This window comes from Silene latifolia, chromosome 6 (assembly GCF_048544455.1).
Source record: "Silene latifolia isolate original U9 population chromosome 6, ASM4854445v1, whole genome shotgun sequence".
In the NCBI taxonomy this organism is placed as follows: Eukaryota; Viridiplantae; Streptophyta; class Magnoliopsida; order Caryophyllales; family Caryophyllaceae; genus Silene; species Silene latifolia.
Window position 1 is genome coordinate 18,984,015 of NC_133531.1, and position 288,358 is coordinate 19,272,372.

At 38.5% G+C, this 288,358-nt stretch overlaps 6 protein-coding genes, 1 long non-coding RNA gene and 1 other non-coding gene across 24 annotated transcripts; 3 read left to right on the forward strand and 5 right to left on the reverse strand.

Annotated features, from left to right (window-relative positions):
- Positions 1 to 18,963: 18,963 nt before the first annotated feature.
- LOC141589403 (small nucleolar RNA R71) lies at positions 18,964 to 19,070 on the reverse strand. Its single transcript, XR_012520344.1, has one exon. It is a non-coding gene; the product is annotated as a small nucleolar RNA R71 (small nucleolar RNA).
- Positions 19,071 to 32,421: 13,351 nt separating this feature from the next.
- LOC141586480 (uncharacterized) lies at positions 32,422 to 34,122 on the forward strand. Its single transcript, XM_074407718.1, has 3 exons — positions 32,422 to 32,510; positions 32,682 to 32,807; positions 33,006 to 34,122. The coding sequence occupies exons 2-3, from the start codon at positions 32,688 to 32,690 to the stop codon at positions 33,828 to 33,830; spliced, it is 945 nt and encodes a 314-aa protein (XP_074263819.1). The 5' UTR covers positions 32,422 to 32,510; positions 32,682 to 32,687; the 3' UTR covers positions 33,831 to 34,122.
- Positions 34,123 to 34,703: 581 nt separating this feature from the next.
- Positions 34,704 to 35,900, reverse strand: LOC141587701 (F-box/kelch-repeat protein At3g23880-like). Its single transcript, XM_074409175.1, has one exon. It carries the CDS (start codon positions 35,898 to 35,900, stop codon positions 34,704 to 34,706), a length of 1,197 nt encoding a protein of 398 aa, XP_074265276.1.
- A 9,588-nt stretch (positions 35,901 to 45,488) lies between these two features.
- Positions 45,489 to 237,527, reverse strand: LOC141586483 (uncharacterized). Of its 11 annotated transcripts, none has more exons than XM_074407732.1 (9): positions 237,286 to 237,527; positions 237,139 to 237,207; positions 235,805 to 235,927; positions 235,483 to 235,590; positions 235,273 to 235,395; positions 235,060 to 235,110; positions 233,824 to 234,965; positions 232,128 to 233,740; positions 231,822 to 232,034 (listed from the first exon to the last, which is right to left on the reverse strand). In XM_074407732.1, the coding sequence occupies exons 1-7, from the start codon at positions 237,353 to 237,355 to the stop codon at positions 234,961 to 234,963; spliced, it is 549 nt and encodes a 182-aa protein (XP_074263833.1). In that variant the 5' UTR covers positions 237,356 to 237,527; the 3' UTR covers positions 231,822 to 232,034; positions 232,128 to 233,740; positions 233,824 to 234,960. The 11 variants fall into 11 exon arrangements, 9 of the variants coding, with proteins under 9 accessions (XP_074263835.1, XP_074263833.1, XP_074263830.1 ...); XM_074407729.1 differs by having other exon boundaries at positions 235,060 to 235,146; XM_074407733.1 differs by having other exon boundaries at positions 233,824 to 235,146; positions 235,853 to 235,927.
- On the forward strand, positions 75,176 to 106,848 carry LOC141658638 (uncharacterized). The gene is made up of 4 exons (XR_012549326.1): positions 75,176 to 75,356; positions 75,466 to 75,511; positions 75,663 to 75,717; positions 106,824 to 106,848. It is a non-coding gene; the product is annotated as an uncharacterized LOC141658638 (long non-coding RNA).
- On the forward strand, positions 83,263 to 87,060 carry LOC141586481 (uncharacterized). 4 transcript variants are annotated; one of them, XM_074407720.1, is made up of 6 exons: positions 83,264 to 83,879; positions 84,066 to 84,167; positions 84,796 to 84,943; positions 85,249 to 85,348; positions 85,726 to 85,924; positions 86,026 to 87,060. In XM_074407720.1, exons 4-6 carry the CDS (start codon positions 85,302 to 85,304, stop codon positions 86,839 to 86,841), a joined length of 1,062 nt encoding a protein of 353 aa, XP_074263821.1. In that variant the 5' UTR covers positions 83,264 to 83,879; positions 84,066 to 84,167; positions 84,796 to 84,943; positions 85,249 to 85,301; the 3' UTR covers positions 86,842 to 87,060. The 4 variants fall into 4 exon arrangements, with proteins under 4 accessions (XP_074263822.1, XP_074263821.1, XP_074263820.1 ...); XM_074407721.1 differs by lacking the exon at positions 85,249 to 85,348 and having other exon boundaries at positions 83,263 to 83,879; XM_074407722.1 differs by lacking the exons at positions 83,264 to 83,879; positions 84,066 to 84,167; positions 84,796 to 84,943 and having other exon boundaries at positions 85,258 to 85,348; positions 85,734 to 85,924.
- Positions 183,764 to 190,130, reverse strand: LOC141586482 (cytoplasmic tRNA 2-thiolation protein 1-like). Of its 3 annotated transcripts, none has more exons than XM_074407723.1 (11): positions 189,986 to 190,130; positions 189,312 to 189,426; positions 188,564 to 188,706; positions 187,879 to 187,998; positions 187,234 to 187,346; positions 187,008 to 187,100; positions 186,848 to 186,888; positions 186,221 to 186,287; positions 186,015 to 186,126; positions 185,011 to 185,195; positions 183,764 to 184,029 (listed from the first exon to the last, which is right to left on the reverse strand). In XM_074407723.1, the coding sequence occupies exons 1-10, from the start codon at positions 190,067 to 190,069 to the stop codon at positions 185,034 to 185,036; spliced, it is 1,050 nt and encodes a 349-aa protein (XP_074263824.1). In that variant the 5' UTR covers positions 190,070 to 190,130; the 3' UTR covers positions 183,764 to 184,029; positions 185,011 to 185,033. The 3 variants fall into 3 exon arrangements, with proteins under 3 accessions (XP_074263824.1, XP_074263825.1, XP_074263826.1); XM_074407724.1 differs by having other exon boundaries at positions 183,764 to 184,172; XM_074407725.1 differs by having other exon boundaries at positions 189,312 to 189,418; positions 189,986 to 190,129.
- A 40,602-nt stretch (positions 237,528 to 278,129) lies between the features above and the next one.
- On the reverse strand, positions 278,130 to 287,919 carry LOC141586484 (alcohol dehydrogenase-like 7). 2 transcript variants are annotated; one of them, XM_074407736.1, is made up of 11 exons: positions 287,774 to 287,919; positions 287,550 to 287,686; positions 287,041 to 287,087; positions 284,549 to 284,874; positions 284,390 to 284,472; positions 284,221 to 284,296; positions 284,075 to 284,114; positions 279,351 to 279,375; positions 279,136 to 279,231; positions 278,780 to 278,944; positions 278,130 to 278,351 (listed from the first exon to the last, which is right to left on the reverse strand). In XM_074407736.1, the coding sequence occupies exons 1-11, from the start codon at positions 287,814 to 287,816 to the stop codon at positions 278,244 to 278,246; spliced, it is 1,146 nt and encodes a 381-aa protein (XP_074263837.1). In that variant the 5' UTR covers positions 287,817 to 287,919; the 3' UTR covers positions 278,130 to 278,243. The 2 variants fall into 2 exon arrangements, with proteins under 2 accessions (XP_074263837.1, XP_074263836.1); XM_074407735.1 differs by having other exon boundaries at positions 278,130 to 278,360; positions 287,774 to 287,898.
- Between the last annotated feature and the right edge of the window lie 439 nt (positions 287,920 to 288,358).

A 288,358-nucleotide genomic window follows, 5' to 3' on the forward strand; every position in this document is an offset into this window, starting at 1 on the left:
CTGCGTATGCTACACAAAAATTGAATTTGGTGTCGAAACAGAAATGGAAGGGTTCCGCAACAAGTCGATGTTGAAGTTGAACAAGGACCTACTGTTTTGGCTTTGATGGCCGGTCGAAGTTTCATCAGTCGCTAGCTCTACCTCTCAATTTTGTTACTCTGAATTTCAATTGCTTAGCTAGCTTTCTCTTCATTTTACTACCTTTCGTAGGTAAACGACCATATACAGAGTGATTCAGTATCAGCCAATGCTAAAGCCATGATTTCATCTTTCTAATTTTAGTTGCTCGCTTCCTCTTTATTTACGGATTTATGTAGGAACATCAATAAGATATCAAGGACAATGATCCTAGAGAGAGAAATTGGTAGCCGTTTCTTCTAGGTATGCGAGTTTACATTTCTTTTAGGAAAAATCTATACTTTCTTATCGAAATGACAAAATCACCTTCATAAAATTCAAAAAATAGCAATAAACATCCTCTACGTCATGCTGCTACTTTGGATTTTTTTATTCGACCTCTCACTAAGGGTGTGTTTGAATAGCAAAATTGGAGGGAAAGGGAGGGGAGGGGGAAGGAGAGAAGGGAAAGGAAGAGAAGGGAAGGGGAGGGGGAATGGGGAGTGGGTGTTTGGATACAATTTCCCTCCAAATCTTGCCTATTGTGGAGAGATTTTGATTAGGCTTGGAGGAGCGAAATTGGATCATTTGCAAAATTCATAAAGGTCTGTCTCAGCTATTAAGGGTTCTTAGTTCTTACCATGTTTATGAAGATAGCGTTTATTTAATTAAAAATTCATGGTGCATCTAACAATGAAAAAGTTAACTACATACTATAATTATGCCACTTGATTTTATACAACTAATATGATTACTACTGAATGACAAAAATTTTATGCTAAGAGCACTAATAATTCATCGGTGATCAATTATTTTAGCCACGAAATTTTGTTTCATCAACGGTGCAACATAGTTAGACTTTTTTTTTTATCAGTTTCGATAGATATTTTACAAATGATCCTAATGGTAGCCCGTGCATCGCACGGCTTGCCAACTAGTAACGGTAATATGAGAAGTGAGAACATCCAAGTAATTAATTAGTCATTTGTACAATGATGGATATAACTTTACATGATTAACTCTAACTTTGTTTCCGAAATCTATCAAGTTTTGGAAAGTTTTAGGTAAAAAAACACGGTTGAAACATACCGTAGCTATCAAGGCATTAGCAAACCGCCTCTTTGTTGTATTTAAACTCTAACACAAACCAACAATCTCACATAAACAAAATCATTCCCACAAAACTTCACACAAACTATACGAAGCATTCTCTAATTAACTCTGTGAATTTGTTACAATTCTTAATCATGGCTTACGGTTTAGATGATCTTGTCAAGATATATACTGGGTTCTCGTCAGAATTTGATCAAGATGTTGTCTCTGATAACTTTGATATTTTGGGACATGATTCTGATTTTGATGATAGTTGTTCAAGAAGTTTCAAGTCGAAAAGGAGTATAATCACGGTTGTTGCTCTAGTTTTTCTCACGATGATGGGGTTGGATAGAAGAGATTAATTACATTAATGACCAGCATGAGGAGGAGGAATTTAAGGAATGTGAAAGTGATGGTAGGTCGTCTGAGTATACGAATGAGTTCAGTCCTTCTGGGTTCTTCGTTGGTCAAATTCGTAAGAGGCGTAGATTCGAACAAGTTTACAGTGAGTCTAATTCTGATGATGAGTATACGAATGAGTTTAGCCCATCTGGGTTCTTTGTTGGTCAAATTCGTAAGAGGCGTGGATTTGAAGAAGCTAAGAGCGAATCATCTGTCGGGTTTTATGGTCATGATGCTTATGATGATGCCTCTGATTTTGAAGAAGTACAAAGTAATTATAAGGCTAACAGTGAAGATTCAGTTGAGTTTTATGATGATGATGATGATAGGTATGTTGCAGTAACAGCTGAACTATTTCAGGAAAATCATCATAATGTCAGTGCAGAGGTAGTTGCAGAAGATTGTGTCGGTTTTCAGTCTGGATTTTCATCAAAACAGAAATTGGTGTCAAAGCGGAAAAGGAATGCTGCAGCAACTGTGAAGGGAGTTGAAGAAAGGTGTGAAGTGAATGTTGAAGGTGAAGAAAGATAGATAGTTGTTTCAGCATTGATGGCGCCTGGAAGTTGCCCTTGGAGGGACAGTAAAGGAAAGCTGAAGAAGAGATGTGTATTCAAGCACTAGTTTTGTTTTGTTAATTATTTATCTTCATCTATTCTAATTTTAACACTTTAAATCTGTTCTGTTATATAGAAGCACTGATTATTTGTAGCCTGTAAGTTGTAATGTTCATTCATATTTCATACATTCTGTAGCAGCAGTTGATCAATTCTCAATTATTAATTGAATCTCTCTCTGTACTGTAATGCTTATTTGTGAAGCAAGTTTATCTTGAATGATGCGGTGTCTTGTTAACCTTGCTTTAATCTCTTACCGTAAAAGTGTAAAACCAATATTATCTGATGGGGCTTCAATTGCATTCTGGTAATTTGCTGCCTGTTATCTCAATAAGAGATGTGTATTCAGGCAATAGTTTTGTTAATGTCTTCAATTGCATTCTGATTGTGAAAGTATTACATACTTGATACACATTGTGTAGCAGTGCATCAATTATTTCTATTACTGGATCATTTATGTATTACACAACTCTTTATTATTAGTTTGATATGTGAATAAAGTCTACAATCATACTCTCATTTTTGCTAATGTCTTCAATCATACTCTCATTTTTGTTGCTCGGAATTTCAATTGCTTAGCTTTCACTTCATTTTACTAGTCTTCTATGTAAAGCTTTTATCTTCATTGTAGTTTCTCAATCGGCTTCTGGACATCGTCGGATTTCTCAAGTAATTAACATTAGAAGTCTGGTTTAGAAGGACTTCAAAAGGACTTTCTGACCCGTAATTTAACCAAAATAATAAAGCTTCCTACCAACTCATTTCCTGGCACTCTGAGAGTCTTTTTTTTTTTTTTTTTTTTTCTTCCACCTAATCGAGCGATTAAGAATTCAGGAGATGTGATAATTGTAACGCTGACGCGGTTAAATATTTTGGGTTCTTATGATCGTTCGCAGTCAGTATCAACGCTCAAATGAACAAGTTTTCATCAATGCCTTTCATTAGAGGCGGCCATTTTGTAAACAAAGATCGGTCATATCATCCGTCGTAAAACCTCTTTACATTGAAAGCGATCCACGGTTCAGTACGAGCATAAGCTTAAATTAGACACAAAGACAACAAAGAAACTAGCACCACCACCATTTTCGATCGCCCAAAACAAGTCCTCGCCCTTTGAACTTCGATTAAGACTCCGACTCTCATAATCCACAGCCTGAGCATCTAACATGATTAATCGACAACCCAAAGTTTCGATCATATGATTCTATCCACCACCGCTAAACCGCCCTCCAATTCCTAATGTTTTTTTTTTGGTACTAATTTCTAATGTAAGCCATAACCCTGGCAGAAAACCATGCACAAATTGCACATCACCACATTCTTTTTTTTATGATGATCTAGTAAAATTCTCTCAAACTTTCCCTTGCCTCCACATAGGCGTTCTGTTGCGGTTTCAATCTGAAATTTTTAAGTTGGTCATGTCGAGTATGACAAATAGATCGTTTGAGACATAGGATAGGCCGTCATGCTATGACCGATTTGGATTTTGAGATGTAATCCAAGTTAATAGCAAACTTTCTTAGTCATCGGTCTAGTTATGCGGACACTAATAGCATATTTTCTTAGTCCTAAGATCTTCAATTGCTTGCAGGCCGTAGATGCGTAGTAGCAAAGATTAAATTTCAATTTCACTTACGAGTGCCATATTAGTCGTCCCAGTCAAATCTTGCCGGGTAAGAATACTGCTTCAAAATGCAGCAGATGCGGTCATACATATCTTCCCCTTACAGAATGGTTGTGCCCAAAGTCGGATCTTTCTATGCAATTTTTGTTACCCTTCTATGGTTATTCTTAAGTCATATTCAGACTTATTTACCCCGTAGTATTTATTTTCATAATAAGTGTACTAATTTTATCGTACTTAATATTCGCCATCCCTTCCATTCTTCCAGGATTCCACCCTGCTACCCCCCACTAGGGGTGGTCATTGTGCGGGTCGGCCAGGTCAGGGGTGGGACGGGTCAATGTTTGGGAGACCTGGAATCGGCCCGGGTTAGGGGTGAATCGGGCCGGGTCAAAAAGTGACCCGTATGCGGGTTTGGACAAGCCGGGTTTGACATTTGGGGACCCGAAACCAGCCCATATATAGAGCGGGTCCGGGGCTCGGGTTAGGCCGCTTGGTTTCATCCACGGGTCACAAGCGGGTCGGGTCCAGATTAACAAGGCCGACCCGCACTAATGACCAACCCTAACCCCCACTACCTTCATTCTTCAGTAAAACGGCGTTTTATATAAATAAAATGACATTGAGTTTTTACAATACTTCCTTATTCCATTTATACTCGTATTTATGTGTCTTTAATCTCATTTCAATTTTCAACTTCTTAAAACCGTCTTTCATAATTAGTTTTTCTTAAGACTATCATAATTAGTCCTTCTTAAGATCGTCTTTCATAATTAGGCTTTCTAAAAACGGTATTTCATAAATCGTAATTAGTCTTTCTTAAGACGGTTTTTCTTAATTATTCTTTCTTAAAACCGCCCTACAAATCTTTACCCGGCGTATTTAATCTCAATTTCAATTTCTTAGTTAGTCTTTTTAAGACCGTCTTTCTTTATAGTCTTTCATAAAACAGTCTTTCTTAATTGTTTTTTACGGCAATCAACTTACCGCTCATCCAGTCATCATACACATCACTATAAAACCCCCTCCATCTGTTCTCATTCATAACAGAAACATAAATTCCAAACAAACAATAATAACAGAAAAATAACAAACTTTCAAGAAACCTTCAAACTCTCTCCTCCCATGGCTTCCACAACAACCACCGCTTTCCTTACCTTCGCTCTTCTCTTCCTCCTCGCCACCACCACTACCGCCGCCACCCCCATCGCACCAACCACCGCACCTATAACCCAGCACCACCGCGCCCAAGAAAGCACCATAATCGACGCTATAATCGGAGCAACTGACTTCAACAACTGGGCTAACCTCTTGGCCTCCGGCGATACCACCGCCACCACCGTCCCTATCTCCGCCACCCTCTTCCTCCCCGACAACCTCAACAACAACAACAACCTTCCTCTAGCGAGCCACGTCATCCCTCGCCGTCTCACCTTCTCGGATCTCCAGCTCTTCCCCACCGGGGCCCACCTCCCTACTCTCATCCCTGGGACCACCCTCCGTATCACCAACAACTCTGCCGTCAACTTCACCATTAACGCTTCTAAGCTAACCAAACCCGACATTTACCAGAACGCCGTCGTTTCTGTCCATGGTGTCGACGGGTTTCTTGACGGGTCACATCGTGGCGGTGGGTTTAATGTTTCTGGTGTTCGGTCTACGAGGCAGTCAAGATTGCCGAAAGCTCCGATCGTCGAGGTGAGGCCTCTGCCGCCAGCAGCTGTGTCGGCCGCCGTGATGGGGACGGGTTCGATGGCTGTTGTGGCGGTGTTGCTGCTGTTGGTTCTTTACCTTCTTGGTTTCCGAGTTCGCCTATTAAATGTAGTTTTGGTCATCCTGATCTTCCTCGCCACTATTCCTGTAGCTTCTTGATAGTTCGTGTTCGTGGGGACACATGGCGGTTGTTGTTATGTTGGTTATGTTGGTGACTTGGTTCTTCATGTTGTTGGATTTCCGAGTTTGAAGATTGAATGTCGTTTTGGTCATCGTCCTCCTCAGCATTCGGAAGGGTATTCCGAATATTTCGCCGTGTGTACTTGGAGTTTCTTCAATTAAACAGTGGTTTCATTGTTCTGCTGTAAATGCATTTCTAGTGTCTAGTGATTAATCTTGGTTATAGTGTGTTTCTTTAATTTGATAGATTAATGTCAGATCTTTTGTGATTTTCCAGTGATCTTTGTGAATATGAGCTAGCCTATGAGAATTAAGCATTGTAATAAAATTGGTTTAATAATACTTGACTCTTGTTTTCTTTAATAGATTGTAGAATATTATTGGTAAATTTCGATGACTGTGGTACAAAATTTGGTGTCGATGGAAAAGGAAGGCTGCGTATGCTACACAAAAATTGAATTTGGTGTCGAAACAGAAATGGAAGGGTTCCGCAACAAGTCGATGTTGAAGTTGAACAAGGACCTACTGTTTTGGCTTTGATGGCCGGTCGAAGTTTCATCAGTCGCTAGCTCTACCTCTCAATTTTGTTACTCTGAATTTCAATTGCTTAGCTAGCTTTCTCTTCATTTTACTACCTTTCGTAGGTAAACGACCATATACTGAGTGATTGAAGATTTACCAATGCTAAAGCCATGATTTCATCTTTCTAATTTTAGTTGCTCGCTTCCTCTTTATTTACGGATTTATGTAGGAACATCAATAAGATATCAAGGACAATGATCCTAGAGAGAGAAATTGGTAGCCGTTTCTTCTAGGTATGCGAGTTTACATTTCTTTTAGGAAAAATCTATACTTTCTTATCGAAATGACAAAATCACCTTCATAAAATTCAAAAAATAGCAATAAACATCCTCTACGTCATGCTGCTACTTTGGATTTTTTTATTCGACCTCTCACTAAGGGTGTGTTTGAATAGCAAAATTGGAGGGAAAGGGAGGGGAGGGGGAAGGAGAGAAGGGAAAGGAAGAGAAGGGAAGGGGAGGGGGAATGGGGAGTGGGTGTTTGGATACAATTTCCCTCCAAATCTTGCCTATTGTGGAGAGATTTTGATTAGGCTTGGAGGAGCGAAATTGGATCCCTCCAAATCTATCCCCCTCCATTTCCCTCTACCCTCATTTCCTATCCAACCAAGGGATTTTAAATCCCCTATTCCTCTCCCTTTCTTTTTCCTCCAAATCACTCAATCCAAACACATCCTAAGAGCATCCGCAAAGGTGAGGCTCCCCATATTTTCTCTTTCCTTTTCTTATTCGTCCACCTCATTTTCCACTAACTTTTCCATTTACCCTCCTCATTTCATAACTACATCTATGCAACAATGAGGTTCCCCAATTCACACACAAAAATTTGGGAACCTCCCCAAAACTAACACAAATTGCCTTACTTTTCTTTTGGGGACCTTCCCTAAAAACAGTGGAGCCCCAAATGTTGGGGAGGTTGGTGCAACAATGAGGAGCTCCATATGAGGAAAGAGAGTGTGTATGGGGAGCTTGATTTCCACCTTTGCGGATGCTCTAAGGGTCCAAGTAGTGTGGTGGACAAGGGTAAAGCAAAGAGTAGACATGTCAAACGGGTTGGGCGGTCGAGTCCCGGGTTGGGTCAGAATACGGGTTAAGTCAGATACGGGTCGAGCCATACGGATTGCAGACGGGTTAGGGTCAGAATGCGGGTCAAGAAATAATTTTAACTCTTTTTTTAACGATTTTTTTAATTAATTTTTTCATTTTTAAAAAAGCAAAACATATTTAAAATCAATATTTTAATCATATTCAACGTTTACATCAATTATATTGACACAATTATTAAAATAAAGTTTTTTTAATAATTATTATAAAAGTTATATAAGATTGACTTTTTTAGTTGTGTTTGTAATCCGCAAACAACTTTGTTCACCTTCCTTGGCAACTACGAAAATGCCCTACGAGTCAAGGTCGAGGAAGAAGAAAAATTGAACTTTGCTTGCACCAACAAACCGCGTATGTACGATAAGAATGTCATAGTTGAGGAAGTCTTCCAAAGAGCTTACACTAATAAGGTTCGCGAAGGATAAAAAAGTGGTGTACGGCCTAATACACTAATGCTTATAATGATATGAATATCGGGTTATTCTCTTTTTTGTTGTAATGGAGGAGGTGAAACATCCGTTTTGGGCTCCACGAGATAAGAACTACAATGTGACAATTCACACGGGTACAGGTGAGTTTAATTGTACTTGTCAACGTTTTGAATTTCGAGGAATATTATGTAGGCATATTATCCGTGCTATGTTGCTGAAGAAAGTGCAGTTAATTCCTGATAAGTACATTTTCAGTAGGTTTCGAAAGGATTTGGTAAGCGGCTATGAGCATCTTCATGTTGGCTACCACACACTCGCTGAGTCGGAACACCTTAAGCGTTCATTTGCGGTGACATTAAGGAACGACTACATATTTAGGCTCGCATTACAATCCGATGCTGCTTTCGCCGTATATGATAGATATACATCGAAGAGAGTTAAGGAAATGGAGGCAACGGTTGGCATTCAGACCTTCAATAACAATGGTGCAGGTTCCTAATTTACACGGTTGTGGGGGAAAAAGGAGACTACAACGGAAGGAAAACAATCAAAGTCACATGGCCAGAAATGTGACTCCACATAGAGAAGGCGGCTTGCAAAACTCCGTTGATAGGAGAGGAACAGGTAGAGCTCCTAAGCCTAGACAAACGACAGTTAAGAGGGCTTTAAAAGTCTACGAGGCAGGTCCTTCGCAACCTACGCCGCGAAGGAGAAGGGTTATTACAAACACACCTCCTAATACACAGTAGATTAATTTTGGGCGTTTTTGTTTTAGTAATTGTGTTCATTGTTACTCTTATTTTTATAATTTTATTTGAGAAACTGACTTATTATTTTTGTTTTAGAAATTGTCTAATTTTTCAGTGGAAGCTTGTTTGGGTGCCTTCTTAAATTAGTAAACTGAGTCAGTTTCACAATTGCATAGGAATTACTGTATTTACTCAATTCGTAGAGCATTACAGAAGCATTCCGAATACAATATGTTAGTCAATTTAGTAGATTTACATGTACTCAATTTAGTCGATTTTTTAGTCAATTTAGTGAAACTTGGACAATTTAGTAAATTAGTCTTTTTAATTAATTGACGACTTTCTTGTAGACAAATCTAGTTTAGTCGTAATACTACGGCTATGTTTGGCAAGGCATTTCAGGTACCTGATTTGACCAAGCAACCTGATTTGACTAATATTTCAGGTAGTTGTTTTACCTAGTCCTGTTTGGTAAAGTCATTTGTGTAATTGAAATGACTTTTCAGTATTGAAATGAAAAGCTACTCCAGGTAGCTTTTTAAAGTTTCAGTAAATGAAATGTTCTACTTTACATATTTACCCTTTATTTAAATTAATTTATTATAATTATTAATGTCCTTTTATGTCATTTTACAAAAATCGTTATCTTTTCGATTAGTTTTACCAAACACTTTACAATTAATCACTACCTTATCGTTTCAATTTTACTAGCTTTTGTGTACCTTTTTAATTTCAAATCACCTTATCAGGTTTCAGGTACCTTTTCAGTCAGTTTTACCAAACAGAGCCTACATCTACTACATGCCAATTGATTGAAGTCTAATTTGACAAAATTCATCCTTAGTCGAAATTAAAATTACTACTAATACTACGTCTAATACTACATCTACTACTTGCTTTAAGTTAATACCATTAGATTACACAAGCATTCCGAATACATAACATAACATACGATTAACCATAAGATTAAAATCCGTTTACAACTGATCACAATACCATACAATTACCGTAAATTAATCATAAAACTAACCTAAAACCAAGGATGAACCGTCTGATTAACCATAGGATTACAAGACGATTACAACTCATCCAAAACGACTTACCCAAAACCTTGCATGAACCGTTTGATTTACATAAGATAATACAACCATCACATTTACAACTGCTTAACAAAGAACGATAAAATACAATAACATAGGAGATAACTGATTAAACATGCAAGATTTAAGATCATATTTAAGGGCAATATTTTGCCTCAACACCGTATTTTTCCTGACTCTCTTCTTCCTTCGCTCTACACCGACCTTGCATGAGCCCATCCATACGCCCACAACTTACAAACTCGTGCCATTTTGATTCTCTGCCATATACCGCTTCTAGGGAAGATGTACATAGACATGAGATCGTTGCATGAGGCAACTGAAAAAACGTAAACAAATGGAGGCTCTTTTGTTTTTCTCCACTTAATGCCAGCTCCTCCTTTTTGTCTTCTTTTTCTTTTCTATTTGTTTTATAACTAGTTTAGACTAGTTTAATATTTCTTTAAAACTACTTATATAATATTGGTACCTTATAATTGTTTACACTTCTTATCATTGTATTTTGCTTTGATAAATAAAAGCTAGAACTGAAAATTAGTTGAGAGAATTGAGTAATGAGTTGAAATATATTTTAATGAAAATATTTTTACAACATCAAGCAAATGAGTTTCAATTTATATTTTTCTTTTTCAATTTTTTTTGTCACGAAAGTAACAACAATGATTTCTAGTTTTGGTTTTATACAGAATATGGTTCAACTCATCATCTAATAATAAGATTAATAAAAGATTTAGTAATTTATAGTTTTAAATCAATTTTATTTTATTTTATTTAAAATATATAGTTTAGAATTTTGTGAAAATAATATAATTTGATGAAAAGATTAATTTTAATAAAAAGATAATAGATGATTCAAATTGTAATTGTTAGTTTCCTTACTTAGTGAATAAACATAATTATCATTAGTTTCCTTTTTTGAGAATATGCTTTTTGGCGGGAAAATGATGAATATTGCATATTCTTGTAGTAGATAGGAGATATGGAATTGTGAATTCAGTTGGCAAATGAAAGTGGGCCTTATCTAGCCCATGCACACCAAAAATGAAAGTGTAGGACACGAAGCAATCTGGCCTTTTTGAGCGACTTTGATCCGACTAGTTGACGAATGAAATTCCCCGAGTTTAGTGCTCTCGGTCCACTTCAGTCCTTTTGATCCCGTCTTGTCTTGCTCTCACTCAACTCGGTACCTACATATACAAAAATACATGAGTAGTAACCAAATTCCGGCAAATTGTATGAAGTAATAATTATATTAAAGAAATAATCTAAAGAGCTATTTAACACTAGAACTAGTTTTGTGACCCGTGGGAATCACGGTTTTTTTTTAAGATATTTTGTGTTTGTAATATTTTGTTTGGGTTGTTTTATAAGCGTATTTTAGTTTGTTTGTAGAACATGTGTATTGCGCTATAATTTTTTGTTTAGAAAGGACCAACCAATTTATCAACTGTGAACTCATATGCGCATTGCCAAGTAAAATATATCTAAGGTAGTCTTGTAATTTGTTCAAAACATTTGATCTTGTAATTTGTTCAAAACAATTGATCTAATAAATATTTTCCCATGAAATCGAGCTGCTGAATTACACCTGGAGAGTTAAATAATAATACGAAGGTGAACATCACCATTGGCTGGTTCTTGATGAAGTGCAAGTAGCATCTTTTAAATTTCTTACGTAATCATAAAAACCCCTAATTGTTCCAGCCAACATTAATAGAGCGCCATTTTCGTATTTATGCCTAAACGAATTGGTACGAGTATAGATATCATTAATCTTTATTTGATAAATAACCTCTCAGCAACTATACATATATTTACACAAGTTTGAGTGGTCTCTAAAATAATCCTAATTTATTTTTTAAGTTATTAAGCCAAAAGAAATTAACATTCAATACGCCATATTACTTGTACATTACCCGTCTTTGTGACCGTTCACAAAACTATTTCTCCAAAATAAGTAAAAAATATGTATTTCAAAAATGTATATCGGGAGCTTATGGCTTCCCATGGTACCCATATATTCCCACTACTGGTGATACATCGCAGGCAGCTAATGCCAAATAGAAGAGTTGGATTAAAAATTGAGGAATTAAATAATGTGAGACATCGTTTCAGATGCTACGAAATTCGTATCCCAAAAAAACACTATTTTAAAATATAGCCAAGTGATGCTGTGCTCCGACGCTTAATGATATTCTTCGACGTAGCTGAGTGAGTATGCTCTTGACAGATGCAGCATAATGCAGAAAAACCACCTTGGTTTCATATGTGAACTTCACACCAGACCAAAGTAACAACGATCCCTGAGGTATCCATTCGGGGACATTTGATAAAGTTGCTTAACTGCTTTGAGCAAACCCAGTAGCCATTTCCAAATAGCTCGTGGTTAAGACAGTTTTAAACACTTCTGTTAGGAACTTGCCGTAGTGGAAGCTAGCAAACTGATCTTCTTTGAAAACCATTTCCGCATGGTAAACCTGCGAGATATAGCATCATAAGCGTTTATTAATGTAATACATCTTAAGTTCACGGAGGTTGTTTTTTCAAAGAAAAGACGACTACGATGATGATTGTTAGTGCAAGTGTGCACTAACATAAAGTAACTCGTAAATCGAGTGGAGCCGGGGCAAGGACAACGGAAAAGGGTGAGAATAAGATGTGTTTCAAAACTGTTTCTGTGTGGTTGAACGTCCAATGTCAAAGAAACAGTATCACGTAAAAGCGATGCTATCGTAATTAAGACATATGATAAGACTCGAAACTAACCGTCACATGGAACGGCTCCATGTACAGGCTGCCAGCAGGTGGTGGAGGATCAAAAGCCTTGTCCAGTGACGGTCCAACACCTAGCTTCTTACCCAAATGACAATCATATATGGACACGAGACAGGTAACAGGGGTTGTAGCATCCGGAAAATCGAAAAGCAATGCACCTGAAAAAAGACAGTGTAATTTTAAACACCACTAATGTGGAAACATAGAATAATTAGACATTAGTCACTAAATTAATAACTCGGTACTTATAAAAATTATCACAAGCAGCTTATTTCTACGGCTACTTGCTACATCTGTATGGGTATTAATCTATAAAAAATCTCGTTATTAATTTATTTATTTTGCCAATTTTACAAACGAAATCAACTCTTCATCAGTTCCTATGGGTGGGATTCGAGACTGAAATCTGGCCTACTCTCCCTAAATATACCATCAACTCCCACAACTAAGCTGCCATATGTTCAATACCACTTGATTATTGGGAGTATATGTGATATTTTTTGGGCGTAATCGAATGATAGGAATGCAATGGTGTTGTGTCGTATTGGTTATCAGTTTAGGACCTATAAGGAGTTAGGGCAGAAGAAAAGTAGTTGTTACCTGTGTCAAACAGGTAGACGCTATGTTTTGTAGTTTTCAGAGTTCTTCAAAAATTTCTTTGTATACGACATTCTTGGTTTCCTCCTCACTCAGGTCCAAGTCCTTTCGTGGAATGCATATTTTCAACCCCTTGGCGGACCAAAGCACCAAGCTTTTAAATATTTCCCTCTCATTAATATATCAAGTCCGTTGCTTGGTTAAATTACTGTAACTAAGTCAGATCAGATGGTTGGTTCCCTAATTGCTTTAGCAATAGCGATGTTGTAGTTTATTATAACCTAGCGATTTAGCGACACCGAGTTGATATTCCAACATCATATAGCCTAATCTACCTACCTCGTCGGGATATCCGCCTCTTATTGTACTACCTTGGTGATCGGTCGGTCATAAAGGTTAAAGCAAGTAATAAACACTCAAGCAAAATGTTAATGTTACAGTCGGTATTCCTCTACGCGCAAAAGAGTATGAAAACGCATGGTAAATGACATACTTGTGTTTGAGGTGCTTGATGTCTGGTTGAGGTCAGAAATTGCATCTGCGGATTCTGTTTTTTGCGCATAAATTAATTAAAGTGATTTGATCGTTAGAGTTGCTCACTGGACCACTTACTAAGTTTGGTAATGGTTGAAGATTATACCTCCAGCGCTTATATCAGGTCGTAAGACTTCTGTTGTCTCGGGGGCGATCTCTGTGGCACGATGTTGTGAGTTTGCAGGAGGTTTAGCCTTTCGTGGGCGGCCTATCCCGTCGGCCGATCGAGCCCCTTCTCGCACCGGGCAAACTACTGTTTAATTTTAAGATCACAGGGAAAACACGATTAAAAATGTGCTCACTAACTGACAAAATTCAATTGTTACGCGTCAATATATTTTAGTCACTTACCAGTTTCATTCATGTCAGCAATGGGATTCACAGCTAGTTCAGTGCCGCAGTAAACAGGTTTGTCAACAGGTACATTTGTTCCAATGCGTGGTCGACCTCTCTTACGAGGTCTACAATCCGGGTCTTGAGCATCTTTGTTTTGGTTTACTGAGATGATATTTGGATTGACAGGGGTGCTTGATGAGATGTGGCAGGTCGTTTGCCTCAGGGGTGGGAGGTGGGAGGAGTTCGCGGAGTTATTGGTTTCCAGGGGGGTCTCTTGGTTCGATGTTCATGGGGTCGGTTGTGGCCGCTGCCGAACAAAATTTGTGTTACCAGGTTAGGCTGGTTAACTGTCTGGTACATAATATTTAACAAATTAATAAAGCTGTAAGAAAGTCGTACTTGGATCAGGGTCGCACATTGCAGCAGCCGGGAGTAGCATGTCAGGGATTAATGGATCAGAAACGTTTCCAGACGTTGGTTTTCGTGGACGGCCTCTTTTACGGTACGTTTGTTCCATTGCAATACTTACTGAAAAATTAGAGATGGAACAATTGATGATTCTCATTCCACATATTATACATCATTAGCCTTCCATTAGGAAACCCAAAAAACACGGCCATCATAATTTTTTTTAATACATCATTAGCGTAAGTCAAATTAAAAGTAGCACAAAATTATGCAACTAAAATTATAAAAAGCAGTTTACATGTCAATATCATAGACGAAACAAAGGAAGGCAGAGTACAAACACGTGGGGAGTTTGAAAGAGGAATCCGGTACTATTGGAGCTATAAAAACAACTAAAAAACAGAAAATATGTGGAAACATCAGAATAGCGGTACCTTATTTTTTATCCCCGAATACAAAACCAACGAAAGCCGAAATAATTAAAAACGACTATAAAACACTCAATATGTGGAGACGTCAGAATAGCGGTACCTTAATTTTTCTCCAGGAATCCAAATCCAACAAAAGTCGGTATTATTAGCTACAATTTTTGACAGGCTGATTCTGTCTGCATTTGTTCTAAATCTGGACTTGTGGATAAATTTTGTGCCTCTCAAATGTGCGGAATTATTAGCTACAATTTTTGTCATGCTGATTCTGTCTGCATTTGTTCTAAAACTTGATTTGCGGATAAATTTTGTCCCTCTCAAATGTGCGGGTATTTCATCTTTTGTATGCTGCAGAAATCACATATAAGTTTGCGACTGTAATTTAGCTTTAGTAAGATTTAGAGTTACACAAACTTTACAATATCAAAATTATTAAATCCGGATTACATGTCAATATCATAGACGAAACAATGGAAGGAAGTGTACTGACACGCTGCAATTTTGAAAGAGGAATCCGGTACAATTGAACCTTTAAGAAAGACTATAAAACAGAAAATATGTGGAAAGAATAAAACAGAAAATATGTGGAAAGATCAGAATAGCGCTACCTTTGGTTTTTTTCCCGGAAACCCAATCCAACGGTATTCGAAATTATTCGCTTTAGTTGTTCTCTAGCAGATTCTGTCTGGAATTTGAGGCACGACATCAAATTAAAGCGAATTACAATAAAAAAAAAAAAGAAAGAGCAAACAGTACGCAGCAGGAAGGGAATTCGTGAAATTGTATACATATATGAAACAGACCACAAATCGTGTGTTGCAACTGTGGGATATAATATGAACCAAATTCACAATTTGTAAGAGTAGTAACCCGTTCCCCTGAAAGTTTCGAATAGTAACGGAGGGATATACAAAGCTGTCCACGATCACAGATCGTAATTCAACCAAAAATGGTTTGTTGTTCCATTGCGAGTCCGCCTGAGAACGTGATAAGACGTTGGTTTCGAAGTAATAGACGTGTTTTTTGATTTAGACATGAAATACGGAGATGAATATGAATGATTTTTGATATAGAATAGATGAAATTTGGGGGATAATGTAGTAGTTTGATAATCGATAATGGCTATTTCGGTTACGGACAGGGGTATACGAAGAGGGTTAAGACTAAGAGTCGATTTTTGTACTGTTTTATGAAATATAATAACAGAGGTATAATTAGTATGCAGTCAATATGAGCTTTCAATGGACTAAACCGTCTGAACTGAGGAGGAAGATGAAGGAACAGAGGTACCATCTTTGGGTGGCTTTGGTTAGGCGGTTAGATTAATAATTATGCTGGCTTTTCTTAAGAGTTTGGAAACATACGTTGGCATTTGACGTGGGAACCACGTGGGAAGTAGAAGTCCAGATGGCTTTTTCGAGTCCTACGTGGATTTGTCCGCTTGGCGTTTAATAGCCATTTTAGAGGAGGCTTTTAATTATATTTATAGATAAGTAAATTACACTAACTCGAGTTATTAATTCGATCGAATAAGAGATAAAATATGGGATAAAAATACGTAAAATAAAGTGTTCTCATTGGCTATGTTAGTTAAAATAAATTCTACGCCAAACTAGTTATAATTTAAAAATCAAATACATATTCAATAATATTCAATTCAATAAAAATAAAAATGAAATTTCAAATTGATAATCGATTAGGGCTAGTCAAATTACGAACCTAAAATTGAGTTCCAAATATTTCAATTTCAAATTGCAAATTAACTAACCTACGTATAATAGTTTTTACAATTAGAGATCATTAATTTCAAATTGCAAATTAACCTTAATTTTCTTAAGAAACACTAACCCTCTTCTGATGCATCGAGTGTTCGAACCTACTAAACACATTTTTTTTTCACATAAGATGATATGTTCATTTTATATATACTTTTACCCCTCATTTTAGCTCGGTTTCTACTGATTATCATACTTTAATTAGTATATTTTTGAGCTAATTTTGTGTTCTAGGTGTATTGTTGTGTTTGTTATGGTTTTGTAGGAATCTAAGCATTTAGAGGCTTTTTCCTATGATTTTGTACACCAAGTTCACTAAGCTAAACAAGGCCAAATATTGGACTAAGTGTGTGAAGATTGCTTGGGTTTTGCATGAAGATTAGTGGGTTGAAGTAAGGAATTACAAATAAAGCCAAATGTAAAGTCAAGCCCAAAATGAAGGTCCATATTAAGGTGCAAGCATTGGATGCCAAGAGAGCTTAGGATGCTAGGAATTTAGAGCATTACCGAGTGATTAAGGAGCATTAAAAACGAAGCATAGAGATTCCTCACGTAATTAATCAAGAATTAAGACGATTGACCGAGGATCACACGACCCCGATCGGGGCCGCCTAACCCCGATCGGGGTTGCATGACCATTGATGCTTACGTTTTTCTCCTCCTCTCCTATAAATAGGAGAGGTATTCCTAGGTTTTGGGCATCCCATTTTACGTCCAAGTTTACTACATTAAGCCTCAAGCATTATAAGTTTTCTCTCATTAGTTTTCATTTCAAGTTTAAGTTGTTTAAGCATTCCTTAGTTAATCTTTCAACAATTTGTATTTCAAGAGATTCTCAAGCATTTGTTATTCAATCCTTTGGTTTTTAGTTATTCATTCTTCCATACAAGTCTTCCTTATTAAGGTATTTCTTATTACAAGTTTACGATTTACATCATTGCTTTAGTTATCACATAGCTATTCTAATCAAGTATTTCATATTCACTTTAGCTTTGTTCTTTTCGTATGTTATATCACCTAATTAGCATAATTCATATAACCATGTTTAATATTATTTACAATTTAGTTTGCATTTTATATCTTAGTATGAGTAGCTAAATTCTCTAGTCTAAAGGCTAGGGGAGCCATGCAAAATCAAACATATAACATGATTAAATAAAGTTCATAATAATATTGATCAATTACTTCCATCACATGCTTGTTTTGTTACGCTTAATTTTTTATTATCGGCCATAGTCATAGATTATACTTGTTTATTCGTTCTTAAGTCGAGAGGCACGGAATTGAATTAGACTAAGCATGTGTGGTAGGACGACCTAGTCATGGACGATAGTTTCTCTAGGACCCGGTCTATGGTTGATACTAATGCCGTAAGGTGGGTATCTTTAAGCCTAAGTAATTGACAAGATTATTAGTATCAAGTTTATCATGTTCATATGTTTACCTTTGCATGAGTGACCCGAACCCTTTAGACTATCTTTTATCATATTATTTACATTGCAATTTTCATTAATCATCAAACCAAACAAACCAAAACCAAATCGTAATCGACCTTGATAAAAATCCACCCATAGCAATTCACGACGTAATTCATGTTTCCTTGTGTTCGACCCCTATTACTACATTCACTTGTTGTCTAGGGAATTTATCTTTGCATAGGTACGCGATTAACCTATCAAATTTTGGCGCCGTTGCCGGGGAAACGGTTTTATTGCTTATTGAATTGTCGATTTTTATCTTGTTCGTCTTGGGGAACACTTGTTCCTTGAGACCGTTACTTATCACTTCTCTAGAAATTGTTGTCTTATGCCCAGGTCCTCACGTAAGGGAGAATTGTTTTCACCGGATTCCGATCCCGAGAAAACATTTAGGAGAAGACGACGTTTTTGGAAGGAAGTGAAAGAAGCCACTTCTCCCGTACAAGTTGAAAGTGCTAGAAAGTCTTACTTAGACGATCTAGAGGTTCTTGAAGAGGAGGAGGTTTCTTGTTCATCAACTGCACCACCATCACCATCTACTACCAAAAAGATGGTGAAGCTTTCCGATCACTCAAAGCCCACCGCGGCCATGCTTCCGGCCGGAATCACAACTACTCAAATCACCGCGCCGGACTTCGAGATCAAACCGGCTTTCATTAGCCTTGTGGAGAGAAAGCAATTTGGGGTAAGTCCTTTGGAGGATCCCAATTTGCATGTGCAAAACTTTTGTGACTATTGCTCCATGATCCGGCAAAAGGGCGTCACCCAAGCCCAAATAAGGGAAATACTTTTCCCTTTCTCATTTAAGGACAAGGCTAAGCTTTGGATCAATAGCCTTGACCGCACCACCTTGGGAATCACCAATTGGGAGACATTGGCTCTTGCTTTTTACCAAAAGTTTTTTCCACCCGAGAAAACTCAAACTTTGAGGAGCCAAATCACCGGATTCCGTCAACAAGCTCTTGAGAGCTTATATGAGGCTTGGTAGAGGTACAAAGAGCTTCAAAGGCAATGCCCACATCATGGGCTAGATGATTGGTTTCTAGCAATAACATTCTACAATGGATGTTGTGCCGAGTCCCGAAGGATTCTTGATTCCACCAACAATGGGCGGTTTGATCAAATTGACACCGATCTTGCTCATTCCACGATCGAATCTATGGCGATCCATGATGCCCAATATGTCAATTCCCGAGTTGTGCCATCTAAAGGTAAAGAAGAATACTCTAATAACTCTGTTTTGCTAGCTCAAATTGCTTTGCTCCAACAACAATTAGCGGAACGGGATGCTAGAGATTCCATTCAACAAGTCAATGCCATGTCTTCAACGAGCCAAATCGTTGTGTGTGAAGGTTGCGGAGGTGCGGGTCACTATGCCGCTCATTGCCAAGCTCCCATTGAAGAGGTAAATGCCTTTCTAGCTTTAAGACATAATGCACAAAATGTTTATCCACCGGGTACATTCTCAAACACATATAACCCGAATTCAAAATTCCACCCAAATATGTCTTATAGAAGCAACAATGTGCTAAATCCTCAACCACAACAAAATGCCTATGTCCCTCAACAACAAAAATATATCCCTCCACCGGGATATCAAAATCAACAAAGGCCCCCACAAAACAATTTCCAACAAACTCAACCTCCCCAACAAAATGCCCAACAAAATAACCAAGAGGGAGGTAAGCTTGAGGGCTTGATAGTCCGTAAGCAAAAGGAATTGTTGGCTCAAATCCAAAAGAATGAGCAAACTCAAAATGCCGCAATCAAAATGTTGGATCAACAAATGGCTCAATTGGCCTCATCTAGCTCTTCAAGGAAATCGGGACAACTACCCCCTCAAGGTGAGCAACCACATGCTACCCTTAATGCTATCTCCTTAAGAAGTGGTACGAAATATGAGGGGTCATCCATGCCCAAAGATGATGAGGAGGTACTTGTTGAGTCGGAGGTCTCTCCAAATGATAAGGCAATTGAAGAAATTCCCAAGAAAGTAGATGACCCACTTGTTGTTATTGAGAAAGGCAAGGAAGTGGAGGATGCTCCTCTAAAGAAAGATGTTGAAGCAAAGATTCCGGAAAAAGTCAAAGTGCCATTTCCTCATAGGTTGGCAAAGCATCAAAAGAATTCCCAATTCGGTAAATTCATGGAGGTTGTGAAGAATCTACAGGTAACCGTTCCTTTTACCGAATTAATCACTCAAATTCCATCTTACACTAAGTTCATGAAAGACATTTTAACTAAGAAGAGGACTTTTGATGAGGTTGAAACAATAGCTCTCACCGCCGAGGTGAGTGCTCTTTTGCAAAACAAGTCCCCTCCTAAGTTAAAAGATCCCGGTAGCTTTTCTATTCCATGCACAATTGGCACCTACCAATTTGATAAGGCTTTATGCGATTTAGGGGCTAGTGTGAGTGTAATACCTTACTCTATTTGTGCTAAGCTTAATATGGGAGTCTTAAAATGCACTAGTGTCACATTGCAAATGGCGGACCGTTCTATAAAACGCCCTTTGGGAGTTTTGGAGGATGTTCCCGTGAAGGTTGGTAAGTTTTTCATTCCGGTTGATTTTATTGTTCTTGACATGGCCGAAGATGCCCAAATCCCAATCATTTTGGGAAGACCATTTTTACACACCGCGGGTGCGTTGATTGATGTCAAGAACGGTAAAATTACATTGGAAGTGGGTGACGATAAGGTCACATATAATTTGAATAGTGCCATGAAGAGTCCTATGATAGAAGAGTCTTGTTATTCTATTGACATTTTGGATGCCATTGACATTGTTATAGAAGACTCTACACCGCGATCTTTGTCTAAAGATCCCTTGGAGGCACTCTTGCTTTTAGAATCATTTGCAGGTGATGATGAGATTGGAAATGAAGATATTGATGCTTTGGAGCAAGAATTGGATGGAGAGGAGCTATCATTGGAGGAAAGCTCACACTTTATAGGCTTGGTTGCTACACCCCAAGATGTTGAGGTACAAAAACCCGAGCTTAAGCCCCTTCCTTCCAATTTGAGGTATGCTTTTCTTGATAATGAGGGGATGTGTCCGGTAATCGTTAGTGCTAAATTAGATGAGAGTCAATTGGCTAAATTGCTTCATGTCTTAAGGTCTCAAAAGAAAGCCATTGGTTATAAACTTGACGATTTAAAAGGCATAAGTCCCGAATTTTGCATGCACCGAATCAATCTTGAGGAAGATCATAAACCATGTGTCCAAGGTCAAAGACGACTAAATCCTAACATGCAAGAAGTGGTCAAAAAGGAAGTGCTTAAATTGTTAGATGCGGGAATTATCTATGCGATTTCCGATTCTAAATGGGTGATGCCGGTCCAAGTGGTTCCTAAGAAAGGAGGAACCACCGTAGTCAAAAATTATAAAAATGAGTTAATTCCAACTAGAATTGTGACGGGTTGGAGAATGTGCATTGACTATAGGAGGCTAAATCTAGCCACCAAGAAAGACCACTACCCATTACCTTTTATTGACCAAATGTTGGAAAGGTTGGCATGCCACAAATACTTTTGCTACCTAGATGGCTATTCCGGGTTCTTTCAAATACCCATTCACCCGGATGACCAAGAGAAGACCACGTTTACATGTCCCTATGGTACATTTGCCTACCGTAGAATGCCGTTTGGTCTTTGTAATGCCCCCGCCACTTTCCAACGTTGCATGATAAGCATCTTTTCCGACTACAATGAGTCTATCATGGAGGTGTTTATGGATGATTTTAGTGTCTATGGTTCTTCTTTTGATGCTTGTTTGACTAACTTGTCCAAAGTTTTGAAGCGTTGTGAAGAAGTTGATTTGGTGTTGAATTGGGAAAAGTGCCACTTCATGGTAAATGAAGGAGTGGTGCTTGGTCATCTTGTTTCGGAAAGAGGAATTGAAGTAGACCGTGCTAAGGTCCAAGTTAATGAGCAACTACCCCCACCGATAAATGTGAAGAGTGTAAGGAGTTTCTTGGGCCATGCGGGTTTCTACCGCCGTTTTATCAAAGATTTTTCTAAGATTGCCAAACCCCTTACGGAGCTTCTTTTAAAAGATGCTCCCTTTGTGTTTACTAATGATTGTCTTGAGTCTTTTAATAGAATCAAGAAGGCTTTGATTTCCGCACCTATCATCCAATCACCGGATTGGAACTTGCCATTCGAGCTCATGTGTGATGCAAGTGACTATGCGGTAGGTGCCGTGCTAGGACAAAGAAAGGACAAGGTTCTCTATGCTATCTACTATGCTAGCAAAACCTTGGATGCGGCTCAAATCAATTATGCCACGACGGAGAAAGAGCTACTTGCCATTGTCTATGCCTTAGACAAATTCCGCTCTTACTTGATTGGTTCCAAAGTCATTGTTCATACCGATCATGCCGCATTGAAGCATCTCCTAGCCAAACAAGAAGCTAAGCCGAGGTTGATAAGATGGATCTTGCTCTTGCAAGAATTTGATCTTGAGATTAAAGACAAGAAGGGGGCCGAAAATGGTGTTGCCGATCACTTATCCCGTTTGAGGTTCAAAGATGGAGGTATTGAGTTACCTATTGATGATTCCTTCGCCGATGATGTTCTAATGATGTTGGAAGCCAATACTCCTTGGTATGCCGACATAGCCAACTACCTAGTTGGAAGAGAATTGCCACCCAACCTTTCATATCAATAAAGGAAGAAATTCTTACATGATGCCAAGTTCTTCCTATGGGATGATCCACATTTGTTCAAACATTGCTCCGATGGGCTATTCCGGAGATGTATCCCACAATGGGATGTGAAAGGGGTGCTAGAAGGATGCCATTCTTCTCCTTATGGTGGTCATCATGGACCATCCAAGACCGTTGCAAAGGTGTTGCAATCCGGCTTCTATTGGCCAACTATGTTCCAAGATGCCAAAGATTTCGTGATGGCTTGTGATGCTTGCCAAAGGACGGGTTCCATATCAAGAAGACACGAGATGCCTCTAAATGGAATCTTGGAAGTTGAGGTGTTCGATGTTTGGGGCATAGATTATCAAGGACCATTTCCTTCCTCAAAAGGGAATCGGTATATTTTGGTTGCCGTTGATTATGTCTCTAAATGGGTAGAGGCAATTGCTACTCCCACCAATGATGCTCGCAACGTGATTAAATTGTTAAAGAAGATCATATTCCCGAGGTTCGGTGTTCCAAGAGCAATCATTAGTGATCGTGGTACTCACTTCGGTGAGAAACAACTTGATGCTTTGTTGGAAAAATATGGAGTCTACCATAGAAGGGGCTTGGCTTATCATCCACAAACTAGTGGCCAAGTAGAGGTTTTCAACCGTGAGATCAAATCCATACTTGAGAAAGTTGTTGCCAAATCACGAAAGGATTAGAGTATGAAGCTCGACGATACCTTATGTGCCTACCGTACCGCGTTTAAGATACCTATTGGTACCTCACCGTATAGGTTGGTCTATGGAAAAGCGTGCCATCTTCCCGTTGAGATGGAATAAAAGGCTTTTTGGGCAATTAAGGAGCTTAACATGGACCCGAAGTTGAGTGGAGAGAAGCGGTTGTTGCAACTCAATGAGCTCGATGAATTCCGTTTGCAAGCTTATGAGAGCTCCCGTCTCTACAAGGAGAGAACAAAGAGATGGCATGATAAGAAGATCTTGAACAAAGAATTTCAAATTGGTGACAAGGTCTTGCTTTTCAATTCCCGCTACAAGCTATTTCCGGGAAAGTTACGATCACGGTGGACCGGTCCATATACCATCACAAATGTCAACAAGTTCGGTTCCGTTGAAGTGATAACTACCAAGGGCGAAAAATTCAAGGCAAACGGTCATCGTTTGAAGCTCTACCATGAGAATGTGATCGTTGGTGTGATAGAGGAAATGACCGTTCAACCTCTACCAAAGAAAGCTTAAACCGACTCAAGATTTTTCGTCGTGCGGGACGTTAAACCAACGCTTCTTGGGAGGCAACCCAAGCTTTTTTATTGCTTTTGTTTATTTTCATTTTTAATTTTCTGCAATTTAATTGTTTTTCGTAGATTAGTAATAAAATACTCAACTTAACGATTTTTCTTTTCTGATTTCTAGGTGAAAATGAAGAAAGGAGAAAATGGAGTGCACTTGACATGCAACCCCATGCAAAAACCCCGTTCGGGGACGTGGTTTTCAAATAAACTAAGAAAACAATTCCACTTCGCAAGGGAAGAAGTCAACGCGGATAAGCAGTCAACCCCGATCGGGGTTGGTGGCCCCGATCGGGGTCGTGGTACTGTAGCTGTTTTTTGATATTTGCGGGTATGTAAAAAAAAAGCAAGATTCTATCATAACAAAGCAAACCCGACGGTACTTCTCCTCCCCATTCTCCATCTTTTTCTTCATTTTTTTTCTACCTAAAATCACAAGGAAACTTCATTTTCTTCATTGATTTGCAAGCTTTGTTCATCCATTAACATCAAATTGGTAAGATCTCTTCTCTTTTCTCTTTAAATTCATCTATTTCAATCAATTAATTGGATTATGCAAACCCTAAATCAGTTTGGGGGAATTCGATTTTGTGCTTTATAGTGCTAGAAATTGGTTTTAGAATGATTATTACATGTTTGTAGTGTGAATTGATTCACTAATTCATACTATTATGCCTATTAGGATGAATTTTGGTTTGCCTTAAGATGAATTTTGTCTTAAAATTTCAGAAATATGGCACCAAGAAAAGCTCCTTCACAAGGTGCTTCTAAGAGAAGGAGAGGTGAGGCGGAGCCTTCAAATGCAGCAGCGGATGTCCCAATGGAGGAAGTCCCACAATGGCATGACCCAGAATATCCCAATGTGATTTTCAATTCACTAGCTCAATACAACAATTGGTTTATTCTGAAAAGCAAAGGTATGGAACCGACGAAATTCATTAACCAAGCATCTTTAAACAATATTGGAATAGAGAAAAATGTTAAAGCTTTGTTTAAAAATCTTGGCATGAAATCTTGTTATACCATGAATTATAAGACCTTCCCCGAAATCACCCTTGAGTTCTTGAGCTCTTTTGAGTTTCATAGGTCTAGGAAACCCGGTTTCATTCTTTTTGTTACCTTTCGCTTATTCAATGATGACCATAGGATGGACTTAGCGGATTTCGCCGCTATCTTTGATTTGCCTCACAACTTGCCAACCGAATCACCTGATGATTATAACCCCACTTTAACTTGGGATGCCATTTCTCACTTGCCTTTTCCGGGTTTTGATCATATACCACATCAATTTATTCATTATCCCGACATAAGGATTTGGCAAAGGTTTATGGGATGGACCTTTTTTGGTAGAAATGAACCTCACTCGGTGAGGAAAATTGAGTTAGAAATCTTGGGTGCTTTCTTGAATGTTAACGGAGATGAGAAGTGGGGAATCAATATCCCCTACCACTTTGCGGTCCACTTGACTAAACAAACTAACACCAAGAATAGTTGCATTGTCTTAGGTGGTTTGGTCACTAAAATTGCTCACCATTTGTGTCGGTTCAACCAAGAGACTACCGGTTTGAGACCATTGCTTGAGTCTAGGTCTAGGGGAGTTGGTCTTGATTATGAATACTTTCTTTCTTGTAATTGGTTTAAAGATGCTCATCCCAACATGCTTTGGAAGATAGGTAGACAAGACTCCATTCGTCTATCCGAGGAAAAGAAAGAAATAAAGGCTTTGATTCATACTAGGCCTCGTCGTGGAAGTGACCCCTTTGTTTGACCGACCTACCATTTGCCCCTTAGAGGTGAGTCAACTACCACCGTTGAGAGACGTGTGGGAGGTCAATCCTCCCAAGCACGTCATTCCACCTCTAGCATTGAGTCACCATCTAGCATAGAAATGATGAACATGATGCGAGAAATAAACTTAGGTGTTAATCAAATTCGTGATGACCAACGACTTGCATTACATCCTATTTATGATCATTTTGCTAGGCAAGGAGTTATCCAACCCGAGGGGCCACACCCTTCATTTTATACTTATCCTCCGGGTGGATTTCCTCCTCCATCCCCTATTCCCCCTCCCCCTCCTAACAATGATGCAGGTACATTTGCTCAATATGAGCCCGGCCCAGACTTTTGTGGTTCGGATTACGGGGTTGAGGCATTGCAAGGAGCCTATGGAGGATATGGAGGATATGGTGGCTATGGTGGCTATGTTGGGATTAGTAGTTATGGTGATGGTCTTGGTAGTGGCCAAGATATTGGTGAGTATGTCACTCCTCTTCAAGGGGATGACTCAAGTGGAAGTGGCCAACAAGGAGAATCAAGTGGTAGTGGAAAGAAGAAGAAGAAAGGGAGGAAGGGGTTCAATTTTTGGCCCTTTTCTTAGTTGATCAATGAAGAAATCCCCCGAATTCATGCTAGCTTGGGAGGGGCTAGCAAGTTGAGTAAGTTTTTAATTGCTTTGCATATTAGTTTAGATCTTGCACCCCATTAAACATAACCTCTAGTCCTTCCTGTTTTGTGCTTTGAGCCATTTTTATGGTTTGATTGGGTGATTTGGATAGTTGGCACATTGAGGACAATGTGATGTTTAGCTTGGGGGGGATTGCATTTGCATATAGTGTAGTTTGCATGTAGTGTAGGAAATTTGAAAATTTTTGAGAGAAATTTTTGCTTTGTGCTTGCTTGTTGCCTACTTTCCTCTTTGCTTATCCTAACAATAGCTTGTTGCTAATGATTTATTCTTTAATGATGGGATATTAGCTACATGGGGATGTCTTGACATAGTAGGTGGGAGATGGAGAATGAACCGAATAGGCTTGATCTTGACTTTTGGCAAGCTACAAAATTGATATTATACTCCACCTATTATCCATGTTAACACAAAATTTGTTTTTACTTTTTAGTAATCCTTTTATCATTATTGATCTTGGCTTAAAATGCTCATTTAATTGGTAGTGATTATTTCATCTTAGTTTGTGACAATTTTTAGCGAGCATAAATTGATTGAAATTCAAATAACCAAACTTAGTATGTGTTTGGCCAAGATTAAAAAAAAGTTTTTGTTTCCCAAAACTAGAAGTTGTGCCAAACACCCAGTTTTAAAAAAATAGAAGTAGTTTTTCTAAAGCTCAAATCCACTTTTTCACCCAAAAAAACAGAAACATCAAATTGATGCTTCTGTTTCTATTTCTTCCAAAACCAACTATAAACTTCCAACTTTGTTTAGGTAAATTATTATTTCAAGGCATGATGTAACTGTAACATTATAAAACCATAAAATAAAATACATATTTATAGATAGTCTAGTATTATAAAAATGGATACTAATTAAAAAATATAACAAGTATCATGAAAAGATTAAGAAAAAACATAAAAAAAGGTCACATTTTTTTATGCATAAATAAATTGGATTCACAATAAATTATACTCCGTATTGTACTGAGTACAATAACTATTGTGCGCCACCATCGTATGGAGCGAGACTGCGAGAGACACAAAGTGAGCATTTTACGATAAATAATGATCATTTCTTTATGTTAAAAAGTGACCACTAATAAAAATTAGTTCCTTTATAAAAAAATAAAACACTGTCATTTTTTAACATAAAATGGCGACTTTTTAAGCAATCGTACTATACAACGGTCTTATAGTATAATTTACAATATAGTATAATCCGTACCTATTTCATTTATCTATGATTCTATATTTCTATATAATGTTGATGGAAAATATATTTATACAACAATAAATGAATTCAAAATAAACTAAAACAAGTAAATTAGGCAAAACACTAGAAATTATAAAAAACACTTATTATGAGCTTAACCAAACATACCCTAACTTTTAGAAAAAACAGTTTTTTAAAAATTACCTTTGAAAAACAGAAACTATATTTTAAAAACAGGGCCAAACATGCTCTTAGTAATGATCCAAGTAGATCTTGCTGAATAATGACTATGGGCATTAATGATTTAAGATTGACACTAATTGAATACTGGTTAAGCCTGGTTTAACAAAATCAAATAAACCATTCTCAACTGTAAAAATTCTCTACCTTTTTCAGGTAATTATATGATTGGCACAAATTCTCATTGAAGACATGACATATCCGTCACAAGCTGAAGACGGATACCATTTTACCTCACAATGTACCCACTTTTTCTCTCTCTGCAACACTATTCATGTGGTCCCCTTTCTCCACTAACTCATTTTGTTACCATTTTATCTCACAAAATATCCGTCACAAATGGTAACCCGTCACAAGGGAGACCAATTGTATGATTGGTTTGTTTTACGATTCCATGTTTTTCTTCCCTTCATATTAGGGATGACAAAAGGTAGGCATGCCACTACTTGAGTAGGGTCCTATACCACATCCGTTCCCGTATTCTCATGATAACATCCAAATCTGGCCCATAACCAAATCGAGACCAGTTTGGTGTTCTATATACCCGATTTGTAAATATCGTCGACGTTTTAGTAAATATCGTCGACGTTTTCATTCCAAAAGACGATAATGCCATTTGCATAATTACACTATTTTCTCTCTCTAAACAATTTTCTCTCAAATTCTACTAAAAACCAACTACATTTCGATCTCTCATCGCATTAAACCAATTAAAACATGTTAGAAATTAACGCACATCGACTAGAAAACTTAAATAAATTTAAAAAATCGGCAAATAAACGTATTAAACACGGTTTTTTTTTTAAAAAAAATTGAACTAGCTCATGGACTAAATGTTGAGATTCAACAATCGACCATGAATCAAACGTTGAAAACCAACGTTTGCCATGGTCCAAACGTGGGAAACCAATGTTGGCCGTGGTCCAAACGTGGGAAACCAACGTTGGCCGTGGTCCAAACGTTGGAATCCCACGTTTAGCCACGGAGAATTTTTTTTTTTTTTTTTTGAACTTTTCAAAAAAAAAAAAAAAAAATTCTCCGTGTACAAACGGGATTCCAACGTTTGGACCACATCAACATTGGTTTCCCACGTTTGGACCACGGCAAACGTTGGTTTCCAACGTTTGGTCCATGGCTGAACGTTAGATCTCAAAGTTTGGTCCATGGTTCAACTTTGGGGATACAAATTTCAGATTTACGCAGAAAAATTGCAATGTTTGTTATTACTAAGTCAATACGTGACGTAAATCAATTATCGAATTGATTTAACGGTGCGCAAGAAAAAAAATTAACCAAATAATGAAGCGATTAAGTTGTTTAAGTACCGGTGATTCGAGATCCGTCGTGTTGTTAATTGTTGTTGTTTTTTTTTTTTTTATAATTTAGTTGAAGTTGAGAGGAAATTTTTTAGAGAGAGAAAGTGTTGGATGAGTGGAAGGGCAGTTATCGTCTTTTTCATGAAAAACGTCGTCGATATAAATCAGCCCTCTTTATACGGAGTATATGACATTACTACCTTGTCAAAGTCGGGCTTGATGCTTTTGTGCCGAAAGGTAGAATTCAGTGGTTTTAACCCTGATTAGTGAAAATCGGTTTGGATACCTAAAACGAATCAGTATTTCGATTTCGATCCATTTTATTATTTCGGCTCACTGGACGGAACCGACGGTTCGGCCATACAAGACTTTAGAAGCCCATTAGTGATCCTGTCCAGTATAGACGACAAACACAAGCAATTTATATTACCAATCGGTCATCCCCAATTTCTTGCTGTTACTGCCAAGCACAGTGTTGTGGAAACAATGAAGAACAGTAATAATCCCGCAATTTCCTCAAATACTTCATCAAACATTCACCAACAATTTACCACCAATATTTCAGAATCTAAGTACTTACCCCCCGAAGTTTGGACTCTGATTTTGTTATCATTGCCGGCCAAAACCCTATTAAAATTTAGGTGCGTATGTAAATCTTGGTACTTCATTATCGATAACCCCGATTTCATTCACATGCATTTTCAACTGTGTAAAATCAGTTTTGGGAATAATCAGCTATTGGTATCCCTCGAGGGTTTGGGGCGCAATCGAAATAAAGGGTATTTGTTGACAGTTTGTCAGCCTGAAACACTTCAAAGCACCAGTCTCATTTTTAGTAAATCTGATTCGTACCGCTACCGTATTTTAAGTAGCTGTAATGGGTTGCTGTTAGTGGTACAACATCGCCTTGATGGTTCTCATATAGAATTGAGATTGTGGAACCCTTGTATTCGCAAATCGTTTCTACTTCCTACTTGCCCACTCCACAATCACAATTGTTGGTATTTGTTAGGGTTTGCCCCTGATAGTAAGGATTATAAAGTGGTTGCATTAACATTTGAAAAACGTTCGGGTATACGGCCTAGGAAGATACATTTTGCAGTTTATTCACTCCGTGATCAACTATGGACTATTAGAAATCTGAACACTACTTCCGTTACTTGTATGCGTGAGCTTTATTCTCTGCCAAAAGCTTTGTTCTTTCGAAGAGCAGCATACTGGCTTGCAAAAAATGATTACCAAAGGGATGAACCAACTCATCTTGGTTCCTTTGATTTTGAAAAGGAAAATATCGACTTTTTGGAACTGCCATTTAGTTTGGACGAAACAGGCTTCTACAGGTTTCTGTTTCTTCTTGGGGGGTCATTAGCCGTTTTTAGTATTTCCAAGGTAACTTCCAGCATATGGGTGTTAGAACAAGACAATGAAAAGGGGCCGTGGACTCTATGGTTTTCAGGGAAATCAACTTCAGATGCTTATCAATTGTTCTTCAACTGCATTATTCGTCATATAAAGTTGTTCTATATTGAGAGTGATGGTGGCTTTTTTGTTTGCGGGGACAAGGCTTATTATATAGCTAGTTGCCAAGTAAAGAAGTTGATAAGTACACCGAGCTTTTATTTTCAACTGGAAGCATATTCCGAGAGCTTGGTGTTGTCCAAAGGATCCGGAGCCCGTGATTTGAGGGATTTCCCATGAACACCAGAATATTTCTCCTCCTATCAGTACTAATACTATGTTTGGTCTTACCAGTTACCACTAGTTTTGGGAAGAACCTCTCGCTGTTAGTCGACTAATCTTGAATATGTCAATTGTTTCTCATTGCTCTTGCTACTTGATTAGTGAGAAATTGTATTATTCCTAGCATATTGCTTTTTTTCTTGGCATCTCCCTGGCTTTGTATGGCTCGAAACTGCTGATACGAGTTTATATTATCTTATGTCGTATGCGTAGAATTTTTATGTGCAATTTCTCCTATATGAATGAATTATGAATTTGCTTTCATGCTGCGTTATAGATTCTTACAAGTGATCTGACTGGGTTTCTTTAGATGTTCTTGGCTACTCATTTTGACATGGTATATGGAAGTCGCTGGTATATGGAAGTCGCTCTATGTCTACGCATACACCCCAAACTAACCCTTGGACTAAAATCTAGTCATTTTTTTTTCAAGGAAAAGATTAATTTATTAATAAAACGCCAAACGGCACTTACAAAAGATAGGTATAATCGAAAACAATTCTAATAGAAATCGAAAGACAAATTTCTCCTGTAAAACTACGGATCTCTCGGCTCGTCCTTGTATCGCTCTCTTCAGGTAGTTTTTTTGTTTGATTCATTGATGGAGAAAATTTACTTCTACTGGCACCATAGATCGCCGACAAATAACGCATATTCATTGTAGAGTCTTATGATGACTCATCAACAAACCGCTCTTATCTATAATTCCAATAATAATACTAAACCCTAGAAAGACAAGGACTGAAAAACTCCGAAAATAGAGACGGAAAAACGGATCTCACGAAAAGGGAGACTTGTATTGATTAATTCATAATACTCGTATTTCATACTAGTAATTGATAAATGAAACTATTTAAGGGCTTACCATTGATCAATAATGGAAGTCCAAATTTGGTTGATGAAGGAGGCTAGGATTTTTTTTAGAGAGAAGGAGGAGAGATTTTTTTGTCTTATCTCAAATCAAGTCATTTTTTATATTAGGTATGACTGTATGAGAGAAGATATAACTCACGGCACGACACAGCCCACTGCCGCCCTTTAAACCCCACCCACTTCTCCAAGGATGTCTTAGTCTAGTGGTTAAGACGGAGGTATTGTGGACAATAGGTCTCAGGTTCGAATCCCCCCTCCCCCCTTATTGTACTGCGACTATGTGCGCGCTTCGTGAGACCAAAAAAAAAAAAAAAAAACATTTAACACCACCACCCTAAGTCCCACCAGACTCGTTTGTAGCCCGGTCCGACCCGTTCCATATCCCAAGCCGGCTACGAGTCCAGGAAATTAAACGAGGCCCACCCAAAACCCGCCCTGTAGCCTTACTTGGACCAGTTCCGACTTCCGAGTCCACCACCACCCGGCCTGGTCCATATCCCGGGCCGGTTCCGGGTTGGGCAAGCCCTAAATACCCTAAGTCCTAACCCACCCGGATATGATTAAGTACATCTCCATTACTCAAAGGAAAAACCCTTTTTTTGGTGCTAGTTGAAGAAACACGTTAGCTCCAAATTAATTCACTCTTTGCCAGTTTGCCTCTTTGCGAACTGGTCACTCCCCTCATCTCGTGTAAGTTCTATTTTCGCTACCACAGTAGCAAGTACAGCAATTTGGCAGATTTCTGCATGTTCCACGTTTGTTTTTGTTTAATATCATTTCGTCTAATTGAATTAATGTTTACTTCTTTGTTAATGGCTATCTTAATTTAGATTATAATGAATTTTATTGTTGTCGTAACAGGTTAATATGGAGAGTTTCATCAACGATAATATCGAAACTGAAAAAAGTGTTTCAGCGGTTGAATTAGAGCCTTCTCAACCGAAGAGGGAGAGGAAGAGAAAGAGGCGAGGGAAAAAGAAAGTCGATGTAAGTGACACTACTTATAGTCGTAAACGATCTAATTACCATGATCATGAATGGCTTTCGATTATTGGTTGGGCCTGATTCACTTGACAAAATCAAATAAATCATTTTCAGCTGCAAAAAAGTCGTCTGTCTTTTTTTTCGTAATTATTTTGGTACATGGGTTTTTCAGGCTTCATACTGATATTTTCTTCTTATTAGGAAAAGGCAGACACAGTAAACAAACCAGCCGAGACAGCAACAATGGGAGCAGCAACTCTAAACACACCCACTTCAGTGAAGTACAGGGGTGTGAGGCAGAAAAAAGGGGGGAAATTTTCGGCTGGGATTCGACATCCTATTCTCAAACAGCGCATTTGGTTGGGGTTGTTTAATACTGCTATAGAAGCTTCTGAGGCGTATCAGCTTAAGATGAAGGAATTTGAGGCCCTTCTTGCAGAGAAAAAACTGAATGCTTCTTGTTCTGTTGTTTCCGTCGATTCTGAAAGTGCACTGCCTGAGATTGATACTAATTCCAATTCACAAACCAATGGAGTCGATATTTCTGATGCTTCTGATACTAAGGTTACTCCAAACACAGGCACTTCAGTGAAGTACAGGGGTGTTAGGCAGAGAAAATGGGGGAAATGGGCGGCTGAGATTCGACATCCTGTTTTTGGTAAGCGCATCTGGTTGGGGACTTTTAATACCGCTATAGAAGCTTCTGAGGCTTATGAGCTTAAGAAGAAGGAATTTGAGCCCCTTCTTGCGGAGAAAAAACTGAATGCTGCTGCTTCTGTTGTTTCAGAGGATTCTGAAAGTGCATTGTCTAACAACTCTCTTGCTGTACTGCCTGAGATTGATACTACCAATTCACAAACCAATAGAGTCGAGATTTCTGATGTTCCTGATACTACGGCCATGGATTCTAATGCAAAGGAGGACTGTGATGTGATTCCTGGTGCGAGCACTATTAAGGAGGAATTCCAAAGTGACACTGGCCAAGGTCTTGATTTGGAAATGGAGCTTTGTTCGTCGCTCTTGTAAACGGCTTTGATGAGCTATGTGACGGCTTTCCTCCTATAGACCGTTTTATCAGTAGCGGCTTTGACGACCTTGGACACACTGATCTTCCTGATTTTGATTTCAACATGGAAAACAAGGAGATTGCATGGGTTAATGAATCTCTCAATTTCTCACAGCAACAGCCATGCTGTCCTGAAGTTTCCTAGCTCGTAATGATTAGTATTAATACTAATATTTTATTAATTAATTTATAGGCCTGTATAAACAAGTATTGGGTTTTGAACTAAGCAGGTATTGGCTGGTTTGAAATCTAGCTCTCGAGTTACGGTTTTTTTTTTCTAGTAAGAAATATTTCCAGAGGAATGAGCTTTTGGGTGTTTTTACTACTCATTTTCTATACATCTTCTCAGTATAGTTATACAAGATGTGAAACTGTAAGCATGTCAAAAAAAAAAAGAACTCTAATGCCAGAACATCTCAAAAAGTCCCTTGCAGACGAATCACTCATCACTCACATAGTTATACAAGATGTGAAACTGTAAGCATGTCAAAATGAGTAGCCAAGAACATCTCAAGTAAGTAATAATACTTCGTATATAATACACATCACATCATGTAAGCTCATTCATTCATATAGGAGAAATTGCACATAGAAGTATCTCAGCATACGACATAAGATAACATAAACTTGTATAGCAGTTTCGAGCCAAACAAAGCCAAGGGAATGCCAAGTAAAAACAGAAGCTACAACAATATGCTAGGAATAGTAAGATCTCTCACTAAGCAAGTAGCAATTGACATATTCATGGTTAGTTGACTAACAGCGAGAGGTTCTTCGAAAAACCATTGGTAAGACAAAACATAGTACTGATATATGGAGAAATATTCTCGTATTCATGGGAAATCCCTCAAATCCCAGGCTCCGTATCCTTTGGACAACATCAAGCTCTCAGAATACGCTTCCAGATCAAAATAGTAGCTCGGTGTATTCTTCAACTTCTTTACTTGGCAACTAGCTATATTATAAGCCTTGTCCCCGCAAACAAAAAAGCCACCATCACTCTCAATATAGAACAACTTTATATGATGAATAATGCAGTCGAAGAACAAGTGATACGCATCCGGAGTTGATTTCCCTGAAAACCATAGTGTCCACGGCCCCTTTTCATTGTCTTGTTCTAACACCCATATGCTGGAAGTTACTTGAGAAATACTAAAAACGGCTAGCGACCCCCCAAGAAGAAACAGAAACCTGTAGAAGTGTGTTTCGTCCAAACTAAATGGCAGTTCCAAAAAGTCGATATTTTCCTTATCAAAATCAAAGGAACCAAGATGAGTTGGTTCATTCCTTTGGTAATCATTTTCTGCAAGCCAGTATGCTGCCCCTCGAAAGAACACGGCTTTTGACAGAGAATAAAGCTCACGCATACTAGTAATGTTCAGATTTTTAACAGTCCATAGTTGATCACGGAGTGAATAAACTGCAAAAAGTATCTTTCTAGGCGGTATACCCGAACTATTTTCAAATGCAAACGCAGCCACTTTATAATCCTTACTATCAGGGGCAAACCCTAACAAATAGTACTTAGTTGCGTGCGGCAGGGAAAGCGGGCAAGTCGGAAGTTGCAACGATTTGCGAATACAAGGGTTCCATAATCTCCATTCTATATGAGAACCATCAGGACCATGTTGTACCACTAACAGCAACCCATTACAGCTACTTGCCATACGGTAGTGGTACGAATCAGATTTCATAAAAATGAGACCAGTGCTTTGAAGAGTTTCAGGCTGACAAACTGTCAACAAACACCCTTTATCTCGATTGATCCCCAAACCCTCGAGGGCTACCAATAATTGATTATTCCCAGAATTGATTTTGCAAAGTCGAAACTGTAATTGAATGAAATCAGGGTCATCGATAATAGAGCACCAATATTTACATACACACCTGAATTTTAATAGAGTTTTCGCCGGCAATGATAATAAAATCTGGGTCCAAATTTCAGGTGGCAAGTAGTTGAATTCTGAAATATTGGTCGTGAAATGTTGGTGAATGTTTGATGAAGTTGCGGAATTCTCACTGCTGTTCATTGTTTCCACAACACTGTAGAAGTATTTGGCAGTAACAACAAGAAATTGGGGATGAGCGATTGGTAATAAATTGTTGGTGTTGGTGTCTATACTGGACAGGATACCGTGGTGGGTTAGGACTTCGGGTATTTAGGGCTTTGCCAACCCGAAACCGGCCCAGGATAGAGAAGGCACCGTCCCGGGATATGGACCAGGCCGGGTGGAGGTGGACTCGAAACTGGTCCGATTAGTAGGGCTAATTGGCTAAAGGGCGGGTTATGGGTGGGGCTCTTTTAATTTCCTGGATTCGTAGCCGAGCTGGGTCGGATCAGGCTACAAACGGGCCTGTTGGGCTGGCTCGGGTATTATGTGACCTGTTAAAACTCGGCCCGCCCGACCCGTTTTTGACCCGCGACCCGTTTTTTGACCGATCCGAAACGACCCGTTATTTTAGGGTTGAGACCCGACCTGAACGGGTCTACCCGTTGGGTCAAAGGTAAATCATGAATTTTATTAAAATATTAATATTTATATACTCCCTCCAATTCATCATAATAATCCCCTTTGAGAAGGGCACAATACTTAAGAAAAATGAATAAAGGACAAATGGGGGGTTTGTTGATAGGAGAGAGATGAATTATTAGGAATTAAATAAAGAGTTGTAAGGCCAAAACATTAAGGAAAGTAATAAAATAAGAGTAAAAGAGTTGTGTGGGGTTTGGTAATAGGAGGGAGGAATGGATAAAATAAGAGTAAAAGTTACCAAAAAAGGAAAGGGGAACATTACTTGAATAATCCGTTTTAGAAAAGAGGGAACATTATAGCCAATTGGGGGGAGTATTATATTTTAAAAAATATTTTTTTTATTACTTAAAATTACAAATACAACTAAAAAGTCAATTCTATATAATTTTTATAATATTTAATAATAAAATAATTATTATAAAAAAAATATTTTAATATTTATGTCAATATAATTAATGTAAACGTTGAATATTGTTCCGGATGTAATTCCGAAGCAGAGTTGTGACCACGTGAGCTTGTAGAATGATGTCGTTGCTCGTCTCTTCCTTTCACTCTTTCCTGTAAAGATTAACAAACTGAGGACTCGGCTTGGGGCCAAGCGTACTCACTCCGACGCTCAAGTCAGTAAACTTAGAGAGATAAGTTGTATGTTACTTGGCAAAGTATATTGTAGAGAGATAAGGAAGTTTATACCAGATTATTGGATTGTGAGATTATTAGATGATTTTCGGATTAGTTTTCAGATCCTTTTCTCAATGAGAGAAGTGGAGTATTTATAGACTTTCACCTTTTGTCACGTAGTGGCCAAGTGGTCGAGCAGGTGGAAAGACTATCTTACCCTCGGCCGAGGGACCCATGGCAGGCCAGCAGGCCTGGTTGACTCCATGCCGAGGGGACTGAATGTGAGTACACGGATGTGCCTCTCGGCCGGCTAGTTGTCTGGCCGAGACCCAAGTGACAGGCCGACATGCTTCGTCGGCTAGGCTGTTTTTCCTTTGACTTGTTGTCTTTTGGCTTTGACCTTGGTCAATATGTTGACTCGGTCAGCGGGTGCAGAATATGCCTCATCAATTTGCCCCCAGCGTAGTCTATGCCGTGGTATAGACTCCGATGCATGTTGAGCGTATTCTGCGCATGTCGAACTTCTTCCTCGGCTTGTTCCTGTTCAGGCCGTACCATATCTCCCCTCCACATGGTTGTGTAATGGACATCCGATGTGGAAAAGGAAACGGCGCTGGCCGAGACCAAGGTTGAGAGTGCCGTGTGCTTTTGATTGCCCCGGCCCGTCTTGCCGCTAAGCTTGCTTGGCTACCGGTGGCCGTTGGAAAGTAGATACCAAGGAGCGTGTCAAAGAAGATTGGTTACTGTTATGTCGATTGACATTCCGTGGCTGCATGCTTGACACGTGGCTTGGCGTTGATTGGTGGACGCTTCATGAGCTTTGCTCTGATTGGTCCACTGAATAGGTTTTGCTCTATAAATAGAGCAGTGTGCCCCTCAATTTTCCGCACAATCTTCTTTTTCTTAAAAAATTTTCTCTCTCTAGTTTTTGAAGAGCTTTCTTTCTCTAACTTTCGAAGCGTTACTCGGCGTAACACTTTCTTCCAAGGTAAACAAACAAATTTTTTCCAACTTTTATTTGTTAAGTATTTATTGTCACCATGTCTTCTGCTGATGCTCAACCCAGTACCTCTGCGTGGGGCGAACCGTCGCGTCCGATGAACAGAGGAGCCATGGTTGTCACCCCGATAGGGTTTGGGGGTCCCAAGTCGCCTTCTCCTGAAATTGATGAGAAATTTTTGGAGGGTTTTGATGATGACGATGATGAGGCGACCCAATCTGATTCGGAGAGGCCGCATCTCTTGTGGCACGGCGAAGCCTGCTCGATCAATCCTGATCGCGTTTTGACAAACAAGTTCGCCTCTGTCTCCGGGCCTGAACTTTTTGAAGACCATTACTCCTTCGGCAGGGGGTATAGAATTGTTGTCCCTGAGGGTGATCAGGCAGTCTGTTGCCCTCCCGAAGGTTGCATCGGCGTGTACATCAGACATCTGGAGTATGGGCTCCGATTTCCTCTTAATGAACACGTCGTGGCCATAATTAAAGCTATGAACGTCGCCGTGGCACAACTGCATCCGTTGGCCATTAGGACGATTATTGGCTTCGTGTGGTTATGTCTCTTTAAGGGGGAGGCCCCAACGGTGAACCTATTCCGCCGGCTCCACCATCTTCGGCAGGTTACCCTAGGCGGCACAGGGTGGTACAGTGTGCAGACCGAGCCGGGTTATGCGACCGTCACCAAGCTGACATCTTGCAAGGACTGGAAGGGGCGGTGGGTATACGTCGAGGTTCCGGAGGACTATCCACTGCCCCGGTTGTAACACCCCCATACTCCAAGTGCCTTACCAGGACCACTCAGGTATAAGGATGCTACCATCTCGGTTACACGAGGCAATGATATTCATAAGACAATAAAGAAACATATTTAAAAGTAAATAGTTTAAGTGATTACATGATCAAAACCCAAAACTGATAAACTGAAATACAACATTCTCAGACGGTCTACTGCTAAAACTATCAAAGCTATAAAACACCGTCTGACACAGCGGAAGACTTCTAACTGCCACGTGATGACTCATCCCACTATCCCATACGCGTCATATCATACCGCTCAATAATCGCTCACCACCCCGAATGGATCACCACGTTTTTAAAACATTTAAACGGGGTCAGTACTAATCACACAGTTTTTATATATATCAACAATACGATAACCAGATATCTCACACCGTCACACACACAATCACACCAGTCCCATTAATCTCAATCACCGATCGTCCCTTTGGACCCGCCAGCCCGGTGGGGGACCGTAGCCGTACCCACCAAATCCCCGCTCCTCATATTGAGCGATTTCCCTGTTCATTAATGTGCACATCCCCTTCCGTGGCGGGTTCCACGAAGGGCGAAACTAGGGCGTGAAGCCACTTCCGCAAGTGACTCCACTCAGCCGAGAACGCATCTCGAGAACCAAAGACAACCAATCACAATCACAGCCGTCACAATACAATTACGATATTAAACAATCAATCTCAACACATCAACAATCATCTCATTATGGGACTAATACTGAGTAGGAAATCCTACCTGGAAAGCAACACAATCAGACGGTCTCAACAGCTGTATTAAAATTCCTCTTCTACGAATCCTCCTCCTAACATATAATCACATAATTACTAACAATCACAAAACTAACACAAATCCCCAATTCCCAAAATTAGGGTTTAACCAACTCTAACGAAACAGTATAAAAATTATATGTAAAGCTTACCCTCGACACAAGGATCACAACGGTGTAAAAAACGATGAAATCCGACACCTCTAGCTCCGGGATTTGCTAATGATGCGATGACAAACAAACTACGTAACTCCTTTTCTCCTCACTTAGGTTTTAGAATAGATAAAAGAACTAAGAAAAGTGACGGACAACCTTTTATACTTATCTCGCATCATTTAACAAAACCCGACAAAACATCCCCCGTAAACCGGCTACTCGATCGAGTAGCTGAGGTACTCGATCGAGTGCCCCCTTACTCGATCGAGTATCAAGGTTACTCGATCGAGTACCCAACAGGTCAGAAACTATTTTTAAAACGCAACACACCCTTACTCGACAGAGTAAGGCCTACTCGATAGAGTACCCAGAGACTCATAAAACCGTAGTATTACAGTCTTCCCTCCTTAAAAAGAACTTCGTCCCCGAAGTTCAAACCATACTCAAAAACAAACATACTAACTCGATCAAGACACAACAACGTGACTAAGAACTCAAAACAAAACTCCAACCCAAACATGAACTCGTAACACCAACTCCACTAACTATTCCTACCTCCACAACATGGCTCACGATATCGTATCAACTCCATTATATCTCTCTCAACACTAACTCCATACACTACCAACTAGCTCCGTAATATATCATTCAGAGCCAATCCAATATCAAAATACCCATAACATCAAACGGAATGTTACATTCTACCACCCTTAAAAGGAACTTCGTCCTCGAAGTTTACTCAGACTCATAACATCATCCTCCAACTGTCAACACTATATAAAATATTCTCACACTTTGAAGCATCACACTACTACAAGCACGGCCATGGCCTTTTATAAGTATCATCCACAAAACAAATCCCTCCTTTACGCTACGCTAACACTCTACTTCCAATTATATTACAACATGCACCACCATGAAACTCTCTTTTATCGCATCCTACTCCTCTTATGACAAATGTTACGTCCTCGTAACTCACTAATACTAAATCCTAGCTATATCGTCTCATTATCCTCATCACCACCGCATGTCAAAGATAACCACCTATAATCTAAACACTGCCATGCATATATCCAAGGCTCTCTTACTTAAACATTTCTCATAACTCAACTCATTCGGCACACCCCTAACCTATACCATAAGGCTCGTAGCAAAATCACCATACTAACTCTCCATTATTACTGCAAAACAACATACCTCTCTATGTAAAGCACCTATCTCCCAAAAGCATAACTCACGATCCACACTCGTTACGTATACTCACACTAGATCCTCAAGTTATTTCCTTCATTACCGCAAAACTCAAACGTAACTTAACATGACACTAATTTCCCCAACACCCTACACTCACTGTCTCAACAAAGGATTATGAACCCCCTGCATCTTTCAGGTCATTACCACACATGTTTTACGAATCACTTGCCATTACCATGTCCACTAAAGCCTTATCTAGAACAAGATCAAAATTACTGTAACAACTTCTCACAACCGTGTCCCATCAACAGAATATCATTATACCATGACAACAATGAAAACATATACAACTCTATGTATATCATACTCTACCCTCATTCCCAACTTAACCTGGTAAAGAAAACATCAATAAACAAGACAACTGTCTATCTGCACAAACTGAAACTCGCAGGGAACAACATCAAACAAAACAACAATCTATGTATAATCTGGTATGTACTTTGAAACTCGAATCATAATCATCCCGCCTACTCCACCACAACCGGTGACGGCATCGCAACACCGCCAAAGAATGACCACACATACACGGTGCGAAAATACCCGCATCACAACACTAAATACCGTGCCCGGATCACCACCCGAGGCACCACAACCACATCGATAGTCATCACAACTTACACAATCCCATAAGCACTGACTCAACATAACTTCTCGAACAAGAAAAACTTACTCGAATCCACTTCACTAAATCACAATGCAACATATTATATGAATTAAACAGATAATAACCTCATGAATATCATCCCCTTACCATATCACAGATTAACATGTATCATGAATACATACAAGCTTAACTAGTCATGCCAAAACAGTCAAATTATTACCTTTTAAACATCATTCCATTATGCTATCGTATCCAACATGTATTACAGAACATTCAGATAACAACTTTATAATTATCACACCATACCACCTCTTGTGAGGTCAGAACCTCACACAAACATTTTTATATGACATAGACCCATAATCACATCCAACCAGTCAATCCGGATCACGTAAGTTACCACTCGATAAAGGTTACCTGTCGTCCGAGCTTAACTCATATGCCCCTCATAAAATATTTCCCCATTCGTATAACCATCACCTCATGCCGAGTATAACCATACCATTACTATTCGACTATTAGCACCCACCTCATCTAACCACATCTTATACTTCCTTACAACCATACATAACAATCCGGCCTCTACAAAATCAACCTCATTAGAATTGCTATCTTTCTTATCTATCATCACCCTTAACCACTAGTCACAAACCATACACTACCACTGTCCGGACATCCAACCTCTTACACTCATATCTAAACATCACGATTTCTTTCCTATCTTCGGTTAACATTCCAAATGACTATCATCAAATCCCTCAACAAAATTACCTCAACTTTATTCCCAATACTATCCTTAATTGTATCATCATCTAACTCTCCACCAAAAATCTCGTATCGTGCAAATACTCCACCAACTTCATACTCCCTTAATTCCTCGAAACTCGTGATTAATCATGTTGTTCCGAAGCCCCTGTATAATTATTAATTCAATTACTCTTGGTAGTATCATACATCCCGATGATTCCTTACTTTTTTTATCACATAACTCCGGTGAACATTTTTTTCTCAGCTTACTTTTATCCTTCTTTTCTCTTTATACTCAACAATTCCATTTAATATTTCAACTCCTTATTACTTCTACCTAACCCTTTAGTGCTCCAATTACCTTCTCATCGCTCCAAAACTCAAATCTCATTATTTCATATCAATATCATCTCACTCTTTCTTACCATGGATCTTCTCTTATTATGCTATCACTCACACTTGCCACTAATCTATCCATAAAATCGACGTTCACTGTTCAAACAACTGCATCTCCTTCGTACATCTCTAGAAATCAAAATTCATTTCATACCGTTAAATGCCCAAAGAAATCACACGTAGTTTCACCTCTTAATAAACCAAATCTTCCAAACTCACTCACTGTCTACAAATCCACCTCGCAACATGTCTCCATAAAGTTCACTATATACCACTCTTCTCAACCCCTTTAAAACGAACTTTCACTACATATCTTCTTGACCCACACGACTCCTAACCATCTCCTTCCATAATTCTTTACACATCTCAAGTTGCCACTATCCAATCCTTCCTTTAAATCTTTTCATTCTCACGTTCCTTAGACCCACATCATCCCTTACCCACTTTCACTTACTTTTACATTACCCAACACGCAATCATATTACTCATCTCGTCTCACAAAACCTGTTCTATATCTCAATTAAGCCATAACGATCTTCCTTTTCTTTTTCCACTATCTATCACAACCACATATAACTCATGTCCTCCCCATCGAACTCACACTCATCATAGGTGTCACTCTTTACATCATAAGATTGGGTAACTTACGCTTCAGGACCAACACAAACGTAAAACAGTGCATAAAGAAGTAATATAACAGCTTTGAATTAAACATAATATGCAACGAACGTCAAAAGATAAGCATAGGACCCAAAAAGGGGGTCACTAGATCGTACGATAGCCACTCGATCGAGTAAGTGACTTACTCGATCGAGTAGGTGAAGATCAGAAGCACGTAAAACAAATTACCAGGGCCACTCGATCGAGTAACTGGCGTACTCGATCGAGTTCCCCCCTACTCGATCGAGTACCAAGGCTACTCGATCGAGTACCTACGCATTTCTCAGCACTGTCCAGTTTTCGTAAAATAGTCGTAACTCACTCATTTCTTGGTCGTTTTGGGCGTGTGACCTATCGTTAGAATCGTAAAAGAACAAGCTATCACCTCCAATTGGAATCACATTAAAATCATTTATGCACCTCAAGTTATAACAGTTTAAAGACAACCTCTTTATAATCGAAAAAAAAAACATAACTACTTGATCTTACTTCCAAACAACTTAAACGACAACAAGGTAAACAAAAACAACTCAATACTCATGAAACCAGTAGCCCCAATCACATATTACTATTTTCAAAAGCAAAGCAACAACATTCATCATGCACTACCCACATGCTTTTATTCTATAGCCTTTCGTAAGACAAAACATACTCATACATTACAAATCCTATTCCATGTTACTAATACATCAATATTACAAATACACTTCGTCACCTAAACATATTCATAATCACAAAATTCGTATTCTCATGCTATTGCCACTCCATCTTTTCCAATCAATTCATCCATTTCAACCACATTCTTCATACAACATGTACATATGAACAATAGTAGGCATGTATATGAAATCATTATATAAAATTACACAAACAAAATTACGTATAATCAAATCACATATGAACTACTCCCTTTTTCCACCACATTACTCATCATTCTCATACACTTTTCTAACAATTCCAACCCACATTGTAAACCAACTATCATGCAACATGCTTTCAATCAACAACATACGAAATCACATCATCACCATGTTTTCTACACATACCTCATTCTCCACATACATACATCCACTGATTCCTGCCACACATCACTATACAAATACACAGTTCACAAGATAACCACACAGCAATCCCGACTCATATCCCATGGTGACCGGTTCAAAATTGTAGGGCGAGTTCGCGACTTTAGGACGTCTCCCAAGCCTTTGCATTAGCGCCTACAACTTTTACCCCGGGTTCATTTTAATTGACTCCCTAGATTCATTAGATTCATTGGTTACAGGTTTCAGGATCGTCTCTTTGATACCATTTGTAACACCCCCATACTCCAAGTGCCTTACCAGGACCACTCAGGTATAAGGATGCTACCATCTCGGTTACCCGAGGCAATGATATTCATAAGACAATAAAGAAACATATTTAAAAGTAAATAGTTTACGTGATTACATGATCAAAACCCAAAACTGATAAACTGAAATACAACATTCTCAGACAGTCTACTGCTAAAACTATCAAAGCTATAAAACACCGTCTGACACAGCGGAAGACTTCTAACTGCCACGTGATGACTCATCCCAGCTATCCCATACGCGTCATATCATACCTGCTCAATAACTGCTCACCACCCCCGAATGGATCACCACAGTTTTTAAAACATTTAAACGGGGTCAGTACTAATCACACAGTTTTTATATATATATCAACAATACGATAACCAGATATCTCACACCGTCACACACACAATCACACCAGTCCCATTAATCTCAATCACCGACTGTCCACTAGACCAGCCCTGCCAGTGGGAGACCGCAGCCGTACCCACCAAATCCCCGCTCCTCATATTGAGCGATTTCCCTGTTCATTAATGTGCACATCCCCTTCCGTGGCGGGTTCCACGAAGGGCGAAACTAGGGCGTGAAGCCACTCCCGCAAGTGACTCCACTCAGCCGAGAACGCATCTCGAGAACCAAAGACAACCAATCACAATCACAGCCGTCACAATACAATTACGATATTAAACAATCAATCTCAACACATCAACAATCATCTCATTATGGGACTAATACTGAGTAGGAAATCCTACCTGGAAAGCAACACAATCAGACGGTCTCAACAGCTGTATTAAAATTCCTCTTCTACGAATCCTCCTCCTAACATATAATCACATAATTACTAACAATCACAAAACTAACACAAATCCCCAATTCCCAAAATTAGGGTTTAACCAACTCTAACGAAACAGTCTAAAAATTATATGTAAAGCTTACCCTCGACACAAGGATCACAACGGTGTAAAGAACGATGAAATCCGACACCTCTAGCTCCGGGATTTGCTAATGATGCGATGACAAACAAACTACGTAACTCCTTTTCTCCTCACTTAGGTTTTAGAATAGATAAAAGAACTAAGAAAAGTGACGGACAGCCTTTTATACTTATCTCGCATCATTTAACAAAACCCGACAAAACATCCCTCGTAAACCGGCTACTCGATCGAGTAGCTGAGGTACTCGATCGAGTGCCCCCTTACTCGATCGAGTATCAAGGTTACTCGATCGAGTATCAAGGTTACTCGATCGAGTACCCAACAGGTCAGAAACTATTTTTAAAACACAACACACCCTTACTCGACAGAGTAAGGCCTACTCGATAGAGTACCCAGAGACTCATAAAACCGTAGTGTTACACCGATCCTTCCAGAGCCGCGTCAATTTGCGGTGTGAGAGTAAGGGGGAGCATGAAAGATACGTCTCCCGTAAAAAAATTAAGATGAACGCCAAGAAGGTCTATCTTAAGGATGACGAAGCGCGGGCCATGAGCATGTTCGAGGCGATGAAGGATGGCACTCCGAAGGGGTGGATGCCTCCGACGCAGATCGTCCTTCAAGACGAGCCGCTTTGTCACGTCGGCCTCATACCGGCCCTCGGCCAGGGTGAGTAGGGTCGGTGTGAGGCCCCTCTTTGCTTTTATGCTTCGATGTTTTAGCCCCGGTTTACTTCTTTTGCTTAACTCCTGCTTTGTTTCTTTTGCAGATCGATTTGGCCGGGATCTGTCTGTCTCCATCCTCAAGAAGTTGGGACTTGACCAGGACGGGAAAGTTGTTGAGCTGCATCCTAAGGCCGCGCCACGTGATCGCAGACCGGCCCCGCACGAACTTATGGAGCAGGCGATGAAGGCAATGGATATGGCGGCGACTCAAGCGGAGATTGGCGGTAACGTGCCGCGCCGGAGACCAAAGACAACGTCTACGGCGGCTACGGCGTCAACTCCAACTCAATATACAATCCCCGTAGTCCAAAAGGAGCAGGTGGTCGTCGATGTTGAAGAGGAGGTCACCGTTGTGGAGGGTTCTCCTCCTTCAAATAAGAGAAAAGAGGCAACGCCTGCTGCTGCTGCTGTTACCGAGGCCGGGAAAGAAAAGGGGCCAGCCGACCCTCTATCCAAGAAGGCTAAGACTGGTACGGATCTAACCCATGGCTCGGATTTAGCAGGTTCTTTAGGCATTCCTGATGACAGGCTTTCTGATATGTCAATGAATGTTGACATGGATGCTTTGTCTGGGTTTTTTATAGATCCGTCGTCGCCGGCTGTCGTTCTCACTGAACGGCAATTGGGGAAGCAGCCTGTGCAGACGTGCGATAAAAATGTCACCGCCGACTCCTCATCCCAGAAGGCTTCCTGTGTTCAGCTCAGGGAGGACGACGTAAAGTTGGCCAAAAGGCTGGTGAGGTGGGCTGAACTAGCCGGCACTCAGCTTATCGAGCAAGAAAAGCTTATGGCTCAATCTTCCCCTGCGCTCGAACGGCTTAGGCTTGAGCTTGCCGCTGCTAAGAAGGAGGCCGCGTCGACGAAGAAAGATTTCCTGGCCACCATGAAGGACTTCCTCGCTGAGCAAAAGCTTAAGGAGGATGCTGAGAAGGTGGTCCTGGCCGAGAAAGCCAAGGTTCAGTCTGCGTTGGCTGATGCCGCTAAGCTGCGGGAGGAGAAGGACAAGCTTGAGGGCGGCTATAAGACCATGGTTGAGCAGAGGGGAAGATGGAAGGACCTGCATGGCGCCGAGGCGAAGGAGCATAAGAACACAAAGGCTATCCTTGCTCAGAGGGAGAAGGATATTGAGAAGCTGAAAACCGTCATCATCCCTGACATGTGTGCCCGGTACCGGGACCAAGCTGAAGATGCTACCATGGATGCGATCAAAGAGCTCCTTCCTGAAGGTACCTTCCCGTGGCAAGATTTTGACCGGCTTCTTGATGAGAAGGCGGCTGCTGCGGAGGCCAAGGCTGCGGATGAGGCGAAGGCTGCTCAGGAAGCTGAGGCCAAGGCGGCCCGGGATGTTAAGGTGAAGGAGGCCAGGGAGGAGGCTGAGAGGGCAATGGCAGGTGAAGCTGCCAAGTCGTTTTCTGGGCCGCCCACTGTTGGTAACGCTGCTACTGCTGCCGGTGGTGAGCAGCAACAAGCATAGGGAGACGGGCGGTCGTCACCAGATTCACCCGGCCCTTCGGATAGCTTCAGCTGTTCGGGGGCCAACTATTGAGCCTTTCCTCCCTGCCATCCTTTTGGCTCAAGTCTGAATGTTGTAATCTTTTGTTGTACCTTTTGTTTTTGTTAAACTTTGGTAGGTTGTGTTTAGGCTATCCCTATGGGGACGGCCGTCGACTTTGTTTTGCCTCACCTGTAAACATTTTAATGAAGTTTTGTTTATTTGCCTTCGGCTTGGCCGAGGCTTTGATCTTATCCTCCATTCATTTGTCTTCTTACGTTTTTAAACATATTGAGCGCTTTTTCGTTTTACCTTCGGCTTGGCCGAGGCAGTATCTCAACTGTACTTAAACCGTTTTTAAACATGTTGGCATGTCGGTCGCTTCCTCTTCCACTCCCGGTCTTAGCCGAGGCGGTCAGATTTGCGCTTCCCAACTGCTGTTGTGAACATGTTAGCGTATCGGTCGATTTTCCCCGTCACTCCCGGCTTTGGCCGAGGCAATCGAGGTTACGGCTCGACAGCGTTCGTATCTATAGACATATTGATCGCTTCCTCTGCCACTCCCGGATTGGACGGGGCAGTCAGATTTGCGTTCTCAACTGTACTTATACGTTCTTAAGCATGTTGGTCGCTTTCGCGAGTATCAACCGCATTTGTAGTGACTGACGTGGCGTCTAATAAGCATGTTGGTCGCTTTCGCGAGTATCAACTGCCATTGCGATGACTGCCCGGCCTTGGCCGTGGCGTCTACCTTGGTACGACTACGGAGGGGACAAGCATTTCGATGGAAAACTTGGATCATTCTTCATAAGGTATAATCATGCGTTGGGGTGCCCACAACGGTCTCGGGCACCTCCGCCGTTATACGAAATATTTCCTAAGGTTGTCTGTGTTCCAATGGCTCATTAGAGGAACACCCTCCATGTCTGTCAGCCGGTATGTCCCCGGCCTCATTTCTTCAACCACCTTCTAGGGTCCCTCCCAGTTGGCCGTCATTTTACCATGGATGTTTACTTTGTTGGTCGCGGCCGACTTTCTCAGGACTAAATCTCCTACTCTCAAGTCCCTTTTGTGGACCCTACGGTTGTAGGCTCTTCTCATTCGGTTTTGATATACTGCCAAGTTGAGTCGTGCCGTATCTCGACTTTCTTCGACCAGTCAGGGAGGCTCTCGGCCTTCTTCATTTTATTTGGGTTAAAGGTTTGCGTTCGAATGTCGGCACCGGCCGCTTCAATTCGCGTGACGGCCTCGGACCCATAGACTAGGTGGAATGGACTGTACCCCGTTGCTTCTTTCTCCGTGGTTCGAAGGGACCACAGGACGCCGGGTAGTTCATCAGCCCATCTTCCCTTTAGATCTTCAACCTTCTTCTTCAACCCGTTCAGTATTGTTTTATTAGCTGCCTCCGCCTGCCCGTTGCTTTGAGGGTGGCAGACGGAGGAGTATGCAAACTTGATACCGAGCTCTTCCAACCAATTCATCACCATGTCGCTCCAAAACTCTCGGCCGTGGTCAAATACAATGACTTGGGGTAGCCCAAAACGTGTTATGATGTTCTCCCAAATCACCTTTCTAACGGCCGCCGTGGTTTTGGCAGGTACCGCGACAGCCTCGACCCATTTGGTGAAGTAGTCAACGGCGACAATTAGGTACTTCCTTCCTCCGGAGGCCGTCGGAAATGGTCCTAATAAATCCATCCCCCACTGTGCAAATGGTAGGAGACTAAGTACTGGTTGCAGGTCTCGGGAAGGTGCATGTATCACCGGAGCATGCATCTGACAATTCTTGCACTTCTTGGTTTTTGCTCGGAATCTTTCAAAGCATGGTAGGCCGAAGTAGCCGGCTCGGAGAGCTTTGTGGGCTAGCGTTCTCGCCCCCATGTGGTGTCCGCAGATGCCTTCGTGAATCTCTGTCAGTATAAGCTCCGCGTCGGCTGGGCCGACACATTTCAAGAGTGGTCTTATCACGGACCTTCTGTATAATTCTCCTTCGAACACTAAGTACCTCGCGGCTAGACCTGGCAAAAGCAACCCGACCCGATTGACCCGACCCGAACTACATCACCCGAATGTGACCCGAAAACCCGAATTGACCCGACCCAACCCGAACATGACCCGAGCTTCCTTGACCCGTACTGGCCCGACCCGAAAATGACCCGATCCAGAACCACTAAACCCGAAAATGACCCGACAAAATATAACTCTAATTGAACCGAAAAGACTTGAAATGACTATTTCTCTATTATTCATTGACCCGAAAATGACCCGACCCAAAATGACCCGACCCGCTTGACCCGAAACAGACCCGACAACAAACCCGAAATAGACCCGAAACCCGAAAAGACCCATCCCGACTCGAATTAACCCGAACTCAACGAGAAACCCGAATTGACCCGGCCCGAATTGGCCCGACCCGAACCCGACCCGTTGACCCGTTTTGCCAGGTCTACTCGCGGCGATCCTTCTTATCTTCTGAGAGAGACTGCGGTCCTCCGGTAACTCTTTTGTCAGCTTGTATTTCATTATCGGAGTCATCTACGTCGTCTCGGCTTCGATGTCGCCCACCATGCCGACGGTCTCAGTGATGCTTTTAGCATTTCTGATATCCACCAGCACGGTTCGACTGACATTCTTGGTGCTTGAATTGACAAGTTTTGAGAGAGCGTCGGCTCGGTTGTTCTCAGACCTGGGGATGCACTGTATTTGGAAAGATTTCAATTTTGAGGTGTCAGCTTTTACCCTCTCCAGATACCTTATCATCCCGTCGTCTCGAGTCTCATACTCTCCTCGGATTTGATTAGTCACTAAGAGTGAGTCTGTCTTTAACACAATATGCTCCGCTCCGGCAGCTCTAGCTAACTCGACTCCGGTTATCACCGCCTCATATTCGGATTCGTTATTTGAGGCCGAGAAGGTAAACTTCAAGGCGTACTCAAACTCGTCCCCGTTAGGGCTGGTGATAAGGATGCCGGCTCCTGAGCTGTTTGCCGTGGAGGATCCGTCGGTATACACTTCCCACACGCCGGGATGTGATTCTTATTGATATGTGCACTCGGCCAGGAAGTCTGCAAGCGCTTGCCCCTTTATCGAAGGCCTTGGCTTGTATTGAATGCCAAAGCCGGAGAGCTCCACTGTCCATTTGATAAGTCTGCCGGATTTTTCGAACTTTTCTAATGCTTTCTCCAATGGCTGGTCGGTTAAGACCGTCACGGGATGTGCGTCGAAGTAGGGTTTTAGCTTTCTTGCGGCAACGACGACGGCAAAGGCCGCTTTTTCAATCAGTGGGTAATTTCTTTCGGCGGCCAGCAGTGTATGGCTGATAAAGTAAATTGGGTATTGCTGCTTGTTTTCTTCCCTGACGATTACGGCACTGATCGTGGCCGAGGTAACTGCTAAGTATAGATATAACGTCTCCCCCAGCGTCGTCCTGGACAGGGTCGGCAGTGTCAGAAGGTGAGCTTTCAGTTGCCTGAAAGCTGTGCTCTGTTGCTCCCCCCAGCTATAGTTTTTATTCCCCTTCAGCACTGTAAAGAACGGAGTGCTCTTGTCGGCCGACCGAGAGATAAAGCGGGCAAGAGCCGCCATCCTCCCTGTCAGCGTCATAACCTCTTTTCGATTTCTCGGCTCCGGCAGGTCTAGTATTGCTTGGACTTTTTCTGGATTGGCATCAATTCCCCTGGCGCTGACAAGCACGCCGAGGAACTTGCCGGCCCGGACACCGAAGCTACATTTCTTTGGGTTGAGCTTCATTGAATATTTCCTTAGTGAACAAAATGTCTCGCTTAAATCGGCCAAGTGCTCGCTGTCAGACTTGCTTTTTACAATAGCGTCGTCGACGTAAGCCTCGATGTTTCGCCCTTTTTGATTTTGGAACACCTTGTCCACCAACCTAGTGTAAGTTGCGCCAGCGTTCTTCAAACCGAACGGCATCATTTTATACATGTATGTGCCGTGAATGGTGATGAATGCGCACTTAGGCATGTCTTCCTCGGCCATGAATACCTGATGATACCCTGAGAAGGCGTCTAGCAGGCTCAGCATAGTATAGCCTGCTGTGGCGTCAATTAAACTATCTATTCGAGGCAAGGGATAACAATCTTTAGGGCACGCTTTATTAAGATTGGTAAAATCAACACACATCCTCCACGCCCCTGATGACTTCCTCACCATTACAACATTTGCTAGCCACTCAGGGTAAGTACAAGGCATGATAAAGCCCGCCTCTAATAATTTGTCTACTTCGGCTTTGATGGCCTCATCCTTCTCGGCCGAGGAGTTCCTCATCTTCTGCTTGACAGGGCGAGCGGTGGAGAGTACGTTCAGCTTGTGAACGATCACCTCCCGGCTCACGCCTGGCATCTCGCCGCCGAGTATGCGAAGACATCTTTGTTCTTCCTCGGCAGGGTCTAGGAGATCGGCTCGAATTTTGGCTCCAGGTCGGCACCGATAGTTACGGTGCGCTCTGGGTCAATTTCCACTTCCTCGGTCTGGGCTCCTTCGACCATGCCGACGTTAGTATTCATCGGATCGCCCTCCTGCTGTAAGGATGTTCTCTTCCCTTTCTCTGATTTCTTCGCCACTTTGAGGGATTGCATGTTACACCCTCTGGCAGATACTTGGATATTGACTACTTCGTCTCTTTCGTCCTTTGAGACGAGCTTTTGTGCTTCCCCCCAGTCTGAGACATACATCAATGTCCGCTTGGCCGAACATCACAACATCGGCCTCGCTCAAAGTGACCCGGCCTATGAGAACATTGTAGGCAGATGAACCATCGATAACCACGAACTCAGATAAAACATTTTTAGCCGCGTCCGCTTGGCCGAACATCACCGGCAGTCTGATTGACCCCAGGGGTACCAGGCCGGCCCCAGAGAAGCTGTATAGCGGGTTAGTGCAGGGGCTCAGGTCTCCAATCTTCAGACCGAGATTAAGAAAGCACTCCCTGAACATGATGTTCGTGTATGCGCCTGTGTCAATCAGGCACCTTTTGACCAAGTGGTTGGCTATATCTAGGTGGACTACGATCGGGTCGCTGTGCGGGGCGACGACTCCTTCGTAGTCCTTCTTTCCGATGGTTATATCGGGGACGGTGGAAGCGGAGATCGCTGTTTTGGGCACAAAGTTGATGGCTTGGTATAGCTCATTTAGGTGCCGTTTGTGCCCATTAGCTGACCCACCGTTCTCGTTTCCTCCGATGACAACCTGGATCACTCCCATCCGCCGGAATACCGATTTTCTATTCGCCCGTCGGAGCTTGTTTCTGGGCCTCCAGCTACATACTTGCTGAGGGTCCCCTTTCGGATTAGCTCCTCGATGGCGTTCCTCAGATGCCGACAGTTGTCGGTCTTATGGCCGGTTTGGCCGTGGTATTCGCAAAACTGGCTAAGGTCACCGTCCCCCCTCGCCTTGGGGGGCCTTGCCCATTTCTGCCCTTCATTCTTGCTTAGGGCAAAGACCTCGGCCAGTGATTTGACTAGGGGGGTGAGACTGCTGTACCGCTTCTGGGTGTATGGTCCCGAACTCCCCCCGGCGCCCGCCGAGTGCTGTTTCCTATTGAATCTCTCGGGCCGTGACCGATTCCCGTCACGGCGTCCTTCATCTACGTTGTCCCGGCGGCTCCTCCTCTCTGGGTGCCCAGCTTCACTGTGGCCCACCCAGGTTTTGTAATAGTCCTCCACCTTTACGACTCGGTCGGCCATCTTTCTGGCGGAGTCCAGGTTGAGGTCTTCGCACTTGATGAGCTCGTTTTTGAACTCGTCTTTCAGGAGGCCTTTCATCAGCGCGAAGGCCGCCAGTTCGGTGTTCAGCTCACGGATCTGCTGAACCTTAGCGTCGAACCTCTTCACATAGCTTCGGAGGGACTCGTCCTCCCCCTGTCGGATAGTTAGGAGATCCGAGGTTTCCACGACCCTTCTCTTGTTGCAAGCGTACTGGGCTATGAAGTTGTCTCTCAGGTCGGCATAGCAGTATACCGAGCCATTGGGTAGCCCCTTGTACCAACTCTGAGCCATGCCATGGAGGGTCGTTGGGAAGACTCGGCACCACACCTCATCGGGTTGCTCCCACACCGACATGTAAGACTCGAAAGCCTCGGCATGGTCGGTCGGGTCGCTATCCCCTTTGTATGATATGGACGGCAGCTGCAGCTTAGTTGACACAGGGACTTCGAGGACATAGGCACTGAGGGGCTGTCTGACCACGTGTCGAATGACACGCGGCGATCGGCTACTCGCAACCTTAGTCCGGCTTCTCTCCATGTGGCGGGAAGGGCTTCTTGTCCGACTTTGGTGAGTCGGGCTTCTTTCATTTCTTCGGGGCGGGCCTCGTTGTTGCCGCGGCGACGCTGTCCTCCCGCGAGTGGGGGAAGGACTTTGGTCTGCCACCGGCACCACGGGCTCCGCTGGCGTTTTAGTACGCCCAACTCCTTGCATCGCTCCGGACAAGTTGTTCGGGTTCACTTTATGGGCCCTGGTCACCTTTGGATGCGCTGACGCCCCCGTCGCAGTGACAGGGGTAACCGGCGTACTACCCATCAGGTCCAGGAATAGGTTCAATTTGGCCGCATCGACCACGTGTCCCATGACAGTGACTTGGCCGGTAGGCAGCGGTGTTTCTGGCTCTTTCGGCATCCCGTACGCCGGTTCAGTGATCCGGCCGGTGGGGGACTGCCCGATCTCAGAATTAGGGAACGTGTCATCCTGGAAGTATGCAGTTCCTTCACTCACAGTTTCTTGTTGCTTTGACATCTTCTTAGCTCTTTGGATGGGTTTTGTTTTTTTTTTTTTTTTTGTAAGGGAGGTGACTAGCTTTTAGTATCTATCCCCACAGACGGCGCCAATTATTCCGGGTGTAATTCCGAAGCAGAGTTGTGACCACGTGAGCTTGTAGAATGATGTCGTTGCTCGTCTCTTCCTTTCACTCTTTCCTGTAAAGATTAACAAACTGAGGACTCGGCTTGGGGCCAAGCGTACTCACTCCGACGCTCAAGTCAGTAAACTTAGAGAGATAAGTTGTATGTTACTTGGCAAAGTATATTGTAGAGAGATAAGGGAGTTTATACCAGATTATTGGATTGTGAGATTATTAGATGATTTTCGGATTAGTTTTCAGATCCTTTTCTCAATGAGAGAAGTGGAGTATTTATAGACTTTCACCTTTTGTCACGTAGTGGCCAAGTGGCCAAGTGGTCAAGTGGTCAAGTGGTCGTAGCAGGTGGAAAGACTATCTTACCCTCGGCCGAGGGACCCATGGCAGGCCGGCAGGCCTGGTTGACTCCATGCCGAGGGGACTGGATGTGAGTACACGGATGTGCCTCTCGGCCGGCTAGTTGTCTGGCCGAGACCCAAGTGACAGGCCGACAGGCTTCGTCGGCTAGGCTGTTTTTCCTTTGACTTGTTGTCTTTTGGCTTTGACCTTGGTCAATATGTTGACTCGGTCAGCGGGTGCAGAATATGCCCCATCAAATATGATTAAAGAATTAATTTTAAATATATTTTACATTTTTAAAAAATATTTTTTAATTAAAAAAATAGTTTAAAAAAGACGTTAAAAATTATTTCTTAACCCATATTCTGATTCTTTCCCGACCCGTGACCCGTATGACCCGTTCTATATTCTGACCCAGTCCGAGACCCGGCCCGTTTGACACGTCTAGGTATTAGGGACTTATGGTGGCAGTGGTGTTAAATGTTGATGTAGATGGGACTTGGAGAAGTGGGTGGGGTTTAAAGGGTGACAATGACCTCTGTCGTGCTGTGAGTTATATCGTCTTTCATATCTAATATAGAAAACAGCAATTCTCCCTTGTGACGGTCACAATTTGCGACGGGCAAATGTGACCACTTTTTGATAAAATGTAGCCACTCAAGTACTGTTCATAAAATGTCACCTAAAAAAATGGTCACATTTTATCAAAAAGTGGTCACATTTGACCCGTCGCAAATGTGAACAGTGTTTTTTGTGACGGAATAGTACCCGTCACAAGTGAGAATTTGCGTATAGAAAATGACTTGATTTCAGTGTAAGGGTTAGTTTAGGGTGTAAGCGTAGAAATAGACGGTACAACAAAGTGATATGTTTCCTCTGAACCTATAGAATTATGCAAAACTAAATATCATAACCCAATATTTGACATATAAGAAGAAACCTTGAAATAATCTTACTAATTAAAAACTAAGATGCATATATATGAAGAAACCTTGAAAAAAGGAGGGAAATTTTCGGCTGGGATTCGACATCCTATTCTCAAACAGCGCATTTGGTTGGGGTTGTTTAATACTGCTACAGAAGCTTCTGAGGCTTATCAGCTTAAAATGAAGGAATTTGAGGCCCTTCTTGCAGAAAAAAAAACTGAATGCTTCTTGTTCTGTTGTTTCCGTCGATTCTGAAAGTGCACTGCCTGAGATTGATACTAATTCCAGTTCACAAACCAATGGAGTCGATATTTCTGATGCTTCTGATACTAAGATTACTCCAAACACAGGCACTTCAGTGAAGTACAGGGGTGTTAGGCAGAGAAAATGGGGGAAATGGGTGGCTGAGATTCGACATCCTCTTTTTGGTAAGCGCATGTGATTGGGGAATTTTAATACCGCTATAGAAGCTTCTGAGGCTTATGAGCTTAAGAAGAAGGAATTTGAGCCCCTTCTTGCGGAGAAAAAACTGAATGCTGCTGCTGCTTCTGTTGTTTCCGAGGATTCTGAAAGTGCATTGTCTAAGACCTCTCTTGCTATACTGCCTGATATTGATACTACTTCCAATTCACAAACCAATAGCGTCGAAATTTCTGATGTTCCTGATACAACGGTCAAGGATTCTAATGCAAAGGAGGAATGTGATGTGATTCCTGATGTGAGCACTATTAAGGAGGAATTCCAAAGTGACATTGGCCAAGGTCTTGACTTGGAAATGGAGCTTCGTTCGTCGCTCTTGTAAACGGCTTTCCTCCCATAGACAGTTTTATCAGTAGCGGCTTTGACGACCTTGGACACACTGATCTTCCTGATTTTGATTTCAACATGGAAAACAATGAGCTTGCATGGATTAAAGAATCTCTCAATTTCTCAACAGCAACAGCCATGCTGTCCTGAAGTTTCGTAGCTCGTAATGATTAGTATTAATATTAATATTTTATTAATTTATAGGCCTGTATAAACAAGTATTGGGTTTGAACTAAGCAGGTCTTAGCTCGTTTGAAATCTAGCTCTCGAGTTACGGGTTTTTTTCTAGTAAGAAATATTTCCAGAGGAATGAGCTTTTAGTTGTTTTACTGCTCATTTTCTATACATCTTCTCAGTATATCAGACTGTTTCAATTTCGATACCCAAAAAAAAAAAGAACTCCAATGCCAGAACATCTCAAAAGTCCCTTGCAGACGAATCACTCATCACTCACATAGTAATATACAAGATGTGAAACTTGAAACCGTTGTTTGCAACTTAGATTTGAAGAGAGCAATCACAGTTTTATGGATTACCAGCGACTTCCCTGTAAGCATGTCAAAATGAGTAGCCAAGAACATCTCAAGTAAGTAACCAAGTCGGATCACTTGTAATAATATATAATACACAACACGGCAAGTAAGCTCATTCATTCATATATGAGAAATTGCACATAGAAGTATCTAAGCATAAGACATAAGATAACATAAACTCGTACAGCAGTTTCGAGCCAAACAAAGCCAAGGGGATGGCAAGTAAAAACAGAAGCTACAACAATATGCTAGGAATAGTACGATCTCTCACTAAGCAAGTAGCAATTGACATATTCATGGTTAGTTGACTAACAGCGAGAGGTTCTTCCCAAAACCATTGGTAAGACAAAACATAGTACTGATATACGGATTAGTAGGAGAAATATTCCCGTATTCATGGGAAATCCCTCAAATCACGGGCTCCGTATCCTTTGGACAACACCAAGCTCTCGGAATACGCTTCCAGATCAAAATAGTAGCTCGGTGTATTCTTCAACTTCTTTACTTGGCAACTAGCTATATAATAAGCCTTGTCCCCGCAAACAAAAAAGCCACCATCACTCTCATAATAGAACACCTTTATGTGATTAATAATGCAGTAAAGGAACAAGTGATAAGCATCTGGAGTTGATTTCCCTGAAAACCATAGAGTCCACGGCCCCTTTTCATTGTCTTGTTCTAACACCCATATGCTGGAAGTTACTTGAGAAATACTAAAAACGGCTAGCGATCCCCCAAGAAGAAACATAAACCTGTAGAAGCGTGTTTCGTCCAAACTAAATGGCAGTTCCAAAAGGTCGATATTTTCCTTATCAAAATCAAAGGAACCAAGATGAGTTGGTTCATTCCTTTGGTAATCATTTTCTGCAAGCCAGTATGCTGCCCCTCGAAAGAACACGGCTTTTGACAGAGAATAAAGCTCACGCATACTAGTAATGTTCAGATTTCTAACAGTCCATAGTTGATCACGGAGTGAATAAACTGCAAAAAGTATCTTTCTAGGACCTATATCCGAACTATTTTCAAATGCAAACGCAGCCACTTTAAAATCCTTACTATCAGGGGCAAACCCTAACAAATACCAACAAGTGTCGAGTGGGCAAGTAGGAAGTAGAAACGATTTGCGAATACAAGGGTTCCACAATCTCCATTCTATATGAGAACCATGTTGTACCACTAACAGCAACCCATTACAACTACTTGCAACCCGGTAGCGGTACGAATCAGATTTCCTAAAAATGAGACCGGTGCTTTGAAGAGTTTCAGGCTGACAAACTGTCAACAAACACCCTTTATCTCGATTGATCCCTAAACCCTCGAGGGCTACCAATAATTGATTATTCCCAGAATTGATTTTGCAAAGTCGAAACTGTAATTGAATGAAATCAGGGTCATCGATAATAGAGCACCAAGATTTACATATGCACCGGAATTTTAATAGAGTTTTGGCCGGCAATGATAATAAAATCTGGGTCCAAACTTCAGGTGGCAAGTAGTTGAATTCTGAAATATTGGTGGTGAAATGTTGGTGAATGTTTGATGATGTTTCTGAAATCTGCCGCAGATTTGATGAAGTTGCGGAATTCTCACAGCTCTTCATTGTTTCCACAACACTATATTTGGCAGTAACAGCAAGAAATTGGGGATGAGCGATTGGTAATAAATTGTTGGTGTTAGGAGTTAGGACTTAGGGTATTTAGAGCATTAGCAATGGTGGAACAGAAAATGGGTTTGTTCTTTAACACATCAGCGATTCAGCGCCACCTCACCAAATAACAAACTCATTTTCTAAAAACTAATTTCAAACAATGACGAACTTTTTTCTTCTAGTTCTTAAATGGGTCCTACCACCACTTACATTAGTAAACAAACTAGTGTAACACCCGTGAAAATTCACGGGGTTGTATACTTTTTTTTTTAAAGGAGACGTTATATTATAATTGTTAGAAAATCGATTATGTAATTTTATGAAAATGTATAGATTTTTATAAATAAAAATAAAAATCGATAAATATATATAAGGACATTTTAAATATTGTTGACAATAAAGAATAAGGTAAAAAAATGAAAATGTGAATAGCGGGAATACCCGTAATTCTATAGTAAACATGAAACGTTTATATAAGTTAGAACTGAAATTTTTAGGATATGAAAAATTATTGACGTAAGTAAAATTAATAAAACTGAATTTTTCATAAAATGAAAAGACTGAAAATCGAGTAGACCAAATTATTGCGTAAAGTAGGTATAGTTAATTTTAAAAAAAAAAAACGATCAAACCTTATCTTATCTACCTCTCTCCTCATATCTCCCTCACCAAATCACACCATTTCATCAAAAATTCATCGCCATTTCATCTCCACTTCACGCCATTTCATCTTCATCACCGTCAGTTCTTCCATTTCCCTTCTTATCTCTTCATTTCGTCCTCGTTCTTTCCAGTCGATGATTTCAATACAAATTTCAATTAACAGAAAAGCGATTTTCAGATCAAAATTGCGAAAATTGGTAGATTCGTAGCAAAAAATTGAAGCTGAAGGAGATTTTTCCGGAGATTGGTTCGAAAAACTGAAGATTGGGTACATGCAATGAAAAGGTGATCATTAAGTCAATTTTTTCGAATTTTTTTCCTTTTTCTAATTACTGTTATAATGGCAATTTCTGATTTACACTTTTTTTAAGATTGCATGTTACCATTTGATGCACTTAAAGAGGGAATAAAATGGTGGTTAGTCCAGATCTGTGAAAACGATGGATCTTAAGAAATTAAGGTCGGTTTGTTGATAATTTATCTGAGTTTTTATAATTATTCGAGAATAAGCAGACGATCTTCAAAAATTTCGAGATCTTCATGTGTGGAAGCTTGATGTATTTTGATTGATTTTTTATTTGATTTGATTATGTTGTGTGATTTAGGTATTTTTTGTTGATTGCGTGATATAATCCTCGAAATGTGATGTTAAAAAATACTTGATTCTCAAATCCAATCGGTTTGAGATTGTATGTTATGTTAAAAAATACTTGATTCTCAAACTGCAATATCACGCAACATCATCAAGGTAAACCGATTGTATTTTAATCGGAGGTATGTTTTGTTGATTGCAGTTTGAGATTGTAGTTATTGGTTTTTTTAGTTTATTTTGATCGATTCTCAAATCCAATCAGTTTACCTCCGATTAAAATACCGTTTTCAAAGAATATAAAAGGTAGACAAATGGTTGGTACGGAGGAAATAATACGGAGAAATCAAATTAATTTTGGTTAGGATGTTGACCGTCATTTAGCTGTTTCGATGATTAAATGCAGTATGGAGATATTGTATTCATTTCTGGTTTTGTCCTTGTAAAAGCTCCAATGCAAATGTGTCTGTTTGTTAGATAACACTCCATATTTTTTTCCTCGTTTTTGGACTTAAATACTCAACTACACAACTTTTTATGAATTTAAGTGTTGGAGTCGATATATGGAGCTTGCAACGTCTTGCAGAGTGGAGACCTTGCAAATGGTAGCTTCAGGAAAAAACAGTTGGTAAGCATTTATCAGCCACTGATTATCATAAATGTTTGTTGTTTTGGATCTAGTTTGGGTGGGTTGACGTGATTTAGTTTTTGAGTATGGCCATAAATTGATGAATAAAGGAGATTGGACAAAAAAAATTGAATTTGTGAGGTTGATTGTGAGGCCTTGTAGAGCATAATAGTGCTTCCATATTGTCCAGATCTGTAAAAAAAAAATTCGAATTTTTTTCCTTTTTCTAATTACTGTTATAATGGCAATTTGTGATATACACTTCTGCGGCCTTCTCTATTTAGCTAACTCACCCTAGCTAGTGGTGAACATAAGCTTCTCTATTTAGCACGTTAAAGTTTGATTTACAGTTATGATTGAGAATATGTTAAGTAATTGTACAGATTGACTAATTTTTTTTTCTTGTGAATAATTTGAGGCGATGATGTTAAGTAACGAATGAGACTCCAAGTCGAAAGGTGTTGAAGCAGTTATCTTTGAAGATTTTGTAGCCATCCTTATGTGATAAAAGATAAGTTTCCTTTACATCTATTTCGCTAAATTCACAAACTTTTGTTGTTTGAAATTTATATTGTTATCTGTCAAAAAATCGATAATTGTTTTTCATACTATTAATTATACGTTAATTACAGATGTTTAGAATTTTCTTAAATCTTAATCTTGCATCAACTTAAAAGTCTAGGACAAAAATTTCTTAATTCTTAATCTTGCATCAACAAATGTTTAGGTTCTTGCATTCGTTTAAAAATGTTTATTTTCTTAATTCTCATGAAATGTAAAAGTTTTGTAGAGTTCACATGCATCACCAACTTAATTTTCAAAAAGGATAGCCATTTTGAAAAGAGTAAAAGATAACAAATGTCAAACATTAAGAAATTAGAAGAAATTCAAATACAATCTACAATAGAGTAAAATATGATATTAGGATAGTAAGTAAAAGAAATTGCAGAAAAAAATTATCCAGTGACGAAACATTAGATATGTGAAAGAGTCATACCTATGTAATGGGTACCGGGAACTCTACCATCAATAACATCCTTAAAATTAGCAAAACGAAACCCATGCATCGGAATAGATGAATCAGTTGTGGCTTGAACTTTACTTGAAAACTCAAACTTCAAACGATAACTATGAGGGGTAGCCTTGTCTAGTCCGGTGTTGTTGTCTACGGTTAAGTTACGGATGGTGTAAACTTCACCCACAGAGAGCTTAGAGCTAAAATAGGAAATTAGTTGTTTCCTAGCAGTAGCTAAAATAGGAAATTAGTTATTACTTAAAACTTGATACGTTTAATCTTAAAAATAATAAATATAAATTTTTTTGTATTGTACTCATAAAAAGAAATTGAAATATAATGATGATTCTATTTTAAACATGAATTTTAGTGAATAATATTTTGTATAGTTCAATAGTCTAACCATAAAGTTTTATAGAAAGTTAAGAAAATAAGATACTGATACTAATTGTGAGTCATTTGAGCATGGGTTTCTTACTATTACAGTCATTTTAAACAAAATAGTTAGTGAATAAAATCCTAAAATTTTTAGTGAATAACAAACTTGGATCAAATTCTGTATATACATACTGATTAGTTGGTTGAGCGATATTTTTTGAGATGCACCTTCCACGGCTAAAATTAATAATACATCTAAAAAACTGAATAAACTAAAATAATATAGACAAATAAAGTTAATAGACATACCTCATATTTGAATTCAGGTCTGGTCCATTTGTGAACTACTCTTTACATTAATTTGTGCAATAGCCATGGGAGAATAGTAATTTGTGCAATAGCCATGGAAGAATAGGGGTTTCGGATTCTTGAAATTTTAGAAGAGAAAGGGTAATGGTTGGAGCTTGATAATTGAAGAATGATAAAAATTATGATTATGATTGTGACTTGTATTTACAGATATTGGACACAAAAGAATATAGGAAAAAGAGGAGAATGGCCATTGAAGTTCTCGATCAACCTTGAGATCCATAAGGTAATTGATGTCTACTTGTTATACGTAATATTAGTATTCCAAGAGTTGGAAAGTGCAATTGGTATAATATTTTGATATCCTGGGCGTTGAAAAATTCCAACTGGTATTATTTTTAGGGTTTGAATTTTAGGATGTAGTTATGTAATTAATATATAGATGCTTTATTATTCAACGTGATATAATATTCACAGCTTTGGAAAGTGTAATTGGTATTGGAAACTACAACTGAGTATTCACAGCTTACCTTTTCAACGTAATATTAATATTTTGTTTTGGAATTTTCGAACCCTTAGATTTTTTAGGGTTTGAAAACCGTGTTAAACATTAACTGTGGTTTTATCATGAGTTTTCAGATTTTATTAAGTGGGAGGCTGACATGGATTTTGATTGGGACGCTGACATGGAAGAATGAATAAAGGAGATTGGACAAAAAAAATTGAATTTGTGAGGTTGATTGTGAGGCCTTGTAGAGCATAATAGTGCTTCTATATTGTGCCACGTAGGATGTTTTACAAGATTCTTTTATAGATATAATGATGATACACAATAAAAATGAAGACGTACAGAAGAAAAAGAGCCCATTAAATGGGTGGGGGCCACTATTGCCTAACATTAACATTGTTTCACGTGTTTGTGAGTTTCACGCTCCTGTTTTCTTCTTTATTTTTACGCGTGTATGTGCACGCTCTCCTCTCTCCCTCTTCCTGTTACTTTTCTACTGATGTGACGAACGAGTTCGTCTGTTCAAACCATGATGAACGAACTTCTTTCAAACCAGGTCTAACAGCAATGCCCAGTTCGTTCTTTAATAAGAACTCCCTCACAAACCGACCATTCCTAATGCTCTTAGGGCTTGGCCAACCCGAAACCAGCCCAGGATAGAAAAGGCGCTGTCCCGGGATATGGACCAGGCCGGGTGGAGGTGGACTCGGAACTGGTCCGATTAGTAGAGCTAATTGGCTAAAGGGCGGGTTTTGGGTGGGGCTCGTTTAATTTCCTGGATTCGTAGCTGAGCTGGGTCGGACCAGGCTACAAACGGGCCTTTTGGGCTGGCTCGGGTATTATGTGACCTGTTAAAACTCGACCCGCCCGGCCCGTTTTTGACCCGCGGCCAGTTTGAGCCGATCCGAAATGACCCGTAATTTTAGGGTTGAGACCCAACCCGTTAGGTCAAAGTTAAATCATGAATTTTATTAAAATATTAATATTTATATATTATATTTTATAAATTATTTTTTTATTACTTAAAATTACAAATACAACTAAAAAGTCAATTCTATATAATTTTTATAATATTTAATAATAAAAAAATTGTTCTAAAAAAACTATTTTAATAATTATGTCAATATAATTAATGTAAACGTTGAATATGATTAAAGAATTAATTTTAAATATGTTTTACATTTTTAAAAAATATTTTTTTAATTAAAAAAATAGTTTAAAAAAGATGTTAAAAAATATTTCTTAACCCATATTCTGATCCTTTCCCGGCCCGTGACCCGTATGACCCGTTTCGTATTCTGACCCGATCCGAGACCCGTCCCATTTGACAGGTCTAGGTATTATGGACTTAGGGTGGTAGTAGTGTTAAATGTTGATGTAGATGAGACTTGGAGAAGTGGGTGGGGTTTAAAGGGTGACAATGCCCTCTGTCGTGCTGTGAGTTATATCGTCTTTCATATCTAATATAGAAAATGACTTGATTTCAGTCTAAGGGTTAGTTTAGGGTGTATGCGCAGACATAGACGGTACAACAAAAGTGATATGTTTCCTCTGAACCTATAGAACTATGCAAAACTAAATATCATAACCCAATATGACATATATGAAGAAACCTTGAAATAATCTTACTAATTAAAAACTAAGATGCATAAATGTGAATTCTACGAGGTTGGAGTGTGATGGCAGTTATAAATACCCCGCGAGTCTTTGTGTCGTGATCTAGGACAACCCAATTCACATTAAGTTGTGTTTGGGTCATGCTCGTGCTTAGGTTGTGTTAGACCAAGTTAATCGGCAGTCCCCGGTCCAACTGCCACCCTTAGGTGGGGACGAGGGACAGTCGTAAAACGAGGTGTTGCTAAGGGTATGTGTTAGTAACTAGGTCAATATATGAGTTAGTCAAATGTGGTAAGGAATCCCGTCAAATACCTAAATAAATTGGAATTTATTTTCAAATTTGAGTTGAACATATTGAAAACAAATGGCAACTAACTTAGTAATGATTTAAGTTGAGCATTGCTCAATAATGACGGTCACTAAATGTTTGAAATCAAGGCTAATTGAACCTACGCTATATATAGCCCGCGTTAGGCCTTTAGCATGTTCAATCACCACCGATGCAACTTCAATTATCATTTGGGCTGAATTCACTTATCAATTTGAAAAAAAAAAACATCCGGGTTCCGAAACGTCGTCGATGTTTTATAACGAATCGTCGACGTTTTTTTTTTTTTAAAAAAGACGCTTACTACCCTTACCTTCTCCCTTTCACTATTCTATCTTTCACTCTTTCTCCCTAACTCCCTCTTACCCACCATCACCGCACCACCACCTACACCACCACCGTCACAGTTGCAGCAACACCAACACCACCACCACCACACTTGTAGCAACCATTCTCGTTTCGCAAATCAGTTTTCCTTCTTTATTTTCAAGTAAGTCGTTTTTTTTAATTAGTTTAAACTGAATAATTTTATTTTAATTAGGTTAGTAATGGTCACATTGTTGTTTAATTATTGTTGGCGTAATTGGTTAAGGGTGAGGGATGATGAATGTTGCCGTCAAGCAAAGTGTGGGACGTGTGGATTCATTGTCGAGTATGGAAGGAGACATTGAGTTTCATTGTCCGCCATGGATGAGACGATAAATCTCAACGTCTGGGACCATAGCAGATAATGAATGCCCACATCTGGGCCCATTATGGACGAATGAATTCATTGTCCAGCAACTAAAGGATAACTTTGATATGGTATATGGATAAAGCAAGCAACCCATTATGGATGCATGAATGTTGTCCAGCCCACGCAAGACTCATTGTCCAACTCCTATATAAGACGTGCATAATCAACGTCTCTGGCCCATTAGACGTGGACATTCATGGTCTTAGCCCATGGTAGACGTTAGGTTTCGTCGTCTAAGTCCATTCTGGACGTTGAGTTTCATTGTCCCGTAGCAAAAATAAAGGGTCCTGCTATATATCGTCGACAATTTACTAATTATCGTCGACAATTAATGTAAATTTCCAAGTTTGCCCTCCATAACATAACTCCATATCCGTCTCACTAAAATGCAATTTCCGTCTCACTAAAACACAAGTCAATTTCCGTCTCACTAAAACACAAGTCAATTACCGTCTCACTAAAATATTTCAAACAAAAAAAAAGACGGTTTTTCAAACAAAAAAAAAAGCGGGATTTGTAATTTACAACATGAACGAGAACGATTTTAACAACGATTTCAACAATGAAGCTAGTAACGAGGTGAGTTTACGATTTAGTTTTGTCTAAAATTTATGTTTTATTATCGATTGATTCCCGAATTAGGATAGATGCCTTGATTGTAGACGAAATTATGATAGATTTCTTGACGCAATTAGTTGAAAATGCAATTGAAAAAAAAAATATCGAAAGGGGCCTGGATGAAGAGAATTTCCGTCCAACACCTGGCCTGGACGAAAAATTCCTTCGTCCAGTATGGGCCTTGGACGAAAGGATTTTTCGTCCAACACCAGGCCTGGACGAAAAATTCCTTCGTCCAAGGCCCATACTGGACGAAGGAATTTTTCGTCCAGGCCTGGTGTTGGACGAAAATTCTCTTCGTCCAGGCCCATTTTTTTTTTTTTTTTTTTCTTCCGTCTTATATATATTTTTTTAATTTTTTCCGACTCGTTTTGTATAAAATAAATAATTACCGTCTTTGTGTTATATTTTTTTTATTTTTTATTTTTTCCGACTCGTTTTGTATAAAACAATCAAAATAATTAATTACCTTTGTATTATATTTTTTTTAGTTTTTATTTTTTCCGACTCGTTTCGTATAAAATAATTAATTATTATTAACGACTTTATCGAAATGCGTGCGCAGGTGAATAACGATGGAGACGGTATTGATTACTGAGATCATTTTACGACTACCAGATTATTTGCATCAAGTATGGAAGCGTTTAATTGGGCATTTGAGATCAGACTTAGACTCGGGTTTGGTATAAAAAGAGCAAGCAACAAGAGAGTTGGTTGTAACACGAATTTGAGACAAGATTATTTTGTTTGTCGGATGGGTGGAAGAGGTCCCGTAAATAAGGATGCCGATTCTTTAATGAGGGCTAACACGGTTACCACGTGGTGCAAATGCAAATTTTCAATGAAAGTTGTTGAAATACAAGAGAATAAGTGGAAGCTTGTCATGAGATCCGGGTTTCATAATCATGCTTTAACGTTGTATTGTGACGGCGACAGATACTTTGCAAAGTTTGATGAAGAGGAGTTGGCTTATATCGACGCCCAAGTTAGAGCTCACGTTAGACCGGCTATTATTAGTGCGGGTTTGCATCAGCGGAATCCGGAAAAGTCAAGACCTAATCGGTGACAAATCTACAATCGTTCTCAGAAAGTAAGGGCCGAGGAAAGATATGGGAGAAACCCGGCACAACAGATGCTAGCACTTGCGGTTCAGCATAAGTACGTTCATTATTGGGTCATTGATCAGGAGACCGATGAGCTAACCCACATGTTCATAGCTCGCATCCAGAAGCCGTTAAGATGTTTCGATCATACTATTATGTGGTACTGATCGATTCCACGTACAAGACAAATCTATACCGTCTTCCGCTTGTTGAGATGGTTGGAGTCACACCCGTCGGGAAGAGCTTTGTCATCGCGTATGCTCTTGTGAAGCATGAGTCCGAGGATGGATATCTGTGGGTCTTACGTAAACTGAAGGCCCTTCTCAATGATGCCGTTCAACCTAATGCTATTGTTACTGATTGCGAGGCAGGTTTGTTGAACGCGATTCCCACTGTTTTTCCGGATTCGTCTCACTTGCTATGTCTTTGGCATATATATTCTAACGTGGAGACGAAAGTACTTGATCTCACGGGTCGGGATAGTTGGACTAAGCACATAACTTGTAACTTGTTTCAAGCGGTTGTCGAGGCGGAGACCGAAGATAAGTTTAATGTGGCGTGGGGCAATTTGGCAAGGCAATGGGCGGGAGTGGCGGCTTATATTGAGAGGCAATGGTTCCCGCACTTGGAAAAATGGGCCAAGTATAGAACGAACAAGATAACTCATTTTGAGAACACTTCTACATCCCGGGTTGAGTCGGCTCATGCGAATTTGAAGAGATGGTTGAATAGCGCGAAACTGGTCATTGATAGCATTTGGATTCGTTTTCATTATTCTTTGATGGAAACGCAACATGTTGAGATCCGACACTCGTTGGAGTTATCTAGATCGAGGCGGTTGACGGGGATTCATCGATTATTTTCCAGACTTTCATATAAAATATCAAAGAATGCCATCATTGAATTGCGTGGAGAATTCGAAAGAGGTGCAAAGATGACGGAAGATGCCTTGATGATCGATTGCGGTTGTGTAAAGGCTACTACACTTGGTTTGTTATGTGCTTGTTCACTTCATCGCATTGCTAGAAACGGATCTCGGGTCCCTGTTGATGTGTTATATGCATTTTGGAGGAAGTTGGAGTACGATGGTTCTGAGGCAATGCCGGCTTGTGACGATGATCGATTGGAGGAGTTATTCGATGAAATTCGGAATGCAGATCCGAGTATGAGATCATCCATGTTCGATGCCCTTTACTCTCAGATACATCCGGATGAGGAGGACGTAAACGAGAACCCTAGAGGACGTCCGAGTAGGGGAACTCGTAGAGAGCCGTCCGCCGTTGAGCATGCACGAGTTCGGGTTCGATTAGGCAGAGCTACGCCCCAAAGAAACTCGTCTTCCCAACATACTCCGTCTAATACCCCCCGTTCCACTCTGACGGTTCCTGTTACTCCGTCTACTACTCCTCGTTCCACTCCGACGGTTCGTTTTACTCCGTCTAGTACCCCCCGATCCACTCAAACGGGCCTCGGTACACCGTCTACCACTGCTACCACGAGTACGGGGAGTTTCAGCACATCGCATTGCGCACCTCTTGAGGTAGACTACACTATTGGTTATTCGAGGTACTTTCCTTATCTTGACTTTTTGCCTTCCTGGTTTCCCGAGTATCTAGAAGCGTGGTATAATCCTTCCGGAGACGATCATTGTGGTTTCCGAGTTCTCTCACATGCTGTTCGGGGTGACCAATCTCATTTCACGATGGCTATAGAATAGATTTACTTAGGGAAATCCGTAGTCCCCTTTACCGTGATCATATTTATGGCCCAGTGAGATTTGATGCGGAGGTAGCTAGAATTACATTTATGGATCAGATACCGTGTGGCTCGGGTCATTGGATGGACAGTTTCGATCTATATGGTTATGCTACAATGTACAATTGGGTGATATGTTGTATTTCTTCATGGGAAGATCAAGAAGGTCACCGACATTAGAGTAGTAGTTATACTTATTTGCCTTTACGAGCCCCCACCGGAGTACGTACCCCATATGGTGTCTTATGGGTATTACATGCGGGAAACCACTATCTGAGGCTCCGGGTACGCCCCTTGTCATCTATGCCTCCAATAGCCCCTTTGTTGGGTACATGATGAAAGCGTATCTCATTATAGTGGCATGTATCGACATCAGCTATCTTTATGGCGCAGTTTCGAGACCGGATCTTAGCTTTTTTTTATCCGATTATTGTACCTTATATTTTATTTATCCGATTATTGTACCTTATATTTTATTTATCCGATTATTGTAGTTTATAATTTATTTATCCGATTAAATGACTTAAAACGTAATTTAATTTAATATGAAACGATATTTAATTAAATGACTTAAAACGTAATTTAATTAAAACAATCCTTAAAACATAATTTAACATAATTTAATTAAAACATTCCTTAATTTAAAATACAACGACATTACATAAACCACTTAAAACATAATTAAAATATAACTAAACCCCAAACCCCAAACCCTAAACCCTAAACCCTAAACCCCAAACCTCAAACCCTAAACCCTAAACCTCAAACCCTAAACCCATACCTCGTTACAACGATTATTAATTAAAACATAACATAATTAAATAACTATCGAACTTAATTATCTTCCGATGATGAAGATGACGATTCCTTATCTTCTTCATGATCTTGAGCCTCAATTTCTTCAGGTTGGGTAGCCATATATTTAGTCAACAAATCATTGATGTAGAGATAAACATTTCCTAGGTTGAGCACTCTACCGGCACATAAGTCTGATAGTCTTGGGTAATCGATCACGGTGAGGATGCGCTCAAAATATGTAAAGAGATCACTTCTTAACCTGCGAAACTCCCACATCTTCTCGTTTACTGCTTCATCAGAAACAACCTCATCTCTAACTGCTGGAGTTAGAATTTGATTCGGGTTTCCGGATAAAATTATACAAAGGCTACCAAAAACTTGATGGTATCAAGGTATACCTCGCAAGTGCATGATTTGTCGATGCACACTTTAGAGGGTCGATCCCACAAGGAGTAGGTAGACTACTAATCGTTCTAATTCACGAGCTTAGCTAAGTCAAACTAAAATTAAGAGGTGGTAACGATCTAGCACTAAACTAGCAAATTGAAAGGCTAATAAACTAGACAAGCAAAGAACAAGATAAAAAGGATTAAGAGTTGATTAAATAATAGGAAAGGCTAGAACTCGGCTCTCCCACGAATATACGTAATTCCACATGTTAATTCCCTCGGCTAATCTTGAGGGGTAGAGAGGTAAGGGGGAGATGGCTCTAATTCGCCTAAAACCTCCCTCTCGGGTTCGCAATAGGACACTAGCTACCCCAACTAACCCCCCTCTCGGGTTCGAAAGTCGGTATCCCAAGTCTAAAGCCCAACAACCCGAAAACACATGTAATTCTCAAGGTAGCCTAGCATTAACTAAGGTCAATAAGCCCCCATCAAACTCCGGGTCATCCCACTCCCTCTTTCGAGGGTCGATTTCAAACGCTAACTTAGAGGTACCCTCCCCCGGTTCTCCCTTTCGGTCTCAACCGAGGTTAGCAATAGGGTCAAATTCCGGGTACCCGATTTCCAACCTAACCAACTCTCGTTGGTGGACAAGGGTCACAAATCGACACTACCCAAAAATAACCCATAAACAAGTCATTCCTCTAAGTTACCCTCACCAATTTCACCCAATAAATTAGCCTAATATGAAAATTAATTAGTGAAATTACCCATACCGGGTCAAACCGAGTCCTAGAAGGGAACTACTCACGGATCATAGTGCCAAGAGAAATAAAAACAACAAAGATGGTGTCTTTATACATAATCATGATGGAAGTGTAAATTCTATTGCTAATCATACAATAACAATCCAACTCAAATTATAGGTGAAGTCAATTTCCTCCCAACAACAACCTTATACCCCAAGTGTCGTGAGTGTGCTCCAAGCTCAATTAGCCGAGAGGGAGAGGCAGGATGCCGAGAGGGAGAGGCGGGATGCCGAGAGAGATGCTGAAATTCGGAGGATGAAGGAGGAAATGGAACGGATGAACTCCTTCTTCGCCAATTGCAACACTGGGTGGCGCCCGCAACCAAAGGATCCTAGAGATCCTAATCATGGAGGTGGTAGTGGAGCGGGAGCAAGTTTCCCTGTTATGTAGTAGAACTCGTAGTTATGTAGTAGAACTCGTAGTTATTCCCGGATAATGTTAGATGACCAAACTCGTAGAACTCGTAGTTGTGTGTATGGAACTTGATTTTCTTTATCAAGTTTGGTTGTGTTGGCTTCCCATGTGTTCTCTGCTGGAAGTGTTGGTTTATTTGCAGGTTTTACGTATTTGGCTAGGTCAAAAACGATTTTTAGGCAAAAAAACATGTAATTTTGGCGACGGACACTGGGCATTTGGCGACGGCATTCCGTCGCTAAGTCTCTGATCATGAATTAATTTTAGGGACGTTGGCGACGGAAAAAAGTGCCATTGGCGACGGAAATCAGTCGCCAAAATGGCGACCAAGTTCGTCGCCAAAATGGCGACCATTACCCGTCGCCATTTTGGAGGATATGGAGATGACGTGTATATTTAAAAAGCGACAAATGGCAGTCGCTAAATTGGCGACTAATGATGATCGCCAATTTTGGCGATTTAATTTGGTCGCCCGCTTTAAAAAATTGATCGCCAAATTTGCGCGATTTAACGCCTGTCGCTAAAAGCGACCAAACCTTGCTACGAAGTGCGGGCGACGGGTCTTAGTCGCTTTATTCTAAATGGCGACTGTTCTCAGTCGCCTTATATGGTCGCCAATTACCTTATTTGTTGTAGTGCAACAATCCAACTCAAATTATAGGTGAAGGCAATTTAATTCAAGAAACAATGAAGATTAAGCTAAAGGCACAAACTTTTAACTTAATAAACATAAAGACTCAATCTTTAACATGAGAAATTCAAAGTTTCAATCTTGTAAACAACAAGGTTGAGTAAAGAAAAGAAGAACAAGAGAGAAAATAACAACAATCTAATAACAAAGATGAAATTCTAACATAAACAATTGGGATAAAACTTGAAAGGAAAGCAAATGTAAACAAATGAAATTAGGAAGAGAAGTAATACCAACTCAATAGCAACAAAGGAATTTGGATTGAAAAATAAGGAAGGAGGAACCTTCAATCTTCTTACAACCCAATTTCTACTACTAATTATGATGTAATAATTGAAGAACTTGTTCTAATTAGGGAAAGATTAGCAATGTAATTAACAAGATTCAAACTTGGAAAAGGAAATTAATTTAGATCTAGGGTTGTGTGTACAAATGGTTAAGGGAAGGGGTATATATAGTTTGCACCAAGATTAGGGTAGGATTTGTAAATGGGCTTGAAAATGCGGGTGTGCGTTCCCACGGTCAATGGCCATTTGCCGACCTTTATGACCATTTTGGGAAGTTCCTGGAATGTTGAATTAATTTTTGACATCATCAGGTAGCTACGGCCGGGCAATCGGCTGCCGGTTCTCAACCGGCTGGGAGCACGTTGACTTCCTCTTGACTTCTTGGCTTCATGGGGACTCCAGGCCGGTCAACCGGCTGACGGCCTTATGACCGGCTGGGAAGTTCCTGTAACTTCCATGGCATTTCTTGCTCACTGTTCTCCCAGCCGGGTAGCCGGCTGCCGGGCTACCGGCTGGGAATTCCTTTTGCCTAGTGTTGCTTGAATTGTATACATTTGGCGTTCCAGTAGGGCCGACTGCCACGCCTACCGACCGGGAATACTTCTCAGCTTCATTTTCTCCTTCTTCCATACTTAGCTTAGTCAACCCGTCTTTCTCGCTTCATTTCTCCCGTTCCCGCCTCAATTTCTGCAAGAGAGCCGCAATGTCATAGTAACGGGGATCGGGACACGAAATGCACAAGAGGACGTATAAAACCGACTCGAATGGAGTCGGTAAGTATGAAAATAAAGGGGAAAAATGGTGGAAAAGAGTCATAGTAGCACTGGGAACCACTAATTCAACTCGAGAAACTAGAACTGGTAAATTTTGAACAATTAGATCGATTCTGCCTTGATAACCTCTGATTTTTTGAGTATTTGTGAGAACCATTTTAGTATTGTAGTGAGTGAATAGGATTGGATGTTTTGATTGAAATTGACATAAAATGGCCTATTTATAAGTTATGATATTAGTACGGAGTATTTTATAGTATGAGAATCATACTCACTACTTTTACCTTGTTTCTTTAGGTTTGCCGGGAAAAAGATTGCCACCCTCTTGTTTGGGAGAATGTTCATCATATTGAGGGATGAGTTTCAAAAATGAAAATAAAATTGCACGTTTGGTGAACATTCTGTCAATTGATTGTTATTGCATAACTGAAATATGGTAGTAAGTCACTTTGTAAATTTACATTGATCGGTTAAATTGTTATCCTTAAGATCTGAATCTAAGAATTTTGGGTTTTGTAAGGTAAGTTTTCTGAAAACTATCAGACAATCTCATCTAGAAAACTGAGTTTGTGTGCTCCCGTGTCTCTCAGTGTCAGATTTTTTCCCTAGAGTATGGCCAGAGGACAGATTACCGAGTAAATATATTTCCAAAGTGTTACGGAGTAAAATTTACAAAGGTTCAGAAGAAGTAATGTTTGACCAATATCTACTAGCTAGATCGATTTTTTTTTTCAAAATAGGGTTGTTTAGCAAACTATTTCTCGCTTTAGGGCCGATTTCAAACTATTTCTCCCCAATGGGTCCACGTCATCATTTTTCATTTTTTTTACCAGATTTAAGCTAAATCGCTATGACAAGTAGCGATTTGATACTTTTTTCATTAATCCCAACTGTAAGCTGGGGATGACACAAAAAGTGGCAAATCGCTTTTCCAAGTAGCGATTTAGCCTCAAATCATAATCATTTGCTTTTCCCCCAAAAAACAGGGGTCATTTCTTCAAGAAGATCACCAACCATCTCACCCACAGTGACCCACTTCAACCCCAACGACCCATCCAAATTCCTCAAGCATTACAAGGCGTATTCAAAGATTCTGAGTCGAGCCATAAGAAGGGTTTTTCTATATCGCTGCGCCCATGAAGGGTAAATGAGCTGATCAAAACCGTCATTGGTAGCGGCGTCGAGTGCGGCGAAGTAGGTAGTAAAGTAGGTGAGGATGAGGTTGACGTGGGCTAAGAGGGTAAGTGGGTCGGGTGGCGTGGCGACGGCGACGGCGAAAGAATACTGTGGGCTAAGTGGGGAAGAACGGTAGTTTTTAGAGTGGTGATCCAATCTTTGTAGAAATCTTTGAATTGGCGAGTGTTCTTGAATCGGTTAACTATAGATTTAATCATATTTGTTTAATGATGAATTTGAAGAATTAATGGTGAAATTAAAAGGCTTGTTAGGGATGTTTGATATTGGGGAAAACGGGAATAAATGAAAGCAGAGGAAATAGATGGAGATCAGAGAAGATGAAAATGATGTTGAGGCCAAATCGCTATTTGGCAAAGCGATTTGCCACTTTTTCCCAATTTACAATTGGGATTAATGAAAAAGTATCAAATCGCTATTTGATATAGCGATTTAACTTAAATCTGGTAAAAAAATGAAAAAGGATGACGTGGACCCATTGGAGAGAAATAGTTTGAAACCGACCCTAAAACGAGAAATAGTTTACTAAACAACCCTATTTTGAAAAACAATTCAGTTAGATCTGTACTGGTTATTGGTGTCAGACTGACTATCGTTTTGCTGTAAATAAAACCGCAAAGAATTTTTTGAAAGTGACGGGTTTTGAACTGAAGTCATGACTATCATCACTCGAATTATGTAACACCACATATGCATTTACAGGGCCTTTATTGTCAACATTGGGGATTTGATGGAGAGATGGACTAACGGTTTATTCAGGTACGTGTTTCTTACATGTGTAGATCTGGACGTTTTGCAATGTTCATTCGTATAAAACACTTTCTCTGTTTTTTTTATTCATTGATTCTGTTTTATGATTTGCTTGTAGGTCAACATTGCACAGAGTGAATCCAAAGGGAAAGGAACGATACTCAGTAAGTTTAATTTCTCCGCTTCTGTCTTTATACAGCTCGCTTCTCTGTTTTTTCTTCTGTTGTCTAGTGTCTGGAACTTCTATATTTCTATGCATTACTATGAATATTTGCGATCGCTATCTGACCTGTGGCAATTACAAAAACGACGCAGGCTGCTTTTTTCTGTGACCCTCATGCAGATATTGTGGTAGAGTGCTTAGAAAGTTGTTGCAATCTCTGGTACTCCGACACGTCAGAGCACCGGCGTATCACGTGTCGATACGATACGTAATACGACACGGGATACGTATCTGATACGCCAAAATAGGACACGACACGCGTACGGCGCAAAGGAATGAGAAAACTTACCTATTTGCTCTCATGAAGCTCTTCAAGTATAAAGATCTTACCCTTCACCCAGATCTGGTTACATTGGTGGATGTTCTCAGGGCTGGGAGGAGGAGAAGACCTCAAAATATTGATGCAGCATGAGTTTGAAGACGATATATTGCAAGAGAGAGAAAGGAAAAGAATGAAGATAGAGAAAGTATAGAGGGGAAAGTGAGGCGGCTGGTTAGGGTTTAATTTTTGAAAAGGAAGAGAGAGGAGTAGTTGGACGACAGCTGTAAAGTAAATATCTATCAAATTGTAATATTTAATACTACTTTAATCAAGTTGTATCACATCTTTACACTATTACAGTATTACCCCATTACCCCATTACCCCATGTCACTTTTACGTATAAAATAAGATAGCTATGACATATATTTTTTATTAGTTATTTCTTAATTTATCAAAATATATATATATATATATATATATATATATATATAGAGAGAGAGAGAGAGAGAGAGAGAGAGAAGGGTTCTTATAAGGCCACTACATCTAATAAGGCCCTAAGTCCTTATAAGAGCCCTTGGATGGAAGGGATGGAGGGATGAGATTACATCTCATTGAAGGGTCACAATTCTCCCTCCCTAATCTTCTTCCCTAATTGTGTATAACTCTACCTAATTGTGTATAACTCTACCACCATTCTAATCTCCCAACTCACTTCCTCATTCACTCATCCTCTCTCATTTCTCACATTCACTCTTTCTCTCTCATTTTCTTCCCACCCTTTCTAAAAAAAAAAAAACCAAGCTCATACAATAAAAAACCCAAACTAAAACAAAACAAAAAAAAACCCAAACCCAAACTAAAAAAACCACCATCCCGTCACCGCCGAGCCCTCCACTGACCCGGCCTCCCTTCTCCACCGTGGCGACCACCATTGTCGCCTTCCATCTCCTCTTCTCCATCCGTTACTTTCTCCGGCCGACCCTCCAACAACCACACACTCCCTCATCCTCACGGTTCACCAACCCAACCCAGCCCTCCCCACCAAATCCGCACAACCGCCACACCTCCTTCACCACCACATTCCAGATCTGCCGTCACCAACACACCCCTCCCCCAGCCGCGCACGTCGCCTGATGCCGCCCTCCTCCCTCCCGCCGTCCTTCCTTCCTCCTCCTCCCGCCGTCCTTCCTTCCTCCGCCGCCGTCCTTCCTTCTCCTCCCGCCGTCCTTCCTTCCTCTCCTCCTCCCGTCCTTCCTTCCTCCCCTTTTCCTTTTCCTCTTCCTTTCTCTTTTTTTTTTTCAAACGATGTTGGTTTTTGTTTTTTTGCAGTCATATGGGTTTCTGTTTTTTTGGTTCTGATTTTTTTTATTTTTTTTATTTTTTTTTTATATGGGTTTTGTTTTATATGGGTTTTGTACTTTTGTTTTATTTGGTTTGTTGTTATTTTGGTTTTTGTTATTTTTGGTTTTGTTATTTTTTTGTTCTTCATTTTTGTTTCAAATTTCAAATAACAGATTTGTTTTGTCATTTTTTCCAGATTTGGTTTTGTCATTTTTTCGTTTGGTTTTTTTTTTTTTGTTTTTTTTTTTAGATTTTAGATTTGCTTTTAGGATTTGAGGGTGTTGTTTTTTTGTGATTGTTATATGGTTTTTTGTTTTATTATTGTTATTTGGTTTTTATTATTGGTATTTGGTTATTTGTTATTTTTCAAGTTTTTTTTTAAAGTTTCATATTTTGGGCTAAAGTTATACAATAATCAAAATAGAGTTATACATTGTATAAATTGAAGTTACACAAATTTTGGACTAAAGTTATACATCTTGTCTATTAAAGTTATACACTGCGTGCATTAGAGTTATACACACGATATTTAAATTTGGTTTTGTTATTTGGTTTTTTTTTTAGATTTTAGATTTGGTTTTTTGTGATTGTTATTTGGTTTTTTGTTTTGTTATTGTTATTATTGTTATTTGGTTTTTATTATTGTTATTCAAGTTTTTTTATTTGTTTGATTTTATGATTTGTGTTATGTTTTGATTTTATTTTTTTTATTGTTTGATTTTTTTACATTTTATGACTAAAGTTATACATTTTATGACTAAAGTTATACATTTTATGACTAAAGTTATACTCTTATGGAATAAAGTTATACAATTTTGGACTAAAATTACACAAATTTGGACTGAAGTTATACAAATAATGACTAAAGTTATACAAATAAGGACTAAAGTTATACAATTTTGGACTAAAGTTATACAATTTTGGACTAAAGTTATACAAATTTGGACTACAGTTATACAAAATATGATTGAAGTTATACAAATAAGGACAAAAGTTATTCAAATAAGGACTAAAGTTATACAAAAATGGACTAAAGTTATACAAAAAAGGACTGAAGTTATACAAAAATAGACCAAAGTTATACAAAAAAAGACTAAAGTTATACAAAAATTGGACTAAAGTCATACAACAATGGACTAAAGTTATACAAAAATGAACCAAAGTTATACAAAAATGCACCAAAGTTATACAAAAATTGACTAAAGTTATACAAAAAATTGGACTAAAGTTATACAAAAATGAACCAAAGTTATACAAAAATGAACCAAAGTTATACAAAAATCGACCAGAGTTATACAAAAATGCACCAAAGTTATACAAAAAATGGACTAAAGTTATACAAAAAATTGGACTAAAGTTATACAAAAATGAACCAAAGTTATACAAAAATGAACCAAAGTTTTACAAAAATGAACCAAAGTTATACAAAAATGGACTAAAGTTAGTCCATATTTGTATAACTTTAGTCCATTTTTGTATAACTTTGGTTCATTTTTGTATAACTTTGGTTCATTTTTGTATAACTTTGGTTCATTTTTGTATAACTTTAGTCCATTTTTTGTATAACTTTGGTGCATTTTTGTATAACTCTGGTCGATTTTTGTATAACTTTGGTTCATTTTTTGTATAACTTTGGTTCATTTTTGTATAACTTTGGTTCATTTTTTTGTATAACTTTGGTTCATTTTTTGTATAACTTTAGTCCAATTTTTTGTATAACTTTAGTCTTTTTTTGTATAACTTTGGTCTATTTTTGTATAACTTTGGTTCATTTTTGTATAACTTTGGTTCATTTTTGTATAACTTTAGTCCATTTTTGTATAACTTTGGTGCATTTTTGTATAACTCTGGTGAATTTTTGTATAACTCTGGTGCATTTTTGTATAACTCTGGTCCATTTTTGTATAACTTTGGTTCATTTTTGTATAACTTTGGTTCATTTTTTGTATAACTTTAGTCCAATTTTTTGTATAACTTTAGTCCAATTTTTGTATAACTTTAGTCTTTTTTTGTATAACTTTGGTCTATTTTTGTATAACTTTGGTTCATTTTTGTATAACTTTAGTCCATTTTTGTCTTAGATGAAAAAAAAGTATCTCAAAAAAAAAAAACGAGATTTAAAACACGAAATCTTAAAAAAAAACGTATAACAAGAAGAGATTTAAGAAAATAAATAAAAAATGAGAACTAACAAAATAAAAGACAACTAAAATAAAATAAAAGACAAAAAAAATAATGAATGGAAAAAAGAACTCAAAACATAAAAATTAACACAAAACGAAAAAAAAAAAAAAAAAAAGTCAGTGGCGGTGGGGCGGCGGCGGCGGCGGTGGTGGGTGGTTAGTTGGTGTCGGGTGGGGTGGTGGTGGGTGGTGGTGAATGAGGAAGAGAGGAATGAATGATTTATTTGAGTTTTTTGATTTATTTGGATTTTTTGGGTTTTTTATTTATTTGGATTTTTGGGTTTTTTTTATTTATTTGGGTTTTTTTTTAGAGTTTGAGAGAAGAGAGAAATGAAATGTGTAAGATGAAAGAGAAATGGATGAGTGGAAAACAAATATATAGTAAATAAGTGATTAATTAGAGTGGATTAGTGAAGGAGTAGAGAGATGGTGAGGTTAGCTTATAAACACACTTTTTTGGGGTTGATCTCATCCCTCCATCTCCCTCCATCCAATGGCTCGTAATAGAACTTATGGACTTAAATTATCTAAGGACCTTAGTTGATCTCTTCTCTCTCTCTCTCTCTCTCTCTCTCTCTCTCTCTATATATATATATATATATATATAGAGAGAGAGAGAGAGAGAGAGAGGAGTTCTAATGAGTCCTCCTCTCAAATTGAGTCCATAAGTCCCTTTAAGGGCCATTGGATGGCCTCAATGGATGGTTGAGATGAATTTGATTAAAGGCCATTAAAAAGAAAAGGAAAAAAATGTGGATGGTTGGATTGAGATGGGTGGTTGAGATTGAAAATTACCAAAAAAAATTACCACTAATCAAATTTCTATACACTAATTAATTTTTCTTTCTCTCTCTAGCCCCTAATTAATCAGTTTTGAGTTTTAGATTTCAGAAGTGTAAATGTAATGTTGTATGAGTTTTACAAGTGTAAATGTGACGGAAATTTTGAATTTATATAATTTTAACATTTTACAAGTGTAAATGTGAAGTTTTACGAGTGTAAATGTAACATTTTAAGAGTGTAAAATTTATTTTTTGTGACGGAAATTTTGAATTTATATAATTTTAACACTTTACAAGTGTAAATGTGAAGTTTTACGAGTGTAAATGTAACATTTTTAGAGTGTAAATTTGATTTTTGTGACGGAAATTTTGAATTTATATAATTTTAACATTTTACAAGTGTAAATGTGAGGTTTTACGAGTGTAAATGTAACATTTTAAGAGTGTAATTTGATTTTTTGTGACGGAAATTTTGAATTTATATAATTTTAACGTTTTACAAGTGTAAATGTGATGTTTTACGAGTGTAAATGTAACATTTTAAGAGTGTAAATTTGTTTTTTGGTGACGGAAATTTTGAATTTCTATAATTTTAACATTTTACAAGTGTAAATGTGATGTTTTACGAGTGTAAATGTAACATTTTAAGAGTGTAAATTTAATTTTTTGTGACGGAAATTTTGAATTTATATAATTTTAACATTTTACAAGTGTAAATGTGAGGTTTTACGAGTGTAAATGTAACATTTTAAGAGTGTAAATTTGATTTTTTAGTCAATTTGAAGGTTTTAGAGTGTAAATTTTGTCCTTTGAGTGTGAATTTGGCCCTTTATAAGTGTAACTTTGTCCTTTACGAGTAAAACATTAGTCCGACTACCAAAAAATGCCACCATGCATCAACTTTGTCCTTTACGAGTAAAACTTTAGTCCGACTACCAAAAAACGCCACCATCATCGTCCTTCCCCACCAACTCATATCCACAAAAAATATGAGTGCAAATTTATATAATTTTAACGAGTGTAAATGTAAAGAAATACAAGTGTAAATGTAAAGAAATACGAGTGTAAATGTTAAGAAATACGACTGTAAATGTTAAGAAATATGAGTGTAAATTTAAAGAAATACGAGTGTAAATGTGAGGAGATACAAGTGTAAATTTAAGAGAAATACGAGTGTAAATGTGAGGAGATACAAGTGTAAATTTAAATAATAACGAGTGTAAATGTGAGGAAATACAAGTGTAAATGTAAAAATTATGAGTGTAAATGTAAAGAAATACGAGTGTAATTGTAAAGACATATGAGTGTAAATGTAAAGAAATACGAGTGTAAATGTGAGGAAATACAAGTGTAAATGTAAAAATTATGAGTGTAAATGTAAAGAAATACGAGTGTAATTGTAAAGACATATGAGTGTAAATGTAAAGAAATAAGTGTGTAAATGTAAATAAATATAAGTGTAAATTTAAAGAAATACGAGTGTGACTGTAAAAGAACAAAAAAACCCAGATCTGAAACTAGTGTAAATGTGAGGAAATAAGAGTGTAATTGTGAGGAAATACAAGTGTAAACTCAAGAAATACGAGTGTAAATGTGAGGAAATACGAGTGTAAATTTAAAGAAATAAAATGTAAATTTAAAGAAATGCGAGTATAAATGTGATACAAGTGTAAATTTAACAAGACAAAGTGATATTTAAAATACGAAATCTGAAAAATTGTACTCATACTTCCTATTTTCTAGATCTGGATTTGAATATGAATAAAACGGACAACTAACAAAACACCATCTTTTTATGTTATTATAACACCACTTTAATAAAAAAAAATGAATTAAGCAAAGGACAACAAACACAAGCAGTAAAAGAAACACACTAAAGAAAAGACCAATAAAATCAAACACAATAAAAAAGACCACACTTACAAAAACAACAAAATTAATCAAAATCAGAAAACAAAAAAACAAAAAAATTGAAATAAAAAAACAATAGTTGTCAGAGAAGTTAGGTGAATGATAGTAGAAAGTAGGTGTATATGTATTGGTCTAAGATGGCAAACGAAAGACCACTTCAACAACAACACCACCGACAACAACGCCACTTCAACAACAACACTTCAATAACAACGCCACTTCAACAACAACATCGATAACAACCCCTCGGTTTTTCTAACCTCAGATCTGGAAAAAAAGCGAAAAGGTTGCGGATGGCGGCGTCGAATGGTGTTTCGTGGTGGTGTTACAGATCTGAATCTTTTTTTATAAAAAAAATCGAGGTCATGGACAGAGCACAACCACCGTCATGGACAGCCCACAACCACCGTGTTACAGATCTGAATCTTTTTTTATAAAAAAAATCGAGGTGCAAGGGGAGTGGCGTGAGGCGTGGTGGTGCTAGTGTCGGATTGTGGTGGGTGGTCGTCGGGTTCAGGTCGTGGGTTGAGGTCGGGATGGCAGGGGAGGAGAGGAGGCTGTCGGGTTGAGGTCGTGGGTTTGGTGGCTTTATTGTGTCGGGTTTCAGATTTTTTTTTTTTTTTTTTTTTTTTTTGCGATGGCGGGATGGTGGTGGTTGGTGGCTGTGGATGTGGGGTCATGACGTACAGGAGGGAGGTGGTGGCCGTGGTGGTCAGAAAAGAGGAGGTGAGGTGGCTAGTGGGTCGTGCGGGTGGCTATGGTTGTGGTCGGAGGAAAGGCGGGGAGGAAGGACGGTGGTTGTGGTGTGTCAGGGGCGTGCTTGGTGGTGGTGGGGTGCGTGGTTGCGGTGGCGTCGGTTGTGGTGTGTCGGAGGTAGGTGTATGGTGGTCGGGTGGGTGTAAGGTGGGTGAGTGAGGAAGAGAGGAGGGAAATATTTTTTGGGTTTTTTTGATTTATTTGGTTTTTAGAGAGAGGAGATTATTGATATTTGTGTGAGAGGAGAGAGAAGTAAGTGGAAAAAGAAGGTTTTTATAGTGAAAATTAGGGTTGGATTAGTGATGGTAGTGAGAGAAACTAATTAATTAGCATCAATCCCTTCATTTTAGCCTTAATCCCTTGTTTTTCCTCTTCAATCTCAACCCTCCATCCCATCTTTTAAAGAACTAAATAGTCTTATGAATTTCGATGAAAAGGGTGGGATTGATTTCAATGAAAAAGGTCGGGGTCACGTACGAACTAAAGTTCAGTGCGAACCGTACGAACTAAGACTCTGACACTGTATTTCACGCAAGAAAGTCAACAGCTATTAACCTGTTTTCCTTTCCTATTCCGTACTCCCCCGACCTCCCTTCGCTCTCCTCTCTCATCACTTATCCTCACCTGCTGTCGCCGGCGGCGGCGAGATACGACGACACCGGCTCATCACCGACGACCAGTGTTGGCACATCTCTCCTAACAGTTTCTTATCCCCATCCACCACCTGACGATAGCCACCATTGCCTGATGCCGACGTCACCGTCGACCACCCAAAACTCGGAGAAGCGACGGCCACCTGCGTCACTACTATTGTCATTGTCGGCCACTGCGCGCTTCTTTTCTTCTCCAATATACATCCCTATCAATTCCTAGATCTAGCAATAAAACCGACTTCTATTGACGAGGTGGTGTTGGTTGTGGTTGGGCGGCGATGGTCGTAGTGACGAGGTAGCGGTGGTTATAATTTTGATGAGGTTGCTGGTTGTGGATGAGGAAGCTTGTGGATGTCATAGGCGGCATTTGAGGTGGCCGTTGATATTGTCGGTGGGTGGATACACAAAATGATGCTCCAGGTACACATACTTCTACTCTAAGATACACAAATCGACAAGTGTATCTGAATGTATAATAGATGTATCTAGACTAAGTAATATGTGTATCTAGGTAATAGTAAAAAAGATTGCATCTTTCTGTTAAAAAAGGTATGAAATTATCTGGTTTAACTATTATTGATTTTTAATAATTTTTTCCCAATCTAGATGGATAGATGCTGCGAAGTTTATGACAGGAGCATCAGCAGTGGGAAGCATTGCAATTCCAATGATCCTTCAGCATGCTAATCTGATAGAAATGGAACTATGGTAATTGAGTTGACATCGTTCTTGTTATTTGTTTGTACTGTTTTATGCTTCCATCGCGTTAGTCTCCATGATGAAAGGTAGAACTGCTTGCTGCCATTAACTGTGTGGTAGTATCATTGAATGAGGTATCCTGGCTGTGATATTAAATTGTGCATTATGATGCTATGTATCGAGTTAAACAGAGACCTTGATTTTTTTTATAACATAATTGAGTCTGAGCCTTGGATATACATCCGTGTTAGACACTTCCAAGTTCCAACACTTCTAACTGAACATAGCCCGAGTAACTTGGACGTGGAGAATTTTGGTGTAACAAGATTTTGTATAGACCGGGAAACTAAACTTAACTTTGCGGTTAAATCAATTTCCAAAATAAAGTTAAAGGGTTGTATATGTATCTAGCAAGTTAAAGGGGTGTGTATCTAGCTAGCTAAAAGATACGTATCTAGTAGTTTAAGGGAGTGTATGTAGATAGCTAAAGATATATATCTAGTAACTTAAGAAAGTGTATCTAGCTAGCTAAAGTTATGTATCTAGCAGTTTAAAGGAGTGTATCTAGCTATTTACAGATATGTATCTAGTTACTTATAGTAATGCATCTAACTAGCTAAAGGTATGTATCAATTAGGACGGGAAAGGAGTGTGTGTATCTGAACATCAGTGGGTGCGCATGGTTCAATGATTCTGGAGTTGCATATCTAACGAGCTTTTGCAAGAAATTGAAGTCACTAAATCTTTGCGGATGTGGGAGGACAGCCACTGACTGAGCATTGCAGGTACATTTTACACACACACTTTGCAAATCTATTTACTGTAGCAAATGGGCTATTCTAGTCAGATTTTGGTCATCTTGAGTGTGTTGTTCTCATGTTCGGGTACTAGTAAGTTCAGTTTCTTTTTAGGTCCGTGCGTACGAGTCAAGCAAATCAACTGGGTTGCTTCAGTTCATGGCTATGGCTAAACTGACTATTAATGTTTTGCCTCAACTTGGTTAATTTGGGGTATTTTCTTTCATTTGTAGTCAACTCACTTTTGGGTCGGTTCAATTTGGTTAATTTGGGATATTTCCTTTTATTTGTAGTCATCTTCGGCGACCACGGCGATGATGCAAAAGTCGTATGATTTTAATCTTAAATGAACTCTATCACGACGGCTTCTTTCAACTTCATTCCAATAACAAGGTTCAAATTCTCTTTTTCGTTCTTTTTATTCATCTTAATTCCAGTTTTTCCAGTTTCTATGTTCGGAAAATGCTTGTCGTACTTCAATCTGAGGTATTTTAGGTCGATTGATTTGTTGGCGTTTTGAAATCACTATTTTCGAGTAGCCTTCTTTGAAGAATTTATGTGATTTTGGTTTTGAAATTGACCAATTAGGTACTATTTTGTTTATGAATCTTGTTTGAATTAGCTTACTTAATCGCGAAAATTTACTTGCGATCGAGCTTAATTGAAAGGCGAAATAACAAAATTCGCATGATGATCATCTTTGAAAAGGCCGCTAAGTTCTGTTATGGTGTCAATTTCGAGATAACTGTTCACAATGGCACTGCTCTTAGGTGTGCAGCTGAGTATTTACAGATGATAGACAAGTACTGTGAGAACAATCTCGCCTCAAGAACGGACGATTTCCTTAGTCAAGTAGCCTTGGCTAATCTCTTTAGGGCTATTATTGTTCTGAAGACATGTGAAGATCTCCTTCCCATGGCCTTAGACCTTGCTTTAGTCCAGAGAAGCATAGATGTCATTAGCATCAAGGTTCGCTTACTTCTTGTACCCTGTATCATCTCCACATTTTATAGAATTCCTTCTTAAAATGTTGGTTCGTATCCCCTATTCTTATCCACGGGTTTTTGCAGGATGATAATGTTGATTGTGAAGCATCCGAAGAAACCTCCGTTGATTGGGACTGCTCTTTGCATTTACCTCTATTTATTTCTAAGACAGAGAGAGCATCAATTGAAAGGTGCCTCGAAGAGTTTACAATAAGACTTGAAGAAAGTGGAGCAGATATTTCGTCCTTGGCAATGTCCTTGAGGAAACCTCTACGTCCTTTATGGATTTCGCAAAAGTCTGTTATTTGGTTAAACGAAGTGCCTGATCATGACTCATGGAATTTTACACCAATAATACTAGTTTCCGCATCCTCCCAGGATGGCTTTATTCAACACAGGGGAAGCACTGAGTTTAGCTGGAACTATATTCCAGGGGCCGGAGATGATGAAGAAAGTTGGGCTAGGGGTCTAACACCTATTCTTTTCTGGAGTCATGTGTCTGATCTAATAAATTGTGAACCTAATTTGTGTAACCGGAAAGTTGCCGAAATTGTTGAGGCAGACAGAGTTTATAGGGCTCAAAGAGGACTAGATGCTCCTCAAATTTCTGTGAAGTCTCAAAAGTCTTCAGGAAGCAATGAACATGAAAAGTTGCCATTGCATTCCAAACTCGAAGCGATGAAAATTGGTGAATGCTCTTCTTCCAAAGGAAATTCTGCAATATGTTGGCTTGGTTCAACAAATGTTGCAGTGAGCACAACTCAGGCTGGTATATTACTTACATTCTTTTCAAATTTCTGTGAAGTCTCAAAAGTCTTCAACAAATGTTGCAGTGAACCCGATTTACCAAGAATCGATTTTAATCATAGCATATACGGAGTATCTTATTTCTTTCTTTGAAAATTCAGCCTTGCAGTGAGGCTAATCTCCTTAGCCGCACACCACCAAACTGGTGGACTGAAGATCCTACACATGTAAATCCCATATTCCCATGTCAATTGTATTTGTAAAAAGCAACACCTTTTTTGGAACCAGATCCAACTTTAAGAGAGCTAAAATGTAGACGAATTTATCATTAATGGATCAATGTAGGATCAGAAAAGTGTGCATTTGCACAAAGCAACGGGCTAATTTTTTGTCTAGTTCGCGTTGGGAAAATATTTAATATATGTATCTAGTTATGTAAAGGTATGTATTCATACACTTAAACGAGTGTATCTACCTAGTTAGATATATTTATCTACCAATTTAAACTTTTTCCCTTATTATTGGAACGGAGTGTATCTAGCTTGTTAGAGATATGTATCTAGCAACTTAAAAGAGTGTATCGAGCTACCTAAAGGTATGTATCTACCAATTTAAAGGAGTGTATATAAATAGTTAGAGGTATGATTCAAAGAACTTAAACGAAACAGATCTAACTTGCTAGAGGTATGTATCTAGCAATGTAAAAAAATATGTCTAGTATGTCAAAGGTTTGTATCTAGCAACTTAATGAGATCAAACGAGGGAAAAGGGTATCCTAAATGTAAGACGGGCTTAGAGTAGACGTGTTCACCCCAACTCATACTAAGCATTAAGAACTGTAACACTAAATCAAGATTAATTAGTTAGTAGAGTCATAGTTGCATAAAAAAATAGATTCGATCGACACTAATATTTCCAATAAGTAACAAAATCAGGTACTCAAAAGGTTTTTTTTTTTAAACTTTATTTGTGATTCAAATAATCATGAAAAATGCCAAACAATATGAAATCAATATGAATCAAAAAAACCAATAGAGGAATAAAATGGATCTCATCAAGCTTTCAAAAACTTACAAATTACACTGAAATGCACCATTATCTTACACAAATTGCAGTAATATAATGATCAATAACATAAAAATGCAAAACAGACAAAAGCCGATCAATAACATAAAAATGCAAAACAGACAAAAGCCACTCGGATGAAGCACAAGAATTTGTGTAAAACGGGTTTTCAATAACCGCTTTTTAAGAGTTTGTTTCCAGTTGGACACAATATTAGTGTAAAACAACCAGTCGTTACTAACACCAACAACATTCATCTTCTCATCCAACCATCAGTCTACCACCATGCCTTACCGGACTCACTGTCGCCGCTCGCCCCTTAACCAGAGAGTCGCCGCCGTCAAACCACTCAAATGTTTCCAGTTGGACACAATAAGTCACTGTAATATCATCATACACAGAATTAGGCAGTAGAGAATTTCAGTCGTTTCAGAAAAGATTGCGTCAAAAATCCATGGTAACATAATAGGCCTTTACTTATCATAACATCAGTAACTACACAAATCAGTACCTTACTACCCTATATACTCATACCCTACTGCCACCACCACCATCACCGTCACCTCATCCCCAACGGCAACCCACACACACCAATAGTCGCCACACACCACCACATCTTCACTCAATGGACACCACCACCCCTAGCCATATTACCCCCACTATTACCACTCACTATGCTGTCGTCAGCATCACCACAACCGCCATCTTACCACCACCATTACCACCGCAAGCCTACCACCACCACACAACTGCAACCATCACTACAACATTACCACCACCACGACCACAAACTGACGCAACTTTCACGACCACCACCACCCCAACGCCATTCTCTCTCCACCACATCCATTTCCGCCTTAGCATCACCGAGCGTCCGAGCCTTGTCGCTATATTTAATTTTTTTTTTCGAAATTGGAGAACTGAATGTCGTACCTCCGACATAACAGTCACTCGACATCCCACATAGCCTCTTTATCGGCGCATTTCCGGCGATAACTTACCTCAAGACAGGCGAGACGCCGGCGACGTCTAGGCTCGGCATCGACGACGGCGGGTGAATCGCAGGGTTGGAAACGAGTAAAGAGGAAATAAGGGAGAAAAGTGGCGCATCGCCGGAGATAGAGTGGTCGAAGGCGCCGTCGTGGTTCTAGTGGCGGCTGCCGGCGGTAGGGTGATGGCTGATATGAGTGAAAGGGGTGAGAATATTGTTGAGCTGTGGGATTATACGTAAGCTATTTGTGGGTTAAAGGGGTTGGGCCTTTAATCTTAACCATACAATCCAATGGTTCCTATTCAGTTCGCACAGTTCGCACCGAACTTTAGGTTCGCACAGGATCCTATTTCTATATATATATATATATATATATATATAGAGATTGAATCATGTGAAGACCTTTCTTAGGAGTAAGTATCACTCCATTCTAAACCGTCGATTAAAAACTACGGATGCACTAGATAACGCCACGTGTCCCCATACAAAACCCAATCTAAAACACATTTCCCCTTCAATTTGGTCATTTTATCGGACTCACTCACTCGCACTCTCTTCACTTTCTCTCTCTTCTACTGTAGTTCTTCAACTTTTGATCGTCATCATCATCATTCTCGTGTTGTAGCTCATCTTCGCCGTTCATTTGCATTTCGATCGCCATTTTATCTCTCAAATTTTGATCGTCATCATCATAATCCTAATTTTTTCGGATCTAGGTAATTTCGATCACCTAATTTTTATTTTAATTCATCCTGATTTCATTCTGCATCCATCACATTAATTTCGATCAACTTATTTAATTTGTTAAATTATCTGTGAACTAGTTTAATAAGCGATTTTCGGGAATTGTTATTACAAATGATGAAATGAATGATATTGGAGACGGATATATTAGTGTTGTTATACACTTGCTTGTCTTTGTTGCGAGTAGAGAGTCCAATTAGTTTAAATTATCGACCCAGTTTTTCATTACGGGTCATCTCAAACTGTAACTGTTATGAATTAGATCAGAATCATCAGATTGTTGCTGGGAATGTGATTTAGATCCCCTGGAAGGCAGCTTTTGTTCATCTCTCGAGTTGTTTTGCTTGTTTTCTCGGAAATTTGTACTCGTATTTGTCAATTGTTTTTGTGTATCCTAGTCCGCACTCAAAAGCTCTTATGACTTGATCGTAGATTGGTGATAATGTTATTACGGAGTCTTGTACTATTTATAGACATGAGAAACCTCATCTAAAGAATGTTGGAGGTGTAATTTGTGGTATTCCGTGTTTTGGTGGTCTTGCAAACACGTGTCTACTTCTACAACCTTCAATTCCTTAATCAACCTTCATCAATGGCGACCAAATTAGGTTCATTCCGCCGTAGCTTCTTAGAAAAACGAGAAAAAGAGAAGCTTCTTTTCCCATCTAAAAATGGCTACAATTCCTACCTTGAAGATCAATTACTTCAAGGAGATAACCGTAGTAGGAGAAATGTTTGTTCTTGTTTCGGCCTTGACGAAAAATGTTGTCATTTGTGGAAATTCATAAGGGAGTTCGGGATTAAAGCTTATAAAATGGGGAAATCTGATCCAAGAAAAGTAATTTTTCAAAAAAATGGGACTTGCTTTGACGCTTTTGTCTTTTCTTATTTTCTTGAAGGAGCCTCTTGAAGATCTTGCTCGTTACTCTGTTTGGGCTATTCTTCTTGTTGTTGTTGTCTTTGAATTTAGTATTGGTAATTTCTGTTTCTTCTTCTTCTTCATTTTGATTATCCCTTTTTGAATTTTAGTGTTTGTTGTCGTCTTTGAGCAAGGTTCACACTTTCCTTTTTAGACCGTCTCGAAATGAGGTGGTAGTGGTGACTTGAGATCATCTGTCCCATTTTTATGTCGCATCTCTAGTCGCACTACTTTTATCATGTGATACATTATCCCTTAAATAATAAAATTCTTTGGTAGTTTATACTCCCTCTGTCCCGGTCATTTGTTATCCTATTCCATGTTTGGGTGTCTTAGTCAATTGTTGTCCTTTCTATTTTAGGATTGTATTTGATAGTAAATTGATCATTCACACTCAATTTGGTCCACTTGTTATCTAGTAATTGACCCCCTTTTATTTCCTTGGTCTTTGTGCAAAAAATAAAGGATAACAATTGACTAAGACGGAGGGAGCATAATATTGATGAGGTGTTATAAGGGTAGGATAGTGGGACAGGAGATGAGACACAAAATAGGGACAAAGGATCCACGTTGGTTGCTAACTTGCTATCAAGGGTAAGACTACGTACATCTTACTCGACCTCTCTTACCCTCCAAATTTGTTGGAGACATTGGGTAATGTTATTGTTGTATTTGTGGTTCTTGTAATACTATGATTTGTGACCCCATGAATTTCTCAAACTTGTTTCTTCTACGCCATTAGTACACCCAAGAGGAGGGTATGAGCCTAAGGAGGAGACATAGGATACTAGGTTTCCTATGTGGGATTTGCCGTTGTTTTAGGTGGATGAGTGAGTATTTCGTTGAGGTTAATTGTAAATAACCTTTGCGTTATTTGATGGGAAAGTTGGTTTTTTGAATCCCTTAATGCTTGTACTTAGTCGGGAGGAGCCGGAATTTGGAGTTGGGAGAGTTAAGTATCGGTCAAATTTTATTGGGGCGAATTAGCACCGCCATATAATAACTTGAAAAAAAGATTGAAAATTTTAATAGAAGGAAATGATATTCTTCACTCTTTAGGAGTCAGTGACCCAAACAAGACCAGCCTCCACAAGGCTTCACTCTTTAGGAGTCGGCACCCCAAGCAAGACCAACCTCCACGCTCTGCCACTAGTCAAAAGCGCACTTCATTTGTAATGGAGTCGAACATTGGCTATTTTTTTTTGGAGTTTGTGGACTAGGGTGTTAAGCCATCTAAGATTCTGATGATGAAAGTATTGAGGTAATCAACTATGTTCCACTTTCGGTCATTTCACCCTCTCCCAATACAATTTGGTCAATGTAATGTAGGAATAAATGTCATTGAAAGCTTGTTGGCGGATCTGTGTAATTTGTGTTGTTGCATCAATAGATCTTTCTTAAGACGGTCTTAAGTTAGGACTCTTCACAATTCCCTCTTCATTTTAACAGTATTTAAATCAATTGTGACTACGTCTTACTTTAAGACCGTTCGGAGTAAGAATTTGTGATTGTTGAGCACTTAATATTTTAGTATCCCTGGCTTTCAATTTACTTTGTAAGTTTACAGTACTACTAATCAATTTATGTTATCTTGTGTGGGTAGCTATTTTATGCATTATTATTACTTTGCTTTTGAAGATTAATACACTTGAATGTATAAATTTGTGAAAGATTTGAATTTTACAAAATTGGTAGTTGATAGTTTTGCTTTTAAGATGGTTATGTTATTTTTGTTGAAGATCTAGTTTCAAACTTTCAATATGTTCCTCGATTCGATTCAATACTTACTGATAATGAAATTTTGCTTTGAATATGTAATTGATAGTTTTGGTCTTTGAGCATTGCTTCTAATAATCTGCACTTGGATTTCTGTAATGTTGATAAGCAAGGGTAATGTTGATAATCAAGGGTCAAGCTGCATTACAAAGGGTAGAAAAGTGTGTGATTTACTCTGGTGACAACATGTACGTCGAGACGCTTCACAAAACAAAAGAGCACTAATTTACTCACTTGGTGGTGTGTTGATGAATGAGTAGTAAATTTTAGCAAAGATAGCTATTGTTTAAAATTATTATTTTAATTGTATTTTCAATTTTATTATTTGTACTTATTCATTTTGGATTGGGATGTGTACCTGAAGTTTATGTATATATAATTGGTTTATGTAAGTTGAATTTATGGTTTGACAATACGAAGAGATCGACTTGACGTTGAATCTGACAAAACAACCTCTAAGATTCAAAGTGAACAAGGTCCGAGATTCACAAAACAAAGTCCGAGATTCACCAAATAAGGAAAGAGCAAAAAACGTGATTTTAACCACTTATGATGACCAAGTTTCACAAAACAAGCTCTACGATTCTTGAACAAGCTCTAAGATTCACAAACCAAAGTCTCGATTCACCTAATAAAGAAAAGAGCAAAATAGATGATTTTAACCACTTATGATGATCAAGTTTCACAAAACAAGCCTTAAGATTCATTAAATAAGGTATGAGATTCACAAAATAAGGCTTGAGATTCACCAAATAAGGAAAAGAGCAAGAAACGTGATTTTAACCACTTATGATGACCAAGTTTCACAAAACAAGCTCTAAGATTCACTGAACAAGGTCTGAGATTCACAAAACAAAGTCTGAGATTCACCTAATAAAGAAAAGAGTAAAATAGGTGATTTTAACCACTTATGATGATCAAGTTTCACAAAACAAACTTTAAGATTCACTGAATAAAGTATGAGATTCACAAAATAAGGTCTGAGATTCACCAAATAAGGAAAAGAGCAAAAAACGTGATTTTAACCACTTATGATGACCATGTTTCACAAAATAAGCTCTAAGATTCACCGAACAAGGTCTGAGATTCACAAAACAAAGTCTGAGATTCACCTAATAAAGAAAAGGGCAAAATAGGTGATTTTTAACCACTTATGATGATCAAGTTTCACAAAACAAGTCTTGAGATTCACTGACTAAGGTATGAGATTCACAAAATAAGAAAAAGAGGAAAAAAACGTGATTTTAACCACTTATGATGACCAAGTTTCACAAAACAAGTTCTAAGATTCACTGAACAAGGTCTGAGATTCACAATACAAAGTCTGAGATTTACCTAATAAAGAAAAGAGCGAAATAGGTGATTTTAACCAATTATGATGATCAAGTTTCACAAAACAAGCCTTAAAGATTCACTGAATAAGGTATGAGATTCACAAAATAGGTATGAGATTCACAAAAAAAAAAAAAAAAAAAAAAAAAAAAAAAAAAAAAAACTTTTTGGAAAAAAAAAAAAAAATTTGAAAAAAAAAAATTCGAAAAAAAAAATTGAAAAAAAAAAATCGAAAAAAAAAATTTGAAAAAAAAAAATTTCGAAAAAAAAAATTCGTGATATTGTATTGTATAGTGCGTGATATTGTTTTATGGACTCAAATATATAGGTGGACTTTAGGATCTTGCCTCGCCATAATGAGGAATTTGGTGAGACCGGCCGCCTCGCCATAATGAGGTGCCTCACCGGATCCGGCCTCTATATATATATATATATAGAAATAGGATCCTGTACGAACTTATAGTTCGGTGCGAACTTACGAACTTAATATAGGCCATTAGATTAAAAGACATACCACACAAATCTATGGTCAAAAGAAACTCCAAGTTTCCACGACTAACTCATCTATAACCAACCAAACACTGCTCTCAAGTCTTACTCCAAATTAACTGACGCCGGCACCGGAGCAGGCATCGGAGCTCCGACACTAACTACCTTTTACCTTACCCCTGTCTTACTTCAGACTATTTTGAGGTTGTTTACAGATAAAGGTTCTTCCTCTTCCCCTTTTCTCCCTCCTCTGAAACCTTCACCTTCCACCACCCCAGTATTTTCGGAAATTCGGCACCACTTCGCCGTCCGTCCACATCTCGTCATATATTCTGAGATTATTATTTTTTAAATTATATTCCTATTTTACTAGATCTATGATTCCCATCAAATATTAAAAAAGATGTCAATAAAGTAAGCTTCTAGCATAGGGTAGGGTGGAGATGGTGGTCGAACGGTCGGGGACACCGATAGGTGGAGCGAGGGAGTGATTGTTTCGTGGAGAAAGAAGGTGATTTTGTGGTATTTTTATGGTGGTATGGTTGTGGTTGTCGTCGGAGCTCCGTCAGCGGCATGGTGTGGTCTAGTGATTGATGGAGATGGTGGGTTTTGTTGGGTGTGGTGTTAGTGAGGGGACCGTGGTGGTTGTGGTGTTGCATTTGGCGATTTCGTGGTGGTTGTCGACTTGTGGTATCGACGGCGACGTCTGAATTTCAGGTAATCTCGTTAGCGTGACAATGATGGTGGTAGTGGTGCTGATGTTGGCGACAATCAATGGTGGTAATCCAGTTTGGTGGCGGATGCTCAACATATGACCCAAGATACACATATCAAATACTCCTAGATACACACATGAAGACTCTAGATACAGAAATCGATTTGTGTATCCGGTCGTATTGATATGTGTAACTGAGATACTAACATGTGTATCTAGAGTGGTTGTCTGGGCAGCATAGGTGTGGTGGCCGTGGGAAATAACTGTCGGCCGTTCTCTTTGAAGCTGCGAGAGTTTATTTTGTGCAATGTTTGAACTACTTAGATTTATCAATTGTCCTAGCTGATAATTGATGCATTCAATTTAAATGTAGTAAGAGTAGTATACATCAATTTCCCCATACTTTGCTAGATTCGATACAATTCAGCCCTGTCGTAGAATCGTAGATTGATACAATTCAGCCTCGTCGTAAATAAGAGCTTGACACAGCCATCAATTTTCCCGATTTAAGGAGCTTTGAAGTCATCAACTCCGACAGTAGCCTAGAGCACTAAACATGATTAGTAATCTCACTCAACTAACTAAATTTGTCTATATTTTCATTATGTCATTCAAAAAAAAAAATATTAAGCTTGTGCGCGTCTTTAGTGTGCACTCAATCGAAAACATTAGTTGAATTTTCATCATGGATTGACATAAGTTCAAGTATGTGTGTAGTCTATAATACATTCATTACATTTTTTTATACAAGTTCAAGTATGTGTGTAGTTTATCCCTTCTCCGCCAACCAAACTATCGTGTTAAAAAAATACTCCCTCTGTTCCGATCAATTGTTATTCTTTGGTTTTGGTAAAAATACCAAGGAAAGGAAAGGAAAGGGACTCAATTATAAGATGCCAAGCGGACAAAATTGGTTTTGAAGGATCAAATTGCTCATCAAATGCATTTCTAAAATAGAAAGGATAACAATTGACCGCAACACCCCAAAATAGAATAGGACAACAAATGAGCGGGACAGGATTATATGAGACTAACTTATGAACTTATCTAATGAGACTAACATGTGAACTTATCTAACCATAACATCATAGGATAACTAAAAAAAAAGTTCAAGTATGTGTTTGAACTTTGAACTAATGAGTGACTTTTATAATATGGTGGGTCATTTTTGCCACCATGGTTTATAAAAAATAAGTAAACATAACTAAGTTTTAAAATTAAATATGTTGGTTAGGTTTATCTAAATAAATTTAGGAAATGAAGTTCGTATCTATTATTTCCCTTTTTCGTATAATGGAAGCTATGGAGACGGATGTGATGATGACAAGATTTGAACGGACATGTCGTGAGTATCATCTGGTATGGTTTTAATACCTATCTAAGTTAGGTTATATTACATTTATTTGAACTGTTATTAGATGAGTTCTTTAGATATGTCCCAGCTTAAAATTTGAATGTGATTAATTCAATTGGAGATCACACTCCTTGATAAAAAAGCGCGTTTTTGGTTCTACTTAAGGATAGTCATTTCTAGTGTTTGATCTATTCCCCCTCGAAAAGGTTTTACCCTAACTTGCTAGATACATACCCTTAACTTGTTAAATACACTCTTATAAATTACTAGATACATATATTTAACTTCCTAAATACATTCCTTTATGTTATTAGATACATATCTTTAGTTAGCTAGATACACTCTTGTAAGTTCTAGATACATACCTTTAAATTGTTAGATACACTCTTTTAAGTTACTAGATACATATCTTTAGTTAGCTAGATACACTCTTGTAAGTTACTAGATACATACCTTTAAATTGCTAGATACACTCTTTTAAGTTACTAGATACATATCTTTAGTTAGCTAGATACACTCTTGTAAGTTACTAGATACATACCTTTAAATTGCAAGATACACTCTTTTAAGTTACTAGATATATATCTTTAGTTAGTTAGATACACTCTCACAAGTTACTAGATACATACCTTTAACTTGCTAGATACACTCTTTTAAATTACTAGATACGTATCTTTAGTTAACAAGATACACTCTTATAAGTTACTAGATACATGCTTTTAAGATGCTAGATACACTTCTTTAAATTATTAGATACATACCTTTAGCTATCTAGATACACTCCTTTATATTATTAAATACAAACCTTTAGCTATTTAGTTACACTCCTTAAATTAATAGATACAAATCATTAGCATTGTAGCACATATCATTTGCTAGTTAATAGATATAAACTACCATCTTATATTAATGACATGTTGTTTTCCCCTTATTTGAAACTCATACATCCTATATCCTATAAAATATGTCATTTTTAACAAGGCACTATAGTCCAACTGTAAAGCATCCAAAACCCGTCTCCAATAAGGGCTAAAATACTCGTAGACTTATTGTATTTCAAAATAAATACTACGGAGTATTTCTTAACTCAGTTTGCTAGATTATCCGATGGACCACCTTAGACCTCGAAACATCACCTCCATTGTCATGGCCGAACGACCATACCCACGCCTGCGACATCTCCGACAACAAAGACGACGCACCACCTGCCACTTGACCCGTAGCACCCTCGCCGAACATCCACCAGCCACCACAAACTCTCGCCATTGACGATCAAATCAGGCTTATCCCCTACCCCAGACGATTCCGGCTACAGCGAACGAAAAATCAAAACTCTCCGATAAAGTCACCTTTACCGATATTTGTTTGAAATTATTCATTTTTTTGTAGATCTACATGAAAACTGAAAGGCGGAAGGCGTTTGGAGGTAGGAACAAACAACAATGGTGGGAAAAAGGCCTGATGAAGCACCGACATGGTTCCTCGCCGGTGTTTGCCGGAGTAAAAGTAAGCTGCAAAAGAGGGGAAAAAAGAGAAAGGTAATCAGAGCAATTGGGTGGAAATAGGGGCATCAAGGTTCGGCCCCGTTGGTGCGAAAGACGGAACCGGGTGGTCGCCGGAGGTACGCCGGTAACCTTGCTTGCGGCAGTGGCATCATGTGCGATTTTGTCATTGTGTGAATAGTGAATAAGACGAAGGAGGAGGATAACATTTTATTGAAGAGGGGACAATCAGTGAGGGTCGTGGAAATGTCTAATTTAATTTTATATATTAGTTCGTACGGTTCGCACCGTACTTTAGTTCGCACCTGACCCCGACCCTATATATATATATATATATATATATATATATAGAGTAAAGTTCTAATGAGTCCACCATATATTTTGAGTCCATAAGTCCTCACTACATCCCTTAGATATCCCACTAAGGATGGTTGAGATTGAAAGCAAAAAAGCATACTTAACACTAATGAGTTTCCTATACACTAATTAATCCACTTTCTCTCTCTAGCTTTAATTATACATTCACTAATGGATTAATGATACACAATTAACACCACCATTTATCTTATACTTCAAAGTTTATGGAAATTTTGTTTACACTTTTCCAGTTTCAGTTTTTTTTCGTTTTTTTTTAGACAAGTTTTCGACATTTTAGGATTTTACGAGTGTAATTCTAACAGCAAAAAGTGTAATTTTAAGGAATATTTTCGCGAATTTAGCGTTTTACAAAGTTTAACTTCAATCTTTTCCGAGTGATTTTAACGAATAATATTTTGAATTTTTGTAATTTTATCACAAGTTATTGTAATTTAGCATTTTACGAGTGTTATTTTAATGACAAAAAGTGTTATTTTAGTCCAGGTAAGTGTAATTTCAGTCCAATGAGATTGTTATTTTTAGTCAAGGAGAATGTAATTTTAGTCCAGAAAAGTGTAATTTTAGTCCAGAAAAGTATAATTTCAGTCCACTGAGAATGTAATTTTAGTCCATTGAGAGTGTAACATTAGTCCAATGAGAATATGAGAATATGACCAAGTCCATTGAGAGTGTAACATTAGTCCAATAGAAAAAAGTGTAATTTTAACAGAAAAAAGTGTAATTCTAACAGAAAAAAGTGTAATTCTAACAACAAAAAGTGTAATTCTAACAAAAAGTGTAATTCTAACAAAAAAAAGTGTAATTCTAACAGAAACAAGTGTAATTCTAAAAGAAAAAAGTGTAATTCTAACAAAAAGTGTAATTCTAACAGAAAAAAGTGTAATTCTAATAGAAAAAAGTGTAATTTTAACAGAAAAAAGTGTAATTCTAACAGAAAAAAGTGTAATTCTAACAACAAAAAGTGTAATTTTAGCCGAAAAAAGTGTTATTCTAGCAAAAAAAAAGTATAATTTTAACAGAAAAAAGTGTAATTTTAATGAAGAAAAGTGTAATTTTAACAAAAAAAAGTGTAATTCTAACAGAAAAAAGTGTAATTCTAACAACAAAAAGTGTAATTTTAGCCGAAAAAAGTGTTATTCTAGCGAGAAAAAAGTATAATTTTAACGAGAAAAAAGTGTAATTTTAATGGAGAAAAGTGTAATTTTAATGAAAAAAAGTGTAATTCTAACAGAAAAAAGTGTAATTCTAACAACAAAAAGTGTAATTTTAGCCGAAAAAAGTGTTATTCTAGCAGAAATAAGTATAATTTTAACAGAAAAAAGTGTAATTTTAATGGAGAAAAGTGTAATTTTAATAGAAATAAGTATAACTTTAACTTTAATAGATATAAGTGTAATTTTAATAGAGAAATGTGTAATTTTAATAGAAAAAAATGTAACTTTAATAAAGATAATTATAATTTTAATAGATCTATGTCTAAAAAAAATAACAAGACGATAAAATGAGAACAAAAAATGAGAAGAGCAAAACAAAATTCTGAAAAAACAAAAAAAAAAAAGAGTGAAAATGTGAAGAACAAACCACAATAAAATGAGAAGAACAAAAAAAGAGTGAAAATGAGAACAAATAACAACAAAAAAGACTAAAATTTCTGAAAAAAACACCATGGTAGCCCTACCACGGCAGCCCTACCATGAGAAGAAAAAAACACGATTAAAAAAAAAGAAAAAGACAACACCACCACCAACCACCTCACTCACCACTACCACAACAGCCCTCACCCCCACGACTACCAGACCTCCACCATGGCAGCCCCTACCCCACGACAACAACACCACCCAACCACCTACGCAGCACCCTCACCACGTCCTTCCCGCCAACAATGGTTTCAAATCTGGAAAAAAAAAATAAAGATCTGAAAATAAAAAGAGAAAAAAGAAAAGAAACAACAGAGAAGGAGAGGAGGAGGTGGCCGTCGGGTTTGGTGGGGCTGGAGAGGCGGCAGAGGAGGAGATCCGGTGTCGTCGTCATCGAGGAGAGTACATGTGGCAGTGGTGTCGGGTTGGTGTCGGGTTGGAGAGGAGGGATGCAGTCGTGTGCATGGTGGGTGTGGGTGGGGTTGTTGTAGGTGTGGTGGTGGTAGATGTGGGGGATGATGGTGTCGGTGGGTGTGGGTGTGCGGTGGTTTCGGTGTGGTGGTAGATGTGGGGGATGATGGTGTCGGTGGGGTTGTTGTAGGGTGGTGGGACTGGTGGCAGGCGGGTATGGGACGATGGGGGTGTCGGGTTGAAGGAGGGAAAATTTTTGATTTTTTGGATTTTGAATTATTTTGGTTTTTGTGGGAAGAGAGGTTTTTGAGAGATAAAATGAGTGAAATTGTGTGAGAGGAGAGATAAGTGAGTATGAAAATAAATTATATATAGTAAATTAGTTTTTAATTAGGTGGATTAGTGAAGGTAGAGTGAGAAAGTGTTAAATTGGCTAATTAATCACCTTTTTTTCCTTCTAATCTCAACCATCCATCTCCCTCATCCAATGGCCCTAAAGAGGACTTATGGACTCACACTTAGGGAGGGGACTCATTTGATCTCAACACTATATATATATATATATATATGGCGAGGCGGCCGACCTCACCAAATTCCTTCATTAGACTTAGAGCGGACTGTTAGCGCGGAGTCCTTCAAATTGGGCTGAAATTTTGGCCCAAATATTTTATAAATCTGAAAATTTATTCTATTCTTCATCGATAAGCTATTCTTCATTGACAAGCTACATCGATTCATGAAATTGCAGCTATCATACCAAATCTGCTCCATAAACTAATCAATTGCAGCCATTCATCGTAGATTACGATTGCAGCGATTTGCCGATCAACAAGCTACATCAATAATATCGACATTTGATCAATTTCAGAAGACTTCATTCGATTAATTTGAAGGTAATTTCATGATTTTGATGAAAAATTGAATATATTCATATATTTTTATTAATTCACTAATAAGTGATGATATAAGGTTCGAATTTGATCAAATTGAGCGATTTTGAAAATAAAACGTTCAAATTTGATCAAGATTTCATACTATTTCTATTGTAGATGGGTCTGTATATTGATATCTGGCGCAACTGGCCTGAGATTCCGCATATCCGAGTATTTACTATCAAAAAAAGCAGTTTTGATTAATGATGTAGGTGTATCTATTAGTACTCTAAAGACACCCGCAGTTTTGATTAATGATGATCGAATAGCTAAGTAATTTGTCTGCAACAAACTGCACAAATTATTCTGTAAACTTTACTAAGGCATTTGCAGGCAAAAGTAACAAAAGGAAAATGTCAAGTTGTAGCATGGCATCATCTGTACTTTGTCCTGTTTGATGAACACTAATGTGCTACTCTTGTACTTTGTCCTGTTTGATGTTGATCAAGTCAATACCGAATAGCTGATCTAATCTGAAGCTTTCAATGCTAAACTGTTGAAAGGCGAACTTTTGATTTTTGAATATCACCTAGAGTTATTGTCTTACATCTGAGTGTTGTGATTTGTTGTTAAGAGCTGCTAGTATTTGTCTTTTGATATTGTTCACCGTTAATTCATTATTAACTCTAGACGCAACATATTGAATTAAAAGTAAACTAACATTGTACCCCTCAAAAAAAAAAAGTAAACTAACATTGTAAAATAAGAAGTTGGCAAGTAGTAATATGCTCCAGTGTCTTCACCTTCTTGGCGCATTGTGAAAAATGTTGCCTACAAGGCTGCTGTGTTCAACTACTTCATGAGCTTCATAGAAGCAATGAAATGGTGTACAAATGGAAGTAAAATGATTTAGGCTGCAATGTAAAATGATTTTGTATAATCGCCATAGTTTTCATTTGAATTGTTTTCTCGTCCTCTTTTTCTAGGAAGACAATAGATGTAAGCGTCAATGTGAAGAAAGAGGAGGTGACTGGCTATGCATGGATTCAGCTGCTGCTATGAAATTCATGTATTTCCGACTTTTCGTTTGCAAGCCTAAAGGTGAAGCTGCATCTTGTTTTGTTGAATGGCATGAAAGAAGCTGTTGGTCTGCTGTAAGGAGCATGATGAAATTAGCTTGATTATTAAATCAGTAATTATCGGAAATTTCAGTTGTATTTTCTCTAAACGATAAAACAGAATGCTGCGTTATGAGAATCAATTTTCTGAGCTTGTTTTGTGAAACTTGGTCATCATAAGTGGTTAAAATCACCTTCTTTTCTCTTTTCCTTATTTGGTGAATCTCAGACCTTATTTTGTGAATCTCATACCTTATTCAGTGAATCTTAAGGCTTGTTTTGTGAAACTTGATCATCATAAGTGGTTAAAATCACCTATTTTGCTTTTTTCCTTATTTGGTGAATCTCATACCTTATTTTGTGAATCTCAGACCTTGTTCAGTGAATCTTAGAGCTTGTTTTGTGAAACTTGGTCATCATAAGTGGTTAAAATCACGTTTTTTGCTCTTTTCCTTATTTGGTGAATCTCAAACCTTATTTTGTGAATCTCCTACCTTATTCAGTGAATCTTAAGGCTTGTTTTGTGAAACTTGATAATCATAAGTGGTTAAAATCACCTATTTTGTTTTTTTCCTTATTTGGTGAATCTCAAACCTTATTTTGTGAATCTCAGACCTTGTTAAGTGAATCTTAGAGCTTGTTTTGTGAAACTTGGTCATCATAAGTGGTTAAAATCACGTTTTTTGCTCTTTTCCTTATTTGGTGAATCTCAAACCTTATTTTGTGAATCTCATACCTTATTCAGTGAATCTTAAGGCTTGTTTTGTGAAACTTGATCATTAAGTGGTTAAAATCACCTATTTTGCCCTTTTCTTTATTAGGTGAATCTCAGACTTTGTTTTGTGAATCTCAGACTTTGTTCAGTGAATCTTAGAGCTTGTTTTGTGAAACTTGGTCATCATACGTGGTTAAAATCACGTTTTTTGCTCTTTTCCTTATTTGGTGAATCTCAAACCTTATTTTGTGAATCTCATACCTTATTCAGTGAATCTTAAGGCTTGTTTTGTGAAACTTGATCATCATAAGGGGTTAAAATCACCTATTTTGCTCTTTTCTTTATTAGGTGAATCTCAGACTTTGTTTTGTGAATCTCAGACCTTGTTCAGTGAATCTTAGAGCTTGTTTTGTGAAACTTGGTCATCATAAGTGGTTAAAATAAATGGGGGTATGATTTTCTTTCACATTCTTTCAAGATGGAATGCACTAAAGCAGCACGTATTCAAAAAACCCGCAATTGTGAAAAAAACTATTGACATACACTATTTATATAAATCTGAATGAACAAAAAATGAACAAAGGAGCTTATGGTATGTACACTATTTATATAAATCTGAATGTTAACAAGTAATCATTGGATTTATTGAGTAGACTTTGGCGTTGGAGCTTTAAGCAATGTAAGAATTTGGATATGTCTGAGTTGACTTGAAAATCTCAAACCATGTTCCATGTGCAACCACCCAAATTTGTGTTTGACCAAGTTTAAGAATTGCAATATACAAATATTGTGAACATCAATTTCTGCATATACAATCTTACAATGACTAAGAGAAGGACATTGGTACTCTTCTTGTGTGTTATATGTTCATACTTTTGCACATGGTCTACTTTCTGACACGGATATGATACAATTCTTCACTTCTTAAATTCTGCAGTGATTGGATCGAAAATGTATAGCTAAACTAGTTGACAGTTTCACTTGTTGAAAGGAATGGTTTTTGAAACAGTGAGCGCAAGGATTAATGGAAGGTGGCAAACTGACAATGTTCAGTCTCTATAAAGATAATTTCAAAAAGAATTTGATAACCTTTGCCACGGAACAATGTACATGTATATGAGTTATGACTCTGAGTTCATCCCAGTTTTTACCTTCTAAATTACATGTTCTCGAGAAAAATATACTTGCAGACAAGTGCACATCATGTTATTTACAGTTCCTCCTCTACAAATCCAACATTAATGAAAGAATAGACAAGCACGTGCCTCTTAAACTAGATGACGGTCAAGTTTCAACATTCTTTGGTCGTTTCTGCGATAATTGTGCCCGTCTATTCAAGAAAGTAGCAACTAATAGCTCCACAAAATTCAAAAATCTCTTCAACTAGGGCACAAGACCGTAACATGGATCATTTCTCTCAAGATCTTTGCTTTTCCAAAAAATACTTTGTAATCTACAAGACTGCTTTAGAATCAGTTGGCTAGTAGTAGGCTCGTTCCATGCTACAAGAGAAAATGGGTCTCCATATTCATTCATGTCTTCAACAAAGCAATTGCCATATCATGGCCCCTCCACCAGCCTTGCCCTTTTTTCTCGCCGACTCGAATATTTTGTCATATATCTGATTTGTGAACATAGATTTCCGATTATAAACTCCTTGATCTTTGACATCCGCTCGACACCCAACTTGATAAACACAACGGGTTTCTTCAAGATATTTCTCTGCATCACCGATATGAGAATCCATCCATTTTGATACGAAGTTCATCTTTTCAAATTGTCGTTTGAAAGCCGCATCCTACAAGTTGTGAAAAACCAGGTCACATAACAAAAAAAAACATTACCTTGGCTGCTCAAAGTCTCCTCTAGTCTTACGCAATTGAAGAGTAAAATCTTGACAAAAAATAAGGTGGGCTCAGCTTGAATTCTTGACAAGAAATATTATTGAAGGTCCAGTCTTAAACTTACACAAGATACTTTCTGAGTAACTTAAAATTTAGGGGTGGTCGGGGTGTCGGGCCCTTCTAACTGTTCTAAGGTCCTCAACCAGGCAATTCGTAAACCTGTGTCAACGACATAGATAGGTTGTTCTGCACAACCCATAATGAAAATTGAAGCCGACATCGCATTGAGTGGCCATAATTTCACAATAAACGGAGAGTGGACAATTTTATAGTCATTTTGCTATACTCCATCATAGTCTAGAAGACTAGAACCAGAGAAGATTAAGTCTTTGATTCCACCGGTTATGGAAAATAAACCAAATCACATAAATTGCTGAAAATTATCAAGAAAGGACTAAATCATTCACATGCTCAAAATCTTCATATGAATGACACAGTACCCAGATTGTTTCAAGGCTGATGTCCAAGATTGTGCAAACTAACGAGGGATCAGAGACACCAAACTAATAACTCATGCTACTAAGAGAGTAAAAAAAATACCGGACTACAACGTCCCAATTCCACAAACTAGGAATTTGGTAAGCATTGTGAATGGGAGAGGGGTTAAGAATCGGATCACACATTTTAACTTATGGAGAGCAACTGTTGGTCTATAGCAATGACTAATTTCAGTTTGTGCATATGTACTCAAGCACTAAAGACACACTACAAGTCTCATAATGAATAAAAACGAATAAACTGACCAGCTATCTGGATATAAATGAACTGAAGCAAAGTCAATGCCGTCAATAGCAGCACATATTAAAAAAAACTTTAGAATGACAGAAATTGTGAAAAAAAACTATTGACATATACTAACATATTCCTTTCACGACGCAAAAATCACCACTAGTTCGTACCAATATCATACCAATTCAAATTTCAGCAATATTTATTTGTTGTTCTAGTATGATTTCTTGTCGTTCTAGTACGTTTCCAAATTCGCTATACATACGTCATATTCCTTTCACACACCACTGCCTTTCGCCTAAAATACACCGTAGATATACTAAAATGACAAAGAAATAATGCTAAAAATGAAAGAAAAGCACACAATAATTTCAATCAAATAAAGTGAATAGATTAAACTGGATTGTTGATACTAAATCACACAAGATAAGAAAGTGAAGAGACGATGCAAAGAAAAGTGAAGATGAGGAGATCAATGCCACTAGAATTAGGAGAATCAATCAAAGAACTATGAGATCGTCGAAAATCATCGCGGCCGTGAATCACGAGCTCATTTTCATCATAATCATCATCAAATATCTAAATACTTAAATTTCACACAATCGATCAATTAACTAATCAATTAATCAAATAATTTCACCAGAATAATACATAAACAAAATAATAGTTGTGTAAGATGAACAAATTCAATAGTAAAACCTAGAAAACCGGAAATTACTAACAATAATAAAATCTGAATAATAAAAGAGCAAGTATATTATCAAATAACTGACAAAAATCACATGATATGGCGATTACAAGTTTAACATTCAAATAAATGAAAATTAAAAACAAAAAAGAATAACAGCGAGAAATGAGAATAATACTTACTCCGAGATTGATGATGAAGACATAATAAGAGTCAAGATCAAAACGTGAAGATCGAAGAAACATGGTGAATCGCAGCATGATTATGGTGTGGACGATGAAAATCAGGGTGATAAAATGGTGATTGAATTCGAAGTGAACGTCGAATTTGAGTTGAAGAACAATAGATGAAGAGAGAGAAAGTGAAGAGATGTGAGTGATTGCGCGTCTGAGTAAATGAACGAAATTGAAGACGAAAATGTGTTTTAGTTGGGGTTTTGTATGGGGACACGTGTCATCATCTAAGGCATCTGTAGTTTTTTAATCTGACGGTTTAGGATGGGTACAACTACCTCACCCTAATAAGGGTGCCTCACATGATTCAATCTCTCTCTCTCTCTCTCTCTCTCTCTCTCTCTCTCTCTCTATATATATATATATATATATATATATATATATATATATATATATATATATATATATATATATATATGGAAGACGTGTCGTATCCGTGTCTATAAAATAGTCAAGACACTTCTTTGACCGTATCCCCGTATCTATCAAAATTCAAAATCACGTGTCGGATACTCCGATACGTATCGGATACGATACTTCTCCCCCGTGTCCGAGTAACATAGGTTGCAATGAATCCAATCCCCCAAGGTACTCACAATTTCTGACCTCAATACGACTCAAGTCCTACATGCGACCCAACCATCACTTGCTGATGAATTGGGTGGATCGGGGTTTTAGGGTTTAAGAAGTGATTACTTAAATATCTTTTGGAGTAAAACGAGCTCAGGCTAAAATTCCTTTATCTTGTCGATTGTAGATTTCTTCCTATACCTGCTGGAGACTATTTCCAAGAACGGTTCAGGCTTACATATGGCGATTAGGGCAACCGACAAACGACAATTGTGTACCAACTCTGTACCTTTTTACACGTTCTTTTCAGACAAGAAATGGCCATTTTGTTGATACACTTGTGGCATGAGTACTATCGTTTAAGGGTTATTAAACGAGCAAATAAGAAATTAGGGCAAAATAAGAAATTAGGGCAAAAGTATGACGAATCATTAGTTCATTACCATACTAAAATTAAACAGAAATTATAATATATCTACTGCAACAATTCAATCGATACCTTGCAAAATCAGATTAATCGTATAATGAATAAAAATCATTCTACAACATTGCTACACAAACACTTCAAATTAATATCTGAATTAATCGGATAGTACAAAAAACGGATCAATTAGCATCCCACAAGAAAGAGTAATCACGACGTGATTTAATAAGTTCTACCAAACTTGGCTCCAAAGGTACGGTCTTCTTAGTTCGGTCGAACTTGGGATTATTGTCATCGTTGATCGAGTTCTTGCATGCCTTTAGGGTTTTGATGGTCTTGTTCTTGCAATGCACGTTGGTGACATTCTTGCTGATCTTCTTCTCCTGGACCACTTTCCCGGCGGCTAACTTAGCGAAGCATCCGACTGACGACATCGATTTAGGCAAGGTGATGATACGAGTGAAGCTTCGTTTCTTATGAGGATTGTCAGGAGATGGGTACACTATGGTGACCTTCATCTTCATACTAATTAGCTTTTTTGTTGTATGTATTTTTTGTTGTATTTAGTTGTTATTATGGTAATAATGATAATAATTTGGAGGAAGATATCACATGACCTATATATAGGGATTTATTTTACTACGCTCTTACTTGATTACCAAGTATTTCCTAATTTAATTTTATATTAATTATTATTTAATTATCTCACAACAATTTTCCCCGTTGACAAAAAAAAAGGAAAGTTGGTGTATGTGCGTATATCTATTACTTTTTGTTGGTTTAGTAATGGAGTATATTATTATTATTATTATTATTATTATTATTATTATTATTATTATTATTATTATTATTATTATTATTATTATTATTATCTACAGAAAAACTAATCATGAGGGTTGATTAATGTTATGAGATGTGAATTTTAGTGATTTTTTTTATATTATACAGAAATGATATCATTTTATAATGTTTTCTCATATTATTTATTGGAAAGCTTTTTTTTTGTCACAAAGATAGCACTCCGTAGTAGTTTATTTCTTCTCAATGTCTCAGTCTGTAAAAATGCAACTAACAACATTAATTAGCGCCTCAATGGCTCAGTTTGTAAAAATTCAATTGTTGGATTCAGGAGCATAGAAATTCTTGGTTCATGCATTGAAGCCCCAAACCAGATCAATGAATAAAACTCTAAGGGGGCGTTTGGTACGGGAAAGGGTAAGAGAATGAAATCAAGAAAAGGTATGAAGGGGAAAGGTATGGGATCACCCCTAATATCCTTTATTGTTTGGTTGTATATTAAAGAGAAACTAACTCCACCACTTGACACCGCCATCACGCACCACCTGTCACCATACCCACACTGAGATCACCAACAGTAGCGTCGCCGATGGCCCACCGTCATTTTCTCACCGACAACCACCTCGTTGTTCCCCTATCCCTTGTCGGACACCAAAACCCAAAGCCTCACAAACAATTAAAAATAAGCCACCACCCATGAAACTCCTCTCTCACCCTAATAAACACCCAGATCTGGTGTTGGGGAAGAGAGGTTACCGGCGAGGGAGGGAGTTTCGGTGGGGTGAGAAAATTATTGAAGGTGTTGGTGTGGTGTTTAGTGGTTGGGGATGTGGGTCCAAATGGAAAGCAAGGGTGGCGTGGAGCGCCAGTGAGTGGGCCGGAATGAGAGACCGTTGGCGTCGCCGATGGTGGTTGTGTTGGTGGAAGTGGTTGACGGTGGGTGTTGGTGGCAGTGGTGGAAGGGAGTAGAAGGGAAAGGGGATTATGGGGTTACCGGGGGGGGAGGGTATGGGTTACCCTTTGATTGTGTTAAACAAACAACAACAAATGAAATCGTCCCATTTGATTCTCTTTCCCTTTCCTAAAGCCCCCAAACTAAACGCTCCCTAAGTTGCTGCATTGACAAACTGAGCAATTCCCTCATTACTGGGTTTGCTAGCAAAAATCGTTGTTGGTTCGACAGATTGAACATCAGTGAGATACAGGGAGAGCATGTTAATTGGAACATTTAATCAAATTTACGGCGCAGGGGGACTAGGAATAGGCGGTGCTATCACATCCGTTGGTGGTTAGGTGTTTCAGGGGAGTAGGTGCAGTGGTTTGGATAAGTAGTGGTGTTTAGCCGGTGTAGATGATTCTCGGCGCAGGGAGGGGGAGGGGGAGGGGGGAGGGTGGCCGGTACAGAGAGGGTGGTTGGGGATTGGGAGGAGGATGAATGTACGTTTTCTAATTTATTGGTTTTTTGTTTCTCTCTTGTTGGGGGTGTGAAATGAGAAGGATAAATTCGGAATAAAGGGAAATATGTGTGGGATTAAGTAAAATAATGTGCGGGATTTAGCACGTTCCAAAAACTAAACACACCCTCACAAAGTATTTGGGTCGTGGTTGATCGTTTGACTAAGGTCGCGCATTTCATTCCGATGAAGGAGACTTGGAGTCTCGAGGAACTAGCGAATGCTTATCAGCGAGAGATCATTCGTCTTCATGGAGTTCCTAAAGATATCATCTCCGACCGTGATCCGAGGTTTTGTTCTCAGTTTTGGAAGAAGCTTCAGTTGTCTTTGGGTAGTGAGCTTAAGATGAGTACGGCTTTTCATACTGCAACAGATGGTCAGACTGAGCGTACGATTCAGACGCTTGAGGATATGTTGCGAGCTTGTGCTTTGGAGTTCCAAGTTAGTTGGGAGAAGAGTTTACCACTTGTGGAGTTCTCCTACAACAACAGTTACCAAGCTAGTATTCAGATGGCTCCGTTTGAGGCACTTTATGGAAGAAAGTGTCGTAGTCCTTTGTGTTGGGACGATTCTAGTGAGGCTGTAGTTCTTGGTCCAGAGTTGGTTCAAGAATCGATGGAGCAAGTGAGGTTGATCCGCGAGAAGCTTAAGGCAGCCCAGGATCGACAGAAGACGTATGCAGACTTGCGGCGTAGACCGATTGAGTTTGAGGTTGGCGATAAGGTTTTTCTTAAGGTTTCGCCAATGAAAGGTGTTAAGAGATTTGGACTTAAGGGCAAGCTTAGTCCTAAGTACATTGGACCGTATGAGGTGCTCGAGAGAGTTGGCGAGGTAGCCTATAGGTTGGCTTTACCTCCGAATCTGTCGAAGGTTCACGATGTTTTCCATGTTTAGCGATTGCGTCGTTACCTGATGATCCATCACATGTTCTACTGGTGATGTTATCGAGGTTGAACCTAACTCGACTTATGAGGAACGTCTGTTCGCGCTTTGGAACGTCAGGAGAAGAGGTTAAGGAATAAGGTTGTACCTTTGGTTCGGGTTCTGTGGAGGAGTCAGAAGTTTGAGCAAGAGACTTGGGAAACCGAAGCGTCTATGCGAGAGAAGCATCCACATCTTTTCGAGTGAGGTAGTTCTCTTATCAAGTTTCGAGGACGAAACTTCTTTTTAGGGGCTTGGTTTGTAACACCCCTAATTTCCGTAATATAATTCTATAATTTTATTTTCCCATATTTTATATTTTATTTTCGGGAAAATATCCGTTTGTCGTCTTTTGGGCTCGTTGGGCTCGAAAAACGATGAAGACCCGCCCCTTCCTTGGGTCTCACGTGAATCTTGGTGTTGATGGGTGAGTTTTGGGCCTAAACCTAGAATAAACCCATGAGCTTCTCTATATATATGAAGGGAAACCAAACCCTTGCTCTTCTTTTCTCATAATCTCACAAAACCCTAAACCTAGTTTCTCTCCTCCTCTCTTCCTCCTCGTGCCGCGCGCCACCCTTGCCTAGGGTTTCGGGCCGTCTTTCTTCCTCCTTCGTTCCTCATCGATCTTTCGTGCTTAGATTGATCCTACTTCTTGGATTAATCTATCTTCTTCGTAAGTTTTTATGTTTTCGCATAGTTTTATAGTTTTTATAGTTTATATATATAGTTAGTGTATTTATTAGATTCGTTATCTTTGGCACGTGGATGATTTCTATGAAGGCGTGGAAGTTGCTCCTGGAGAAGACGTTTATATCGTTGAAGATGATCTTTAGGGTTATTTGCTTAATAAGGTAACTAGGTGTCTCTCTTTTAATTGTGTTTATGCCAATTGATGTAATTAATATGATTTAATGATTGTTTTGCATGATTGGTACATGTTTGATTATTTGTTATCATGATTAAATATGTTTCGCATGTTTGTATATGTTTTTAATGTATTGATTATATATCGTATGTTGTTTATGTGTTTATTATGGGTGTCATGAGCGTAATTAGGGTTTACGAGTGAACCCTAATGGCGGCATGATAGGCGGCCAAGAGTGCTCTCCAAAGTTATAGCTAAAGCTAGTATAACCTTGATGATGATTCAAGTGTTATAGCTAAAGTTAGTACAACTTCGGGTGGTTACTCAAGTTATGGTACATTTGAGGTATAACCTTGGAAATATGATTCAAGGTTATAGCGGAAGCTACTATAACATTGAAGTACGAGTTAAGGTTATAACTGGAACTAACATACCCTGAGATTTATGGCTCAAGGTTATGGTTGGAACTAGTATAACTTTGAGGTTCGTATCAAGGTTATAGTTGAGGTAAGTATAACTTAAAGTTATATGTGTCGAAGTTATAGTAGAGGTTACTATAACCTCGCATCCAGAGTTTATGTTATGGTTAGAGTTACTATAACATTGGTTGTTTATACTTGTTTCACATGTTGTATTGTATTCAACTTGTTATGACATTGTGTTTGCATATATCTTTGGTTACTCTTGTTCATATGACAAGTAGGATGGTCGGATTATACTATCCTATGAGTTGAGTCGTGATGTTGTTCACGCATGTTAGTACTGATCGATTATCTTTGTGCATTTGTTTGTTGGTTGGTTTGAATAGATGACGGTAGTATCATTTGTATACTATCGGAACGAACAAATGCTACCCTTCGGGGATTGGTGTATGGTCTATGGTCGGGGGTAGCGAGAGCGGTCGTTATACGCTCTGTTCCCCGAGTGTCGTTCGGTTTCCGAGAGTCGGCAGGTCTTAGACATATAGGCGGTGGTTATACGCTATACATAGTACCTTGAAGCGATCGTTATACGCTCCACACCGATGGAGGCGTGCGTTATACGCTCCATCGCTAGAGCGATGCGTTATACGCTCTAGCGATTAAGCGATGCGTTATACGCTCTAACGGCGTTCGCTCTATTCGGCTATACTTTGATGATAGCTTTGTGCCTTCTGTTGCTGTGGATTGTGTGTCGCCATGTTTGCTATACTTTGATGCTAGCTTTGTGCCTTTCGTTGGTGGGTCGTTTGTCGATACTAGTCTTGTGAGTGTTCATGGTCTAGTGGTTGCATATGGTCTAGGTTTGCATGATTGCATTCGTTCAAGGTTGATAAGTCATGGTAAGCTTTGTTGGGTTTTTCATGAGTATAGATGATCTCACATGTTTCTTGGTTTTGCATTTCATTTGTTAATGATTGTTAGTTATATTCAATTGTTGTAAACATGACTGGGAGAGCATCTAGTTACTCCGATCGATTGTCGACCCCCTTTCGAGTTGTTCGATTCGTTCTTTGTTTGGTTGATGCTTGCTTGGGGAATGTGCGAAGCGAGCTTAATAATAAATTAGGACTTTACTTTATGTTTTAAGAACCTTTGAATAATGTATTAGTTTGTTTTGGATTTAGTAGCGAACCGGATTTGGGCTTGGTGTTTCCGCCACCTTGACCCTTTTATCAGTATCATACTCTGATATTCTTTTTATATAAGTTTTTCCTTTGTTTTATAATCCGGGTTGTTACAGTTGGTATCAGAGCGAACACGCTCCCAACTCTTGCTTAGTTGATGACTAAAATAAATGATCTAGTTAATGAGTGAGAGTAATTGGGGTAGAAACCAATAGGATTGGTTGGTTTTCTTATGTTTGTAAGTGCATGAGTAGTTGTTTGGAGTGGTACGTAGGTTCTACCACTTATAACGAGACTTCGTTCTTGCAGATGGTGCGTAACGCTAATGGTGAGACCGATGCTGATCGCATCAGGAGACTAGAGGCCGCTTTGGCATCTATGGCCGAAGGTTTCACCAACCACCTCAACAACAACAACAACAACAACAACAACAACAACCATCCGCAACCGACTGTGTTTGATCGCTTTGCTCGTCATCGTCCTCCGACTTATGATGGTGCGAATGATCCTACTGCTTTGGAGGCATGGATTCGAGAGATCGAGAAGTTGTTCCTCGCTACTGGATGTCCTGAGGATCAGAAGGTGGATATCGCCACCTATTATCCGAAGGACGAGGCCGACAGCTGTTGGTGGGCTCTTGCTAGAGCTGATGCGGAAGTTCAACCAGGATATGGTTGGGCTCTCTTCTCTGAAGCTCTGAAGAAAAGGTTTTATCCGAGGAGATGCGTGGCGAAGGAGCAGGAGTTCCTTCGTCTACTGACGAGGTTCCATGACCGTTGAGGAGTACACCAACAAGTTCGTGAAGCACATCACGTTTCGTTACTTCTGTAGCTATGGACGAGGTTTCGAGGACTCGTCGCTACGAGAAGAATCTAGCTCCTAAGGTCCGGACTGCTATGTCTGGCATTCCTTCAACTTCTTTCCAGCAGGCTTACGATCGTGCTCTTAGCATCTATGATTCTGTCCTTGCTACCGAGGCTGAGGAGAGTGCGAAGAATAAGTTCATGAAGAGGCCTTATGTTGCTCCCAGTTCTTCCCAGAAGAGACAGAAGTATGAGGCTCGTCCGTATGCTCCACGTGACCAAGGTCAAGCTAAGAAGGATTGGACTTGCTTCAAGTGTGGAAAGGCGTACCATCCGGGTACGAACTGCATATCTGGTACTCCGCTTACATGTTATACCTGTAAGGCTCCGGGACACAAGTCGATCGATTGTCCTCAGAAACCAAAGACGGAAGCGCCAAAGGTTGATGCTCCGAAGACTGGCCGAGTGTTCGTTATGAGTCGTGCTGAGGCAGATGCTAATCCAGATGTGATTACGGGTACCTTTCTCGTTCACTCTTTATCTGCTTTTGTTCTTTTTGATACGGGTGCATCGATGTCTTTCGTATCCGAATCCTTTTCTGTCCGAGCTGGACTCTCTTCTTCTTCATCCGTTCATACCTCTATATCCCTTCCTACGGGTGAGATTGTTTCTTGCTCCGTTATTTTCAAGGACGTACCTGTTAGTATCGCAGGGGCGATCCTTCCTGCCGATCTCGTCCAATTCAAACTCGGAGAGTTTGATGTGATTTTGGGTATGGATTGGTTATCTCGCTATGACGCTAGGTTCCTGTGTCGTGATCAAAAGATCGTGCTCAAGAGTCCCACAGGTTCGAGAGTTTCTTATCAAGGTGTTAGGGTTACACCTACGGTCAAGTGGGTTTCTGCTTTGAAGATGGTTAACATGGGTAGAAAGGGTCATCAGATTTACCTGTGCAGTGTCCATGGTGTTTCAGCTGAGCCTAAGCTTGAGGATATCCCTGTGGTTAGGGAGTTTTCCGATGTCTTTCCTGAGGATCTACCTGGTATTCCTCCTGAGCGAGATGTAGAGTTCTCGATTGAGTTGCTACCTGGAACTGGTCCCATTTCGAAAGCTCCTTATCGTATGGCACCAGCTGAGTTACAAGAACTTAAGAAGCAACTTGAGGAGATGATCGATAAGGGTTTTATCCGACCGAGTGCTTCGCCGTGGGGTGCTCCTGTTTTGTTCGTCAAGAAGAAGGATGGTAGTATGCGGTTGTGCATTGACTACCGAAATTTGAACAAGGTTACTATCAAGAATAAGTATCCTTTTTGCCGGGATCGAAGATTTGTTTGATCGGCTCAGTGGTGCAAGTGTGTTCTCGAAGATCGATTTGAGGTCGGGTTACCATCGATTCGAGTTAGGAATGAGGATATTCCTAAGGCTGCGTTTCGTTCAAGATATGGCCACTATGAGTTCGTGGTGATGCCGTTTGGTTTGACGAATGCACCTGCTGTTTTCATGGATCAGATGAACCGCACTTTCAGCGAGTATTTGGATAAGTGTGTCGTGGTGTTCATAGACGACATACTGATTTACTCGAGAGATAAGGCTGAACACGAGGGTCATCTTCGTGTTATCTTGGAGACTCTGCGTAAGCAGAAGTGGTATGCTAAGTTCTCGAAGTGCGAGTTTTGGTTAAAAGAAGTTACCTTCTTGGGTCATGTGATATCTGGCGATGGAGTTATGGTTGATCCGTCGAAGATTCGAGCCGTGGTCGATTGGGAGAGTCCAAAGAATGTGAACGAGGTTCGGAGTTTCCTTGGTCTAGCTGGGTATTATCGTCGGTTTGTTCATGACTTCTCTAAGATTGCGAGACCGATGACTCAGTTAATGAAGAAGGAATCCAAGTTCATTTGGACCGAAGCTTGTGAATCCGCTTTTCAGGAGTTGAAGAAAAGGTTGACTACCGCTCCTGTGTTGACTCTACCAGAAGAGGGCGTTGAGTTCGATGTCTTCTGCGATGCGTCTAAGTTTGGGTTAGGTTGTGTCTTGATGCAGAAGGGTAAAGTTGTGGCTTATGCTTCCCGTCAGTTGAAAGTTCACGAGACGAACTATCCGACTCACGATCTTGAGTTAGCAGCAGTGGTGTTTGCACTTAAACTGTGGCGACACTACTTGTATGGGGTCTCTTGCAACTTTTATACGGATCATAAGAGCTTGAAGTATATCTTCACTCAGAAAGATCTTAACATGAGGCAGAGACGTTGGTTGGAGCTGCTTAACGACTACAAGATTGAGCTGCAGTATCATGAGGGTAAGGCAAACGTGGTTGCCGATGCTTTGAGTCGCAAGGTGTGCCATGGTATGAGATCCGTGTTGGTGTTACCTGATGACTTGAGTCGAGAGTTCCAGAAGATGAGCCTTGAGGTAGTTCTTCCTGGCACTTTAGATTTGAGTGCGATGGTTGCTGAACCCGAGATCCTGCATGAGATCCGAGTTAAGCAAAGAGAGGATGAATACTTAGAAGGAGTTCGAGTCGCTATAAGCGAAGGGGGTGCCAAAGACTTCGACGTTGGACCTGATGATGGTCTACGATTCCATGGTCGTTGGTGTGTGCCTAGCTGTGAGATCTTAAAATGTAAGATTCTCAAAGAGGCTCATAGTACTCCCTATTCGGTTCATCCTGGTGGTGATAAGATGTATAAGGATCTGAAGCTACGAGTTTTGGTGGCCTGGTATGAAGAAAGAGATATTTGAGTAGTCGTTGCTTGGTTTGTCGAAGGTCAAGTTCGAACATCGAGACCTGGTGGTCTATCGCAACCTTTGGAGATTCCCACCTGGAAATGGGATTCGATTTCGATGGACTTCGTTATGGGTTTGCCGAGGTCGCCGAGAGGAATGAATGCGATTTGGGTCGTGGTTGATCGTTTGACTAAGGTCGCGCATTTCATTCCGATGAAGGAGACTTGGAGTCTCGAGGAACTAGCGAATGCTTATCAGCGAGAGATCATTCGTCTTCATGGAGTTCCTAAAGATATCATCTCCGACCGTGATCCGAGGTTTTGTTCTCAGTTTTGGAAGAAGCTTCAGTTGTCTTTGGGTAGTGAGCTTAAGATGAGTACGGCTTTTCATACTGCAACAGATGGTCAGACTGAGCGTACGATTCAGACGCTTGAGGATATGTTGCGAGCTTGTGCTTTGGAGTTCCAAGTTAGTTGGGAGAAGAGTTTACCACTTGTGGAGTTCTCCTACAACAACAGTTACCAAGCTAGTATTCAGATAGCTCCGTTTGAGGCACTTTATGGAAGAAAGTGTCGTAGTCCTTTGTGTTGGGACGATTCTAGTGAGGCTGTAGTTCTTGGTCCAGAGTTGGTTCAAGAATCGATGGAGCAAGTGAGGTTGATCCGCGAGAAGCTTAAGGCAGCCCAGGATCGACAGAAGACGTATGCAGACTTGCGGCGTAGACCGATTGAGTTTGAGGTTGGCGATAAGGTTTTTCTTAAGGTTTCACCAATAAAAGGTGTTAAGAGATTTGGACTTAAGGGCAAGCTTAGTCCTAAGTACATTGGACCGTATGAGGTGCTCGAGAGAGTTGGCGAGGTAGCCTATAGGTTGGCTTTACCTCCGAATCTGTCGAAGGTTCACGATGTTTTCCATGTTTCGCAGTTGCGTCGTTACCACAGTGATCCATCACATGTTCTACAGGCTGATGTTATCGAGGTTGAACCTAACCTGACTTATGAGGAACGTCCTGTTCGCGCTTTGGAACGTCAGGAGAAGAGGTTAAGGAATAAGGTTGTACCTTTGGTTCGGGTTCTGTGGAGGAGTCAGAAGTTTGAGCAAGAGACTTGGGAAACCGAAGCGTCTATGCGAGAGAAGCATCCACATCTTTTCGAGTGAGGTAGTTCTCTTATCAAGTTTCGAGGACGAAACTTCTTTTTAGGGGGTTGGATTGTAACACCCCTAATTTCCGTAATATAATTCTATAATTTTATTTTCCCATATTTTATATTTTATTTTCGGGAAAATATCCGTTTGTCGTCTTTTGGGCTCGTTGGGCTCGAAAAACGATGAAGACCCGCCCCTTCCTTGGGTCTCACGTGAATCTTGGTGTTGATGGGTGAGTTTTGGGCCTAAACCTAGAATAAACCCATGAGCTTCTCTATATATATGAAGGGAAACCAAACCCTTGCTCTTCTTTTCTCATAATCTCACAAAACCCTAAACCTAGTTTCTCTCCTCCTCTCTTCCTCCTCGTGCCGCGCGCCACCCTTGCCTAGGGTTTCGGGCCGTCTTTCTTCCTCCTTCGTTCCTCATCGATCTTTCGTGCTTAGATTGATCCTACTTCTTGGATTAATCTATCTTCTTCGTAAGTTTTTATGTTTTCGCATAGTTTTATAGTTTTTATAGTTTATATATATAGTTAGTGTATTTATTAGATTCGTTATCTTTGGCACGTGGATGATTTCTATGAAGGCGTGGAAGTTGCTCCTGGAGAAGACGTTTATATCGTTGAAGACGATCTTTAGGGTTATTTGCTTAATAAGGTAACTAGGTGTCTCTCTTTTAATTGTGTTTATGCCAATTGATGTAATTAATATGATTTAATGATTGTTTTGCATGATTGGTACATGTTTGATTATTTGTTATCATGATTAAATATGTTTCGCATGTTTGTATATGTTTTTAATGTATTGATTATATATCGTATGTTATTTATGTGTTTATTATGGGTGTCATGAGCGTAATTAGGGTTTACGAGTGAACCCTAATGGCGGCATGATAGGCGGCCAAGAGTGCTCTCCAAAGTTATAGCTAAAGCTAGTATAACCTTGATGATGATTCAAGTGTTATAGCTAAAGTTAGTACAATTTCGGGTGGTTACTCAAGTTATGGCTGTTTGAGGTATAACCTTGGAAATATGATTCAAGGTTATAGCCGAAGCTACTATAACATTGAAGTACGAGTTAAGGTTATAACTGGAACTAACATACCCTGAGATTTATGGCTCAAGGTTATGGTTGGAACTAGTATAACTTTGAGGTTCGTATCAAGGTTATAGTTGAGGTAAGTATAACTTAAAGTTATATGTGTCGAAGTTATAGTAGAGGTTACTATAACCTCGCATCCAGAGTTTATGTTATGGTTAGAGTTACTATAACATTGGTTGTTTATACTTGTTTCACATGTTGTATTGTATTCAACTTGTTATGACATTGTGTTTGCATATATCTTTGGTTACTCTTGTTCATATGACAAGTAGGATGGTCAGTTATACTATCCTATGAGTTGAGTCGTGATGTTGTTCACGCATGTTAGTACGATCGATTTATCTTTGTGCATTTGTTTGTTGGTTGGTTTGAATAGATGACGGTAGTATCATTTGTATACTATCGGAACGAACAAATGCTACCCTTCGGGGATTGGTGTATGGTCTATGGTCGGGGGTAGCGAGAGGCGGTGCGTTATACGCTCTGTTCCCGAGTGTCGTTCGGTTTACGAGAGTCCGGCCAGGTCTTAGACATATAGGCGGTGGTTATACGCTATACATAGTACCTTGGAGGCGTCGTTATACGCTCCACACCGATGGAGCGATGCGTTATACGCTCCATCGCTAGAGCGATGCGTTATACGCTCTAGCGATTAGAGCGATGCGTTATACGCTCTAACGGCGTTCGCTCTATTCGGCTATACTTTGATGATAGCTTTGTGCCTTCTGTTGCTGTGGATTGTGTGTCGCCATGTTTGCTATACTTTGATGCTAGCTTTGTGCCTTTCGTTGGTGGGTCGTTTGTCGATACTAGTCTTGTGAGTGTTCATGGTCTAGTGGTTGCATATGGTCTAGGTTTGCATGATTGCATTCGTTCAAGGTTGATAAGTCATGGTAAGCTTTGTTGGGTTTTTCATGAGTATAGATGATCTCACATGTTTACTGGTTTTGCATTTCATTTGTTAATGATTGTTAGTTATATTCAATTGTTGTAAACATGACTGGGAGAGCATCTAGTTACTCCCGACTGATTGTCGACCCCCCTTTCAGGTTGTTCGATTCGTTCTTTGTTTGGTTGATGCTTGCTTGGGGAATGTGCGAAGCGAGCTTAATAATAAATTAGGACTTTACTTTATGTTTTAAGAACCTTTGAATAATGTATTAGTTTGTTTTGGATTTAGTAGCGAACCGGATTTGGGCTTGGTGTTTCCGCCACCTTGACCCTTTTATCAGTATCATACTCTGATATTCTTTTTATATAAGTTTTTCCTTTGTTTTATAATCCGGGTTGTTACAATGTTGAGAATGGTGGTTGGTGGTGGTCGTCGATTTAGCCGAAGTAGGGTGGTTGGCGTATCAGTGGTCGATTTGTGGAGGCGGCGCGGCGGGTGTTAGTGTGGTGGGACAACCATCCTATCCCGACCACAATCCCATTCCATCCCCGACAACCATCCTATTCCATTCCCCAACAACCATCCTGCAGCACCCTGTGCCGACAGCCACAGCTACACCACCTCCGACGACAGCCACACCTGCGCCAGCCACCTGACCACCCAACGTCGACATCCATCGCCATTCTAGATTTACCTCCACACCAGCCGATACCAATACCCTGCCCCTCCTACGTCGACCCTTTCGACGCCCAACGACTCCTTTCCCCTCCCTTCGTCATCGGTCAGGTTATGGTGGCGGCTAGGGCTGGGCACCAGTCCAAAACCGGACCGGAACCGGAATCGGAAAAATTCACGGACCGGGATTACAAAATTCCGGTCCGGGACCGGACCAGAAAAATTAATTTTCACGATTTCAATTATTAGCGTTTGGAAACACGGAATTGATTTCATTTTCATGATTTCAATTGTAGAAATTCAAATGTTTGAATTCAATTCCAAATCCAATTCCAAAATTACGTTTGGTAAACCCATGGAATTGGAATTGGAATTGAACTTCGGCGAGACGGATATAGGTCGAGGTCTTTAGATGTTTTATATTTGAAAAATTAAATATTGTCTCGAAAAATATTTGCGATCGGAAAAAATATCATAAATAAAAATATTTTGATGAAATTTGTGTCACAAAATAAAACGTAAGAAGTGATGGAATTGAAATGACTACCATATGGTAGGTACTAGGTTGAAAGCTCGTGCGTTGCAACGGGTTAATTAACTTGGTTATAATGAAAAAAATGTTATAAAACTTTAATGTTTACATCTAATCATTTGTTTACATATGATTAAAATTTCTCTTTCAAAGAAAATAAATGATAAATACATACACGTCTACCGTTTATTGATTATACGAGAAAAATAAATAATAAATAATACTCCCTCCTATTCACTATTTTCTTCCTTATTTCCTTAATCGGATTATTCGAGTGTTCTTCCCTATTTCCTTTTTTGGGTTGATTTGTGTGGTCGAAATTCAATTGCATGTGGGGTAGTGTGTTTTGTGTGGTCCAAATTCATTTTCTTATTTCTTGTGCAAAAAGTAAAGGGGAAGAAAATACTTCCTCCATTCCATTCATTTCTATACATTTGCTTTATACATGGGTGTCCATGCTCGTTTTCTTTTGTTCATATCTTTAGTTACATATTAATAAAAATTATAAAAATTTGATATTCACAATTTTGTCGGGAAGACAATTCAAACATGATCTCACATGACTATTTTTTATATTATATATCGGAAGATATATCGATGATTCTCCCCACATATGAATAGTGTCCAAAAAGCAAATGTATTTAAACGAATGGAATGGAGGAAGTAGTGAATAGGAGGGAGTAAATAATAAATAAATTTTACTATTAAAGGGACAATACTTAAGAGAGTCGAAAAAAATTTGGTTGATATTTAAGTTCCAAATATGACTCTTATTTATAATCATAGGTTCACCCTACTTTATAGTAATTTTCCGATGTGGGACAATTCGACTATTTATACATTATATATTAACAACACCTACATTATTTTTCAATATGGAACAAATAATAGAAATACACTATCTTTTTCGCACTTTTGATTCGACATCCAACCCGATTAATAATGAGAAAATACTATACTATGTTCGTACGATTTTTCTATACTTATATATATGATATGATGTTTTTTCTAAGTATATTATTTGTCCCACCTTGGAAAAATAACGTAGGTGTGGTGAATATACTACATATAAATAGTTGAATTGTCCCACATCAGATGATTATCAAAGTGGAGTTTCCTAAAAATTAATTTAGGAAACTATTATAAATAATATTTTTGGATGCAAAAAAATAAAGTGTAGAATCTTTTAATTATAATAATTTATTATATTATATTATATTCAAGTGATGTTTCTAATTTTTATATAAAAACTAATACATTTCATTTGGTAAAATAATATCTGTTCCGGGTGTAATTCCAGAGCAGATATTTGTTACCACTCGTAGCTCGTAGAATGATGTCCTCGCTTGGATCCTCCTTGCGGTCTCCTGAAACGATGAACAAACTGAGGGCTCGGCTTTGGCCGAGCGTACTCACTCCGACGCTCAAGTCAGTAAACTTAGAGAGAAGTTGTTGTAACTTGGCCAAGGGTGTATTGTAGAGAGATAAGGAAGATATTACCAGATGAATAGTGGTTATTAGGTCAATTTGTGGATGCTTTCCTCAATGAAGGTTGAGGAGTATTTATAGACTTTTACCTTTTGTCACGTAGTGGCCAAGTGGCCAAGTGGCTAGCAGGTGAAAAGACCGTTTCACCCTCGGCCGATGGACCCATGGCAGGCCGACCGAGGGGTCTTGGATATGAGTACGCGGATATGTGTCCCGGCTGGCTAGTTGTCTGGCCGAGACCCAGGTGACGGGCGATGGGCTCCATCGGCTAGACTGTATCTAAGTCGTTGACTTTCTTTGTGGATACCCTTGACCTTGCTCAATATGTTGACTTGGTCAGCGGTGCAGAATATGCCCCATCAATTTGCCCCCAGCGTAGTCTATGCCGTGGTATGGGCTCCGATGTATGTTGAGCGTATATTCTGCGCAAGTATTTTTGCAAAATTTCAGTATCGGCTTCTTCGATGCATCGGCGTGGTTCTTGTTAGGCCGTACCATATCCCCCTCCACATGGATGCGTAAAGGGTATCCGATGTGGGAAAGAATGTGACGTGGCCGAGACCGGGTGAGAGTGCGGTTATTTTTGATTGCCCCCGGCCGGTTTTTGCTGGCTTGGTCGATCATGTGGCCGGCGGAGAGCAGGTACCTAGGAATTTGTTGAGGGAGATGAACAGGCGAAGAGATGTGAATGGGCGTGTTGAATACGCTTGGTCACTGTAGCATTGATTGACATTTAACTGTTGCAACGATTGACATTCCGTGGTTGCATGTCTGACACGTGTCTGTTCGCTGATTGGTTGACGCTTCATGGGCTGTGCCCTGATTGGTCCTTCTTTGTGGGCTTTTCCCTATAAGTAGGGCAGTTATTCCGTGATTTTGGCCACCAAATTCATTTTCTCAAATTTTTCCTCCAAGATCTTCATCTCTCTAAACTTTCAAGGGTTTCCATTTCTTCTAATCTTCAGAGTTTTTGATCCGGCGAGTGTATTTCTTCAAGGTAATCAAACAAATTTTCTTTTATTTCGTTAGTAATTGTTGCGAACATGTCTTCTGTTGATGCTGGACCTAGTAAACCTGCGTCGGGGGGCCCTAGGTCTCCCTCTCCTGAAGTTGATCCTCAAATTTTGGAGGAATGGGAGGATGACGATTCCTATGGTGATTTTGGTGATGATTTCGGTGATGAAGTGGAAAGGCCTCGTCCTAATGAGGGGAGGCGATGCGTCTGGATCACGGCGGCGCTGTAAGGTCCGTCTTGACCGTGCTTGGACTCATAAGCTCGCTTGATTGTTCGGGCGATAAATTTTTCGAGGGCCATTTTTTCTTGGTAGGGGATACAAAATTGTTATCCCCGAGGAGGGTCAGGCCGTCTGTTGCCCTCCACCGGGCCACACCGGCGTGTATATGCGGCATTTGGAGTATGGGCTCCGGTTTCCGCTGAGTGGGTACGTTATGGCCATTATTAGAGCCATGAACGTTGCCGTTGCACAACTGCACCCGTTGGCTATGAGGACCATAATCGGCTTTGTCTGGCTCTGTCTCTTCAAGGGAGAGGCCCCAACGGTGAATTTATTCCGCCGACTTCACCATCTCAAACCATTCTCGGCGCGTCGGATGGTACGGTGTGCAAATGGAGCGGGTTATGTCTCTGTCGACAAACTTTCTTCTTGCAAGGACTGGCAAGGCCGGTGGGTGTACGTTAAGGTGCCGGATGACTATCCGCTGCCCTGCTCCTTCCAGCACCGAGTTAACTTGCGGTGTGAGACTCAGGCGGAGCACGATAGATGGGTTTCCCGGAAGAAGCTCAAAATGGATGCCAGCAGTGTCTATCTCAAGGAGGATGAGAGGCTGGCAATGAGGCTCTTTGAGGTGGACAAGAGTGGGGTGCCGAAAAGATGGATTCCCCCGACGCAGATCATCCTTCAGGATGAGCCGCTCTGCCATGTCGGCCTCATACCGGCCCTAGCACAGGGTGAGTGGGGTCGGTGTGAGGCCCATCGCCGTTCTTAATGCTCTTGTTCCTCGAATTTCGATTCATTTCCCCTACCTTAACTCTTGCTTTGTTTCTTTCGCAGACCACTTTGGAACGGACTTGTCTGAGGATATTCTCCGGAGAATGGGGCTGCACAAAGATGGAACCGTTGCTAACTTGCATCCCAAGGCTTTAGCCCACGACCGCAGGAAGTCGCCGAGTGATCTTATGGAACAACGGCTGAAGGGCTTGAGCGTGGAGGAGGCTCAGGCGAGGGTCGTTAGCGGTGTAGTGCGTCGGACGCGGAAAACGGCATCGACCCCGGTTCCACCTCCTATCCCCCCCCTTAAGAAGGTGGAGATTGTTGATATTCTGATGAGGGGGGGACTCGATGCGGAGGATCTCCCCTCATCCGTAAGAGGAAGAAGACGACCTCTCTTTGGCGAGGAGGTGCCTCCTCCGGCCAAGAAGGCCAAGCATGGTACCTATCTATCCCGTGACTCAAATTTAGCCAGGCTTTACGGTATGTCGATACACGTTGATACCGATGTCTTTATTAAATTTTTGCGAGACCAACCGCGATCGGCTTTTGCTCTCGTTGGGCGGCGGTGGGGGGTCCTCTGCGCGGGTTGGTGATCAAGGCGTCACCGTCAACCCTTCATCCCAAAAGGCTTCCCCCTCCCGGCCCAGCAGTCGGTGGTCAAGTGTTACCACCGTCCCTTCATCCCGAAGGCTTCCGTCTCCGGCTTATAGAGGAAGGCACGAAGCTAATTAGGGAGCGGCAAGGTGGAACGTGGTTCCGGTGCTCGTCTCATGGAGCGGGAGAAGGCCGTGGCTCGAGCTGTTTATGAGCGTAATGCCACTAAGCGGTGGGCTGCGTCGGCGAAGTGGATCTCCTCAATGAGCGGAAGCTTAGGGAGATCTTTGAGAAGGCGCTCTTGGCCGAGAGAAAACTCGGGGAGGACGGCGAAAAGGAGGTCCTTCCGAGAGAGCCAAGGCCGAGGTGCTGCGGCCTGAGAAGGCTGCGAAGTCTTTGGAGAAGTGTAACCTTGTTCGGGCGTGCCGACCTCTATCTCCAGCAGAGGAACGAATCAAGGGCTGTTTAAGGCCCGGGCGGAGGTGATTCGGGGCAAAGAGGCCATCATCAAGCAGAAGGAGGAGGACATTGAGATGCTCCAAACCGTCATGCTCCCCAATCTGTGCGCTGAATTCCGGGACTTGGCCGAAGGAGCTGCTAGGGAAGTGATCGGGGAGCTTTTCCCTCTTGATGGTTCCTTCCCGTGGGGCAAGTATGACGAGCTGCTTGATGACAAGCTTGATGCTAAGGAGAAAGCCGTGGCGGAGAAGGCCAAGGAGGCTGTGAGGGCGAAGATGGAGAAGGAGGCGGCCGCGGAGAAAGCAGCTCTTGCTGAGAGGGCTAAGGCGGCCAAAGAGGAAGCCGAGAAAATGAGGGCAGCTGATGACGCCGAGGCCAAAGCTGAGGCTGCTAGGAAAGCTGCTGGGTTGCCCATTGAAGAGGATGCGGCTACCGCTGCTGATGGTGAGAAGCGACAGGTATAGGGAGGCGGACGGTCGTCACCAGGCTCACCCGGCGTCCCAGGTAGCTTCGGCTCCTCACTAATACCGTGGGCTGCTTGATGAGAACAAGTTTACAGCAGATCTGTTTCAGCTCCTCACATACTACTATGTGCTGTTTGATGAGAACAAGTTTACAGCAGATCTGCTTCAGCTGTTCGGGAGCCAATTGTTAAGCCCTTCCTCTCTGCCATCTTTTGGCGCTTTAAATGATACTTGTAATTTTTGCTTTTCTTTCCTTGTATTTTGTACAACTTTGGTAGGTTGTGTTTTGGTTTATCCCAATGGGGACGGCCGTCATCTCCATTCTTTTCGCCTGTAAACTGTTATTATTAATAAGAGTTCGTTTCTTTTGCCTTCGGCATGGCCGAGGTCTTTACCTTATTTCTTTTGAGCGTCTCAACGGTATTTAGTGTTTCCACTTTGCCTCTGGCTTGGCCGAGGTCTTTTCTCGTTTTTGTCTGAGTTGCCCTCTTACGTTATTAATTGAGCGTCTCTTTTTGTTTCCGCTTCGGTTTGGCCGAGGCAGTTTAGAGTGTATCTCAACTGTGTTTAACGCTTCTAAGGTATTTTGTCATTTATCAATCGCGCACGCGCGCGATCGCCATGCGGTGTACGCTTTCGATGGAGAGGCGCCGCTCTTGTCGGTACGACGCAAAGAGTCGGCGTCGGATAGCGTGTTACGCGGCGTCTACCACTTTAAGTGATCGCAAGCGTCTACTATTTGGGGTGATTGCCCAAAGACTACATTTCTTCATGGAGACCACCGCTCTTGTCTATAAAGATGTGAGTGGCGTCTGGATAGCGTGTTACGCGGCGTCTACCACTTTAAGTGACCGCCAAGGCGTCTACTATTTGGGGTATTTGCCACAAAGACTACATTTCTTCATGGAGATCGCCGCTCTTGTCGAATCGACAGTGTGAGTCGGCGTGCGGATAGCGTGTTCGCGGCGTCTACCACTTTAAGTGACTGCCAAGCGTCTACTATTTGGGGTGACTGCCCAAAGCACTACATTTCTTCATGGAGACCACCGCTCTTGTCTATGACAGTGTGAGTAGCGCCCGGATAGCGTGTTACGCGGCGTCTACCACTTTAAGTGATCGCCGAAGCGTCTACTATTTGGGGTGACTGCCACAGCATTACATTTCTTCATGGAGACTGCCGCTCTTGTCGAATCGACAGTGTGAGTCGGCGTCTGGATAGCGTGTTACGCGGCGTCTACCACTTTAAGTGACTGCCGAAGCGTCTACTATTTGGGGTGACTGCCACAGCACTACATTTCTTCATGGAGACTGCCGCTCTTGTCGAATCGACAGTGTGAGTCGGCGTCTGGATCTGGATAACGACCGCCGCTCCTGTCAATGACAGTGTGAGCCGGCGTCGGCTTCTTGGTAGAGACTGCCGCTCTTGTCTAGTTGACAGTGTGAGACGGCGTATGTTTCTTCATAACGACCGCCGCTCTGTCATGTAATGAGTGTGAGCCGGCGTCGGCTTCTTGGTAGAGAGCTGCCGCTCTTGTCGATTGACGGTGTGAGTCGGCGTACGCTTCTTCATAACGACCGCCGCTCCTGTCGATGACAGCGGTGTGAGCGGCGTCGGCTTCTTGGTAGAGCTGCGCTCTTGTCCGATTGGAGTGTGAGTCGGCGTCTGCTTCTTCATAACTAGTGACTGTGGAAAAAGAACGTTTCGTTGGGAGACTTAGTCGATTTTACATTTAGATAAAAAAATGCGTCGGGGTGCCCACAGCCATTTTGGACACCTCCGCCGCTACACAAGGTCTACTAGTTCCCTAACGTTTTTCAGCGGCGCTCCTTCCTGTCGGCCCGTCGATTGCGTCCATGAGGTTGCCTTCTGTTGTAAGGATGGACTTTTCCCCCTTTCGATTGTTTTGCCACTTTGAGGATTGCATGTTGCATCCTCCGCGGATATCCGGGCGTTGACCACCTCGTCCTTCTCGTCCCCGGAGACGAGTTTTTGCGCTTCCCCGGTCCGAGACATACATTAGTGTCGGGCCGGATGGACATCACTGCGTCGGCCTCGCTCAGGGTAACCCGGCCTATGAGGACGTTGTAGGCGGACGAGCCGTCAATGACGACGAAATCAGCTAGGACATTCTTAGCCGCATTCCCCTCGCCGAGCATCACTGTCAGTTTGATTGAACCCAGGGGTACCAGGCCGGCCGGAGAAGCATGCGGTGGATTGGTGCGGGCTCAAATCCTTGACTTTGCCGAGGCCGTGAAAGCACTCCCCTGAACATGACGTTTGTGTAGGCGCCTGTGTCAATCAGGCACCTCTTCACCAGGTGGTTGGATATGTCCAAGTTGACTACAAGCGGGTCGCTGTGAGGGGCGATGACTCCCTCGTAGTCTTTCCTCCCAATAGTTATATCGGGAGTGTCAGAGGCGGTCGTTGTACTGGGCACAAAGTTAATGGCTTGATACAGCTCGTTTAGGTGCCGTTTGTGCCCATGAGCTGACTCACCATTCTCATTTCCCCCGATGACCACATGGATCACTCCTATTCGTTGAAAGACGGATTTCTTATCCGGCCGCGGCGTCGGTTTTCGGCCTTTGGCCACATACTTGTCGAGCTTCCCTTAGGATTAGCTCTTCAATGGCATTCTTGAGATGCCGGCGAGTTGTCGAGTGAGGTGGCGGTGCTACCGTGGTACTCGCGATCTTGGCTCGAGTCACCGTCTCCTTTTTGGCTTGGGAGGCCGTTCCCACCGGCCCTCGCCGCTCGGGCGAAGACCTCGGCGGCCGATGCGACGAGAGGGGTTTTGTCATGGTAATGCCTTTGGTAAAACATTCACGAACTCCCCGGCGCCCGTCGAGTCCTGTTTCTTGGCGGATCTATCGACCGTGACTGTTATTGTCACGGCGTTTCTCATCGGACCGTGACACGTTAGTGTCGCGGCGTCTCTCATCCGGCTGTCATCCGGCGACTTTTCTTCTCGAGGGCTCGGCCTCGCCTGGGCCTACCAGGTCTTGTGGTAATCTTCCACCTTGATGGCACAGTCGGCCATCTTCCTCGCGGCGTCTAGGCCCTGGGCCCCGTGCTTGATGAGCTCGTCTTTTAAGTTTCCCTTTGGGAGGCCCTTCATTAGTGCGAAAGCCGCCAGTTCGGGGTTGATCTCCCGAATCTCCTGTACCCTGCCGTCGAACCTCTTCACATAGCCTCGTAGAGACTCGCCCTCCTCCTGTTTGATAGTTAGGAGGTCCGACGTCTCCACGGCCCTCCTCTTGTTACAAGAGTACTGGGCTAAGAAGGCGTCCTTTAGGTCGGCGAAACAGTATACCGAACCGTCGGGAAGCCCCTTGTACCAATTTTGAGCCATCCCGTGCAGAGTTGTTGGGAAGACTCGGCACCAGACCTCATCGGGCTGCTCCCATACCGACATGTAAGACTCGAAAGCCTCGGCGTGGTCGGTTGGGTCACTATCTCCTTTGTATGTGAACGCGGCAACTTGACTTAGTTGGCACGGCGGTGTCAAGGACATAATCACCGAGGGGTCGCTTGACCACGTGTCGGATGACACGCGGCGACCGACTCCTCGCATTCCTAGTCCGGCTTCTCTCCTCGTAGCGGGAAGGACTCCTTCTCCGACTTGGGCTTCTTCTCCGACTCTCTGAGTCGGGCCACTGGTTCCCAGGGGTGTGCCTCGTCGGTGTTGCGGCGACGCTGTCCTCTCCCGAGTGCGAGAAGGACTTATGTTTACCACGACCACTTTGGGCTCCTCCGGCGTCTTGGCAGGGTCGGCTTCTCCCAGTGCTCCGTTCAAGTTTCTTGGAGTCACGTTCTGGGCCCTGGTCTCCTGGACGGCTTCCGCCGCTCGTGTCGGCGTGCCTGTGTGAGCTGGTGTACTCCCATTAGGTCGGGAGTGTCTTCAGTTTTGCTACGTCAACCACCTGTCCCATGATGGTGACCTGGTTGGCGGGCGGCGGTGTGTCCGGTATTATCGGCATTCCGAATTCCGGTTGGATTACTCCGCCGGTGGAGGGTTGCACTACTCCAGAATGGTGAAATGTATCATCTTGGTGTAGCTCGATTTCGTCGGTCACGACTACCTGTTGTTTTGACATCTTCTCAGCTTTTGGGTGGGTTTTTTGTGTTTTTGTTTTTGTTGTTTGGGAATGAATGTGACTAGCTTCTAGTTTCTTCCCCACAGACGGCGCCAATTGTTCCGGGTGTAATTCCAGAGCAGATATTTGTTACCACTCGTAGCTCGTAGAATGATGTCCTCGCTTGGATCCTCCTTGCGGTCTCCTGAAACGATGAACAAACTGAGGGCTCGGCTTTGGCCGAGCGTACTCACTCCGACGCTCAAGTCAGTAAACTTAGAGAGAAGTTGTTGTAACTTGGCCAAGGGTGTATTGTAGAGAGATAAGGAAGATATTACCAGATGAATAGTGGTTATTAGGTCAATTTGTGGATGCTTTCCTCAATGAAGGTTGAGGAGTATTTATAGACTTTTACCTTTTGTCACGTAGTGGCCAAGTGGCCAAGTGGCTAGCAGGTGAAAAGACCGTTTCACCCTCGGCCGATGGACCCATGGCAGGCCGACCGAGGGGTCTTGGATATGAGTACGCGGATATGTGTCCCGGCTGGCTAGTTGTCTGGCCGAGACCCAGGTGACGGGCCGATGGGCTCCATCGGCTAGACTGTCTAAGTCGTTGACTTTGCTGTGGATACCCTTGACCTTGCTCAATATGTTGACTTGGTCAGCGGTGCAGAATATGCCCCATCAATATCGTTAAGAAAATTATGAAAATAATATAATTTGATTTGTGGTAACAAAGGCTATCATTAGAGTATAGATTTCATATAATTTGTTAATATAAAGGATTGTGTATTTCTTAGTATGTTATATGTCTCAAATTGAAACATAATCTAGTGTGATGAATATACTACATATAAATAATAAAATTGTCTCACATCGAAAGATTAGCATAAGGTGGGGTGATCCTATGATTATAAATATGAGTCATACTGGAACTTTTTTTTTTTTTTGATGACGAGGGGGTTGAGTCCCCCCCGGGCCCATGCATTCCCGCACCACCACATGGACCATTCCCGCACCATCATCGCCCCAGCTAGTAGTCGAACCTGGGACCTCTCAACTCCTGCATTTCTGCAAGCTTCAAGGTTTAACCCAGCTACCACTGGACTAACACCACTTGGTTAAAATTGTTTGATGTAGGATTCGAACCACAGACCTTTAGATGGCTTATCAAATCTTAAACCACTGAACCACCTACATTTGTTGTCATACTGGAACTTAGATTATATATAATGTATAAACTAGTTTTGGAACCCGTGAAAATCACGGGATCGTTAACAATTGACTGTGTTTAGGTGTTTAATTTGTGAACAAAGTGTCTTGCTTGTGACGAGCTAATCCCGTCACAAGGTGAAGACCTCTCACAAAAAAAGGAGAGGGGACAAGGTGGGGCACCCCCCATGCGCTTCCCCATTCACCTCTCATGGGTATTTTGTGAGAGAAAATGATATCCGTCACAAGCTTGTGACGGATATCGCCGTCTTCAATGAGATTTTGTGATCTGTGAATAACTTATATGGAGTAGTCTCCCTCTCTCAATCATTTGTTTAATTTTAATTAAAAAAAGGTAAATAAATGAACATAACTGAGGGAGCGGTATTTTAAAAAAAAAAAAGTTTAATACACTCCAAATTTTTGATTCAGGATGATACGCAAACCAAAATGTGAATAGCTTGGTTGTTTTGAAGCGAGGACACAATCCCTCAAATTGATTTTCGGGTACTTCTGGTCTTATGGACAATCTTAACGTCATAGAAGTATTGAAACATGAATTTACGCTCTATCGTCGTCCCCTGTTTTCAAAGAATTTAAAAATATACGTACAAGTTGCTACCAATAAAACAAAACATTAAAAGAAGTCACCCTTCCATATATGAACAAATTGCATTGAAATTTATTTTCTACTTCATATGCAGTTAAAACCTCCTAACTTCGAAATATATAGCGTGATTACTTTTCATTCATTATCCTTTCTTTCTCTACAAAATATAATCTTCTTATTACTTCACTTATAGTAAGTACACATATAGATATAGAATTTAAATAAATACTCCCGTCAAAATCCTAAGACTCGTACGATATGGATAATTATGCTAGTCTCGTAAAAATATTTCTTATTTGGTATGCAAAATAATTACGCGAAGTTCAAAGCACATCCATGTTAGGATCGCATTAACATATACATACCTCCTAAAATAACATCATTAATTAAATTATCAAGTTAATTAATTGAATTGGCACCTCCAATTAAGACAATTAAATATAAATACATGAACAAAAAGAAAAAGAAAAAAGAGACACAAAATTCCAATAAAATACTCTAAATTACAGAGAGAACAAAAAAAACTGACTTTTGTAAGGACGGGTAATGTTGGTTTGGACAACCTGGTATCAAATAAAACAATATGAATTTCTATTTTGATGAGATTTTATAGAAAGAAAATCAATGTCTCTCAATTTTCTCGTTTGAGTTGCTAATGATTCTTCAATTGCCTGTTTAATTAATGGTTCTTCAATTGCCTCTTTAATTAGTGATTCTTCAATTGCCTCTTTATTATTTGACTATTGCTTTGCTCGACTTAAAGATTATAGAATATGAATGATTTTCTTCACCAACAAACATTGCAACTTACCTCTTTATTGCTTGAATGGAGATAATTGTTTTTATTGTCGTTTTGGTGCATTTTAAAGTACTTGGCCCTATGTTTATCTTCCAAAGAAACGGTCGTGAACTTTTATGTGAGCAACTTTAACAACTATTCCGAATAATTCCAAGGAAAGGTTACATATATTTAAAATATCACATTTTGTGTTATAATAATATACTCCGTAGTATATATATAAGATTAGATTTGGGACAAAAAGTAAGAGAGTAAAGTAAGAATCAAAACTTTATAGGTGAACTCTAATAATTATTATTATTAGTATAAGATGAGCAAAACTAATTACATATTTATCGGAATCGCGCAATAAATAGAGATTTATGCATATACGATTCTAAACATATATAGCTTCTTCATATTCAATCATTCATAAAAAATTATAATCAAAACAATACTATTATACTTCATACGAAATATTAGCCTTTCCTAAATCATGAGAAAATAAAATATAAACAAATCATTCAAAAAAAATATTTATCCAAAAACTATTGTGAGTTATAGAATATTATATTTGATAGAAAACAAAAAATGATTTAAAGGCTTGAAAGCATTGGAATTGGGACAATGAATTGGAGAATAAGAATCGGTTTCTAACTAATTAATATTTATGCATATTATAACACTATGATAAGATCAAATTGACATATGCATCGTACTTTAACAATTTGGCTAAGCAATTTGATTTGTAACCTGTTTGACAAAATATAAATAGTCATAAGTGTTACAAAAGAGACTAAAGTGTAGGAAAAAGTGAAGGACAATAATGTAACAACATTTCAACAACTTATCAAAGATTTGCTACCATTCGATATTTCAAATACACCATTGTAGAAAAAAGAAAAACCGACAAAAATGAAAGAGTTATCCAAACCAAGAAAAAAATCTCTAAAGAGGATCCATAGCCATTATTTTGAATCTCGTGTATTATTATTGATATGTGAGTATGTTATCGTCCTATAATATTAATACAAACACACACAAAAAAATAACTAATAAAATTCTAATTAATTCAAAACAAAATAAAAATAAAAAGTGAATTAATTAATCTAGTTCTCTATGTATAGTTTACCTACCAATTTTTTGAATAAATTTGAAAATTCATTCTTCTGCAATATTAATATAAACACAAAAAAAATAACTAATAAGATTCTAATTAATTCAAACTATAATAAAAATAAAAAGCGAAATAATTAATTTAGTTCTTTAGCTATACCTTACCTACCAATTTTTTGAATAAAATTGACAATTCATTCTCCTGCAATATTAATACAAACACAAAAAATAATAACAAATTAATACAAAACATAAGAAAAATAAAAAACGAAACAATTAGTTTACTTTTCTATGTATACTTTAGGTGCTATTTTTTTGAATAAAATTGAAAATTATGGTGAATATAATAGTTATATATAAGAAAAATTCTATTACAAATTCTCTCAAAATTTTATGAATGAAAAATAAAATAAAAATTATGGTACATAAATACGGAGTATATATAGTAATGATGAAAGGAAAGTTAAAAGGTAATTTCATTAAATAAAAGAAATAATGGTTAAATAAATAAGGTAAATAAATAACAAAAATTATGAGAGGAGATCAATGGTTTACCATTTTTTCTTCTTTCTTTTTTGTGTTTATACCTTATATTTTTTAAATTTTTTTACCTTATATTTTTTAATTTTCTTAAATTGGTAATCCATTTCACTTTTTTTTTTTTACCATATTACATTAGAAGTTGCCACATCACAACTAAACTTGCCATGTCACATTTTTTAGGTTAACCTTTTAATAAAATTTTATAGACATAAACTATTATAGGTATTATAAGTTTTATAGCCATTATACAACCATAAATTCCAATATTTTAATTTTATTTTTAATTTATTTTGTGGTATTATTTAATTAGATAATTGATTGCCGAGAAACTCAAGAGGTGAATTAAATAGGAAAAAATGTTAATGAAAATTATGGGTGTTAACTGTTAAGTAATATAAAGAGTTTTAATCAATTTATTAACATATTATATTATAAAAATTAATTAAATAGGAAAAAAATTTAATTAATTTGGTGGGTATTAAATATTATGAAGAGTTTTAATCAATTTATTATCATGTTTAATTAAAAAAAAATTAATTAAATAGGAAAAAATGTTAATAAAAATGGTAGGTGTTAAGTAATATGAAGAGTTTTAATTAATTTATTAATATGTTTTATTACAAAAAATTTAATAAAATTTCAATTTTAATTATAAATTATAAATTTTATTAACATGTTTTATCACAAAAAATTCAATTAAAATGTCAATATTAATTATAAATTACGAATGTCTGCGTGGCTTTTTTTTATCCTACGTGGCATTGTCTACTTGGACTTAATTGGTCATTTTAGGGTAGCCTTTTAATAATATTTTATAGATATGTACAAATGATAAGAAATTTATACTTTAATGGTAACATTATTTTTTTTTACCACGAATCTAATTATATGTAATTTTCATAGCTTTTTTAAAGATACTTTTTGGTCAAATGAAATGTAAAAGCTTTTATATAAAAATTATAAACTATCACTTATGAAATGTCAAATGTAGAACATATAACATATCTGAGTTTCAAGGATGTCTTCTATTTATAATCATAGGACCAGCTCACTTTATGTTAATCTTTCGATGTGGGAGAATTCTAATATTTATACGTTCATTGTAGAACATATAACATATTAAGAAGTACATCATCTTAAATATGTGCAAATTATATGAAATCTATACTTTAATGATAGCATTTCTTACCACGAATCTAAATATGTGCAAATTTTCCGATGAGGGACAATTTTACTATTTATACATTATATATTAACAACATCTAAATTATTAATGTGGGACAAATAACATACTAAGAAGTAAGAAGTACATCATCTTTTTTAATAATTAAAACATCCTCCATATTATTTTTTATATCATATTATGGAGATAATGATACAAACTCTTAACTCTTAAGAACTCTCTAAGACAATATTTGAGAGACTCAAAAGATTTTGGGTTAATATCTGAGTTCCAAAGATGTTTTCTATTTATAATCATAGGATCAACTCAATTTATGTTAATCTTTCGATGTGGGAGAATTCTAATATTTATACGTTCAATGTAGAACATAAAACATATTAAGAAGAACATCATCTTAAATATGTGCAAATTATATGAAATCTATACTCTAATGATAGCATTTCTTACCACGAATCTAATTATATTATTTTCATAATTTTTTTACCGACATTATTTTGCCAAATGAAATGTAAAAGTTTTTATATAAAAATTAGAAACATCGCTTGACTATAAAATATGGAATATATATTATTATACGAACTAAAATATTTACCACTTTATTTTTTACATCAAAATTATTATTAATAAAACTTTCCTAAATTAATTTGTGATGATGTGGACAGCCTAAAATCGCTCGAAAAAACTCTCTTTTATATAGATACTAGACTAGATTTAATGCCCGTGCGATGCACGGGCCCAAATATAAAATTCTAAAAAGTAAGTTCTATATGTAATTGACCCTTTCATATTAAGGCAAATTAAACTCAGTGGGTAATTACTTATGAATCAAGCTCATGTCTAAAGATTATCTTGTAATGCAGCGGGACAAACACTCTAACATAAGTTAGCCTTAAATTTCGAGCTTAATTCAGTACCCACAAAGTGTCTAACTTTTCGAGAACTGCATACATTATTACCCATATATAGTTCCACCTAACTTAACGGGATTGTGAAAACAAAGAGGTGTTCCCCCGAACATAATGGGCACATAATGCTTTCAACTAAGTATGAGTATTCAGTATTCATGTAGTTCAACTTATTCAAACACCTAATAAGCCGGATAGTGAAAACGAAAAGCACAATTCTTCAAACTTTACAGTTTGAAGCTAGAGTATGAGTCTTTTAAAAATAAAAGTAAGGATATTGTTGAGTTTTGATTGGGCGAGGTGAGGATTTTAGCGGTGGAGCCAAGATTTGCATTTGCTCCCCTAATGCGTACTCACCAAGCAAACCTTATACTATATATAGCAGTTTCAGTAAATTCTATAGTGAGTAAACGTGTTTTCAATCATAACCGTCCTAACTAATGGATAAAGATTGAAATTTGTAAATATAAATGAGTATACTAAAAAAAGAAACAAATACAATTAAACTCAAATTCACCTACGGTCTGGAACGTGAACACGGAGGGAAGCCTTAATTCGAAGGCACCCGTGCCAGAACTTTTCAGAAAGGGAAGAGTTGAAGCTTTACATATCTACATGGAGTAATATATAGTTAGGTCTTCAATTTTGTAACTTTCAACTCTTTTGTACACCCTTTGAGCACACATTAGAAAAACCATAATTATTTTGTGCAAGACCATGATATACATATCTACATAGGATATAGTGAATGAAATAATACAACCATAAACAAACTGTTTGAATGGGCGAGATTTTTAATTTGTCACCACCAGTCATTGTCGATCTTGGTAGTTATGCTATACTCGTACTACTTAGCACATAATATCCATACAGCCATACTCCTCCACTCCATCAATTGTACGTAAATATTAAGCAATCAACCCTCCATAATTAATATCAATACCAAAAAAAAAAAAATTAGAAGAAAAACCTACATAATGCTACGTATATATATGCATTAAAATGTTTCAATATCGTTTTAGCTATAATCCAACACTTTGTTAATTCAATTCTCTTGTCGATTTATTTTTCAATAACAGTCAACATATATTAATTACATATGATTTGAAGAGCTTGTGCAAATTAGTTCAGTAGTTTTATGAAGTTCAACCCTTCAAAATCTCATGGGCAAAAATTGAGTTAAAATCAACCTCATAAGTTAATAATTCGTCAAAATGTATTTTTATGTCCATGCTTAAATAATTGTATACATATAAGTCAATAAAATGATAAGAACATTTGTATATCCCAAATTAATTATCACCCTATTAATCCTTTAATTATATTATCACCCTATTGTGAAGATAAATCTTCTAAATCTCCTTAATAATGGCCAAATGACAAGGAAATCACACTTAATCAAATAACCCAACTTATCAATTCTACCAAGTAGAAATCACATACATTGGTCAAATTAACAAGAAGATAAGAGCACTAGAGATTCAATAGGGGTAATTAGACACAATGAAATCACGATTAATGCCTAATTACAAGTTAATCCTTTATTTGCTAATTAAGCCAAGAAGAAATCACATTCATTAGCATAATAACAAGGTGTTGCAAAGATGAGATTACAAGGAAATCACACTTAATAATCCCAACAACAATAAATTAAGGAACTTGATTAATTAAGCAACAAGGAAATCACACTTAATTACTCAATGTAAACAAGGTTTCCAAAATTCAAACAATAAACACAAAGGATTAACAATGATAATAAAAATTAAGGAAAGATTAAGTAGTCTTACAACTAAAGATTACACCTTTGAGCCGGATTAAGAAAGAGAGATTAGTTCTCCATAGTAGATCTAACACAATCAAATAGATGAATAATTCCCAAAATTACAACTTGATTAATTAAAATGTGCATAAGATGTCTTAACCTAGAGGAAAACATCCTATATATAGTCTAACGTAACCTAATAATCATGGGCTTAACACAGGAAAAGCCCGTAACACAAAACGGAACAAACCCAGAAAACTCGCACCGTGCGAGTTCTGGGGTCTGGAAACTCACACCGTGCGAGTTATGGCCTGGAGTGCGCTTTTTCAATCGTTCTTTGCTTGATCCTTGGAAGGCTTTCTCATGATTTTTCTTCAATGCTTGTTCTTCACCCTTCGTTTGATGCTTCTCTTGGTCTCTTGGCACCTCATTCTTCACTAGAAACCATGCTAAATGATAAAGCACTCGGAATTGGTTAAATAACGTTAAAATGGTCAAAAACCGTCACCAAATGCTACCAAATTAAATGAGCTCCAAATGATGCCAAACCAATGTAGAAATAGGAGCTCATCATATACTAAGAGAGGTAAGGAGGCAGAAAGCATGCTAAGAGGTTATTTTGGATGTGGGAGGTATAAATAGTCAAAAAGTTTAGAGGATCCTTGAGGTAATAGACTTATAACTAAAGAAGAATTCTTTTACTACTACGTAAATAAAATTTATATATCTTGTCTTTACATACTCACGTAGACAATTCGGCATTGATAATATTGAGTCCAACAATGACTATACTTGTCAACTTATATGGATGTATGATAAACATGAAAGAAGTTGAGTCAAACTCTTGATATTTTATCCGTGTAGCTTAAGTTTTATTTATCCATTAAATTAAAATCCTATAAAAAAACAAATAGGTAATTTTTTAAAATTGGACTCTCTGTAATCGCTCGGAAAAAGTTTCCTTTATTAATATAGACTAGATTTAATGCCCGTGCGATGCACGGGCCACTTGTAATATTCTATCTTATTAACTTTACTACTTCGATGGTACAATAGGTAGCTGCAAAATGTATATAAGATTAAGGCCATATTTTTTGGTACTAAAATTATTTGAAGTGAATTGAACTGGACTAATCTGATCTGAATAAAATTGAACTGAACTGATCCTATCCTTAGGCACTGTTCCTTTCGGATGAAAGGAGCTGAACTGAACAGAATTGAATGGGAGTGAACTGAACTGATCTGAATAAAACTGAACTGAACTGATCCTATCCCTAGGCCATGTTCTTTTATGATGAAAAAAGCTAAGCTGAACTGAACTTAATGAAGATTAACTAAACTGAATTGAATGGAGGTGAACTGAATGGAGCTGAGCTGAACTGAATGAAACTGAAGTAAAAGTTAACTTGTGAAAAGATGGGTTGAACTGAATGAAGCTGAACTGAATAGATCTGAGTTGAACTAAAAGGAGATGAAATAAGCCAAAAAGATAAGCTGAACTGAACTGAACCTAATGAAGCTGAACTGAACTAAATTGAATAAAGCTCAGCTGAACTGAATGAGTTGGAAATCTGGAATTAAATTCAAAAGAACAAAGCCTAATAAGTTGAACTCGGTTGAACTGAACTGAACTCAATAAATCTAAATTGATCTTATAAAAATTGAAATTAAGTTAAAAAGAACAGGGCCTAAATTCTTCTTTATAATTCACTTGTTATATATGGTGTTCACTTAATTCAATTTCACAACTCAAAATATAGGAAAAGCGTATCTGCAATTATTGTTGACTCTCATCATATCTTACCTAAATAAATCACTACAACTCTATTTAATTTTAATTTTAATTTTAACATCAAACAAATAAACTTTACCTAAATCGTTAAGAAAACGTTTATCGCTCGAAAACTATATTCCTCACATATAATACAGAAATGGGAAGAAAATAGAAAAATAGATGGATTATAAGAGTACGTAAGATAAAGAGTGAATTTTTATTTATGCAATCTCCAAACATTTTTAAAATAATTTTTTTATCACCATAAATAATGAAAAACACATGGTAAATCTGTGTAGGGTTGACGATTAGAGTTAAGCATAACAAAATATTCAAACGTGAGAAGTTTTTTTCTTGATAACTTTGGAGAAGTTTTTTTTTTTTTGAGTTGTAATGCTATTGTAGATGGGTTTGGAGAAGTTGTTAAAAAAGATATTTGGCTATGATAGATCTGGTCTAAACTCATCGCAAGGTCAAAAACCTACTACTGTTTATACAATAAAATCATAATTACTTAATGTGAGAAAGACTAAATCTTGTACCAAAAAAAAAGAAAGACTAATTCTAATTATGAATCATTGAAAACTATTGCTAATTTGCTATAACACAAACAACCAGCAAGTCTTCCGAGAGACCGTCTTTCCCTACATTAATGAGAGCCAACCATTAAATAACACTTTTTCTTTTTTGTCGCACTTTTACTTATATCGCTCGAGTAATTTACAAAATTGTCCCTAATATAGTTAAACAATCACAAAATTGCCCTTTACAATAAACGACCCATTCCATCAGACATCCAAAGCTACTACCGTACTTCTCAAATTTTGCTACCATACTTCTCAAAAAACAATCAAAAACTTTTGTATACGTAAAAAATGAAACATACATGAATAATTCAAGCCGTGAAACCTTTGTTTTATACTTACAAAACATACCGACTTCAAGATACAGTAAAATTCTTAATAATTTATCTCAATGTTATCTCAGTTTAACTAAAATTCTACCGTATGTATAAAATAATTAAAAATTGCTCGAAAGTCATTCGTTAAACTTGGGCTCTCTGTAATCGCTCGACAAAGACTTTCTTTAATAATATAGATAGATAGATATACTCCAAAATAAAATCTAAACTTATATTAGAACCATGATCCCAAAACTAATACTCCGTATTCCGTAAGCATTAATAAGAGATAGCAATGGTAGAACTATAACAGAGCTTTTAAGATACTTTCTTTGTCCCACTTACTCGTATTAGTTTATCCTTTGTGTTAAATTAAGTCGAAGGTAAACAAATGTATGGAGGAGATAGTAATAATCTAAGGGTAGAAATTAGCATGAATAACTATACGTAGCTATAATTTCATTGATAAGAATAATTATATCTAAAATCAATTCATTTAGGAGGACTAATCCTAAGAGATTAATTATAATTAAAAATCCAACCTTATGACGTAATTGTCGTCAACATCGTCAATAAACTCGATTATGATTTATGAGATTAATAACAAATATAACATAATATAAAAGTTGGACTTTTTATAATCGCTTGAAAAAAAAATCCATTTATATTGATAGATAAATAATAGATACTCTCTATTTTACGGTGATCGAATTCTCATCATATGCTTTATTTAACATGAACCTTAGTTCGGGCAATCAATATAGTTGTTCTGATGATCCTTCGTCCTTTAAGCAACATGTTTTGGTACTCCATACATCCAATTTAACAAAATACATTCTTTATGCAAAATTGTATTGACAGTTAAAAAAACAATGCTTAACTTAAACCTGAATCATTATTACTTGTAACCATTGTATATCACAAGTAAAAAAATCTGAATCGTTTTATACAACTATATTGATAGCAGAATAATAAATTAGAATTTAGAAGAGACTTAATTATTGTGTATCAAATACCATTACTTGCAACGCATAAAAGCAGTAAAAATATCATTATGTTAACTTTGTTATTACCTTGAAACAGAATCACAATTTTTTGCACGAAAAATTATTGTTGTCGATCACATTACCAATGAAACATCATTCTTGCGTTCTTGCTCTTGCCCCTAAAAATATATGAAAACCAATAATTAGACCTTTAAATAAAAACAATTGGACAATAAATTATAGAACCAAGCTTATAATATTAAAAAAAAAATTGATACGCATGAATGCATCAAGAAAACAATATGCAAATAGAATAATAAGATGGAGAATAATAAGCAAGCATATGCATCATTAGGACATTGATGCATGAATTTTAGCACTATGAATTAGACGCATGGGAATTTTTTCTTTTATATATACAAAAGAAATTATTCTTTCTAATTCCAATACAATACAAATTCCATAATTAAGATTGAATAGACTTTCATTATTATCTTTTAACAATATTTTTATAGTAAATCGCCAACAAATTTGAGTCCATAAAGGACTTGTGTTTTGATGAACGTAGAATTCCAGTAACTCTTTAAGCTCCCAACGAAAGGATTTTTTTAAGAAAATAATGTTGAGGGTATTTTCTAAAAGTTGGACTCTCTGTAATCGCTCGAAAAAAGCTTCCTTTATTAATATAGATAGATAGATAGATATAGATTTGAGAACCCCAAAATTTAACTAGCTTGGAATTGATAAGGAATTGAGTCAATTCAAATTCCAAATTCTAAGGGTTCCCAAACACTTGAAATATCTCAATTCCGGAATTCAATTCCAATTCAAGGTTCCCAAACATACCATAAAGTTGTGGGATTCTCACTGCTCTTCATTGTTTGGTTGTTAGCGGATGACGACATGGATAGTAGACACAGCCAACGGTACAACACTTTTTTGTTAAGGAAAAAATCAGTAGAAGAGGAAAGAATAATGAGAATATTATTTTACCAAATTAGAAAAAAAAATTATGGTATAAAAATATACTAATAATAATTTGGGAAAAAAAAAAACTAAAATTTGATTTTCTAAATTTTAATTCCAAAATATAATAAATAAAAATTGAAAAAGATTCTATTTCATATCTCCACAATTGCCATGTGTCATAATATTACTCGCAGTGTATAGTAGATTCTATACACTGAGTGTAACCGTAGCCTTTTCGGGGAGAAAGGGGAAGGAGTGAAGGACTTTAGAGTTGGATTATTTTACGGAGATGTAGCAAATTACCTGCATAACTTATGATGTACTACGTGCAATTCAACTACTCAAGTTTTACTTGTAGCAAATTACCCCATAAATTTTCAAAAATGTGCAATTAAGCCCAAATTAATTTTTCTACCATTTTTTTAACTAAATTATTTCTATTATAAAAATCATTTTAAATACATCTACTAAAAATTAAATAAAATATTTACATATTCAACAAAAATTATGAACCAAATTTAAGATAAAAAAAATTGGGCATGTATCTTTTCATTGTAACTTGACTAAAAAATAAAAATTCTCATATTATGAATATTTTTTCACAAAATAAAAAAAAAATTGAACATGCTTTCTAATAATTAGGAATTTTAGGATTAATATTTGATCAATAATTTTGACCTTTAATAATAGTAAATGTATTTAATTTAGTAAATTTCACTAATTTCATTATTAAAAATAAGATATGTGCTGAATTGCATATTAACAGAAACTTATAGGGCCTATTTACTACATTTATAAGTTAAGGGATTTAATTGCACATAGTATCAAACTCATGAGGGGTGATTTGCTATATTTCCCGATTATTTTCTTTGGTTTCATCGTATTATTATTTTGTTTCTTTTTTTTTTAGTTTTATTTCCAAGTTTGGTTAATCGTGTGAAGTTGGGCGAGAAAACAATTAACGTGAGAAGGACACATGTCAAGTGGTTCCTCTATTATATATTCTACCATGTACCCTCGAGTTTTTTGGTTTTCTACGGTGTACCCCTACAATTTTGAAATTCTATGGTGTACCCTTAAATTTCTTATTTATTTCTCTATCATGACCTTATTTAACTCTCGTTAACTTTATCATTATCAAACAACCGTATTTTGACCTTTATTCTAACTCGTGAATGTTGTATCACCATCCTATGTGAAAAGTATCACAAATAACTTTTAATAAGCACAAACTACTATTAAGAACCTTAGTTATGATTCATGAAATTATAATGGAGATTTGAAGAATTTTAGTTAGATTCGTATCTTTTGTTTGGTGTGTTAATGGGTAAGCAAGCGAATTAATAAGTAGATGGTTAGGTTATCGAGTAATTGGAATGCTAAATAAACGATTTAATAAGCCAATTAACAAACTTGCATATTAAAGACAAAAACTAAAGTCATGGTATAGACTATTGTGTAGAGTTCAGGGGTACACCATAGAATTTCAAAATTGTAGGGGTACATCGTAGAAAGTTGAAAAACACGAGGGTACACCGTAGAATTTCCCAATTTTTTTTTATTAAAGAAGTTAGATGAGAATAATATATAAACTCTCATATATACCCTAAAATTCTAATCCTTAACCTATTATTATTAATGAAGCTCGTAAATCTATTTGTATTTATCTTTCGAAACACAAACAACTCCTAAGAACTCCTACTAATGTTTTAAGTTCTCAAGGCGGATTCGGCTAATCTTGCTACCAAAACAACAATGTCTTCTCTACCAACAGACATTATAACACATGAGATCTTTGCCAAATTACCCGCCAAATCGTTACTACGCTTCAAGTGTGTTTCCAAATCCTACAACGCCTTAATGTCATCCCCTGAATTCGTCGAACTTCACCTTCGTGAATCCCGCTCCTCGGACACAAATCACCTCGGCCTTATCCTCGTTGGTAAATACGGACGAAATCTCTACTCAATCGACATAGACTTGCCTCATGAACCGGTCACCACAATTCCCTTACCGCGTACCCTAGACGAGTCCAAACCAGACAACGTTTCAATTGTGGGCTCAGTCGACGGCTTGATTTGCGTAGTACTCGGAACAGGCATAGGGAATATTTCTAAATCTAAGTATATTGTCATCAACCCTTCTACGAGAGTATTTCGAGAGATTCCTTACACGAGCACATGTATTGTTTCTTTTTCGGACAATATGGTATCAAGTTTTGGATTCGGGTTTGATGATTTAAACGATGATTATAAACTTGTCAGGGTAACGGACGTGGAACATTTTAATCAAATATTACGTAAACACGTTGTGTACAGGGAGGTGATGGTCTATAGTTTAAACCAGAGTACATGGAAACTCGCGGAGCGTGTAAAAGACCCTAAAGATTCATTAATGGTGACACAAAACGGCGCTCTCATAAAAAACCATCTACTACATTGGTTGTTTTCGGATTCTGACCACTGTCGAATTGGTTGTTTTGATACTCGGTCCGACAAATGGGTTAGAGACGTTCCTTTGATGAAGTTAATGGCTGCTTGTGAGCGAAGCTTGGGTGTTATTAACGGCTGCTTGTGTTTATCCACAACTACTACTTCATCGGGAATTCTTTGGATGTTGAAAGACTATGTGTTGGAAGTAATGGCTTTATAAAGCCAAAAGCATTTTTGCCTCTTCTCCCGCATCGGTGGGGAGAAAGAGGTATATGGTGTTTATATTACTTTTCTCTCCCTAAGTGGATAAGATATGGACCAAGGAGGCTTTTGTTGAGAGTGTTGGGCCTGTGAGTCTGATCCAAACACACGCGCCGGCGTGGCCCGGCTTGTGTTCGGGTAGAGCCCCTGCGGGGCGGGCTAAAGGCCCTCTCTTTTTGGGCTGTGTGTTTTTGGTTTAGGTCCAGGTTCAGTGTACCTGTGATATTCTGTTCAGTCAAATGTTTTTATGACTGTTAATTGCAGAAATTAAGGGAGCGTAATTAATCCCTTAATTACGTTTGACCGTCCCTTAATTGCTGAGATTTTTTCTCTGTAACAGCTCTATTTTTCCCTTATAAATAGAGTTGTTCACTTGACAGAAGATCACACCAACATACTCCACATTCTCTCTTCTCAATATGCTCTCCTTCTTTTACTTCTGATTTTTCCGGGTACAGTGTCTGTTTTTTCCAAAGTCTTCTTACTTCAGTGGTGCGGTTCGAAGGCTGCAGTGTTAACCTTGGGGAACTACCGGCGTGAGACGATAACCACCACGGTCGTGCCGTAATAGTTTTCAAGCCAGTGGCTTTTTACCACGGCACTGCAATTCTGTTCGATAAGTCCTTTTCTGTCTCTTGTTTTTTTATAAGTTTCTGTCTAATTACCATTGTTACGAATTATCTTTCCAACAATTTGAAAACTAGTATTTGTCGTAACAATGGCTGCCGTCTCAAACAAAATTCTGTCTGAATTGTCGAAATTGGAACCCTTAGACGGAATGAACTACAAAAGAGGGTCTCAGAAACTGCTTATGTATTTTGAACAACTAGAAATCGACTATGTTTTGTTTTCGACCCCTCCTCTTGTCAGAATCATTTGCTAGTGTAGAGACTACCCCACCTTCGTCTGTTGCTGTTAAGTCGAATGAGGAGTCAATTAAGAAACATGATAAGGATAACAAAACTGCTAAGTTCCATCTCCTTACTCATATGTCGAATACCCTCTTTGACTTATTTTCGGTCCATAAATCTGCTAAGACCATATGGGAGCTGTTAGGGAAAAAATATGGGGCTGACGATGCGGGTAAGAAAAAATATGTTGTCGGACAGTGGCTTGGGTTTCAAATAGTAGATGACAAACCAATTATGGAGCAAGTTCATGTTTATGAGAACTTGTGTGCTGATGTCACTAATGAGGGAATGAAACTAGATGAAATTTTCTTGGCTAATGTTTTGCTAGAAAAATTTCCGCCTTCCTGGAATGAGTATAGGAACCATTTGAAACATAAGAAGAAAGATTTGTCCCTTCAAGAGCTAGTAGGCCACATGAGGACTGAAGAAGCTAATCGTCTGAAAGATAAGTCAGTCCAATTGTCTCTTACTACTGTCAAAACCAATCTTGTTGAAATCGGTGGGTCTTCAAAAGAAGATAAGTTCAAGGGTAAGGGAAAGGCTAAAGCTGGTCAGGGTCAATCCAAGGGTCAGAATGCCAAGAAAACTGGTCAAGGGAAATTCACCAAACCTGCCTCAAAGATCCAGAAACCAAATCTGGTTTGCTATGTTTGTGGGAAAACGGGTCACAAAGCTTATTAGTGTCCTCAAAAGAAAGTTGCTGCTGAAGCTAATGTTGCTGAAAAGGATGATATTATTGCTGCTGTAGTGGTTGAGGCTAATCTGGTTGCAAATGCTAGTGATTGGATTCGGATACGGGGCTTCAAGGCACCTTTATGCTAACAAGGATCTCTTTCTTTGAATTTGAAGATGTTCTTTGATGGTGAATGTGTCTACATGGGTAACTCTTCTTCTGCTGTTATCACCGGCAAAGGCAAGATCTTTCTCAAACTAACCTCAGGGAAAACTCTTGCCTTAAATAATGTTTTGTATGTTCCTACTTTGCGTCGAAACCTTGTGTCTGGTGCCTTGCTAAACAAAGCTGGTGTGAAACTTGTTTTTGAGGCTGACAAGGTTGTAATGTCGCGCAATGGGGATTTTGTGGGCAAGGGTTATCTCTGTGGAGGTTTATTTGTTTTGAATGTTGATTCTCCTATCATTAATAATAATGCTTCTACTTCTGCTTATATTGCTGAGTCTATTGATGTTTGGCATGGTAGATTAGGTCATGTGAATGTTGATTCGATTAAAAGGCTCAAATCTATGTCGCTTATTCCTTCGTTATCTTCAGAAACTCATGAGAAGTGTCCTACTTGTGTCGAGGCCAAATTTGCTAAGAAACCTAGTAGACCTGTTACAACTAGACAAACGAGTCTTCTTGAATTAATTCACACCGACCTAGCTGACTTCAAAAACACCATGAGTAGAGGTGGTAAACATTATTATGTCACTTTTATTGATGATTTTTCTAGATATACCAAAGTATATTTGCTTAGAAATAAAAGTGAAGCTGAGGACATGTTTATAAAGTTCAAAACTGAGGTAGAAAATCAGCTTGATAGGAAGATTAAAAGAGTCAGGTCCGATCGAGGAGGAGAGTATGGCTCTGGTTATTTAGTAGATTTTTGTGAGAAAAATGGTTTAATACATGAAAAGAGTCCACCATACTTACCGCAATCGAATGGAGTAGCTGAACGTAAAAATAGAACTTTGAAAGAAATGATGAATGCTATGCTTTTAAGTTCTGGCCTTTCTGATGATATGTGGGGGGAAGCGGTGCTTTCAGCTTGTCATATTCTTAACAGGGTACCTCATAAGAAACTAGACAAGACACCCTATGAGATGTGGAAAGGTTATGCTCCTAACTTAAGTTACCTTAAAGTGTGGGGGTGTTTGGCTAAAGTAGGCTTACCTAGCTTTAGGAGGCCAACCATTGGACCTAAGACTTATGACTGCGTTTTCATTGGTTATGCTCAAAACGATTCGCTTATAGGTTCATGTCTTTAAGTAACGAGGTCTATATCCGAGGCTCGAGATCTTGAGTTTTTTTAGCAGGTATTTCCTTTGAAGAAGAAAAGCGTATCACTACCCGATGCCCCTGTTGTTTCTATTGTGCTGTTAACCCTCTTGTGAGTTCTATGCATGCAAGTACTAGTACTTTCGTGGATCATGCGGTTGAACCAAGAAGGAGCAAAAGGCCCAGGGGTGAAAAGAGTTACGGGAGTGATTTCATCGAAGCGATGTTATCGGACTTCACTTATCAAAAACGCAAGTGATATTTGTGCTTTTGATGAGCTTGTTTTACGCTTTTTAATAGAAGATGATCCAAAAACATATGATGAGGCTATGAGATCTATAGATGTTGTTTTTTGGAAAGAAGCTATTAAAAATGAACTAGATTCTATTGTTTCTAATCAGACTTGGGAGTTAACTGATTTGCCTAAAGGTAGTAAACCCATTAGTAGCAAATGGATCTTTAAAAAGAAAATGAGACCTGATGGAACAATAGAAAGGTTCAAGGCCAGACTTGTGGTGAGGGGGTTTACACAAAAGAAAGATATTGACTATTTTGATACTTACTCACCTGTGACTAAAATTTCCACCATTAGAACTCTTATTGCTTTGGCTGCTATTCATGATCTTGTGGTACATCAGATGGATGTAAAAACTGCTTTTTTGAATGGTGACCTAAATGAAGAGATCTATATGTTGCAACCCGGGGGGTTTGTGGTAAAGGGTCAAGAGAGTAAAGTGTGTAAACTGAGAAAATCACTATATGGTCTTAAACAAGCACCTAAACAGTGGTATGAGAAATTTCACAACACTTTGATTGATGATGGCTATATAACTAACAATTCTGATTCGTGTGTTTATTCTAAAATATCAGATTGTGTGATTATATGCTTATATGTTGATGACATGTTAATTCTTGGTAGTAATTTATTTGTTGTAAATAAAACCAAACAATTTTTGTCATCACGTTTTGAGATGAAAGACTTAGGGGAAGCTGATGTCATTCTTGGAGTTAGAGTTATGAAAACCCCAAATGGTATATCCCTTAGTCAATCACATTATGTTGAAAAAGTGTTGAAGAAATTTAACAGTTTTGATGTTACACCTGCTAGAACTCCTTATGATGCTAGTATATCTTTGTGTAAGAACTTGGGTGATAGTGTCTCACAAGAAGAATGTGCTAAGATTATAGGAAGTGTAATGTTCCTCATGAACTGTACTCGACCAGACATTGCTTATCTTTGTTAGTAGCGAGTCGATATACACATAACCCTTGATCTTGAGCATTGGAATGCACTTCGTCGTTTACTTAAATACGAAAGGAACAATTGATTTGTGTTTGCATTATGGTAAATTTCTGCTTTGTGTTAGAAGGATATTGTGATGCAAATTGGGTTGCGGTAATGATGAAATTCATTCCACTAGTGGTTATGTGTTCACCTTGGGTGGAGGAACTATATCGTGGAAGTCGCAAAAGCAGGACTTGTATAGCTAGCTCCACCATGGAATCGAGTTCATTGCTCTTGAGTTGGCGGTCAAGAAGCGATTGGTTGAGGAACTTACTAGCAGACGTGCCTATGTGGGGGGGACAGGTTGCACCAGTCTCCCTTCTCTGTGATTGTAAAGCAGCTATCAGTATTGCTAAGAATAATGTCTACAATGGCAAGAAACGACATATTCGGATCAGGCACGGTGTGGTAAAACAACTCCAGAAAAATGGGGTGATTGCTTTGGACTATGTGAAGTCCGAACGTAATCTTGCCGATCCCCTTACTAAGGGGTTAACAAGGAGAGTAGTCCTTGATATGTCGAGGGGAATGAGGCTTAAGTCCTTGAATCAAGTTTGAGTGTGATACTTGATGGACTTTATAGCTCATTCCTATGGCATTTGATATCCATAGCCAATTTGGTGGTGCTTTTGAGACGCACTTGATGGATTGTGTTTTTATATGAGGTTGGACTATTGTCCTTAATAGCTCTTGTGAGAAGTGCTACTGAGAAGCACTTGAGCTACCTTTGGGAGTGTGATGGCTCAGCCACCATCTATGTGAGAATATATATAAATTCATAAGTTCTCGCTAGAGCACTCACCTAAACCAGGGTAAACGCATGGCTTTAAAAGCGTTACACTTAGAAATCGCGGAATAAAACAGATTTTGAAGGTATGATATGTGTTGTGAGGGATTCAACGACTGAAGTCCGACGAGGAATTCAAATCGAAAGATATTCACTTGTTGAAAGTAAGTTGTTGCCTCGCTTCACTAATACGTCAATTCAAGTCGAAAGACATTGAACGTTTAAGTATCCAATCCTTCCTTACCCGGAATATCTTTATAGCTTTCTCTTCGCCATTAGTGGGGGATTGTTGGAAGTAATGGCTTTATAAAGCCAAAAGCATTTTTGCCTCTTCTCCCACATCGGTGGGGAGAAAGAGGTATATGGTGTTTATATTACTTTTCTCTCCCTAAGTGGATAAGAGTTGGACCAAGGAGGCTTTTGTTGAGAGTGTTGGGCCTGTGAGTCTGATCCAAACACACACACGCGCGCGCCGGCCCGACGCGGCTCGGGCTCGGGCTCGGGTAGAGCCCCGCCCTCTTTTCTTTTTGGGCTGTGTGTTTTTGGTTTAGGTCCAGGTTCAGTGTATCTGTGATATTCTGTTCAGTCAAATGTTTTTATAACTGTTAATTGCAGAAATTAAGGGAGCGTAATTAATCCCTTAATTACGTTTGACCGTCCCTTAATTGCTGAGATTTTTTCTCTGTAACAGCTCTATTTTTCCCTTATAAATAGAGCTGTTCACTTGACAGAAGATCACACCAACATACTCCACATTCTCTCTTCTCAATATGCTCTCCTTCTTTTACTTCTGATTTTTCCGGGTACAGTGTCTGTTTTTTCCAAAGTCTTCTTACTTCAGTGGTGCGGTTCGAAGGCTGCAGTGTTAACCTTGGGGAACTACCGGCGTGAGACGATAACCACCACGGTCGTGCCGTAATAGTTTTCAAGTCAGTGGCTTTTTACCACGGCACTGCAATTCTGTTCGATAAGTCCTTTTCTGTCTCTTGTTTTTTTTTATAAGTTTATGTCTAATTACCATTGTTACGAATTATCTTTCCAACACTATGAAGTAAAGGAGTCTTGGATTAAGTTGTTTCATATTACTCCATTACTTAGCTCTCGTTCTTTTCAATTCACCGAACCTTTTTATTGCTTTCGTAGGGAATCAAAATACGAGGTTTTGTTAGCGAATATTGACCGGGAAGGGCTATTTTGGTTCGACATCGGACCGACATGCGGTAGGATAAAATCAGTTAAAAGGATTCCGGCTTTTATTAGAGGGTGTCTTTTTACAGAAAGTCTTGTTCAAATTCGAGGTGGTCGTCATATCAGTTAAAATAAGCTAAATGGTTTATTCTCAATGTTAATGTTAATTTAGTGGTTAAGTTTTATTTTTTGAATGTTTTAACTAGTTTTGTATCTCGTGATTGGAATAACGGGAGAGTAAAAATTTAATACTCTAATTAAATCGTGCATGATAAAACAGTTATGGAAATTTTATGCTTGTATGCATATTAGGTTAATCTCATTGTAGTTGCATTAGTTTGGTGGAGAGACAACTTTTCATTTTCATTCAATTACACAACTTACAGTTACCTGTTCCATAACTTAAAATCATTGCATAATTAAGCTTATTTAGAAAAAAAAAAAAAAAAAAGAAACATACACTTACAATCCCGCGTTGTCACTTCCGCTTCCAGCGACTCATAGATCGTTCACGTACCGTGCAAGGGAAAATGACAATATCATTAATTCATATTGTCATATATTCACTAAATGAAAATTGTTCCCTCGATCTACAGGTTTGATGAACTTGTTGGCATTTGATTAGTCTTTTGACCCAGCCCGGACCCAGCCCGCCTTGACCCGTTATTTTATGCAAAAATAAAAATTAAATAAAAGGGAATTTCTCATTTGTACCCCTTTAATCCTTTATTATTCACTTTTCTCACTTGTACCCCTTCGTTCCAACCGTAACCAAAAACCTCATTCGGTTAGTTTAGGCCGTTAAATCTCTATTAGCCAATATATTATTCTTCAGTGACCTTCATTAATACGGAGTACTTAGGCTCTGTTTGGCAGTACAAATCAGGTACCTTTTTTCATCAAAGTAGCTTTTTTACAAAAAGTTTCAGGTAGCTTATTTATTTGGAAGCGTTTGGCAAGTAACATTTTTTAGCAAATAAGCTACCTGAAATGAAATGCTACCTAATGTAGCATTTGACATTTCAGGTACCTGATTATATTTTACATACCATTTTTACCCCTTAACATAAATGATAATAATATTAAACCATGTCCTGTTACGTCTTTTGACCACATATCAGCTACCTTTTCAGTTAGTTTGCCAAACAGTTTTAATAAAAATCAGTTATCTTATCGGTTCTTAAATTTAAGCTACCTTTTCAGCTACCTTTCCAGGTTTCAGGTATCATTTCAGGTTTCAGGTACCTTTTCAGGTTTCAGGTACCTTTTCAGTCATTTTGCCAAACAGAGCCTTAATAATGAAGATTAATAAAAGGGTTATGCTAAATACAACCCAATGGGTTGTATTTAAGAAACTAAAAAAGGAAATAAACACTTAATATATGCATTAATTGCCTTGATTAATATGTAATTTATTCTCTAATTTCTAAATTAATACCAAATTTGGAAGGGTATTAAATGCTTAAATACAACCCATTGGGTTGTATATAGCATTTCCCTTAATAAAATAAGAAAAACTTCTCACCACTCAATAACCTCCCCTATTCAAGCCCTCGCCTGCCATTTCCACCATGGCAACCACAACCCTGACAGTCTACCAGCCACCACTATAAGAACGTCCCAACGAATCCACTGCTAGACGAACTCCCACCACGGAACTCATCCCCATTGAAACTGCAGTCCCCTTTCTTCAAATAATCAAATGTCACCTTGCTTGACGACTGCTCACCATTATGATAATAATGGCGGCCAAAAATGTCGGTGCCTATAATCATCCCTCATCCATTGCACGCGCAACCACAGCCTTGGAGGTGCTCTGTGGCGGATTTGAAGACAAAGGACCGGAGATCTACGGTTGGAGGTGTGTATAAAGATAGTAGTCGATGCGATGGCGATGAAGTGTAAAGAAGGTGTTCTCGGAAGGTAGGTACTCGTACTGTGGTGGCCGGAAGTCGGAGTGGTACTTATAAGATTTGGAGCTATTTCAATTTTATTTTAAATTAAAGGATTTAAAGATTAACTAAAGTTAATTAACAGCTAGTTATTTGCCATGTCATCACTTAACGGACCAAAATTGACGGAGTTTAGCTTTAGGTCATGGATGAAAGTTACTAACAAAGTTTAGGGGCGTATGTGGGCTTTCGGAAAATGAAAGGATACAAGTGAGAAAACCCAATAGTAGAAGGGTACAAATGAGAAAATCCCTATATAAAAAAATTGGTAAGGCCCGCCAGCCAGGCCCGTCCTTGGCCCACCTCTGGCCCTGGTCAAGCATATGAGCATATCCCTGCCCGGCCAACCCCACCCCACCCCTGGCCCGTCCCATGTCAGACCAGGAGAGCCCGTCCCGTCCCGGTCAGCCCACCCCGGCGCTAGCCCGGCCCTAGCCCAGGTCTAACTTGAAGCTTGTTTACCCTTGAGATGGAGGAATATCAAATTTGTTTAACCTACATGCTGAAAACTCACTAAATGACCTCATAATATTTTATACTTAACGTATACATATTTAATTGAGGATATTAAAGAAAAAATTAACGTATTTTCTACTTTTACATGTCGTTTATAATACTATATTACTTAATAATCATTACTTTTGTTTTGATTATTCAAATGCACTCGCGATCATTGGGTACATACATACTCATACACATACTCTTCATCACACTATTTAAACCTATAGAAATATTATATGTATTCAATCTCTTGCAATATATTTTATTCATTCTCACACTATAAAAACTTATCTCTTAGTATTTTTAATAAATACAATGACTCTTCCAAATATATTTTTCTTAATGGACTTAATGGTCTATATTTTTTTTTCACGAAAATATAAAACATTGTGAGACAGTCACTTTAATCATCTTTACCTATCAAAATATTTCAATAAACATAATGAAAATTATACTCAATTTAAAGTATTTTTCGCAATGAACGTAATTATTTACATTTTAGAATTTTTATCAAAATAATTTTTTAATAAATTTACAATCAAATCACCGTAATTATTTAATGTAATTTTATAATAAAATTTATTGAACTATAACTAATATTTTGCTGAGATTTATACAGTATTTATTATGTTCATATTAAATGATTAGCTGTAATTAATAATTGTCATTAAGGCTGTATGGACACGTGGCGCATCCACAGTATTTTAACCCAGTTTTATATATATACTAGATTTAATGCCCGTGCGATGCACGGGCCTGTTTTAATATACTCTGTATTGACTAAAAAAAGTTAAATAAGCTACTTTACATCATGTTACTCATTTTTTATTTTTTTGGTGCTAATGTTACTCATTTTATGTAGTTTTTACGTGGTTTTACACTTGTTTGGACGTTTTTTGACGTTTTTTGTTTTATAAAATAGAGGATCTCTTACTAAAAGACGGTAGAATTGTTCTAATAATTAATTGTGTTAGTTTCTCCTTATTTAAACCTATAACTCCATCTTAATTTTACTGCCCCTTTCTATTTTAGTATGATTAAAGAAAAAGTGATAAAAAATCTACTTTATGAAATAAAAAGAATTATAAGAGAGGGATAATAAAAATAGGATGAAGGGTGTATTTAATTTTTCTAAAACACCTGTTTTGCATTTGTAGAACACAAATTCTAAAGAGAGACGGTCTCTCATTAATGATAGTGAGAGACCTCTCTCATAAGAGTTAGTTATCTTTTTTTATTTAATTTAATTTTATCTTTTTAATTAATTTTAACTTTTTCTTTTTAATTAGCTTTTAGTGTAGTGAGGGACGGTCTCTTAGGAGACTTACCGTTTGTAGAATTATGATGGTAAAAACTTAATCTGGTCACATAAATATACATACATACAGAAAAGATAACACACATAAGATAAATAGAAATTTAAAGATATAACTCCTATTGAGTTGAAAATGCATTAGAGTGATCTTAGCTTTGAAATAGAAAGAAAAAATTAGATTGTTACTCCGCTGACAATAGGGGATAGGGCCACAAACACAAATTATTGAAAAGTCATATATGCAATGAATTGAATTTGTTTTTTTTGGAAGGAGAACAGGTAATATTATTAATCAATGAAAAGCTGATATGAAATCAGCAGCAACAACATCACCAATACCATCCGGAACTATATCGACCCAAATACGCAGCGAATAATCAATAGGAAAATAGTGAGCCAAACAGTGCGTCACTCGATTCCCATTCCTAACAAAATCAAAACAAACTGTAATACTCCGTATTTATGAGTCTTGGGGTACTCTATCGAGTAGGCCTTACTCTGTCGAGTAAGGGAGTTTTGCGAAATAAAATAGTTTCTGACCTGTTGGGTACTCGATCGAGTAACTAGGGTACTCGATCGAGTAAGGGGGCACTCGATCGAGTACCTTAGCTACTCGATCGAGTAGCCGGTTTACGGGGGCTGTTTTGTCGGGTTTTGTTAATAATGCGATTAAAGTATAAAACACTTCCGTCATTGTTTCCAAATCACTTTTCCAAAACCTAATCACTGTGAGAAGAGAAAGCAAACTACGTTCATCACCTTAATCGCATTGTTGACAAATCCCGGAGCTTGAGAGGTCGGATTCCATCGTTCTTTATACCTTTGTGATCCTTGCGTCGAGGGTAAGATCTGCATACCAATTTTATAGTATCTCGTTAAGTTTCATTAAACCCTAATTTTGGGATTGGGGGTTTTTATGATTTGTTAAGGTTAGATTGTGATTATGTGATTATGTGATAGGAGAAGGATTTGTAAAGGAGAGGTTTTGAGACAATTTGCTAGATCGTCGATGATTGTGTTGCTTTCCGGTAGGATTTCTACTCGTATTAGTCCCATAATGGGATGATTGTTGATGTGTTGAGATTGATTGTTTGATATAGTAATTGTATTGTGACTATTGTGATTGTGATTGTGATTGTACATTGTTGATAGATTTGACGGTTGTTGATATTGTGATTGTGATTGGTTGCCTATGGTTCTCGAGATGCGTTCTCGGCTGAGTGGAGTCACTTGCGGGAGTGGCTTCACGCCTAGTTTCGCCCTTCGTGGAACCCGCCACGGAAGGGGATGTGCACATTAATGGACGGGGTTATCGCTCACTATGTGGAGCGGGGATTTGGTGGGTGCGGTGCGGTCCCCCATCGCGTGGCGTGGGGCTGGTCCAGTGGACGTTAGTGATTGAGATGATTGGAATTGGTGGTTGTGTGTGTGTGTGACGGTTAAGGTCGTCTGTTTATCTTATTGTTGATATATTGAATTGTGTGATTAGTACCGACCCCGTTTAAATGTTTTAAAACGTGGTGATCCATTCGGGGTGGTGAGCGGTTATTGAGCGGTATATGAGCGATGCGTATGGGATAATCGGGAGGAGTCACCACGATGCGTTTAGAAGTCTTCCGCTGTGTTTGATAGTTTTATAGTCTTTTGATAGTAGATAGTCTTGGAGAACTTGTATCTCTTTATCAGTTTTGGTTTTTGGCATGTAATCACTTTAAACGTTAATTATTATTTAAATATGTTTCGTTATTGTCTTATGATAATCATTGCCTCGGGTAACCGAGATGGTAGCATTTCCATGCCTTAAGTGGTCCTGGTAAGGCACTTGGAGTATGGGGGTGTTACAAATGGTATCAGAGCCAGGTTCCTGAAACCTGTAACCAATGAATTTAATGAATATAGGGAGTCAATTAAAATGAATCCGGGGTAAAGGTTGTAGGAGCTAATGCAATGGCTTGGGAGACGTCCTAAAGTCGCGAACTCGCCCTACAATTTTGAACCGGTCACATGGGATATGAGTCGGGATCGCTATGTGTTTACCTTGTATATTGTGTATCTATATAGTAATGTGTGGTATGAACCAGTGAATGTATGATTGTGGAGAATTGGGAATGTGTAGAGAAACATGGTGACGATGTGATTTTTTTTATATGGTTGGTTGAAAGCATGTTGCATGATAATTGGTTTACATGTTGGTTGGAATCGTTGGAAAAGTATATGAGAATGATGAATGATGTGGTAGAAAAAGGAGGTAGTTCATATATGATAATATGTGACGAATAATGATGTTTGGGATGAATGAATTATAATGTGGCAATCCTAGTAACATGTGATTAGGGGGTGTGATAAGATTTGTTTTCATCATTTCGTTTGCGTAAACTTATATAAAAAGTTCATACAATTGTCTACTATTGTATCATATGCGCTTGTTAGATGAAGTATGTGATTGAACTAGATGAATTAGTTGGAAAAGATGAAGTGGCAATTTCAAGAGAATATGAATTTCTTGAATATAAATTGTTTATGTGATGAAGTGTATTTGTAATATTGATGTATTAGTAACATGGAATAGGATTTGTAATGTATGAGTATGATTTGTCTTACGAAAGGCTATAGAATAAAAGCATGTGGGTAGTGCATGATGAATGTTGTTGCTTTGTTTTCGAAAATAATAATATGTGATTGGGGCTACTGGTTTCATGAGTATTGGGTTGTTTTCGTTTAACATGGTTGTTGTTTAAGTTGTTTGGAAGTAAAAATCAAATAGTTATGTCGTCTGATTACAGCAAAGTTGTCTTTAAACTGTTATAAATTGAGATTCATAAATGATTTTGATGTGATTCCAATTGGAGGTGATAGCTTGTCCTTTTACGATTCTAACGATAGGTCACATGCCCAAAACGACCAAGAAATGAGTGACTTATGACTGTTTTACGAAAACTGGACAGTGCTGAGAATTGGGGTACTCGATCGAGTAGCCGTGGTACTCGATCGAGTAAGGGGGAACTCGATCGAGTACGTTAGTTACTCGATCGAGTAGCCCTGGTGATTTGTTTTACGTGCTTCTGATCTTCACCTACTCGATCGAGTAAGTACCTTACTCGATCGAGTGGCCGATACTCGATCTAGTGACCCCTGTTTTGGGTCATATGCTTATCTTTTGACATTCGTTGCATATTATGTTTAATTCAAAGTTGTTATTTTACTTCTTTATGCATTGTTTTATATGTGTGTTGATCATGATGCGTAAGTTACCCAATCTTATGGTGTAGTGAGTGGCACCTGTGGTGAGTAGGAGTTCGGTGGGAGGACATGAGTTCTATGTGTTGTGATAGATAGTGGAAAAAGAAAAAGGGAGATTGGTATGGCTTAATTGAGGCATAGAGCATGTTTTGTGAGACGAGATGAGTGACATGTTTGTATGTTGAGTAATGAAAATGTAAGTGAATGTGGGCAAGGGATGATGCAAGTTTAAGGAACGTGAGAATGAAAGAATTGAAAGAAAGGATGTGGATAGTAGCAACCTGAGATGTATAACGGATTATGGAGGGAGATGGTTAGAAATAGTGTTGAGTAAGAATATATGTAATGAAAGGTCGTTTTAGAGGAATTGAGAAGAGTGGTATATAGTGAACTTAATGGAGACATGTCGCGACGTGGATTTGCAGATAGTGAGTGAGTTTGGAAGATTTGGTTTATTAAGAGGTGAAACTAATGTGTGATTTCCTTGGGCAATTAACGGTATAAAAAGAGAATTTTGATTTCTAGAGATGTAAAAAGGGAGATGCAATTGTTTAAACAGTGAACGTGGATTTTATGGATAGATTAGTGGCAAGTGTGAGTGATAGCGTAATAAGAGAAGATCCATGGTAAGAAAGAGTGAGGTGATATCGATATAAAATAATGGGATTTGGGTTTTAGAGCGATGAGAAGGTAACTGGTTTACTAAAGGGTTAGGTAGAAGAAATAAGGAGTTGAACTATTAATTGGTATTATTGAGTGTAAAGAGAAAGGAAGGATAAAAGTAGGCTAAGGAAAATGTTCCCCGGAGTTATGTGATATAAAGGTAAGGAATCATCGAAATGTGTGATAGTATCACGAGGATGTTAGCTAATGGTTATATAGGAGTTTCAGGACAATATGATTGATAATGAGTTTCGAGGAACTAAGGGAGTAAGAAGTTGGTGGAGTATTGGAACGATACGAGATATTTGGTGGAGAGTTGGATGACAATACAAATAAGATAGTATTGGGAATAATGTTGAGGTAATTTTGTTGATGGGTTTGATGTTCGTTGTTTGGGATGTTAACCAAAGATAGGAAAGAAATCGTGATGTTTAGAGATGAGTGAAGAGGATTGATGTCCGGACAGTGGTAGTGTTATGGTTTTTGACTAGTGGTTAAGAGTGACGGTATGTTAGAGAGATGGTAATTCTAAAGAGGCTGATTTTGTAGAGACTGAATTGATAAGTATGGTTGTGAGGAAGTATAAGACATAGTCTTGGGAGGCGGTTTCTCATAATGAGTGTTAGCTGTATGGTTATGTATGGCAGAAGGTGTTGGGTATGCGAATGGAAGAATGTGATGAGGGGCATAAGAGTTAAGCTCGGGCGACAGGTAACCTTTATCGAGTGGTAACTTACGTGATCAGGATTGATTGGTTGGATGTGATTATGGGTCTATGATATATATAAATGTTTGTGTGAGGTTCTGACCTCACAAGAAGTGGTATGGTGTGATAGTTATAATGTTGTTATCTGAATGTTCTGTAATATATGTTGGACACGATAATTTAATTGAATGATATTCAAAAGGGTAATAATTTGATTGATCTGGCATGACTGGTTATACTTGTATGTATTCATGATATATGTTGATTCCGTGATGCGGTAAGGGGATGATATTCATGAGGTTATTATCTGTTTAATTCATATAATATGTTGCTTTGTGATTTAGTAAAGTGGATTTGAGTAAGTTTTTCTTGTTCGAGAAGTTATGTTGAGTCAGTACTTATGGGATTGTGTATGTTGTGATGTCTATCGATGCGGTTGTGGTGCCTCGGGTGGTGATCCGGGCACGATATTTAGTGTTGGGATGCGGGTATTTTCGCACCTGCGGTGGTGTGGTGTTGGTGGCGGTGTTGTGATGCCGTCACCGGTTGTGGTGGAGTAGGCGGGATGATTATGATTCGAGTTTCGAAAGTACATACCAGTCATACATAGATTGTTGTTTTGTTTGATGTTGCTTCCTGTGAGTTTCAGTTTGTAAAGATAGACAGTTGTTTTGTTATTGATGTTTTTTACCAGGTTAAGTTGGGAATGAGGGTAGAGTATGATATGAAATAGAGTGGTATATGTTTTCGCTGTTGTCATGGTATAGTGATATTCTGTTGATGGAACACGGTTGTGAGAGGTTGTTACAGTAATTTTGATCTTGTTCTAGATAAGGCTTTAGTGGACATGGTAATGGCAAGTGATTCGTAGAACATGTGTGGTAATGATCTGATATATGCAGGTGGTTCATAATCCTTTGTTGAGACAATGAGTGTAGGGTGTTGGGGAAATTAGTGTCATGTTAAGTTACGTTTGGGTTTTGCGATAATGAAGGAAAGAACTTGAGGATCTAGTGTGAGTATACGTGACGAGTGTGGATCGTGAGTTATGCTTTTGGGAGATAGGTGCTTTACATAGAAAGGTATGTTGTTTTGCAGAAATAATGGAGAGTTAGTATGGTGTTTTTGCTACGAGTTTTATGGCATAGGTTAGGTGGTGTGCCGAATGAGTTGAGGTATGAGGAATGTTTAAGTAAGAGAGCCTTGGATATATGCATGGCGAGTGTTTAGATTATAAGTGGTTATCTTTGACATGCGGTGGTGATGAGGATAATGACACGATATAGCTAGGATTTAGTATTAGTGAGTTACGAGGACGTAACATTTGTCTTAAGAGGAGTAGGATGCGATAAAAGAGAGTTTCATGGTGGTGTATGTTGTAATATAATTGGAAGTAGAGTGTTAGCGTAGCGTAAAGGAGGGATTTGTTTTGTGGATGAAACTTATAAAAGGCCATGGCCGTGCTTGTAGTAGTGTGATGCTTCGGAGTGTGAGAATATTTTATATAGTGTTGACAGTTGGAGGATGATGTTATGAGTCTGAGTAAACTTCGAGGACGAAGTTCCTTTTAAGGGTGGTAGAATGTAACATTCCGTTTGATGTTATGGGTATTTTGGTAGTGTATGGAGTTAGTGTTGAGAGAGATATAATGGAGTTGATACGATATCGTGAGCCATGTTGTGGAGGTAGGAATAGTTAGTGGAGTTGGTGTTACGAGTTCATGTTTGGGTTGGAGTTTTGTTTTGAGTTCTTAGTCACGTTGTTGTGTCTTGATCGAGTTAGTATGTTTGTTTTTATGTATGGGTTGAACTTCGGGGACGAAGTTCTTTTTAAGGAGGGAAGACTGTAATACTCCGTATTTATGAGTCTTGGGGTACTCTATCGAGTAGGCCTTACTCTGTCGAGTAAGGGAGTTTTGCGAAATAAAATAGTTTCTGACCTGTTGGGTACTCGATCGAGTAACTAGGGTACTCGATCGAGTAAGGGGCACTCGATCGAGTACCTTAGCTACTCGATCGAGTAGCGGTTTCTGGGGTTGTTTTGTCGGGTTTTGTTAATAATGCGATTAAAGTATAAAACACTTCCGTCATTGTTTCCAAATCACTTTTCCAAAACCTAATCACTGTGAGAAGAGAAAGCAAACTACGTTCATCACCTTAATCGCATTGTTGACAAATCCCGGAGCTTGAGAGGTCGGATTCCATCGTTCTTTATACCTTTGTGATCCTTGCGTCGAGGGTAAGATCTGCATACCAATTTTATAGTATCTCGTTAAGTTTCATTAAACCCTAATTTTGGGATTGGGGGTTTTTATGATTTGTTAAGGTTAGATTGTGATTATGTGATTATGTGATAGGAGAAGGATTTGTAAAGGAGAGGTTTTGAGACATTTTGCTAGATCGTCGATGATTGTGTTGCTTTCCAGGTAGGATTTCCTACTCAGTATTAGTCCCATAATGGGATGATTGTTGATGTGTTGAGATTGATTGTTTGATATAGTAATTGTATTGTGACGGCTGTGATTGTGATTGTACATTGTTGATAGATTCAGACGGTTGTTGATATTGTGATTGTGATTGGTTGCCTATGGTTCTCGAGATGCGTTCTCGGCTGAGTGGAGTCACTTGCGGGAGTGGCTTCACGCCCTAGTTTCGCCCTTCGTGGAACCCGCCACGGAAGGGGATGTGCACATTAATGGACAGGGTTATCGCTCACTATGTGGAGCGGGGATTTGGTGGGTACGGCTGCGGTCCCCCACTGGCAGGGCTGGTCCAGTGGACTGTCAGTGATTGAGATGATTGGAATTGGTGGTTGTGTGTGTGTGTGTGTGACGGTTAAGCTGTCTGTTTATCTTATTGTTGATATATTGAATTGTGTGATTAGTACTGACCCCGTTTAAATGTTTTAAAAACTGTGGTGATCCATTCGGGGGTGGTGAGCAGTTATTGAGCAGGTATGAGCTGATGCGTATGGGATAACTGGGAGGAGTCACCACGATGCAGTTTAGAAGTCTTCCGCTGTGTTTGATAGTTTTATAGTCTTTTGATAGTAGATAGTCTTGGAGAACTTGTATCTCTTTATCAGTTTTGGTTTTTGGCATGTAATCACTTTAAACGTTAATTATTATTTAAATATGTTTCGTTATTGTCTTATGATAATCATTGCCTCGGGTAACCGAGATGGTAGCATTTCCATGCCTTAAGTGGTCCTGGTAAGGCACTTGGAGTATGGGGGTGTTACACAAACGACCTCAAAATTCCTAGCAAGAGACAGAATGTCTCTAACCATGTTGCCCATGTAAGACGCTGGAGTATTACGGAGGAGCATCACGAGTTGTAAAGAATCAGATTCAAGGACCACCTTATCAATCCCCATCTGTCGTGCAACCTGAAGACCGAACAAAGCCGCTTTCGCCTCCGCTATACATGGCTCCCAACATTGATGAACTCGTTGTACCGCAGCTCTGCCCACATGACCGTGCTCATCCCTGATCACCACCCCCAAGCCGCTAACTGTTGACCCCAAAATCCCTGCATATACATTAACTTTCCAATATTCCGTGTCCGAAGGTCTCCACTTCGTGTTGCCAGCATCCTTGCTTCCAGTAATTTGCTCTTTCGGCTTCAAGTTTGCTGCTCTATAGGCTTCAAGGTACTTCTATGCTCTCTCCAAAAGCAGCCACGGTTCAAAGCTATCTCCATGAAAGATTTTGCTTCTATCATTCCACAACTCTCATGCTACCATTATAATTTTACAAATAAGCATCTCGTCTTGTCCTTCTAAGACCCTCGTTGTCCAATCTACCATCCGCTGGCATACTTCCCACTTCTCCTCAACCCCTACACCCACAACTGCCCAAACTAAGTGAACCATACTAATGTCGTACTTCATCAGCCTTATCAAAGGCTACTACCATTACACAGATTGATATAGAGTGATGATTTTAATTTGGGTTTAATTTTCATCTGATCTTTATTTTAATGTCTCTGTCAACCTTTTGACTCATCTTGCCATGGCCCGATTGATATACCTGTAAGGCTGTAAACATAAGAGTGAAATTAGTTTTTAATGTTAGTTAATCACCAAAAACCGATATTGAAAGTTGTGCAATGATCTTTGTTCCTTGATTTAGACTCGATTAAAAAACTCATGACAATTTCTTAGAACCACTTTGTTGATCTATTCTAACGACGACGGTACAATAAGTCGATAAACTATCTGTATAAATTTATAAGGCATTAACCTCGAAGCCTCAACGGTAAAGACCAAACGACTTACCAATAGGGTAGCATCGAATTTCTGTCCAGAAATCGCATAAACATTAGTTCATTACACACTATATATGCAAAAAAAAGAAATAAACAAAGAAACAAAGGAAAAATCATTATATGAAGCGTGAAAGTAATAATATAATTATATGATAATAATAAAGACGTAGTATGCATGAATGATGTATTGAATTGGGAACAAATATGATTTACGGCAAACACATGATATGAATTTTCTTTTATAGAGTTAGGTGCACACATCCAACTCAAATACTATTAGCAAATAATATTGATCACGTTAGAAGTTGAGCCCTCCTACATTGCTGCGACAAAATTTATCTGTAAATATATTAATGTATTTATTTATGTTAAGTATTTCACTGGAGTTGGAGACTCTCACATCGCTCGAAAAAAGCTTCCTTTATTAATATAGATAGATAGATATAAGATAAGATTATTATTATTATTATGAGGACGATAATTAGAAACATAATATACCTAAAATATATCTTAGAGACAGATTTGATATAAACTATTGCTAACATAATTTCTAAAGATAATATCAAAATCTATAATTTATTCTGCGCCACATTTGAAGAGTTTTTATTTTTAGAAAAAATAAAAATCTTTATATATATATATATAAAAGAGAGTTTTTTCGAGCGATCTGAGAGCGTCCACATCATCAAAAATCAATTTAGGAAAGTATAATTTTTGATGTAAAAAATAAAGTGGAAAATCTTTTAATTATTATAATATGTATATTTCCTAAATAATATTCAAGTGATATTTCCAATTTTTATATCAAACTTTTACATTTCATTTGACAAAAAAATATCGCTAAAAAAATTATGAAAATAATATAATTAGCTTTGTGGTAAAAAATGCTATTATTAGAGTATAAATTTCATATTATTTGCACATATTAAAGATGGTGTACTTCTTAATATGTAAAATTGTGTAATTTTTAGTATGTTTTGTCCCACATTGGAAAAAAACGTAGGTGTGGTGAATATACTACATATAAATAGTAGAATTGTCCCACATCGAAAGATTAGTATAAGGTGGTGTGATCCTATGATTATAAATAGGAGGCATATTTGGAACTTATGTATCCACCCAAAATTTGTTGAGTCTCATAAATATTGTTTTAAAGAGCTCTTAAGATTTTCTATCATTATCTACGATATGATATAAAAAATAAAGTGGAAATCGTTGGGAAATACAGTGGAAATCGTTGGAAAATACCCGGGAAAGAGTTAAGAATATGAACATGAAAATCAAAGAATACAAAACTAAAGGTTTTACTAATGGTAGTCTCCTGACACAGTACAAAACTAAAGATTTTACTAATGGTTGTCTTCTGAATGCAGTAATAAAGCGTTAATGAGTCGTTATATGTACGATGTAGAGATCCCTATCTAATTAATGATCGAGACTAATTGGTTTTACCTTTAAAGAAAAATAATATGTACTCCCTCCGTCCCGGTCAATTGTTGTCCTTTCGTTTTGGCACAAAGACCAAAGAAAGAGGAATATGCCAATAACTAAATGACATGTGGAACAAATTGAATGAGAATGATCAAATTACTCATCAAGTTCATTCTCAAAATAGAAAGGACAACAAATGACTGAGACACCTCAAAATGGAAAAGGACAACAAATGACCGGGACAGAGGGAGTATACAGTAGTGGTTTTTTTAAGAAGAGACATGTAATTTTTGGTATGTTATATCTTTCACATTGAAAAATAATGTAGGCATGATGAACATACTACGTTTAAATATTTAAATTATGTATCTCACATCGAAAGAATAGTATACAGTAGAATGATTCTATAAATATAAATATAAAGAATCCTTGAAACTTAGGTATTAACCCAAATTTTTTTGATATAAAAAATATGTACTTTTTAGTATGTTATATGTCCCACATTGAAAAATAATGTAGGTGTGGTGAATATATTATGTATAAATAATAGAATTGTCCCATATATATACATTTTCTATATTATATTAAAGTGATGTTTATAATTTTGATATAAAATCTATATATTTCATTTGACAAAAAAGTATCGTATGAAAATTATATAATTAGATTGTGACAAAAAAATGTTATCATTAGATTGTAGATTTTATTGTAATTTCTCATTATTAAATCGGGTTGATATCAAAGTAGGTCCAAAAACAAATGGTGTATTTAGTATGTTATTTGTCCTACATTGAAAAGTAATGTAAGTGTGGTGAATATACTATGTATAAATATTAGAATTGTCCCACATCGGAAGATTACCATAAGGCAGAGTGATCTTATGATTATAAATAGAAGTCATAACCCAAAATTTTTTGATTCTCTTAAATATTGTCAGAGAGAGCTCTTAAAAGAGTTTGTATTACTGTTCTCTAGAATAATGATCTCTAACCTAAGTTAATCTTTGGAAAATCTTTTAGTTATTGTATATAATATATATACTCTGCATTTCTTATTTTATATTCAAGTGGTATTCTGGGAAAGAAAAAGGTAAACACATGGGTACCATTTGTAGAAACTTAAAATTAGGGGTACCATGTGTAATCTATCAAAATTCAAGGTTACCATGAGAAATTCCCAATATTATAATAATATAGTTAATTAAATTTTCATTTAAGAAAGAGAGAAATCTGTACCAATAAAACAATAAAGGGGGTATTATTTTTTTTTTTTTTTTTATTGTCAAACTTAACGTCCATTTAACAGCCTTTACATTAGAGGGTACCATGGGCAAAAAAAATGGAACATCAAGGGTATCATAGGCAGATTCTTAAAAGTAGGGCTAACATGGAAAATCTGACAAAATTAAGGGGTACCACGGGAAATTTCCGTATCTCAATTATGATAAAAAAAAATTGAAGAAAAACAAAATACAAATATTAATGGAGAGTACTTGATCATATCATTAAATTTAAATATAACTATTAGATATAATGAGTCGCAATAGTCCGTATTCGGTATTCAGGATCTGTTGGATGTCGAACTAAGTGCCAAAAAAATGGTGTAATTCTGAGTATGATATTTGTCCCACATTGAAAAACAATGCAGGTTTGATGAATATATACTATGTATAAATAGTAGAATTGTCCCACATCAGAAAAATAATCCAAGTTTGGTGAATATATTACTTATAAATAGTAGAATTGTACCACACCAAAAGATTAGTATAAGGTGGAGTGATTATATGATTATAAATAAGTTAACCCACGTATATATTAATCCTTTATTTTTTTGAAAGAAATATTTTAATAATATGTAAACAAATCATTAGACATAGTCTCACATAGAATTTAAATATTAAACCCTTATAACGTTTTTTTATTCATTATAAATAAGTTAATTACCCCATTGCAACGCACGGGCATTCAAACTAAGTTAATGTCGAACATTATTAATGGAGAGTACTTGATCATATTATTAAATTTAAATATAAATATTAGATATAATGAGTAGCAATTGTCCGTATTCGGTATTCGGGATCTGTTGGATGTCGAACTAAGTGCAAAAAAATGGTGTAATTCTGAGTATGATATTTGTCCCACTCTGAAAAATAATGCAGGTTTGATGAATATATACTACGTATAAATAGTAAAATTGTCCCACATCAGAAAAATAATCCAAGTTTGATGAATATATTATTTATAAATAGTAGAATTGTACCACACCAAAAGATTAGTATAAGGCGGAGTGATTATATGATTATAAATAAGTTAACCCACGTATATATTAATCCTTTATTTTTTAAAAAAGAGATATTTTAATAATATGTAAACAAATCATTAGACATAGAATGTAAATATTAAACCCTTATAACCTTTTTTTGCATTATAAATAAGTTAATTACTCCGTTCCAACTCACGGGCATTCAAAATAAGTTAATATTAATGAAAAGTACTTGATCATATTATTAAATTTAAATATAACTATTAGATATAATGAGTAGCAATTGTCCGTATTCGGTATTCGGGATCTGGTTGGATGTAGAACTAAATGCAAAAAAGATGGTGTAATTATGAGTATGTTATTTGTCCCACATTGAAAAACAATGCAGGTTTGATAAATATATACTACGTAAAAATAGTAGAATTGTCCCACATCAGAAAAATAATCTAAGTTTGGTGAATATTACTTATAAATAGTATAATTGTCCCACATCGAAAGATTAATATAAGGTGGGGTGATTATAAATAAGAGTTAACCCACGTATATATTAATCTTTTATTTTTTTTTTGAAAAAATATTTTAATAATATGTAAGCAAATCATTAGACATAGAATGTAAACATTAAACCCTTATAACTTTTTTTTGCATTATAAATAAGTTAATTATCCCGTTGCAACGCACGGGCATTCAAACTAGTTAACTATAAAACTAATCAAAAAAATAAATAATGTCATTTAAATGTATATATTTTTAAACAAAATTAATGAAATTGTTTATAATTTATTTATTAGCATATTGTTTAGTTACAATTTAGCATACAAAGAACGAATTTTTTATCACAAAAATCTTAGAGACAAATTTTAAGTAAGTGATTATATTAAAATAGCAAAGTAAATAAGATATTTTATCAAAATAGGAATTGTGATTTAGACGGGAAAATTTGAAGCTTTTCCTATTCTTTTATGCGTTTGTTTGAAGGTCTATAAGAAAGAGAAAGGAACAAAGTGACACAAATAAAGAAAATGAAATTTCCTTCCTTGCCCCCTCAATCCATCTAATTCCTTACCCTCCACTCCAAGGTATGAGATTTCATTACTTTTTACTCTTCAAGCACCTTATTTACCTACCACCACACTTGCGACTCCTACCACACGAATCACCATCAAGACGCCATCGCCGCCACCACCACCACCACCAAAACAACCACCACAACCGCCCCACATAAACCACCACCACAACATCATCGCCACAACCACCATCACCTAAATCACCACCCGCACACCAAAACAAACCACAAACCACCATAGTTCATTTTTCTTGACGTAACCAAACAATTAGTTAAGTTTTAGGTAATTTCCTTACCCTTTCCCTTACTTTTTCCCTTACCCTTTCTAATTTCCTTTTCCTTTTCCTTTCTCTAACCAAACGCCCCCTTAGTGTTTAGTAGTACAAAGCATCTTGCTTGTGACGGGCTAATCCCGTCACAAGCTTGTGACCTCTCACAAAAAGGGAGAGGGGACAAGGTGGGGCACCCCCATGTGCTTCTCACTCACTTCTTAATGGGTATTTTGTGAGAGAAAAAAATAGGGGATTGTGAATTCTACTATTATTCCATATTCCTTATGATCGAGATGAACGATTGGTAATAAACTATAGAGCTACAGTTTTTGACCGTTGGTGTTGGTCTTGTATACTGTACTAGAAAAGGGTGCCGTGGTGGTTTAGGGTCTTAGATACTTAGGGTGGTGGTGTTGAATGTTGATGTGGGTGGGAGTTGGGAAAAGTGGGTGGGGGTTAAGGGGTGGCACTGGGTTGTGTCGTGCCGCTAGTTATGTCTTCTCTCATGCCTAATATAGAGAAATGACTCACTTCCAGTCCGGGGTTTTGGTCGGGATGTTACAACAATTTTAGCACGAGTAGATATAGGTTGAGCAGCAAAGCGATATGTTTCCTCGGTACCTATAAAATGAGGTGTTGCTAATATGATTCTTACTAAAACGAGGTATAAATCCCGTTAAAATAAACACCTTGAAAATAGATTGTAATTCCTTCCTAATTTGAGTCTTGGTATTGATCAGAACTCAATCTGCATATAGCCCGCCTTAGTATGTTCGATTACCGAAGCAACTTCAATTATCTTCGGGCTGCATTTGCTTGCAATTCCCCAAAAAAGTCATATGTTGTATAAATGTCTTTCTTTAATAGAACTTTTTTTTCAATACTCAAAACTCGAATACTTGCGTCTGTTTGATGATGTTTCTGAAATCCGCTGCAAAGTCAATGAAGTTGTGGGATACTTGCTGCTATTCCTTGTTTATGCAGCACTAAGTTTAGCATTAAATGGCAAGACGTCGAGGATGGGTGAGATTTACTAATACATAAGGAATCTTGGACATAACATGGCCCGAACATTAGTAAGTATTCGGGTATTTTGTACTTGCTGCTATTCATTGTTTTTCAATTCAATCATGTTTCAATTGAATTGTGGCAAGCTCATATAGTCAGCAATCGGAATGCAAGCTCATTCATATATAAAGGAGATATTGCACACATGTATATCATTCCTCATTCATTCATACAGGAGATGTTGCATTGATGTATAGCAGTTCATACAACTCTCGACAATGAAGAATGAACTGCGATTTTCAGAGTTATTGCAGAGCTGCAACATAAATAACGCAAATTGTAGCACAACACTGTTTTGGCATTTTATAGTGTGCGACGGTCCTTCTATTTGCTAAACAGACATTTTATTATTGTCGATAAACTAACGTTCTTATTTATGAAAGGACCGTCTCAGACTCTCACGCTGTCACACGGTCTTACACAAACAATTGGAAGAAAGAAAGATAAAAGTATCTAAACATACCATAATATGAACTCGTATCTGCAGAATTCAAGGCATACAAGGCCCAGGGGATACCGAGAAAAAAGAAGCTACAACAATATGCCAGGAATAGTAGGAATTCTCGCTAACCAAACAACACGAGCATTGAGAAGCAATTGACATATTCATGGTTAAACGGAGTAGTACTCTTATTCATGGGAAAAACTTCAAATCGCGAGCTCCGTATCCTGCGCACAACACCAAGCTCTCCGAATATGTTTCCAATTGTCCATCGAAGCTCATATATCTTTGAAGCTCCTGCATTTCGCAACTAGCTACTCCCTCTGTCCCGGTCATCTGTTGTCCTTTTCCATTTTGGGGTGTCTCAGTCATTTGTTGTCCTTTCTATTTTAAGAATGAACTTGATGAGTAATTTGATCATTCTCATTCAATTTGTTCCACTTGTCATTTAGTTATTGGCCTTTTCCTCATTCCTTGGTCTTTGTGCCAAAATGAAAGGACAACAATTGACCGGGACGGAGGGAGTATATTATAAGCCTTCTCCCCACAAACAAAATAGCCACCGTCACTCTCACAATAGAACACCTTTCGATGTTTACAAATGCAGTTCGTGAACGCTTTATAACCGTACCAACTTGATTTCCCAGTAAACCATAAAGACCAGGGCCGGTTTACGTTCGCCTGTTCTAGCACCCATATGCTGGAATTTACCTCAGAAATACTGAAAACTGCTAGTGAGTTCCCAAGAAGAAACAGAAACCTCAAGTACTGTGTTTCCTCCAAAGTAAATGGCAGTTTCAAAAAGGTGATATTTTCCGACTCGAAGTCAAAGGAACCAAGATGAGTTAACCTATTCTCTTGGCTTTGGTTATCAATTTGTCCAAGCCAATATGCTGCCCCTTGAAAAGAAACAGCAGTTGATACAGAATGAAACGGCCCAAACGTACCTGTAGTGTTCGGCAAAATTATACCGAATTGATTATTTCTGACAGTCCATTGTTGATCACGGAGCGTATAAACCGCGAAAAACATCTTCCTAGGCTCTATATCCGGACTTTTTTCAAATGCAAACGCAACCACTTTATAATCCTTACTAACAGGAGCGAAACCAAACACATAAACAGAATTCGTGAATAAAGACGTCGAAAATGGGCAAGCGGGAATTACCAATGATTTGCGAATACAAGGGTTCCACAATCTCAACTCTTCCCGGTAACAAGGAGGGCCATCATTTCTATTAACAAGGAGCAACCCATTACAACTACCTATAATACGGTACGAGTACGAATCATGTCTCTTGAAAATTCGACAGGTTTTTTGAAGCGTTTCGGCCTTACGGACTGTCAACGAGCACCCTACATTGTTATAGAGTCCCAAACCCTCGAGAGCTACTAATAATTTGGTTTTTTTATTATCGTCAGAATTGTTATTGCAAAGTCGAAAATGCATATTAACGAAATCAGGGTGATTAATAATGGAACACCAAGATTTGCAAACGCATATGGATTTTATCAGGGTTTTTGTTGGTAATTTTGCAAAAATTTGAGTCCAAATTTCGGGTGGTAAATACTTGGTTTCTGAAATCCGTCGAGATTTCGACGGCTTCGTGGGATTATTACTGCTATTCATTGCTGATTTGCTTCTGCAGCAGAAAAACTGTAAAGGGTTAAAAGTGGAGGATGGGCGGGTGTTAAAACGTTGATGAGAGTGGCGGCAGGAGTAGGGTAGTGCCGTAGTGGTAAATATATACTCCGTATATGTAAATATTTCATAAATTATCTCTTACCTTTTTTTATGAGTAAATTAAAAATAACTCCCTTTTAAAATTCAGTTTTTAAAAATTACTCCCTTATATAATTTTTTCCTAAAATTACTCCCTTAAGATGCACTTTTATCAAAAATTGCTTCAAAACTCCAATTTAGGTGTCTTATTACGTATGTTTATGAACTTATTCCGTTTGTATCTTAGCCAATTTATACTTTGAAAGGTATAACAATGAAGAATAAGATCAAAAACATACGAAATAAGTCACCTAAATTGGAATTTTGAAGCAATTTTTGATAAAAGTGCATTTTAAGGGAGTAATTTTAGAAAAAAATTATATAAGAGAGTAATTTTAAAAAACTGAATTTTAAAAGGGAGTTATTTTTAATTTACTCTTTTTTTATTGATATTCCTAGTCATACCTAATTGCCTATCTTAGTCTAGGTAGCGCTAAAATGGATACGGAAACGGACACGAATACATAACATGGTATCTTATAAAATACAGAACACGAGACATTTTTTATATTTTATATTTATAAAAGTACAATATTCCCCTAAAACTAAAAGAATAAGAAAATACAAACTTTTTCCCGCTCAAATGCTCATACCTATAAGTGGGCCTTTTTTTACATATTACTATGCTGGGCTTAGTATACGCTGTCAAATAATCTATAACATATACAAGTCCACTAAAATCTATAACATTAGTACGCTGTCAAATAATCCTAAATTGAGTAATATATCATAGAGGAATGTATATGCAGCAAATAAGTATAACAATATCAATTAAAATATGCACTAAAAATATCAAAATTTTACATATCTTTGTAATAAAAATATACAGCAAAACTATTCCTAATTATACTACTCAATAAAATTTTACATATCTTTGTAAAAATACATTCCTAATTATACTACTTAATAAAATCTTTCAATATACCCCTAACAACCTCTCCATAGTTAAGATCTTTTGATGAATCAGAGATGGTAGCATAAACATGTCGTACAAAATATATTGAGATGGTAGCTTATACTTATTTATGAATATGGAGAAAATAGTAGTTTTAATTGTTTATGAATCGTCCGTTTAGATGTGTCGTATTATTTATAATTTGTTTCCGTTTATAAAGTTAATATGCGATTTACTTACATTTTGTTTTTAACTCAATGATCATATCCCCTATTAGTAGTGACCCTATATTAGAGTATGTTTTTGAATAATAATCGATTTTCATTATATGTAATAATAATAAAAAGCTTGCACAAAAATAATTTAATATAAAAGTCTTTTAAATAGTACACTTTTTTTAAATATATCACTAACATTATAATTTATAACGTACATTAGAACTTATAATAAGTACAGCTCATTTATACAAATATCTTAAATGACCATATATAAGCAAAACTCACAAATATCGTTCTTTAACTCTCAAATACCATGCTTTAGCACGGGATCTCAACTAGTTATTAATGAATTCAAATATTAGCATTACTAATTTAGATCTCTTGCAATAAATGCACGGTATATATAGTTTTTTATTTTTAAACAATTTTTTTTATACACAAAGTTAATGATTTCAATTTTTTTGTCACGAATGTAATAAAACTAATAATATTGATTTATAGTTTTTTTTATATGTAGTATGTTAAGTCATTCTCAAATAATAGTACCAATAAATAAAAGATTTAGCAATTTATAGTTTTATATATAAATTCTACATGGTAACCCTGAGTTTTTTCGATTTCTATGTGGTACCCCTTCTTTTTCCAAAAACATCAATGGTGCCCCTAAGTTCTTGTCCTTATTCTATACCATGACCAACTTGTATTTTCCGTTAAGTTTTCCGTTAAAACTAATGGCTATCAATTTTATCTTGTTCAACCTACAATCTTTATCTTCTTTACCATTGATCTTCGATCTTCTTCATCCATATCTTCTTATCTTTGCTCATATTTCCATATTATTCATCCAAATATTTATTTTTCTCATATGCTTCAACAATTTTTCAATTTCTTCCCTCCCATATTATCTCCCACCTTCTCTATCTTTTAATTAGTCTTGTACAAAAAGGGGAAATCAGAATCTAATTTAATTTCATCCATGATTTTGTTTATTAAACCTACCTTGCACAACTATCCACCTTATTAATTTCCCATTTGACCAACCTCTAACCTTCCCTAAAATTCCCTAATACCTTAAATTTCATATTATTTTTCACGAATTGGTTAAATTACAACGATGAAATTGCCAGAAAAGAGATGATTTTGGCCCGTTTATCGATCACTTTCACTTCTTATTTAGTCTCTTGTTTGATTTTGTTTATAAATAAGAGATTTTATGAAATTCTGATTTCACTATTTTAGAGTCTAGGAAAGATGAAGGATTATGTAAGAAGTGACTGTAAGAGACGAAATTGGATCAGGGATGAAAAATCCGAGAATGGGAGAGAAAAAATAAATATACAGGTAAAAAAATAAAAATTGAATTTGGAAGATGAATATTGTTGGCTGAACCAGGTAGACTGATAGAAAAATTAGAACTAACGGAAAACATAACGGAAAATACAATTTAGGTTACGGTGTAGAATAAATAAAAGAATTCAGGGGTACCACTGATGTTTTCGGAAAAAAAGAGGGTACCACATAGAAATCGAAAAAACTCAGGGTTACTATGTAGAATTTTCCTATATATTTTAATTAAGAGATTATAGTTTAGTGTTAGGTGAAAATAATAAATTTGATGAAAAGATTAATTTTAATTAAAAGATAATAATTTAATGAAATAAAATTTACTCCGTACATAATTATAATTACCTTCCTTATTTAAAAATATGCTTTTTGGAGGGGAAAATGTGGGAGGAATCTACCTAGTATAAAAGCTAGGTTCTTTCCTGGATTCCTATTGGTTGCTTAAATTCAGCATTGGTGGGCCCCTACTAAATTTTGGGGAATTAATTACCCTCTCTCCACATTTGCTGATATTTTAGTGTTTAATTTCCGTCTTGAACAATAGTTGTTATTATTTCCGTCTTGAACAATAGTTGTTATTTATTCCGTGTAAATATTCTACCGACTAAAAAAAATCTACATACAAAATCGATTTAAAAAACAAAATTACAATAAATTTCTATGATAGCTTGACAAAAGATTAGAAATTATAACTTATGTCGACCCCTACCAAAATTTCACGAATGAATCGATTTAAAAAACAAAATTACAATAAATTTCACGAATGAATCGCTCTCTACATTAATTAATTAACATAAAAATAATAAAAATATGAGAAAGATCAACACTTTTATTGGGTTTTCACTGATGATCATCAAACAACAGCTTCCTCTATTTCTTTTTACCCCTCTTTTGCATTAAAGATGTAAAGGGTAAAAAATCCACCAGAAACTTAAGTTAAAGAAAATGAGAAAAAGGAGTGAAAAATGAAAGACAAAAAGATTAAAAAGGTGTTTTAACAACTTAGATTAAATTTGGGGGTTAATTGATTTGGGGAAAATGAGTTATATTGTTTAGAAGAACTCAGATTAGAGTTTTTGTTGTGGAAAATGTATCATTTTGTTTGTTGCTGGAGAGAAAAAAAAAAAAAGAGGGACAATTGAAGAGAGAAATAATGTTGTAAATTCTTTAGGTTTACGGAGGGAGTAGATACGTTAATTTATGGGTCTAGGTTTACTATGATTTTATATAAATTTTGGGCTATTAAGTTATTGGATCATTTACTAAAATGGATTTATGAAGATGGATGGTTATTTTTCTGAACTCTTTTTAAATATTTGGGCCTTATATTTTTTAATGTTAGAAAATGTTATATGGAGTATATCTATTTTCACTTCCGTTTATATTTATTGTAAAACATAAATAATATACTTCGTGTCTTGCATTATATCATATGAGTACATTACTATCTGATGTGTTATTATTTATTTTTAATATTATATTTGAGTTATATTAATCTTATTTAAATTATAGTTATGTGTAACTTTAATTTTATATTTATGCATTTCGTTAAATATTGGATAATTCAATCCCGTGCAATTTTTGCACGGGAATAAAACTAGTTATAGATACAGCTTAATGCTTTCCCTTGACACCTCTGGCTCCATTGATCTGCTTTGTTCTCGGCTCCTCCCGATTCTCAGTTTGGGAAGACCTCGGTTCAATTCCGCCCTTCTAGCAAAACACATGCCTTGAGGCTTGAACCACTTCCGCATTTCTTTATTTTTTTTTTCTTTTTATGAAAAGATTGAAAAACTTGTTGGAGGGTTTCAGGGCGCTTTGCAAAGTTGCAAAAACAGTAGCAAACTCCATTTTCGGGTTTCTTCTCCATATTATACTCCCCTGGTTCGGTAGTGAGCCTAGAAGGAGATATGGAGATTGGAGAGCCAGGTTTTGAATTACTCCCTTTGTTCTGCCAGTACAAAAGTGGAGAATGACAATATGATCAAGACCGAGTGAATATTATAAGTATAACTGTCAGAGGAACATAAATGTCCAAGTAAAACGGTTTCTGCTAGCAATGGTGCTCCGTAGTGTACCTCTCAAGAATAACTGCGAGTTTCAGATTTATCGCAGAGCATATGCAGCAAACATTCGGTTTCAGCTGGCAATGGTGCTCCGTATAGTAGTTGTTAAGTCGTGAAAAAGGTTGAAGAGTTTATTAGCAATCCATAGATGAAGCTAAAGCTAAAGCTAAAGCTAGCTCGGGAAAGAAATCTGCAGAAATTAAGGAATACAAAGCCAAGAGAATGCTAATAAAAAAGAAGCTACACCAATATGCTTGGAATAACACAATTACTCGCTTCTCAAACCGCAGGAGGAATGAAAAGCAATTAGTATGACAGACGGAGTAGGATTCTCGTATTCATGGGAATCGCGCAAGTAGCATGATCCGTACTCTTTGGACAACACCAAACTCTCCGAATACGTTTCCAGTTGTACACCACAGTTCATCATTCCTAATTCCTGCACTTCGCAACTGGCTATATCATAAGCCCACTTCCCGAAAACAAAATAGCCACCACTCTCACAATAGAACAGCTTTTGATGTTTAAGATAGCAGAAATCGAGTACTACAAAAGCTTCCGGACTTGATTTTCCTGAAAACCATAGAGTCCATGGCCTCTTTACGTTGTCTTGTTGTAGCACCCATATGCTCGAAGCTACACTAGAAATACTGAAAATCGCTAGTGATTCCCCAAAAAGAAACAGAAACCCCAAGTTGCTTCTTTCATTCAAAGTAAATGGCAGTTCCAGAAAGGTGATATTTTCCGACTCAAAGTCAAAGGAACAAAGATGAGTTAATTCACCCCATCGGCCTTGATTATCATTTTGTCCAAGCCAATAAGCTGCTCCGTGAAAGAAAACAGCAGTAGATAAAGACTGAAATGGCCCATACCCGTCTCTAAACGGGTTTGTTAAAGTGATATCAAATTGATTATTATTTCTGACGGTCCATTGTTGATCACGGAGTGTATAAACAGCAAAATACATCTCTCTAGACTCTATACCTCGACTTTTTCCAAATGTGAATGCAGCCACTTTATAATCCTTACTGTGAGGGGCGAACCCAAACAAATACCTAGTATTAGAAATGATCAAATAGCGAGAATATGGGTTCGCAGGAAGAATCAATGATTTACGAATACTAGGGTTCCACAATGTCAATTCTTCCGGGTAATGATTAACAAGGAGCAACCCATTACAGCTACCGATAATACGGTAAGAGTAAACATCAGATGTCATGAAGATTCGACATGTTTCTTGAAGTGTATCAGCCTCACAAACTGTCAACATGCACCCTTCATAGTAGTAATCATCTCCCAAATCCTCGAGGGCTATTAATAATTTATTATTATTTTTCCCCGAATTGTTATTGAAAAGTTTAAGATGCATGTGCACAAAATCAGGATCATCGATAATGGAGCACCAAGATCTGCATACGCACCTGAATCTTAATAAGCTTTTCGCGGGTAATTTTGTCAAAATTTGAGTGCAAATTTCGGGTGGTAGGTACTTGATTTCTGATATACGGGTCGAATATCTGAATCTGCTTCTTGGTGTTTTTGAAATCCGCTGCGAATTCGATGAAGTTTTGGGATTCTTGTTGATATTCATTGTTTACCCAGCGCTAAGTTTAGCAGTAAATGGCAACTGGGCGATGTAATGTTGTTGATGAGGGCGAGAGTAGCATCGGTAAATATATACGAATTTTTTACTTAAATGGCGTTCTAAATCAAAATATTTACAAAAATGGGGCTCATTCCAAACTATTTACACGAAATGGGTCCACGTCAACACCTTATTTTTTTTTTTACAGATTTCTTAACTTCTCGACATATGATTTAGCGGGAAGTATTTTTTTTTATTTCGTAGACTTATCGCCAGTTCAATCAGCGAGAAGTTTGTATTGTATGTTGTTGCTCTTTGACATGCTTCTTCTTCATCTTCGTTCTCCTTGCTCCCTCTACCAAACCACAAACTACCACCACCATTCTCTTCCTCTCACTTCTCTTGTCATATAAACATCTTGTTTTGAATGCTATCCTCGTAGTTTGAAAAGTAAAAAGCCTGCCATATTGCCGTACATAACTATTTTTGCGATTTCGGTAACTTGGTCTTTACTTGAGATTGATTTCCGCAATTTATTGACTCCCATTCCCGCTGTATTTTCCTTGGGGTAATCAAACTAAATCGACAATGAGCCAAGCATACAAATGAAAGAGAGGGGTGAGTTATTAGCGTAACATATTCATTCATGAAACCGAAATCGCAGAAATAGCTGTGAGCGGCAATATTGCGGGCTTTTTTCTTTGCAAAGTACGACAATAATCATTCGTAAAAACGATGTGTATGTGACAAGGGAAGTGAGAGGAAGAAAATGGTGGTGGTACTTTGTGGTTTGGTAGTCGGAGCAAGGAGAACTGAGATGCAGAAGGAAGCATGTCAAGAAGCAACAACATACACAAACTTCTCGCTGAATCAACTGGCGAGAAGTCTTATGAAATAAAAAAAAAAATACTTCCCGCTAAATCATATGTCGAGAAGTTGAGAAATCTGTAAAAAAAAAAGTAAGGTGTTGACGTGGACCCATTCCGTGTAAATAGTTTGAAATGAGCCCTATTTTTGTAAATATTTTGGTTTAGAACACCATTTAAGTAAAAAATTCAATATATACTGTATTAGTTAGGTTAGGACTTTAGGTTGCATACAAAAATCGTGTGTTGATTTACGCAGGACACATTAAACTTGTCGCACTATATGGAGTAATTTTTACCATTGTACCCTTCTCATTTCACAACATATTGTTTAGGGTAGGGGTGTTACCGAGTCGAGCCGAGCCCGAGCTTGGCCTTGCTCGGCTTGTACTCATAAAGTAAAACTCGAGTTCGAGCCGATCTCGAGCTTGAAAAAATTGGGCTCGTTAAAAAGTTTGCGAGATTTAACGCGAGCTCGAGCCAAACTCGAGCTCAACTCAAACCTATATATAATTATTGAATTTTCGGTTTTCTTTTATCGATATATTTTCAATTACAAGGCGAAGGCTTTATATACAAATATTGGAAAATCCGTAAAATATTTTTTATATGTGTGATACAAATATAAAATCATGACAAAATATTTTAATAAAATATGAGTAATATTTATCTAATTATACAAGTTCGAACCGTTCACGAGCTTTATTTGGTGGAATGCATGGTTACATAGAAATGACATTATTTTTAATGATGTTCATTTTAATATCAACAAACTTATCCTTTTATGTAATAATAGCATCAAGATTTGGAATGAGACTAGACATAAGGATCTTAACAATCCTGATAAAGACGTATCAGTTAGAAATACTACTAGTAAGGAATAAATTTGGTGGGTAAAACCTAAAAATAGGTTTCGAAAGCTAAATTTTGACGGATCAAAAATAGATGGTAATAAAGCTGCTCTAGGATATTTAAGAGATCATAATGGTAAAGTCGTTTTGCTAGGAGCAAAAAAGTGCGGATCTAATAGCATTCTTATTGCCGAACCTCTCGCTTTAAAAGAAGGCATTTTAGCAGCTAAATACTTAGGAATCTCGAAGTTAATTGTAGAAGGTGCGTGATAATTTATGTGTTATCAACTCAATCCGTAGTACTTGACAAAGTCCTTGGGAAATTTCTAGTATTATCAAAGATGTAAAATTAGATCTTCAGTTGTTTGATGAAGTGATAATTAAACATTGCTTTCGTGAAGCAACAAAGTTGCCGACTTTATGGCTTCTATTGGACATTCATGTCCAACTCTTTCGAGGTGGTTTGAAAGCCTGTGGCTTCAACTTACCTCTATCATTCGAAAGGATGAGATAGGTTGGTCCTACCTTAGAGGATCAATCTAGTTTTATTACCTTATTAGCTAAACATAAATTTATCATTGTCGCTAAGCTACAGCAGTACGAATTCAAGGCATGCAAAGCCCAGTGATACCAAGAAAAAAGAAGCTACAACAGTACGAATTCTCGCTAAGCAAACAGCAAGAGCAGAGAGAATTAATTGACATATTCAATGTTGATTGAATAACAGCCAGAGGTTCTTCCCAAAACCACCAAGTTCTCTGAATGCATTTCCAAGTATACACAGGAGTTTGAGATTCTGCACTTGGCAACTAGCTATATTATAAGATTTTCCTCCCGCAAACAAAATAGTCACCGTTACTCTCAACACCTTTTGATTATTACAATTGCAGTACTCGAATGCTTCATAACCATCCAGACTTGATTTCCCCGAAAACCATCAAGTCCAGGACCGCTTTACATTGTCTTGTTCTAGCACCCATATGCTGGAGCCTGGAAGTTACCTCAGAAATACTGAAAATCGCTAGTGATTCCCCAAGAAGAAACGGAAACCTCAAGAAGACTGTTTCGTTCAAACTAAATGGCAACTCCAAAACGGTGATATTTTCTTTACCAAAGTCAAAGGAACAAAGATGAGTTAGTTTACTCGTTCGGCTTTTGCTACCGTTTTGCCCAAGCCAGTATGTGGCTCCTTGAAAGAGAACAAAGGTTGATAAAGATGGAAATGGCCAACACGCACCTCTAATAATGTTCAGTAGAGTGATATCAAATTGATTGTTTCTGACGGTCCATTGTTGATAACGAAGAGTATAAACTGTAGTAAACATCTCTAGACTCTATAACGTGACTTTTTTCAAATGTGAACGCAACCACTTTATAATCCTTACTCTCAGGGGCGAAACCAAACAAATACCTAGCAGTACTGATCAAAATATCAAATAGGGAGGAGGAAGTGGGATGGCAGGAAGAATAAATGATCTACAAATACTTGGGTTCCATAATCTCAATTCTTCCGGGTAAAAAGGACCGCACTCTCGATTAACAAGGAGCAACCCATTACGGCTACCAACAATATCGTACGAGTAAAAATCAGGTCTTATGCAGATCCCACATGTTGTTTGATACGAATGGGCCTCACTAACTGTCAACCAGTAACATTCATGCTTATGGTAATGGCATCCGAAACCCTCGAGGGCTACGAATAATTTATTGTTATTGCAAAGTCTAAGATGCATGTTCAATTGTTCACGAAATCAGGGTGATCAATAATGGAGCACCAAGCTTTGCATATGCACTTGAATTTTACTAAAGTTTCCGCGGGTAATTTTAGCAAAATATTAGTCCAAATTTCGGGTGGCAAATACTTGGATTTTGAAATATGGGAGTATTTGTTAGTCCAAATTTCGGGTGGTAAGCGACTTGATTAGACTTTTTACCAACAAACAGCCATAAAACTGAGTTAAAGATGCTACATAACACAAAAAATTTATCCGCAACTAATGGAAGTCACCGCGACTATGCTTCTTTTGTTGCACCACTTTGTCTCTAAATGTTCACTCATCAGCAGTATTAGGGCCGCAAATCATCTGAGCCGGTTCGTCAAGCTCTCGGAATCGGTTCCGTCAAAGCTCGGCTCGAGCTCGAGCAAACCGAGCTTGGCTAAATACGAGCCGAGCCCGAGCTCTTCAAGACTTGACTCGGAAGCTCGTTTGAGGGCTTGTTTATAATTTTTTTTTGTATAATTTTCATATTATGATATTAATTTTATTTCAAATTATTTGTTATTTAGGTATTTATAAGTATTTTTTTTTTAGTATTTTACAATCTTATTTGTTTTTTAAAAATATTTATATTTAGTTGGATTCAAAATGTGAGAAAGTGAATAATATAACGGAAAATTCACGTGTTACCCTCGAACTTTGTCATTTTGCACATGGTACTCAACTTTTTAAGTTTGTGTACATTATACCATCCATGTTTGATTTTCATGCAGAACATATCTTTTTTGTCGCTCTAAAAAAACTCAATTGCACATAACTCCTAGATCGAAATTCAGAATCGGACAATTTTTTTTCGTTAAATGATTATCTCGTCATAATCTATGATTTGAGAACAAAAAAAATTGCCGACCGACATTTTATAGGGTTTTTTTAACGAAAATCTCAAATCAAACATATTTTTGATCTTAAATTTCCGAATGGCTATTTTCGTTTTATCAATTTATAGATCTCGAAGAGTTAACCAATTTGAAAAAAAAAAATTAGTAAATTCCGATTTCTGGTCTATAATTTATGCTCAATTTAAAATTTTAAAAACGATAAAAAGGGCACGTTGTGCTTGAAAAACAAATTTCAAGGATATCGTGTGCACAAACTTAAAAGGTTGGGTACCACGCGAAAAATGACAAAGTTCGAGGATACCACGTGAATTTTCCGATAATATAATGATAAAACGAGCTCGATTCGAACTTGAGCCTCAATTTTTTAGGGTCGATGAGCTTCTAGCCGATCCCGAGATCGAACAAAAAAATTCGAGCCGAACCCGAGCCCCGAGTTCGAGCTCGAGCTCGAGCTCCTTGTTTACAGCCCTAAATTCACCACGACCATGCTTCTTTTCGAACCCAATTTCTCTCCATTTCCTAAAAAGAAATGGAGAGGCAAGTTCCTTTTAATGGTCCGGATCATATTTTGGTATCATCTAACGGTTCTAAATTTACGCATAAAAATAAAGGGGAAATAAGAGTGAAAAGAGTAATTATTATTTAAATAGATTGTGAGAGAAAATGGAGAGAAAGGAAATGGAGAGGATCCATTTCCCTTCTTTTCTATGCGTCTTTTTCTTGCAAACTTGCAATACTTTGATCGCTAAGGGTGTGTTTGGATCGAAGGATTTGGAGGGAAAGGGAAGAGAGGGATTTGAAAGGATGAGAAATCCATTGTTTGGTTAGCAAAATGGAGGGGGAGGGAAAATGGACCCCTCCATTTCCCTCCTCTAAGCCAAATTATTTTCTCTCCAAGAAAGCAAACATAAACTGGATAAACAGGGGATGTAAAAGTAGTACCCGGAAGTCTGGAACTCAACTTGGGGGAGGCAAGGATCAAGATTTGTTACATTGCAAAAACAAGCTTGAAATTTGGGGCCAACTCCCAAACTTTCATTATTCTTTCATCTGTATATATTTCAACCATGTACTCCGTATATGAATAACATCATCCCACATTCCCACCAAAGGGTAACGCCAAGAGCAGAGCTGAGTGGCTCGAACAGCAGCTACAAAGTTTCCCAGAAATAAAAATTAGATACAACTCCCGACTACAAACACCACCTGTCTTCAGACATTTATAGCATTACACTCCTCTATGGTAGTAGCTTTTACGTACTGTATTGAGCTAATGTTCTTCCATACTCCAGGTCTGAGATAAAGATAGAGTTCAGTACCTAACAATACTCTCTAGTTTAAACGTTAAACAAACACTTGTCTAATATTGGAGTTCTGTACCTAATAATACTCCTCCTAAGTTTTTTAATTTTACGTAGTACTTCTCACTTTTTAAAACCACCACTAGTATCCCTAAACTTAATGAAAACTTATTAAAACGCCCTAAATGCTCTAATCATACTCTTTTAAAGGTTTAGTTTATGCACCTCGATTCTTAATGAAAATTTATTAAAAGAACATAACTGCTCTAATCTGCCTCTTTTGAAGGGTTAGTTTATGCACCTCGATTAATTTGTTGACAATAATTTGTCGAACCATTAACATAGATATTGTTTACTCAACCGTTCACATATTTTCTTAACAAAATTTAAGTATTTAACTATTTAAAAACTCGAATTTTAGTAGTTTCGGTAATTTTTAATTTTTTTTACCAAGTTAATGGGTACCACTACCAGACTACCAGTGATGTTTGTAAGAAACGAGTGTACAGGGTATATTTCCAAAAAAAATAAAAGGGTATCACGTAGAAAAACCTTTAATATTTGTCACACTTCATAAACTCCAGGATTTTCTAGTACTACAACCACCAACAAAAACACCACCACCTAGGCACTTAGTATGACAGCAAATCTTGAATACTCCCTTTTCAAAAAGGACGACAGCATTCAGCAATTGACGCATTTGGCTTTTGTGGTCGAATAAGTTAAGAGTTTTACCCATCAATCACTGAATGTAATATCCTGAATACTAATTACCAGGCAAAACTAACAATTGCCATTTTGTTAAAAACTTGCATACATATTCACATTTACCTGGAAGTTTAAGTAGGGCGTCATCAGAAATCTAAATCACCACAAGGCTTTCCCTGAACCTCTTTGGCTCCATTGATATGCTTTGCTTCCTTTGTACTGGAGTGCAGATCTCGGCTCCTCCCGATTCCTAGTTTGGGAAGACCTCGGTTCAGCCCTTCAAGCAAAACACAGGCCTTGCACCACTTCTGCGCTTCTCAATGATGACATTCAAATATTAGCATTTTAGGAACCTTTGCACCAACTTAAACAAGGCTAAGACTGCACAAGTTTTCAATATAACAAGACTTGTTCGCCTTATAATGTTGGAGTACCAACAGTCACATAGACATACGAAATTTCTATTGTGAGGCTTAGAGGTGCAAGTGTGCAACAGAGTAAGAGACCACCAAAAAGTCACCCGAGGAAAAAGTTCATAATATTTTTCATTACATACTGGAACTCTGGAAAGGTGTTTATGAGAAAATAAGTCTCTTTTGATACGAGGCAACTTGGCTCAGTTGTAACTGGTTCACTTTCATTCAGATTTGTTTTTTCTGGGTAGCAGAATTCAGTTTAGTTAGTTTCGATGAAACTAAGGTTGAATCATGTTTCAAATGAAATGTGGCTTGCTCATTTTGGGTCTTCGATCAGATTCAATTCGGAATTTCAAGTTGGTTTTTCAAGTTCGGATTTGTTTTGCAAGGTGCCCTAGGACCTAGGTCTAGCGCAAAGTCAACCATCGCAGAGCTCCAAATTCACCATGTACTACTTAGCCCCATCCTAAATTTAGTATTCACATTTAATTTTGGTGCCAAACAATGTGAAGTTTAACCATTACTTTGTCATGTTGCAGTTATGGAAAAAACGCTTTTCACACTTTCAATTTTAGAATATTGAAAATACATACTGTTAGTCGTCAGACTTTGCATCGATTGACCACCCAAAGACAAATGACGAGAATATAAATGAGATACAGTCATACAGCCATAAAGGGAGAATAAGTTTATGAACAAAGATTACATCACCTGGCTAGATATATAGCCACAGCGCTCACAGGTCCCCTGCTCCGGCATTTTGGTCGATGTGGAAATTCTGAAGTTTTCCCCTGATTTGATAATGTCAAGTATGGCTCTAGGTCTGGAAGGCATAGCGCAGAGTCTAGTAAGTACACATGAAAGGATCTCAAGCACATCATGGTGGCAAGAGGAAAAAAGACTGAATTAACATAGACCTAATTCTCTCTAAATCCTTGATAAACTCTCGAGCAAAACCGCGGTACGCATTTGGAGAGTAAATGCCTGCAAATGATACAAAACTAGCCTTTAATACCAATGCACGAATTCTACCAACAAATAAAATATATATCTTGTGCATTCTTGATTGCTATCAAAGGATTCCCTTTCACAAACACTGAGAACTGAACTGTACCCTACCGCAAACCTAGTCTCATCGCGCAGAAACACATGTTTATATTGTCAATTTTGGTTTCTGTAAGAAGGATTTAGTGCCTAGGTGGCAATACTGGAGTTTTTTATCCTAAAAAATATAGAATACCCCAAATTTACAAAAAAAAGGTCGTTACTTCAGAATTTAAAATTAAAGATGTAAATGAAAGCATCCAGTCTTTCAAGATACTGAACCAATTGTTAGCATTGTGGTCACTATGAAAATTCAGGTCATTTACTATGTACTAAAAAAAATGAACACGGAAATGTCAACCATGAAACAAAAGACAAGAATGCACTTTTAATCCAAAAAAAAATTAGACCCGACATGTAAGGATTAGCCTCAGCTGTTATTCTATCACAATAGCATTTAACAAAAGAATATAAAGCTACATAAGTTCAGTAATACTTACATTCAGTGGAAAAGTAATCAAGCTTCTTGAAATATGCGTACGTAAGCAGGTCAGTTAAGGTTTCGCGTTCAAAATTTTGTCAATTATTACTAGTATAAATACAATAACATGTAACTCATATCAACGTAAATCACAATAAGGCCTTTAATGTAAAGGATATATAACAATCTCCTTCTCATATGTGTACTTGAATGGTTTGCATCTAGGAATTGGCCCATCTTCCCCAGTAGTTATTGCTGTGCATCTACTCAACCTAAAAAGCAAAAGACAACAAATTCTGTCGAGTTACGGGCACGGAAAATGGTAGTGCACAAACAGAGTCCTACACACCAAAGTCAAAGATTTGCTGTAGCCACAGAACTTAACTGCTCTAACCTATGGAATACCTGGCAATATCACCACGTAATATGTTCAACAACACTGTTTCAGCAATATCATCTGCATTATGTCCTGTGACAAGCTTGTCCACTTTCAACATTGCAGCACCTCGATCAAGGGCCTAGAGGAGAATTAGCAGATTAACGGAATTCAAGTAAACTTTTGACTTATATAGTTCAAACATCGTAACACCAAGTGAGATAGGTATTTTAAAATTTAAATGGGTTTCTACACAACTGTTGGAAACTGGAAAGGGTAAGATCTTTGGCACAACAAGGGATTGATCTGTATCGTCGAGCTTTGCTGATCAGAGGGCTTGCATGTCCCAAACCCTCCATTCCTTTACTCAGCAACTCAACGAGTATGGTCGAAATTCCGAAATTTACCAAGAATTCTACCGTCTATTTCGGAAACCCAAGGACTCAATCATACGGATACGGAAAATACAGGATTTCCAATCCTAGCAGGACGAGGGAAACGGATACTCAATTTAAAGTGTGTAAACAGAATTCCATACTCGATCTCATAGACACATATCAAATTCTGTGGAAAGCCGTATTCGACGAAACTCATATGTACGGCTTGGAGGGAGATCTTTCAGTACAAGGTAGATAGGATATCAAAGCAGATGATGGGGGAAAAAAAAGACAAACCTGACGTCGGAATACTCCACAGAACGTACAGTTGTTCTTTAACCCTATCATCTTCACTATCTCATCCATTGTCCATCCATACAAATCTTTGTACGAGACAACTTTCAAGGGAAGCCCATACTGAAATTAGATGAAGAAAGCAAGAAATTAGTCATATTATGTTGCCAAATCGCAGCAGGGGAAAATATATTGAATGATCAGTTAAATTCATGAGCGTGGTATCAAATCAATCATCAGCATGACTAGAGCAATCAGGAGACCAGACGGCACTCAAGAGTCAAGATTGCAGTTATATACTCAGCACATAACTGACGTCCCAGAAACACAGATCAGTAAAGCAGGAGTTCACTGCATATTCGCTTTACTAAAATGATTACTGTTAAAACTTTTGGATTTTCAGTTGCGGGCATAACCAATCATGTCTAATTTGGCAAACAAATTTTATCAAGGGCTAAGTATTATACCATGTATATTCAATTTACTTCACAGCAAGATGTCAGGGTCGGAACACATCATGTATAAAGCTTTTTTAGAAAATCTAAAGGGTTGAGCTCAATAGGATAGTAAATTAGAAACCCAATGCTTGCAATATAAATGGCTGATCAACTGCACACACCAAAATCATTTTTCACAGGAGCAACAACAGTCGGGCTTAATTTCAAGTAATCACAGAGAAATGTATCACCTGGACTTCATTCCTTTTCACAGTTTCAAGGGAATCATCTCTGTAACCTGTGATGCCTTCATCTACAGATAACAGGAAGAGATCCAAGTCATAGTTGTGTCGGTGATTCAACTCTGACAGTACATAGGCGAGAACAGTGGAATCTGAACAAAACAAACACTACAGTCAAAAGCTGATGATCCAAATCAGATCCAGTAAACTCAAGAAACAATCATGAAGGATTACTCAACACAGGTAGACAAAATCATGTTCTTTTGTTTCAAAATCACAAAACAGTTTCTACAGTCATATGCATTGCATCAAGGATATCTAGCACCTATGTTATGTACAAAAAAACTGTGGTAGTGGAAGCCACTGCAAAAATCCATTGCAAGGATCACTCAACACGTCACAGTTCCGATCACAAGCATGTAGCTGAAGATGAGATAGTAGAGACAGAACCAGAGTACCAGACAATGCACCAGCTGTCCAAAAAGGCGTCTAATAGCATTATTTTTAATCTATGGTGTCAAACATAGAGGATGGTCTAGTTTACTAAATAATCCCTACTTTGACTTCACACAAACAGTTACCAAGGAAACCAAACTCAATCCTTTTTCAATTTCTTCTTTTCCTCTTTTCGCAGTGCAGAGAATAATAAACATAAACCTCAAAAGAATCACAAAAACTGAAGCCTTTGAGACCGAATATAACGAAAACACAACATTTTAGCTTAATAAAACAGGCAGGAAAATCGAAAAGAGGATACCTTTTCCGCCTGAAGCGCCAATGGCAACACGCTCTCCTGGCCTAAATAGCTGATTCTCCACTATAACATTATGAATCTCTTCTTCAAACACAGCATAGAAACATTCCCTACATATCTTTCACCCACAATACATCAATAAATAAATTTAGAAATTTATGAATACTTGTGTAAGACGGGCTTCCCAAGAAATTTAGAAAACCGATTTATTAATAACTAATAATTCATTTAAATGGGTCATGACATTCATATTGATTGGATACCTTTCACTAGTATAACGCGGCCTTACTTGAGAATAACCATAAACTAATTGGCTACCCCATTTTCAGCAAAGTACACAATCTTAAGCTACCAAGTAACCCAGAACACACAAAAAGGATTAATCTTTCAGCATACTAAACCACCTAAACCAAAATTAATCCAAAACCAAAATTAATCCAAGCACAGTAACATTCTCTTCATATAATTTACCAAGCAGAAGAAAATTTACTATAATTAAAGTGGGAAAGTCAATTAAAATGAGATTAAACAAATATATACTATACGCCCTTCGCCTTAATAATTTGTTTACCTTTGATTAAAATACGTCTCACGGTAAATAAAAAAGTAAATATATGATTGAGAGTTGAGAAGAAGGGCGTATAGACAAATTGAGGAACAAGGTAAGATTGAAAAACCTGTTGAAGGGTTTTAGGGCGTTTGAGAGCAGGTTTTGCTGAATTGCATATACAGCATAATCCATTTTTCGGCTTCTTCTCCATATACGACGTCGTTTTGTTGATATACAACTTCGTTTAACTCAAGAATGAAGATGCCGGGTCGCTGGGATGGCAAATACAGGCAATTGGTCTCTCTTAAAACGTCGTAGAAATTAAACGGGTTAAATAATGGAAAAGGCTACTCATACACGAGGTGTATGAAAATCTCATACACGACCAATTAAAATGCGCCATGTGGCTAACTAGAGTAAATCATATGTAGTTAATTTAGGGTTATATTAGTAATTACACATATGTAGTTAACTTTCTAACCACATGTACTTAACTATATTTAGGGTAATTTATAATTTCCTTTGTTTTACATATTTTGATTTATTATTATTATTATTATTATTATTATTATATTATTATTATTATTACTAGTTTGAATGCCCGTGCGTTGCAACGGGGTAATTAACTTATTTATAATGCAAAAAAAAAATTTTTATAAGGGTTTAATATTTACATTCTATGTCTTATGACTTGTTTACATATTATTAAAATATCTCTTTCAAAGAAAATAAAAGATTAATATATATGTGGGTTAACTCTTATTTATAATCATATAATCACCCCACCTTATACTAATCTTTCGATGTGGGACAATTCTGCTTGATGGGGCATATTCTGCACCGCTGACCAAGTCAACATATTGACCAAGGTCAAAGATATCCACAGCAAGTCAAACGACTTAGACAGCCTAGCCGATGCAGTCCATCGGCATGTCACCTGGGTCTCGGCATGGCAACCCGCCAGCCGGGACACATATCCGCGTACTCATATCCAAGGCCCCTCGGCCGGCCTGCCATAGGTCCATCGGCCGAGGGTAGAACGGTCTTTCCACCTGCTAGCCACTTGGCCACTTGGCCACTACGTGACAAAAGGTGAAAGTCTATAAATACTCCTCAACCCTCATTGAGGAAAGGATCGACAACTTAACCTAATAATCACTATTCATCTGATAATATCTTCCTTATCTCTCTTCAATATATACCACGCCAAGTTATAACAACTTCTCTCTAAGTCCACTGACTTGGGCGTCGGAGTGAGTACGCTTGGCACAAAGCCAAGCCCTCAGTTCGTTCATTGTTGCAGGAGAGGCCGAGAGGAACGATAGAGACAGGCAGGATTCGACCCAAGACATCATTCTACAAGCCACGGGTGGTAACGATACTTGCTCTGGAATTACACCCGGAACAATTGGCGCCGTCTGTGGGGATTAGGCACTAGAAGCTAGTCACATTCATTCCCCAACAAAAAAAAAACAAACACAAAACCCACCCAAAAAGCTAAGAAGATGTCGAAACAACAAGAGGTATTCGTGACCGACGAAACCGCACTCTACCAAGATGATACCTTCAACAATTCTGGAGTCGTGCAGCCCTCCACCGGCGGAGTAATCCAACCGGAATTCGGGATGCCGATAATACAGACACGCCACTTCGCCAACCAGGTCACCATCATGGGACATGTGGTTGACGTAGCAAAACTGAAAATGCTCCTGGACATAATTGGTAATACGCCTGCTCACACTGTCACACCGACAAGAGCGGCGGAAACCGTCCAGGAGACCAGGGTCCAAAATGTGACTCCGAGAAATTTGAACGGAGCACTAGGAGAAGCTGACCCAGTCAAGACGCGGGGGGAGCCCAAAGTGAGCGTGGTAGACCTAAGTCCTTCCCGCACTCATGGGAGGATAGCGTCGCCGCTGCACGAACGAGGCTTACCCCAAAGGAGCCAGAGGAGTCCGACTCAGCAGAGTCGGAGAAGAAGCCCGAGTCGAAGAAGGAGTCCTTCCCGCTACGAGGGGAGGAGCTGGACTAGGAACGCTAGGAGTCGATCGCCGCGTGTCGTTCGACACGTGGTCAGACAGCCCCTCAGCGCCTACGTCCTAGAAGTCCAGGTGCCAACTAAGCTCAAGCTGCCACCCATATCATACAAAGGAGATAGTGATCCAACCGACCACGCCGAGGCTTTCGAGTCTTACATGTCGGTATGGGGGCAGCCCGATGAGGTCTGGTGCCGAGTTTTCCCAACAACTTTGCATGGGATGGCTCAAAATTGGTACAAGGGGCTTCCCGACGGCTCGGTATACTATTACGCCGACCTAAGGGACGCCTTTCTAGCCCAGTACTCTTGCAATAAGAGAAGGGCCGTGGAGACGTCGGACCTCCTAACTATCAAACAGGAGGGGGGCGAGTCTCTACGAAGCTATGTGAAGAGGTTCGACGGCAAGGTCCAGCAGATTCGAGAAATTAATCCCGAACCGGCGAGCCTTGCACGATGAAAGGCCTCCCAAGGGGAGACTTAAAAAATGAGCTCATCAAGTGCGGAGGCCTGGGCTTGGACGCCGCTAGGAAGATGGCCGACCAGGCCATCAAGGTAGAGGACTATCACAAGACCTGGGTAGGCCCCAGCGAGGCCGGACACTCAGAAAAGAAGAGCCGCCGGGAGGACAACCCGGATGAAAAACGCCGTGACAACAATGGGTCACGGTCCGATGAACGACGCCGTGACAATAATAGGCCACGATCCCGATAAATCGCCAGAAACGAGGACTCGACGGGCGCCGGGTGGAGTTCGGGAACGTACCACCAGAGGCGGTATAATGATAAAACCCCTCTCGTCGTATCAGCCGCCGAGGTTTTCGCCCTGAGCAAAAACGAGGGCCAGAAGTGGGAAAGGCTCCCCAAGCCGAAGGGAGACGGTGACACGAGCCAGTACTGTGAGTACCACGGCCACACCGGTCACCTTACCGACAACTGCCAGCATCTGAAGAATGCCATTGAGGAGCTGATCCGGAAGGGGAGCCTCGGCAAATACGTTGCCAAAGGCCAAAAGACTGACGCCGGCAGTTCAGATAAGAAATCCGTCTTCGAACGGATAGGAGTGATCCATGTTGTCATCGGGGGCAACGAGAACGGAGGGTCCGCTCATGGGCACAAACGGCACCTGAACGAGCTATATCAGGCCATCAACTTTGTGCCCAACACAGCGATCCCCGCTTCCAACATCCCCGATATGACTATTGGAAGGAAGGACTACGAGGGAGTCATCGCTCCTCACAGCGACCCACTTGTAGTCAATTTGGACATATCCAACCACTTGGGCAAGAGGTGCCTGATTGACACAGGCGCCTACACGAACATCATGTTCAGGGAGTGCTTCCTCAGCCTCGGTCTGAAAGTCAAGGACTTAAGCCCCTGCACCAATCCACCGTCTGCCTTCTGGGGGCCGGCCGGTACCACCGGGGTCAATCAGACCGCGATGATGTTCGGCGAAGGGAATGCGGCTAAGAATGTCCTAGCTGAGTTCGTGGTCATTGACGGCTCGTCCGCCTACAACGTTCTCATAGGCCGAGTCACTCTGAGCGAGGCCGGCGCAGTGATGTCCATCCGGGCCCTAACACTGATGTATGTCTCGAACCGGGGGGAAGCGCATAAGCTCGTCTCCAAAGACGAGAAGGACGAGGTGGTCAACGTCCAGATAGCTGCCAGAGGATGCAACATGCAATCCCTCAAATCGGCAAAGGAGTCCGAAAAAGGGAAAAGTCCATCCTTACAACAGGAGGGCGACCTCATGGATGCATCTAGCGGCTGACCGGGAGGGTGTACCTTTGATGAGCCATTAGGACGCTGGTAATCTCGGGAAAACCTTGTATAGCGGCGGAGGTGTCCAAGATAGCTGTGGGCACCCCAACGCATGTTTATACCTAATGAAAATCGTCCAAATCTTCCATCAAAGTGTCCATTTTCCCCCATAAGTCACCAGCAATAAACAGACACCGGCTTACACTGTCACACCGACAAGAGCGGTAGTCACTATCAAGAAGTAGGCGCCGTCGCATTCACCCCAAGTAGTAGACGCCACGACAGTCACCCCAAGAGGTTTGACGCCGTCGCAGTCACTCCAAGTGGTAGACGCCACGACAGTCACTATCAAGAAGTAGGCGCCGTCGCAGTCACCCCAAGTAGTAGACGCCACGGCAGTCACCCCAAGAGGTTTGACGCCGTCGCAGTCACTCCAAGTGGTAGACGCCACGGCAGTCACTATCAAGAAGCAGGCGCCGTCGCAGTCACCCTAAGTAGTAGACGCCACGGCAGTCACCCCAAGAGGTTTGACGCCGTCGCAGCCACCCAAGTGGTAGACGCCACGGCTATCACTATCAAGAAGCGTGCGCCGTCGCGGTCACCCCAAGTAGTAGACGCCACTAGTCACCCCAAGAGGTTTGACGCCGTCGCAGTCACTCCAAGTGGTAGACGCCACGGCAGTCACTATCAAGAAGCAGGCGCCGTCGCAGTCACCCCAAGTAGTAGACGCCACGGCAGTCACCCCAAGAGGTTTGACGCCGTCGCAGTCACTCCAAGTGGTAGACGCCACGGCAGTCACTATCAAGAAGTAGGCGTCGTCGCAGTCACCCCAAGTAGTAGACACCACGGCAGTCACCCCAAGAGGTTTGACGCCGTCGCAGTCACTCCAAGTGATGGTAGACGCCACGGCAATCAATATCAAGAAGCAGACGCCGGCTCACACTGTCACACCGACAAGAGCGGCAGTCACCATAAAATAACAAACGCCGGCTCACACTGTCGCGCCGACAAGAGCGGCGGTCACTATCGAGAGATAGACGCCACAGCATTCAATGCCAGCGCAGTTGTCACTCGCAAAAGCGATCAAAATGCCTTGGAAGCGTTAAACACAATTGAGATACGCACTCTAGACTGCCTCGGCCAGGCCGAGGCGGAAACAAAAGAGACGCTCAATTAATAACGTAAGAAGAAAACTCAGACGAAGACGAGAAAAGACCTCGGCCAAGCCAGGGGCAAAATAAAAACGCTAAGTACAGTTGAGACGCTCAACTATTAGCACAAGAAAAAGAAATGAGGTAAAGACCTCGGCCAAGCCGAAGGCAAAAGAAACGAAATCTTGTTAAAAATGATAAGTTACAAGTGAGGAGAATACAGACGACGGCCGTCCCCGTAGGGATAAGCCAAAACACAACCTACCAAAGTTGTACAAAATACAGGGAAAGAAAAACAAAAAGTTACAAATAGGTCATTTGAAGCGCCAAAAGATGGCAGGAAGAAAGGGCTTAATAATTGGCTCCCAAACAGCTGAAGCAGATCTGCTGTAAACTTGTTCTCATCAAGCAGCACATGGTAGTATGTGAGGAGCTGAAGCTATCCGAGACGCCGGGTGAGCCTGGTGACAACCGCCCGTCTCCCTATGCCTGTTGCTGCTTGCCATCAGCAGCGGTAGCAGCATCTTCTTCGATGGGCAACCCAGCGGTTTTTCTAGCAGCCTCAGCTTCAGCAGCCTCAGCCTTAGCCTCGGCAGCGTCAGCTGCCCTCATTCTCTCGGCTTCCTCTTTGGCCGCCTTGGCCTTCTCAGCAAGGGCTGCTTTCTCCGCGGCCGCCTCTTTCTCTATCTTCACCCTCACCGCCTCCTTGGCCTTCTCCGCCACGGCCTCCTCCTTAGCTTCGAGCTTGTCGTCAAACAGCTCGTCGAATTTGGCCCACGGAAAGGAACCATCCAAAGGGAAGAGCTCCCCGATCGCTTCCCTGGCAGCTCCCTCGGCCAGGTCCCGGTACTGGGCGCACATTTTAGGAAGCATGGCGGTTTGGAGCATCTCAATGTCCTCCTCCTTTTGTCTGATCATGGCCTCCTTGCTCCGAATCACCTTCCCCTGGATCTGATGCATGCCCCTGAATTCGTCCCTCTGCCGGAGATAAAGGTCGGCGTGCCTCTGAACAAGGTTACACTTCTCCAGCAGCTTAGCAGCTTCAGCCGCCGCGGCCTCAGCCTTAACTCTCTCAGCAAGGACCTCCTTCTCAGCATCCTCCCTGAGTCTTCTCTCAGCCAAGAGCGCCCTCTCAGCATCTCCCCTAAGCCTCTGCTCATCGAGGAGATCCAGCTTCGCCGACACGGCCACCTGCCTAATGGCATTACGCTCAAGAACAGATTGAGCCACGGTTTTCTCCTGCTCTATGATACGAGCACCGGTCAGCTCGTTCCACCTCGCCAGCTCCTTGATCAGTTTCGTGCCTTCCACCATAAGCTGGGAGAGGGAAGCCTTCTGGGATAAAGAGTCGGTGGTGACGTTTCGAGCACCAGCCTGCAGTTGGGAGGGGGAAGCCTTCTGGGATGAAGAGTCAATAGTGACGTTATGATCACCAGCTTGCACGGGGCTCTCCTCCACTTGCTGCTCGATAAGAGGGACGGCCGACAGTGGCTGATCTACAAAATTCAACGAAAGCATCAGTATCAACATGCATAAACATATCAGAGAGCCTGCCATCGGCAGCGCCTACTAAACCGACTAAATCAGTACCATGCTTGGCCTTCTTGGCCGGAGGACGCATTTCCTTGCCAGCAGCAGAGGCTGTCTCTTTTCTCTTACGGACAAGGGGAGATCCCTCCTCATCGGAATCCCCCCCGTTGGTGATGTCAACGATCTCCACCGTCTCCTTCTGAACAGGGGGGATGGGAGGGGGAACGGATGTCGACGCCGTCGCCGCCGAAGATTTTGCTTTTCGCGTATGACGCGGCATGTTACTGACAACCCTCGCCTGGGCCTCCACCACATTCAAGCCTTTCAGCTGCTGATCCATGAGATCATTCGGCGGCGTCCTGCGGTCGTGGGCTAGAGCCTTGGGATGCAAGTTAGCAACGGTTTTATCTTTGTGCAGCCCCATTCTCCGGAGAAAATCCTCAGACAGGTCCGGCCCAAAGTGGTCTGCGAAGGAAACAAATCAAGAATTAAGTAGAAGAAATAAATCGAAGTTCGAGAAACAGGAACATTGAGAGCGGTGATGGGCCTCACACCGACCCCACTCACCCTGGGCTAGGGCCGGTATGAGGCCGACATAGCAGAGCGGCTCATCCTGAAGGATGATCTGCGTTGGGGGAATCCATCTTTTCGGCACCCCACCCTTGTCCGCCTCAAAAAGCCTCATCGCCAGCTTCTCGTCCTCTTTAAGAGGGACCTTGCTGGCATCCATCTTAAGTTTTTTCCGGGTGACCCATCTGTCATGCTCCGCCTTAGTCTCACACCGCAAATTAACTTGGTGCTGGAAGGAACGGGGCAGCGGGTAGTCACCCGGCACCTTAACGTACACCCACCGATCTTTCCAGTCTTTTCAGGAAGAAAGTTTGTCAACAGAGACGTAACCCTGCTCCATGTGCACACTGTACCATCCAACGCGGCCAGAGATTGATGGCCGGAGATGATGAAGCCAGCGGAATAAATTCACCGTCGGGGCTTCTCCCTTGAAGAGGCAAAGCCAGACAAAGCCGACTATGGTCCTCATAGCCAACGGGTGCAGTTGGGCAACAGCAACGTTCATGGCTCTAATGATGCCCATAACGTACTCATTCAGCGGAAACCGGAGCCCGTACTCCAAATGCCGCATGTATACGCCGGTGTGACCCGGTGGAGGGCAACAGACGGCCTGACCCTCCTCAGGGATAACAATTTTGTATCCCCTGCCAAAGAAGAAATGGCCCTCGAAAAGTGTCTCGCCGGAACAACTGGCAAACTTATGGGTCCAAGCACTGTCAAGACGGACTTTACAGGCGTCGCCGTGATCCATAACGTACTGTCTCCCCTCATTAGGACGAGCCCTTTCAGCTTCATCACCAAAATCGTCACCGTCATCATCGACATCATCGTCATCCTCCCATTCCTCCAGAATTTGAGGATCAACTTCAGGAGAAGGAGACCTGGGGCCCCCAGACCTTATCAGGATGGCGTCAGGCTTCTCCTCCTCACCAAGACGCGACAGGGACCCCCCCGGCGCTGGTCTACTGGTTCCAGCATCAGCAGAAGACATGTTCACAACAATCACTTAGCAAAATAAAAGAAAATTTGTTTGTTTACCTTAAAGAACAACACTCGCCGGAGTAACAACTCTGAAAATTAGAAGACAAAGAAGTCCTTGAAAGTTTAGAGGAGATGAAGATTTTGGAGAAAAATTTGAGAGAATGGAATTGGTGGCCAATTTCACGGAACAACCGCCCTATTTATAGGGAAAAGCCCATGAAGAAGGACCAATCAGGGCACAACCCATGAAGCGTCAGCCAATCAGCAAGCGGACACGTGTCGGACATGCAACCACGGAATGTCAATCGTTGTAACAGTTAAATGTCAATCAATACAACAGTGACCAAGCGTCTTCAACACGCCTATTCACATCTCTTCGCCTATTCATCTTCCTCAACAAATTCCTAGATATCTGCTCTCCGCCGGCCTCTCGACCAACCAAGCTACGTAGCACCGGCCGGGGGCAATCAAAAACATCCGGCACTCTCAACCCTGGTCTCGGCCAACGTCACCTTCTTTTCCACATTGGATGCCCTTTACACATCCATGCGGAGGAGGGATATATATGGTACGGCCTAATAAGAACCAGGCCGAGGTAGAAGAAGCCGATGCAGAAAATTTTTTACAAATTACTTGCGCAGAATATACGCTCAACATACATCGGAGCCCATACCACGACATAGACTACGCTGGGGGCAAATTGATGGGGCATATTCTGCACCGCTGACCAAGTCAACATATTGACCAAGGTCAAAGATATCCACAGCAAGTCAAACGACTTAGACAGCCTAGCCGATGCAGTCCATCGGCCTGTCACCTGGGTCTCGGCATGGCAACCCGCCAGCCGGGACACATATCCGCGTACTCATATCCAAGGCCCCTCGGCCGGCCTGCCATAGGTCCATCGGCCGAGGGTAGAACGGTCTTTCCACCTGCTAGCCACTTGGCCACTTGGCCACTACGTGACAAAAGGTGAAAGTCTATAAATACTCCTCAACCCTCATTGAGGAAAGGATCGACAACTTAACCTAATAATCACTATTCATCTGATAATATCTTCCTTATCTCTCTTCAATATATACCACGCCAAGTTATAACAACTTCTCTCTAAGTCCACTGACTTGGGCGTCGGAGTGAGTACGCTTGGCACAAAGCCAAGCCCTCAGTTCGTTCATTGTTGCAGGAGAGGCCGAGAGGAACGATAGAGACAGGCAGGATTCGACCCAAGACATCATTCTACAAGCCACGGGTGGTAACGATACTTGCTCTGGAATTACACCCGGAACACTGCTATTTATAAGTAATATATTCACAAAACTTTGATTTTTTTCTGATGTGGGACAATTCTACTATTTATACGTAATATATATTCATCAAACCTGCATTGTTTTTCAATGTGGGACAAATAACATATTCAGAATTACACCATCTTTTTTGCACTTAGTTCGACATCCAACCAGATCTCGAATACCGAATACAGACAATTGCTACTCATTATATCTAATAGTTATATTTAAATTTAATAATATGATCAAGTACTATCCATTAATATTTGTACGTTGTTTTTCTTCAAAAAAAATTTAACATAATTGAGATATGGAAATTTTCCGTGGTACCCCTTAATTTTGTCAGATTTTCCATGTTACCCCTACTTTTAAGAATCTGCCTATGGTACCCTTGAGGTTCCATTTTTTTTGCCCATGGTACTCCCTAATGTAAAGGCTGTTAAATGGACGTTATGTTTGATGTCGTGGCAATAAAATAACAATTAAAAAATAATACCCCATTTATTATTTTATTGGTACGGATATCTCTCTCTTTTAAATGAAAATTTAATTACCTATATCATTATAATATTGGAAATTTCTCATGGTAACCTTGTACTTTGATAGATTACACATGCTACCATGGACGTTTATTTTCTATTTTTTTTTTTATCATAATTAAAATATGTGCAAATGATAGGAACCTATACTCTAATGATAGAATTTTTTTTAACACAATTCTAATTATATTATTTAAAAGTAGTATATTTACCACACCTACATTATTTTTCAATATGGGACATATAAAATCTATAGGTAGAAAATATAATGATATAATCTTTTAAGAGCTCTCTAAGACAATACTTAAAAGACTCAAAAGATTTTGGGTTGATGCCTAAGTTCCAAGGATGCCTACTATTTATAATCATCGAATCACCCACCTTATGCTATATTTCGATGTGAGAAAATTCTATTTTTTATATGTAGTATATTTATCACACCTATATTATTTTTCAATGTGAGACATATAACATACTATGAAATACACCATCTTTAATATGTGCAAATTATATGAAATCTATATATACTCTAATGATAGCATTTCTTACCATGAATCTAATAATATTATTTTCATAATTTTTTTACCGACATTATTTTGCCAAATGAAATGTAAAAGTTTTTATATAAAAATTAGAAACATCACTTGAATATAAAATAAGAAATACAGAGTATATATTATAATAACTAAAAGATTTTCCAAAGATTAACTTAGGTTAGAAATCATTATTGTAGAGACAGTAATACAAACTCTTTTAAGAGCTCTCTCTGACAATACTTAAGAGAATCAAAAGATTTTGGGTTATGACTTCTATTTATAATCATAAAATCACCCTGCCTTATGGTAATCTTCCGATGTGGGTCAATTCTAATATTTATACATAGTATATTCACCACACTTACATTACTTTTCAATGTAGGACAAATAACATACTAAGTACACCATTTTTTATGCATTTACTTTGACATCAACCCGATTTAATAATGAGAAAATACAATACAATACAATACAATACAATACAATACAATACAATCTACACTCTAATGATAACATTTTTTTGTCACAATCTAATTATATAATTTTCATACGATACTTATTTGTCAAATGAAATATAAAGTTTTGATATCAAAATTATAAACATCACTTTTATATAATATAGAAAATGTATATATATGGGACAGTTCTATTATTTATACATAATATATTCACCACACTTATATTATTTTTCAATGTGGGGTGGGAGGGGACGAACAGATGTCAGCCTATTGTATTTTGTATACTTTGCTTGCCTTAGAATTTTGTATCTTTAGGTTATTGTATTGCCTCTCCTATATATGTACGTTGTTAATTAATGAAATACACACCAATTACACAACTTCTACATATTTAACTAACTCGTGGTTGGGTTATCTAGCTCACTTCTACACAACTTCTACATATTGTATTACTCGTAATATTTTGTAATAGTTTAATGATGAACAATTGTATGTGTAATTCTAAATAATTAGTATTGCTCCTTATTGTTATAGTGTAATGAGACGATGATTGAATGAAATGTTCTTCTATTTTACCTTAAAGTTTTGGGTTAATACTTAAGTTTCAAAGATGCCTCCTATTTATATTTATAGAATCACCTTACCGTATGCTATTATTTCAATGTGAGATACATAATTTAATTATTTAGACGTATTATGTTCATCATGCCTACATTATTTTTCAATGTGAAAGATATAACATACCAAGAAATACATGTCTCTTCTTACAAAAACCACTATTGTATACATATTATTTTTCTTTGAAGGTAAAACCACTTAATCTCGATCATTAGATATAAATCTCTACATTGTACATATATAACGACTCATTAACGCTCTATTATTGCATTCAGAAGACAACCATTAGTAAAAAGCAATTTTTGCCCCTCTTTTTATAAAATTTTTACGTTGTAATATCCTATTATTTATGAAAAAGGTATTATGTTATATTATGTTTTTTTTTTACATAAACCCTCTTTTTTTAATAAAAAAAAATTACGTGGTATCCCTTTGTTTTTTAATAAAAACATCAATATACACTAATGTTTAATAAGTTGTCATGTGATGTGACCTTTAGAGTTTATAGTCGATTATGTCTATTTACTCTGTAGACGTATGAGGTATGATCATTATATAACCAGTAAGTCTCTTGAGATAGCGTTTTCTGAGATATCGTCTCTCACTACACTAATGAGAGATAGCTAATAAATAAACTAAGAACTAATTAAAAAGAAAAAGATAAAAAGTAAACCAAGTGGTGTTAGTCCAGTGATAGCCAGGTTAAAACCTTGAATCTTGCAGAAATGCAGGAGTTGAGAGGTCCCGGATTCGACTACCAGCTGGGGCGATGATCACTTGGCCACTGCAGCCCCTGAAAGGGGTGGCTTACATGGTCCATGTGGTGGTGCAGGAATGCATGGCCCGGGGGATTCAACCCCCTTGTCATACAAAAAAAAAAGTAAATAAAAATAATAACTACCTATTATGAGAGAGGTCTCTGACTAACATTAATGAAATACCGTCTCTTTTAAGAATTTGTGTTATACAATACGAAAGTAACTTAATTAATTAAATAAAATAAACCATGCATGAAATTAACAGAAGTTAGAAGAAAATATTTATTTGAGTTTGACAGCTATATCGAACAATGGGTATGTATAGTTGATAGAGGAAGCTTAGGCCATTCTTTTTGGATGAAATTGTCTCGAGCCGAATCGAATCGAATCGAATCGAATGGAAATGGAGTGAATCTGAATCTGAATGAACTTAATGGAGTGAATCGAATCTGAATCAATGAATCAATCAATCGATCTGAATCAATCGAATCAATCGAATCAATCGAAATAATAATAAAAAGATTATAATAATAATAATAATACTAATAATAAATATTATAATAAAAATAATACCAATAATAATAATAATAAATATTATTATAATATTATTCATTAATAATAATATAATCTAATAATAATAATATAATAAGATATATAAAAAATAAAATAGTAATAATAATAATAATAATAATAATAATAATAATAATAATATATTAGTAATATAAATGATAACATTATTAATAATAATATAATATATTAATAATAATAACTAAAAAATAAATAATAATAATAATATAATAATAATAATATGTCTAATATAATAACTTATTAATATAATAATATTAAATATAATAATAATAATAAATATGTGATTAATAATATTAATATTAATGAGTATATTAATAAAATAATAAATATAAAATAATAACTTCTTAATATAATAATATTAAATATAATAATAATAATAATAATAAATATGTTAGGAATAATATTAATAATAATGAATATATTAATAAAATAGTAAATATAATATAGTAATAATAATGATAATAATAATAATAATAAATATATTAAATATAAATATAATAATATAAACAATACGAATAAATTATTAATAAATATAATAGTAATAGTAATAAATATAAAAATAATAATAATATAATAATAATAACAACAATAGTAAATACATTAATATAAAAATAATAATAATAATATCAATAAGAATAATAATAGTAATGTTGAAATAAACTAATATGAATCGAATCGATTCGAATCGAATCGAATCGAATCGAATCAATCGAATCGAATCGAATCGAATCAATCGAATGGAGTCGAATCAATCAATCAATCGAATGGAGTGAATCGAATCGAATCAACTTATTAGAACTGAAATTAAGTCCAAAAGAACAGGGCCTTAGTCTTCTTGGAATCTTGGTACACGAAGTTATCATATCTTTTCTTTTAATAAGTATTTCACAAATTCTTGTTTGTGACGGCACATATCCGTCACTCAAGAGTGACGGATACCATTTTACCTCACAAAGTACCCACTTTTTCTCTCTCTGCAACACTATTTATGTGGTCCCCTTTTTCCACTAACCCATTTTGTTACCATTTTAACTCACAAAATATCCGCCACAAATGGTAACCCGTCACAAGGGAGACCAATTGTAAGTATTTTAGTAGCCACAAAATTACTTGCTCTTTATCTTTATTGACGTATAGAATATCTCGATCAACTAATATCAGGCAAAACTAATGTTTTTTTTTTCATCTCTAATCCCTTTTGGTATTATACTGTATTATACATGATTTTATTATCTTATAGAATTTAACATTTATGAAGAGTCCACCTCTTTATGGACTATATATTAATGTAAAATATGAACATCTTATCTTATGAAGTATACAAATTTATGCAAGTAAAATAATTTATAGATCAAAAACCAAAGTAACGCACCATTGGTTTTTGCGATGAAGGCCTAGATGGCTAGATGTACATGTGTATTTGTAGTGTTCAATTGTTTAGCGTTTATATTGTAGTAACTGAAAGATGTTAAAGGGGAGGATCCAAAATGTATGCTATTTCGGGTGGTGGTCAACTCGTGAATAAATTGATCTCATGTTCAATATTAGATAATTTAGCATATCTTTTATAGGTACTCCATATTTACTTTCTTTTTTAGTCAAGGGTTAAGTTGTATTAATTTTTCCTTTCTACTTAAAAAGTTTATAAAATACTTTTGCACCTATTTTGAGTTTAATCCCTATAATTGGGTTTTAGGTCTTTTTTTGTTTAAATATTCGTTCGTCATAAGCCTACCTCATAGTATAAGGTTTGTTATACTCAATCTCATAATTATCTTTTAGTCATCAACCAAAACGTAATGGTTATCATCCACATAGGACTGAAGTGGTTTGTACTTAGGTTCGGAAACTTGAGCCGAATCGAGTCACCCTCAACTTGTAAGCTGCTTAGTCATAAGCCAAATGCAACTTCTTTTGTCGTCTTAGAGATGCCCATCCACAGCCTGGTTTGGTTTCTAGGTAGCCATATCTTGGCTACTCTTTGACTCCAATGGCATTTTCTGAGCTCAATAACTTCTTTCTGGTTGTAAAATACAACCGATTATATGATCTAATAAGTATCCAAAAGTCAAAAGAATGTCTTAATCATTATTAAAAAAGGCTTCAATAGAATAACATTCACCGGTTTCACCACATACGTAATCACCATTCACCATGAAAATCACATAACCACCCAAAGTGACAAAAACATTAAACCGCCGAAAAAGAGTATGTGACGTTAATAACGTAATATGCATGTAAAAGCTAGGAAATAAAATTTCTTTTGTAGAGGTGGGTTAAGGTGTAAGCAAATCCAACTCAAAAAAACCACTATTAGCCAAAAAAAATTATTAACCATGTCAAAAGTTGAGTCTTACTTCGTTGTTTCAAGATTTTAATACCACTCGAAAATCGTAATTAATATAGAAGGGAGTAAAACACCTTGACATACACTCAACATTATTTTATCGTTTCTATATTAAAAAAAATCCAACTTACATAATTTATTTGAGTATTTATCCCATAACTAAAAAGTATATGTATTGAATATTTGAATGCTTACCTTTTCAATAGAGTCGTCTGAAGATTTGTGTAGAGCTGAATTGAAAAGCCATGTTATACATACACTCAACTTCATATTCTACCTGAAATTTTAAACAAATTGCACTATCAATATATTTGTATGGCCATATATTATTCACTAAAAAACACCATGATATAGATTATTATAATAAGCAAATACACAATTAGCAATTAGCATAACAATATACACATCAATATCATAAGCAAAGGAAGACTTTACGTATTGGAAAAAGAAATAAAAAAAAGCTATGAGAGAAATAAGATTAAATTAAGGTTTCACGTTATTTACATGTTAGATGTAATCTCTTTTATATAGGTAATGTTATGTACTCCTCTACTACTACTAATTTGGAGGCGTATAAAACTCCTTTACTATTACTAATTGATTATATTATAATATTATATTGTTATTTGATAGAGACACTCTAGCCGTGAAGATCCATTGTTTTTTCTTTTTGAGATCACGTGAACTTCCATTGCTATAAGGATGCCAACTTATTTTTTTTATCTTTTATCAATTTGCATTAATTTATTTTGTTCAGTAGTATATAAAATTTGGACTCTTTATAATCGCTCAAAAAAAGCTTCCTTTATTAATATAGATAGATATATTGATTTTGTTCCCAAATTTATTGATTTTAATAGTATTTGTCCTTTTATATGTAACACTTTCCAAGCTCATGTTTCCACAAAAAATCGGTTATCCTTATTGATTCGTTAAGAGTTCATTAATTTGTTACGAGTACATTTATTGATTATTTAGTTAACTACAAACACTCTCCAAGCTCAATTTAAATGACATTTAAAAACGAGGTGAAAAGGAAAATGGATTTTGTACGTGTATCTTGTGATTAATGCTGAAAAGTTATAAATTTTTCATTGGAAAGTTGGTTTGGAGTTCAAATATTTTTCAACGGAAATCCGCTTAGGTAATCCCCGACGACTTAAATTCGATACAGAAAGTATGTTGGTGATTATAACCGATTTATTATTAACATTATTGTAGTAGGAATAGAAATCCATGGCTAAAGTGACAAGGAAACAGGCAACTGAAATTTGGAGAAATGAAACTGATCACATTGGCTTAGCATTAGCTGTCAGCTGATACTGAACTACTCTTTATACTGTAGTTTACAAAGAAAGACTAACGTAAAGCAAAGGTATTGAAATTTAGATTCAGCAACAAAATTGAGATATACGCTTTCCGTCTCAGTCATTTATTTACTTTTTACATACAGAGTATCTCAAGTATCAAACGTAAACAAATGATTGGGTCGGATGGAGTAAAATAGACTGATGAAAGTTTATTCACATATCATGCTCATGCGCAGTATTTAATACAGTAACTGATTCATCTCAGATGAAAGATCGGAGACAAAGATACACCACAGAATTAACTTACAGAATAGCACAAACCAACAAGCTCAAAAACAGGTCAAGGTGACTCAAATGGGTAACAGGCAGCAAATTACCAGAATGCAATCGAAGCCCATCAGATTAGAGCAACGTTAACAATACACCGGGCCACTCAAGATAAGCTTACTTCACAAATAAGCATACAAAGAGATATTCAATTAATAATTGATGAACTGATTCAGTGACAGGAATAATTGAGAATTGATCAACTGCAACAGAATGTATGAAATATATATGAACATTACAACTTATAGGCTACATCACGGTTTCGTGAAATAATCAGTGCTTCTATATAACAGATTTAAAGTGTTAAAATTAGAATAGATGAAGATAATAATTAACAAAACAAAACTACTGCTTGAATACACATCTCTTCTTCAGCTTTCCTTTACTGTCCCTCCAAGGGCAACTTCGAGGCGTCATCAATGCTGAAACAACAATCTGTCTTTCTTCACCGTCAGCATCCCCTTTGCAACTTTCTTCAACTTCCTTCCCAGTTGGAGAACCCTCCCTTTTCCGCTTCGACACTGATTTCTGTTTTGATGTACATTCAGAGTGAAAACTGACAGTATGATGATGATTTTCCTGAAATTGTTCATCTGTTACTGCAACATAGCTATCATCATCATAAAACTCAACTGATTCTTCACTCTTTGTATCGCCATCATACTCATACTCAACAGCCTTATAATTACTTTGTACTTCTTCAAAATCAGAGGCATCATCATCACCATCAAGACCATAAAACCCGACAGATGATTCGCTCTTAGCTTCTTCAAATCTACTACGCCTCCTACGGATTTGACCAACAAAGAACCCAGAAGGACTAAACTCATTCGTATAATCATCAGAATTAGACTCGCTGTAAACTTGTTCGAATCTACGCCTCTTACGAATTTGACCAACGAAAAACCCAGAAGGACTGAACTCATTCGTATAATCAGACGACCTACTATCACTTCCACCTTCCTCAAATTCCTCCTCCTCATGGTGGCCATTAATATAATTAATCTCTTCTATCTGAACCCCATCATCAGTAGAAAAACTAGAGCAACAGTGATTATACTCCTTTTCGACTTCGAAACTTCTTAAGCAACTATCATCATCAAAACCATGATCCAATATATTAAAATTATCAAACACATCTTCTTGAACAAACTCAAAAAACGAACCGCAAGCCATGATTAAGGATTGAAACAAATTCACAAGTTAATTAGAATGATCTGTATAAATTTGTAGAGTTTTCTTTATGGGAATAATAATAATAATAATAATAATAATAATAATAATAATAATAATAATAATAATAATTTTGTTTATGTGAGATTGTTGGTTTGTGTTGGTGTTTAAATACAACAAAGAGGCGGTTTGCTAATTTGCCTTGGTGGCTACGGTGTAATTTATTAGTAACCGTGTTTTTTTACCTAAACTTTCCAAAACTCTTGATAGATTTAGGAAACAAAATCAGAGTTAATCCAGTCAACGGACAGCTAATTACTTGGTTGTTACCATATTAGTTATTACCGTTACTAAATTCGGTACCTCTTGCATTTGGGAGTTTGGGGGTATTGGGTTCCCACTTAAAATGGGTTAAATACTTAAATTTAGCTGGATTCATTTTCAGTTCTTAAAAACTTTTTTCTGGAATTTAAAAAAAAAATGGATGTTTTAGGGGTGTCTTATTTTTTTTGGCTTTGCACCGAGTTGAGTCGTTGAAAAGTGTTATTGACTTTGTAAAAATTTCGAAACTTTTTTTTTGTTTGATTTATAAAAATATCGAAACTTTGGTATGGGAATAAATTGTCGGAGCAATTTTACTTCAAATCAGACAATATAAAATTTGATTTCAGTAGACAAACCCTTTTTTAATAACACAAATATAATATGGAGTAGTATGGAGCAAGAGATCAGTAGCCATATTTTATACTCCCTCCTATTCTAGATAAACCTCCCTATTCATGGGGGCACTAGAATTAAGGAGAGGGATTAAAATAAGGTAAAATATTGTAGTGGAGTTTGGTAATTGGAGATAGGGAAGGTATTGTGGGGTATTATTGTGGGTGGGGTGATTAAAATAAGTATTGTTGTGGGGTAAGTTGATTAAAATAAGTATTGTTGTGAGTTGAGGTGGGGTATTGTCGTGGGGTAAGGTGATTAAAATAAGTATAAAACTTTACTAAATAAAGAAATAGGGAAGTTATTGTGAATAGATGAAAAAAGAAAGAGGGAAGTTTATGTAGAATATGAGGGAGTAGTACTTATTTAGTTCATCTAAAGTACAAGATGGGTCCTGACTCCCGAGGGAGACATAAAGTTAACAATGAGTAATGAGCAAATGAAGAAGAATTAAATAAATATAAAATACTTCCTCCATTCAACTCCACTCTACCACTTTATTTTTTCACGTTTGTCAACGGGTGTTTTACGGGCTAAATATCGTTAGCTACGTATTTGAAAAAATTATAAAAGTTAGATATTTTTAATGTACTCGTAAAGACGAATCAAACAAGATCCACATGAATACATTTTCACTTATGTATTGAGAGAAAATCGAAACTGAATGTTCACTTGTAAATAGTGTAGAAAATGAAAAGTGGTAGAGTGGAGTTGACAGTTCATAGACTATACATCTGAGGTAGTACCTCTTATTGTTTATGATGGGGCATATTCTGCACCCGCTGACCGAGTCAACATATTGAGCACGGTCAAAGATATCCACAGCAAGTCAACGACTTAGACAGCCTAGCCGACTCAGCTACGTCGGCCTGTCTCTTGGGTCCCGGCCAGGCAACTAGCCAGCCGGGGCACATATCCGCGTACTCATATCCAAGACCCCTCGGCGGCGAGTCAACAGGGCCCGCCGGCCTGCCATGGGTCCCTCGGCCGAGGGTAGATCAGTCTTTCCACCTGATAGCCACTTGGCCACTACGTGACAAAAGGTGAAAGTCTATAAATACTCCTCAACCCTCATTGAGGAAAGGATCCGAAAAATAACCTAAACACCTCATAATCTGGTAATATCTTCCTTATCTCTCTACAATACATACTTAGCCAAGTAACACATAATTTAATCCTTTTAAGTTTACTGACTTGGGCGTCGGAGTGAGTACGCTCGGCCAAAGCCGAGCCCTCAGTTTGTTCATTGTTTCAGGAGAGGCCAAAGGAGGATTCAATCAAAGACGTCCTTCTACAAGCTCCGAGTGGTAACAATACTTGCTTCGGAATTACACCCGGAACAATTGGCGCCGTCTGTATTTTCTTTACTTGTAATCATTTTCAATAAAGTTTGTCTTATTTGCCCTCGGCTTGGCCGGGGCTTTTATCACAATCCTTCACTTGTCTTCTTGCGTTATTAATTGAGTGCCTTCGTTTTTACCTTCGGCTTGGCCGAGGCAGTTAGAATGTATATCTCAACTGTGTTTAACGTCTTTTAAACATGTTGGCATGTTGGTCGCTTCCTCTTTCACTCTCGGTCAAGCCGAGGCGTCCGATTTGCGCTTCCCAACCGCCGTTGTGAACATGTTAGCGTATCTGTAGACATATTGATCGCTTCCTCTGCCAGGCCTTTGGTTGGCCGAGGCGGCTAGATTTGCGTCTCAACTGCACTGAGTATACGTTTCTTTTAGCGTATCGGCCGCTGTGTCCCTGTCGGGGTTAACGGCGCGACAGCGTTCGTATCTGTAGACATATTGATCGTTTCCTCTGCCGGGCCTTCGGATGGCCGAGGCGGCTAGATTTGCGTCTCAACTGCACTGAGTATACGTTTCTTTTTCTTGGGGTGACTGCCCGACTTGGGCCGTGGCGTCTACCTCGATATGACTACGGAGGGGATAAACACTTTGATGGAAAACTTGGATGATTCTTCATTAGATATAAACACGCGTTGGGGTGCCAACAATAGTTTTGGGCACCTCCGCCGCTATACAAAGTATTTCCTTAGGTTGTCAGTGTTCCAATGGCTCATCAAAGGCACACCCTCCATGTCTGTAAGCCGGTATGTACCCGGCCTCATTTCTTCAACCACTTTGTAGGGACCCTCCCAGTTGGCCGTCAATTTACCATGAATGTTTCCTTTGTTGGTGGCGGCCGACTTTCTTAGGACCAGATCCCCTACTTTTAAGTCCCTTTTGTGGACTCTTCGGTTTTAGGCTCTTCTCATTCGGTTTTGGTATACTGCCAAGTTGAGGCGTGCTGTATTTCGGCTTTCTTCGACCAGGTCTAGGGAGATCCTCAGACCTTCCTCATTTTCAACCGGGTTAAAGGTGGCCGTTCTGAATGTCGGCACCGTTGCTTCAATTCGCGGGATCGCCGGACCGTAGACTAAGTGGAATGGATGTACCCCGTTGCTTCTTTCTCCGTGGTCCGAAGGGACCACAGGACGCCGGGTAGTTCATCGGCCCATCTTCCCTTTAGGTCTTCAACCTTTTTCTTCAAACCGTTGAGTATCGTTTTGTTGGCTGCCTCCGCCTGTCCGTTGCTCTGTGGGTGGCAGACGGAGGAGTATGCAAACTTGATACCAAATTCTTCTAACCAGTTCATTATCAGGTCACTCCAAAATTCTCGGCCGTGGTCAAATACCATGACTTGGGGTAACCCAAAGCGAGTTATGACATTTTCCCAGATTACCTTTCTTACGGCCGCCGTCGTCTTCGCAGGTACCGCTACAGCTTCAATCCATTTGGTGAAGTAGTCAATGGCGACAATCAAGTACTTTCTTCCTCCGGATGCCGTTGGGAATGGCCCTAGTAGATCCATCCCCCACTGTGCAAAAGGAAGGGGATTAAGTACCGGTTGCAGGTCTCGGGAAGGAGCATGTATCACCGGAGCATGCATCTGACAGTTTGTGCACTTCTTGGTCTTTGTTCTGGAATCTTCAAGCATGGTGGGCCAGAAGTAGCCGGCTCGGAGAGCTTTGTGGGCTAGTGTTCTTGCCCCCATGTGGTGTCCACAGATGCCTTCGTGGATCTCTGTCAGTATTAGCTGCGCGTCGGCTGGGCCGACACACTTCAAGAGTGGTTTTATTACAGACCTTCTGTATAGTTCTCCTTCAAACACCAAGTACCTTGCTACGATCCTTTTTATCTTGGCCGAGAGATTGCGGTCCTCCGGCAACTCATTTGTAAGTTTGTATTTCATTATCGGAGTCATCCACGTCGTCTCGGCTTCCACGTCGCCCACCATGCCGACGGTCTCAGTGATGCTCTTCGCATTCCTGATATCTACCAAAGACGGTTGGTGACGTTCTTGATGGTTGAGCTGGCAAGTTTTGAGAGAGCGTCGGCCCGGTTGTTCTCAGACCTGGGGACACATTGGATTTGGAAAGATTTCAATTTTGCTATGTCAGCTTTTACCCTTTCCAGGTATCTTACCATCCCGTCGTCCCGAGCCTCAAACTCTCCTCTGATTTGGTTAGTAACCAACAGTGAGTCTGTCTTTAACACAATGTGTTCTGCTCCGGCGGCTCTAGCTAGCTCGACTCCAGTTATCACCGCCTCGTATTCGGATTCGTTGTTTGAGGCCGAGAAGGTGAATTTTAAGGCGTACTCAAACTCGTCCCCGTTTGGGCTGATGATAAGGATGCCGACGCCTGCGCTGTTCGTCGTGGAGGACCCGTCGGTGAATACTTCCCATACACCGGGGTTTTGCTCTTCTTGATATGTGCACTCGGCCAGGAAGTCTGCAAGTGCCTGTCCCTTTATCGAGGGCCTCGGCTTGTATTGAATGCCGAAGCCGGATAGCTCTACTGCCCATTTGATGAGCCTGCCGGACTGCTCAAATTTTTCCAATGCTTTCTCCAATGGTTGGTCGGTTAAAACCGTCACGGGATGTGCATCGAAGTAGGGTTTCTGTTTCCTCGCGACAACGACGACAGCGAAGGCTGCTTTTTCAATAAGCGGGTAATTTCTTTCGGCGGGCAACAGTGTATGGCTGACAAAGTAGATTGGGTCTTCTGCTGTTTCTCTTCTCGACGATCACAGATCGACCGTGGCCGAGGTAATCGCTAAATATAGATATAGCGTCTCCCAAAGATCGGCCGGGACGGGGTTGGCAAGTGTCGAAAGTGAGCTTTCGAGTTGCTCGAAAGCCGTGTGCTCGTTGTTCCCCCACTGAAGTCTTTATTCCCTTTTAGCATGTGTAAAGAATAGAGTGCTCTTTCCGACCGAGAGATGAAACGGGCAAGAGCTGCCATCCTCCCGGTCAGCGTCATTACCTCTTTTCGGTTCCTTGGCTCTGGCAGGTCCAGTATTGCTTGGACTTTCTCTGGATTGGCATCGATGCCTCTGGCACTGACAAGTACGCCGAGGAACTTGCCGGCCCGGACACCGAAGTTGCATTTCTTTGGGTTCAGCTTCATCTTGTATTTCCTTAGTGAACAAAATGTCTCGTGTAAATCGGCTAAGTGCTCGCTGTCAGACTTGCTTTTTACGATAGCATCGTCGACGTAAGCCTCAACGTTTCGCCCTTTTTGATTTTGGAACACTTTGTCCACCAGCCTTGTGTAAGTTGCGCCGGCGTTTTTCAAACCGAACGGCATCATTTTATACATGAATGTGCCGTCTCTGGTGATGAATGCGCATTTAGGCATGTCTTCTTCGGCCATGAATACCTGGTGATACCCTGAGAAGGCGTCCAGCAGGCTCAGCATAGTGTAGCCTGCCGTGGCGTCAATTAAACTATCTATCCGAGGCAAAAGATAACAATCTTTGGGGCATGCTTTATTAAGGTTGGTAAAGTCTACACACATTTTCCATGCCCCCGATGATTTCCTCACCATTACAACATTAGCTAGCCACTCAGGATAAGTACAAGGCATGATAAAGCCCGCCGCTAGTAATTTGTCTACTTCGGCTTTGATGGCTTCGTCCTTCTCGGCTGAGGAGTTCCTCATCTTCTGCTTGACAGGGCGAGCGGTGGAGAGTACGTTAAGCTTGTGAACAATCACCTCCCGGCTCACACCTGGCATCTCGGCCGCTGAGTAGGCGAAGACATCCTTATTCTTCCTCAGCAGGTCCAGGAGGTCGGCTCTGAATTGTGGTTCCAGGTTGACACCGCGATTACGGTGCGGCCTGGGTCAATCTCCACTTCCTCGGTCTCCGCTCCTTCGACCATGCCGACGGAGGTATCCATGCGTTCGCCCTTCTGTTGCAAGGATGGGCTCTTCCCCTTCTCTGATTTCTTCGCCACTTTGAAGGATTGCATGTTGCACCCTCTGGCAGATACTTGGACATTGACCACTTCGTACTTCTCGTTCTTTGAGACGAGCTTATGCGCTTCCCCCCGGTCCGAGACATACATCAATGTCAGGGCCCGGATGGACATTACAGCGTCGACTTCACTCAAAGTGACCCGGCCTATGAGAACGTTGTAGGCAGACGAGCCGTCAATGACCACGAACTCAGACATAACGTTCTTGGCCGCACTTCCCTCGCCGAACCTCACCGGCAGCCTGATTGACCCAAGGGGCACCAGGCCGGCCTTAAAAGTCGTACAACGGGTTGGTGCAGGGGCTCAAGTCTTCAACCTTCAGACCGAGGTTGAGAAAGCATTCTCTGTACATAATGTTTGTGTAGGCGCCTGTGTCAATCAGGCACCTCTTCACCAGATGGTTGGCTATGTCCAAGTGGACTACGAGTGGGTCGCTGTGAGGGGCAATGACTCCCTCGTAGTCTTTCTTCCCAATAGTTATATCGGGGATGTTGGAAGCGGGGGTTGCTGTGTTGGGCACAAAGTTGATGGCCTGATATAGTTCATTCAGGTGCCGTTTGTGCCCATGAGCGGACCCACCATTCTCGTTGCCCCCGATGACAACATGGATTACTCCTATCCGTTCAAAGACGGATTTCTTATTTGACCCGCCGGCATCTGTTTTCTGGCCTCCGGCAACGTATTTGCCGAGGCTCCCCTTCCGGATCAGCTCTTCAATGGCATTTTCGATGCGGTGATCGTTAGTTAAGTGGCGGTGTGGCGTGGTACTCAAGATGGCTCGTGTCACCGTCACTCCTCGGCACGGGGGCCTTTCCCACTCCTCGACCCTCGTTTTTGCTCGGGGCTAAGACCTCGGCGGCCGATACGACCTGTGGGGGGTGTGATCATTGTACCGCTTTTGGTAGTACGGTCCCGAACTCCCCCCGCGCCCGCCGAGTTGCATTTTCCGGCAGACTTGTCGAGGACCGTGACCTATTATTGTCACGGCGTCTTTCATCCGGGTTGTCCTCCCGATGGCTCTTCTTCTCTGATTGCCCAGCCTCGCTGTGGCCTACCTAGGTCTTGTGATAGTCTTCCACCTTGATGGCTTGGTCGGCCATCTTCCTAGCGGCGTCTAAGCCCAGGCCTCCGTACTTGATGAGCTCGTTTTTTAAGTCTCCCCTTGGGAGGCCTTTCATCAGCGCGAAGGCTGCCAGCTCGGTATTAATCTCTCGAATCTGCTGAACCTTGGCGTCGAACCTCTTTACATAGCTTCGTAGAGACTCGTCCCCCTCCTGTCTGATAGTTAGGAGATCCGATGTCTCCACGGCCCTCCGCTTATTGCAAGAGTACTGGGCCAAAAAGGCGTCCCTTAGGTCGGCGTAACAGTATACCGAGCCGTCGGGTAGCCCCTTGTACCAACTTTGAGCCATCCCATGCAAAGTCGTTGGGAAGACCTGGCACCAGACCTCATCGGGCTGTTCCCACACCGACATGTACGACTCGAAAGCCTCGGCATGGTCGGTGGGGTCGCTATCCCCTTTGTATGTGAGCGCCGGCAACTTCAGCTTGGTTGGCACGGTGGTTTCAAGGACATAGGCACTGAGGGGCTGTCTGACCACGTGTCGAACGACACGCGGCGATCGGCTCCTCGCATTCCTAGTCTGGCTCCTTTCCTCGTAGCGGGAAGGGCTCCTTCTCCGGCTCGGGCTTCTTCTCCGGCTCGGGCTTCTTCTCCGGCTCGGCTGAGTCGGACTCCTCTGGCTCCTTTGGGGTAGGCCTCGTTGGTGCCGCGGCGACGCTGCCCTCCCATGAGTGCGGGAAGGACTTAGGTCTACCACGACCACTCTGGGCTCCTCCGGCGTCTTGACATGGTCAGCTTCCCCTAGTGCTCCGTTCAAGTTTCTCGGAGTCACATTTTGGGCCCTGGTTTCCTGGACGGGTTCCGCCGCTCTTGTCGGTGTGACAGTGTGAGTCGGCATACTACCAATTAGGTCCAGGAGTAGCTTCAGTTTTGCTGCATCAACCACATGTCCCATGATGGTGACTTGGTCGGTGGACAGCGGCGTATCTAGTATTATTGGCATCCCGTACTCAGGTTGAATCACTCGGCCGGTGGGGGGTTGCACAACTCCAGAATTGTGGACGGTATCATCTTGGCAGAATTCGGCTTCGTCAGTCACGAATACTTCTTGTTGTTTCGACATCTTCTTAGCTTTTTTGGGTGGGTTTTCGTGTGTTTCTTTTTTTTTGTTTGGGAATGAATGTGACTAGCTTCTAGTATCTTTCCCCACAGACGGCCTTGGATGCTTCTGAAGAACGTTCTTGTCTTTGTTAAGCCCCATCTTCGAGAGGAATTCCTCAGATAGATCTGGGCCAAAACGGTCTGCAAAGGGAACGAAGCAAGAGTTAAGTGAAAGAAACAAATCAAAGCTCAAAGAACAGAAACATTAAAAGCAAAGATGGGCCTCACACCGACCCCACTCACCCTGTGCTAGGGCCGGTATGAGGCCGACGTGGCAGAGCGGCTCGTCTTGAAGAATGATCTGAGTCGGGGGCATCCATCCCTTCGGCGACCCATCCTTCTCAGTCTCAAACAGCCTCAACGCCCGCTTCTCATCCGCATTAAGAGGGACCATGCTGGCATCCATCTTAAGCTTACCCCGGGAGACCCATTTGTCATGCTCCCCCTTACTCTCGCACCGCAAATTGACTTGGTGGTGAAAGGACCGGGGCAGTGGATAATCATCCGGCACCTCGACGTATATCCACCGCGTCTTCCAGTCCTTGCAGGAGGAAAGCTTATCAACGGAGAGGTAACCCGGCTCCATCTGTATACTATAACACCCCCTGCCACCTTGGACATTCAATCGAAGGTGATGAAGCCGACGGAATAGGTTCACCGTCGGAATCTCCCCCTTGAACAGGCATAGCCACACAAAATCAATGATCGTCCTAACGGCCAACGGATGCAGCTGTGCCACAGCGACGTTCATGGCTTTAATGATGTTAGCAACGTATACATTGAGAGGAAACCGGAGCCCATACTCCAGGTGTCTCATGTACACGCCGACGAAGCCCGGAGGAGGGCAACAGACAGCCTGACCCTCTTTGGGAATAATAATCCCATACTCCCTTCCAAAGGAGAAATGATGTTCAAAGAGGTTAGGACCAGAACAACTGGCAAACTTGTGGGTCCAAGCACGGTCAGGGCCGATCTTACAGGCCTCGCCGTGATCCATGACGTACGGCCTCCCCCCATTAGGAGGAGTCCTTTCAAAATCATCCCCGTCATCATCAACATCATCATCATCCTCCCAATCCTCCAGAGCTTTTGGGTCAACTTCGGGAGAAGGAGACCTAGGACCCTCGGACCTTAGCGGGATGGCGTCCAGTGCCTCCTCTTCATCAAGACGCGACGGGGAACCCCCCGGCGCACGGTTACTAGGTCCGGCATCAGCAGAAGACATGTTCACAACAAATAAACTTAACAATTAAAAGTTGGAAAAATTTGTTTGTTTACCTTGAAGAAAAAGTGCTACGCCGAAGTGACGATTCTGAAGATTTGAAGAGAAGAAAACCCTTGAAAATCTAAGAAAGAAGAAATTTTTTTGAGGAAGTGAACTTTGTGCGGAAATTATGGGGGATACTGCTCTATTTATAGAGCAAAGCCCACGAAGAAGGGCCAATCAGGGCACAGCCCATGAAACGTCAGCCAATCAGCGAACAGACACGCGTCAGACATGCAACCACGGAATGTCAATCGTTGCAACAGTTAAACGTCAATCAGCGCAACAGTGACCAAGCGTCTTCAACACGCCCCTTCATATCTCTCTGCCTATTCATCTCCCTCAACAAACTCCTAAGTATCTGTTCTCCGCCGGCCACATGATCAACCAAGCTAGGTAGCACGGTACGGGGCAATCAAAAAAGTAAGCACTCTCAACCGTGGTCTCGGCCAGCGTCACTTTCTTTTCCACATCGGATGCCCTTTACACATCCATGTGGAGGGGGGATGTGGTACGGCCTAAGCAGAACCAAGCCGAGATAGAAGAAGCCGGGTAGAAAATTTTTACTTGCGCAGAATATACGCTCAACATACATCGGAGCCCATACCACGGCATAGACTACGCTGGGGGCAAATTGATGAGGCATATTCTGCACCCGCTGACCGAGTCAACATATTGAGCAAGGTCAAAGATATCCACAGCAAGTCAACGACTTAGACAGCCTAGCCGACTCAGCTACGTCGGCCTGTCTCTTGGGTCCCGGCCACTCGGCCAGGCAACTAGCCAGCCGGGGCACATATCTGCGTACTCATATCCAAGACCCCTCGGCGGCGAGTCAACAGGGCCCGCCGGCCTGCCATGGGTCCCTCGACCGAGGGTAGATCAGTCTTTCCACCTGATAGCCACTTGGCCACTTGGCCACTACGTGACAAAAGGTGAAAGTCTATAATTACTCCTCAACCCTCATTGAGGGAAGGATCCGAAAAATAACCTAAACACCTCATAATCTGGTAATATCTTCCTTATCTCTCTACAATACATACTTAGCCAAGTAACACATAACTTAATCCTTTTAAGTTTACTGACTTGGGCGTCGGAGTGAGTAACGCCGCCAAAGCCGAGCCCTCAGTTTGTTCATTGTTTCAGGAGAGGCCAAAGGAGGATTCAATCAAAGACGTCCTTCTACAAGCTCCGAGTGGTAACAATACTTGCTTCGGAATTACACCCGGAACAGTTTATTTTCTGAGTTTTATTTTAAAGTTTTTGAGTTCTGCTTTAGTATAAAGTTTTTGAGCACATTTATTAAAACATTACACTAAAAAAATATAATATTGCTCAAAAACTATATTAATAAATGATAATATGCTCAGAAAAAATGTGTATATGCTCAAAAACTACAAGGTCTGAGGTACTACCTCAGATGCGTAATCCTTTTTCTCTGGAGTTGAATGGAGGAAGTAAGTGATAGATCATTATTTTTACTCAACGTTCTTCTAACAAATGCCTTTATTGTGAGTATTGCCTTTTTAATTTTATTTTTTTTTATAATATGACACTCAACTAAATTAAAATAAAATATCGATTTTACCTATTTCATAGTACTTGTAACTTATATTGGTAAATGGTAAGAAGTGGAAAATATCTGAGCTTTTTTTGTAAAAGAAATAATTCTCAAAAAAAAAAGAGGAAAAAACAATTATCAGTTTTAGTTTGTTAAAAAAAAATGTATATAGGATCAAAAAATTCTAAAAATGAGAAACATTTTCCCACTTTTTTCCTTCGAATCGCCATGCCGGTAGCTAGGCTCTAGGGTAAAATACACCAAAGTAAACGACGACTTTAAGAGAAAGTTCGTCGATGGGCTACTAATTGATCTTCCACTATCCATGCTTTTTCGCTAACCCATCTTATGACCTATACATAAATTTTACTGGGGAAGTGGTAAACCAGCCCCTTAAGTGTGCATCCATGTGAGAATAACCCCTTAAGTTTATTTTGGGGTGAACAACCCCTTTAACTTTTTCGGTCAAAAGTGAAATCAAGCCCCCTTTTACTTTTCCGGTCAAAATCTCACTAGATTGTTAATTTCTCACCATTATCTCACCAATATTACGTATAATTGCTCCTAATTTAACACTGACACTTGGGTGCAACTTTTACAAAATTAAATTGCTACGTCTGTAAACAACTGGTCCAGGGAAAACAAGAAAACCTAAAATTGCTTTCGCCTCTTTGAGAATAGAATGTCATGACATTATTTAGTTTAAATCTATGAATCATCTTCAATAACATCTTATAAAAATTAGAAAATTGTAGTAGATTTATAAAAATATTACAAACACAAAATATCTTAAAAAAAAACCGTGATTCCCACGGGTCACAAAACTAGTTCTAGTGTTAAATAGCTCTTTAGATTATTTCTTTAAAATAATTATTACTTCATACAATTTGCCGGAATTTGGTTACTACTCATGTATTTTTGTATATGTAGGTACCGAGTTGAGTGAGAGCAAGACAAGACGGGATCAAAAGGACTGAAGTGGACCGAGAGCACTAAACTCGGGGAATTTCATTCGTCAACTAGTCGGATCAAAGTCGCTCAAAAAGGCCAGATTGCTTCGTGTCCTACACTTTCATTTTTGGTGTGCATGGGCTAGATAAGGCCCACTTTCATTTGCCAACTGAATTCACAATTCCATATCTCCTATCTACTACAAGAATAGGCAATATTCATCATTTTCCCGCCAAAAAGCATATTCTCAAAAAAGGAAACTAATGATAATTATGTTTATTCACTAAGTAAGGAAACTAACAATTACAATTTGAATCATCTATTATCTTTTTATTAAAATTAATCTTTTCATCAAATTATATTATTTTCACAAAATTCTAAACTATATATTTTAAATAAAATAAAATAAAATTGATTTAAAACTATAAATTACTAAATCTTTTATTAATCTTATTATTAGATGGTGAGTTGAACCATATTCTGTATAAAACCAAAACTAGAAATCATTGTTGTTACTTTCGTGTCAAAAAAAAATTGAAAAAGAAAAATATAAATTGAAACTCATTTGCTTGATGTTGTAAAAATATTTTCATTAAAATATATTTCAACTCATTACTCAATTCTCTCAACTAATTTTCAGTTCTAGCTTTTATTTATCAAAGCAAAATACAATGATAAGAAGTGTAAACAATTATAAGGTACCAATATTATATAAGTAGTTTTAAAGAAATATTAAACTAGTCTAAACTAGTTATAAAACAAATAGAAAAGAAAAAGGAGACAAAAAGGAGGAGCTGGCATTAAGTGGAGAAAAAACAAAAGAGCCTCCATTTGTTTACGTTTTCAGGTTGCCTCATGCAACGATCTCATGTCTATGTACATCTTCCCTAGAAGCGGTATATGGCAGAGAATCAAAATGGCACGAGTTTGTAAGTTGTGGGCGTATGGATGGGCTCATAGCAAGGTCAGTGTAGAGGCGAAGGAGGAAGAGAGTCAGGAAAAATACGGTGTTGAGGCAAAATATTGCCCTTAAATATGATCTTAAATCTTGCATGTTTAATCAGTTATCTCCTATGTTATTGTATTTTATCGTTCTTTGTTAAGCAGTTGTAAATGTGATGGTTGTATTATCTTATGTAAATCAAACGGTTCATGCAAGGTTTTGGGTAAGTCGTTTTGGATGAGTTGTAATCGTCTTGTAATCCTATGGTTAATCAGACGGTTCATCCTTGGTTTTAGGTTAGTTTTATGATTAATTTACGGTAATTGTATGGTATTGTGATCAGTTGTAAACGGATTTTAATATTATGGTTAATCGTATGTTATGTTATGTTATGTTATGTATTCGGAATGCTTGTGTAAACTAATGGTATTAACTTAAAGCAAGTAGTAGATGTAGTATTAGACGTAGAATTAGTAGTAATTTTAATTTCGACTAAGGATGAATTTTGTCAAATTAGACTTCAATCAATTGGCATGTAGTAGATGTAGGCTCTGTTTGGTAAAACTGACTGAAAAGGACTACTACACATACCTTGCATTGGTGACGCTTTTTCAGGCGTTTTTCGACGCTTTAAAGCGTCAATTTTTTTTTATCGACGCTTTATAAAAGCGTCAAATTTTGGGCCGTCACTATTTTTTGACGCTTTTTTTAGTCAATAATTACGACATTTTTTAGCGTCTTCATGGCCTATTGACGCTTTTAATTGTCAACAAAATTGACGCTTTTATGCGTCTTTGGTGGCTATTGACGCTTTTAATTGTCAATAAATGTGACGCTTTTAAACGTCTTCATGGACTATTGACGCTTTTAATTGTCAACAAAATTGACGCTTTTAAGCGTCTTTGGTGGCTATTGACGCTTTTAATTGTCAATAAATGTGACGCTTTTAAGCGTCTTCCGCGACTATTGATGGTTTTATGTGTCAGTCGATGAGACGGAATTAAGCGTCAACTATTCATATATTGACACTTCTTCTTGTCACCGTCTAATTTCGACTTTTTGATTTCTGATAAAATCGTACGTAGAGATTAATTAAAGAATTTGATTTTCTGATAAAATCATAGAGATTAAATAAACCTATAATGTAGTAGTCCTACTAGCCATTACTAAATCATGAACAAACATAATGCAATATATATAATGAAGTACCAACGTACTTTTATAAATAATCATACGTCTGATACATATGTCGTCTACATCACATATACTAAAATTGACAATTTAACTAATATAAACTAGTACTCTATAGTACGACAAAATTAAAAATAGTAATAGGGATCCAGATGATAGTAAAATCTAACATAAATTTATCCAAAAAAATCGTAAATAATGCTATGTAACTAGCTAGACAAGGACACTTGGTAGTTTGAATGTCGTAGGGGCTTCAATCATGTAGGCGCAATGTCAAAAAGGCTTCAATCAACATATGAAGGCGCATCGTCACCATCTGGCGAATTTGAAACCTATAACGGGCAAACAAAATATAATTTATATGAATATACTTGATTAGTACATATAGTTCGACACAAAAAGTCAACTGATGATCCTTGTTTACAAGGTAGCTAAGTATTGCGAAACTAAAAGACAATTTAGTCGTTGAGAATTAGTGCCAATGAGCTCGTAATCAAAAGCGATGTGTTGCCTGGTACACTTTCAACTTTCTGGAAAATCAAGGTATACTTCAAAAAAACATACTGTTGAAGCCCAGTTAGTATAACTACTGCCGATTAGCAAAATAACAGGCGTATGTAAAGTGAAGAACGTCACCTTATGATAGTACCCTGCTGTTGTTTTCTCACTGCTGACTTCTTTCCTTTACCAATAGTCCGTCCAACCACTGGGAGAATAAAAACTGTCATACACCGAACAAAAGTCTTCACAAAAAGAATAAAAATTTTGCTAGGTTAAGTATTAGTAACGGAAAACGCTACACAATGTCAAAAAGAAGAATACTAATATTCCAATCACAAATCATCGAGGTGGATTTGGGTGAAAAACTTTTCAAGTCTTTCGGATAATAAAGGTGCATCCCGTTCCAAGGAATCCCACCAAGCTTTATCTGCAGCTATCTCTTTGATGTTTGCAGTATCATCAGTTGTCATACACAGATTCTTCAGCTTAGGACAATTGTAGAAACACATGTACTCTATATTCGGCCGAGTGCATCTCCCGATTTCACACAGGTCAGGAAGGTAATGAAGTTTTAGAACTTTCAGGCAAGGTAGGACAGAAAATTCGTCGGAACCCAACTTATCCCTCTCAGATAAAATATATTTCAAGGATACACAATCTTCAATCACCAACTCCTCCAATTTGGGAAGGTTCTTCATCATGGACAAATTGAAAACATAGGTCAATTTAGGTCATGCGCACAATGAGATAAATGTAGCATGTTAAAGCTTTCCTCTGCAAAAAGATGATGGCCACTGATAATCGCTTTGAGGTTCCATAAACTATTTAGACAAATATTCTAGAGATGGGAGGATAACTTGTCCGTCTTCTACGAGATGTATAATAGCTTGGACCTCTGGACAATCACTCAGTATGCATATTTTCAAGGCACCCATGTTATCAATTCCGAACTCTGATAAAAAACAAATACTGAAGTGATGATCCAAGTAAAGGGAAGTAGCTCGTTTGAGTAACTTCACCACACTTTGAGGAATGGTTTCACCATTAACGAACCTCAAACATCGCTTAGAACTCTTTGTGCATTAGTTCGCATCTCCGGTAACTAGAGATATTGCGTGTTTGAAATCATGTCCAACAATAAAGTTAAAATCTGACAGAGGGTGGCAGAATCCAGTGCATCAGTAGAAAGGCAAGTGAGTAATACCTTGATACCGACACCTAAGGCAAACAAATGATTTCGACGGAGGGAGGGAGTACAAAAAAAAGTAATATACGCTACCTTCACACTTGCAATAACATCGTTTTCGTATCTTGATTCTTCGACCCGTTCGCCTATCATAGATTCAGGGCAAACAATATAGTCATCTTGTACTCCCAAACTTATACAATTAACGCCAAACTTTTAAAATTAAACGCAGATAAAAACTCCATTTGTCTTAAGTCATTTCGTTTACCTCACCAGTTCCTTATGAGAAGTAATTTAATTAAAGGTAAACAAATGATTGAGAAATAGATAGTACCTGACTACATTAAACAAACCTGAAATGAATACAAACAAGAATTTGATATAAATTTTTAATAAGCAAATCCATAACAAAATAATGCAATTTTCCTCTATCAACAAAGACTAATTCATGCATACTTTCGCAATCGCCCAAGAGACTTATGTTCTAAAATGAAAACAAGAACTTAAGCAGTACGAAGATTAACAAAAAATAGGACACTTATTTCCTAGCAAACTATTGAAGTAACGAATCCACTATATCTAGTGTCATTGCTATATACAATTATGAAAATTGACAGATAAAATGTTGTGCTTCTTAGTCGAAGGAGCAAGGCTGACATATAAGCTATATTTACGAAAAATAAAAAATATGCTATAATGAACATATATTCAAGTATATGGGCACTGAATATATGTGCAATGTACCATCGGCCTAAGAATATCTCAAACCAGTACTAAACTACTAACTAGGTTCAGCGGCAAGGTTTTATACTAAGAACAATGTCCCGAGCCTCTCATACATATGTTATTTCTCTATTACAGGCAGCTAATGTGCACATAAATCTCAACTAAGTAGCTAACAAGACTCAATTTACATAATAAAGTAGACAATCTTTAAGTTAGAGAATAACATCAGATGATATGAACGCCAATTTTATAGCAGGCGGAAAACATTAGGGGCGTAGATTAGTCATACAAAAAATAATTCGGCTATACATCAATAAAATAGAAATGCTCATGCACATGGAAGCTAATTGTCAAACAATAAAGACAGATATAATAACTTGAGAGGTAAAAATGCTCCTATTTTTACAATATTTCCCCAACTTCGAGATGATAAACTTCAATGTTAGTCCTAACACAGATATTGGAGCATTAGTAACCATCAATTTCAAGTAAAAACACATATAAGAAAATGAGGCCTCTAGTTGCGCTATGATTAGACTAATAAGAAAGGTGAATTGGTTTTACTTATTGCAAAAATAAAGCATGATTTCAACACAGTTTTTACACACTGCAATGACTTATTCGTCAAAACTCTTATACACACCAACCTGGAGTCACAAATGACTTGAGTTTACAAACACCGGTTAAACATTGAACGGACAATAATTAAGCAACCATTTTAATATAATTAGCCCATAATTTCAAAGTAGTGAAACAAAATATGACCGAATCAAATCAGATTGCTTAAAATAGAACTGAACCAAATGTAGCCACAGTAAGGTAGAGGTTCATGCCAATAGTTGTAGAAATTAAAAACCTGTAGTAGCCAATCTACCTGATTTGTGCCATATTAAGAACACCCATTTAGAAAAATTCGGATGTTGAGTCATCTTCGCCCTTTGCCACTGTAAATTTTTCGAAATATAATGTTCAATTAGCGTATGAAGCAATAACCCGAAAGGTGAAACTAAAGTGAACATCCTGCTAGCTACAAGTTAACTTGAAATGGAGCCAACTTGAGTAAAATCAACTTTTCCAATTACAAGTCAAATACACATAGCTACTTGACTTCTATTTCCTGGTGAGATCAAATACCATTTAGATATTTCGATAAACTATAAGTATCACCAAGTCACTCAAAAATCTCTATGAATGCAATGATAGCACAAATTCTTTTCAATTCCTAATTTAAATATAAAATTGCACATGACCAAAGAAATATAGATTACCAGCACTTAAGGGAGTTGATTAGTTATTGAACTATAAGAATTACCTTCTCCATTTGACCAACTTCGCTCTCTTTAGATAACAAATGTTAGAGCCTCCTCATGTTGAGTTGTGTTAAGATGAAACAATACACTGCAACCAATGATATATGCATTTAGCAAGATCAGAGAATAAGTATCCTTATTTCCACTTACAAGTATCCAATGGTGTGCTCAAATCTAAATAAGTTCCAGCATACTATATACCAAAATCATCTTTAATTTAACATCAAGTTAAATAACCCAAGAATCCCCAAATATTACAAACCCTAACTTAGTTAATCTTGTATTTTGACATCAAAGAATCTATTACTCAAAATTATAACAATAAAACAAGTCTAATTTAAATATAAAAGATTAATTTAACCATTAAATGACAAAAACCAACCATAAAAATTGAATTTAAACCAAACCTTGTAAAAAGAAAGAATGGGAAACATGAATTGGCATTCGATGAAGCACGATCGGCTGCAAATAATGGCGTGGTTAAATTGGTGACGACGACGTGAAACTCCGGTGGCGGCAGGTAGCGATGGCGTCGTGTGTAGATTTGGAAAAAATGGTTAAAATCAAAACTGAAAGTTGACAACTTTAGTGTGAATCTAATATGAATATCCCCAATTACATAAGATAAGAAAGAGAGCAATAAGAACAAATACATAGTGAGCTAAGAAAGAGAGCAATAGAAAGATGGAATCATAAGGGGGATTGTAGAAGACGTTTCTAGATCCGACATTTGTTTCCTTTACTTTAGAAGATGAAGCAAATATTTGGTCGTTTAAACTTTTATTGCGCTCCTAGGTTTTTTTTTTTAATTATGAGCGGGGTTTCTCAAAATTTAAGACCGCTAAATATTTAATATTCATTTTACCCCAATAATATTGATCTACGCTTTGGGAAAGCGTCAACGTCGAAGCGTCATATATGCAAGGGATTTGTAGTAGTACCTGAAACCTGAAAAGGTACCTGAAACCTGATAAGGTGACTGAAATTAAAAAGGTACCTGAAAAGCTAGCTGAAAATTGGAAACTGATAAGGTAGCTGATTAATTGTAAAGTGTTTGGTAAAACTAATCGAAAAGATAAGCGATTTTTGTAAAATGACATAAAAGGACATTAATAATTATAATAAATTAATTTAAATAAAGGGTAAATATGTAAAGTAGAACATTTTGACTACTGAAACTTTAAAAAGCTACCTGGAGTAGCTTTTCATTTCAGGTACCTGAAAAGTCATTTCAGGTACCTGAAATGACTTTACCAAACAGCACTAGGTAAAACAACTACCTGAAATATTAGTCAAATCAGGTTGCTTGGTCAAATCAGGTACCTGAAATGCCTTGCCAAACATAGCCGTAGTATTACGACTAAACTAGATTTGTCTACAAGAAAGTCGTCAATTAATTAAAATGACTAATTTACTAAATTGTCCAAGTTTCACTAAATTGACTAAAAAATCGACTAAATTGAGTACATGTAAATCTACTAAATTGACTAACATATTGTATTCGGAATGCTTCTGTAATCTGTCTACGAATTGAGTAAATACAGTAATTCCTATGCAATTGTGAAACTGACTCAGTTTACTAATTTAAGAAGGCACCCAAACAAGCTTCCACTGAAAAATTAGACAATTTCTAAAACAAAAATAATAAGTCAGTTTCTCAAATAAAATTATAAAAATAAGAGTAACAATGAACACAATTACTAAAACAAAAACGCCCAAAATTAATCTACTGTGTATTAGGAGGTGTGTTTGTAATAACCCTTCTCCTTCGCGGCGTAGGTTGCGAAGGACCTGCCTCGTAGACTTTTAAAGCCCTCTTAACTGTCGTTTGTCTAGGCTTAGGAGCTCTACCTGTTCCTCTCCTATCAACGGAGTCTTGCAAGCCGCCTTCTCTATGTGGAGTCACATTTCTGGCCATGTGACTTTGATTGTTTTCCTTCCGTTGTAGTCTCCTTTTCCCCCCACAACCGTGTAAATTAGGAACCTGCACCATTGTTATTGAAGGTCTGAATGCCAACCGTTGCCTCCATTTCCTTAACTCTCTTCGATGTATATCTATCATATACGGCGAAAGCAGCATCGGATTGTAATGCGAGCCTAAATATGTAGTCGTTCCTTAATGTCACCGCAAATGAACGCTTAAGGTGTTCCGACTCAGCGAGTGTGTGGTAGCCAACATGAAGATGCTCATAGCCGCTTACCAAATCCTTTCGAAACCTACTGAAAATGTACTTATCAGGAATTAACTGCACTTTCTTCAGCAACATAGCACGGATAATATGCCTACATAATATTCCTCGAAATTCAAAACGTTGACAAGTACAATTAAACTCACCTGTACCCGTGTGAATTGTCACATTGTAGTTCTTATCTCGTGGAGCCCAAAACGGATGTTTCACCTCCTCCATTACAACAAAAAAGAGAATAACCCGATATTCATATCATTATAAGCATTAGTGTATTAGGTCGTCCACCACTTTTTTATCCTTCGCGAACCTTATTAGTGTAAGCTCTTTGGAAGACTTCCTCAACTATGACATTCTTATCGTACATACGCGGTTTGTTGGTGCAAGCAAAGTTCAATTTTTCTTCTTCCTCGACCTTGACTCGTAGGGCATTTTCGTAGTTGCCAAGGAAGGTGAACAAAGTTGTTTGCGGATTACAAACACAACTAAAAAGTCAATCTTATATAACTTTTATAATAATTATTAAAAAAACTTTATTTTAATAATTGTGTCAATATAATTGATGTAAACGTTGAATATGATTAAAATATTGATTTTAAATATGTTTTGCTTTTTTAAAAATGAAAAAATTAATTAAAAAAATCGTTAAAAAAAGAGTTAAAATTATTTCTTGACCCGCATTCTGACCCTAACCCGTCTGCAATCCGTATGGCTCGACCCGTATCTGACTTAACCCGTATTCTGACCCAACCCGGGACTCGACCGCCCAACCCGTTTGACATGTCTACTCTTTGCTTTACCCTTGTCCACCACACTACTTGGACCCTTAGAGCATCCGCAAAGGTGGAAATCAAGCTCCCCATACACACTCTCTTTCCTCATATGGAGCTCCTCATTGTTGCACCAACCTCCCCAACATTTGGGGCTCCACTGTTTTTAGGGAAGGTCCCCAAAAGAAAAGTAAGGCAATTTGTGTTAGTTTTGGGGAGGTTCCCAAATTTTTGTGTGTGAATTGGGGAACCTCATTGTTGCATAGATGTAGTTATGAAATGAGGAGGGTAAATGGAAAAGTTAGTGGAAAATGAGGTGGACGAATAAGAAAAGGAAAGAGAAAATATGGGGAGCCTCACCTTTGCGGATGCTCTTAGGATGTGTTTGGATTGAGTGATTTGGAGGAAAAAGAAAGGGAGAGGAATAGGGGATTTAAAATCCCTTGGTTGGATAGGAAATGAGGGTAGAGGGAAATGGAGGGGGATAGATTTGGAGGGATCCAATTTCGCTCCTCCAAGCCTAATCAAAATCTCTCACAATAAAGGCAAGATTTGGAGGAAATTGTATCCAAACACCCACTCCCCATTCCCCCTCCCCTTCCCTTCTCTTCCTTTCCCTTCTCTCCTTCCCCCTCCCCTCCCTTTCCCTCCAATTTTGCTATTCAAACACACCCTTAGTGAGAGGTCGAATAAAAAAATCCAAAGTAGCAGCATGACGTAGAGGATGTTTATTGCTATTTTTTGAATTTTATGAAGGTGATTTTGTCATTTCGATAAGAAAGTATAGATTTTTCCTAAAAGAAATGTAAACTCGCATACCTAGAAGAAACGGCTACCAATTTCTCTCTCTAGGATCATTGTCCTTGATATCTTATTGATGTTCCTACATAAATCCGTAAATAAAGAGGAAGCGAGCAACTAAAATTAGAAAGATGAAATCATGGCTTTAGCATTGGCTGATACTGAATCACTCTGTATATGGTCGTTTACCTACGAAAGGTAGTAAAATGAAGAGAAAGCTAGCTAAGCAATTGAAATTCAGAGTAACAAAATTGAGAGGTAGAGCTAGCGACTGATGAAACTTCGACCGGCCATCAAAGCCAAAACAGTAGGTCCTTGTTCAACTTCAACATCGACTTGTTGCGGAACCCTTCCATTTCTGTTTCGACACCAAATTCAATTTTTGTGTAGCATACGCAGCCTTCCTTTTCCATCGACACCAAATTTTGTACCACAGTCATCGAAATTTACCAATAATATTCTACAATCTATTAAAGAAAACAAGAGTCAAGTATTATTAAACCAATTTTATTACAATGCTTAATTCTCATAGGCTAGCTCATATTCACAAAGATCACTGGAAAATCACAAAAGATCTGACATTAATCTATCAAATTAAAGAAACACACTATAACCAAGATTAATCACTAGACACTAGAAATGCATTTACAGCAGAACAATGAAACCACTGTTTAATTGAAGAAACTCCAAGTACACACGGCGAAATATTCGGAATACCCTTCCGAATGCTGAGGAGGACGATGACCAAAACGACATTCAATCTTCAAACTCGGAAATCCAACAACATGAAGAACCAAGTCACCAACATAACCAACATAACAACAACCGCCATGTGTCCCCACGAACACGAACTATCAAGAAGCTACAGGAATAGTGGCGAGGAAGATCAGGATGACCAAAACTACATTTAATAGGCGAACTCGGAAACCAAGAAGGTAAAGAACCAACAGCAGCAACACCGCCACAACAGCCATCGAACCCGTCCCCATCACGGCGGCCGACACAGCTGCTGGCGGCAGAGGCCTCACCTCGACGATCGGAGCTTTCGGCAATCTTGACTGCCTCGTAGACCGAACACCAGAAACATTAAACCCACCGCCACGATGTGACCCGTCAAGAAACCCGTCGACACCATGGACAGAAACGACGGCGTTCTGGTAAATGTCGGGTTTGGTTAGCTTAGAAGCGTTAATGGTGAAGTTGACGGCAGAGTTGTTGGTGATACGGAGGGTGGTCCCAGGGATGAGAGTAGGGAGGTGGGCCCCGGTGGGGAAGAGCTGGAGATCCGAGAAGGTGAGACGGCGAGGGATGACGTGGCTCGCTAGAGGAAGGTTGTTGTTGTTGTTGAGGTTGTCGGGGAGGAAGAGGGTGGCGGAGATAGGGACGGTGGTGGCGGTGGTATCGCCGGAGGCCAAGAGGTTAGCCCAGTTGTTGAAGTCAGTTGCTCCGATTATAGCGTCGATTATGGTGCTTTCTTGGGCGCGGTGGTGCTGGGTTATAGGTGCGGTGGTTGGTGCGATGGGGGTGGCGGCGGTAGTGGTGGTGGCGAGGAGGAAGAGAAGAGCGAAGGTAAGGAAAGCGGTGGTTGTTGTGGAAGCCATGGGAGGAGAGAGTTTGAAGGTTTCTTGAAAGTTTGTTATTTTTCTGTTATTATTGTTTGTTTGGAATTTATGTTTCTGTTATGAATGAGAACAGATGGAGGGGGTTTTATAGTGATGTGTGATTAGTGAAAAATTGATTGACGTACAGAATAATAATGTATGCAGATTTCTTAAGACGGTTTTAAGAAAGACTAATTAAAATAGGGGTCTTAAGAAAGACTAACTAAGAAAGGCGGTCTTAATAAAAACTAACTATGAAAGACGGTTTTTAGAAAGAGTAACTATGAAAGACGGTTTTTAAAAAGAATAACTTACTAGTGTAACACCCGTGAAAATTCACGGGGTTGTATACTTTTTTTATTTAAAGGAGACGATAAATTATAATTGTTAGATAATCGATTATGTAATTTTATGAAAATGTACAGATTTTTATAAATAAAAATAAAAGTCGATAAATATATATAAGGACATTTTAAAATATTGTTGTTAATAAAGAATAAGGTAAAAAAATGAAAATGTGAATAGGGGGAATACCCGTAATTCTATAATAAACATGAAATGTTTAACGAAGATTTAAGTAAGAAAATTATATAAGTTAAAACTGATATATTTAGGATATGAAAAATTAATGACGTAAGTAAAATTAATAAAACTGAATTTTTCACAAAATGAAAACACTGAAAATCGAGTAGACCAAATTGTTGCATAAAGTAGGTATAGTTAATTTAATTTTTTTTTTTAAAAAAAAAACAAAAAAAAACCGAAACCCACCTTATCTTATCTACCTCTCTCCTCATATCTCCCTCACCAAATCACAACGCCATTTCATCTCACTCTCTCCTCACATCTTCTCTCCCTCTCTCCGGTCAACACAATCCCCATTTTAGCTCAGAGAGAGAAAAAAAATGAGAATTCGGCTACCATCACTGTTGTATTTGATCAATCTGATTTGGGTCCTGACTACCTACGTTCCAAAAAACATAAGTTATTAAAACATTCAAACAAAAACGAATGGAACAATAGGAGTTAAATAAGAAAAGAAGGGATTTGACTAAACCATTGTTGCTGCGAGTTGCACTAACGGTGACACGGTCATATCCTTTATTAATGTACTTGAATAAGTATTTGATTGATCTTGCCTGATTGCACCATTCAACATTAATGTGAGCCCGATATTTCAACAACAAATCTACATTGTAAGGAACAACATATCCGTTATGAATTGTTTTTCCATCTTTCTCAATTGTCGGTCCGTTTTCTCGTCTCTTATAAACATGATAACCATCACCGTCGATCGTTGTTCTTTCATTAAACTTCTTTGGAAATTTTTTCGAGCATTTTCCGTCAATCATGCATGGACAATCTGGGTTAAGATCTCCACATGAACCCTGAATCATACTATTTTTCACTGCTTCATATAGAGCTGGGCTTTCCGTAGGATCTGGGATTTCAGCACTTATAATCCGGTCCACGTCAGCGGCTTCGGGAAACTTGTCCTCTCGGTGTAAAAAAAGCAAAATATGAGCATGAGGGAGGCCACGTTTTTGGAACTCAATAGTATAGACAACTGATAATTTCAAGCAAAGTAATATTATATAGTTGAGGTTAATAATATAACTTGGGAAAAAAAATTGGAAATGGAAAATAAAAATAAAATGAAAATGTATAGTTCGTCACCTGCCCTTGTCCGTCCAAAAAGATGTCGCTCTTTTAAGTCCCTCATTAGCTCTTCGAGTTTCAACTTAAATAGTCGAGTAAGTATATCAGGCCTGTCCTCTGGCCGCAAATTGCTTTTTTGAACAAACCTAGTTATTTCAGGCCATTTTGGATTGCATGTGAACGTAATAAATAAATCAGGATACCCACACCACCTACATATGGTCATTGTATCCTGATATGTTTCCCTCATGTAACCTTTACCACCTACAAAAGATGACGGTACAATGTAACGAACACCAGCTGAGGACGGGTTAGTTTGACTCAGAGCGCAGATTCGCGAGATTCTTGAAGTTTTCCGATCGCAATTTTGGTTGGTTAAGACGGAAATACTTTAACCGTTGAGATTCTATCATTGTCAAACCGTCAGCAAGGATTTGTTGAAATAGTTTACCTGCCATTTAAAAAAAAAGTTCAAACTAAAAAAAAAAAAGAAACTATTTTAGTTAACTTTGTATTAACTTCGGACTATGAAAAAAAAAACATAAGAAAGGTAATTGTCAACATAATAAATTAGGCATCAAATCTTATACCTGCCATCAAAATTGTCGGAGCTTCCCTATCTGCTGACCGGTCTTGGATGCGAAAAGCAAACCACTCCCTCAATGTAAGCTTATCCTGAGAGCTCTGATTATTTCTTGATTTAGTTAAAGAACGTTGATTATGAGGGATACCAAGCCTATGGCCATCTCCTCAAGAATAATGTCCCGACTATCAATCGTGTTCTCAAGATCTCCAACAATGAGGGCAGCCACCTCCGACACAATGGGTAGATTATATGTTCTCCCATCTGTTTATCGTCCGCTAATGAGCCTCAACCTTACCTCACCACCGACACCTTCGTTAAGCCTATCTCTTGCCATTCTAAATTATTTTGCCAAAAAATTGTAACGATCGGCCATTTTTTTTAAATCATCCATTAGTCCATCATCAAATTGACCAGGATTTGTAAAACTGCGATTACAATTGAAAAAAAAATATTAAAAAATAAGAAACAATATTAAGATTATAAAAAATAAAATAAATTTAAGGCTCACCTTCCTGCATTCTTCCTATGCCTCAGCTCCTCTTCCGTGTCGTAGATATAAAGTTGACAGAATTTAGGTGGTCCGTCATGATTAGGTAATAAACTTTCAATTAAATGTGTATTTTGCCCACCTATTCTGAATGTGTAATGACCCCTACCTCGGTTGATCGAATGATCTATTTTACCACCCATAGATGTAAAGGAAAACATATTATTGTATGAATGTATGTTTTCCATGAAATGTTTACTTTTGGGATGTTTTCGCATTAGAAGATCATGTAACAACTAGGAGGTTTTTTAATAAAGGGCAGTTCAACTATTCCATTTTTGCAACACATGGTAAAAGAGGGGACTTTGGGCTTGGTATCCATACGATCTCTTTCATCATACCACATCCGAGCTCCACATTTTATGCAGGTGTAAGTGGGGTCTCCGATATCATGGTACCCTTTTGTTATTAATTAAGAAGGTCAATCGGAAGAAAAGATATGAAGAAAATAGATCATGACAAATTTAAAAACCTAAGTGCACGTAAAATAAAAATTGCAGTTTACTGAAATTTAAGACGAATTTAACCTGGAATGTTAACATCCGAATTTGACCTACGGTTGGTAGCTTCAAACACATCATAGGCTGTGGAAAGATCCCTTGCCAATTCTTTGATTATGTTTTGCCTATGATTCGTAGTTTGCACGGAAGTGCTGCTAGTGGGTAGAAACTGATTTCCGGATAATTAAACTCCACAATTAGCTGAACAATTACCAAATAAGGGTTAGATTATGAGAGGACACTAACATTGTTGACATACTTAACACACACAAATAGTACAAAATAAGTAAAATAGTTTTTTTTTTCTTACTACCTATTAAAAAATTAACGATGATAATTACCAAATGTGATGGTGCTCAATGGGATTGTAGACATCAACATGGAAGAATTCCTAGCCATCCTTTGTTGACTTAAGATAAGCTTTCTTTTTTGTCTCGCTAATTTCGCAATTCGCATACAGTTGACGTTGGGATAAAACATTGTTATGTGACATACCAACTCCAGGATTTTCATTAGTTCTCTTTTGGGATAGTCTTAGCTTTTGTTGCTTCCTTACGTTTTGTGCCAGGCAGTAGTCATTTACACTTTTCCCGTACTGTTAATCTATTAGACGGATAAGTGTAAACAATAGAGGCTAAAAGAAAAATACAATATGTAGTTCTTAATTTTTATAAAAAGAGAGTTCAAAGATCTTTACCTCTCCAGAAATTGTTTATAGAATTAGCCAATTGTAGTTGTTGGGTATTATCTGGATGTGATTGATATGATTGCGTAAAATCATTCACTTTAAAAGCGATAGTTAAAATAAAGTAATAAAATTGGGAGTAACATAATTAAAGGTTACGAAAAAATTTAAAATATTGGTTTATACATGATATGAATTGAATTATCCGCAAATTGAGAGACTTACCATTTTGAGGTTGAGATTGGTAAAGTGGTGCTTTACCCTTATCAGGTTTAATTGAGGCATGCCTTGGCAATTGTGTGTTTGTTAAGTCATGTAAAGGTAGAGTTGGAGTACCTAATAATGTTGCTAATTATACATAAGTTACAAACTAAGATAGTAATGAACTTATGTAGAAAAGAGTTAAATTTGTTAACTGAAGATTGGTACAAATACCTGAATTAGATTGGTAAAGAGTTGTTTTACCCTTCCTTGATTGTGTAGTTGAGTAACTTTGAATATGACAGTTTGTTGTTATCCCACTAAGCGGGAAAAATGGACTACCTAAAAGATTGTCAATTAAAAGTACTTTCAGATATTATTGACTTAACAATTTGAGAGTGTAAAAGCAACTTAAGAATTTGAGAGTACTAAAAAACCGTATATAAAACAAAATTAATATAAAATATGTAGTAACATAATTAAAGCTATGGGAAGTATTAGAAATATTAATTTATACATATTTTATACTTGTAAAACCGTACACTGAGAGACGTACCAGATTGAGATTGAGATTGAGATTGAGACTGGTAGAGTGGTGCTTTACCCTTATTTGTTTGACTTGAAGCATGGCATGGCATTTGTTGGTTTGTTAAGTCTTGTAGAGGTAAAGTAGGAGTACCTAATAACATGGTAATAAACTTGTGTAGAAAACAATTACAAAATTTCACTCAAAAAATCGTCATTACAAAATCTGAAACGGAAGGAATTTAAAAAAAAAAAAACTTGCAGAAAAGACTTTAAGAAAACCCGGAACTTTTACAATAAATTGGATTAACAATCTAAGAATAATAAGAAAACCATATATTGAACAGTTTAAAGGGTAAACGAATTTAGAAACTGGAAATAATTATGGAATACAATAAAATTCAGGCTTACTACTTAATTTCAGATTTCATAAAGCAAAGAAACTAAAAACTTTGACTTGAAAACAGTGAGTAATGCAATCGTTTTAGTGGCATTCTAAATTGCATTATGTTAACAAAGAGAATGAAAAATTATTTGCCTAAATAGAAGAATGCAATGGTACGCTGACTAATCTGGATGTATATCTACATCACATTGAAGATGAATCCTTTGTATTGAAATTGACATATAAGAGTAATACCATCTGACTATCTATTCGAAATACCATTGTTTCAACAAATATTAAGGGGGTGTTTGGTTGGGGGAGTTGGAATGGAATGGAATGGATTTAATCCATTATAGTGTTTGTTTGAGCTATTTTGGAATGGAGTTAGAATCCGGATGTATCTAAATCCATTCCAACCCCCTCTAATCTCATACCCAACCTTAACCCAAGATTCTAACTCCATTCCATAATGTTTAACATTTCATTCCATTCCAAGGTTTAACCAAACAATATAAACCAAGTATGGGATTTAGAATCCATACCACAATGGTATGAGATTCCAATCCATTCCATTCCTTCCCTTCAAACCAAACGCCCCTAAATCATTCTAAAAAAAACCCTAGACCTAGTAAAACCCTTTTGAAATTATCCATTTACATGTTTAAATTTCCATTCAATTTGGAAAAACCTGTGTAAAATTTGAGAACATACTTGCTAATCCCCCGTGAAACTGATCCTGAATATAGTACAGTAAACTGCATTTAGCTTAATACTAATCTAATTTGCATTATTTAACAAAAATTAATAAACTTTAATATTCGATTTTCAAATTATGCTGATTTGCAATACCTTTAACCCTCAAATTCTGATTTGCATTATATATTAAAAGATAAAAAGAAAAAAAATAGACATACATTTGAATCAACAAATAGAAGTTCAATGGCATCCATTTTCTTCTTATCTGAGATGAAATAACATACCTGATTTGGGGGTGTTTATAGAACGTATAAGGATTGTTTGAGGAGTTGCTCTTGAAAATTCCAAGTTTTCTACAAAGAAGCGTGAAAGAGGAAAATCATTGTAAAGGGTTGTTGTAAAACAAATCTGCAGTTAAAATAAAAACTAACCTTTTCCATCCTCTTTGTTTTTTCTTCTACTCCTCTTCCTTGGTGGTTGTTCAGAATTTGATCCAGACATGGGTGAAAAGTAGAATTAGAATTGTTTATCTTTTTCTTATTCAGAGACTGTCACACGTGAAGGGTGTGAGTATTATATGTATAGGTAGTTGAAGTTGAGGAAGAGAATTAAGGAATAGGATAAGAAATCATACATATCATTCCTTAATTGTGATTTGTCATTCTCGAGTAACCTTGAGAATGACAAAGGGTTAGATTAATTAGGTTGGTTTATGAATTTATTAAACACACGTTTTTTGACACGGTTAATTGCAATTTTTTCTTATCCTTTTTAATTTCCCAGATGTCACGTTTTGCTATAATTGCATTGCACTTTGATTTATTTATTTTTTTTTATTTTTTTTGCTGTTGTGGCCATATTTTTTTGAGTATTATATGTATAGTGATGGGGCATATTCTGCACCCGCTGACCGAGTCAACACATTGAGGAAGGTCAAAGATAAAAGACAGCAAGTCAACGTATTAGACAGCCTAGCCGATGCAGCCTATCGGCCTGTCACTTGGGTCCCGGCTAGGACAACTAGCCAGCCGGGATACATATCCGCGTACTCATATCCAAGACCCCTCGGCCGGCCTGCCATGGGTCCATCGGCCGAGGGTAGAACGGTCTTTCCACCTGCTAGCCACTTGGCCACTTGGCCACTACGTGACAAAAGGTGAAAGTCTATAAATACTCCACTTCTCTCAACGAGAAGAGGATCAGAAATATAACCTAAACCACTCATAATCTGGTATAAACTCCCTTATCTCTCTACAATATACTTTGCCAAGTATCACACAACTTAATCCCTTTAAGTTTACTGACTTGAGCGTCGAAGTGAGTACGCTCGGTACAAAGCCGAGCCCTCAGTTTGTTCATTGTTTCAGGAGAGGCCGAAAGGAAGAGTCAAGCAAAGTCATCATTCAATAAGCTCACGTGGTAACAACACTGCTCCGAATCATACCCGGAACAATTGGCGCCGTCTGTGGGAACAACCGGGCCGACGCTCTCTCAAAACTTGCCAGTTCAACCATCAAGAATGTCAGCCGAACCGTGCTAGTGGATATCAGGAATGCTAAAAGCATTACTGACACACTCTGCATGGTGGGCGACATAGAAGCCGAGACGACGTGGATGACTCCGATAATGAAATACAAACTAACAAATGAGTTGCCGGAGAACCGCAGTCTATCTCAGAAGATAAGAAGGATCGCCGCCAGGTACTTGGTGTTCGAAGGAGAATTATACAGAAGGTCCGTAATAAGACCACTCTTGAAATGTGTCGGCCCAGCCGACGCGGAGCTAATACTGACAGAGATTCACGAAGGCATCTGTGGACATCACATGGGGGCAAGAACGTTAGCCCACAAAGCTCTCCGAGCCGGCTACTCGGCCCACCATGCTTGAGGATTCAGAAATAAGACCAAGAAGTGTAAGAACTGTCAAATGCATGCTCCGGTGATACATGCTCCTTCCCGAGACCGCAACCGCCGCTTAGTCCCCTTCCTTTTGCACGGTGGGGGATGGATCTACTAGGGCCATTTCCAACGGCATCCGGAGGAAGAAAATATCGATCGTTCTTCGTTGACTACTTCACCAAATGGGTCGAAGCCGTCGCAGACTGCCAAGAGACCACGGCCGTAAGAAAAGTGATTTGGGAAAACGTTATAACTCGATTTGGATTGCCCCAAGTCATGGTGTTTGACCACGGCCGAGAGTTTTGGAGCGACATGGTGATGAACTGGTTAGAAGAACTCGGCATCAAATTCGCATACTCCTCCGTCTGCCACCCTCAGAGCAATGGGCGGCGGAAGAAAACCAATAAGACGATCTTGAACGGATTAAAAAAAGAAGGTTGAAGATCTAAAAGGAAGGTGGGTTGATGAACTACCCGGCGTCCGTGGTCACCGAACCACGGAGAAAGAAGCAACGGATACAGTCCATTCCACCTAGTCTATGGGTCTCAAGCCGTCCTGCCAATTGAAGCATCGGTGCCGACATTTAGAACACAGACCTTTGACCCAGCCGAAAATGAGGAAGGCCTGAAAGCCTTCCTAGACCTGGTCGAAGAAAGCCGAGACACGGCACGGCTTAACTTGGCAGTATATCAAAACCGAATGAGAAGAGCATACAACCGTAGGGTCCACAAAAGAGACTTAAGAATAGGAGATCTAGTCCTAAGAAAGTCAGCCGCGACCAACAAAGGAAACATTCATGGTAAAATGACGGCCAACTGGGAAGGACCCTACAAAGTGGTTGAAGAAATGAGGCCGGGTACATACCGGCTGACAGACATGGAGGGTGTTCCTCTAATGAGCCATTGGAACACGGACAATCTAAGGAATTATTTCATATAACGACGGAGGTGTCCAAGACCATTGTGGGCACCCCAACGTGTGATTATATCTTATAAAAAGTGATCCAAGTTTTCCATCAAAATACTTGTCATGCCAAAGAGGACGCCACGGCCAAGCCCGGGCAGTCACTACCGAAGAACAAAAGCGTATTAAGCACTGTTGAGACGCAAATATGACTGCCCCGGCCAATCCGGGAGTGGCAGAGGAAGCAATCAATATGTCTACATATACGGAAAGCAGTTAACTGCCAACAACAAGTTGTTACTCGCCACAACGACCAGCTTGCTTAGGAACGTATAAGCACTGTTGAGACGCAAATCGGACGCCTCGGCAAGACCGAGAGTGAAAGAGGAAGCGGTCAACACGTCTACAGATACGAACACCTCGGCCGTTACCCCGAAGAGTGACGGGGACACAACGACTGATACGTAACATGTTCACAACGGTGGTTGGGATAGCAAATCTGACCGCCTCGGCTAAGACCGTGCGCGTAGGAGGAAGCGACCAACATGCCAACATGTTTAAAAAAAAAACGTTAAGTACAGTTGAGATACGCATTCTAACTGCCCCGGCTAGGCCGATGGTGGAGACAGAAAAGAAGCGCTCAATTAATAACGTAAGAAGACAACTCAGACAAAAATGACAAAAAGACCTCGGCCAAGCCGGAGGCAAAACAAACAAACTCTTATTGAAATGTTTACAGGTAATACAAGAAAGAAGTCGACGGCCGTCCCCATAGGGATAGCCTAAACACTACCTACCAAGGTTTACAAAAAAGAAGGAACAGCAAAAGGGTACAGACATAAGACATGAAGTGCCAAAAGGTGGCAGGGAGGAAAGGCTTAATAATTGGCCCCGAACAGTGGCTATCCGAGATGCCGGGTGAACCGGTAATGACCGCCCGTCTCCCTATGCTGTTCTTTTGCTCGCCACCGGCGACATCGCAAAGATCGTCTTGATGGGCGACCCGAAGCCGACTTGCGGCTTCCGGCTTCACCGCCTTTGCCCTCTCAGCTTCCTCCCTGGCCGCCTTCACCTTTTCAGCACGGGTCGCCTTCTCCGCGGCCTCCTCTTTCTCCTTCTTCACCTCTGCCTCCTCCGCAGCCTTCGCCTCCGCAGCCTTCGCCTTTTCATCAAGCTTAACATCAAACAGCTCGTCAAATTTTTGCCATAGGAAGGAGCCTTCAGGAAAGAGATCTCCGATCACTTCCCTGGCGGCTTCTTCGGCCAGGTCCCGGTATTGGGCGCACATGTTAGGGAGGACGACGCTTTGGAGCGTCTCAATGTCCAACTCCCTCTGGGCGATGATAGCCCTCGTGTTCCGATGCGCCTTCGCCTGGGCCGTATACAGGGACCTCCATTCCTCCCTCTTCTCAACAGAGCAAAATCGAAGCGCGTCCTGAAGCTTGTCACGCTCCTCCAGCTTCTTAGCGGCACCCGCCTCCGCAGCCTCAACCTTGGCTCTCTCAAAGGACCGCCTTTCAGCCTCGACCTTGGCCCTCTCGGCTTCCTTCAAAGAGCGAGCTCAAGTCTGAGCCGCTCAAGCTGTGGGGCAGCTTCGGCCATGACCTTTTCTTGCTCCATAATATGAGCACCGGTCATGTCAGCCCACTTCGCCAGCATCTTCCTAATCTGGGCGGGGGAAGGCTTCAGGGAGGAAGAGTCAACGACGACGTTTTGATTGCCCGTCTGCACTGGCCGCTTCTCCAATTGCCGTTCAGTGGGACCGGCAACCGACAGCGGTTGATCTACAAAAAATTTAAACAGAGCATCCATGTCAACAGTCATTGACACGTCAGAGAGCCTATCATCGGGAATGCCTAATGAACCAGCTAAGTCTGAGCCACAGGTTAGATCCGTACCAATCTTGGTTGGAGGACCCCTTTCTTTACCGGCCTCGGTAACTGCAGCGGCGGCCGACTCGGTCTCTTTTCTCTTATTCCAAGAGGGAGAGGGACCCTCTGCAACGGTGACCTTCTCCTCGGTAATATCGACGACCACCACCTTCTCCTTTTGGACCGCAGGGATTGAAGGTTGAACTGAAGTTGACGCCGTCGCCGCCGTGGACGTTGCCTTTCGTTGACGGCGCGGCACTTTACTGGCAACCTTCGCCTGGGCCGCCGTAGCATCTAGGGCCTTCAACTGCTGATCCATGAGGTCGTTTGGCGCCGGTCTACGATCACGTGTCTCGGCCGTAGGATGCAAATCAACAACTTTCCCGTCCTTGCCGAGTCCCAACCTCTTGAGGATATCTTCTGACAGATCCGGGCCAAAACGGTCTGCAAAAGAAACGAAGCAGAAGTCAAACGAAAGAAATGAAACCAAAGTTCAAGTACAGAAGCATAAAAAGCAAAGATGGGCCTCACACCGACCCCACTCACCCTGTTCGAGGGCCGGTATGAGGCCGACGCGGCAGAGCAGCTCATCCTGAAGAATGATCTGCATCGGGGGCATCCATCCCTTTGGCATCCCATTCTTTGACCTCGAATGCCTTCATTGCCCGTTTTTCATCCTCATTAAGATAGACCTGTCAAGGCGTCCATCTTGAGCTTACTCCAGGAGACATACTTTTCACGCTCCCCCCGATTCTCACACCGCAAGTTGACACGGTGCTGAAAGGACCGGGGCAATGGATAGTCCTCCGGAACCTCAACGTACACCCACCGCCCCTTCCAGTCCTTACAAGACGTCAGTTTGGAAACGGTGTGAAGCCGGCTCGGTCTCGTATCGTACCACCCCGAGCCGACTGCGGTAGACTGTCTAAGATGGTGAAGCCGGCGGAAGAGATTCACCGTTGGGGCCTCCTTCTTAAAAAGACAGAGCCACACAAAGCCAACAATCGTCCTGATGGCCAAAGGATGCAGTTGAGCCACGGCGACGTTCATGGCTTTAATTATGGCCATAACGTATTCATTCAGAGGAAACCGGAGCCCATACTCCAGGTGTCTGATGTATACGCCGATACAGCCCTTGGGAGGGCAACAGACCGCCTGACCTTCCCCAGGAAGAACAATTTTATACTCCCTGCCAAAGGAGTAATGGTGTTCAAAAAGCTCAGAACCGGAGCACCTAGCAAACTTATTTGTCCAGGCACGACTAGGACCGAACGAACAGGCATCACCGTGATGCAAAACAAGTGACCTCTCTACGGCAGAAGGGGTCGCCTCATCATCAGTACCCTCGGAATGGGTCCCTTCATCATCATCCTCCGAGAAACTCTCCAAAAATTTTGGGTCAACCTCAGGAGAAGGAGACCTAGGGCCCCCGGACCTTATCGGGATGGCGGCCAGTGCCTCCTCTTCATCAAAACGCGACGGGGAGCCCCCCGGCGTAGGATTACTAGGTCCGGCATCAGCAGAAGACATGACAACGAATATTTAACAAGAAAAAAAAAGATTGAAGAATTTGTTTGATTACCTTGGAAGAAAATGTTACACCGAGTAACGATTCGAGAAATTAGAAAGAGAAAGGAACTCTGCGAAAGAAAAACTAAACAAGAGGAAATTTTTGAGAAAATGAAATTTGGAAGGTCAAAGTGAGGAGGTAACTGCCCTATTTATAGAGCAAAGCCCACCCAATCCGACCAATCAGAGCAAAGCCCATGAGGCGTCAACCAATCAACACCAAGCCACGTGTCAAGCATGCAGCAAGGGAATGTCAATCGACAAACAGTTACAAAGCTTCTTCAACACGCTCCTTGACAGAATGCCAATCGACGTATCTTCTTCAACACCATCTTACGTATCTACTTGCCAAACGGCCCGCTGTTCAACCAAACTTGGCAGCACCGGCTGGGGGCAATCAAAAGCTCCGCAGACTCTCAACCAGGTCTCGGCCAGGGCCATTTTCTTTTCCACATCTGATGTCCATTACACATCCATGTGGAGGGGGGATATGGTATGATACGGCCTGAGCAGAACCAAGCCAAGGAAGAAGAAGCCGATGGAGAATTTCAACATGCGCAGAATATACGCTCAACACACATCGGAGCCCATACCACGGCATAGACTACGCTGGGGGCAAATTGATGGGGCATATTCTGCACCCGCTGACCGAGTCAACACATTGAGGAAGGTCAAAGATAAAAGACAGCAAGTCAACGTATTAGACAAACCCTAGCCGATGCGCCTATCGGCTGTCATTACTGGGTCCCGGCTAGGACAACTAGCCAGCCGGGATACATATCCGCGTACTCATATCCAAGACCCCTCGGCCGGCCTGCCATGGGTCCATCGGCCGAGGGTATAACGGTCTTTCCACCTGCTAGCCACTTGGCCACTACGTGACAAAAGGTGAAAGTCTATAAATACTCCACTTCTCTCAACGAGAAGAGGATCGGAAATATAACCTAAACCACTCATAATCTGGTATAAACTCCCTTATCTCTCTACAATATACTTTGCCAAGTATCACACAACTTAATCCCTTTAAGTTTACTGACTTGAGCGTCGGAGTGAGTACGCTCGGTACAAAGCCGAGCCCTCAGTTTGTTCATTGTTTCAAGAGAGGCCGAAAGGAAGAGTCAAGCAAAGTCATCATTCAATAAGCTCACGTGGTAACAACACTGCTCCGAATCATACCCGGAACATATAGGTAGTTGACTTTTTAGAATTCTAAGGGACTGCTTTAGAAGGTTCTAAGAAGCCTTGTAATTGTTCATTTTTAATTTAGGTAGAACCTGATACGTGATTCAAAAGTGCAATAACCTAAAAACTATCAAATTTAATTTAGTTTTTCACAAAAATTAATAAATATGAAGGGGCAAAAGAAGAGTAAAGAAACATTTGGGAATTACAATTTTCCTCATTAAATTCTAACTTAAACCTAAAATCCTTTTTTTCCTTTTTTTTTTGCTCGTATGTTTTTTTATGTCGCCTAACATGTTTAGACCAACATGTAAAATCAAATTTAGGTTGTAGTAGGTTGCATTTCATAGAAAATAATTAAAAGCTGAAGATTGAGAAATAAAAAAAACATATCGTCAAAGATAAAAACAACAAAAATAACTTGTTTAGGTTACATTCCAAAAGATGAACGATGCATACACTTAATTAAAATAGAAACGTCTACTCCAAAGACAAACATTCCAAAATACTTCATAACAATTATAAACTGGAGATGGGTCACTTTTCTTTCTTAACAATGACGTTATTCTTTTTTGCCGAGCTAGCATCACCATCACCAGACTGATAGGCGTCGGTTGGGCGGGACCTTTTGAGAGGAGTGATTCTGCTGCTGTCCGTCTGAGACTTTTCTTCTTCCTAATATGTAAAGTTTTAAAAAGTTCTTAGTATAAGTATCTATTTTTGGGCACGATTTCGCTAAAGTTGTTGTTTTAAATAACTTATTTACCTCAGCGTTAATGATGTCAATTAAGGCCTTCGAACTTTCCTTGATAAGCAAAGGCTTAGTCCTCGATTTAAAACAATGAAACTCCTCCTGTAATTGGAGAAGGAAAGATCGTAATATTCTCAAGAAGAAGATATGTTTAATTCTCACATTAAGAAGGAGGTATGAAAACAAAGAAAATTGTAACCGACCTTGAACATTTCAGTGTACTTGGAAAGTCATTTGTTAGCGAGGTCTGCGTCGTCAGACAAACTGGAGACGGTGTATGAAGTTGAGCCTTGACTCACGTTAAACTTTTCATGTACATAGACCTTGAAAAGAAATGAGTTGTCAAGGAAAGCCTCCAATTCGCGAGGTATATCTTCTTTATCACCACCAAGCTATGACAAAAAAAATGACACATAAAATAGAATATTAAAGGTGGTAATGTTTTACCATGATTGAATATTGGGGGAATAGGATGGAAATTTGATTGTAAAAGGTAAAATTTAGATATTATAAAACCTTTTCAATTTTTGCAAGCATCTCCGCATTGGTTTGAGTGATGAATTGATTGATCTGAGTATCAAAAACCACAAAGTCGACGATATCATCCGACGGGTCAGTAACCTCGAACTTGACCTGGTACCTGTAGGAAAGAAGATGTTTAAGGAAAATTTGTGAGGTTCATGAAATTATATGGCACAATTGGAAAAAATGCATAAAGTGTAATTATTTTACCTAGGAATTCTTGTCGTAACACGGTTTATGTAACCATCACAATTTTCACGTGTACAAACCCATTTTCCTTTGTCACTTTTGATACACTTAGCCCAGCATAGCTTACAACTATCATAGTACCATCCGGCTGTGCAATCAAGGTTAACAATTTTTCCATATGTATAGAAATAACCCGCCTGCTATAATAGTTGCTTTAGTATTTCTAATTGTTTTGACGTAGCCAAACAAAAGGCTTTTTAGCAAAGAATAATCACCTTTTCATTCTCTTTTAGCTCACTGATACTCCTTATATTTTCTCTTGACATGTAATCATCGTCAACGTCGTCGTCAGGAATTTCAATAATTTGCAAGGAGTTACTTGGTGCCGGAGTAGAAAGACTGCATATATTGAAGAAGTAGGGGTAAGTGGTGCAATTTTGTTTTTCTGTTTATGATCGCTTAATTGTGAATGCTAAAAATTGATAATTAAATAGTGCGTGCAAAATGATACTTAGAAGAACAGTATAAACAAATTGATACCTTGGCTCAAAATCTTTCACTTGAGGTATATCGGGGTTGACATGAAAAACAGTAGCGTTAAAAGTTGTCTGGACACGCCAAACACCTAAAAATATAATTTTATAAGTTTATATTTAAACTACTTTTTTATATTAAACAACTTAACATCATAAGGCGAAAAAGTAATAGTACCCTCAAATCTCTTAGCCTGCACACATTGTATGACAATAACTTTAGACTGGTCAGGATTAGGTAGCTTAGATAGATCAGCAGGGAGTTCAACCGTGTGTGGTTCCCATAAGGTGCAACATAGTTGATTTCCCCTACATCAAACCCAAAATTGTACCTTATTTTGTTTTGCCGATTAAAAAGGCGAAAGAAGTGACAAACTGATAATGGCTTTGCACTTACTCAAGGTCTTCTAGCTTAATGGTACGACACTTATGCTTGTGTGTAGTTTCAGTGATTGGACCAATCTCATAAACTTTTCCAATAACATCTATAGCCATAAGAGTGGAACATTTTAAAAAATTGTAAATAAAAGAAATTGCAGGAAAAATTTAACCAGTGACGAAACATTAGATATGTGAAAGAGTCATACCTATGTAATGGGTACCGGGAACTCTACCATGAATAACGTCCTTAAAATCAGCAAAACGAACCCCATGCATCGGAATAGATGAATCGGTTGTGGCTTGAACTTTACTTGAAAACTCAAACTTCAAATGATAACTATGAGGGGTAGCCTTGTCTAGTCCGATGTCGTTGTCTACGGTTAAGTTACGGATGGTATAAACTTTACCCACAGAGAGCTTATAGCTAAAATAGGAAATTAGTTGTTTCCTAACAGTAGCTTGGATGACTTCGTTCTGCCAAAAAAAGATTTATCACACATAAAATTGTTTAGTTAACTTGAACTAAATATGTTAAAGAGCATGAGGCATGAGCTACATGATTCTCCTTACATTTCTCTATATCGTGGTGGTGTCGAGTGGATATGCTAACGATAAAAATGATTAGCATTATTTTTAAAATATAAAAAGCAAAAAAAAAAAAATTAGACATACCTTTGAATCAACAAACAAAAGTTCAATGGCTTCGGTTTTCTTCTTATCTTCACTCTTGTTTTTGTTGATGAATTCCGACCTTGACCACTTGTGCACCACTCTAACATTTATTTCCGTAATTCTTACTCCATATTTGAGTTGACTAATAGTAAGTGGTGCAATTGCCATTTGAGAAATAGAAGAAATTTGCTTAAAATTATTGAAAAGTGATGAAAACTGAAGAGTACTTTGTTTACAGGTTGGAAGATGTTGAAAATACTGTTAGCAAATGAAGACAATGATGTGTCTATTGGGCTATTTTCATTTGTAATTATAAAGTAATATTGGGAAGGAGAAAGGCTTGTGTTCCGGAAAATTCATTGAGTCTCTTGGGAATATGTAATTCGGTTAATTGCATCAGACTAATTGTTCATTGTCATTCTCAAGTAGCATAGAGAATGACAAAGGGTTAGGTTAAATTAACGTCAGATTTAATTGGACTTTGATTTTTTTTTGTGCTGATGTGGCATATTGCAAAACCGTAATTGGCTCAAACAAATATGATTTTGTGAGGTTGAATGTGAGGGCTGCATTACCTTAATTCTCAAATAAGATTGTGCCACCTCAGCTTTTTATCATTCCTCTTTTATACATATATATATATATATAATGATGATTCCACAGCCTAAGGAAACAACAAAATAATTACTCCAAGGACAACAACCAGTAGACTTCTGTCTTGCAATCCTGCATTAGAAATTTCAGATTTACATAGCCTACAACTCCAAAACTACTACTAATCATCACCCGGTGGACGGTGGAACCCATCTAAAGTTTAGCCTCCAACAGATTACATCTCAAATCCTTTCAGGAGTTTATAACTATCCTATGTCTACACTGATCCATTTGTCATACCCAACATGAACAACTTACAAAATATACAAGTATTGAAACCGCAACAGGAACAGCCTATGTGGAGGCAGGGGAAAATTTGAGAGAATTTTACTACCAACATCATATAAAAACAGCAATATGCATGGTATTCCTGATTCCTGCAGGGTTATGCCTCCCCTACATTAGGAATTGCTGGCCATTTTTTGTCGTCATGTTATAGATGCTCAGGTTGTGGATTATAAGGGTCGGACTCTTAATTCGAGTTTTATAGGCGAGGACTTGTTTCGGGTGATCAGAGGTAGTGGTAGTGCTAGTTTTGCTGTTTTACTGTCTCATACAGTTAAGCGGGTCTGGCTGATAATATGACTGATGTTGTTTACTTATGACAGTCTGTTAGAAAAGACCTTGATGAAAACAAGTTCATTTGACTGTCAATACAACCGGCGAGCGTTCCAAAGAACCCAAAAAATGCAACTTTCGGCGTTACATTTATGTCGATTTCCTAGAAGATGTAAAAACAACTGCCTGAATTAGGCATACAGAAAGAAGACTGCCAGGAAATGAGTTGGTCGAAAGCTTTATTATTTTGGTTGAATTACGACACAGAAAGTCCATTTCATGTCCTTCTGAACTGGACTTCTAAAGTTAATTACTGAAAAGGAATTCCGACTATATTCAAGAACCAATTGAGACACAACATTTGAAATTCAAAGAAACAAAAATGAGTTGCAGAGTAGAATAAATAGACTGGCGAAACTTTATTCACATAGTAAGCTAATAAGGAGTAGTACTCGTATAATATAATCGATTCAGTTATAGAAATGATTGATGAACTCCTACAATATGTATCAAATATGAATAAACATGGCAACTCGACAGGCTACATCAAAGCCAAAACAAATTCAAAGTTTTACAACCAGAATGAGTAAATATATGACGTGGGCGTGTCGTTGTACACCCAATCAAAACTCATTTATAATACTCAACAAACAACTAGTTAGCGGTAAGTCGAGGTCGATCCATGGGACGGTGTGCTTTGGGTTCTAAGTCTATCTATTTCGATTTATGCTAGTGTCACGATTTGTTTGGGTTTGTAGTTGTGTTCTAGGCTAATGCAAGCAATAAAGTATAACAAGCAATGAGATAAAGGATGTAAATAAATGATTAAAAGTGCTAGGATATCATGGGGTCATGGGGGATTCATGGGAGTTGACCATACAAACATGTTTACAAAGTTGTAAGCAATTAATGTTGTGGAAAAACCGAGTTAGTTTATATCTTACGGTTCTTAGGAAGAGTTGGGTCCCGGAGCCGAATCGATTAGATTGTACAACACCTACAAGTCGACTTAGTTTCCTCCTAATCAACTTCTATGCATGGTCTAACAAGACTCGAGTTGGTTTATATCTTACAAGTCAAGTTGAATAGATAAGAGATGGTTGTAAATGCAAGGATTCACAGGCTTAGCATTTCATCAAACATAACATGTGCATAAAGTTGACATCACAACAAGTAAGCAATTTAATCTTGTGAACATATTGGTTTAAGCATGAATCAATCCCATGTTAGTTTCCCCTAATTACCCACTAATCCTAGCTAAAAGACTACTCACTCATTATCATGGGAAACATGTCATTAATGGTGTCAATCATCACAACAAGTGTAAACATGATATTAGAATGAAGAAAAGAACAATAAAGATTAAAGAGTAAAAGAATTATACCAAACTTGAGATGATCCAAATAATAAAGCAAAGAATAATAGAAGAAACTCGATTGATTGATGAAGGGTTGTCAATCCCTCAATAATAACCCAATAATCTTCAATTACCCAAAAGTAACAAACTTGAACAATAATTAAGGAGAGATTAATGTGAGATTTGTGAAAAGATTAAAGAGTAGTCTATTCTAATCTATTCCTAATCTAATCTAAGAAGGATTTCTAATGTGGAGGCTTAACATAATCTAAAACTTTATAAAAGCTTCTCTCTTGATTATTTACAAGTGAGGTATATATAGTAGAGTTTCATTAGGTTAACTAAGGCTAAATTAGTAATTACATTTTTGAGTTTTAAGCAGGGAAACACTAGTCTTTATGGAAGGATGAGCATCTCGGCTGAAGATGTCGCGGTCCGTCCGTCCAGGAAGGGAAGACGCTCGGATTCATGAGGTGGTGCACGGGCGTCTTCATGGGAATCCGCTCGGATTATTTGGAGGAATCCGAGCGTCTTTGTTGCTTGGACGCTCGGGTTGTTGTTCTGGACGGGCGTCTTGCCTGGAAACCCGCTCGGGTTCTGCTTCAGAATCTTTTCCTTCACTTCCTTTTTATTCTCGTAGGATTGGTCTTTAGTTCTTGCTTCCTCTTTATTCTTAGTCCATCAAACATCGTCAAATAGCTTCCAAACATGCACAAAAGACGGGAATTTCCGCCTTATTATCTTCTTTCCTACAAAACATACGAAACGCACCAGGAAAGCGAAATAGAAAGCATTTGACGGATAAAATGGCTATGGAATGTTATAATAGTATGCAAAATAGGTTCAATTAGGTGGCTAAATGTGCGCAAATAATGTTCACATCAAAGATCCCCAAACCGAACCTTTACTCGTCCCGAGTAAAGAGGTGATAAAAACTAGACCTTTATTTAAACTATCCTAATAACATAGCCGATGTGAGACAATTAGCGGGTCTCACTCCGCCCCTTCAACTCACAACAAGACAACCATGAGGTAGGATGCTGATACGTGTCGTTAAGCGTATACAAATTAATAATTTATAAACCTATCTTAACCTCAAAAATATAAACATAGTAAAGGATAAGTAGGGTCGATCCCACGGAGAGACTGGAAAACTAATTAACTATTGAGTACTTTTATTCACTAACTTACATATATACCATTTATTTACATATTTACGGCTATTAACATTATGTACGATTAAGGGGGAGTTTGTTTGTAGTTTTGAACTAAACTTAAAGGATTAAATACTAAAGCTAGACGCGAAGTTAAATACCCCATTAAGCACATATTCTACTGATAATTCTAGTTTGTCAACCGGTTATTGTTTACGTCAAATCTCCAGTTTATTTTAAGAATTAAATGCAGAATTCAAGATAACAAGAACGCCCTATCTTCTCTTAGATTACAATTGACCTGAACTAAGCCAAGATCAATTCTTAACTAAGCGGCCGATGTAAGTTTGTCACACCCTACTAAAGACCGGATTAGAAGCATTATCGAACCAAGAAGACGTCATTAACCCAATTAACCCTTCAGTGTCGTCACTACCTAAAGATTAATTGACCAAAACTTACTCCTAACTTAAACTAACCCCAATTGCAGAGATTAATCTAAACTAGCTGCTACTCGGATTATGCAACTCGAACTAAGCCTGAATCACACAATTAGCAGGAGTATACAATCTCAGCCACAATAAGATAACAAATTATAAACTGAAAATCGCAACTGTCAATCGAGATTGAGTAAAGTTTTGGATACAAATAACTGAAAGATTAACAATCAAACATTCAACGGTTTTCAAATACTAAAATTAATTAACGAAAATGAACCACAAATTGAATACAAGAGAGGTAGAGAAAACTTAATTACTGCCCGGAATTTGTAGTCGGAACTTCGGATGTCGCACCTCAGGAACCGCCTCAAATTCGCCCTTACTCGAACGTGTGCTAAGACTCCGCCCGAGTACAGTCTCCTACTGCTCTCACGACCCAATTAGGTCTCAAATCGTCACACAATTTCGCTCAATATCTCTAAAATATTTGGGTATTCGGCTCCTCCTTCGCCTCTCGCCTCCTACTCTGACTGATAAAATAGGTATTTATACTGATCTTGGCATTATACGGGATTAACTTTGGGAAGTTTTGGGATAGATTTTGTATAGGGGAAATTATTGAAGTAGATAGAATTTGGAAAAGGGAATCCGAGATAGAATAGAGTTTCCATTGTATGAGTTCTCCGTATGTAGCTTCAGCTTCTGTTCTTGGTCTTGAATTTGTTTATGGCTTTTTCCTTTGTTCACTTGGAGTTTAATCCACGTGCAAACCATTTGATTCACTTGGTTTCTTTATTGACTTTTGGTCCGCTTCTCTAATTTGCTCCCACAATTTGCACGGTCTTACTCTTTTATTCCATCAGCCCATAATTCATGGGTTGCGTGAGTAATTAATTAAAGATTACGTACGTGCCTGCTTGCGTGCTTCTTTATTTCCAATGCTTCGCTTCTTATTTTGCTCTTTGGTCCGTTTTACACGTACTCGCGTCATATTTTTGAACCATTAAGTGCGTCATTCGGCCCATTCTCTTTCGTCTTGTAATCTGCTGTACCAAAACACACTAAATAAGCTCATTTGCATTTAAAATAATAATAAATGTAATTAAATCTCGAAATATCGATATATAATAATTTAGCTCAAATAATGCGAAAGACGATACTAACAATATACGGATATGGGATAAAAACATATATAATTATGGGCTCATCAGATGCCTTCTTGCAAGGCAAGGTGAGTCTTGCCAAAATGGCGACACATCCAAACATTAAAGCACACAAAATCAAGTAATGGATGCATCTACAAAATAATAGCCACTTTCCTCATCTAAGTGGAGGAAATTGTCTACAAGGGAAGCAATTCAAGGGTACACACTCCTTCATAGATGCAATTTCTTCAAACTACTAAGCCTAGAAGGATACTAATAAATCACCTCCAAGTTGTGTCAAGCTAGGGTACCTTTGTCCTCAATCGTTAAATGCTTTTGTCAAGAGTAGACTCCCTATGGTGTTAGAAACACTGGAGGATCGTGGAATTCCCCCTCTTGCCTAGACAAGAAGAAGAGTCGTCCCCTCTCTACCATGCACAAAAATGGATACGATGGATAAAGGGATCAATAGATATTTGAGTTTCACTTTGGGAGTTTGCTTTTGTTTTTGTTTTCCCCCCAATTTCTTGTGGCATATAACATTTGAGAACACTTTCTTGCCATTTCTTTTGATTTTTAGCATTTCAACACTTGACAATTTTCAACTTTTCTTTTGCATTTCTTTTGAACATTTTCAAAGTCACTCCATATGTAGTGAGAGTGCCTTATATTTGAAGCTTAGGAATTTTCATTTTTGTTACTCCTCTTTTCTTTTGATGCATTTGCAAACTTTCTTTCACTTTTCATTTCATTGAACTCAAATTGATTTCTTTTTGTGTCCATTCCCTTTGATGACAAAAATGTGGTGGAATATGGATGATGGATGCATGGTTTCAAGGGTCACCTTGGAATAAACGGTAGCCAAGGAGTTATCACACCACAAGGTACTCTTGACTAGGCCTTAAACCATGGGTCAAAGGATACTAGCATGACACATCCTAGAGTGTTTTACAAGTATTCTAACAAGCAAAGTCTTAAGAAGAAAAGGCATCTACTAGGGCCTATATACACTTGTCAAGCTTCCCAAGTAGACGGTTTCGCAAAATTTTCTAACATGCAAACTACATGTCATGATGCAACTAACATTTATACATCCTAATGCATATGCTTCTACCAACTAGTATGACAAATAATCTAAATGCAAGTCCTAAATTCGCATTGTTTATACCGCATCAATCAAAATAAGGCCACATATTCATTAACATAAAGAGGAAAAAGAAGATTGGAAAGATCATACCATGCGGTCTTCAATATCCTCATGTCTCGGATGTGGCGTAGTCAATCAATGTGAACAAAGATAGACAAACATAATATATACAATAATATATATAAGACTACACTACAAAGGAAATGAACATGTTTTTGGATTTTTCAATTTTTCAATTTTTATGGTTTTTGATTTTATGAAATTAAAGAACATATTTTTGGGATTTTCGAAATTTTTCAATTTTTATGCATTTTTGGAATATAAATTCCCATCCCCCACTTTATTTTGGACATTGTCCTCAATGTACATGTAGGAGTAGGAATGAAAAAGAAATACATGTTTTTTGGATTTTTGAATAAATGCAATGATATGAATGAATGCATGCTCTAACTAAATGCAATTCTATATGACATATATAACAAATTAATGCAATCTACACTATATTATATGATGCATGATTTCTAGTAAACTATTGTCACCTATGATCAAACCTCCCCAAACCGATTTAAACACTATTTCTAGTGTAGAAATGAATAGGTTTGCATGAATTCTAATCTATATGAAACTATCTACGTGAATCATGTGAGATATATTACAATGCAACTATACTATATGAACTAACTAATGTAAATGCAATATGATATATATGCATGCGAAAACTACACTAAATGCAATGTATATACAAAAGAGGGAGGGAGAGAGAGGTATCATACAAATGGAGGTGGTGAGGTAGGCCTCTTTCACTCGTCATCCTCCTCATCTTGAGGGTAACCATATTGGGGAGAGCTCCCGGCTTGGTCATACCCTCTTGATTGACCCCAATACCCTCCTTGGTCAAACTCTCCTTGATCATGCCCTCCTCCTTGGCCCGAGTACCCTCCACCACCGAGATTCCAAGCTTGGCCCCCTTGATTAGGGAACAAATGTTGTGGTTGGGCCCAAGAGGGCTTAGGACCATTGGGGTCAGTATACTCTTGTTGAGCCATGTTATAGTATTGGGGATAAAGGGCCAAGTAATTTTCGACCCTCCCTTCATGTACCCCGAGGTCCACTCTATTCATGAGTTTCATCAAATCATTAATGCCCGGAGTATTGGGAATTTCCGGTTGAAATTGGGTATATGGGGTAGGGTAAGGTGGGATAGGCACATAGGAAGGTGGGCGAGTAGGCCTTGCCGGTACCCCACGAGGTACTTGTTGTTGGCGGGAAGGCTCTTCCCTTTGAGGAGGATTGTCAAGGATTTGGATATCAAGGAGGTAGCTTGGTGGGGGCGAATATGGGCTCAATCTTGGGTCGGTGCCCGGTATCTTCCAACCCTCAAGGATGATTGAGGTGCATCCTTTTCTGTACCATTCTACACTCCCTTCTTGAGTGTAGTTACACCACCGGTGATTGGTGAAGACGGTGTGCTCATCAATCAAAGTCCTCCCCTCAAGAGGAGTATAAATCCCACGGGCGTTGAACCCGGGGCAAAGGTAGTTGGCCAAAATAGTAATTAGACCTCCCATTACGAAGGTCTTGAGTTGGGTGGTCCCTTGAGCAAAATCATGAAACCTAGTAAATATCTCAAGGGGTGTGTTGAAGTTATAGCGCCTCGTCCCCCGAACATTCAAATAGGACTCAAGAAAAGTTAAATCAATGAGAGTACACCTATCTTGTTCGTACCTCCCATTGATGGTACCGGCCACAAAGCGCTCGGTGATTCGAATCACCAGATGTTGGATGGCGAAGGTATAGCAGTACTTTAAACCGGTAAAATTCCTCCCGGAAATAGCCCTCCAAAGTAGGTCCACATAAAAATCAGCGGGTTTTTCGGTATAGTTGGTGGGCACTTCAAGACCGAAAATGTGGGCAAATTGATCTAGTGTAAGACTATGGTCTAGGTTGCACAACCTAAACTCCATGCCCACATTGGTTCGAGTATTCGTTACAATGCGAAGGCTACTCAAAAACTCCAGGGTGAGACTAAGGTACGTCTCCTCATGGGCATGGAAAAGTTTTCCAATCCCTAAGCCATCAAAGAACATCTCGGTGTGGTACCTTATCCCAAGGACTTCCAACACCCTAGTATCTATGAATTGAGTGGGTTCATAGTTCTTACCTAGCAATTTGAAAAAGTTCTTGCGGTGGGCATCGGATTCGAAAAGCACCTCTTGGAAGTATTCAAGTTGTTCAATTCCTCCTCTCATGATGGGACGGAAGTTCCTTGGTGGCACTAACTCTCGCGGAGTTGAGGAGGATGATCCCTTGCGTTTCCTTCCGGTGGATTCAACCAACTTCTTAGCCTTGCCCTTGAGGTTCATCATCTTGAAGTTGAGGAAATGGGGGTTTTTGTTGGCTTTTGATGTGAGGGGAGTGTTTTTGAGGATGAAGATGAGTGTTTTAGGGTTAGATAAGGTGAAGAAATGAGGGAGAAAGGGGGTGATTTTATAGAAGAAGAGGGGAATCCGAGCGGATAAGGGTGGGACCCGGCCGGATTGTTCGAGAAAAAGACCCCAATCCGAGCGTCTTTGCTGCGGGACGGGCGTCTTTAGCTTGGAGAAGACGAGCGTCTTCCTTCAAATTCGCGCGGATTTTAAGACAGGACCTCAGCAATTTTGGGAGCAGGAAGAAGACGAGCGTCTTCTGCGTTGAGACGGGCGTCTTACTCGGGACATGCGTCTTTTCAAAAATCCGCTCGGATTTCCTGGCAGTTTCAAAATTTTGTTTCAGATGACATTTAGGACGGGCGTCCCGTGGAGAGTTTCTTTGAGGACGGGCGTCTTGTGCTGAATCCGCTCGGATTCTGAGACAGTGCCAACCAGTTATGTGACGAAGGCCCTGGACGGGCGTCCAGGCCTCGGGACGGCCGTCTTTGGCTGCTTTTCTTCTTTTTCTCTTTCTTTTTCTTGCACAATCATACCCTTTCACCGATTTGTTATTCCTCCTTATCTTTTTCTAAAATTTGCTCAATAAAAATGTAAGAGGACTCTCTCTCTCACTACTCTCATGCAAGAAATCAAATACAAATGCAAGAATGTACAATATTATACAAAGTAAGGAATCCAAGAAATATCTTACAAATGGTGGTTTGAGATAGGACTCCACCAAACTAATTCAAATTGTAAGAATTTTTTGTCCATAAAGCTCAAGGCTCTTAATAAGAGATCAAAAGCTTGTGAACAAGCTCCAAATAAACACAAGTATGGGTTGCTCCATTTGAATATGAAATTTGGCCAAGGAAGCTTGTAAAATGTTCTTTTGCTTTGTCCTCGGCATTAGAGCTTTACCAATGCTTCCAATAAACAAGCCCATGATTCTTGTCAACACTTGGCATGAAGTATGGTTCATTTTCATCCGTAGACTTCCACTCACCAACCTCTTCTTCAATTTCGGTAATGATGATAGCATTTGAATTTGTCAATCCTTCAATATTAGAAGGAGAATTCTCATGGCATTGATGATCGAGTTCCTTAGAAGTTGTCATTGTGGGGGCCAAACTTCCACAAGTGGCTTCACGAGCAAGTTTCTCTTTGAGCTTTTTCACCAAGTAGCTTTTGTACGATGCTTTGGCCTTTTGAAGAAGATCTACCATATCCTCTTCAACGATCATTGGCTCCATGATAGGTGTCAAGTGGTCTTCATGAGGAATAGGGGAAGGACGTTCTTCTTCATGATAGGGTATCTCAAATGTCTCAAGGATAGGCTCCTCAAGCAAGGTGATATTACGAGTCCATCCGTTAGGCTCATCATCATTGTTGCTATCTTCACATGAATCATAAATGGGGGCTTCATTTTTCTTCATTATTTCTTCCTCCAACATCTCCATATTTACATCAAACGACACACCCTCGTACTCACAAAGGCTATGAGTATTTGGCTTACTCAACCTCAAATATTCCTCATCAAACACAACACTTTCATACTCACAAGAGCTCAAGGAGATTGGCTCTTCCCATTCTTCATTTTTCATGTCAAAAGTTACTACTTCAAATTCACATTCATGATCAATGTCCAAAGAATGGTGAGGAGTAGTTAGTTGGGTTTCTTTTATTTGGGCAATTTGAATTTCCAACTCTTCACCTTTGGTGACAATGCCTTGAAGAACATTATCCCTTTCTTGGCTCTCCTCTAGCATTTGTTTGAAGAAGTTTTGTTGATCTCCCATCATTTGGAGAATCATATTTTGAATAGGTTCATCTTCTTGTTGTGGGTAGGTGTGAAAGTGGTTGTATTGTAGCAATTGAAAGTCATTATGAAGTGGGTATTGAGTGGGTGGTTGTTGTGGATATTGCATGAGGTGATGTTGGTGGGAGAAATTGGGGTAGTGGTTAGGATTTTCCTTGAACAAATAGTAAGGTATGTTTGTGTTGACTTGCTCCTCAGACTCCCCATACCCATAGTCATACTCAAAGAATCTACCACATACTCCATGTGTCATGTCTTGAGCCATCATAGCTAAGACAAGGAAACAACTACAAGCATGGAAACTACACAAAAATGGTAAGAACAATCCTTGAGGAACAAGTTCCTCAAGGTGAAAGCAAAATCAAAATAGACCAACAAGTAAGAACTTAATCACATAGCACCATCCCCGGCAACGGCGCCATTTTTGACGTGGGCGTGTCGTTGTACACCCAATCAAAACTCATCTATAATACTCAACAAACAACTAGTTAGCGGTAAATCGAGGTCGATCCATGGGACGGTGTGCTTTGGGTTCTAAGTCTATCTATTTCGATTTATGCTAGTGTCACGATTTGTTTGGGTTTGTAGTTGTGTTCTAGGCTAATGCAAGCAATAAAGTATAACAAGCAATGAGATAAAGGATGTAAATAAATGATTAAAAGTGCTAGGATATCATGGGGTCATGGGGGATTCATGGGAGTTGACCATACAAACATGTTTACAAAGTTGCAAGCAATTAATGTTGTGGAGAAACCGAGTTAGTTTATATCTTACGGTTCTTAGGAAGAGTTCGGTCCCGGAGCCGAATCGATTAGATTGTACAACACCTATAAGTCGACTTACTTTCCTCCTAATCAACTTCTATGCATGGTCTAACAAGACTCGAGTTGGTTTATATCTTACAAGTCAAGTTGAATAGATAAGAGATGGTTGTAAATGCAAGGATTCATAGGCTTAACATTTCATCAAACATAACATGTGCATAAAGTTGACATCACAACAAGCAAGCAATTTAATCATGTGAACATATTGGTTTAAGCATGAATCAATCCCATGTTGGTTTCCCCTAATTACCCACTAATCCTAGCTAAAAGACTACTCACTCATTATCATGGGAAACATGTCATTAATGGTGTCAATCATCACAACAAGTGTAAACATGATAATAGAATGAAGAAAAGAACAATAAAGATTAAAGAGTAAAAGAATTATACCAAACTTGAGATGATCCAAATAATAAAGCAAAGAATAATAGAAGAAACTCGATTGATTGATGAAGGGTTGTCAATCCCTCAATAATAACCCAATAATCTTCAATTACCCAAAAGTAACAAACTTGAACAATAATTAAGGAGAGATTAATGTGAGATTTGTGAAAAGATTAAAGAGTAGTCTATTCTAATCTATTCCTAATCTAATCTAAGAAGGATTTCTAATGTGGAGGCTTAACCTAATCTAAAACTCTATAAAAGCTCCTCTCTTGATTATTTACAAGTGAGGTATATATAGTAGAGCTTCATTAGGTTAACTAAGGCTAAATTAGTAATTACATTTTTGAGTTTTAAGCAGGGAAACACTAGTCTTTTTGGAAGGATGAGCATCTCGGCTGAAGATGTCGCGGTCCGTCCGTCCAGGAAGGGAAGACGCTCGGATTCATGAGGTGGTGCACGGGCGTCTTCATGGGAATCCGCTCGGATTCTTTGGAGGAATCCGAGCGTCTTTGTTGCTTGGACGCTCGGGTTGTTGTTCTGGACGGGCGTCTTGCCTGGAAACCCGCTCGGGTTCTGCTTCAGAATCTTTTCCTTCACTTCCTTTTTATTCTCGTAGGATTGGTCTTTAGTTCTTGCTTCCTCTTTATTCTTAGTCCATCAAACATCGTCAAATAGCTTCCAAACATGCACAAAAGACGGGAATTTCCGCCTTATTATCTTCTTTCCTACAAAACATACGAAACGCACTAGGAAAGCGAAATAGAAAGCATTTGACGGATAAAATGGCTATGGAATGTTATAATAGTATGCAAAATAGGTTCAATTAGGGGACTAAATGTGCACAAATAATGTTCACATCAATATATTAACAAAACTACTGCTACTTCTACTGCTTGAATACACATCCCTTCTTCAGCTTTCCTTTACTGTCCCTCCAAGGGCAAGTTCGAGGCGCCATCAATGCTGAAACAACAATCTGTCTTTCTTCACCTTCAGCACCCCCTTCGCAACTTTCTTCAACTTCTTTCACAGGTAGAGAACCCTTCCTTTTCCGCTTCGACACCAATTTCTGTTTTGATGTACATTCAGAGTGAAATCCGTCACATTCTTCTGCAACTACCTCCTCTGCACTGACAGTTTGATGATTTTCCTGAAATTTTGCATCTATTATTGCAACATAGCTATCATCATCATAAGACTCAACTGAATCTTCACTGTTTGCCTTAGAATTACTTTGTACTTCATTAAAATCAGAGGCATCATCATCATCATGACCATAAAACGCGACAGATGATTCGCTGTTAGCTTCTTCAAATCTACGCCTCTTACGAATTTGACCAACAAAGAACCCAGAAGGACTAAACTCATTCGTATAATCATCAGAATTAGACTCACTGTAAACTTGTTCGAATCTACGCCTCTTACGAATTTGACCAACAAAAAACCCAGAAGGACTAAACTCATTCGAATAATCAGACGAACTACCATCACTTTCACATTCCTCAAATTCCTCCTCATGGTCATGAATGTAATTAGTCTCCTCTATCTGAACTCCATCATCAGTAGAAATACCGTGATTATACTCCTTTTCGACTTCGAAACTTCTTAAGCAACTATCATCATCAAAATGGTGATCCAATATATCAAAATTATCAAACACTTCTTCTTGAACAAACTTTGAAAACCCAGTATATAGTTTGACAAGATTTCCCGAACCACAAGCCATTGTAATAATAGAAAGATGAATTGGTGATGTAAACTTACGAGTATAATATAACCAATTCAGTAATTAGAATTATTATGGAATGATTTTGTTGATGTGATTGTTTGTTTAATAAGAGTTTAAATACTAGAAAGAGGCGGTTTGTTGAGGTATATGTATGTTAAGCGTGTTTTATTTTACCATAAAACTTTCCAAAACTTGATAGATTAAGGTAACAAAGTTTAGAGTTAATCCAGTCAATGTACAGCTAATTACTCGGTTGTTCCCATATTACCGTTAAGAGATTTCAAGTCCCTCTTGCATTAGGAGTTTGTGAATTGTGACATTGGGTGCCTACTTTAAATAGGTTAAAAATTTAGCCCGACTAATTTTCAGCTTTTAAAGATTCTTTTTGGAATTTTTTTTTTTTTAAAATGGTTGTTTTAGGCTCATGTTATAAGAACTTTACTCCAAACTAGACAATATAAAAATTAATTCCAGTAGATATATCTTTATTAATTTGAATAAATAATTTCAAAACTGTCTCATTTTGTGAACTATTTTAAATTTGAAAATTATTTAAGGAAAATAATTTTATTAACAATTGGCGGCTCAACACAAGCATCACAAATGTAAGTTACATTAGCAAAAAAACTTATCCTTCATCTTTAAAACATTTTTTATGTTTCAGAACTTTCTCTCCTTAAAAATATTGTAGTATCGAATACGAAATGGAGAAGTAATTGGTGCTTTATAAATGATTTTCTTAGTAAGTGTTTTATTTTGGATTATTTTATAAAATGCAATAAATTTTAAATAAACAGTTTTACTCGCGAATAATATTTTTTATAATATACTCCAAAAAAACGTTTTTTTAAACTTATTTGAATAATAAACATTAGTGGTTCAATGTGCGAGACTTGTGAGGTTATAACTTATAAACTAGTTTTGGAGCCCGTGAAAATCACGGGATCGTTAATAATTTATTATTTTAATCAGCTTAAAGATTATGGACTATGAATGTTTATCTTCCAATAAATATTTAGGCGTTATTTTAAGTTCTCTTTATTGATTGAATGAATTAGAATGTTTAGACCGACAAAATAAAATCTCAAAGGTGTTTAAGGTAGATAAGTAGAGATATTGTGATAACACAAGAGATGATAATCGTAGATAAAAATATGACAATGTGTATATGTAGTATAAATGAGGGAGGCCAAAAATTCATCATTTAAGAAAAAAGTTAGATGTTAAATTAGTAGAATGTATTAAATATTAATAGGTATAAAGATGAGAGGAAACTAAAAAGTTTATTACATTTACATTCTCTTGTCACATTAAAATTTGTCATTTTAGGTACCATTTAATTAAATTGTATAGATTTATTTATAGATGAGTGGATGAAATCAATGCCATGTAACTATAAAGTGATAATCCACGTCACATTAAAATTTCCATGTTACATTTAATTAAATTTGTCATTTTAAGTACCCCTTTAATTAGATTGTATAGATTATAGATGGGGTTTTAGGGCCGCCACATGAAACTTCATAGTGAAAAGAGTTGCATATTCAACTAATAAAAAGTTGCTTAAGGTAACAGTTGTTTTGATATGTGAGTATGTATCATCCTCCTGCAATTTAAAAACACAAAAATAGTAAAAAATACGATTCTAATTAATTCAATATACAATAAAGAAAAAAAGTAAAAAAAATATTCTAGTTATCTATGTAAACTTTACATATCAATTTTTGGAATAAAATGGAAATTTTGATTGTTATATAATGGTGAGGGGAAAGCAAAAAGATCATCATTAATAAATAAAAGTAATAAAGTTAAATAAATAGGGTAAATTGATGACTAAAGTTATGACAGGGAGATAAAAAGTTTGAATCAATTTTTTTTAATTTATTTTGTATGTTTGAGACTTCATATTTTTTTTTTTTTTACTACTAAGCATGTGACACATGATAATAAAAAATGATTTTTTTTATGACACATGGCTTAGTGAGATGACTTCGTGAAATATTTAGTCTTGTCTTTTTATAATATTGTACTTTACATACTATTTTTTTGAATAACATGGAAATTATGATTACTGTTATATAATGGTGATGGGAAAGCAAAGAGATCATCATTAAGAAGATAATAAAGTTAAATAAATAGGGTAAATTGATAATCAAAGTTATGGGAGGGAGATAAAAGGTTTGCATCAATTTTTTTTTACGGCGGGAGTAGTGACAGTAACAATAATTACGGCGAGAGTAGTGAAAGTAATAATGATTACCGGCAAGTAGTGAAGTGTTATTACTATTGTTTCATTAATAAGAGTAAAATATTAATAGCGTTGTAGTGAATTTGTCTCAAAATTTATTTCATCGTAATCTTAGGATATGTCATAGAAAAATCTATTAATGATAAATTTATGAGTTATGCAACTTTAAGTAATTTTATTTAATGAAAAAAAAAATTAATGGTGAGTAGAAGTAGCCGGGCGAAGCCGGACACCAATACTACTTTGAACTAATACCAAAAACCCTAACACAATATTACAAATTACCGACACAGAAGACATAATATAGAAGTATAGAACCTATCCATAAATACAATATGGACACAATAATATCTCAACAAGCAGCAGATCTCAACTCCTCAAATTATGGTCATAATCATCGCATCTTAATGTCAATCGCCAAAATAAAACTTATTATTAAATCCGTCTAACCATAAGACGATTTTGTAGAAAAGTTTTATACCACCAAATCCAAATATGCAATACATATAAAATAGATTGACTAAATTCTGAAGCCCTGAGTTCTGTAATGTAAAAATGGAGTGTTTCTACTCTCCTTCATTCATCCATCCATAAAACGCATCGAAGACACTTCCCTTCAAGAAGTAACTCAAATGCTTCATTGACATCTTCTATCTTCATCTCATGTGCTACAAATTCATCTAACTGCAATTTCTTATAAAACTCAAACACAAGCAAAGAATCATTTGTATTACGATTATGTGAGTCGACAATCGACACTTGAATATGGGTGTGATTCTTAGACACATTATTTCAAATCAAATTCATGACCGTCTCGATGATTTTGAGGGCCTTGTATGAAAGTTCGAAATGTTTAATAATAAGGCCACATTCAAACTCACGCTTCCTCACTGAAATGTATGATACATTGACAACCTTCATTTACTATGTACAGAAATACAGAGAATTTGATTATCGTACACGAAAAACTTACATATCGATCCCCCCACACAGTTCAGTTCATAGATTATACAACCAGTTGTAGTGGTTGTACTACAACTGACACAATCTTTAAAACATTATTAAAAGGCTAAGCCTAAAAATGCCACGTAGACAATGCCACATGGGATGAAAAAAAGCCACGTACACAATAACATTGTGTCTTGGCAAACTAATATAACATGGATTATCAATTTATTATTATATTGTATTAATTTAATTCACTTATTTCCTTTAAAAATCCATCCATATTCCATTAGCTTTAAACTTAATTAACTCGGAAAAAAACTATAATAAAAAAATACGCATTAAGTATAAGTTAATAATTTCAAGATATTTTATAAGGAGTAGTATTATATGTATTCGAAATAAAAAAACTGAATACATAAGAAATTAAGAACGAAGAAGAATAAATGAAGTTGAAAACAAAAAAAAATTGTATTGTCACTAATTCACTAATTTTTTTTTTGAATGACACTAATTCACTATTGTTGTTACTATAACTTTGTTGTATATAGAAGATGTTTTACAGAACTAATTAATCGACAAATGAGTATTAAACATCATATAAAATATTTTCTTAGGAAAACATAAAATATATGGAAAAGAAAATATTTATTTAATTTAAGTAATTTACAAACAAATTCTGTAAGATATTTAAGTGACATTAAACACTAATAATATAATTTTAAAAGGGTAGTAATACCATGTATTTAGTTCATTAAATTATTTCACGTAAAGGATAAGGTTTTGGAAAATATAAAATATATGGAAAAGAAAATATTTATTTAATTTAAGTAATTTACAAATAAATTTTGTAAATACTTAAGTATATTAAACACTAATAATAGAATTTTAAAAGGGTAGTAATACCATGTATTTAGTTCATGAAATTATTTAACGTAAAAGATAAGGTTTTGTAAAAAACAAAAATTGCATTGTTTAGCAATATATTTAGTAAGAAAACTAAAATAATAATATTTATAATTTTGTGTTCATGATGAATCTAAATTAGACCTTCTCCATTCCACTTCTATCTATACAATATAGTTAAAAGGCAACTTAAATCATTTAATTTTAATCCACATGTAATTTTGCTATTGGTTAATAATAATTTACTTGTATTAATTACTTGATTATCTAACTAGAAGTAATCTCTAAACACAATGTGTTACATACTTATAAATAAAAACAAAATAAAAAATATTAGTTGCAAACACAAAAAATAAATTAATATAAACTCTTTATTTTCCTCTCATAATCTATACAATATAGTTAAAAGGAAACTTAAAACATTTAATTTTAATCCACGTGTAATTCTGCTATTGGTTAATAATAATTTACTTATATTAATTACTTGATTATCTAACTAGAAGTAATCTCTAAACACAATGTGATACATACTTATAAATAAAAACAAAAAAAAATTATTAGTTGAAAACACACAAAAATAAATTAATAATATACTCTTTATTTTCCTCTCATAAATTTGCTATCAATCTACCTACTGTATTTATTTAACTTTTATTTCATTTATTTAATAGTTTGTCTTTTTGTTTTCCTCACAATTATTATACTTTGTATTTATTTCTATACAATATAGTTAAAAGACAACTTAAAGCATTTAATTTTTAGTCCACGTGTAATTTTGCTATTGGTTAATAATTATTCACTTATATTAATTACTTGATTATCTAACTAGAGATAATCTCTAAATATAATGTGTTACATGCTTATAAATAAAAACAAAATAAAAAATATTAGTTACAAACACAAAAAATAAATTAATATAAACTCTTTATTTTCCTCTCATAAATTTGCTATCAATCTACCTACTGTATTTATTTAACTTTTATTTCATTTATTTAATAGATTGTCTTTTGTTTTTCCTCACAATTATTATACTTTGTATTTATTTTACCATAGTTTTGTATTTCCCCCTTAGTTCACAATCCATTCTTATTCTCTCAAATAAATTCTTGAAATTAATTAGATAATTTATTACAAAAATTTCCTTATATAAATATTACAACAATTTTATTTTTCATTTTTATCCAAAAAGTTGGTAGGTAAAGTATGCATATATAACCAAATGAGTTATTTAACTTTTTTATTCTTATTCTGTTTTAAATTAATTAATAGTTATGATTTTATTTAGTTATTATTTTTGTGTTTGTATTGAAATTGCATGAGGATGACATACTCACATATCAATCGCATTGCATGAAATCTGGAAATAATAGTTATGGAACTTCTTTGCAATTTTCTTTTAACTTGAATATTTATTTTTTTGTTGGTTTTTTCATTTTTTATTTATTATTATGATGTATCGTAATATCAAATTGTATTATGAATCTCTAATTATTGGTGACATGTTACATTATATATTCTAACCCTTAGAATATATATTAATTAACAATTTTTTTTAAAATTACTAAATTGTCGTACACCCTTTCGTGCACTTTATTTTGTTACCTTGATTAGGTATCTGACCAACATATCTCCAAGATAATAAGCAAGCAGACAAACAAGCCGAATAACGCATTCATGAATAATACCGCAAAGAAAAAGAACAAAAACAATCAAACCCGTGATTTTCACGGGTCACAAAACAATCATCGCATCTTAATGTCAATCGCCAAAATAAAACTTATTATTAAATCCGTCTGAAGAGTTTATGGATTCAAGTACCTAAGAGGGGGAGGGGGTGAATTAGGTACTATTTAAAATTTTAACTTAAACTTTATTGAATTAAAGTAAGTTGTTTGGTGTTATGAGAGATAGGAGAATACTTCGAATAATATTTGAGATTAAACGAGTATTAAAATGAACGTTCACTATAGTATGAAGATAACAATGGTTCTGACTGTTGCTATTTGTCTCAGTTTATGGAGTACAGGCTGCAGACCAAATGTGACAGTATGTGGAACTGTTACTTAAGAATTAAGCGAAAAACAATGTAAGCATTTTAAAGAGCAGCGGAATAAGACAAGAAAAATCAAACAAGAGATTTTTGAATTGGTTCGACAAGAACTCAAGTGCCTACGTCCAATCTACTTTTTATTGATTAATTTTAGTGATCTACTCCGACTACTAAAAAAAACCCGTACAATAAAAAGACTAACAACCTACTCAGGTTGTGACACAAGTTCAAGAACTACTCCATCCTAGAACAAGGTAACTCGCAACCTACTCCGGTTGCCAAAGATTTAAAGGACTACTCCGTCCTAAACTCTACACACTAACTTAGAACGTATTTTGGATCAAGTTTCCATGGACTGATTCTTAACAAGAATTGATATGGACAACTTTACAAGATCAAACGGTTCATAAGTGAGAGAGTTTAGTACTTTGAAGCAACAGTGGTTATGATTGTAACACTTGAAGACTTTTTAAAGATTTGCAAAAAAAGACATGGCTTTAAGCTTTGAAAAACGATTTTTGCAAACTTAATAAAATTCTCAGGAAAAGTCTTAGTGAAAGAATGAGATGAGGCACTCCTTTTATAGAGAGGGCAACCAAGGTAGGTGTTATGTTTTTGAAAATCAAAGATCATCACATGTGATGAAGATCAACACTTTCCCAAACTTGCACAAAAGAAGGTACTTCTATTGAGAGGCAAAACAAGAAAATGAAGTTTGTAATTATCCAAAAGGAGCCTTTGTTTTTTCAGAAAACAAAGGGTGGAAAACAAGTCACAAGGTGACAAGTTTTCACCAAAATGGCAAAAAAGCATTCCTTCTTTTACAAAAGACCAAGGAGTCAAATTGGCACAAAGAGGAAACAATTTGAATTGGTAATTAGCTAAACTCTTTTTCTAGAAACCCAATTCTTTAAAGAGAAATCTGAAAGTTTGTTTATTAAGTCCAAGGCTTTAGAAAGAATAAAAAGGATTTTCGAAAAGTGAAAATGAATTTCAAATGTTACGGATCATGGTGACAGTCCAGGCTATTGTTACTTTTAAGGGTAACAGTAGTCTTAACTGTTACTATTGCTTTTAAATACTATACTCCCTAACTTGTACATTAGATGATACAAGTGACTCTATGCTTTGGGTGATCAACGATTCAACACATCTTAATCCATGCTTGATTTGATTATAAATCCTAAAAAGGTAAACTAAGAGAACACTCATTAAAAGGGCATGTTATCATCAATCTAAGGAACCCAACAAATTCCCCCTTTGATGATGACAAGTCCTAAAAAACGAATGTTAAATATAAGAGAGAATCCAATTTCAAGGTCAATCAAGTGAGATCATATAGGAGAAGGAACTATATTACCTTATGGAGTAAGAACTTATATCAAACTTACCAAGGCAAGTTTACATTGCCCCAAAACAAGAGTAAAAGTTGTGAAGGTTAGGCCTAGTTATGAGTTAACCGAATTGCGTAGAGATTAAGAACATGAGTTTACCTTTTCCCCCTCTTGACATCATCAAAACGGGCAGGGATGTCAATGGCATTCAAGAACAAACACGCATAAGAAAACACGAAAAGACACACACAAACGTGACAAGATAACAAGGTCAACATAAACATATGGTTTAAACATAGTCTAACCAAAGTTCACCAAAGCTAAATAGAGTTTAACATACACTACCAACAAAGAAATTAAGAATGATCAACCGGTAGGAAACAAGAAAAAAAGGGGCAAGGCAAAATAGGCAAAGGTTATACGGGTAAAAGGTTTCAAGGAGAGGAAGCTTGGTCACCATCTGATTCATCACTTAAGGGGTCCTCATCCAACGGGTCAGCCACGCCATCATCACCATGCTCCTTAGTTGATACAAGAGTGGACACTTCACCACGAATCATATCCACGGTGGAGGCAAGAGCCGAGAGAGCCGCATCCTTTTGATTCGCATCTTGTTTTACCCAAGCACTCAAATCAGCAATAGCTTGAAGAATTTCCCTTATACTACCCATTCCAACTTGACTAGAAGACCCACCCTCCGGATTCGACTTGATTTTCACAGAAATTAATTCATCATTTTCAACTTTGATTAGAATCTTTCCCATTTGACCATCACTCATTATATCACACATGTCCAACGACCCCATACTAGAGCTAACTTACACCCCATGTGCCTTAAGCACAATTGACAACCACATTCCATAGGGGAGATGAAGCACACTAGAGGAGGGTTTACGGAGTTTGGTTGAGATAAGGTCAAAACGCTTGAACATTAACCCGATTAAATTAACTTTTTTGTGGGTCGCAATATGATAGATGATATATTGTTGGGCTATGGACAATTTTGACCGGTCACCCGAGGGGTATAGGGAACGACAAAGCATGTTAAAAATTAATCGGAGAGGAGGGGGTATGGAGGTGTTACCAACAGGGGCCACATGTCACGGCTTTTGGACAAACAAATTTGGCAACCGCCAAGGGTGAGGCATAAGGTAAGGCAACCCAAGTTTCAGCAGGGAGGTCATCATAACCTCCGGTTGGGATATTAAGGGCAGTAGCAAAATCAGATTGGAAGAGTTTTAGCGGCTTACCATTAACCGTAGCAGTGAGAAAATCACCCGACTTATCCACCCGTACTGTTGCGAAAAACTGAACCACTTCACTGACAAACACCGATTCACGAAGTTCCAATAAATTTTCCCACCCTTGAGCAGCAATCATGTCTCTCACATTGTGAAATGCGGGAGACTCAAACCAGGACTGACTATACATCCGAGGAGAATGAATCGCTTTAGGAGACATCAATCGTTCACAATTTTTGTAGATCGAGGTGGGAAGATCCAAGTTTTCGAGTTGTTGCCAAACACGAGCCATATCCCATTTGGGGGTGAGGGACACGGAATATGATGGTGAAAGGTACACCAATTTTTTCTTTGAAGGTTTTTATTTTTTGGAAGGAGGTTCAAGAGATGGTTCAACTGGGGGATCAATCGTCGGATTTGGAGTAGCAGATCCGGTTTCAACTTCACTTTGTTCAACACTTTCAGAAATTGGGGGTAAAGACGATGAAGTAGCTTTCTCCTTTCTTTTATTGATTTTCTTTGCTGGAGTCGGAGTGGGATCGGCAGTCTCAGACGGATTCACACTAACATTGGACGGAGAGATTTCCTCATTTCCATCATCAACCACGGTGACTGTTCCAGTGGATGAGCTTGAGACGGCAGTACTCTTTTTACGATCACCTTGGGTTCGACGTCCAACCATGGTGGAGATCGGAGCGTCATCATATGGGACTTTATCAGGAGGGAGAATGGATACGGGAGTTGGGTGAGGTAAAATGGGTTCAGATTCTGGAGTTGGTGTTGAGTTTTGATTTCGTGGAAAGGCGTACGATTCTTTCTGAGGTGGCATGGTTTTGGAGGTAGGTGGTGGGTCAGATGATGGAGATGGGTTCGTCATGTGTGGGGCTTTGATGGGAATAGTGGTGTTAAGAGATGTTTTGACTATGGTGGGTAAGGGAAAGGTTTATAGGGTAGGTGAGCTGGAGGAAGTGTGGAAGGGGAATGGTTTTGTGGGTTATGGGATTTTGGACGAAGGGTTTTAGTGGTAAGTGGCCCAACATAAATGAGGTAAGTGGGAGGTGGTTGGCCCAATAAATAAGGGTGATCACTCAAAATTAAAAGCAAGGTAGCATAATATAAACGTAAATTTAGATATGAGGTTGAGTGATTATCGACTCACGAGTATGGTATTAATTTTCGGTCAAAAGATGGTATGAGTGCACTTAGAACAAGCAATAACATATGTCCATTTTAGTTAATCATTTGGTGAAATTAGTAAGACTTATATTAGAAATCACAAGCAATTAATTAACCCAATTTCTAGTCTAAATTTCTCAAAATGTTCTCTAGCAAGTGGCTTAGTAAAAATGTCGGCAATTTGATTTTCGGTTTTGCAAAAAATAAGTCTAACACGTCCTTTCTCCACATGAACACGAATGAAGTGGTGACGGATATCAATATGCTTGGTTTTAGTGTGTTGAATAGGATTTTTGGATATATTTATTGCACTCGTATTATCACACATTATGGGAACGGAGTCATAAATAATACCAAAATCAAGGAGTTGTTGTCTTACCCAAAGAAGCTGAGAACAACAATGTGCGGCACTAACATACTCACTTTCGGCCGTTGAAAGAGCTACCGTATTTTGTTTCTTTGAGCCCTATGAAATCAAACAAGGACCCAATAATGTTGCAATTCCGGAGGTGCTCTTTCGATCTACCGTGCAACCCGCATAGTCCGCATCCGAAAAGCCTATGAGCTCAAATGGACAATGTAAGGGGTACCACAAGTAGAGATCTTGTGTTCCAATCAAATACCGAAGAATACGTTTGACGGCTTTGAAGAGGGATTATTTCGGATTTGCTTGGAACCTAGCACATAAACAAACACTAAAGAGAATGTCGGGACGACTTGCGGTCAAGTAGAGAAGTGACCCTATCATACCTCTATACACCTTTTCACTAATAGTCTTACCGAGTTCGTCTTTGTCCAATTTGGACCCGGCTACCATGGGTGTATCATGAGACCTACCATTTGTCATCCCAAATTTATTAAGCATTTCCTTAATGTACTTTTGTTGATGGATCATGATTCCATCTTTTGATTGTTTGATTTGGAGCCCAAGGAAAAATCCTAGCTCACCCATCATGCTCATTTCAAACTCCGATTTCATTAGTTCCGAAAAGTACACGTAAAGGAGTTCATTTGTTGCACCAAATATAATGTCATCAACATATACTTGGACAACCAACAGTTCAGCTGACTGTGACTTTAAAAACAATGTTTTGTCAACGGAGCCTCTTCTAAAACCATTTTCAATAAGAAATTTAGACAATCTATCATACCAACACCTAGATGCTTGTTTTAAACCATAGAGGGCCTTGTCTAATTTGAAAACATGGTTAGGCAAATCATTGTCTTTAAAGCCCGGAGGTTGCTCCACAAAGACATCCTCTTCCAAATATCCATTTAAGAAAGCGGTTTTGACATCCATTTGGAAAAGTTTAATGCCTTTGTGAGCCGCAAAAGCTATAAGTAATCGTATGGCCTCAAGTCTAGCTACCGGTGCATAGGTTTCATCATAGTCAATATCCTCTTGTTGGTTATAACCTTGCACCACTAGTCTATCCTTGTTCCTTACGATTTCTCCCGAGTCATCAAGCTTATTGCGAAAGACCCATCTAGTACCAATGACGGTACGATTAGATGGTCTAGGGACCAAATGCCATACCTCATTCCTTTTTAATTGATTGAGTTCTTCTTGCATAGCGATTAACCAGTCAGCATCAATCAAGGCGACTGTTACATTTGTTGGTTCAACTTGAGAAAGAAAGGCATTGTGGGCACAATATTCATCAAGATAGGCGAGATTGTTGAGGGATGATCTTGTTCGAATCCCAGAGTTAAGATCACTTGTGAGATTTGAAAGTGGATGAGAGCTTTGATGTTTCCACTTCTTTGGAACAATGGTTTCTTGTTCCCCCTCAGCAGTAGCAGTCTCAGTGACTGTTTCCTCCTGATTAGAGCGGTCAACTTCAGCGCTATCTTCATTTCTGGAAGTGGAGGCAACAGTCGTTGGGTCTGTTGCGTCCTGAGAGGAAACAGTGACGGTAGAATTATCACTTGTTTCCCGTGGATTATTTCCTTCATTAGGATGCAACAGTCCCTGAGGTTTTTGCTGATCATCGTTATTGTTCAATGCCCCCACTTCTTCAAACACAAAGTCTTTTCGAACAAGACCAATTTCGAACTCTTCATCATCATCGTCATCTTCAATACTTTGTACCTGTCCAAGCATGCTAGATTCATCAAAAATCACATGGACACGTTCTTCAATTAGCATGGTTTATTTATTATACACTTTATAGGCCTTTCTATGATCGGAATAACCAATAAAAACCGCTTCATCGCTACGTGGATCGAATTTGCCCAAGCTATTTTTACCATTGTTGTGCACAAAACACTTGCTACCAAAACACCTAAAATAGGAGATATTGGGCTTTCTTCTACGTAGTAATTCATATGGTGTTTTATTAAGTATGCTCCTTATCATAACACGATTGTAGATGTAACAAGCGGTATTTACCGCTTCACCCCAAAAGTTTTTAGGCAATTTACTACACAACAACATAGTTCTAGCCATAATTTCAAGAGTTCTATTCATGCGTTCAACTACTCCATTTTGTTGAGGGGTTCTAGGAGTCGAGAAATTGTGGTCAATACCATTATCATCACAATAGGCACCAAATGATGAATTTTCAAATTCGGTTCCATGATCCGTTCTTATGGAAACAAGTTTTAGGTCGAGTTTGTTTTGGATTTTCTTTAACCAAATTTGAAATTCATCAAATGCCTCATCTTTAGAGCTCAAAAAGAGTGTCCAAACAAATCTAGAAAAATCATCAACAATGACACACACATAACGGCTACCACCTCTACTCCTAGTTCTCATAGGTCCACAAAGGTCGATGTGCAATAGTTGAAGAGGACGAGTGGTGCTAACACATCTTTTGGATTTAAAGGAGCTTCTAACATGTTTGCATCTAACACATTCATCACACAATTTATAAAATTCAAACTTCATGTTAGGAAAGTCTTCCACTAAGTCAAGTCTTCTAAGGGTATTAAGAGTTTTAGAACTAACATGTCCGAATCTCTTGTGCCACAACCAAGATCATTTTTCATTACACTCATGCAAGACATAGTATGACCGGACAACATGTTCAAGTCGGTTAAGTAGACTTCTTTGACACGTCTACCTTCAAGAATCAACTCATGGGTTGTAGCATCAAAAATTCGATACAAATTGGTACTAAATTCAACAATATTGCCTTTATCACAAAGTTGAGAGATACTAAGGAGATTATGCTTCAAACCTTTGACAAGCCGCACGTTGTCGACACAAAGTAATGATGACTTACCAACCTTTCCAATGCCAATTACTTCACCCTTTTTATTGTCACCAAACCTTACCGTGCCACCATTATATGCTTTAAGTGAGAGGAATTGCCTTCTATCACCCGTCATGTGACGAGAGCATCCACTATCCAAGTACCAATTGCGGCCGCCTCTCACCAAGCCCTACACAAGATTAGATTTTGAGTTTAGGAACCCAAACAAACTTGGGTCCCCTTTTGTGATCAACATATCTTACGGTGTCTTTCCTAATCCATATTTGCTTTATAACTTTGATGTTCTTGTTAATGTCATTAAATATTTTTCTACAAACATTGAGGACATGACCATTCTTACCACAATAGTTGCAAATAATGTATTCGGGAAGACCAACGTATTTCCTTATTCTAAAGTCAGCTTTAGGCTTCTGGATGTAACAGTCTGTCTGACTGTTCCATTTGAAGCCCAAACCGGCTAATTTGTTACATCTTTTAGTTTGACTCGTGAGGAAATTTAACACGGTTTGACTTCCTTCCCATTTTTCAGTGATGTTTTTAGCATTCACGAGTTCCTTAGTCAAGTCATTGACATTGGTGAGAAGATGCAAGTTCTTTTCTTTCTCCCTTTTGAGTTCATCATCTTTTGCACCTTCTATAGACAACCTTTTTCTCAATTATGAAATCATTAGTGTGACTGTTGAGTTTAGACACAAGATAACCAATTTTTTCTTTAGACTCCTCATACTTAGATGTCAATTCATTGAGACATTTGTTTAGATCAACGAATTCTTCGGAACTTTGGTGAAGATTAGATCTAGAAGTGCTACATTCGGGCATACCCTTTTGAATAAAGGTAAGCTTTTCATGAAGGACTTCTATTTCTTTCTTGAGTCGGACAACATCACCTTTTAGACGCTCGTTAAACACTTAACGTTTTCATTTGACTTGTCTAATTCTTTGTTGGAAGCAACAGTTCCAGACACTGTTTCTCTTAAGTCTACTATCTCAACCACAAGGTCATATACTTCATTTTTGAGAGCATCTTTGTCCTTTAAAAGATCATCATGTTCCTTGGTTAAAGAGGAAACTTGCATTACCAAGGTAGTGTTGACATTTTCAAGGTCAGAGACGTCCGTGGGGGTCATCTTAAGACACTCTAATTCTTTAGTCAATTGTTTGTTCAATTTGTTGACTCTCTTTACTTCATCATAAGCCTCAGAGGTAACAGTGACGCTGTCAGTTGCTTTTAGTTCATTCTTAAGGTTAAAGTTCTCTTGAGCAATTTCTTCAATCTCATTTTGCATGACCTCAAGTTTATCATTTTGAAACCGACACTTATCAAAAAGTTGGTCAAGAAACTTACATACTTTCTCTTTGGAGTAAGTTCTAGCCTTGGCCTTTAGATGATTTACCTCATTGTCGGAATCGGATTCGGAGTCATCGGGATTAGCCATGAGGCATCTAAGGTGTTCGAGTTTTGGAGTTTTTGAGACATTATCCTTAAGGTGGCTTGTGAGACACATTTTAGCCTCTAGTTCCTCCTCGATGAGTTCCTCATCTTCCTAGGAGTCGGACATTCCCCAAATAGCACTCATGACTCGATGTTTATAGTCCTTTTTAACTTTATCTCGTCTTTCCTTAGATTTGATTTCATCCCACTTGGGACATTCTTTAATTTGGTGAGTCTTGTCACCACACTTAAAGCATCCCACGGTGGAGTTAGGTCATTTCTTAGGAACTAACCCGGCTAGGTTCCTTGAGAACATAGCAAACTCATCTTCCTCCTCATCTTCTCCATCACTTGGAGAGGACGTGAGAGCGAGACTCTTTCCCTTTGAGGACTCACTAGAATGCTTGTCGATATTGAACTCGTGAGCCATTAGTGATCCCATTAGTTCATGAAGAGATAGGGTTGACAAATCTTTGGCTTCCTCTATGGCGGTGACTTTGGGTTGCCACTTAGAGGTTAGACTACGAAGGATTTTTCGAATAATGTCCTCGGACTCGAAATTCCTTCCTAGACATTTTAGCTCATTAATAATACAAGAAAAACGTGAAGAAAAGCTATTTATGGACTCGTCCTTTGACATTCTAAACATCTCATATTGTTGAATGAGAAGGTCAACACGGTGTTTTCTAACTTGAGAAGTCCCCTCATAAGCAAGTACAAGAGAGTCCCAAATAGATTTTGTCGTAGGACATCCAGAAATTCGACTAACTTCCCCCTCACCAACACAACGTTGAAGAATCGACATTACTTTGGAGTTCTTTTCGGCAAGTTTAAAGTCGTTTTCATTGTAATTTCTTTCCTCTTTTGTTTTGGTGAAACCGTTAAGTATATCGGTCTCCTCAATAATAAGAGGTCCATTTTGGATGATGTTCCAACATTGATAATCAATACTTTTGATGTAATGTTCCATTTTGAGTTTCCACCATCCAAAATTCGCACCGGTAAAGACCGGGATCTTGGAGTGTTTCTCGGAATCCATTACCCAAGAAACAAACTCTAAGGCGATTAGCCTCGATCAAGAGCACGAGGCTCCGATACCAATTAAAGAGTTTATGGATTCAAGTACCTAAGAGGGGGAGGGAGTGAATTAGGTACTATTTAAAATTTTAACTTAAACTTTATTGAATTAAAGTAAGTTGTTTGGTGTTATGAGAGATAGGAGAATACTTCGAATAATATTTGAGATTAAACGAGTATTAAAATGAACGTTCACTATAGTATGAAGATAACAATGGTTCTGACTGTTGCTATTTGTCTCCGTTTATGGAGTACAGGCTGCAGACCAAATGTGACAGTATGTGGAACTGTTACTCAAGAATTAAGCGAAAAACAGTGTAAGCATATTTAAAGAGCAGCGGAATAAAACAAGAAAAATCAAACAAGAGATTTTTGAATTGGTTCAGCAAAAACTCAAGTGCCTACGTCCAATCTACTTTTTATTGATTAATTTTAGTGATCTACTCCGACTACTAAAAAAACCCGTACAATAAAAAGACTAACAACCTACTCCGGTTGTGACACAAGTTCAAGAACTACTCCATCCTAGAACAAGGTAACTCGCAACCTACTCCGGTTGCCAAAGAGTTAAAGGACTACTCCGTCCTAAACTCTACACACTAACTTAGAACGTATTTTGGATCAAGTTTCCATGGACTGATTCTTAACAAGAATTGATATGGACAACTTTACAAGATCAAACGGTTCATAAGTGAGAGAGTTTAGTACTTTGAAGCAACAGTGGTTATGATTGTAACACTTGAAGACTTTTTAAAGATTTGCAAAACAAAGACACGACTTTAAGCTTTGAAAAACGATTTTTGCAAACTTAATAAAATTCTCAGGAAAAGTCATAGTGAAAGAATGAGATAAGGCACTCCTTTTATAGAGAGGGCAACCAAGGTAGGTGTTATGTTTTTTAAAATCAAAGATCATAACATGTGATGAAGATCAACACTTTCCCAAACTTGCACAAAAGAAGGTACTTCTATTGAGAGACAAAACAAGAAAATGAAGTTTGTAATTATCCAAAAGGAGCCTTTGTTTTTTCAGAAAACAAAGGGTGGAAAACAAGTCACAAGGTGACAAGTTTTCACCAAAATGGCAAAAAAGCATTCCTTCTTTTACAAAAGACCAAGGAGTCAAATTGGCACAAAGAGAAAACAATTTGAATTGGTAATTAGCTAAACTCTTTTTCTAGAAACCCAATTCTTTAAAGAGAAATCTGAAAGTTTGTTTATTAAGTCCAAGGCTTTAGAAAGAATAAAAAGGATTTTCGAAAAGTGAAAATGAATTTCAAGTGTTACGGATCATGGTGACAGTCCAGGCTATTGTTACTTTTAAGGATAACAGTAGTCTTAACTGTTACTATTTTGCTTTTAAATACTACACTCCCTAACTTGTACATTAGATGACACAAGTGACTCTATGCTTTGGGTGATCAACGATTCAATACATCTTAATCCAAGCTTGATTTGATTATAAATCCTGAAAAGGTAAACTAAGAGAACACTCATTAAATGGGCATGTTATCATCAATCAAAGGAACCCAACACCGTCCAACCATAAGACGATCTTGTAGAAAAGGTTTATACCACCAAATCCAAATATGCAATACATATAAAATAGATTGACTAAATTCTGAAGCCCTGAGTTCTGAAATGTAAAAATGGAGTGTTTCTACTCTCCTTCATTCATCCATCCATAAAACGCATCGAAGACACTTCCCTTCAAAAAGTAACTCAAATGCTTCATTGACATCTTCTATCTTCATCTCATGTGTTACAAATTCATCTAACTGCAGTTTCTGATAAAAATCAAACTCAAGTAAAGAATCATTAGTATTACGATTATGTGAGTCGACAATCGACACTTGAATATGGGTGTGATCTTAGACACATTATTTCGAATCAAATTCATGACCGTGTCCATGATTTTGAGGGCCTTGTATGAAAGTTCAAAATGTTTAATAACAAGGCCACATTCAAACTTTCACATTTCCTCACTGAAATGTATGACACATTGAATACAGAGAATTTGTTTGTCGTACACGAAAAAATTATATATCGACACTCCTACAAAATTCAGTTTATAAAATCTAAGGTGAGCTGATGGAAACTCTTGTTAGCTAAACTACAGTTTAAATCCACACTCGCGTTACATACTTATAATCGGGTATGAGTAACGTCGATCATAAAACTAGTGACAGGAGAAGAAAAAAAATACCTTGTCCAAGTACCAGTTAACAAGGGTGGGAACATCAGATTTGGCCTTGAGGCCTCCAAATAAGGCCCCTGTCAGAGTTTTTCCGTTGTGTAACACGTCGTGAAAGCTTATGTTTATCTCCGACTTGGGTTTATCAACGCCCAATATCACCGTCTTCCCCCATCCCTGCATTCGTACAATGGCATTAATACGGAACAAAGGATGTATTATTTTTTCGGTCATTTAAAAATTATTGCATGGACTTAAACTCTGAAAGTAAACAATCATCGTATCATGGGTCACCAGGGTTAGGTTTGCAATCAGGTTCAATCGAGTAGGTTTCAGTTCGCCATATTACGAGTGAGAGACAAACAGACCTTTCGACAGCAGGCATAGGCTTCTTGAACCAAAGACGACATGCCTACACACTCAAAGCAGTAATCTGCTCCTCCACCTGTCATTTCGTTAACAACCTGCATCAATTTTGACACAATAAATCTCATGAAAACCGACTTACAATAAAATATTGCAATTATAATACGGAGATGCCAAACATACGAGGAAACAGACAGGTAAAGGTACTGATCAGAACCTCACTGACTGATTTAGTCCCTGTGTTTTGTGTAAGGTTTTGAAGAAGGTTAATTATTATTAATAATCTTCAATGAATACAAACATGTCCTTATATACTATTACAATGAATTGAATCACAAGAAAGCTAGCTAAGAATATTTACCTTAAACCTATCAAATAAACTAAGGTAATTACAAAGATTGGAAAGAATACAATTAAGGAAAATAAATATTACAACGATATTAAGGAAAGCTATGTGACGGAAGTATGACTAACACGCCCCCGCAAGACGGACGACCCTAAGGAAAGGCCGATCTTGGATAACAGAGACTCGAAACGAGGACGGGGCAGCGGCTTTGTAAGAGCATCGGCGAGTTGATCAGTCCCTGAAATGTGTTGAACACGAAGTGTTCCTTGTTGTACTTGCTCACGGACAAAATGAAATGCAAGAGCCAAATGTTTCATTCGAGAATGAAAAACGGGATTAGCAGAATAATGAGTAGCACTAAGATTATCACAATAGATAACCGGTGGTGTAGAAAATGGAACACGAAGTTCAGTAAGTAAAGAATGTAACCAAGTGAGTTCAGCGGAAGTGGTAGCGACAGCCCGGAATTCGGCCTCAGTAGACGAGCATGCTAAAGCTCGCTGTTTCTTGGACGCCCAAGATATAGCATTGCGACCAAGATAAGTAATGAAACCAGTCGTAGAAACAAAAGAGTCACGGTCCCCAGCAAAGTCAGCATCATAATAGGCATGAAGACGAGATGGAGATGAACGATAGAGTTGTAAACCAACATGGGGCGTGCCATTTAAGTAACGAAGTAAACGTTTAAGAGCACTCCAATGGAGCTCGGTGGGACGCTGCATAAACTGGGCCAATTTGTTGACAGCAAAGGCAATGTCGGGACGAGTAAAAGAGAGATATTGTAGACTACCAAGTATAGCCCGATAGTCGGTGGAATTGGTAATTTCAGGACTCCCATCAAGATGAAGAGGAGGGTTTGTAGCTAGAGGTGTGCTAGCGGGTTTTGACTCGATCATTTTGTGATTGTGCAATAAGTCATGGATATATTTGGATTGTGTCAAAAGAAGACCATTGGGGTTGGGGGTGACCTCGACTCCTAAAAAATACGACAACGTGCCTAAGTCTTTTAAGGAGAACCGTGTGGCAAGAGACTCGATAAAGGAAGACACATGAGACGAATTGGAGCCAGTGATGATAATATCATCGACATAGACTAATAAGTAAAGGGTGTGCGACTGTGTCATGTATAGAAACAATGACGGGTCAGCAAGGGAAGCCACAAAACCGAGGCCAATAAGATGCTGCTTGAGTGTCGTGTACCAGGCACGTGGAGCCTGTTTGAGACCGTATAAAGCTTTGGTGAGCTTACATACATAAGTGGGGTGTTCGGGATCAATGAATCCCGGTGGTTGTGCCATATAAACTTCATCAGAAAGAGTGCCATTAAGGAAAGCGTTGTTAATGTCGAGTTGGCGAAGACACCAACCCTTAGTGAGAGCAATAGACAACAAAGTACGTACCGTGGCAGGTTTGACAACCGGACTAAACGTCTCGGAATAATCAATACCAGGGCGATGAAGAAATCCTTTCGCAACAAGTCGAGCCTTATATTTGTCAATCGTGTTGTCAGGGTTGTATTTGATTCGATAAATCCATTTACAGCCAATTAAATTGTAGGCCGGGTTAGAGGGAACCAGTGTCCATGTTTTGTTCTTTTGCAAGGCATTGAATTCAGAGATCATTGCATCACGCCATAACGGGTCAACCAAAGCTTGCTTCGTGGTGTTTGGAAGACGGGAAGGAGGAAGTAGGGTGGCAGTTTTGGCATATTTGGGGTTTGGTTTTCGAATGTTGTTGGATAGGCGAGTGGTAGCTCGTGGGGGAGGTGGAGGTGGTGGCGGGGGTGGAGGTGGTGGCGTGGTGGCAGGGCCAGGGGTGTCGGCAGTGGGTGGCGAGACAGGTTGAGGAACAGGGGAACCTGGAAATTGTAAAACAGGGGAGGTGGGTGTGTTCGGGGTTTGTCGAGGAGAGGTAGGGGGTAGTGTTGGGTGGTGAGGAGGGAGGGTTTGAGGTGGGGGCAGCGGAGATGGTAGGGACTGGTTCATAGAACCAGGGGGAAGTGGATACAGGGGAGGTAGTGGTGGTTGTTCGGGTATGGACAAGATCCGGGTATGGAAAGCAGGATTCGACAAACTTGACATGTCGCGAGACAAAAATTTTGTGTGATGTTGGATCAAGGCAGTAAAAGGCGCTTTGGGTGGGCGAGTATCCGACAAATACACAAGGTTTGGACCGTGGTTCTAATTTATGAGATGTATATGGTCGGAGCCACGGGTAACAAAGGCACCCGAAACTTCGAAGTTTTGCGTAATTGGGTTGGGTACCGAATAGGGTAGAGTAGGGAGATGAGTTTGTTAATGTGGGGGTGGGTAGCCTGTTTATGAGGTAAACAGCAGTGGAAAACGCATGGGTCCAAAACGGTGCGGGTAAACGAGCATGAGCTAAGAGAGACATACCGGTTTCAACAATGTGACGATGTCGACGTTCGGCATACCCGTTTAATTCGGGGGTGTGAGGAGGGGTCGTAAGATGTGTGATGCCATCGTCATTGAGTGTGTGAGCCATTTTAATGTACTCTCCTCCATTATCAGAAAAAATTTGCAAAATTGGTCGTTTAAAAAAATTTTCAACTAGTTTTTGAAATCGAACAAAAACGGTGGTAGCATCGGATTTTAATTTCAACGGATATAGCCAAATATACTTAGTAAAGTGATCAACAAACACAATGTAATATTTGAAATTATCATAGGAAATAACTGGAGATGACCATACATCGGTAAAAATCAAATCCAATGGTGCTTTAGATTGTATTGTAGAGGTAGAAAATTCCAACTTATGGCTCTTGTGTATATGACAAGAGTTACAAAAATCCACTAATGAACTAGGAATTGAAATAGAAAACTTTAAAATTAAATAACGTAATATTTTTGCCGAAGGGTGTCCAAGACGATGATGCCAACCATAGTCTTTGGAGAGACGGCTAGTGTAAGCGAGCGTTTGAGGAGGGTGCCATTCATAGACTCCACCATTAGACGGTCCGCTTATTAGAATCCGATGCGTTTGAGAGTCCTTTATAGAAAAAGAAGTTTGTGAAAATTCGAAATAAGCATGGTTGTCAAGGCAAAATTGTGAAACAGACAAAATATTTCGAGAAATTGCGGGAACAAATAAAACGTTTGTAAAAGATAAATTAGAGGAGGAGGAGAGTGATAAATGAAACGAACCTATGCGAGAGATAGGCAAGGCAGACCCATCGCCAATAACGAGTTCATCACTGCCATCATACGGTGCGTGAAGGGCAAGGTTTTCGAGATCATTTGTGATGTGATGGGTAGCACCGCTGTCAACAAGCCAAGGGCGAGAGGCAGTAGGTGAGGTGGGATGCGTGGTGGCTGTGTGAGCTTGGGGTGACTGACGGTTTTGGCGAGATGGGAAGGCAGAGGATGGTGGAAAAACCACATCGGGATAGTCGCGTTTGAACTTGAAACAGCTGGATATGACATGTCCTATTGCGCGACAATATTGGCACTTGCCTTTAAAAGGGACAGGGTTGTAAGTATCTGTGGAAGGAGGTGGGGTAGTGGAGGTGGAGGCACGATTGTGGTTGGGAGTGTAGGGACGGTTGTAGGCCCGAGCAGCGTGGGCTTGGTGAGTGGCTTGGGTTTGGGCATGATGGGCGGAAGCGGGAAAAGGGGTGGGTTTGGTGAGGTTCTTTTGAGTGAGGTCAAAGTTGATCAGTTTTTCATGGAGGGTGTCGAAGGAAATTGGGTCATCACGAGCGTTAATGGCATCGATAATAGGTTTGTAGGTTTCGTAGTCTAAGCCACGGATAATTTCAGCAATGATATCCTCGTTATCCATTGGCTTGCCTAAGATTGCGAGTTTGTCAGTGCAAGACTTTATGGAGTGCATAAAGTCGGTTATGGATTGGGTTGATTCTTTGGTTATGGATTTGAGACGGTCTTTGACTTGTAGGATGTGGCCACGAGTGGATTTAGCGTAGGTGTTGGTGAGAACGGTCCATACATCATGGGAGGTTGGTGCACGCATAACAAGGGCATGGGTTTCGGGTGTTAAGGTACCAAGGAGGGCACCTTTGATAAGTTGGTCTTGACGTTTCCAAGTGTGGAACGCAGGGTTGGTGGTGACGGCGGATTTGTCTGAGTCCGTGGGAGCGGATATGGTGTCGGGTGGGCATGGGTGGGTTCCGTCAAGGTATTTGAGTAGGTCGTAACCGGTTAGGAACGATGCAACTTGATCTTGCCATTGCATGAATGTTAACGGAGTGAGTTTGTCAACCATGGAGAGATTGACAAGATAGAGTGGAACACTCGGTTCGTGGATGTTTTTGATGGTGTTGCTCGACATAGCTAGGGTTTGACAAAAGTCGGTTTGATTTTATGTGGATCGGGAGGCGATTGATACCATGTAAGGTTTTGAAGAAGGTTAATTATTATTAATAATCTTCAATGAATACAAACATGTCCTTATATACTATTACAATGAATTGAATCACAAGAAAGCTAGCTAAGAATATTTACCTTAAACCTATCAAATAAACTAAGGTAATTACAAAGATTGGAAAGAATACAATTAAGAAAAATAAATATTACAACGATATTAAGGAAAGCTATGTGACGGAAGTATGACTAACATTTTGAGGATTAACAAAGTCGGTGACACCAAACTTTTTTCCTGCAGACAGCGCGATTAAGATAATAGAAACTGTTAGATCTGATTAGAGATTTCGTAATTATAAGTCACAAGCAAGGATTTGAACAAACCTAATCACACAGTTTACCTGTATCAAATTTGGCATGATTTACATCAATTCCTATGATTCTTTTAGCTCCGCAGAGTCTAGCCCCCTCAGCGACCTGTGCATAAATAACAGGTGGCCCAAACGAGATGCGTTAAATCTATCCTTGCATTGTGAATGATTTTAGTATTACCTAGAGTGAGATACATACCGCTAGTCCAATGACCCCTAAGCCAAAAATAGCAACTGTTGATCCTGCTTCGACTTTAGCTGCTTTCCAAGCAGCACCAACTCCTGCAACAGCAACAAGTTCATTTACTGGTAACAACACTTTATTTATTATGATCGGAACCAGACAGAACAAAAGTACCTGTAGAAATTCCGCAACTAAGAAGGCAAGCCCTGTCAGGTTGAATAGCAGGGTTAATCTTGGCAACATGAGCAACATCCACAACTGTATACTGGCTGAAACTTGAAACATGCATACAATGGTACAAGGCTTCCCCTTTCATATCAGTGAATCTACTTGTCTCATCTCTTGGCATATAAGATGACAGCTTAAACGGTAGCGTTTCGCATAGATTACTTCTCTTAGATTTGCAGTCAATACATTCCCCACAGTTAGCCAAAAACACTGGCACTACGAAATCTCCTTCTTTAAACTCATCAACTCCCTCTCCTACGCTCTCCACAATACTGTAACAAAATCAAGCATCAGAATTTGCTGGAAAAATTTATAAATTCAACCAACATTAGATCAAATTTTCCGCTACAAGAATTCAAGTGGGACGAGACTATTTCGTTAATAATAAGGTGCCTAATTGTTATTCCATGGTCGTGTCTAAAGGAGTGTCGAGTCAATCACACAATGCACATCCAAAGTGAAGTGATGAAGTAACATTGATTGCCACTCTGCTTAGAACTCACTCAGTATAAAAATACTGATTTCGAGTTTTAAGCCTAAAATAACATTGATGGGGCTTAAACGAATAAGACCACTAGAATTTGGACACATACGTATTACGTCGATAACAAGTTATCATTGTGTATGGCAGATTGGTAGTGCTAGACCCCAATCAACTTTATTACCCGGCACGTATCCCCCTACTATTAAGAGAATAAAAATTCTCTTAGTTTTCCCTCCAAAAAAACATCTAGCTAAATAAGGTAATAAATAAAATTTTCTTTCATTACATTATGATCTTTTCAATGAATATATTCTTATAAATAAACTCTAATTTTTTAAATAAATTCATAATTATGATTTTTTCATTAAAATTAAATTAAATTAAATTAAATTAAATTAAATTAAATTGATATTAAATTATAAAGTATAAGTTGCTAAATTTTTCAGTAATGCAATAATTATTACTGTAGAGAATAACTTAACACATGCTTACTATTATCTTCGTGGCAAAAAAATTCACTAAAAAAAAATTCACAACTTAAATAATTTTTTTTATTAGTTTTCCATTTCAATTTTTTTTGTTTCATATCAAAATACAATTCAGTGAACTGATAAATATTAATGAGGTCCAAATTTTAAAAGTATAAATCTTCCTATATACTAAGAGAATATAATTTCTCTAAAGTTTTCCCTCCAAAGTGCTCAAATTTATATATGGAAACAAATTAGATTTTCATTTATTAAACTAATTTTCCATTTAAAATAATCTATACATAAAAATTGTATCTCCTATTATTAACTTCGTGACGAAAAAAGATTTTTTTTAAAAAACTTTGATGTAGTTAAAATATTTTCATAAAAAAAAAACACAATTCATAGAATTATTCAATTCTTTTGATTAATTTTAATATTAGTTATTTTTTATAAAAATTCGCGAGATATAAATCTAAAATCTATAACTAATACACTAAAAATTAAAAGTCCTATATTTACCGCGCATTTGCGCGGGATCTACACTAGTTTAATGTAACAAAATACCCAGGCATCTGATTTTCATGTGGACCAAAAATTGATGTAGGTGAAGAACCATAATGTCCTACAATATTAAATACCAACAATGAACCAATGCTGTAATTACATTGGCATCACATAATGATGATGATGATGACGACCACGACACCGCCTCTCAATTATATGATGACGACGAGGACGATGGATATAAAAGTGCAATACAATGTTGAGTACAGTACATCCACAGTTTGATATTTTGTCAGTTACTGAATTTGAGTAGTTTGATGATTTTTGTACTTACAGAAAACAATGTCAGATAAAATTAGTAGCGGATCTTGGAATAATCGACAAAAAGGTTAAATGGACCTAAAGTTTGAAATACTAATACTTGACCGTGGTCCTAGACACAATTGCGTTACGGAAACTTGAAAAAATGGTGGGCATAATCCGGTCCCAACCGGAAAAATGGATTGATCCGGACCCGAATCTAGTGGACCGGAATCGGAATTAAAAATTCCGGTCCAGTCTCCGGTCCACCATTTTTCAAGATTCCGGTTTTTGGTCCGGTCCGGGGCCGGTATTTTCCGGTCCAGACCGGTTTGAACCGGAATGCCCGAAATTATTATTATTTGCATTTTTTTCTTAAAATTGTATTTTTATTCCAGTCCAACTTTGACCGGAATTTGAAAAAATGGGTAATTTCTGTCCAACCGGTCCGGTCCAGAATTTTTGTAATCCGGTTCCGGTCCTTGCATTTTGTTGATCCGGGTCCGGTCCGTTTTTGGACCGTGCCCAGCCCTAATTGCGTATGTATGCTTGTGCTTCGATGTATATGAGCTTAATCGATTTGATCCACGATTTAAATTTCCTTGCGTATCCTTTGTAATTAAAGACATACATCAAATGATCGGAAGGGGGGGAGCATATCAAGGTAGAAGCATTACCCAGCAACCTCATGACCCAAGATTCTTGGAAAGTATCCAGGTGGTTCCTTCAATAGAGCAATCACCGAAGCAATAATATGTTATCAACTTTACCTTTAATCAAAATACTCGTCATAGAGAAGAAGAAAATCAAATGAACGGGAGTAAAGGAGTACATGTATTTAGCATTAGGTAAATACTCAAATTTACTCTGTTATATTCTTTTAGTCTGTGGGATGTTTAGCCTAGTCATTAGCCTAATTCTTAAATCTTAACTAACTATAATCACGTACGTTTAACGGGTATGTATGTATAATACTAAAATACTCGGGAGTATGAGCGAAAATTCACTTAGTTTTAGGACGACTTAAATTTTCTAGTTGATAACTCGAATAACTTTTCTTTTATAAATGATCACGATCAGTATAGTGATTATTTTTGTATGTTTATTTGAAATTTAATTTCAACATATGGAAAACGGAAAAAGAGAAACGTCAGAAATCTGTTAAGATCGAGGGAATATGGATTACCTTTAACTTCCATAAGGTAATATCAGTATGACAAAGACAAGTGCAAATGATCTTAACACGAACTTCATGTGCCTTAGGTGGAGCAACCACCACTTCTTCAATCACCAAAGGTTTTCCGGCCTCCCTTGCTACGGCCGCTGCACCGTTTCATATGCTATCAGGCATCAAACAATGCGTTTGAACAAATAAAAAATGTTACAAAATAAGATTTATAAACATATTACCTTTGCAATGAATGGGTTTTCCTACTGTAGTCATGTTCTTCATATATTCTTAGCCATGATCTCAAGTTTATTGCTGTTTTCTTATGGACCACTATTTATAGCTTCATAGGGCATGGACGAGATTTTGTACCGGTCCTAGTGACCCACTCATTAATATCATCATGCAATGTTTGTTTGCTATTTATTCATCAACAACTATTTTGTGAAATCGTCTTATAACTTACTGTATTAATATACGTAGACGGTCTATCAAAGAAAAAGAAAAGGCAGAACATAAATACTTACCACTTTGCATATTTTTTTTCAATTAAATATATTGTTACGAATAAGACTTATGATTAATATTGTGTTAGAACATTATATGGATGTAGTAATTTGGTTCTTGCCAGAACTAATGAAAATTAAGGGGTATAAGAAAATTACTCAAACATCTGAAAAATCGGTAATTACTTGTAGTCATGAAATTTCCTATTGTTCATGCACTATTAATCGATTACTTTTATTCTGCATGGTTGCAAATAGATGATGTATGACGAATATAATTGATCTAATTCATGCCGTAAGGTCTGTTGTAGTGTTGTGTGA

Bases quoted from the DNA above. Each gene is read 5' to 3' on its own strand.
- LOC141586480 (XM_074407718.1), top strand. From the start codon at position 32,688: ATGGAGAGTTTCATCAACGATAATATCGAAACTGAAAAAAGTGTTTCA. The intron at 32,808-33,005 runs GTAAGTGACACT...TCTTCTTATTAG, and splicing joins GAGGGAAAAAGAAAGTCGAT to GAAAAGGCAGACACAGTAAA.
- LOC141587701 (XM_074409175.1), bottom strand. From the start codon at position 35,900: ATGAACAGCAGTGAGAATTCCGCAACTTCATCAAACATTCACCAACAT.
- LOC141586481 (XM_074407719.1), top strand. From the start codon at position 85,643: ATGATGATCATCTTTGAAAAGGCCGCTAAGTTCTGTTATGGTGTCAAT. The intron at 85,925-86,025 runs GTTCGCTTACTT...GGGTTTTTGCAG, and splicing joins TAGATGTCATTAGCATCAAG to GATGATAATGTTGATTGTGA.
- LOC141586482 (XM_074407723.1), bottom strand. From the start codon at position 190,069: ATGGAGAAGAAGCCGAAAAATGGATTATGCTGTATATGCAATTCAGCA. The intron at 188,707-189,311 runs GTATCCTCTTTT...TGTTTTGTTCAG, and splicing joins TGGCGCTTCAGGCGGAAAAG to ATTCCACTGTTCTCGCCTAT. The intron at 186,889-187,007 runs ATATCCTTTACA...TGACCTGCTTAC, and splicing joins TATGAGAAGGAGATTGTTAT to GTACGCATATTTCAAGAAGC.
- LOC141586483 (XM_074407726.1), bottom strand. The intron at 232,638-232,747 runs GTGACGAACTAT...TGAAATTATCAG, and splicing joins TTTTGGACGGACAAGGGCAG to TTGTCTATACTATTGAGTTC. The intron at 232,035-232,127 runs GTTTAGTCAAAT...TTTGGAACGTAG, and splicing joins TGCAACTCGCAGCAACAATG to GTAGTCAGGACCCAAATCAG.
- LOC141586484 (XM_074407735.1), bottom strand. From the start codon at position 287,816: ATGAAGAACATGACTACAGTAGGAAAACCCATTCATTGCAAAG. The intron at 284,875-287,040 runs GTAATGCTTCTA...ATTTTGTTACAG, and splicing joins TTGGGTCATGAGGTTGCTGG to TATTGTGGAGAGCGTAGGAG. The intron at 278,361-278,779 runs GTATTTTTTTTC...GATTTTTATCAG, and splicing joins TTAACTGGTACTTGGACAAG to AAACTGCAGTTAGATGAATT.